The sequence below is a fragment of the Microtus pennsylvanicus genome, chromosome 4 (assembly GCF_037038515.1).
Source record: "Microtus pennsylvanicus isolate mMicPen1 chromosome 4, mMicPen1.hap1, whole genome shotgun sequence".
NCBI classification, from domain to species: domain Eukaryota; kingdom Metazoa; phylum Chordata; class Mammalia; order Rodentia; family Cricetidae; genus Microtus; species Microtus pennsylvanicus.
The window spans coordinates 58,832,864-59,121,221 of NC_134582.1; the positions used below are offsets into that span (position 1 = coordinate 58,832,864).

General features: G+C 39.6%; 1 protein-coding gene across 1 annotated transcript; it reads right to left on the reverse strand.

Annotated features, from left to right (window-relative positions):
• Window positions 1–16,828: 16,828 nt before the first annotated feature.
• Asxl3 (ASXL transcriptional regulator 3) lies at window positions 16,829–131,623 on the reverse strand. The gene is made up of 10 exons (XM_075969231.1): window positions 131,546–131,623; window positions 129,567–129,675; window positions 111,312–111,433; window positions 98,325–98,442; window positions 97,243–97,362; window positions 86,398–86,561; window positions 38,160–38,256; window positions 35,149–35,254; window positions 28,249–30,169; window positions 16,829–25,006 (listed from the first exon to the last, which is right to left on the reverse strand). Exons 1-10 carry the CDS (start codon window positions 131,621–131,623, stop codon window positions 21,260–21,262), a joined length of 6,582 nt encoding a protein of 2,193 aa, XP_075825346.1. The 3' UTR covers window positions 16,829–21,259.
• Between the last annotated feature and the right edge of the window lie 156,735 nt (window positions 131,624–288,358).

Genomic DNA, 288,358 nt, shown 5'->3' on the forward strand with positions numbered 1-288,358 from the left:
TTCTCCTTTATCCCTCCATGACTCACTAAATAAATATCAAACCTCACTCTTCATGGTGTGCCTATCTATGTCTCTGTCTCTTGCCTGCTGTTTTGTCTAGAATTCCTTTCTAAGCTCTCTCAGGTTTTATGTGGATTTAGCTAGCCCCATGTTGGGGACCAATCTGTAAACAGAGGCTGTTTGTTTGTTCCAGCCACTCAGACTCAAAATAATCACACTGAAACTATATTATTTGCAATACTGTTTGGCCAATAGCTTAAGCATATTTCTCCCTGTCCGGGACCAGTCACTTTTTGAGAACTGCAGCATGGTCTCGTCGTGTGCCCACCTGTCTGTCTATCCTTGTGGTCTCGTGTGCCATCCCTTCCGGGGACTGGCTGCTCTTGGGAACCCCTGCCCACTGCCTACTGCCACATGACCCACTGCCTTCTGCCACTTGGAGACCTGTGGCATGGTTTCATGGCCTGCTGCCTCCTGTAGCCACTGTGAGCCTGCAGCATTTTTTAATTTAATCCATTACACTGGCGCTGTGATATTGGGGAGGCTCTCCTGCACTGAGCCCCTCTCCCAGGATTGGGATCTGGAACCAGGTATTTTTTTTCACAACAACCATGTGTTCTATATGCCTGAGAGTGATTTCTCCACACAACACAGGCTTCAATTGATGAGTTTCCTCCATTCTGGTCAGTTTAACCATTTCTTTGAACCCAAGGAATTGGCAGGTGAGCTCCTGGCAATCTTCTGGTGTTCCTAGAAATGGGGGGGATAGCCCCCAACCATGGATGGTTGAGCCTTTCACTGACACTCATCTGTGGATTGCTTCCCTTAGTTAAAATTGTGACTGAACTGACTCAGGTTCAGTTCTCCTATGCTAGCACTCCACACTCTGTGTGGTTCACTTGACTGGGGGCCCAGGGTCCCTCAGATATTCTTTCTCTTTTTCCCTCCACTGTAAAAGGCCGCTCAGAGCAGCCTCTGGCTTCTCTGGCTTCCAAATCAACCTGACTAAATCCAGTCAGGCTGCAGCACTCTACCCAGGGGCAGAGAACACTTTCTCATGGGTCCTGTGGTGTTTGCACTTATTTACACCCTGCTTATGGGGGAGACATCTTGATATAGGCCTTGTGCTGTTGCTGTTTTTGCAGGTTTTCATGATTTCAGCTATGGGTAGCAAGCCATCCATGTCTGTCCCCCTTGGGATGGATGCCTTTTAGAGACCCTAAAACCACAGGCCTTAGTACCCTACTTCTTCAGCTCCTACCCTCACTCTGCCAGTGTCTTGCTGGCTCTACTTTTATGGGAACTTTCTAAGTACAGTCAGCAGGAGCTTTCTAACTACTGTCAGTGCACAGGCAAATGGAAGGAGTTTCCTCAAACTGTCCGTTCCACTGCTACTGCTGCCAACAAAATTGGTTGGATCCACAAGGCAGCTTATTTCAATTCCAACCTTTTGCTCCCTGCTGTGGCTTGTGGCATGGCTGCTCAGCAACAGAGCAGATCATGCCTCTAGGTCTCTCTTATCACTAACCTTAAATTCCCTACAGCTTTTCCATACAACATGTGACTCCTGTCATTTTGACTGAGGTCAGGTGACCTTACCACCATCTTAACTGATGTCAGGAGACTTCACCACCATCTTAACTAATAGCCAGGTCAGGTCCCACCAAGCACATCCACTTCACCCAATTCCTGTTCACTCTGTGTGTATGCTCATACATGTAACTTAAATGCAACTATGTTTGCTGTTAAATGTTATAATTGTCTGTTCATTGCATCTCATTTCAGACTACAAAAGCAATAAATCCCATGTTTTAAACTGGTATGTACTTTTAAGTATCTTAAAGAGAGTACTTTTAAGTATCTTACAGAGATACTTTATATTTAATCCAACCCTCATTTAAAATATATTAAGATGTTCTCTACTACTGTTAGTTCTGCTGTCAACCTTCAATTGCAAGCAGTTTTTCTTCTGTTTGTCTTTATATGAGTGTAAATCTTACCTGTTAGGAGTCAGTATAGTAAAGCTCAAAATCCGCTCTCCAGGCAGATTCTATACTGCAGTTACACCTGATAAACAGCCCTCAACTGCTCAGAGATCTAAGGAATATAACATTTAAATATTTAATTATTAAAAAAACTTTTCATTACAAAAAGAGACAGCTTGGCTCCTACCAGCACTCTACTTCCTCCAAAAGAAGACAGAAGACAAATGGGCACAGAACAATGTCTATCCACAATTTGCTTCAACTTCCAAGTGCTGACCACTGGGAAAAGCTGCCTTTCATTTAAACTGAAGATCCCAGACATAGACAGAATCATTGCTCAGGTCAAGGTAGGCTTGTCTTCCTACAGATATCTTAGCCCACAGGATTTTCTGGAGCCTGTCAAGCCCTGTGCTAAACAGCACAAGGCAAATACGACCTTCGGGACCCTGAAGAGTAGCTCTAGGTGCCATCCAGTAAGTTCCCTGTTGTTTTTTAATCAATAACTCAAGTAAAATTTCATCCTTCTCAATGATCTCTGAAGCAGTTTGACAAATGAGAGGTTTTGTCAGTTTAAAAGGACAACCTCATCAAACAAATTTCAGTAAATTACAAATATAAGACCTGCAAGTTATAAAGGTGTGAGGACAAATACAAGTTATCAAATTTCTCTCTCACACTGCCTTCCATAGTCTTAAAAATACTTTTCATTGTGCAAAAATACCTGTCACAGTCATTATGACATAAGTATGCTACTGTTTATACAATGTATATGTCTAAAATTCTTCTTTCACAAACCCCCAAAATTCTTGTGAGTTTCAAGAAGCCAAATTGAAGGATCCACCTTAAACAGGTCAGATACAGCCCCCTCAATTCCTTGGTTTTAAAAATTCTTTCCTTTAACTTTGTCCTCTGTTCTGTCAATGCCTTAAACAAGTGTAAGAGACACCAGACATTTCCATACCACAATCACCAGACAGGAACAAACAGACCAACTATGCCAAGATGTGACCAACACCCAGCCTTCTCAGATCCCCCCCAAAGATGATGCCCCAAAATAAGCAGGAAGCAGTCTTGAGAATCTGTCGCCCCAATTCCTTTAACCTGTGGTGCCTAACCTCCCATATTTTTATTATAAAAAAAGACATGGGAATGTAATGATCTGTTCCATCCCTTTAAAAGACAAGCCATGCCCACTCCCTCTCCCCTCTGCTGAGGCAGGCAGATCTTCCTTTCTGTTTGCAGCCTGAGTTCTCTTCCTTTCCCATCTCCCCCTTGAAGAGGCAGCTTCTGTCTCTCCCTTTTCTCTCTCTCCTCTCTCTCTCTCTCTCTCTCTCTCTCTCTCTCTCTCTCTCTCTCTCTGCCTCTCTGCTCTTCTCTCCTTCTCCTTTCCCCCTCCATAACCCACTAAATAAATATCAAACCTCACTTTGCATGGCATGCCTATCCATGTCTCTGTCTCTCTCCCACTGCCGTGTTTCTCCCTGCCCAGGACCAGCTGCCTTCGGAGGCTGGTGTGGTCTTGTAGTGTGCCCATCTGTCTGTCTCTCCTTGTGGTCTTGTGTGCCATCCCTGCCTGGAACTGGCTGCTCTTGGGACCCCCTGCCCACTGCCTGCCCCTGCTCAGGGACCTGTGGTGTGGCCTCATGACCAACTGTCTGCTGCAGCCACTGGGGATCCTGTAGCAATTTAAATAATCCTTTACACTTGGTACAAAGAATGTCAGTTACCATTTCATAATTTTGTTTTTAAAAATAAAGTACAGTTGACTACCTGCAAACACACGCTACTTCAGGCAGGAAAACGGGTTGATTGACTACAGATCTTCTCCTGCTTCTCCAAATCTGATCACTCAGTCTCCAACAGAACATCCACTGCCGCCTTTCTTCCATCCATCGTCCTCTCATCTTCAGTGTAACCCATTGCTTTGCCCCATCCCTTAGCAGAAGTGGGCACTCCCTGGGAATGTGCAGGACACTAAAACCAGGGAAGCCAGTAGTGATGTGGGAGTGATTTCTTTCTAATCTGTTGCTTTCATTGGTTAATTAATAAAGAAACTGCCTAGGCCCATTTGATAGACCAACCCTTAGGTGAGTGGAGTAAACAGAACAGAATGCTGGGAGAAAGAAAGCTGAGTCAGTGAGTTGCCATGATTCTTCCACCCCAGACAGACGCAGGTTAAGATCTTTCCTGGTAAGCCACCTCGTGGGCTACACAGATTATTAGAAATGGGTTAGATCAATATGTAAGAGCTAGCCAATAAGAGGCTGGAACTAATGGGCCAGGCAGTGTTTAAAAGAATACAGTTTCCATGTAATTATTTCCAGTAAAGCTAGCCGTGCGGGCGGCTAGGTGGCGTGACACAGCCCGCCACTCTTATTACTTCAGAGTGGTGCTCCAATGTGATGAACTAAATCCACTTAAAAACCTGAGAGGGCTCATCTATCTCTCCATGCCTCCAAGTCCAGTCCCCAGCTCTGTAACTGACCTTCTGCTATAGACTCCACTCACTTGCTCCCCTATCCCCAGGTGACTAAGGAGATTCTGGTGAAACACCTGATTTCCTTCCTCTTGTGAAGCCCCTCAACCACTCCTCAGCCACGTCCAATCCTAAGTGTCAGGTGCCAATGCTCAAAACCACATTTCACGTGGAGCCTCCAGTGCCCATACCTATCAGGACTATAGGAAATTTTCCTCCCAGGCAACATACAGACACCACACCTTCCTAAGAACCATAAAGGAAACAGAAATCCAGGAACAACACACTCTCAATGAATATAAGACCATATATCAGCAACCAAAATTAAAATCTTTTTGATTCCTGATGCTCCTAGAAACCGGCATAAAAACACAACCAAAACAGTCAGGATAGTTCGCCTCCAGTAAAGCTCAGTAACTCTACCACAGGGGTCCTGAATATTCCAACATAGCTGAAGCACAAGAAAAAATTGAAGCCAACATTTATGATTATGATAGAGGTCTTTAAAGAGGAAAAGAATGGAGCCCTTGGGAAAAAACTATGAAAACAAAAATGGTGGAAGAAAAAGGTTGAAATCATTCAAGACCTGAAAGTGGAAAGAGTATCAGGAAAGAAACCCACACTGAAGGGATTCTGAAAATAAAAACTTTATGAGCTCAAGCAGAAACCACTTTGGCAGGCTTCACTAACAGAATACAAGAAATAGAAGAAATAATCTCAGGAGTTGAGGACATGATAGAAAAAAAGGAATACATCTGTGAAAGAAAATGTTGAATCTAAAAATCTCCTGGCACAGCTCCCGTTTGCAAAGATTTGGAGCAAGTATAGCACTCCTTCATTGTTGGTGGGAATGTAAAACTTGTACGTACAGTAACTAAAGAACCCAACGTGGAAGTTCCTCAGGAAGAAAGGAACAGATCTTCCTCAAGACCTAGCTATACCACTCTTGGGGGTATACCCAAGGATGCTCAGTCCTACTACAAGGCACCTGTTTAACCATGTTCATTGTCACCTTATTCATAATAGCCAGAAACTAAAAACAACCTAGATATCCCTCAACAGAAAATGGGTATACAATGGAGTATTACACAATGTAGTTGTTTAAACAAAAATGTTTCCCAACGGCTTATAGAGAGTGGCACTATTAGGAATCATGGCTCTTTGGGGTAGGTATGGCCTTGTTTGAGGAAGTGTGTTAGGGGTGTGGGCTTTGAGATTTCAGAAGCTCAAGTCAGGGCTAGTGGCTCACTGTATCTTCTGTTGCCTGCAGATTTAGATGTAGAACTCTCAGCTACCTCTCTAGCACCATGTCTGCCTACATCCCACCATGCTTCCTTCCATGATGCCAACGGACCAAACCTCTGAATTGTAAACCATTCAATAAAATTTAATTCCCAACTCTTTATAAGAGTTGCTGTGGTCACAATGTCTCTTCATAGCAATCAAAATCCTAACTAAAACTGAAGTTGGTACCAGGCAGGGATGACGCTATTGTTGTGATAAACCAGACCATGGTTTTGTTTGGGGGGAATGTGGGAGTTGGAATTTTGAGTTAGAAAAGCAGTTGAATTTTTTAAGTGGAACTTAATGGGAGGGACATCCTACTATGAACATGGTTGATTTGTTCATAGTGTGCTAAGGCTGATTGGAAATGTAGGTGCAGGGCTCAAGAGATTTCAGGTTTCAGAGGAGAAGAATTTTAATATGTGGCCTAGAGGCTGTTCTGATATTTTGGCAAAGAAATATGGCTGCTTTCTGTACTTGTCCAAAAAAAATCTGCCTATGGCTAAATTAAACAGTTATGGATTAACAGCTTTGACAGAAGAGATTTCTAAACAACCTAGCATTGATTGTTTTATGTTGTTATTAGTGGCCAGTCTTATGCAGATCTATAATGAAAAGGGACAAGCTGAGCAAGGAAAAATACTAAATGGGAAACAGATTAAAGAAAAGCCTGGTGCTAAGTACAATAACGGGAGTGGTGACCTCAGAGCAAGACCCCACCCAGCTAAGCTTCCAAACTGTGAAGAGGAATTAAGGAACAGTTTAGGTCCAGGAGTTGTGGTCCACTCTTTTAATTCCCAGCATTCAGAAGATGGGTAAGTGGATTTCCGAGTTCCAGACCGCCAGGCTTAGGCAATGAAGGAAAATATCAAAAACAGAAAGCAGATGAACGTGTAATTGGATGAGGAGTGCATGTTCCAGCCCCAGAAAGCAGCAGAACTTGGCAGCATTGGTCAAGTGCTTCTGGCGTTAGCATCAAGGAGAGATAAAAGGGGCTATGTAGTCTCCCCCTGCTGCTAAAGAAAGCTGCTGAGTGTGTGTCTGGGTTTCCCTGTATGGACACCTAGAGAGCCCAGTGTGTGAAGCTGTGAAGGTGAAGCCTGGATTCCCTTGGAGACCTCAAAATATTGGAGCTGTCAGAGCTCTGGGATACCTGCCACAGAACACTGCTAACAGGGAGTAGAGCCAGTCCGAGGAAAACAGTATGTTACAGCCAACAAAGATGAAATTGTCTCTTCACAGCAATAGAAACCCTAAATAAAACACCCAGTCATTACTAAAGAATGACATCATGAAATATGCAGGTAAATAGATGGAACGAGGAGAATTATGTGAGAGAGAGGTATCCCAAACCCAGAAAGACAAATATGGTTTGTATTTGCTTATGTGTGCACATTAGCTGTTAATCCAATCATAGAACCACAGAGGATAGGTATAGAGTAAGAGACCAGAGGAAATAGATATATCTCATTAGAAAAGGGAAACAGAATAGAAAATTACAGATGGACTGGGGAGAGGGGAACCTGGAATGGCAGGATAAAAAGGTAAGAAGGTGGGAGAGGGGGCTGTAGGAGGAATAGATACTGAAAAGACTGCTAAAATTAAGGGGAATTTGAAGCATAATATCGAAACTTCTTAATTAAATACATATATAAAGTTGATCTAAATGAAATTGCTAAATAATAGGGAGACAGAATCCCAACTGACCATCTCTTATCACCAAACAATCCTTCTAGTTCCAGGATTTGGTTATATCTAATTGAGTTGTTGGCCAAACGTGCCCCATAGGAGTTCTCAAACAATCCAGCTGTTGCCAAGACAATAGGTTGGTCTCCACAAACTCATGGCAAGAGCTGGTTGCTAAAGATAAAACACACAACCCACTGGACATGGAGAAGTCACTTTGAAGCCTACACAGAGACTCAAGCCCTCTGCTTTAGTGTTTTTTGTACAGAAAGGCACCCTGAGAGATACCAAAAAGAAAACTAAGCACCACCCTAGCCACAAAAACTTTGACCTACAATATATCCTGTCTGCATGATATGCTAGGGCAAAGGAGAACCAAAACTTGTGGGAGTAACCAACCGATGTCTGATTTGCCTTTATAGTGCCCTCTATGAGATGGAACCCATACCCAACATTGCTTGAGTAACCAAGAACTTGAGACTACGGGTCTACGGATCTATCCAGGGACCTAGGGTAAGACCAAACAATCTTGATTTAAAAGCAGAAAAAAGATGTAGTGACAAATGATTTCTAACAATCAGAGCATCGTTTCAGCCGTTATCAGAAAAGCTTCTTCCTGCACCAGATGGGAACAAATACAGAGACCCACAGTGAGGTATTATGCAGACTGAGAGACTTTGTAACACTTAGACTTAATGGGATGTTCTTTTTTTTTTTTTTTCGAGACAGGGTTTCTCCGTGGCTTTGGAGCCTGTCCTGGAACTAGCTCTGTAGACCAGGCTGGTCTCGAACTCACAGAGATCCGCCTGCCTCTGCCTCCCGAGTGCTGGGATTAAAGGCGTGCGCCACCACCGCCCGGCTCTTAATGGGATGTTCTCATCAAACTCCTCTCCCAAGTGGGTAGGGAACCCCAGGAAAAAAGAGGTTAAAAGAAGGTAAGGGCCAGAGGGCATGGAAGACACCAAGAAACAAGGCCCTATAGATGAACATGATCACAGCTCATAGGAACTCAGAGACTGAGGCAGCACACATAGGGCCTGCATGGGTCTGCACCAGGTTCTCTGGCTTCCAATCTGGTGTTCTTGTGGGATTCCCGAGTGAGTGGAAAAGTGGGTCTCTGATACTTGTGCCTTCTCTTGGGCTCTTTTCCTTTGGTTGGTTTGTCCTGTCTAATCTCTATGTTAGCGTTTTATTTTATTATGTTATATTTTGTTATTTTTTAAAAAAATGAATAAATGAATGAAAGAAAGAAAGCCTAGTCATCCCAGTAAAGGTTAGCAACTGAACTGTCAATTCTACCTGCTGGGAGGGGGAAATCTGTTATCTTCAGGGGAATAGCACTGGGTACATCAACCACTCCAGGGCAGGTGGTTGTTCAGGAGTGCCCAAGATGGACTCCACAGTGTTTGGTGTGTGCTTTTATTTAGCTATAAATTTTTGTTTTGCTTTTTGTTTGTTTGTTGTTGTTGTTTTGGTAAACCTGTGTGTGTTGTTTTTATTTTGTTTTCTTGCTTTTGGGAGTTTTGCTGTACTTTTTCTTCCCTTCCCTTCCCTCCCCTCCCCTCCCTTTCCCTTTCCCTCCCTCCCTCTCTCCCTCCCCCTCCTTCCCTCCCTTCCTCCCTCTTTCTTTCTTTCTTTCTTTCTTTCTTTCTTTCTTTCTTTCTTTCTTTCTTTCTTCTTTTTTTGAAAAAGAACTTGAAGTTAGATGGCTTAGGAGGAGAAGACGATCTGGAAGGACTTGGAGAAGAAGAATATGAGTAAAATATATTTAAAATTTTAAATTGTCAACTATCCAGGACCTGCACAGTGCGTTTCGCAGGCCTGAGCAGCAGAGTGCACAGACGGTTCCCTCACACACTGCATGGTCTGGGGGGGGGGCAGGGTACAACTATCAGGAGCCTTTGGGGCTGGGCAGTCATCACTATCATAGCAAGGCTGTGGTTTCTAGGCCTTGGGTACAGAAGAGATGAAAGGCAGCAACTCCTTGCCATGCCTTGTGGCTGGGGTGGGCAGGACTCAACCAACTGCCACCTGAGACTCAATTAGGAACCCATTAGGCATTATGGGACCATTGTGTTGAGCCAGTACAGGGTGGGGAAATGGGAGAGAGAGAGAGAGAGAGAGAGAGAGAGAGAGAGAGAGAGAGAGAGGAGAGGCAGAGCAGAAGAGGTGAGGGTAGTGAGGAACCAGCTGATGTGAATGACCTGCTTGCCACCTGAGTTCAGGGTGAAGTCCAGGCCTGAGGTATTGCCAGGAGCCAAGTTTTGATTCTAGGCCCTGAAGCAGCTGAGGATCCCGGGGTTGAAGTCTGTGGTTTCTGTCATCAATAAAGACAGTGCAGAGGCCTGTAGTTTGGGCTGCCACTTCAGGCCATGATGGTATTTGAGGGCCACACTGCTGTGGGGGACCATGCCGATTTAGAAGGCCTGTTCTGACACCTGGGGCCATGGTGACATCTGGGCCTGGGATGCTGTGGAGGATCATGTCTGGGTCTATGGTCCTGCCACAGAAAGCGTCTATGCTGATATCCAGTGGCCCATGTGGCCACCAAAGGTCATACAGATGCCTGGGGCCTAAGACACAGCCTGTGACCATACTGATGTCCAGGGGCTGAGGCACCACTGGGCCCATGCTGATTTGAGTTGCCAGCACTGTCATCTGGGGTCACAATGTCATCCAGGCCATGGCTGCTGCCAAGGGTCATGTCTGGGTCTTTGACCCTGCTGTAGCCAGGGTCTGCATTGATGTCTGTGGCTCCTGATACCATTGAAGGTCATACTGATACCAGGGGTCTGAGCTTCCACCTGGGGCCATGTTGGTATTCAAAGTCCACACTGCCATGGGGAGCCATGCCAATCTGGGTGACTTCAGAGCCCAGGCTACTGCCTAGGACCATGCCTGTGTCCAAAGTCCTATCACACCTGGAGTCTGTATTGATGTCTGTGGCCCATGAGGCCACCAAAGACCACATGGATACCCAGGGTCTGGGCCACAGCCCATGGCCAACTGGGCATCTGAGGACTATGCTGTTGTGAGGGCCATGATGTTCAGACTGACCTGTACTCTCACCCTGGGGCCATGCTGTCATCTTGGCCAGGGCTGCCACTGAGGGTCATTTTTGTGTCTTTGGTCCTATAGCATCCAGGATCTGAGTTGATGTCCATGGCTCCTGTTACCATTGAGGGCCACACAGATGATGGGTGTCTGGCCAGTCTCCTGAGACCACCTCCGTGTCCAAGGGCCATGCTGCTGCAGGGGTCATATTGATCTGGATGACCTGTTCTGCCACCTGGGGAGACATCCAGTCCCAGTTCATTGCCTACGGCCATGTCTCGGTGCATGGCCCAGCAGCAGCTTGGGTCTGGAGGGATGTTCATGGCTCCAGTTACTACTAAAAGCTCTGAGGATGCCCAGGCTGTAATCAGCCACTTGGGACCATCTTGGGGTCTGAGGACCATACAGCCACCAGAGTCTTACTGATCTGCATGGCCTGTGTTAATACCAGGGCCATGGTGATGTCTGTGTCCAACCGGCTGCTGAGGACAAGGTATGGGTCTGTATTCAGCTGGGGTCTGTGATGATGTCCATGGTTGGTATTAGCATAGGGGGTCTTAGGAACCATACATGTGGAAATCTGTAGGCTGGGCTAAGCTAGCCCCTCTCTTCGTTGACCCTGGGATAGATGGCCTGGCCTTTCACAGGATACTACTAGATAGTGTGGCAGAAGAGCTGACCCAGACTTTCAGGGGAGAGCCGACCCCCAGCCCCCACCATGAACTTGGAAAAGATGGCTCCACCCCTCGCCGTCGGTGTGCAACTCACCAGGGCAGCACACAGGTGATAGATGCAGGTGAGCCAACTCTGAGGGCATGAGAGCAGGAGAGCTGTCACTCCCCTCCCCGTTTGCCATGTGGCTGCATGGGTGAGAGAAGGATCTTCCCCAGCTCATACACTGTCACCTGCATCAGGTGAGAGGTCTGATCCCAGGGTCATGAAAGTGGTTCTGCCACTCCCCAGCTGTTGCACACATGAGAGTGAGCTCTGAACCCCATCTGGGTACTACACTAGAGCTGAACCCATTGTCAGGGACACAGGTAAATCAGCCTCGGAGCATGATGGTTGCAGAGCTGACCCCACCTTCTATCTGTCATGTGGTGGCACGGGTGAGAGAAAGTTGCCTTCCCCCTCCCCTCATTTCTATCTGCAGCAGCCAAGAGAGCTGATCCAGGGTTCTGAGAGTAAGAAGGCAAGGCCTGCTCCTCAATAGTTGCAGCACACAGGAGAGCAGGCCCTGCACCCCACCTGGACAGCACACTAGAGCTGACCCTGTTGTCTGGAGTGAGCTAGCAGGTAAGCTAGCCCTGAGCATATGAGGGCAGGAGAGCTGACTGCCCCCTTCCCCATACCCTCTTTAGGAGTCAGGAGAGAGGGCCTTACATCTTGACGGGGCAAAACAATAGAGCGTCAGCACCTGGTGGTGTGAGTGCTAGTGGGCTGGATCTGAGCATCTGAGAACAGGAGAACTGGTCCAGCTCTTTGCTGCCTGCTACACTGGGCAAACTAGCCTAGGCTGTGCCGGAGAAGCACAGTGACTATGAGAGAAAGTTAGCAGGTTGACCAACCATCTCTACCTGGAAAAATCTAAGGCTATAAATTGGCCCATTCTAACATCCACCACTTCTTTTTTTTTTAAATAATAAGAAAAAGAAAGGAAGGAAGGCAGGAAGGCAGGAAGGCAGGAAGGCAGGAAGGAAGGAAGGCAGGAAGGAAGGAAGGAAGGAAGGAAGGAAGGAAGGAAGGAAGGAAGGAAGGAAGAAAGAAAGAAAGAAAGAAAGAAAGAAAGAAAGAAAGAAAGAAAGAAAGAAAGAACACAAGGAGCAAGGACCTAGCTTGGAGGTAAAGTGTTCTTTCTCCCTCTGGCCCTGAACTTGCAAAGCCTTCTAAATTTCAGTCTGTGATGAGATATTCCTATATTCTGTACATACCAGGGTCAGAGCCAGCAGAGTAATTCAAAAGAACATTCCAATGCCACTCTCTTGAAATTTAAAGTGAATTGTCTGTTCTCAATATTTCCACCGAAAGGTAATACTTATTTAGCACTGCTCACTAAAGGTATGGATTTCAAGTAGCTTTAGCAATTTAATTTGTGTCTTTAGTTCATTCATTTGAAGCAATACCACAAAGAGCATCTTTTCCCACAAGGCTGCTGCGCTAATGCAGCTACACACACAGAGTGCTTCCGTGGTGCCTAGTCAGGGCACACTGAGTGCCGGCAACTCTGATGCTCTTCTTAATGTAAAACATAAAAGTTCTACATAGTTTGCTCTCAGATTAGCCTGAAGTTTGGGTTTCTATAATTTTATTTGTAAGGCGATGAGTATAATACCAAGGGCATTAAAATTATTCTCCCCCCCCGAAAAAAACAAAATGAAGTCTGCACTGTAAAAAATAATCCTCAGAAATTACTGTGTTTGGTAGAGTATGTATGCAGTTAAAACTGTAAAAATTGATACAAGGAAAAGTGGAGAACAGGATTCTTTTTATATTTGAGATTGTATTTAAATTACAATAGTTCTCTGTTCCCTTTGTTCTCCCCAAGCCCTCCCATATACCTCCTTCCTCTACTTCAGTCATAGCTTCTTTTTTCAAATTTAGTTTCTTTTAAAAAATCAATTGTTATTGCACGCATATGTATATTTGTATACACACACATATATATGTATATACATATGTATATACAATCATATCCATAACATGTTTCCCGTATGTAAGTTTTCAGCACTGACCATTAGGCACTGGATGACGAATTGCTGTGCTATTCCTGGGGGACCATGTTTCCTGCTTCCAGTTTCACTCAGTTGCCTGGAGAACCAGAGTCTTGATCAGTCCAGGTTCTTTTGAAGTGAAGCTTTTGTAAAGAAAAGTTTGCACAAAAGCATCTATCCTCCATTGAGAGATCAATAAAAGACATATGAGAAGGAAAAGGAAGGGGGAGGAGATGAGGATGGGTGAAGGAGAGAGGGAGGCATGCAAAGAGAAGCTGGAAGCTGGGTATCTCACTAGCCCAGAACTTACCAAGTATGTTCGATTAGCTGGTCAGTGAGCATCCAGAGACCTCTCTCTGCCTCGGCAGCACTGGGGTTACAAGGGCATTCCCATGTTGGCCCTTTAAAAGCAAGACTTCTGGGGATCTGAGATCTTCAGATTTGCAAGGCAAGAGCTTTAGGGACTGAGCCTCTACTCTACACCGGACCCCTTGCTGTCTTCCTGATGTTTCCCTGGTGTGCCATAAGAGGGCCTATCATGCAAATAGCCCTCTAATTGGAAGATAAATTTCCAAGTTTCTTATAAAATGTTGACTATTTCAAGATATCAACTGATTTCTTGTAACTTTATCTTTTGATAAAGATTTTATAAGAAACAAACAGAAAAATGCTGGAGTCTACAGTGTAAAGGAAGAAAGGGTATGAAATATCTTAGTAGCTTCCCTTAGAAGCTATCTTGGGGGCCTCTCCCCAGGCCTTTCAAATTATTCTGAGATTTGAAATGATAGGCAGGATTTTACATTACAATATGTAGAACATCTGCCTAGTTGGAAACACACGGTCATTGCAAGTTCTGTGTGGTGAGGACACTCAGACATTCCTGCTTCTTCATTACTGAAGTAACTCTGCTTTCTTAGGTCCGGAAGGAGAAATGGATAGCAGACAGTTAATTAAGCCGAATCTTAATAGAGCCTTGCTCCTGCACACCTCTGAATCCACATGTTCATTGATTATTGAAGAATGGGAAGTCAGCACACCTGCTTTCCTGAAGTGAGACTGTGATGTGGGATTGGAGATGCATAGTTGGATCAGAAGTGAAGTCTATTTTCAACCTAGAAGCTTGTGATAAAGATGAACAATAAAAACTGTGTGTAACTTTCATGTGTCTGTGATGTTCTTTGAAAGTGGCCATTATTCTCATCCTTATGAGGAGTGTCCACAAATCTACTTAGAAAAAGCCCAAAGAGGAATTCTCAGATATTCCATTATGTATGGGGGAAGCTTACAAAAACCACCCAGAAATAATTTCCTTCAAAAGACTGTGAGGGCAGAGGAGTTGGCTCAGCAACTCGCATGCTCACTCTGCAAGCGAGGACCTGAATCTATTCCTCAGCACCTATGTAAACATTTGGGTATCTGCGTGCACATGTACACACATGTATTCATGCATACATATACGACCACATGCATGAGGAAAAAAATCATATGCACACATACATACCACACACAAATGTACCTCTCTCACATGTGTGTTGTGTGTGAGGGAGATCTGTGATGTGAGATTGGAAATGATAATTTCTGCTTAAAATCGTACCAAGGAAATCAACTTCCCTTGAAGGCACTCAATGCATATTGCATAAGCCTTCCTCACTGAGAAGTGTGGATGCAGAGAGCAGCTTCATCTGCACAAATCCCAGCCAATCCCACAGGTTTGCTGACAGAGACATCCTTTGGTTTATTGAGAACCTCCTGGGATTGATCAATTCCTACTTTTACCATCAGATACCCTTATGAACAGGCACTGTGATGGGTATCACTTAATAGAGCTACAAAACCTTACTGGAAGTAAAGTGGCAAGAGGACCTACCCATGGGTCAGACCAGGGAGCACCAATGGCATTGAACTCCAGGACTCAGATCGAAGTGTTTTATGGGACTAACAGTCATTGCTCACTTGAATTTCTGTATTAGCTATGACATTTGATGAGCCCAACATTTCACTTTTCTTATCACTCTGGATAACTGCGTGTTCAGCAGTGGAGATCTCAGGTCTAAGTGATCTAGAGCAAAAAGGCTGCATTTACTTTTACGGACTGAGAAATATTCTACTAGGATTTCTACCCAGTTGTCTTACAGAGAAGAAAGCTCACAAAATGTTGTTAGTCACTTTCCCAATGAGGTTGCTTCTAATTTATTTTTGTTTCTAAATTATTTTGTTCAATATGAATTTATTGTTTATTTTCTAAATTATTTTTAATAATACATTTATTAATTTATTTCTAGTTTGGCATGCATGCATGTCTGTATACCACACGAGTGCAGTACCTCCAGGTAGCATAGAGGGTGTCAGAGCCCCTGGTTCTAAGTATACATGGTTTTAAGCTTTTGTTTGCCCTGGTAATCAATCAGGGTCCTCTGCAGAGCAAGGCTTATTTCAAGACACTGAGAAGCCTCTCTAGCCCTGAGAGTATGTTTCTAAGAGTCTTAATTACTTGTGATTAGAGCAAGACAGGCAGGTTAGAACTAAGGGAGTGTGAGATCCAGACACAAATAACTAATTTACATCCAAAGAAAGACAGTTACTCAAGACAGGTCCTATGAATAATGAGAATAAAAGGAATCTTTCTATGCGAAACTCTGTATCCACATACATTTCATGAGAATGAATAAATGAAAACATAAAGCATTCAAATCATTGTAAATAAATATCAACCTAAGAAATGAAATGATGCTGTTCAATTTCTTTCTAATAAATTGTGTGTGTGTGGGAGGGGGGGGGGCTCACACGCAGGTACACCCTTGGAGACCAGAAGAACAACATATTGGATATGCTGAAATTTGAAGTACAAGTGTTTGTTAGTCACCCCGAGCTGGTACTGAGAGGTGAAGGTGGTAGTCCTCTACAAGAGTAAGAACTCTTACTGCTGAGCTATCTTCCAGCCCCATAGTTTGCTTAATTCGATATAGTGGATTTTGGACTAGATTAGGTCTGTGGAATAAAGCAACATAAGCGTGTACACAAGCCTATGAGTGTAAATGAAATGAACTATGTTGCTAACTGGTTAACAGTTACTGAAAAATGTATAGTGCAGTTTAGACCCAGGCTCTGAAAGCAAACATCCTCTTTTGCCATCTGGTGGTCAAAGACAATGTTTCCATGTGCACAATGCACAGCTGCGTTAACAGCCAATTATGTTTAATGGTTTCCGATTCATCGTATCAGAAAGATGTGCGTATTTCCTTAACCTAGATAAACATGACTGGGCCAATATTTGTCCTAATGGTTCATAACACTGTATACAAGTAACTACAGCTACAGTAGCTCAGCTAGTGCAAAATACTAGCCAGGACGATTCTCTTTAAAAGATTATTTTTGTTTTGTAATATAAAATTAACTCTAGCAGTAACAATTTATTTTACATGAATACTTTTGATATAAATTAATATGAAGCATTATACGTATAGCCAGCACCATAAATTTTAGTTTTTAGTGTTACCAATGCTTACAATCACACGTTCCTCACACCAAAAATAAGAGATAATTTAATAGTATATGCTTTTTCTTTATATTTTCCTGAATGAAATGTTCAAGTCTCATGACATTAATAAATTAAAATGACAAAGATTTCATGTTTTCATTTCTTTATTTTTTCTCCAGAATATTTTGATACTGAAACCAAAGTCTTACTCGGAGAAAAGGAAAAACATAAAAACATAGAGAGACAGACGTTCCATTTAACTTACATTATCATGAGCAGTTACTTTTGTAGGCAACACTTTTTATTCTTTGTAGAAAAGAAGAAATAAAAACAAAACAAACAGCACCATTAAAGAATGCATGATCCCTGAATTCTAAAGAAAACACTGCCTAGGACCTTCTTAATGCTTGTCACAGCCAGTCACATTGAGTTAGGTGTCAAAGCAAGCATAACATTATTCAATTGTAGCAGTCTCATAGATTAACTGCTCCTCCTCCTGAGGGTTTTACACACCTTTCTGAGTTTTTCCTGTGGGAATAATATATTCTTTGGTAGAGGACTGAAGGAGGGTTTCACTCTTCTGTATGCTGATAGGAAATGTCTGTGTACAATCAGGGCCCGGGCCCCCAGTCTGTGTGTACCGTGCGTGCTGTGTTCGGGTGGACTTCACATTTTGCTGTTATAGTAGAGGAGAAAATTCCGCCTTTGAACAAAAAAGAGGCATTACACGGCTAACGTGAAACAGATGTAAACATTTAGAATACTGACCCAAAGAAAGAACAGTACACAGAAACACATTAAAAAATGGTATTGAAAACATGAACGAGATCGGATTTCTGCGAAGCAAGGAGGGAGTACAGCAGAGTCGGGGAGTGGGGGGAACCAGGTAAAGCACTTCTCTGGAACATTCGCGGACAGCACAAACACAACGAAGTCCCTCTACAGTCTAGAATATTCTGTGACTACAAAATATAGTTCGAAGCTAAATAGTGTATGCTATTAAAAAAAGCAGCTCCTTTAAATTATAGTAAAAATGCCTTTTGTTTGCTTTACAGTGAGAAACATGAGGACGGGAGGCGACACAATTCTTACAGTGATGTTTTGGCTACATAGGCCCCTGACAGTTGATGAGTTCTGTCCCAGGACTCTTCACATTGCTCTTGGGGAACACAGATGGACCTTGAGTCTGAGCTCTGTGTATTCGATGGGGAAGGTAACCCCAGGCAGCTATTAGGATGCTGGGCTTCCACACTAGTCTAGGACCAGGCAGCAGTGAAGCTCGGCTTCAGCATCTCCCACCTAGCCTTCATCACACCCCACCCAGAGGAGCAGGGAGACTGGCCACAGCAAGTCCTTCTTTTGAAATTGTGCGAGTGTTTGTAAAGGTATCGCTTGCAGCATCATGTACTTTAAAGAACAATATTTTTGACTACATTAGGAAGCACCACGGGCATCGGCTGATTTCTCTATGCTTATTTGGAACTGAGTAAGAATATCCGAGGTCCAGAAGTCAGCAATGCCTCTCCAGCTCACCCCAGAAAACAGATCCTGCCATGAAGTCTTTCTAGCAACCTGGCTCAGCCTCATAGGTTTTCAAGTTTGTTTCTTACCACTAGGCCTTCACAGGGAAATATTCTACATAACCATGGTGCTCTGGTCACTGTATTTTGCATTCTCACTTTGGGGAAGGAAAAATATTTTCATTTTGAAAATGAATTTGCATCAGAATGCTTTTATTAACATGCCCATTCACTAGCTAAATGTTTTATACACCTCAGGCATATGCATATCACAAGGAGGGATTAGGGCATGGCAGTCTCCTTCCCTCCCCTGCTCCAAAAGTGCTATTTTGAGAAATACATCCTTTGTGATTAAAAATAAATACATGTTACATGTGCAAGTTCTGTTCCTGATAGGGGACTAATAGTGTCCAATGATCAGGAAAACACACATGTGAAATTTGCACATTACATCACCATAACCGCATAGTCAATAGCATTGTCGAGTTGCACACACGCAGAAACATGTAGAATCAGGAAGCTGGGAAGCTGCTCGCCTAATTCGAATATGCTGGCTTTTCTATAAACGTGAAATGCATTCCTATGAAACACCTAGCCGACATTTTGCTTCTGAATTTCATTACTGTACTCATTCCAAAGATAATGTCTCAGGAAAATAAACAATATGAGAACATTGAGGGTTTGAACTGGGGCAGAAAAGAGGAAGATTCTAGAAAAGTTATGCTCTTTGGACCTGGGCGACAGAATCCATGCACTATCAACATTTGAATTGCCAAACTTGCTATGTGAAAAATCCAAACATACAGAAGGACACTTTTCTTTATTCCCAGGAAGCAATTGGCAGGCAGTATTCAACAAAGGTGCAACTGACAATGAGCCCAGCATCCTCTCAGCCTCAACTGTCCCTCTCGTACAGAGTGCAAAGGCTTCGTAGACTTGGGTTTCTTTAACAGGTGTCAGGTACTGATGCTGTAGTTCAGAATCTGCTGGTGTGGACAGTATCTGACGCTGGAATAGCAGCGATTAAATAGGAAGGGGTAGGCATGCAAGTGTATTGGGGTGCCCCGCTGTGAGGCTAAGAGCACAATCTTCAAAATTAAGATGATATTATACCCAAGCAGACCATAAGGGCATCACTGAGAAGCACAGCGTGCAGATACACCTGGGCAGGCAGGCAGCTCACAATCCAGCCCTAGGGTTGCGGTCCTTGGGACAGAGCTAAGTGCATCTCTGACTTTTCCATCGTCAATTGTTAGTTTTAATCTGAAAGGCAGTGACAGAACATGAAGCACGGAGTCACTGCCACAGGCAGGCCTTTCTTTGCTTTTCTTTCTTAAGATGAAGGATCTTGCACCTTCAGTAATTTGTTAGAACAATGTCTCTGTCACCTACAGACATTTGGCAACACCACAATAATAAATTTAAAGGAAAGTACCCCACCCCACCTGGTTATGTTTTTTTCCCCAAACATAGTGGGTTTGTTTTCTTTCGGGAATGTATTTTCTACTCATTCCAGTTCACTTTTTAAGATACATTTTTAAGGAATGTCACAAATGTTTCCATTGACAAGACCATCCCAAAAAAGTGAAAACACCTTTCACCTTTACTCAGACACAGGTGATCTCCCTCCAAATCCTTTCACTTTTAACTCTACAGGCACAATCAATGGTCTAATGGCACCCTGCATGCTGTGCTCTGAATCTGAAGGTCAGTGGGTGTACTTTTCCTTTCTTTTGTCTCCTGTGCTTCTGCGCTTGCTTTGGGAATAGAGCCTTGTCAAGCACAGCTGTCTCCAGTCGGAGAGTAGTCAGAATATGGACGCAGCTCAAATCCTCAGTTTTCACTGGATAAACACTGAAGATCACTGTGAGATGCAGTATCCCTTCTCCACTTCCACTCTCCTAGGTATGAGGAAAGCAACAGCAACACATGCAGAGGGAACATCTTTTTTTTTTTTTTCAAAAATAACTGTATAGAATGGGAATCAAGAGGAAAGAAATGGTTCTGGAAAAACATTACCCTTTCTTCAGCCTTCTATAGTCCCTATCATCAATGACGCTTGCAAGAGGAGAGGCCCATCTCTTCAAAGGTCAGAGTGCACTGGTGTGACTAAGGGCCATAGTTGCTTTCCCCACACCCAACTCCCATGTGGTGATTGGATTAGTGTTTAGAATGGCTAATAGTTTATATCATCAGCTCATTAGACATGCATGTAGAGCACTTTATTGTTTATTTTTAATATTAGGGCATGGGTTTTCATATTTGCTCTTAGAAACCAAACATGGAACACCACAGTACGCTGGGTCCATGATTATCAGCCAATGGATCTTATATTATTGGCTATCCAAGAACTAGAAGCAGACTATCTACAGCATGAAGCTCCTTTGTCAATTCAGATGCAGTGCATATTCAGCCACAATTTGCAAACAAAATCCAAAGCCAATTCAGGCTTTCTACCAGTTTCCGAGAAAGAGTAAGAAAGGAGGAAAGAGCTGGGACAGTGGACTCCACCGATACATCCTTCCTGTACCTTCTGTCATCAGGGTAAATAGAAAGAATCAAATCTTTAGGCTCCTGTTCCTACAATGATTCGAGCCACTGGGTACAGGTAGGTCCCACAGAATCACGGAAGAAATGCTTGCTGTGACATCCAATCTATGGAAAGACACCTGGCCAACTTAGGTCATGCTTGTCATAGTTTTTCAACATCTGCATATGGGGTGATTAGACAACTCAGGCTGCCCTTTCTGTCTAGGCCTGGACTGAAATAGAAAAAAAAGAAAGAAAGAAAAAAGAAAAAGACTGAGGCAGTGACTGGATTACGCAGACAGAAACACATCAAAGCTGTGAGCGGTGACTGGACAGGCAAAAGCCATTCGCATGTGCTGCATCTTCCCCTGTGGGAGACACGTGAGAAAATAACCACCTAGAAGAAACAGATGACTTGCTCCTTATGAAATATGCCAGCACAGAAGCCAATGCCTTATTTGACTCCTGGCTAATCAGGCTTTTTTTTTTTCATGTTAAAAATGGGGGGTGGGGCGCTGTATCTTTCACTCAGCTCTTTATCGGACAACCAGGCAAGCTACACAAAGTTTGGAAGGACCTATGCAGTCGTCGTGGCAGAAGGCCCCGCAGCCTTTGCACACAATCATGGCTTTGAGCCGGCAAGAGCATTTCAGCTCTAACTCATCCGTGTTGCTATTGTCTGCAAAGTTCTGAACTGGCATCTGAGTGTTCTGTCCGGCCAGGCCTGTGGTGGTGGCTGGGCTCGAGCCACTTCCCAGAATCCCAATGGACTTCTCAATGGCAGACGCTGCCCTTTTGAAACTTGTGCTCCCAAAGTGTATGGTCGGGTAACTTCCACAGAGCGGTTGCTGCTGGGGTACTGGTATTTTTTGAGCAGCTAATTGGGTGAAAGGCTTCTGAGGCTCAGAGAGCAAATAGGAAGAGAAATCTGCATTCTTTAATGCAAATGCCTTCAGCTGCTCTTTGACTTCATTCTGGTCATACGGAACCTGCTTCATGCCCAGTTCACAGCTGCTGCTTAAGCCTTCCTCAAAAGAAGGAGGTTCTGATTTGATATTGCTACAGATGCCGGTGGACTGGGGCCAACTAAGTCGCTTACTGGCTTCCATGGTAACTGGTGGTTGCTTTTGATCGGATGGGACTTCTACAGTTGGGTGAGGTGGAGGTAGCGGAGGTGGTGGAGGGGGTGGTGGGGGCAAGGCCAAGGGTGGAGGGGGCGGTGGAGGAGGGGGTGGTGGGAGTGGCAGTGGGGGATGGACCACTGCCTTGCTTGGCATCGTGTGTGTGGTGCCTCCCCCGTCCTCGCCTTCCTTTATGGGCATGCTGGGGGACAGCATGTTGGCTAGTCTTAGCTGGTGAGGTGCTGAAGTAAGATTAACGTCTCCCAATGCCTTTTGTTCAAGGTGCCTATTGAAGGCAAATGTATTGCAGCCCACTGGGGTCTTGGGAGAGGTCTGTAACAGAGCAGCAGTGGGAAGGGGTCCCCTGGCAGCCATGGGCATTTGGTAGAACTGCTGTCTGTGTGAGGTACTAGTGTCAGCATGGAAACCATCATTTTTGCTCACGTGGAACAGGCTTGGTTGGAAGCTACATGCAGGCAACAGGCGTTTCTGTTGTTTGACCTCGGGGCTGGGCATTATCCTATTGGCCATGGAGGACTTGGTAAGCCGTTCTTGCTTAAACGGTTGGCTGTGTCCTAGCTGACTCATGCCTGGACTGATGACACAGGGTACCGCTTTGACATCTGGCTCCATCGCCATTTTCCCTGGCTCACATTTAACTTGAGTGTGTTCTCCCACGGTCCTGGCTGCTCTCTTTTTGGGATGGTTTTCTCGTTTTCTCATGTGGAGTGTTGCTAGAGTTCCTGCCAAATAGCCTTTACTGTCCGGATTTGGGGAGCTGGCCGGCATTTCCACCATGCTTCTCTCCAGCCCTGCCTTACCCACTGAGGTAGTTTGAAGGGGCAAAGGGAGCCTGTTGATTTCAAGTTTGGCTCCCAGTCTTGGCTGTGGTAACACCTTTTCCAGAGGCAGGTTGCCCTGCAGCAACTGTGTCACCAGTGGGTTATTAGCTTCCACGGAAGACAGGCGGCAGCTTGAGCTGCCTGTACTAGGAAGTCTTTTCAGGGTGTCTGTAGCCAAAGAAATAGCCTCTTCCGCGGGGCTTGTGGCGGAAGGCTTCATGGCCTGTGTCTGTGGCCCACTGGCACTGTTTGTCATGTCTGTGGCTGGGGGAGGACGCTCGGGGCCAGGGAAATCCTCGGTGTCCATTCTAAAACTCTTGTCTACTTCGTGAGGTTCGGGCTTCACAGGAAGACTGACATTGGTGATGAGTGTCCTAGGGTGGAGCTCTGACACGTGGGCATAGTTGGCATGTTCGGATTTGACAGCCTTCAGTCCACTCTGCTCTGAATAGTCTTTCTGTTTACTTGAACCTGAGTGACTTACCACCGGCTGGCCCGTGTTTCTCATAGGGTCTTCACTCCAGCAAATCCGGTTTCCTGGATTGTACTGATTGCTACAGGTCGTGTCTGCTTCACTCTTGAACGTGTTTGAGTTTCGTGCCTGCTCAGCAAAGCTATGACTAGGGGCAGTCACTTCATTTAGTTTATCAGGAAGAGCGAGGGGCAGTTCCCTAAGACTGGTACAAGTGGCCTGCAGTGTCTTACAGTCTTGTTTGGCTGTAGGAGTAGCAATGAAAACGGAACCATGGTCAACACCTTCACCTGTGACCTGCTCAGGTCGACTAATGACAGACACCTGGGGACATGCCACAGGCTGGATGGCTATGTCTGTCCTCACTGGCCTACTCTGGGGATCCACGCTTGCTTCTGCATTTCCAATGGAGACAGTCAGAGACAAATTGGAGGTCAGTGTCGTGCTGTGGTCCACAATGACTTTACAGGGAATCGATCTGTTTGTGGTTGCTGGGGCAAAGCCCCCCGGTGGCTGCTGAGGTTTTCCAGAATTGTCCATCCTATTTCGAGGCCCTGAATTTTTGTCCAAGCTTTCCCCACTTGGTTTGGGAGCACTATCGTAAGAGTTTAGAGTGAGCATGTTTCCTGAAAACATTGCGATGGGTGGGCGTGAAACCAGTGGATCGGAGACAGCCACTGAATCACCACAGCTGAGGGCTGCTCGCATGGTGGCACTAATGGACACAGTTGCCTGTTCTTCACTCCCAGACATGGCTATCTTCTCAGAAGTAAATCTGTTACTAATCCCCGTGGGGGGAATCAAGACAGAGCTAGTGCAGAGATGGTTTGGCAGATTACTTGTAACAGTGGGAGCTGGCACAGAGGTGTACTGACTGGACACTAAGTTAGCAGCCTTGCTGCTGGGCACAAGCAGGGTCTTACCATCCATGGAGTTAGACCTTCCAGTACCTTCTGGAGCAGCTGGTATAGGAGTCCTGTCGATACATTTTGGTACAAGGGCTATGCACGGAGTGTCAGATCCCTGGATGGATTTCAACATGCTTATATTACAAGCAGAAATCGTACTGTTTGCACCGTCAACAGACATGAGGACAGAAGATTTGTCAACAGGACTCACAAACGGATGCTCTTTAATTGCTCCCGACACAGCAGTGCTGCAGACAGACATGGGGATGGGGTTGATGGGATTTTTATTAAGAAGCATGGGTACACTGCTATTTTCAGAAGAGGTAGATGAGACAATTTTCTCAGTTAAATGTGACACAGGTATGCTGTCATCAGAACTATGCACAGACAAGTCAGTGGCAGTGTCTGGAATCTGAGGTGGGTTCAGAGGCTGCTGTAATACAGTGGTGGTCTCCCGGAGGTGTGCAGCCTTGTTGCTAGGAGATCTGCAATTGGGATTGATGATGATGACACCGGTAGAACCTTCCATTTTTGTTTCAGGGGTAGAAGAGGCTTCCATAGTGAGAGCTTCTTCCTTGGAGTTGAGAGGAGGCAACCGGGTCTCCTTGGAGGTCTGGAAGAGGTGGACTCGGGCCTGGTGCTTCGCAAAGAGCTTAGCTTTGGTCTGCTCTTTGATGTGGGCCAGCGTTCTTGCCTTCCCTCCCTCTCCTGGGCTTCCCATGGCTCCTGAGACAATGCTGGCTGCAGCCGCAACTGCAGCAGCTGCAGCAGCCTCTCGCTGGGCACGAGCTTGTTGGGCACGGGCCTTGATGTCTGCAAGGGTCCTGGCTCCTGTGTTCCTACCACTGCTGACTGCTGTGCTAGTGGATGCTCGGGACTCTGCTTTGGAGACTGGCTGGCTCTTGATGATAAAAGGTGGCCCAATTTTAGAAAGCTGTATCTGAAAGAAGAATGAAACAATACTTAGTAAAAAGTGAGGAGGAATGTGGGGTACAGTAACTCAATGGGAGGATGAGGACTATGTAGGCAGCTCACTTGGTAGAGTTCTTGTCTAGCATGCAGGAAGTCCTGTGTTATGTCTCTGTAGTCCTAGCATTCAAGAAACAGACGCAGGTGATTCTCTGTGACCTTGGAGCCAGCTTGGTCTAGCCAACTAGATCCAGGCAACACAGTGAGATCCGATCTCATCCTAGGCTATGTTGAGTTTAAAGCAGGCCTGGCCTCTATGAGAACATCTGCCTTTTAAAAAAGGTAGTTAGTGGATGGGGGTAAGCTGCATTCATTCATAATTTGAAAGCTATCTCAATATCTAAGATATCTAAATGTACATTTGGGTTATAAAGAAATAGTAAATGCAGTCTGAATATGACAATGACGTTTTCATCTATGAAGATATCAACAAGTGATTTCATTTAGCAGGACTTAAGGAATCTTCCTAAAGTCATATGTCAATAGAGCAAATACCGTGCTTCTTAGCATAAGATTAGCTTATACATGGGCAAGCACACTTGTAAGCAGGAGGACTGACTGTGAGAGTCTGAGGCTAGCCTATGCTACATAGTGAGACCTGGGCAATGTAGGGAGACACTGCCTCAAAAAATAGATGATAGACAGATATATAGATAGACAGACAGATAGATAGATATGAATGAGATAGATATGAGAAAGAAAGAGAGAGAGCACAAAAGACTTAGAGATACTTACCTTTAAAATTATCTTCCCTGCTAGAGAAAAACAAACCACCTGAGATGTTTTAATCTCCCCTCATTTAGTTCAAAAGAAAATAGCTCTGCGTGAGAAGCCTGAAGACTATAGAGCTCATCTGGCTTTGTGTAAAGGAACTGTCCCCTGGAGGATCATTGAGTACCTCAGTGGTTCCGGGATGGAAGGTGGTATGGTTTTGATGGACTTTTATAACAGCCGGCATGCTGGCTAACATGTATGTAATAAGCATTCTATGGAAGTTTTTATAAATCAGTTATTTCACACATTATCTGTATGTAGACAGAGGATGCTGGTCTTGGGCTCAGTGTTGTCGTGGCTGTTTCATAAAAGCAGGGGTGGAAGACTGACCACTTTTGTGTTCCAAAAAAAAATATGAGTTGGGCGACTGAACACTGATCATCAAGAGGTACACTGTGCCTGTCCCACTCTACCCTGCTTACCTAGCTTTGCTATTTCATAGGCCAAACAGCCATGAACTCATTTGGGAGACACGGGCGCTAGCATGCAGGATCCCATGGTCAGGCTGCGATGACCTAATTGATCATTAAGAAAATTCTCAGAGTCACTGTATGGGGCTAGAAGGGCTCTGGTTGCTACCTTCTTTTCAAATTCGGATGTTATCTGTCTAGGGATTTGACAGTCAGACAGTGACAGGGAGTCTGTGGACTCCCAATTCTGTGGTTCACAGGTATCTGCTCTACGTCTTTCCCTTCCCCATTCCAGCAAGATTTTCCTAGGAAACGTGCATCTTTCTCCCAAACAGAAGCATAATGACATGGTAACTTTCTTTGTTTTTGAATTAATTTGAACCCTGTTGACCTCTGTAAAATGTTGCCTTGATATGTCTATATTTAGATATATCAAATACAAGTACAGGATCTCCCTACCTGGGATGCATTTCTGGACTTCTACTAAAACAACTCTTTTCTGTGAGCAATTTCTCCGATCCATAGCCAAGAATCACCTATTTGCTAAAGTGATTACACTTTCCATTTTTAATATTTCCCTTAGTCTAAATAATTAAATATATTAAAATTCTACCTAAATTTGCTTCACCAAGAGATCACAGTCAAATACTAAGTATATCTTTAGTTTCTGTCTTTTTGGAGACATATATCATCTATCATGTATCAATCATATACCTACCTAATTCATCAATATATGTATTTATATAAAGCACACAGCATTTACATTTTGATTAGAAAAATAGTATTGGTATATCTAAAAAATACTTCCTCCAAAAAGTATATCTATGTTTTCCTCTCTAAGTTTTAGAAATTAAACAGCAGACTGATTTATTAACTGGCATATACAGTAGCCTTTTTAATGTTTAGAATCTTATTTAATAGACACAGCTCTATTAAGTAGAATAACTACAACTAAACTCTTAAAACACAGGCTTGTAAAGATCCTGAATCACCTATAAAATAAGGTGTAACAGAGCAAAATAAGAGGCTGGTACTTTTTAAAAGCTTAAGATGTTCTTAATTTAATAACTACATGTGATGAAGAAATTATCCACTGTATAAACATAAACTGATATAGGAAAAAGGCCACAAATAAATATAGCAAAGCAGAACCAAATTTGTAACAAGAGATTTCTTTTGAATCATCCTCAATTTTCAGTTTCCTTACACAGCTACAACTTATTTAACATATGTATTTTCTTAGAAGATTAACTGATCCAGGATAAAACAAATGTATCCAAACTGGGTTATCTGTCCAAAAAGCTCTATGACTTGTTGACATCTGACACCTCTTTAATATCTCAGAAACTAAATCTTGGATTTCGTGGCACATCTACTGCATTCTCTCTCAGTTAATAAAGAAATTTTGTTAATTCTTTTAGGTAGTATCCAAAAAATATCCCATAGGTCATGTTCCTTATCCTTGGAAGTTGGGTGTTGAGCATTTGTTAGACCTTCATCTAAGCCCTGGCCTGGCTTCTGACCCCTTCCCCAAACCTGTGGAACTTTAACATATCTTTCATGCTTTTCCTTGTGTATCTTGAAATCCTCAAAAGTCCAGACCTCTCCATGTTGTGTAGAATCCTCTATGTCCTGCTGTTCTTAAATCCTGTTGCAAAATCATGTGGATGGTTGAGATCGTCTTGCATGGGCTTAATGTAGTTTTTTATGATTTAAAAAATGTGTGTGTGTGCACATTGTGCTTGCAAGTACCATGAAGGGCAGAAGGCACTGGATCCTCTGGAACTGGAGCTATAGGGGATGGTGATTCTGGAAGTGAATGTGGGTTGTAAGTGTTCTTAGAAACTACTCCACCTCCGAAGGCTCCTCTATACAGTTTTTAAAAGATAAGTTAATGTTGGAGTGGGTATGAATAGATTAGTTTAGTTTTCTATGTGAAGCCTAAAAAAAGGAAATATCTAATTAATTTTTGAAAATTGGGTTTCTAAATAGGGTACCACATTTCAGTAACTGTTTTAAAATACCATACCTTGAGAGGGGGAACCCTAGGCTCCTCTCGTGGAGGCTGCTCCTTCTCAGGTGAACTGTTGGATGCTAGGCTTCGGGATGACTGGTCCTCTTCTATCCTGGCTCTTTTCTCTTTACAGATTCCGAAGCTATGCTCCATCGTCTTCCTCTTTGATATCTCTGACTCTCTACTTTCAGTTCTTATCCCATCAGGTGACTTGGAGGGCTCTGATGTTTTGGAATTGTGTGTACTTGCCTGCTTATGTGCTTTGTTTCTTGAGCCTTCTAAAAATGGAGCCTTATCTACTGATGGGATATACTGCTTATCCTGGAATTTAGTTGGTGGAATCTCATTTCCCTTAGTCTCTGTCTCCTCAGGAAAGACAGGGACTTCTAATGGTGAGGACACCCCTTTCCTTTCAGTTCTTTGCAGGACACTGTGGTTTTTAATTTTCATCATTTCTGGAGAAGGAAGTTCTGGGATGGAAGGAGGGTAGAGCTTCTCCATTTCAATATGAGACTGGCAAGGCGGCAGACTCAGAGACTGGCTGTGCACCTCTTCAGGTGGAAGAGCTTCAGGCACAATGGAAGAACTCATGCTGATGGGTTCCAGGACATTGGACAAAGGCTTAGGGTGGGAGATAAGGTTCTCTCCCATGGGCTTGCTGGGGACAGAAGGTTCATCCTTCTGGGGAGAGGGAGCTTCTTCAGATCCAGACGGTGACTTTCTCTGTTGATGCACCACTCTTTCGTTCATGGAAGAGTTAGAAATTGGAGAAGTCTCTGCAGGAACAGGCAAACCAGATATAAAAGGCGTCTCAGAGGGAATAAGCATGGAAGACACTGAGGAAGTTTCTGATGTCAGTGGCAAATCAGACATTGGAGATGCTTCTGATGTCAGAGGTAAGTTGGACACAGGGGATGCCTCGGATGTCAGAGGCAAGTTGGACATGAGAGATGCTTCTGAGATTTCGGGTGAGGTGGCTAGTGGAGATGCTTCTGACATCAAAGACACATGAAGGCTTTCATCAGGAGGGTTTCTCTGGTTGTACTTTTCTGTATTCTCAGTGCTGGACACCTCAGAACAGAATGTTGTTTCCAGAGAGGCTGGGGTGCATGACTCTTCAGACGTGGACTGTGTTTCCCCACCTGGGGATGGAAGGCTGACACATGCTCCCTCCGGACTCTCAGAGGAAAAGGAAGTTTCAGAGACACAAGCGTTTTCTGAGAGCTGTTCTTCAGGGTCACTCTGGAGTTCCATGTCTACAGCAATTCCCTCATTTGGAAACTGGCTTTCCAGAGAAGATGGCCCTGCTCTCAGGGTTACAGTGCTGGTCTCTATGGAAGTCTCTTGTTCCTTTTGCTCTGCATCAAGGATGTGAGGGACAGATGAAGTGCAAGGAACAAGAGAGTCACAGATTTCTAGCTGGTCAATAACAACTGACATTTCCTCCTGGGGACATTCCAATTTTTCATCTATCTTCACTTCAATATGAGGTAAAGCTTCTAAAATATCATTCATTACCACACAGGACTCCAAGTTATCTTCAGGGGCTGCCAACTGGGGCTCCTCACAAGAGGTGGCTGGACTTTCAGACTCCTCAGAAAACTCTGGCATGCTCTTTTCATCTTGGCATTCACAGATACTTGTCTCGACCTCTTCTGCCACTTCCTCCTGAATCACAGATTCCTCGGGGATAAAGATGTCTTCTGCTTCTGTGATTATGTCCTTCACCGGAACCTCTAGCAGAGGACCAATGGTAGTGCAGAAGCCAGGCTCCGAGGAAGCTGAACCTTTCATGATTTGGGGTTGTTGTTCTTCCAATGCAGTCTGTGCAGAAGCACTCGGAATGCCAGAGTTCCCATGTGAGGAACACCCTTCAGCTCCATCATGGTTTGGTCCAGAAGTGAGCTTTATGGATTCTTCTCTGGACATGCCCAATCTGAGCAGAAATGAGAGATATCATTATACAGCCACAAAGCAAATGGCTCAGACTGTAACTCTTACAAGTTCAGTATGCAATAGAGGTAAATGTATCGACTTAATCATAAAACCACCTAGTCATATGATTAACTTATGGTAAAAAGTTCCTGACATAGCCTCAGTACTGCCTTTATAACTAAAAGAAGCTTCTGTAAATTCTGTTTTATAAGCAAAGAGTTATAAATCTTACCAAGTATTAGTAAAGAGAATTTCAATGTTACAAATAAAAATGAACCAGAAAATATGGGAAAATACTCAGAATAAAACCTAAGTGTTTTGAAGTCAGAAAGTAAAAAGATGTCTTTATAATATAAAAATTATAGAGACTTTAATGGATATAATAGAAATAGTTAATATGAATGGGAGTTTAATGAAATACATCAAATTTTCAAATCAAAATTACCTTTAAAGATTAGATATCTTAAAAAATCTAAAGGGGAAGAGGAAGAGAGATGAGGAGAAGAGAGGAGACCTTGAGAGAATAGGATAGTAGAGATGGAGGAAGGACAGAGATGAGAGCAAGGAAAGAGATATTATGATTGAGGGAGCCATTATGGGGGCAAGCAAGAAACCTGACACTAGAGAAATTTCTAAGAATCTATAAGGATGACCCTAGCTAAGACTCTAAGCAATAGAGAAGAGGATGCTCATAAGTAGAAGAGGATGCTTATATGTAGTCATATTGATGAATATCTTAAATGGCACTGTAGAACCTTTATCCAGCAACTGATGGAAACAGAGGCAGAGACCCACAGTGGAGCACTGGGCTGAGCTCCCAAAGTCCAGTTGAAAAGTGGGAGGAATGAGAATATGAGGAGAGGTCAAGACCATGATGGGGGCACCCACTAAAACAGTCTACCTGAGCTAATGGGAGCTCACCAAATCCAGTTGTACAGGGAAGGAACCAGTATGGTACCAAACTGGACCCTCTGAATGTACGTGGCAGTTGTATGGCTGGGGCAGACTATGGGGCCACTGGCAGTGGCACCAGGATTTATCACTACTGCTTGTACTTGATTTTTTGGAACCCAATTTCTTTGGATGGATACCTTTCTCAGCCTAGATATAATAGAGAGGGCCTTGGACTTTCCCCAAAGCAATGTGCCTTACCCTTTCTGAGGAATGGATGGGGCATGGGGTGGAGGGGGAAGTGAAGGGGATGGGAGGAGGGAGGGAGTGGGAACTGGGATTGGTATGTAAAATAAAAAAAGATGGTTTGTTTTCCTTTTTTAAAATAAAATAAAATAAATCAAAAAAATCTAAGAAATGTTACATGTTTCATTTCTATCCATGGGAGGTTTCCTCTCCTCTGAATAGAAATGGAGGAGGAGTGGATGTGGGTGACAGAGGGAGGTTGGAGGGAGACGGGATGGAAGAGTGGAAGGAGGAGAAACAGCAGTCAGGTTCCAAAAAAAATTAAAAAATGTTACCCAATCTTTATCTTAGAATCTAATCATATAATTAAATATGAAGAATAATAAAACACGGAGTTATTACAGTTATGTTACCCAATGATACTTATGTCAATCAAGTGTGTTTGAATGCCGTGCTATGAGCTATTCCATACAGGATAGCAGAGAAAAATCCCAAGATAACCAATCCTAACACTGGTTCTCAAGCCAAAGCTAAGTGGAATTCTAGTGAAGTTTGTGATGAGTCACTGTTTTCTTCACTTTAAATTGCAGCATCAGCAGCAGATGTTAGAGAAAGGCATTATAAATGAAACCAAATTGGGGTACAGGCAATGAAAAGGTTTGGATAGCAATATTCTCAGACAAATTTAGGCCAATGAAAAGACAAACGTTGTTCATCAACCAAAAAGGGTCTGGTGCTATGGCAGATCTCTTTTACAGCAAGGAGCCTAAGTAGTGTAGGGATAATGAAATAAAAGAGGAAGCTCATGAAGTGTGTCAGTTATCCAAGATGAAATTAAGATAGTAAAGAGCAAAGAACAAGCCTAGTGAAGTCATGTGGGGCGAGGTCAACCAACTGTTGCTCTACAGCAGTGGTTCTCAGCCTTCCCAATGCTACAACCCTTTCATTCAGTTCTTCATGTTGTGGTGACCTCAAACAATAAGTTATTTTCACTACTACTTCATAACTGTAATTTTGCTACTGTTATGAATAGTAATGCAGATATCTAAAATGCAAAGTATCTGATATGGAACCTGTGAAAGGGTCATCACCCACAGGTTGAGAACCACTAGTCTAGGCAAAGACCTTGTATTTCACAGCATGATAAAGGCAGTGGGAAGTTGTTACTCATGGTATGGTAGTTGTTGGCTTCTGCCTCTTTATCTAATGTTCTTGGGAATCTGGGAAGTAGCTAAACTTCTTGGGGAAAAATGTGCATGTTTGTGAATTTTTATGAGAATTATTTATGGAATTCTACTTATTGAACTTCATTATATAATGTAGCGGCGTAAACGAATGCAGACAGTTTGTAAAAATATATATAGTTTTAATGTAGAAATAGACTTACAGAACCACCGTTCCTGCGGAGACCAGGAGAGTAGAAGCGGCAGCTCGGAGCGCGCTCGCCAAATTTATAGGCAGACATTAGCCCGAGGCGAACACGCCCCCTAAGGGGCGGGACTTATCCCTACAATATAAACTATAATCTTACTTATCTTTACATTCCCTGCTATCTATCTAACCTTTTATAATAACGACAAAGTAGATGCATCTATGGTGGACTTCAGTCTTTTCCTTCACTTTTTTTAATGCTGACATCCTTTGCTATGACCTAGTTTCTAATACTGTGAATTTCTGAGTTCAACTCCTAGAGATGCTACATCAATCTATCTCAAGAGAGTCTTGTAATCTGTGTGTATGTTTAAATTTTTCATTGCAGACTCTAATGTAGCTGGCTTAAGTAATTCTGTTGGTGACAACATATGAAGACATAGTATTAGCCTGCCTCAATTTTGGGTTCTAAGAAAATATATTAATTATCTCTATTTAGTTTTGCTTGTTTGTATGTGAATCTAGGAATCCTTCTAGAGCAATCAAAGAAAGAGTCTTCTTTAAGAATATAACTATTGAGGACAATTCACCAAAGCTGGCTCATGCTAAATAAGAAGCCATTTGTGTGTATATGAACATGTATATGTGCATGCTATGTTTCATGTAGGTGCAGTTGCATGTGTGTGCATGAACACATTGGTGTGTGTGTGTTTTCAGAGATTACAGGTCAACCACCAGTGTTATTACTTAGATATTATTCACATTGGCTTTATCATATTTAGTTTTTATCTATTTATTTAATTATATGTGTCTACATGCGAGTATGTATGTATACAGGCATATGCATATAAGCCATACAACAGCACCTGATCTCTTGGAGCTGGAGCTATAGGTATTTTCAGGATGCCAAGATTGTCATGTGGGTATTAGGAGCCTCGTGATTATATAGCAAATGCCCTTAAATGCTGAGTCACCTAGCTGCCTCCCACCATGCATGTGTGTGTGTGTGTATGCATATGCATGCCACTTGGTTTTTGATACAGGTTCTATCACTGACCTTTGAGCTGATGAAACAGGTAAGGTCAGCTGACAAACAACACCATCTTCCAAGTGCTGAGGTTGTAAATGTGCCATCATACACACCTTTCACATTGGTTCCAGAGCTTGGTTGAGCCTCTCATGCTTGCCCAGGAAGCACTTTATGATCAGGCTACCCGCTTTGCACAGAATCAGCCCCTTTAAAGGGATTTCTTATGCAGAAAAGCTCAAGTGAGATTCCTAGGTTATTTTATTCACTGACTAGAGAAATTTATGAAATGAAATGGCACAGAAGACATTACCTGTGACCATCTCTTGCCTTTTATGCAAGCATTAGTCAGCACAAGTTCCTCTACAAAGACCTGCAGCTATCATCAATAGCTTGTGGATCTCCTTTCCTCAAAACATGATTGTCTGAGACAGAGATTCTTCCCAAAGAATGTCTCTCTGCTAAGCAGGATGCAGAGGGGAAACTGCTTTTCGGTTAGTTCTGTTGCTACCATATATGCACGTGATTACTATTGTGCATTTTTATAAAGAAGCGTGGCCAGGAAGATGGCTCAGCAGATAAAAGTCCTAGCCATACAACCATAATGACCAAAGATTGATCTTCAGAACCCATGCAAAAAGCTGGATAGAATGGGGTGCACATGTAATCCCCGAACACCTACAGTGAGATGGGAGACAGATAGGAGACTCAACTGAAGGCACTAGGCAGGCTAGCCTGGAGAACTGAAGGCTCTAGGCAGGCTAGTCTAGAGTACACAATACAGTGGCAGAGACCCTGGGTCAACAAGCTGGAAAGTAAAAGCTGACTCCTGCCAGTGGTTCTCTGACCTCTACACAGGTGCTATGATGAGATTACTGCATGCGCACACACACACACACACACACACACACACATCATACACAAATACACACAAAGTTTAAAAAATTAAATCAACTCACAAGCATATCTAAAATAAAACCAGGCTACACAGATAAAGTGAAACATAATCCCCCAGGTTCTCTCCAGCACACATATACCACAATGGACATATAAAGTCAATGTTTAGAAGGGACAAGTCTGAGAAGTAAATGTGTCTAAAATTACTTGTTTTTGCAATGCTCATTAGTGAAAATATGTCGATAAAACTAAGAGAATTTGATCAAAACCCAATTTAATAAAATCACAATTGATTTCTTTAGGATTCCACATGTAATTTTTGGTATAAGATGAATTTTCATGAACATACTATAAACCTTGAAAACCCATTTTTAAACTTTAAGTGCTGATATGCCACTATAATTTTACCTACAATTTCGTACACTGGGGGACCATTGCCTTTTATCACAGGTTTATTAAGTTTTACAGCGTATGAGGGTGCCATGTGAAGCAGAGAATTACATTTTCATTTCTTCTAAAAGAAATGAGAGAAAAGCTCTAATACTTACCTTTCTCCATAAAACCTCTCAAAGAATTTTTCTTTCCAAGGTTCTGTTTTCTTTTCCTTCTCAATTTCTTGTCTTATTCGTAATTGCATTTCTGGGGTAAATTCTCCTGGTAAGAAATTGGCAATAAATTGAATTAAAATGATCATATCTTCTGCCAATTCAAAAAGACCTTGTATCATTCATTTAAGTAAACTTCACTGAATATCAAAGGTAAGAAGTGCAATGATCACATGTCTGATACTGCCCCTTTTATGAACATTGCTCAAATGGTCATTTCACATTAGACCAACTTTTAACTATGACATGCTATGGGCTGAAAATGGAACTGTATGTACACTGTCCTGAAGGAAATCATCTTGATGGAAGCGGAAGAGACATAATGGACTATGAAATATTGTCAAAAAGCCCTGTACAGGCCATAAGAATAATATATGCATTGGAAGCAGAGATAGGGCAGCACTTAATTTTTCCTAAGACAATTAAAGAGGATTACACTCAGAAGTTGATTTTTGAGTTCACTTGTAAAGGATGATCAGGCTTATGCAAGTGATTAGATCACAAGGCATGGAGACATGAATATGCATATTTATGTCCTTTCAAGTGGCTAATTCTGAGCAGAATATTGGATTATATTAAGTAAGAAAGGAAGACAAGAGTCAACTACCCAATGCACACTCTAAAGGGTGATCAGCATTCACCTCCGGAGATAGGAGCTCTTGATGGCATCCCATGATGGAAGAGCACAGCCAGGTAAACAAGGTGGAAAGACAGGTGATAGGAGGGTGGGGAAATCGTAGGACTCCTGCCTGAACAGCATGGAGGGATAGATGCATGCGGAAGTGGGCCAGCAACGGTCAGGATACCAATAGGTATCAGATTAAAAGTAGAGTTGCAGATACTATTAAAGTACCCAAGTGTGAGGATGGGTGTGGCAGTTTGGAGAGAGCAGAAGGAAAAACGAAAAGTAAGGGGAAAATCCTAGGCTTAGTACAGAGCATTTGGGTTGGAACCAAGAGTGTGAGAAACAAACAAGCAAGATCTGCAAACACTGGAAAAAGATAGGGGTGAGGGGCAGGGACCCATAAGAACTGGAAGCTTATAGACAGTAGCATAAACCTAGGTGGTGAACAGGGCTGCTTGGAGGACAGGTACTGCTCAAAAGAAAATTTTAGGTTAGAGGTAATCATTCCTTAGGAAAAAGGAGATCTGGAAGTGTGAAAGGTCTGGAAAGATACAGGCCCAGGGATCAATTTGAAATATACTATGACTGCATAAGGTATGTCGTTTGATATGAAATAGGGTAACAGTGTAAATTAAGGAGACTAAAATGCAGTTTGAGGAAATGAGGTGACACACGAGGACTGAGAGGAGGGTGTGAAGCACTGCAATCAGAATGTGCTAGGAGTAGCGTGGGTATCCAAGAGGGCCAGGAACTGGGAGTGAGGGCGTAAAGTGCTGCATTTAATGCTTTTAGTCTTTCCAAAACCTTGGGTTGACCTCAAAGGAAGGAAATGATGACAGAACCTTCAGGAAAAGGAAGGTCAGAGTTTCCTTAGAATTCAGGAGATTTATAAAATACAATGGATTAAACTATGTCATAATTTCAAAGATATTAGGTATCAGAATGAACATGAAATGCCTATGATATATTACACATTATTGAAAAATATCTGATAATAAAAAATGGCCAATATTATCAAAGAATTAGTGAACTCCTTTAGAAAAGGGTGAAACTGCACTAAATGAAAATGTATTTGCATTTCAGGGAGGAATAGGGGAAACATGGAAGTCAGAGGAAGACACAAAGCTCAGTACAGCATGTGAAGGTTCACTCTACAGTGTGTACTTTACAGAGTATGTGCACTCTAGTGTGTGTGTAGTCTACAGTGTGTGTACTCTACTGAGTATATGTACTCTATAGTCTGTATATTCTACATAGTGTGTGTACTCTACACAGTGTACTGTACGGAATGTAATCTACAGAGTGTGTGCACTCTATAGTGTGTGTATTCTAATGAGTATGTGTACTCTATAGTTTGTATATTCCACATAGCATGTGTACTTCACACAGTGTACTCTAGAGTATTTTGCTTTTCAGAGTGTGTAAACTCTTGTATAGCATGTGAATTTTACCATAGTGTGTGTACTCTAGCACAGCGTGTACTCTACTCTAACAAGCATGTGTATTCTAGCATGTGTGTGTATTCTAACAGTGCATTACTAGCGTGTGTGCTCTCATAGTGCATGTGTACTTTAGCATAGTATGTGTGCTCCAGTGGGGAACATATAGTACATTCTACCCTAGCACATGTACTCCAACATAGTCCATGAGCTCTAGCAGTGTGTTTGTATGTGCATGTGTATTCTGACACAGTACATGCACAGCAGCACAGGAGTGTACTCTAACATAGTACATGTGCTCTAACAGAGCATGAGCACTCAGCATAATATGTGTATTCTAGTAGAACATGTCCACTGTAGCATAGTACAGTACATAGTCCATAGCTCTAGCAGTGTGTGCACTCTAACACAGTACATGTGCCTAGCAGAGTGTGTGCACTCTAACACAGTACATGTGCCCTAGCAGAGTGTGTGCACTCTAACACAGTGCATGTGTTTTAGCAGAGTGTGTGCACTCTAACACAGTACATGTGCCCTAGCAGAGTGTGTGCACTCTAACACAGTGCATGTGTTTTAGCAGAGTGTGTGCACTCTAACACAGTACATGTGCCCTAGCAGAGTGTGTGCACTCTAACACAGTACATGTGCCTAGCAGAGTGTGTGCACTCTAACACAGTACATGTATCTAGCAGAGCGTGTGCACTAACACAGTACCTACACTCTAACACAGCACCTACACTCTAACACAGTCTATGTGTTTTAGCAGAGTGTGTGCACTCTAACACACTGCATGTGCCTAGCAGAGCGTGTGTGCTGTAACATAGTACCTGTATCCTAACACAGTGCACCTGCTATAGCATGTTGCATAATAATAAGATACTAAAATTTACCTTCTGCCAGTCGCTGTTTCCACCCTTGTGCTGCGTATGCAAAGAATTCATTATTTAGAGCTGAAGTACTGAGGCGTAAAATTCCATCACTTCCCATCTAGGAAATAAGTGGACAAAACAATAGTCCATCAGAAATAATTCAAAGTGAAAGCATGCAAAAGATAAACAAAAACTGAGTAGTGTTAAGAGGGTGTGTGTGTGTGTGTGTGTGTGTGTGTGTGTGTGTATTAATGACTGAAGTAGGAGGAAGGAAGGAAAGGAAAAGGAACTCAACAAAAGATGACTCCAGGGCATCAATCACATGCACTCTGCTTGCTGATTTCCAGCACAGAGACAATTAGTTCTGTCCCTGACTGTAACTGGGAATTGCCTATAGAAGATAAAAAGATGAAGCAGAGCCAAGTAGCTAAGCATTAAGTGATGGGGAATGAAGGAAGTTAAAAGACAAAGGCTAAGGGAATGCACAGGAGGGTATGAGCAGTGACGGACGAATCCTTTGCAAAAAGCGGACATGGTGTGGAATGAAGAACATAAGGACAGTAATTTTCCATTTTGTTAGCACCCATATGAAGAGCAAGCATGTAAATTCATATAGCTGATACAACAAGGATCTGTTAAATAATTTGAGTGCATGCATGTGTATGCATGTATGTGGGAGAGAATGCACATATGTATATACATGCGTATACTGTGGTATGGATATAGAGGTCAGTGGATGCCTTGCTGAGTTGTTTCTCTCCTTCCACCTTGTGGCTCCTGGTGATCAAACCCAGGGCATCAGGTATGGCAGTAAGTATGGGCCATCTTGCCAGCCCACAATTGCATATCAGATATATATATATATATATATATATATATATATATATATATATATAATTTTTTCTAAACTCTATCTTCATCCATTAAAATGATAACAATCCTAAATATTTATTACAATGACTGCATGAATATATAAATAAGGTATTATTTAGGAGAAAAGAGGAATGTGGAGTCTCAAAACACATACTGTCTGTCCAAGTTTGTATCATTAAAAATGAAACCGAGAGAAGGCAGCATGAGGAACACACGTGTGCTGGTAACTAACAAGGCCATCTCCATCTAAGAAGGAACTGGCAGTCACTAAAATATTCACAAACGCAGTATTTCACCCATCCCTTGTCTACTCTCCATTTTTACCAGTATTTAACAGATAGTTTTTAGGTCACCAGTATAAGTTTACACACCTGGTCCTTGTATGGGTGTTAGCAATGAAGAAAAACTCCTTAAGTTTTTAATACAATTTTCATAGAGAAAATGATTGTTCTTCTATAATCTTTCCATTTATTTGGGTTCTGTGTGGTTGGAATGATTAATACTGTCACAAAATCCAGAATCATCCAGGATACAAACCTCTGGGAAACCCTGTGAAGGAGTTTCTAGATTGGGCTAATTAATAAAGAAGACCCACTCTAATTGTGTATGACACCACTCCATAGGTTGGGAGCCAGAATGCAGAGAAGAAAACAAGCTATGAGCCAAAATTCATCTCTGTCTTGCTCTTAGCTCAGAGGCTTTGTAATCAGATGCCTCTTGCTGCCACCATCATGATGTCTCTACCGTGATGAACTGTATGCTCAAGCTATGATGCCAAGATGAAGCCTCTGTTTCCTAAGTTGCTTCCTATAGGGTATTTGATTATAGGGACTTGTGAAATAAGTAATATAGTAGCTGTGGTATAGCTTCATCGTCAGCATGACAAGGTCCTACCTTTTGCGAAAATATCCCAGTCATTCTATCTTTTGACTGGATAATTTTAGAATAGCATTTTTGGAATTTATTCTAACCACTGAAAAACTAGGTGCCACTTGGTGATAAGTTGCCAATGGCTGGTATGCACGGATCTGAGAATTAAGAATAAGTCGGATGAGCTAGAACCTGTTCCATGCATCTTGTTATCTAAATTTTAGATTGAGTGAGATTATAAACCCCCGTTCTAGGTGAATCACTTCTGCTGGGAGGTGTTGCTTACTTTGGTACTACTCTTATATGGGGTTATGAGTGTTCTGTGCATTGTTGGAAAACTAATAGCATGTCTGATCCACGAGTTATAAGCATCAACCCCTTTCTAAGACGCAGTATCTGAAAGTATCTCCAAATACTCCTAAATTTAATATGGAGGCACAACCATCTCTACATTAGTAATAGTCTAAGTGATAGAGTTAAGAAGACTATGGTAGCTAAGATTTGCCTGGATACCTTGTATCTCTCATGTGGTGGGACCACAAAGCAAAGAAGATCTACTACACAGATGGAATCATCCAAAGGCAGAGTGCTGCTATTCCAAAGAGGGACGGGTAGGAGGATGCTGGAAACGCTGAGCATTCACTGGCATATCTTGGTGCATGCAAAGCAGAATCACAACAATGATTAATGCCAAGATGGCCATGGGCTCAGACTCTTCGGGGGGGATGCCTGGGTCCTGCTACCAGGTCTACCAGCAGAAGATCTAGCCTAAGGATAGTCATAAATGGGTTTTAAGGGGAGATAGAAGGGATATCAAACATAGATTAAGTCCAGTTTAAGACTACTACAGACTGCAGCTAACCCATGTTATCATCCTTGTTCTTTCTTTCCCTTTCTCTTACTTCCTTCCATTCCTTTATCCCCCTCCATGATACGTGACTGAGCAGTCTTCATCTGACACACTAATGGTGCTACAAGTGTTAGAATGAGCGAGCAATGGTGAAACTCCATCTGTGTCAAGAGACCTATGAAATACATACCAGCCAGGATAACTGCATGCCCTAGCCCCACCCATGTCTGCACAGTTGTGGACTTCTGCTCAAGATCAGAGGTTTCAAGGCAATCTGTAGAATCAACTTGGGAACAACTCAGGTCCATGGGAAACAGGAATGAATAGAAATAAGACATAAGCCAAGGAACTCAGGCTTTAAATTCTACCTAAAACTGACCTACTGAGTGTTTCTCAAGTAGATGTGAAGTTCTAGGTAAATGGTTTCCAGGTCTATGTTTTGTCTTCAATTTACTTCTATATTTCATGACCCTTTTCAGTCTGAGTCACAATCCATGAAACCTATGCACTGTACACTAAGTAACAGAAAACTCCAAAATGTTGAAGACTCAAAAAAAAAATGCCTAAAAGATCTATGCCTACAAAGATAGCTTCAGGAATGTGGGAAGATGAGAAAGAAAGGGGCAGAAGATATGGAGATATCACTAAAATGCCATTGGAAAATTTAGGAGACAGATGATCAAAGGAAGGTAGACCTTGGATGTGTGAAGTTCTTCAGGATTAAAGAGGTAAACATACCGTGAGCAGTTTATAGGAAAATCAGAAACACCAAGTTTCACTCTGGCAGGAGTAAGTTAATGTCTACCCTTGACGACAAGAAGATCTTCCAGGAATGTTGCCAAGTATGTTAAGGGATATGCTACTATGCCTAAAACATGGACAGAGGACCTTGGTGGTGAAGCTAATCCACTGAGAGACATGAAAATGGATTCAGATCCTTGTTTCAAAGGTGGATTTAAAATAAGATTAGCAGGTGCGGGGCAAGTGCCACACAGAGCAAAGGAACCTGTGCACTGAGGAGTACGTGCGCATGAGACAGAAGGGCAGGTCTGACTCGTTCTGCATTTGGGGATATGTAAGGAGCTGATGCATCTTCAACCACCTATGTGATGTTCAGAATCTCTAGTGTTCTCCATAATGGTTTCCTCGCTACCCTTATTTTGGTTAGTGAAAGATTTGGAATTTATCTCTGGCAGCTCACATACAGAATTTTTGTTTCACATATTCTTCCAGGCTGGGGGCTTGGCTACTAATTTTGAGACACAAAGACCAGATTAGCTCTGACAGATTCTCAAGATATGAGCACAGGAAAAAGCAAGTATGATATAAACACATTCTAGAACATGGAAGCTAGCCCTAGAGGAAAATCATTTTCTTTTCAAATAGAAAGTACATGGAAAGTAAGGTTCCCGGCCTATGTAATACAGCACAATTAACCACCACAGCTGAAAGAGACTTAGGAAATACGTGCCAATAAAACTTTTAAAATGCACTATTAATTTTATGGTCTTTAAAAATACTGTCTGGAAGAAATAACACTTTAATGAACTAGAACAGTAAACATTTCTGAAAGGTTAGTTATTTATTGATGAACTATAAATTCTGTTTTTTTATTAAGCATGATAGAAACACTCATTCTGAAAAAAAATCTTCTCTCATAATGAAGTGTCTAGCTAAACTATTGATCAGCTATTCTTCCTTTTAAATTAACAAGGGAAAAATTGACCAATATGATTTCTCTAGGGTAAGTAATAAGAGTAGAGAGAAATATGCTCATATACAGATCCTGGCACAATGTAAAGATTTAATCTTTCTTGATGAGTTTATCATCTGCCTTTGACATTGCTTATTGAAACATTTTATCTTGTTGCATTAACACATGTCAGTAATCATATTTTTTGGATGTTTAGGCAGGAGGTTTGCTCTGAGTTTTTGATGACAGCCTGGGTACAGAGCAAATTATAGCTCATCCTGGTCTCCAGACTGAGATTCTATTAATCCTCCCTTTAAATAAACCAACAAAACAATGACAAAAACATTTAGGAATTAATGGATGTCAAATAGAATTCAAAGAATTAAACAAACATTGTTATATAAACACTATGCAATAATATCTAATATCTGAACTCACATTTAATAAAGTAATCTTTTAAATTATGTCTGCGTGAGAAGATGTGGGGTGGGCAGGATTCATATAGTCCAGGATGGTCTTTCCTTGTCAATGATGATGAAATTAGAACTCCTCTTCTTCCTCCAGCATCTCCCAAGCATTGGCAGAAAAGACCACCAAGCTAGAGATAATCTTTTTTTTTGGTTTTTTCGAGACAGGGTTTCTCTGTGGTTTTGGAGCCTGTCCTGGACCTAGCTCTTGTAGACCAGGCTGGTCTCGAACTCACAGAGATTCGCCTGCCTCTGCCTCCCGAGTGCTGGGATTAAAGGCGTGCGCCACCACCGCCCGGCTTAGAGATAATCTTTAACACTATTTTTCTTTGTCTTATTTTGTTTCCCTTCCAGGTGATTTCCCAACACAATGAGAACTCTTACTAGAGAAGCAGAGAGAAGTGTGGGGAATGAAGAAAACTGGCAAACAACAACTCACACCTAGAAACACACGCAACTTAGATTTCATTCGTAAAGCAAAAACCTGACAAAAAGAAGCAAGTTAGTGTACGCAGCCAAGTAGAGAGCTGGCTGAAACAGTGCAGGGCGGCCCTCCTCATACTCACTGTTAATAGGGGACTAACTGTCACCACACCTGGAAGAAGTGGAAAGAGCAAGGCGAGAAATAAAAACAGAGTATTGAGTTGTGGGTGAGGGGAAGAGAGGAAGCGGGGTAGTCAATACCATGGGCAGAATGGCCAGCAATAGGACCTCCTGAGCCCTGTACTCTATACAGCATTCAGGCCCCAGCCCAATGGAGTCAGAAACCTTGGGATCTTTAGCCAGTCATGATAAAATCTGGTATTTGAAAGGGACAGTTCAGACTTCTATGTGTGGACATACTGCAAAACAGAGCTATCTGGCAGCAATACAACAACTTTCATGCGTGGATTTAGTTTTGTCTCTACGTTGCAAAAGAGAAAGAAAACATGAAACTATTTTTAAAAATGCATTTTATTTAATTTGACCTACTTAAATTTTTATTTTAACATGTAATTATTTTAAATATTGTTTGTGAGATATTTTATATTCTCTTTGAAAATTATTTGTTATTCAGTTGTAATTCTGTTCATGGTATCTTAACACAAAGCAGCCATATCTCCAGTCATGAGCAGTTAGATGGCTGGCAACTGGCTACCATATTGAGAAGTATAGCTTCATACTACCCAGAATCATTAATATGTTGCGATTGCTGTAATCCATTAGACACATGAGAGGAGCTGGGACAGGCGGTGATGAATAGTATAGTGGTCCTCATCTGTAACCCTCCCTCCACACAGACAAAAGGATCACTAGGGTTTATTCCTAACCTTAGTGACCCCAGGTTCAGTCAGTGAGTTTGTTCCCAGGAAAAAAGCATCCCCCACCACGAACAAAGGCAGAGATCTCAATAGTAAGACAGCATTGAGAATAATCAGGAATTATTTGAAGAGTAGGCTTAATCATAAACATGTGTACAATGTGTGTATGAGACTACCCAAGGAATATGACTGAATCATAAGAGGGCTTCAAGTGGGATGCTGAAGAGTGCTTATGACAGAAAGTGTGTGGAGAAGGAGACACTTCTTAGAGAATGAAACAAAACCACAGAGTCAGGTAGGAAAATAGAGGAAGCAGCATCATAGGTGTAAGGGGAAGAGTGTGCGTGGGAGATGATGAACTATCACAGGTATAAGGGGAAGGAGTGTGGGGGCAATGATGAGCTAGCACAGGTGTGAGGGGAGGGAGTGTGGGGGATGATGAGCTAGCACAGGTGTTAGGGAGGGAGTGTGGGGAGATGATGAGCTAGCACAGGTATAAGGGGAGTGGTGGAGATGATGTCCTCGCACAGGTGTAGGGGGAGGGAGTGTTAGCAGATGATGTGCTAGCACAGGTGTAAGGGGAGGGAGTGTGGGGAGATGATGAGCTAGCACAGGTATAAGGGGATGGAGTGTGGGGGCAATGATGAGCTAGCACAGGTGTGAGGGGAGGGAGTGTGGGGGATGATGAGCTAGCACAGGTGTTAGGGAGGGAGTGTGGGGAGATGATGAGCTAGCACAGGTATAAGGGGAGGGAGTGGTGGAGATGATGTCCTCACACAGGTTTAGGGGAAGGGAGTGTTGGAGATGATGAGCTAGCACAGGTGTAAGGGGAGGGAGTGTGGGGAGATGAGGAACTAGCACAGGTGTAAGGGAGGGGATGATGTACGTCATGCATGTGCTAACACCCATCAAACCATTTAGCATTATTTAGGTCAACATAGTATACAGAGCACTGTGCAAGCTGTTGTTTCCACTAAAAATAATCAATATGATCTTTAGAGGAAAGGCAACTTAGACAGGGGGACACTCGCAGGACACTGATTCTAATACAGTGTCATTCTGGAGAGCAATGAGCTCTGAGCTCTTGCCACTGAGTCACTACATCCTATTTGGTCAAGAACTCTGGTGTGAATTAGTGAGAACACTCTTCCCCTAAAGAGCGAGTTCTCGTTTTTATAACCGATCACTCAGTGGGATGTAGACAGCTCAGGAGACTGAATATATATGTTCAGGTTTCCCTTGCAGGAAGGAATTTCTTTCTTCAGAAATACACAAAGCAGTGTCCTTTGCTTTACAGAAGCTTCTCAGTCTCAGGAGGTCCCATTTATTCAATGATGCCCTTAGTGTCTGTGCTGCTGGGGTTATACGTAGGAAGTGGTCTCCTGTGCCCATGTGCTGTAGAGTACTTCCCACTTTCTCTTCTATCAGGTTCAGTGTGTTCGGACTGATATTGAGGTCTTTAATCCATTTGGACTTGAGTTTTGTGCATGGTGATAGATATGGATCTATTTTCATTCTTCTACAGATTGACATCCAGTTTTGCCAGTACAATTTGTTGAAGATACTCTCTTTTTTCCATTGTATACTTTTAGCTCCTTTATTGAAAATCAGGTGTTCATAGGTTTGTGCCGGACTAGCTGAACATAGCGGACAATGAGGAATACTGAGAACTCAAGAACAATGGCAGTGGGTTTTTGATCCTACTGCACGTACTGGCTTTGGGGGAGCCTAGGCAGTTTGGATGCTCACCTTCCTAGACCTGGATAGAGGTGGGCGGTCCTTGGACTTCCCACAGGTCAGGGAACCCTGATTGTTTTTCGAGCAGATGAAGGAGGGGGACTTGATCGGGGGAGAGGGAGGGAAATGGGAGGCGGTGGCGGGGAGGAGGCAGAAATCCTTAATAAATAAATAAATTTAAATAAAATAAAATAAAGAAAATGACGAGAGGAAAGTGAAGAAAAGAAAAGCCACAAAACCATAAATATTTCCTTATTGTTGAGGGTTAATTTTAATTTTTTTCTTAATTAAAGTAACATTCTAAGCATAAAAAAAAAAAGAAATACACAAAGCATAAAAGACACGAGTAAAACAGAGAAAAAGCATCACTAAAAGAAATAGGATACAAAAATAGGATAAGAATGTGCTAAATAATGTTTTGCAAGTGATGTTTGATAATTACTTTCAGATATAGACTAAGCCAATATTCCCCAAACTGTGTTTTCCAAAACAGCTAATATAGTAGATAACTTTAGGTAAATGCATCTAAGAGAAAATTTTCTTCCAATAGGTACAGTTCCAATAGTTTGTGTCTACTATTAAATGTAGTTACTTATTTATTTTCCTAGCATAACATTCTCTAGTATCCTGGTATTTTTATGGGTTCTTATGCATAAGAATGAGTTACACAATGTCTACAAAATGTATCAGCTTGTAATCTTTTCATAAAGCAATTATCAGTATCTTGTGGGACAACTACTTTCTGAGACTATAGTCAGGAAAATTACACACAACAATGTGTGAGGTCAGGAGCAGACAAACCATTTAAATCAAATGACCATGCTTGTGCTTCTTATGAAATCCCTGTATAACCAATAAATGAAAACATCTTAAGATCTGGACTTGGAATAATTTTTTAACATATTTCCAGAATGGCAGAATGAAACTTCAATGTAATCATATGGAATGGAAGAAAAACTATGAAAAAATGGTATCATAACTCTTTCTTCTTGCAGGACATCAAGGTTAAACCTGGCTATAGACAGCAGCAGACACAGCCACAGCTGGCCAAAGCACCAAGGTTAACTGACACCAAGTACTCATCTTTCTCCTGTGCCCACCTTCCCAAGGCTCAGGGAACAGCATGGAAGAAAATATAGAAAGACTGCAAGGAACAAAAGTTTGGGGACTGATGAGAAATAGTGTTTCCTGCATATGGCAGGTCTGTCACACTTATACACTCTTGGTAGCTGTGCTTCCCTAAATAAGACTTGCACAATATAAATCCGGTCAGCATTCTAACATGGGTAGGGGAAGAGGTCATGAAGAAGCCCCTATCTAAGGAGTTATAGACAGCTGATGGGTGTTGGGAATGGATAGTCAGATTTATTCAGCGAAATGAGCCCGGGTAGGCTGTCCCTACTCTACTGGGTAGTCCTGTACTCATGCAAACACTGACAGCAGTAATTGGAGTCAGCAGGTTATACAAAAGAGGACGTGCAATTGGGAGGGAGGTACACTGGAGAGGAGACCATGGGCGAGTTGGAAGGGGGAATAGGAGGTAGATATGAAAAAAGCCATTGCACATATGGATGAAATTCTCAACAATAAATTAAAATATTATTTAAATTCAATGCAGGCAGTCTCATTATTTTCTATTCTTTTTTAATCTTTACATGTACAAGCAACTCTTTAAAAATGAGATTTTCATTATACAGACATAAAGACATACAAGAATTTTTTAAGTTATGTCATTTTCATCCTTTCACCCAATTTAAAAAATGCACAAAATCAAAGTAAAATGAACAAAAGAGAAACTTTGGAGAGAAAATATTATGAAGAAAATCAACATTTAGATGGAAAAGTGGAAGGCTTTTGTGTCATAATTGTTATGACAGAGTTTCAGAGCTGATTTTCATAATAAAAGCCTCCCCTGTTCTTTGCTGAGATGATTGCCTGTCTTCCCACTGCCTGCTGCCTTTGTGATAGGCACTCAACACCAGGACGAACTCAGGAGGTACAAAGTTCAGCAGAGAAGGTTGGAGCTAGATCTGCTGTGCTCAGGAGGAGGTTAGCTGTCATTTTGAACTAGAAGGATTCTGGCAGAGGCATGGCCAGGAGTAGAGAACATCTGTTTATTAAGATCTGAATATATGCATTGAAAAGAGCTCCAAAAAGCAAAAAGGATTGTCAGTTCTCAGGTGGCATAACAGGAAATAGACTTGTGGGAAATTATGCTCTCTCCTCACAAAATAAAAAAATATTGTGTGTGTGTGTGTGTGTGTGTGTGTGTGTGTATGCATGTGTGCTATATGTACGTATGTATAAATTCCTATGGGTATTTATTTTCTGAATGCATGCATTTATAAGTATATATTATACACAGACACACATACTTGTTTTCCTTATGGAAATTCACATTGTAAACAACTTAATCACCTAGGTAAAATGACAGCTTCCAGCCCAAGCATTCAACTCTCTTAAGATGATCAGTCAGATGTTGGGAAGGCCATTCTTTAGGACAAAACACATAGGAAAGGAATTCTGTAGGCCTCCGTGACCAAGAAAATGAGTTTTTCTTAGCAGGAATATTCAAAGTTCTTTTCATAATTTTAGCTTTGAATTTTAGTACATACAATGGGGACAAGAGTCTGAAAGACTCTTCTAGAAGGCCCTAGAAAACAAATGTCAAAGGAGAAGCTCAAATTTGTGCTTTGCACGGGCTCAGTTACCAGGCTTCCACTAGGAAATGTGCACGGGATTTTAGGGACTCTCCCCAGCTGCTTTATCAGAAACAATAATTACTGTCCAGTGATACTGCTCTTCTCTTTTAATATTCTGAGCCCCCTTTAAATAAGTAGTCTGCCCTCATTGGCCACACGCCATGGGCTAATTTCAGTAGTGTTTCATCAGCCAGTTCAGAAGGAAGGCAGCCTAGGGCAGAATCAGTAAGAACAAATAAAGACATCCAAAGATAAACATAAGTCCTCTGAAAGGTGAGCCTAACGTTAGAATAGTTTGCTTTGCTATTCACGGAACATCTATTTCAGGACATATCAGTAGACACTGCTGGCCACACCTCGAGGCCATCTGAGAGACATTTATGAGAAGCGGTGCTTTCAAACCGATGGAAAGGCAGACGATAAGATCTGAACAATCTTAGCAAATATGAAAATGTGTACATATAACTTTTGTTTGTTTTCTGAGATCGGGTTTCTGATGTAGTCTAGGCTGGCCTTGAATCCCATGTGTAACCAAGGATGAACTTGATCCCCTGATACTGTGACCTCTCTCTCCAAAGTTCTAGGATTAAAGGTCTGCACGTCCACCCTCAGCCTGTGCCTATGTATTAAAGGGCTATGTGTCTTTTATTTTTTTCCAGTGTTCCCTCTGTGGGAGGGAAGGGGTTTGGAAAAGCAGACTTTCAATGTACGCAGTCATTAAACAGAACATGAATGTTCTAGTTGGTGAAACTCAAGCTCATGTTCTCAGAGATAAAATAAGGTTATGGTATAATGTAGTGAGAACCAGTGAGTCAGTGTTTCTATTTGTAATACTCTGAACAGCTGTGTTTAAATGACGAGCTATTAGTCACCCATTTCTTTAACAAACACTTCATAAGCATCAACTACGTGCCAGGAACCATGAAATGGACAGACGGCTTCTGTTTCCACAAGAGCCTGGGCCTGACAGTAGGAAAGGAAAGAAGGATACAGTGTTGGCAAAGCAAGAGAAATCCTCAGAGCAGAACGGACATTAGGAGAAACCCCCGACTCTGGCACTGGTTTGGTTTTATTTCCTTCTTTGTGGCTTATAAAATACTTTCCCCCTACTTCACATGCTTCCCCCATCCTCATTTTAGTAACGGCCCCTTCCCTTTACTGTGTAATAAAACCTAGAATCAATAATAATAACTGTCATTAATTTAGTGCTTGCAACAACCTTGGTCTCATTTTGTATTCAAGACTATAACAAAATTCCACAAACAGGAAGCTTATAAACAGTCAAAACTGATTTCTTGATTTTTGAGAATAGAGGGTCTAATATCACAGTATCTGTAGATTTGGGGTCTGGAAAGGCTCATACCTTGCTTAACATACTGTGTCATTTTGTTATCTAACGTCAAACAAGCTAAATCTATCATTCTATCACGCTCCCAAAGGTCACAACTAATGCCATCATCATAGCTGCTGGGATTTCAACATATGCAATATTACATATAATACTGATATGTAAAATACTATGATATATTATTCTTTACAATGTATAATATATATACGTATATATATGTATATATATATATATTATACAACATAATTATGCAGGAGGGATACCAACATTCAGACCAAGTATCAAGGCAGGATCTAGCCCCTACAAGTCTTCCTTTCATAGGATACTAAAGTGTTTTCCTTTAACATAAAGCTGTTCTAGCTCTTCCTTTTGGCCAAGGCTGGTTTTCTAGGAGAAGTCAGAGAAGTGAGGACTCTGTGTGGTAGAGGAGGGAAGGCATGGCAGCAAGGACATCCTTGATGCTCCTGTGGCTTTCATAATGTTTGGCTGGAAAATTGTAGCCCATAAAATTCATCTTGCTGCAGTTCAATTCCATCACCAGTTAACTTGGAATAACTAGCAATTTGCTTCAGAGCTTTAGTGATGGATAAGTGAAAAACACACACAAAATGCACCCAAATGGCCCTGGTCTGGACAACAGTCACAGGAAGGTAATGAGGGGCTAATGACATGAAAGCCTCAGGTGGATTGAAATGTTCTTGACAGAAAAGTTGACTTCACTGATAACACCTGTGGACTGTTGGACTGCAGCAGGTATCCCTCCAGTGTGCACCTGTGGACTGTTAGGGTGCAGCAGGCATCTCTCCAGTGTGCACCTGTGGACTGTTAGGGTGCATGCAGCAGGTATCTCTCCAGTGTACACCTGTGGACTGCAGCAGGCATCCCTCCAGTGTGCACCTGTGGACTGTTAAGGTGCAGCAGGTATCCCTCCAGTGTACACCTGTGGACTGTTGGGATGCAGCAGGCATCTCTCCAGTGTACACCTGTGGACTGTTGGGATGCAGCAGGCATCTCTCCAGTGTACACCTGTGGACTGTTGGGATGCAGCAGGTATCTCTCCAGTGTACACCTGTGTATTGTTGGGATGCAGCATGCATCTCTCCAGTGTGCATCTGTGGACTGTTGGAATGTAGCAGGTATCTCTCCAGTGTGCACCTGTGGACTATTGGGATGCAGCAGGTATCTCTCCAGTGTACACCTGTGGACTGTTGGGATGCAGCAGGTATCTCTCCAGTGTACACCTGTGGACTGTTGGGATGCAGCAGGCATCTCTCCAGTGTGCATCTGTGGACTGTTGGAATGTAGCAGGTATCTCTCCAGTGTGCACCTGTGGACTATTGGGATGCAGCAGGTATCTCTCCAGTGTACACCTGTGGACTGTTGGGATGCAGCAGGTATCTCTCCAGTGTACACCTGTGGACTGTTGGGATGCAGCAGGCATCTCTCCAGTGTACACCTGTGGACTGTTGGGATGCAGCAGGCATCTCTCCAGTGTGCATCTGTGGACTGTTGGAATGTAGCAGGTATCTCTCCAGTGTGCACCTGTGGACTGCAGCAGGTATCCCTCCAGTGTACACCTGTGGACTGTTGGGATGCAGCAGGTATCTCTCCAGTGTACACCTGTAGACTATTGGGATGCAGCAGGTATCTCTCCAGTGTACACCTGTAGACTATTGGGATGCAGCAGGCATCTCTCCAGTGTACACCTGTAGACTATTGGGATGTAGCAGGTATCTCTCCAGTGTGCACCTGTGGACTGCAGCAGGTATCCCTCCAGTGTACACCTGTGGACTGTTGGAATGTAGCAGGTATCCCTCCAGTGTACACCTGTGGACTGTTGGGATGCAGCAGGTATCTCTCCAGTGTACACCTGTAGACTATTGGGATGCAGCAGGTATCCCTCCATCATATCTACCACTTTGAAACTGTAGAGGAACTAACTTGTAATGGCATTTCAATTTTATTTTAATAAATAAAGACTGCCTAAAGATCTGAGAGTAAAGTGCTTCTACTGGTCAGCCTTACAGACAAGGTTATGGTAACACACACCTTTAATCCCACTAGCCATAATGGCACGCACCGTGAATTCCAGTAGCTACACTAGTTGCCATAAAAACTGGGCATTGCATGCCTTTAATCATGGTGGTACATACCTTTAATCCCAGCCCTAGAGAATATTATAAAACTGTAGGAAACAGCTCTCAACACACACTCTCATTCTGGGATTCCTGGAGGCAGGGTCGCCATTTCAGACTGAGGTCGAGGTAAGAGTCAGTGGCTCGCTGTTTTGCTTTTATTAATTGTACTTCACTAACTGAAGGACTCTTCCATCCCAACTCTTCTGCACCATAAGCCCCAAGTCCCGTGAGCCTCACTGGCACAGACACTAGACCTGAGGAGAACCTGGTGCCCTTCACTGCTCTGATTAAAGGGCAGTCTACCTCTGGAGAAGCCTGTCTGCTTTCTTTTATGTTCATGTGAACTCTGTCCATCCTGATCTACCAATTCAGGATAATAATAATTATTTAGTTTGAAGCTGTGACAGAAAAATATGAGTTTGAGAAAACCAGTTATATAGTGAGAACTTTTCCTCAAAATATTATATTAAAATAAAACAATTTGTTTAGAGGGTGTGGCAGACACTCCATACTACTGTTAAGTGCGTCTAGTGGTCCTCAACCTTCTTAATGCTGCGGCTCTTTAATAAGTTCTTGTTGTGGTAACCTCCAACCATAAAATTATTTTTGCTGCTACTTCATAACAGTAATTTTGCCATTATTATGAATCATAGTATGTATTTTCCAATTGTCTAGGTAAGCTTTGTAGAAGGGTCGTTAAACCCCAAAGAGGTCACAACCCACAGACTGAGAACCACTTATCTAATGGGTCAAAAGCTTGTATAATTCCCTTCAGCTTTTGTGCATGAAGAAACTATAATTTGCTTCTAACTGACACAAAATGGGGGTGGTGATGGTTACATGAAGTGAGAGTTATCCCAGGCTGATGGAAAGCCCCATCATCCCAGATGCTCTGGATGCTGAGGCCAGATGACCTAATTCAAGTGGTCTTGCACTTGCCATACAGACTGAGTTGACAACCACCTTAAGATACCCTGAAAAGACTTCATCTCAAAGTAAGAAGTAAACATTGGACTGACCATGCAGCTCAGAGATGGAGTACAGTAGAGTATGTGAAAGGCTGTAGGTGTCAAAGAGATGAAAGAGAAGGAACACTTGTAGGAGGGGAGAGGAAGGGGAGGAGGACAAGTGGAAGGAGGAGAAGGAGGAAGGGAAGGGGAGGATGTGGAGGAGGAGGAAGAGGAGGGAAGGGAGGAAAAGAAATCATTTAAGAAAAAATATCCACACTATTATTTCCCTAAGAAGAGGGATAGCCCTTTAAGAGCTGCAGGCTTCAAAGACTCAGAAAAACAAACACTTCACCTGGTAACATATAAGGAACCTAGATTTAAGTGTGTGTGTGTGTGTGTGTGTGTGATGAGATAGAAAGGGGATCATGAAAAGCCAGAGTGAGATCTTGGGAGAGGAAGGAAACAGGGTAAATGCCTGCAATAGGAAGGCTGAAAGAGGGGACAAAGCAGACAAACTCGGGGCCAGAAGGGAACCAACTGAAAGGGCAAGAAGCTGGCCTGACAGACAGTATTAGGAGGTGTCTGTTCCCCCCTGAGCCATGAGAACATGAGAAGCAGCCTATGTCTGAGTCCTGATGTCTGCACACACTTAAGCTGCAGAGCTGGGGGCATGCTGTGGTGGAAGCAACTCCGGGCAGACAAGAAAAACTTATTTGAGTACTTCTCCTTTATCAGGTCTCAAACACTATTTGCTGAAAGCCAGGCTGTTTGGGGGTATGTGTGCTTCACATTTAAAGAATACTGGGAGAGAATATAGCTATTCAAGGCCTATGGCAAATCTACCAAAGACGGGTGTTATAAACAGCACGTTTTAACCTCTAGGAGGCTAGGAGCTTTAAAAAAAACATTCAATAAACTCTCTTACTGTGTATCTAAAATGTGCCATTATCTGATACATCATGAAACACAACCCAGTGTTTGGATAATCCTGCCTACCGGGTACCTTAGTTAAATGATCCTATTAAAAACATCCAGATATCAGAAGCTACTATTACTACTGTCCTTTCTGTGGAGTAAGAAGGAGAAAAGAGAAAGAAATGAGTTCCAGTGTCTGCCTCTGTCACCAACACTCGCTGCTGTTGCTGCATATAACACTCCACCGTGGACCATCTGTGTTTTCCAATGAAGTCAACCAGCTACAGGTAATCTTGAAATTGGAAGGCAACCCTCCTTCTAATAAACTTAGAACAATTTAGAGGAAAGAATCAGGTCTTCCTTTTCTTAAAGCACAACGAAAAAAAGCATCATGGTTTGCATGTAACCCCGAATAGTTTTGAATTCATCTTGTAGCTTGGACTAGCCACCATCTCCTAACAGCTATCTAGTGTCAGCCCCTAGTGTGCCAAGATCACAAGTGTGTACCACCATACCAATCTGGTTTGTTATTTCTTCAATATCAATGCTTTCAACTATGTCTCTGAATCCTAATGGAGATGAGAAGCAATCTAAATAAACTACACCTGAAGGAACTATAAGGTGTGGATGTAGCTAACACAGTCAGAGTGCCTATCAGATGTCTCTAACGTTGACATTGATATATTATATTCTCATGCACAAAGTTCTCATGTGGGAAATGTGCAACTGAGTAACAAAAAAAAAAACACTGTTAAGAGAATTTACTTTGTAACTTGCTGTGGCTGGGGACTGAACACCTCCATAATCTCTAATTGACTGACTGCTCCCTGGTCACATGATCTCTACTGCTATCTTTTGAATTTCTGGTCCTTAACCTTGAGAACTACCACCCAGACCACGAGGGCTGGGTTTGAGGTCAGTGCTCAGGCCACTAGTTATTCTAGAGAGGAAGTCTATAACATAAGATGACCAGGCAGTTACCTCTTCCATGTGCAGTAGAAACAGCCAGGGTCTAAATAGCAGAAGAGGAGTCAGGGGAGAAACAGCGATGTCCTAGCATCACATGGCTGTAGAGCAGAGGCCGATGCTTTTCTAAAAGTCTACTACCAATCAGATAGAAAATCTCGATTTCTTGCAACTGGACCAGGCCACAGTAACACAACCAGAAAGTGGTACACAAAATTATCTATCACACGCTTACCACTTTAAAGATAGCGTGATGTTCACTGGAGTAAGAAATTCCATTTGCAAAGAAAACTCAAAACCATGAAGAAAGTCAGATTGCAAACTAACAGCAAACTAAGGGTTCAAGTTTAAGAATCTTACAGAGGTAAACATTCTCTAAGTACCAAAACACACCTTTAAATTCTCAGGATGAAACACTAACTGGGGCCGATGACAAACATCCAAATGGTTACTTCCATCTGTAATAGAGAACATCACCTCATTTGATAGTATGCCACAATTAACTCAATGATAGCATGTCAGGCCATTGTTTCTCCAGTTCCCCATTCCTCCAAACTGCTCCTAGAACAGCATACTTGTGAGATGCTCAGAGGGGAGAAGGGGCTTCCATGAGACAACAAGTTCCAAAGCTGAGGCTAAGCAAATGTCTTAGCATCCATGTAAATAACCTGTGTGTAATCCCAGTCCTGGAGACAGAGACAAGAAGGTACATGAGGCTTTCTGGCCAGACAGCCCAGGCAAATGGGTGAGCTCCAGGCACACTGAGAGACCCTGATTCAAAAATCAGGAGCAGAACAACTGAGGAAAACATATGAAGTCAATGTGTGGCTTTCTCAATTGCACATGCGAACACACACACACACGCACACACACACACACACACACACACACACACACACACACACACAGAGAGAGAGAGAGAGAGAGAGAGAGAGAGAGAGAGAGAGAGAGAGAGAGAGAGATCAGTGGCTTTCCCTAGGCAAATAAGCACAGCATTTCTCAAACTCCGGGGTGTTCTTGAAGAGGTTTTCCCTTGAATAAGCTTAAGGAATGAGAGGCTCACTGTAGGAAATGTTACCTTAAATTTTCCAAACCATAGCAGGTTGGAGCCCCAGAGAATTGCAGACCTAGAACAGACGTTATCAGTCAAGCACTAAATGCATGCATCTTTATAAACTATAATTTAATGAGCATCCTACTATTGATAATGGTGAAATTAAAATCAGTCCTTATGGATAGTCCTTGAATATTTACAGAATTATCACTGAAGCATTATTCAAGTGTTTGCATCCTGATGTGCAAACTAATGATTCATTTTAAGAAAACATGAGGTCTCTGTGCATATGCCATTTTGTTTGCCATTTTCACTTGTTCTTGGAACATCTGCAGGAAATGTGAAATCACATGCAGGGTCCAGAAAGTGTGCGATCAAATATAGCAGAGTTCATCCAAAGCATCCCTGGCACAGAGGCTGCACCTGGCCCCTCCTCTTTATGACCTGACAGTGCTCTCTTTACCAATTTCTTAAAGTTCTATAGTTAAATATATATATGAATAAAATATATAAAAATTTAAATATAAGTAAATTATTGGTAAGACAATTAAATTATAACACCCTAGGTTGTCTTCAAATAGTTAATTAAAAATTATTGTTCTTAAAACTAAACGTAACAATAGCAACTTCTTTTTGTCACACAAAAATGAGCAATGTCAAAGTCCGATTGAGTTTTTCAGTTAATGACAAGTCAGCCCTGGGCCTGCCTCCTCTAACAAACCACCCTTCCATCCAGCTTCTGTGGCTTCAAGTCTAACTGAAGGCTGCATACAATGTGAGAAATCTATAAATGCCATTTACATAAGGTAACATGACAAGGAAAGGGTGGGCAGGGAGCAGCATGGCACCCTCCCCAGCGGGGGGAGAACTGTGCAAGCCCAGGTGTCTGAAGATTAGGAAGAACCTTTGGGAAGCTTGAAGCTTCAAAAGCAGGAGAAAGAACAAAATTCCTTTAAGAAAAAAAGAGTTTATATCTTGAAATCACCATAGAATCTTTGTCCAGAGACGGATGGAGATAAAGACAGAGACCCTCATCACAGCAAAGGACTGAGCTCGCAAGGTCCAGTTGAAGAACAGAAGGAGGGAGAAGACGAGCAAGGAAGTCAGGACCACAAAGGGTTGGTCCACCCACTGAAGAAGTGTGCCTGTTCTAATGGGAGCTCACCAAACCCAACTGAATGAGCATGCAATCAAACCGGACTCTGAATGTGGCTGACAATGGGGGCTGACTGAGAAGCCATTAATAAAGGCACTGGGACTTGTTTCTATTGCATGTACTGGCTTTTTGGAACCCTCGTCTATTTGGATGCACAGCTTTCTAGGCCTGGATGTAGAGGGGAGGGCCTTGGACTTCTCACAGGGCAGGGTTCCATGCCCTCTTAAGGAGGGAAGGGGAGGGAGGAAGGTGAGTAGGGGAGCGGGTATGGGATGGGAGGAAGGGATGAAGTGTAAATTTTTGAATGGAAAAATAAAAAGAAAAAGGAGTTCATAGGATTCTTTTTTTTGTCTTCCTTCTTGCTTCTAACTAACGAACAAGTTCTATGAAAACTCCTCTTAAAGCAGTACGGTGGTGTATACCTTTATTCCCAGTAGCTGCAGGACAGAGGGAGGCAGGAGGTTCACACAGAGCCTATCCTTGGGCAGACACAGTAGCTTGTGCCTTTTTGTAACTCGGGAGGCAGAGGAAATTGAATCACTGTGAATTCAAAGCTAACTTGGCACACCTAGCAGTGAGTTCCAGCCCAGCCAGAGATGCTGAGCAAGACTCAAAGAATCAATACCTTCAGGCCATCCTGGACTTCAGAGCAAGTTTCAGAATGACTTGGGTTACCTGAGGCCCTTTCCAAAAAATTTGTTTTCAATAATAATAATAATAACAACAAGAGCTTAAGAAATCTCTGTAGGCGCACACAGACCCAAGACCAATAAAAACACATTCAGACATGGGGGATGTGCAAGCTGCTCGTGTGTTTATGCTCAGCTGATGTGAAGTCAGACTTGACTGATCACTGACATCACATGACCTTCACTCTCATGTGGGTCATTTACTGAAAAGCTGCGGTAGGAACTGTAAAGGACTCTATGAGTGATAACTGCCCTCCTTTATTTTATTGGCTTCACTCAACCAGTTTCTAAGTTTGATAATCACAACTTTTGATCTAAACATGTTCTCAAAACATGGACCAGAGACTCCAAAAGGTTCCAACGTTCTCAGAATAAAACTGACTCAAGGCAACATTAACAAGACAACAGAAATAAACAGGGGTAAGTCCTCTGAGTCCATTGTGTGCCATATGGGTAGAGAGGCCAGTAAAAAGGAGGTAATTGAAGGGTGAAGAGGGGCCAGGGACATGTCTGTCATGCTTCCAGAGAAGACTCGTGACTCAGAAGAAAAGGCATGGGTCTACAGCTGACTGGGAAGGAACTTGGACACAGTAAAAATATCTGTCTGCTTTTCAAGGGAAATATTGGGGTAATAAGAGAGACACTTGGACTGTCTGGGGGCTAGCACCAACCACATGTCCTCGGGCATGTTGTTTTGACCATATGGAAGCAATTAAAATACAAGGTTTCTAATATTTCCTCCAGATCCAAAGTTCTAAAATGGAAGTAAAACTGAAGGAAGGACAGCGAGAGTCACTGGGTTCAAAGAGGCACCACTTATTGGAAATGGTGAAGAAACTAGGTATATACAGGCTCAATGCCAAGTGTATAACTGGGGTGATTCTGTGACCTGCTGACAAGGGCGGTCATCTGAGCTGGGTGTTGCACTAAAGCATGCAAAGGATGCTACAACGTGAGGCTCCAGAGTGAGTTCCTACGGAAAACCCAGAAGGCAATGATTTTCAAGAGAAAAACTTTAGAACAATAAAAAATGCCGCTTGGAAATATTCGTGGGATTAGTTTCCAGAACAGTTAAGGTGGGCAAAGAGAAGGGAGAGCAAAGACCTGCTTTGAGTACACAGCCACACACCAGGGGGAACTGGCTCATGCGCCATATGCCTTCCAAATGACTCAGGGGATATGCATGCAAGGAAAATGCCTGCTGTGGTCAGAAACCAGAATAGAAACTTGAGTTCTGCACGGTTTGATATATACTGAATTTTAATGTTAGGAGAATGAATGTAATCTGTATTTTTTTTAAAAAAAACTGTACTTTGCCATATGTTCAGAAACTTTTGCAAAACTTCATGGGTAATAATGATACTGCAATAAACACCACTGTGTGTGTTATATCAACACATGTGCATACCTGTGTGCAAGTATACTTACCTATGTGTGCACATGTGGAGGCCAGAGGTCAACACTAAATGTCCCCATCCATCTTTCTCCACCTTAATTTTTGAGATAGGGTCTCTTACCAATTATTAGTCTTCAAGTTCAGATAACTATCTGGGCAACAAATCCCAAGGATTTGGCTGCCTCTCCCTCCCCAGTATAGCAATTATACATCGTTGTTACCACACCCAGCTTTTACATTGGTATAGGGGGTCCAAAATCAGGCATCCTGTATTTGGAGCAGGCACTTTCTCCACTAAAATCTCCCTAGCCTCAACTGTGGCATTTCTTACAGAAGTGAGGACAACAGTATCGCCAGTGATGACCAAGAGGAGAGAAGACTCAGAAGAAGCTCACGTTTCAACAGGAAAAAAAAAACAGAACCACCATGGTCACACTGTCTACTTGTGGGCTAGTATGAGAGGAAAATTGCCACCATGTCTTAGACAACATTTGAGCGAACTCTTTGTTACAGTAATGTAACCTGCATCTTAACTAAAGGCACCAATGAAACAAACCAATAAGCAAATGCACAAGTACGCATGCACACCTCCTATCCACTCCCTCCCCCACTGCTACAAGACTGGCTACAGTTTTAGAAGTTTCTTGAAGCTCTGAATCATTTCTTAATACTCAGAGATAAACATTTCGTGATAATCGGAAGCAGTTGGGAGGTTTGGGAGAACTAGCTAAAGAGACACCAGGGAAACTTTTGTCTTGGAGCAGTCACAAGGAACCTCATTTTGCCAGCTAAGACTGTAGCACAAAGGTGGAATGGGAGAGCACTGTGCAGTACAAAGCATAATTCAGTGATTGGCTTTTCCCCCAGAGACCTAAATTCTTCCATATCTCATCTCCGTTCTCAGGCCTGCAAGCAAGCAATCTTAATGAATGTCAAAACTTATTTAAGTGTGTCACTGTAAATACCAGGGGCAATAATCATTTAGACTCTAAAAGTACAATGCTATTCACCTTTAAATGGAAAGAAATCATTAAGCACTATTATTCAAATTCTATTTCTGTCATTAATTAAAAGGTAGATTTCTAAAGCCAACATTTTTTACAATAAATGGATGATTTGTAAAACAAAGAGACACAATCATTCTTTATGATTAAATACCATGAAAATATGTCTAAGGAATATAAAAATTCTAGGAAGACAACAGCAACTGTAGGCTTACAAATGAGTCTCATGTTCTAGCCAAAATATTTTTCATTTTTATTTTAATTCAATATCTCACTTTAATAAGCAAAAAATGATACCTAAAGGATCATCTGTCACATAAACTAGGAATCTGAGACATAGGGAGAACTCCTTCCTTTCACACAGAATTAAAATACAGGGATGGTCGGCTGTCATGTGCTATATAGATCCACTGCCATTTTTTCAGCAACTGCAGGGATGTGTAGAATTTTAAGCTTTCTGACAGAAGTTTTGTACTGCAAATGTGTTAGTATGAGCCCTCAGAGGACCTCCTGGGGCAGGGATATGAAGCAATACAGTGTGGTTCACCCTGGATACACACGCTGCTTCCTGACTGAGACCCAGCTGTCTAATGACATCATGTGCTCGCACCCACAGGACACATGCAGCAATCTGACCATGCGAGGAATCAAGGCAACATCTAATTTTTGTTCAAACAATAAAGGGGAGGAAGAGATGCAAGAATTCAAGCTGTTTAAAAATCAGTTACCAGGCCACAATTCATTATCACAATAACTGAAATCTGCTTTCATTTAATTAAATAATAACCATATTCTGACAAGCGGAGAATTCATCATTTGGGAATTTGAATTATCCATGGTATGGTACACACATTATAATATGAATATAATGCAGTTAATATAAACAGTATGCATAACTGGGAAGCCAATCCAATTTTAGAAGATTGTGCATATTTGGTTTTAGGCATATGGCACATCATCAAATAAAAAAGTATAATGAAAAGATATTCATCAAATTTGCATATAAAGAATAAAAAAGATAGCAACCATGAATGCCTGTTATGGACATTAGAAATAAAAACTAATTTATGTCCTCAAAAGTAGTAGAGAAGTCATATCAATTAAACAAATATAAACATCTGTTAACAAAATAAAATATAATTTAGCTTATTTAGAAGTCAATTTGAGGGAAACCATGATATCTGCATTCATTCTATATTGACACAATTGTTCTGTCAGGTAAAAATAAACAAAAATGGAAGATCTAAATGAGATAAAGCTTGGGATTTTATTTTATTTATATTGAAAAAAATTTCCGCCTCCTCCCAGCCTCCCATTTCCCTCCTTTTTTATAATCAGCTAAGGAATCCCCATAGAGGGAGAACAGTCTTCCCTAGAGATGAGTACTGCATTTGTTATCCAATACCAAATGGTTTGTCCTGAAATCACATAAATACAACTAACATTAAACAGACTGAGCAGGTAGCATTTTTTATATTTAAACACACATATATGTTTTGTTTCCTTTAAATCCTCAGCAAAATAAAATTATGTGGTGCATGGGCTTTTCGAACCAACACTTACGCCACCATTGTGTTTATGAGATATCTCCATATTGCTACAAAGACAAGCCTGCTCACTGCTTCTGTGGTTAATTTAAGTACAGGAATACTGTGTAGAAAGTTTTTTTTTTATCTAATCTGATGCTCATGGGCATTTGGAGATGCTCAAGCTTTGGCTATGGCAGTGGTATATCTGCTGCAATGTGGCTTGAATCTTTTGATACATATGATTTGTGTGGCCACGAGAACACAAATGTAGGCCCAACTGTAGTAAATGCCATCAAACCATTTTCAAAACACACCATTACTCTGACTACGAAGAGAGTTCTGTTTCTCTTACTGCCACCCCCACAATGGTTTTGTGCTTTCATAACATCCATCTCCCTGGGTAGGCAATGGCCCTTCACATTGTGATTTCATTTGAGAAATGTCAACATCATCCAAGGGAAATGAAAATTTAGAAAGATATTACATGTAATAGTACAAAATACTTTGAATGAATAAATTTAAATGAAAAAATATAAGATATAAGTACCCATGAGTGGTTCAGAAACTCTCAGCTTTGGGAATTTGTCCCCAGAGCCCATGTGGCAATGTTTAGGGCACATGTTTGACTGTTAGGGGTGGAGGAAGGGGATGCTAGTGTCATCTGGTGGGTAGCAAACAACTGTGCTAGTATGTGTCCTAATATACACAGAAGAGTGAGCTGAATCCCACATCAAAGGAATATCTATAGCAAAATGTTAGTGCTGAGGCTGAGAATCCTCTAGTGACCATAGAACTCTAAAATGTAGACTTAAGTAGATGGGGATGTAGGCTCTCTGATGCTTCTAGCCTGGAATTTGGTATAGACATCAGAGATGTCAAGACATCTGTGAGACAGATACACTCATTATTTTGACTGTGATAATGGTTCCATGAGTGGAGTTCTGGGTCACCATTAACCAACTCATACATTTTCAAATGTTTGGTTTATTTTATTTCAGCTATTTATCAATGAAGCTATTGTTTTAATTCTTCAAAATTATTTTCAAATGGACTAAATTTAACAAAAGATATCCAAGTTCTGCAAATGCTGACGGAACTGAATCTCCAAGTTTTCTGAAAATCTCTGGGCCCTGGTGACACTTCAAGTGATATTTCTTGTAAAATTCTGAAGTGCTGTAATATAAATATTCTATAAACCTTAGCATCAAATATAATTTTTATACAAGTTTGTTGGTCTAGGTCTGTAATCCCAACACTTGGGATGCCAAAGCAGGAAGACAGAAAATTCAGGAGAGTTCTAAGCCAACCTATATAAGTTAGGGAAATTCTGTTTCAAACTAAAAAGTACAAAGAGTAAAGTTTGTAGCTCAGTGGTACAAAACCTGCCTAGCATTCTTTGTTAATCCTCGATACCTAGAAACTAAAAGAAAAGGGAAAGAGGTCAACATTTTCACTACCTGAACCCATGAAGGACATGAAAAACTACACAGGGTGATTTTTCTTCTATTAAAAATGTGAAAACCATGAACAAATATTAATTTGCATATGAATGCAGATCTCACTTTATTCTGGGAACTAGAAGGTTCTTCAGTATCTAAGAAAGAAGTAGACCTTCTTACTGTTTATATAACAAAGAATAAAAAACCATCCAAATAGATGCATAAATATTTATGATTAAATGTGGGAAAAGGACTAGGAATGGAATAAAAATTTCATAAAATAAAGTATTAACAACTTGTGTTAGATAATAATAAGACTTCTTATTCCAGAGACTGGAGGGTGTGGTAGGGGCCAGTGGAAGGCTCAGCAGTTAAGGTCACTGGCAGCATGAGTTCAATCCCCAGGATCCAGAAGGTGGAAGAAAAAACTCACTATCTGCCCACTGATGTCCACATGGATGCAGTGTCATACCTGCACATGCAATCACACACATACAAACAACAACAATAAAATTTTTAAATATGTGATGGAATTTAGGTATCAATGCTTCTATTTAACCCTATATTGAACATAGTGAAATAAAGTACAAGAACTTAAAATAATGAATAAAAGTCCAATTATCATAGGGACAATGATCTCTTGAGAGAATCTCCAACCAACATGTGTGCTATTAGAGTAGATTGTAACATGAGAGCCTGCTCGTTGGAGTTTCTGTCCTGCCCAGTTCCCATAGCAGGCAAGTCCCAAAGAAAATCACACAGAGAGTCTACATTAGATATAAACAGATTGGCCTATTCTCTCAGGTTTTCTTATTAGCACTTGTAGCTCATATTATCCCATTATTCTCATCTATGTTAACCACATGGCTCAGTATCTTTTTCAGTGGGGCAGGTCCTGCTTCTTTGGTGGTCTGGGCAGGACTGTGAAAAAGGGAGCTTCCTGCTTCCCAGAATTCTCCTGTTCTCATCACCCCGCCCCACCTCTACTTCCTGTCTGGTTGACCCACATATACTTCCTGCCTGGCCAATCAGTGTTTATTTAAAACATGATTGACAGAATACAGACAATTCTCCCGCACCACTACATTCTGTAGTAGGGAGGTGCAGGCCCCTTGTTCTGTCCTGCCTGGTTAGCTTATACCCGAAATAATCACATGGAAACTGTATTAATTAAAACACTGCCTGGCCCATTATTTGTAGCCTCTTATTGGCTAACTCTCACATATTGATTTAACCCATTTCTCATAATCTGTGTTCACCATGAGGTCATGGCTTACTGGGAGAGATTCAGCATGTCTGACCTGGTGGCTGGCTCCATGGCAGAAATCCCTGACCCTGCCTTTTTCTTCCCAGAATTCAGTTTTGTCTATTCCGGCTATCTAATTGCTGCCCTATCAAAAGGCCAAGGCAGTTTCTTTATTCAACCAATGAAAGCAATGCAGTAGATGAATTAAAAATGCCCTAGAAAATAATAAATGTATAAAGCTAATGCCTACAGTAACAAAACCCAGAAACAACTTAGACTAACAAGGACTCACAAATCCATAGGGACAGATGTTAAAATATTCCAAGGCCTACCCCAAGGGAACTATGGAATATCACTGAGAAAAATGATGGAAAATCTAAATGTTCAATCCATGGCTTCTTAGATGCACTGTGGTTAAGTTTAAATTCTCCCCTAGCTTAGTCTATGGTTTATGGCTTCTCTAATAGAAATAAGCTTGCATGGAAAATTCTAAGCTTCTTCCAAAGTGTCTGTGAAAACTCTAAGGACCACAGTCAAGGAAAGTGAACAGAGCAGATGAGCTGCCTCTATGTGAAAAACTCACAAGAAAGACCGGACTGCTTTGATAGCAGCATAAATTGTGTCTACAAATGGAGGCAGTTGTGTTTGTGTTTTGACGGGAGTGACAGAATGTTCTGGTGGTGGAACTGGACCATAGTCATAGGAGGAGTAGAAGGTTTTAGTTTTACAGAACGTACATTAAATAATAACATATTTCTGTAGCTGGAGAGAAAACTCTGTGGTTAAGAGCTCTTGTTTCTCTTCCTAAGTTTGGTTCCCCGCACCCAGGTCAGGTGGCTTGCAAACCCCCTCTAACTCTAATATCAGTGGATCTGATGGCCTTTACAGACACCCTCATTCATGGGGCACACACCCAAGCAGACATACTCGTATTTACATGGATAAACAAAAATAAATCTTAATTTTTTCTAATATTTATACATTTACCTGTTCTTTGGTAGCAAGCTAAACATCTAGAGTTTAAAACTGTTTTGGTGTAAAATAGCTCATTTGTATAAATTAAAAGTTTATAAAACTCGATCATGATTTAAATTCAATGAAATTATCATACATATTAGGTACAGAGAAAATATTTTCTTTTGGTGGTTGTTATTTGTTTGTGTTGAGACAGAATCTCACTATGTATCCTTGGCTGTCTCCTGGAACTCACTATGTACATCAGGGTTGCCTCAAACTCAAAAAAACCTGTCTGCCTACTTCCTGGGTTCTAAATTAAATGTGTGCACCACCATGCTCAGCACAAAAGTATTTTTCAATTAAATAAAAACTATTGTAACATATTCTCTAGATTGGAACACAAGCCTGTCTAACGTTGGCATATGATATCCTAGAATCCTTTTATTTTTCTTGAAGAAATATATTTAAAACAGACATCTGAATCAATAAAGCTAATACCGTTGTTATTAGCTTATTTCATTTTCTGTGATAGAAAAGTTTCACAGGTATCATAAAATATCCAGAAATCAAAAAGTGTGTATTTTTAAGAATCACATGTACTAAGACATAAAAATAAGTTATTTTTATAGATCTAATAGAAGCCACAAACCTCACCAAGTAAACTCAGCATCATAATAGATTAGTTCATTTTATCATGCTTTAATAAATTTTTGTTTTGTTTCCTTTCCTTTCTTTTTCTCTTTTTTTAAATTTGCTTTTCTTTCAAAAGAATTTCTAAATGGAGAGAGCATTAGAGGAAGAATTTAAATGAGAACATAGGGTACAGAAAGCGCCATTCTGGAAATGCTCCCAAGAAGAGATTTGTAGAAGTGGAAAATCTCAGTGCTGGAAGCCTCTCCTCGGTCTTCCATCAAGGCGTCCTTCCTTACATTCACTTAGCCTTTATTTAACTCCTCTAATAACAACACACAGGCTTCAGCATGAATACACAAGTAAGGAGGTGAATCTGTCAAGCCCCGATGCAAGCTTGCTCTATGTAAAAAAAAAAAAAAAACTCCCCGTACCACTAAGCTTTCTGACGTGGTTCATCGTCAATGGCAGCAAGCTTCCCTCTCATAAGGTACCATGCCAATTTCTGACTCTCTTTCCAGATGTGTTAAGGCACTGTTCTGTTTATTAATTTTGTTCTCATTAAGAGCAAAGAAAACACAAAACTAATAGGCTCAAGAATTAACATTAGCAAAGTGCAATTATGGTGTGCCTCCTGAAAATGTAATAGGAATATCATGTTGTCAGAAAGAAAAAAATAGAAAATTGCCCCTCAAAATCAGTGCCACTGATGATATAATAAATATACAACTAGAAAAATTTTCTTCTCAGAGCAAAACAGCATAGTATTCATACATGTACTTACCGTGGGAAGTCACACTTTTGAGTTTGTTTTTAGATTAACTGTACTTTGATAACCCATATTAGAAGTTTCTATGATATAAAATATACCAGCAATACTGGAATATTCCTTTGTGACATCTAAATGCAAACTATAAACTAATATGATGTAGAGAGAATATAAAGCAGTTTGGGGTGGGTTTATTTAGAAATAAGATGCTATTCTGAGTCTCTTTCAAAAAATTAATATTGAACACCAACTACATTACTGCACATATAGAAAATAAGCATGCATTATTAAGTTGCTTTTGAGGAAAGGATGGTTTATTTAACAAATGGCTCTGGCATACTATTAGAAAAAATAAACCAAGATTTGATACTGAAAATAAAATGTGACAAGAAAAATCCAAAGGGAGTGGATTTGACTTGCAGATTGGTGGCATGAGGAACACGAGGCTGGAGTGACAACTATTTTAAGAAACAGTCACTTAGAGGCTACATACAGCACGTGAAGAATGAATGAATAAATATATATACATATATATTCATTCATTCATTCAAAGAACCTGCTATCTTGGTAACCAGTATGATCTGCATCCACAAGCCGTTGTCCACACCCTCTGCCATGGGCCAGGCTTGACTGTAGGCAACCTTGGCTTTGAGGACTCAGCTCAGTTACAATGTAGAGAGGGGAAGGGAATGAGAGAAGCCTTCCAAACACCCTTCTCATCCTAACTCCAGTTCATGGGCATGGGAGCTAACATGTTGGCTATTTCAGTCAAGTGGCACGGAGTTCCTTTAGTTCTGGGGTCCTAGATATCACTGTTCACGTAGTGGAGACTAACAATACAGGAAACTGAGCAAACTCAAGGCTGTCACCCCCCCCCCCCCCCGAAAGCCCTGCTCTAAGTTTCGGTGTCACTCTTTGCCTAGCTCTACAGCAGTGACCTGTGCAGAAAGAAAATCTCCTTAATTATAGTTCCTAATGTCCCCTGGAGAGCTAGTTCTCGGCATGCAGGAGGGTGGAGGCTGAGCATGTGCTCTACAGTGCGCTTGCACTGTGTGCAGGGGAGGCTGAGCCTCTGCTCTATACAGCGGAGGCTGAGCTTATGCACGATACAATGGCAGTGTAGTGAGGAACATTCAGCAGGACACTGATAGCACCCTGACAGCAGCAATCTAAACTACAGGCCAGTGACTTTCTTTTTTCTTTTTTTAAATTTTTTATTGAGAAAAAGAAAAAAAAAGTTTCCCCCTCCTCCCAGCCTCCCATTTCCCTCCCCTCCTCCCACCCTTCTCCCCCTCCCCCCACTCCTCTCCCCCTCCCTCTCCAGTCCAAAGAGCAGTCAGGGTTCCCTGCCCTGTGGAAAGTCCAAGGTCCTCCCCCCTCCGTCCATGTCTAGGAAGGTGAACATCCAAACTGGCTAGGCTCCCACAAAGCCAGAACATGAAGTAGGGTCAAAACCACGTGCCATTGTCCTTGGCTTCTCATCAGCCCTCATTGTTCCCCATGTTCAGAGAGTCCGGTTTTATCCCATGCTTTTTCAGTCACAGTCCAGCTGGCCTTGGTGAGCTCCCAATAGATCAGCCCCACTGTCTCAGTGGGTGGGTGCAGCCCTCGTGGTCCTGACTTCCTTGCTCATGTTCTCCCTCCTTCTGCTTCTCATTGGGAACTTGGGAGCTCAGTCCGGTGCTTTCTTTTAAAGATGACCGAGAAGAGGCCTTTTGGCATCTGAGCCACCACAAGGTGGACCCCAGAATCATCAAGCAAAAGAGTCCTAATTTACTTAGAGTGCGAACCCCAGCACTGTTGAAAACAATAGAGTAATTGGGCAGCAATTAATGGACCCTAAGAACTGTGTATAATATCAAAGAGAACTGTAAAATCTTGAGCACAGTCCTATCAACGCACTGCTTGCCAAGGAAAGAGAATGACTGATAGCGTTACAATGTGTGTGAATGGCAGATGAAACGACACTGGGACTATTGACAACCTCATACAAACTAACTGTTATACCTCTCCATACAAATATAATCAAACTCCTAAAAAGTCTTTTTAAATAAGGATAAAATAAAGTTGAAAGCAAAAGGAACATTTTCCTTTTGTGAGGATAGAAGGTTTTAGGTAATCACTATGTCTACCACAGTTGTTTATTATTACTTAACCGAGCATCAGATACAAGGACAAAGAAAGTGCTAGGGTGACCATGCTAAAGGCCACAGCTATGCACTTGCTAAGAAGCAAAGGCGAGCTGGGTGGTGGCAGCGCATACCTTTAATTTCAGCACTCAAGAGGCAGAGACAGGTGGATCTCTGTGAGTTCAAGGCCAGCCTGGTCTACAGAGTGAGTTCCAGGACATGCTCCAAAGCAGAAGAATAAAAAGAAGAAGCGAACGCCCAGCCTGCACACAGCGAAGAAACTCATGGTACTAAAATATCCAAGGACATCTCCACAAAATAATAATAAAGGGGCTGGAGAGGTTGTTGGGTGGCTAAGGGCACTTGCTGCTCCTGGAGAGTGCCAGAGTTCCATCCCCCAAACCCATACAGGGTAGATTAGGACTTCCCATAACACCTATTCTAGGGAGCCTGGGCCTCTCTGCTGTCTTCTGTCAATATCTGCACACAGGTGTCAGACTTTCACACAGACACATAAACAAAACTAAACTAAAATGAAATTAATAAGAAAACATCAATGACCACAGTCCTGGGTATGGGGTCAGGCATCAATATATAGGTGGGCTACATGGCGTAATGTTAAATACTTACTTCTAAAAATAAAGATGGAGACAGAAAGATAAGGAAGTGGGGGGATGAGGGTTGAGGACCTGGGTTCTATTTCCAGCACCCACATGGTGGCTCACAACCATCTGAAACTTCATTTCCAGGGTCACGGATTCCTCTTCTAGCTTCTGCACACACCAGGTATACAAGTGGTGCACATACATGTAGGTGAAACATGATACATATAAAAAGATTTTAAATAGCTAAAACAAGACATAAGTCAGTCATAGTAATGGTATCCCATGAAGAATATGAAGCAGCGATATTGAGGTAGTGGCTATAATGAACAAGCAGATAAAAATCCTAGACTGGAAAGTAAGATAAGCAAAATGAAATCTTCTAGAGGAGTTGGATACTAAATCAGAACAGGCAAATGGAAGAAACAGTAACAATGACGGCGGATCAACGGGTACTATACATCTGCTATAGTTTGATCATTTCCCAAACAAAAATAAAACAATAAATCCTAAGGCTGAAAGTTAATTGTTGCAGTGATACTAAGAAGTGGTGTCTTTTTTAAATTTAAAAAAAAAATTATGTGTATGGGTCCTTTGAGAGCACGCATATCTGTGCACCTATATGTGCAGTGCCCCATGGAGGCCAGAAGAGGGCACTGCCTGGAACTGGAGTAATGGACAGGCGTGAGTTACCATGTGGGTGCTGGGAATAGAACCGTGAGCCTCTGGAAGAACAGCCAACTCTAACACCTGAGAAGTGGTATTCTGAAAAGGTGACTAGTCATGAGGATCCACCCTTAAGAATGGATTAGTGCCTTTATCTTATTGAATGCTCTTGTGAATTCTCTCCTATCAAATAAATTAAGTGGTTTTCAAAAAAAAGTACACAAATCAGAAAGAAATAGATAAAAGCCATAATTCTTAGTAAGTGATGTGCTATTTATTTATCCGGAAAGCTTAGTCATGTAAAATAAAAAGCAGGGAAGAATTACCAGTGGCACAGTAAAATGTGTAAAAGAGGACTTTTTTATATACTTCAAATATAACTCACATACTGTGGAAGAGGAGACCCCTTTACAATAGCAATTATTAAAACAACACCGTCAATGTACCTAATAAGAAACCCAGAGACTGTTATTTCATTCCCCGTGCTTTTTCAGATGAATGAGTTCTATTCCAAGTACTCTTTCTGTTTTCTTTCATCACAGCTCTAACTCGTTCTGGCTAGTTCAGATCACCAGCCAACTATTTTGAGAGGTGACTGCTAGTTCTTGGCCCTTGCCTTGTTCAATCCACAGTTGGCATATGAACGAGGGCATGCCCTCCTGGAGCCACATCACTTCTCTTGGCTTCAGCGATGCCTCTTTGGTTTTCCTCTACCTCACTTTACCTGGCTGCTGCTGCTCAGTCATCTTTGAAAAGCCATTTACCTTTATGCAGTCATTAAGATGTAGAAGGCTCAGGTTTTAGTCACCTCATCTTCTTACTTTATAGCCCATGCCATTTATATCCAAATGTTTCTGTTTAGTTCTGGGGACTGAACTCAAAACTTCACACAGGCGAGGCAAATGTTCTACCACTGAATTACAGCCCCAGGCTTGATCTATGGTATTAACTGACGCACATATATAAGTGGCACCATTTATCTTAAATTCTACCTATAACAGCAGTTCAACATCCAAACCACTACAGCTAACATGTGAAGCATGATTAATATAAATTCAGAGACGGAAATTGGGGTTCAACCTGAAGGTCAGAAGAGCAAAACAGTCAGCTACTGGCTCTTACCTTGACCTCAATCCAAAATTAGTGATCCTGCCTCCAGGAATCTTAGAGAGAGACTGTGTGTGAGAGCTGTCTCCTCCCATTTTATAATCCTCTCTAGTTCTGGGATTAAGGGTGTACATCACTACTGCCTGGTTTCTATGGCAAGCTGGTGTGGCTACTGAGATTAAAGATGTGTGTCATTGTTGCCTGACCTATAAGGCTGGCCACAATGGCTCTTTTTCTTTTCTGTTCCTCAGACAAGCTTTGTTTATTAAAATACAAGTGAAATGCCACTGCAAACGTGTTTTTACCACATGTACATAGACTTCTAAAATGTAAGTAATATATATGTTGAAATTTAAAAATCTTCTGTCTTCATCCATTTGTGTTGCTGCAACAAACTACCAGAGACAAGGTAATAGATAACGAACATAAATGTATTCATTTATGGAATCTAGACGTGGCGCTCCGGGCACCAGTGAACACTGAGTCTGATGAAGGCGGATCTCTTCTAGGAAGACACTGTGTTGCTTGGTTGTCCCTGGTAGAGTAAGTCCAAGGGTGGAGAAGATTTGTGGCTTCAGTTACAAGGACAATAATGCCACTGACAAGGGCAGGATCTTCGGGATTTAATCACTTCCTTGAAAGCTCTTACTCTTAATACTGTCATCACGGGTTCAGGTTTAAATGCACGGATTTGGATGGACACATACACTCCAAATACAGCACACATTCTTCTCTCAGCTTTACCTAGCTCAGAAAGCAGCATCATTCATTCACTGTGACAAATGAAGCATGAAGGTGAGTGCTGGGTAACTAACATTCACAGGAGGAGGAGATAGCTCTGGATGAAAAATTCATGAGTTCTTCTGCAAAATGCTGAAGGATTCCTGCCCCCCCCCCGCAGTACGTTTGCAGAGTTTTATTTATGAGAAAGCCAGTGTTCTTAGATTTGAAATAATCTTTCTTTGCTTCTTATTGTATGTTATTGAGATTTCCAGATAAAATGATATGTAGAGTCCGGTTCGGACTCTCTGAACATGGCGAACAATGAGGGCTGACGAGAAGCCAAGGACAATGGCACGTGGTTTTGATCCTACTTCATGTTCTGGCTTTGTGGGAACCTAGCCAGTTTGGATGCTCACCTTCCTAGACATGGACGGAGGGGGGAGGACCTTGGACTTTCCACAGGGCAGAGAACCCTGACTGCTCTTTGGACTGGAGAGGGAGGGGGAGAGGAGTGGGGGGAGGGGAAGAAGGGTGGGAGGAGGGGGAGGGAAATGGGAGGCTGGGAGGAGGGGGAAATTTTTTTTCCCTTTTCTCAATAAAAAAAAAAAAGAACAGGTAATCAGAATGGCTGTAAAGTGAAACAAATTCTAGAATTTGACTGGAAAAGTAAAAATTCATTGATTTCAGTGAAGAATAAATGAGTTTTGAAGCCTTGGTATTAATTGAGAGAACCAAAATAAAAATGATATGTAGAATTTACAGAGAAAGACTGGGCAAAAATTGTCTGAAATAGATAGTTAGCAGTGACCTTTGTTCTTGCAGAATTTTGAACGATGCCTGTTCCCACCATTCAGACTGGAAAAGCATGTGTCCTTGTGGTTAAGTATAATTTACTGTGGATTAAGTGCTATTATGTTTGCTTTTGGGATCTTAAGCTTCCAAAATATCAAAGCTGCTTCTAGATAAATATTCTCACTTTTGTTCTCTCTCAATCTCTCTCTTATTCTTTCCCTCCTTACTCTAATTTATATTTCAAAGGAACTCAGTGTATATTTTCTGCTAGGCTGTGAAGTCATGGCCAGCTCATAAAACAGAATATCCTCATGTCTAGCACATTGTTCAGCCCACTATGGTAGAACTGATTTGTAAAATAAATGAATTTTCCGGATGATATTCAGTGTGTGAATGGGTGCCATTGAGAACGTTTTCAGTAGATGCTGAATCGGACATTGCTATGGAAGTGGCTTTTGTCCAGAAATCTGCTGGACCTCACAAGAGTCATTCTGGTCAGTTCAGGAAAAGATACATGTTTACCAAGTCCATGCTTGACCTAGGAGGAGCCTGGCACTTGTGAACAGTAGGGACTATTTCTTTAACAAGAGACATCTTAATCATATACTTAGTGACACATCAATGCGCAAGGGTTTCCTTCAACTCACAAAATAGTCTCTTTAGACCACAAGGCAACTGCAGAATAAAAACTTCCCTGGAACATTTTCTGCAGTGGGCTCCTATTATAGATACTACATCCCGAGGAACATTTCAGAAAGCAGAAGTTGTATTTAAGTGTTTAATGCTGGCCCCCATCACTCAAAGCTAATTTTATACAAACAGACAATCCACTGACAGTTTTCTGTTGGAGATACAAGCTTTCATTAGAGCAAATTACCTTAGGTTACCCCGTAACTGCCTTCAGATATTAGAAATATGAAAATAATTAAATATGTGCACTGAGGTAGAGATCCAAACACGATTCCTCATTATCCCTTGCTTATTTTTGAGTCTTTATTTTTTCATGTCATCTCCAATGTGTTGAATTAGGGCATTTTTATATAATTATTTATTTTTTAAGTAGGACTGAATAATCACTAGAGATTTAAAGGTGATTTCATGATTTAATTAAGTTTTTTCTTCTGTCATTCTTAATTTAGGAGTTTCTACATGATATCTATTCACAAGAGTCCATGGTTGCCTTGATATGAAAATGTTCCTTACCATTCAAACAACAGGTGCCCTTCCATCTGAATTAACTCTCACCATCTCACCCCCATACTGTTTCTTTCCACATCTGTAGCAAAGCTAGTGGAAATCTGTTCTTTCTACAAGACTCTCATTTTCCCTGGCTGAATAAAGCTGAGAGTTTTGCTATAAATATTTTATTAAGTGAGTTAGAAAGCAAAGGGTAACTATACAAATATCACTTGGCAGAATAATGTATCCATAATAAAATATAGTAGTGGTGGTGGATTAGACACAGTTGAAGATACCCTTGCATGCTGTGCAATTACCACACCATCTCTGTATGTATGATGCAGAACAGGTTTTGTCATATGCAATGGTGTTTTCCAGGCTGAATATGTTTGCGTTCCCCTGTTAACCTCCCTGTGCACGGGAACAAAAGGAGCTCCATTTTTTTTGACTTGTCCATTATTTATAACTCAGTCTAATCTGTACATCATCTGACATAAGCTGAAGCTAGATACTGCTTAATAAAATTGGATGCTAACCTCAAGTGAGCTAAGAAGTGAATAATGTAGATAAAAATCAGCTGTTTCCATAAGTCATTTCCATATTATTAAATAAGCTATGTATACCTACATGCTTCCCTTACAGCCTGAATTGCAAGAATGGGAATAGCAAGTCTCCGATTGCAAGGATATCATTGGCTACATATGATTTAGTATCCCCAGTAAGTGACTTAGGCAAGAAGGAATAATGGATTTTCTAAGTACCTTAAGATATGCTTTCAGAAGCAGGGGAAAAGCCAATGTGTCCATTCCATTAAAATAATTACATCTCAAGTTACTTTTACCTAAAGGTTTAAGACACTAGTACTTTTCATATCTTTAATACATTTGAATTTTATAATCTTTTAGGTAAATTGACATTTCCTTATACATGCTATTTGTAGAATAAAATAACAGTATAATTTTTAAATCAATATATACAGTACGTGGAGCGATCTCTAATAGGAGCCTGGCTTATTGAAAATGTATGAGCTATTTCCGTGGAAGGAAAAGAACGAGAAGCCCTTTCCCATTTGCATTTATAAAGGCTTCTTTAAATATATACGCTGATGCCAACATAGCCATCAGAAATCAATAAATCACATTCTCGGCTGCAGTAAATACTTGACATACACATTCATTTTCCTGGTCCAAAAGTCTCTGTAAAAGGACTGCGTAAATGTTCCATTTTAGTTTAATGACATTCTCCACAGTTAAAATTATGTGCATTACCGTTAGTGAGCGCAGACAGGATTTTAAAGTGCCTATACTATACATATCTTTCAGAAGCTAACCATTTAGCAGACCATAGACACTCTGATACAGACCCAGAACAAACAACAACAGCAGAGCAGAATGAAATGCTGCAATTACCATTTGGTCAAAAATAAAAGCTATCATTTATTGGGGATGGTCTAATAAAGATTTGTAGACAGCCCTTGGTGCCCTGATGCCATCAAATGGAGATGGTGAAGATCATCACTTAAAAATGAGTCAGGTGACAGGAATGACAACAACCTATTCATCAGTAAGCTTCAATTTGAAAGTGTAATAAAAGGCTAAATAGGACTCCACTTTAGGTGACATTTATTCCACCAGCTGTCATATATTTTTAAAAGGTCACAAAATTGTTCTATGTAGACACATTGATAAAGTGCACATTCTTAAAGGAAGATTTGCCATGCATCATCAGGGAGTCTCTATAAAGTCTCCCACACATCTGCAGAGAAAGGGATGGAGGGAGGGAAGGAGGGAGGGAGGAAGGGAGGGAGGGAGGGAGGAAGGGAGGGAAGGAGACAGAGAGACAGAGAGAGAGAGAGAGAGAGAGAGAGAGAGAGAGAGAGAGAGAGAGAGAGAGAGAGAGAGAGAGAGAGATGCACAGTTGGTCAAAGAGCCAAGCACTGAGATTATGGAGATTTTGTTTTCATGTGGGAACTGGATGAAGGGTGGGTGACTTCTACTTCTTCATTTTCCCTGGTAATACCACCCTGACCCTCTGGGTTTTTCTCCCTTGATGTCAGAATCAAAGTTAATGTGACTGAAAAGAAGAACTGTGATTTATCTAGTTGATCATGTTCAAACTGTGCTGTTCTGCACGTTGACACTTCACAGTTAACATATTTTGCTTCCTCGAAACCTACAGTTTCTCCTTCCCACACTTTCATTTGGTGCAGTTCCACCTTTCAACCTTACTAGCCTGAGCCCCATAGTCAGTCAGGAATCTCACAAACTGCCCCTCCCCACCACAAAATCATTGAGATGTAGAAAACTGTATTAGTCTGGAGAAAGCCAAGTCCTGGCACATCTGTTACCACGGTAACTGCAAAGAAATTATTTAGCATTGTTGGGGTGAAAACAGGTAAGGGGAAGAGCTTTGTCAACCACCATTTGGCCTCAGTTGTCAATTCCTCTGGGACACTAAATCCTTATGCTGGCCCACCATGCTGCCTTACCACACATCTCCACGCTCTGAGAAGACAGAATCACTGTGCACTGCACTTCTACATTAATTATGTCAGCACTGTTTTCCTGATCCTCTTTGATCTCAGGAATCAGCACATGCATGCGTTATGCATGTTCATGCAAGAACATGCATGTGCACACACATGCAAACACACACACACTCTCACACATACAAACATACTTTCCTTATCAGCCTTCTCTTTAGCGGCCCTTGTGTTACAAGCTATAATCTCAGCTATTACTGGGAGGCTGAAGCAAAAGGATCACAAATTCAAAACCAGTCTGAACTCCCAAATCCAGACTGTCTAAAGATAAATAAATAAAGGAAGCCTGGAGAGAGGATATATGGAATTATAGAACAGAACTTTTCTAATACCTGTTGAGATCTCGGTTTACTCAAACATATAGGATTTATTTTCCTTTCTTTTATAATCCAGCCTCCTTGAATTCTAAAACTTTGGTCAATAAATAGAAATATCACTTCTATTTTTAATTTCCCTCATCAGTAATCTCATTATCTAGGCCAAAACACGTTGAAGCCTACTTTCTCAATTATATAAGAAGTCATATCTGATATCCTAAAACTCTTCTTCGCTCAATCCAATTAGTAAATGTTCAAAATTTTATTTCTAAAATTGCCGAGGTTATAATCACAATGTGACTATTGTTTAATTAAAGATTTTTATTTGCATTTATGCATTTGTATATCTGTGCCTGTCTTGTGTGTGCAGCTGCTTGCAGAGGAGAAGAAAGAAGGCACTGGATGCCCTGGAACTGGAATTGCTACCCAGTGTGAGTGTTGGATTCTGAACTCAAGTCCTCTGGTGGTACAGCAAATACTCAGTACCACTGAGTCATCTCTCCATCCCCACAATGTGATTTTTATTTGGGACTGGTCCCTCCGTGTTGTTGAGGGCACCAAGAAGATTTTTCTAGTCTAGTATCAGTTCACCTACAGAAGCAGAAGGAATGATGGAGAACATACTCACCACGAAGGCTGATCTGTGCACCAAGGACAGTAAGAGGTGTTGGAGAATCATATACCAGTTCTTCCAGCCTCCAGAACCATGAGAAAAGATTTTCTTTTGATTCTTTGAGACTTTTGGTCTCTTATAGTATGTTACAGCTGATCAACTAATCTATTTCTCTACCTTATGAATCTAGTTATTTTTAAATCCTGTAATATCTTTGGCCAAAGTTGTTCATTTCATTCCTTCACTTAGTTAATCATTAATCTACTCATTCACACATCTAGTTGTTCTTATATTAATTCACCTATTTCTTTCATTCATTATTCTACCCACGTATTCAGCAATCTATTCTTCCTTTAGTTCATTTACCCATCCAGCCATCCTTATTTACTGACCCTCTTTTTAAGTGCCACACACATTAAACATATAAAGACACTATTTTGGAATCTTTATGCAAATGAAGCCATATAATGCACATTTGGAAGAAAATAAACAGAAACATATGACAGAACTAAAGAGGCCACCTTAAAGGGCAAATCAATAAAAAAGTGATGTACATGCAAAATTTTATCTTCTAACCATAATATAACCATTGAAATCATGATGTCACAGCATGTGGTTGCTTATATCAGGTCTGCTCAATGTTAATGGCTGTGGATAAAGCGAGGGCTTATAGGGCTAAACCTCTACCTGCTAAATTCTTGGCTACTGATGGATTCCTGGGAAGGGGAGTCAGAATCCATAGATGTTCAACCACTGAGAATAGTTCCATACTTATAGTCACTCAGATGGTCCTCGGGAAACTTAATGGGTTGAGTCACCAAACAAGGCAAAATTCATGAACATGGGGAAAGAACCTGTAGGGAAGTCAGGGATAACAAGATCTGAAAGAGATAAGAAAAGTGTAGGGTGATAAGAGGGACCAGATTGTATTATGTAGAAGTGGAATTGTTAAAAAAAAAAACAAATTTAGTTGAAAAACAAAGTCCTTTGTAATGCAGTAATGTTGGGTTCTGACTGGTGAGAGTGAGCTCGCCTGATCAAAGATGACAGCAAAGGCATAAGAGAGAGCACAGGCTTACTGCCTGAGCAACAAAAGGAAGATGGCCTAACAAAACAGTGGGTAGGGACTTCAGTCCTCTATTCCCTTGCTTCTCTTCCAATGCTCTAAATTTAAACCTATTCATGCCATGCCTCATGAAAAAATCCTGGTTTAATTTAAGCTGTTTAGGGACCCCTATATCTTTCTGAAGACATTCTTCCAACTTAACTTCATAGCTCAAGGTCCTCACCTGATCTCCCCACCTTCCCAGGTACAGCTAGACCTTATTACCTTCTCTGCTTTTTTTACTGGGGACATGGAAGACCCTGAGGGGAAATACCATTAACTTGGGGTTGGATTATCTGGTCTTCAGAGTCTGACTCCCATAATTGTACTTGGAAGAAGTTAAATTGTTCTGGTTCTTGCCTTTGACCCTTGAGTTTCAAGTATAGGAGCTGGGGATAAATGACACTATGTAAAGCTTTATTGTAAGGGCTAATGATTGCATATATGGAAAGCTGAACATTGTAAGTGCTCAGTACTATTGCTGACAAATATTTTTGCCTCTGTTTGGGACTTTCTCCATGATTCTTTGCTTGATACATACATATCTCTTTCTAGGCCCCTCTACCCACTGACAATAATTAGTTCCTTTAGGTTCCCATTGCAGGATGCATACAACACCAATGTAGCCTAAGTTCATGATAACAGACTTTTCCATCTCTCAGGACAAGAAATATGACTTTTAAACATTAAGTCATCAGTGCTTAGCAGAGCCTCATACATAAATAAATATCAAATTAACATTGGTTGAATAATTATTTGAATTATATATAACCTATTCCTACTCCAAAAGCTAGGATTGGCTTACGGCCAAATAATTCAACTTCACACCAAAAAAATAAATAAATTAAAAAGCCTGTCAAGTACCTGAAAGTACAGCTCAGTGCAGCATATCTGCCTGACATGTGTGAGGCCCTGGGCTCAGTAGCCAGCAACCCATACACCTAAGAGGTCTATCCATCAAGAGTACCAGCAAGCACAGATAGTTCATTTTGTTCAAGGTTGAACTATAGATGAGAGAATACTGAATCCAAGGTTTGCAGAGTCACAGACAAGAGGCAGAAAACTCACAGAAGACGGTACAGTAAGCCAGGACTAATAGAATGCCATGGTGGCTTGATATGGTTAGAGGAGATGCTTCCAGAACTCTGCACAGAGAAGGGTCTGTGGTGAGGACCTACCTTCAGGAATGGACAAAGAATACCACCTGTACTGGTCATATAGGGAAGGTATAGGGATTAGATTCATTCTATAATAGAAGCCATTTCCTCACTATCAGAGAAGAGAGACAGCTTGAAAGAGTAACACTAAAATGAACCAGTTTAAATTAGATCAGTCTGAATTCATGCTTTGCAAGATAGAAAGCTACATCTGGAGAGAGATGTAGATGTGGATTTTGTACTGGTCACATACCAGATTCATACTTCTCTACATGATGCTCCTGAAGTCAATGCAGAAGTAAAGAGATGGTCCCACACGTGTGCAGGAACATACGTATTTTGTGTCTAGTTGTAGTTCCCAGATCTTTCCCAGATCTGGGAGAAGCAATGCCCCATCTGTAGAGCACACCAGTGATGAAATCTGGATTTCTGGACTCCAGCTTGCACTAATGGAAAGCCTGGTCTCCTGGTGGTAGGGTTCATCCTGGTCAGGTACCAAGAATGTACAAAATGAAACTGGACCACCTTGACCTTGGTATGCTTCATAGTAAGGAAGAGATCAGATAATAACAGGGACAGGTCTAAGAGCCCAGAATCCCTTTTAATGATCTTCTACTTCCCGGACATGGGATAATTTAAGCATAATAACCTATTAAAAACAGAAAGCCACAAAGTTGTACAAGTACGAATTAGTAAGTGGGATGTTTGAAGAGCAACAGGATATTTACATGGCTAAAATTAACTTCCTCAAAAATACTATTTAATTTCAAAGAGGGAAGCAGTAAGTTTTTCATTAGGGAAACTGGGCAGCAGTATGCAAGAACCCAGATTCATTTATTGCCTGTTTCCAAAGTCTGTAATCTAAATCTGATCACAAGGAAATACTATACCAGCCCAGATTGGCTTACAGTCTTCAAAGGTATCATGAGAAGACTAATGTCAACTGCAGACAGAGGAGAGCAACAGCTACACTCAATATAGTTCTGGGTCTGTACGTGATCTTGTAGATCAAAGAGATCTCACCGGGAGTCCTGGCTAAATTTGAGTAGAATTCAAATCACAAAGAAATCATTGCTTTTAATCCTCTGATCTCCACTGCTTACACTAGGTCTATGGTAGGGAAGAACTCATTTCTGTATTTTTATCATACATATATGCCACTGGACTTTTGGTCCAGCTCCCACTGGTCTCATCTCTTCTCTTCCTCACCTCTCCCTACTCATCTTCCTCTGCCTAAACAGTCCTTTCTGCTTTGCTGTCATATAGACTCCACTAACTGCAATATCCTAACACATTGGGTGGGAGGAAGAGTAAATCACCAGCCCAGAAACACTCTGAAACGTACCCTCTAAGCATTTATGGATATTTTAGAGACTAGAGAAGAAGGAATGGAAGGAGAAAGAGGAGAAGGAAGAAAGGAAGAGAATGAAGAAAAGAGGAAGATGCAGAGGGTTATAAAGGATAAGACAGAGAAGAGGGCAAGGAAGAAAGGGAGGAAGGGAATGTAACAACCCTGGGAGGACTGCAGTCTTTGTTCTAAGGTTTACTTTTGAGGAAAATCAGAGAAAATGAGGGTGAAGGCATGGAGCTGAAATAAAAACCAAGGATCCCCCTTCTTGGTCCTGAGAGGGGATATAAAGTCATGAAAATTCCAGGGGTATGAGAACGAACAAGACTGGGCTCATTCGGGGTGGTATGGCTATAAATTGCATATAAGAAGTGGGAGGAACCTCCTCAACCCAGAATCCAATAGAAGCCTCTCCCCAGTTCAAATAAGAACTCTAGCACAATTAAAGCCTGTTGCAAAGGCTTGCCACACAGAGTTAAGATTTCCATCATATATAAATATTATTTTAAACTGTCAGTGACCCTCCAGCCTTAAGTCTTAAAGTTGTATGATCTTGGGTAGGGCCCCATTCCTCCACAGAGGTGGCCTAAGAGTCTCAAACTTAATTTTGTTTACAGTAAAGATATACCACTTTCCAGGATCCATTTTTATGCTATCAAATATCCAGAAATTCACCACAATTCTATATATTCCTATGCATGACAAGTAAAAACAATGGGCAGAAAATCTCCTTCGAGTCCTGCTTTATTCTGATCACAGTTTTTCCTCCTCATCCTCCTGCTGCAGCCTATATTCTGGTATCTTTGATACAATCCCCAACTCTTTTTCATAAACCAGCTAGTTCTGACATCTTTGCAGAATTCAATTCACAAATCCTAATTTGCTCAGAGTCACGGTCTGTAAAAGTCTAGGGTGAATTCTTTAGGTTTCTGGGTGTAACAGTGGAGAGCCTCCTTTACCTGTACTTCAAAATGCTAATAGTCTCTAGTTCCCACCTCTTACCCTCCTTCCCTCCATGTAACTATAACCTCTACATTGAAGAGGTTCTCCATGCCCCATGCCTTCCCTTACTCTTTCTATGAACACCCTTCAATGTGCAGTTTCCCCTGTAGAGACTAAGATACCTCCCATTGTCATTGCATGTCAGAGTTTACATAAATAATTCTGTCAACTTAACCCAATTCAACACTTAGAGTCTCAAGCTGAAGACAGAACCCCTTTCATATAGAGGAAGTGTCTCAATCCAAAGTATTACAAAAGCAAACTCAATCTACCCTCTCTTCTGAGGGTATGGTTAGTTATGTAGCAAGCATCTATTCATCCCTACTGTGTACCCTCTAATGCAACTTAGAAACAGAACTTCAATGTGTCTCTGACCCTTAAACAAGTGTACAACTTCATGGCAGTAGCGGTAAAAACATTGTTCAAAGAGCAAGCTCTCATTAGCTCAATCCTTTCTGTGTCTTTCATTCCCTTGACTGCATTCATGATTGGATAAGAGATCAGGTGACCTCAGCAGCAACCATGAATGTGAATCTTGGTGTTTTGTTCTAAATACTAGGATATATGTATTCTCCCCATTAAAGTGTGACAAGAGGTAAACACTCATTTTTTTATTCAGATAGTGATCCTATCACAATGGGACACATATTTAAAACATCAACTATTTTACAAAATTTACTTAGCCAAATAGTGCAATGGCTCCTTCACAATAACTGAACCCCAAGATCAATAACCAAAAGCATGCCACAATGCACTAACGCCTGTTATCTTACATACCAGAACCAATAAATCCCCTTAAAGCTTAAGTCAGTTTAGATGGATTTTCTGTTACTTGCAGTATATGATATGAAGAGTAAATTCAAATGTCAACTAGATGTAACAACGTAATAAAACAATTAGAAGTGATTAAATTATGATTGGAGACAAACAGGTCTATGAACAGGGTGGGGGAAACGCAAAAGGGCACGGGGATGAAGAGGTGACTTCATGGCAGCTGGCAGTGGCAAGATAAGACTTAGCTTTTTGTATTTAAGGATGCAATCAGGTAATGAACTTCAAGGTTAGGGATCCTACAGGGTTGTTTTAGATTGGTAATGAGCTGTAAATTTGGAATATTCAGGGAAGCAAAACATGAGAGTTAGGAATTTCAAGCTTTGGGTAGGAGTCTTTATCTAATAAAACTCCAAGGGATTTTATATAATTATAGATCTTTCATGGGCCCAAATAAACTGACACAATCAGATTGCATTCCTCTGCCTTCCCCGCTTATTCTAGTCCAGGTTGTAGTAATTTGGAAACTTTAAAGCTAAACTCAGAGAGCAGTACCATATTGAAAAACCTTTGATGGCTACCACCGGTTTCACACAAAATTCCAAAAATCTATTTAGCTTGCAACCAGGACTTAACGTTTGCAGGGTAAGGTGTCCTTCTTCATGGTCTCCTAGATTCCTCTCTGGACAATGTCAGTCACAATGAAGGACAGAATCTACTGGAAAGTTGGGTGGGCAGTTTGCAAATGCCACATTCTCCTTCTGGAGGATGCTTGTTACTTTAAAAGCGCTTTCCAGTGCTTTAGGCTTAATCTCACCGCTTGTCCCTACTACAGAGTGCATTTGGGTTAACTGTTTCCATTTTCAGTGACTTTAGAGGACTTTATGCTTCTGTTTTGACACTTATGTGCCCCAGTCATCTTGCTAAATTTGGTGTAGACCTATACATCCATTAATCTTTTTCCTTAATTATAAAGAAAGGGCATTGCATTACAATGTGAGGTTTTCTGTTGTTACGCCGACCCACACAAATAAATCACATATAGTTTCGTCATTCATCAAGTAAGCAACACTCAATGCATGCTCTGTAAATATTTCTGAATAAATAATCTCCCAAAGGGCTAAATGTTATTCACAAATGGGTATTGTGCCAAATTCATCTATATTTCTTTCTTACAGTAGCTCGGAAATAAATGGAGTAAGAGAAACTGCTGTAGCTTGAATAAAATATCAGGCTCACACCACGGTCTCTTGGGTTAGTACATCCTTGGTTAAATCTAAGACAATTTGTTATTTATTTCACCAGTACTTACTGTGGATGTGGTGTATGCTACACCTTACTGTAAACAAGATAAATCACATCCATGACCAAGTGGAAAAAATAACTGTATATGCTAATAAATAAATTTCCAAAGTTTTTCTTGACTCCTGAATTCCATTCTCAAACAAACAAATAAAATGACTATCCATGGTTCCTCCCTAAAACTTCCTTCAAAGGTTATGAATCAAAACTGAAATTATCTATTTTTGAGGAGGTAGAGGAAGAGGTCAAGAAAAAGGAGGAGGGAGAAGAGGAGGAGGGGGAGGAGGAGGAAGAGCACAAGAACAAGAATAACAACGATGATAGTTTCTTCATTTTTAATTTCAGTGCCAATCCCCCTCAAACTCTCCATTCTTCCACTTTGGGAACTAAAATAGTGTACTGATTATTTCTGCTCTCATGTTTCCCATGTTTGGCATTCCTTCGCAGTACTGAGAAATTACTTTCTTAAAAAGTAGTGCTCTTAGAACGACATGAGATAGAAGGGAGACTCTTTGCAAACAGAAAGCTGGCCAGCAAGAGGTGGGTCAAGGATCTGACAGATGACAAGAGCATGTATATGATAAATGCTATTACACACGCATATGGAAATTAAATAAGGGAAATCATCATTTTGTACAATCAGAATACACTAATAATGAGGGGAGAAATGTTACCTAACAAAGACAATTACATGGGAAAGTCTTCAAAAGCAGTAGTATGATCAGATTACCCTCTACTCAAAAGACTTCAAGGTATCTGATGACAGATACTAAAGGAATTTTCCAGACTCTATTTCTAATGTCTTTACATAGTCATTTCTACTGTTCTTCTTATAAGACTGCCAGAATTAGTTAACTCTTGATTTTGTAATTCTGGATTTTTCTTCTCCCTAATTTCCTACCCATTTTATTCCAATTCTGTCTGTATTTGCAGGCTAAAGAAAGACTATTAAGTTTGCATCTGCGCTTAGAAAAGCTCTGTGAGCTTCTTTTAGTCTAAGCTTGTCCATTTATCCTCATGCTTTGGTAATTCATCAAAAGAACATGTACCCAAGTAGAGTGCATTTAATCATTCATGACGCGAGCACTGATTAAGCATTTACTGTCTACCACCTTAAAGCGTCTAAAATATATCAGAGTCACAATAAAAAATTATGAATTCTTTGGTTCGACAATGGCAACCCCCAATAAAATGTATCTGAAGTCAAATTAATCTTTCTGAAAAGATGAATGTATTAAAGAAATATGTAGGAATTTGAACAAACTATTAGTCATCAAAATGAAATTTATATAAAAAGAGGGAGTCAAGTTAGTACAAAACTAAGCCATATAGAAACTATCGAAGTTACTCAGAAAGGAATGGAAGTATGAAACCAAAGGTGCATAATTCAGCTCAGAGATGGATGTATCTATTCAACATATAAATTCATAATTATCCATATATTATTAAGTGTATGAACTTAAAATATATTGTTAGAATTTATTGAAATAAGAATTACAGAACAATGAATTTATTATGCTATAAGATCACAGAAAAATGTCTTCAAGATAGCACTTAATAATTTTTGTGACATTTAATAAGAACTATGTGAAGATTTTTTTCCCTTCTCTTCCCTAACAGAACAGCTTAGAAGTTGATTGATGCTTCTTTTTACATGTCTATATTTGTATTTCTTTACTTTAGAAGCTTTCTAAAATTATATTTAGGACATCTCTAGTTATAGCAAAAAGATAAAAGGTGATTATTTATAGGCACCATATTCTTGATGATAAGCTCTCAGAAGAAAATGCAAATATAAATTTTAAATGCCACTTGGAAGGAGTCAGAATAAAAACATTAACATAATTTCTCAGAAACCGGTTTTTTATTACTAAATTTCATTATTCTCTCTCAGCAAAGGAGCAGGTACTTCAAATATTTATTTGATAGTGGAATGCTTCATTTTTTTTCTTTTCCTTTCCCAATGTGGGTAGGCCAAGGCTTTATTCTACTATAGTGTACTGTCATTAAAATTTTAAGTAGGCTTATTAGTAAGAATTTTAAAAATAATAGTTCTGTTTTGGAAGACTAAAGACCTAAACCAACAGCATCAGTAACTAAACAGAACAAATAAATTATATACTTCATTTCGTAAAGCCATCCAATCAGACCCAGTCACCTTGACAACAGACAACCATTGCACTGTATGATGGGGACGGGAATGAAATGTGTAGAACTCCACTTACCTGCCTGTCCACTTCTGGGAGCAGAAGCAGGAGATACTGCTGGAAATGCTGGGGAAAGGAAGCAAAGGTGTGCTTGTTTATTAATGCCCTCAGGTTAGTATTGACAAGGATAGATCCAGGGGTCTCTATGTCAATGTCCTCAGCTTTGGTCCATTTCAAGTGTCCTGTGATGGGTAAAGCAAGAGGTATGACTTTATTACAGAGTGAAGGAACACATGTACATCAACACATGTCTATACATACTCACTGAACATGAATATATCCAGGAATATGTTTATTTCCATTGTTTCTAAAATGATTTCCAGAGACCAAATCAGAAAACAGAACCCTTATTATTACGGTTGATATCGACCCAGTCATATTTCAATCAATATTTAACTAATTAAAATTAGGTCCAATTAAAAAACCTTGTAATTATGAATGTCTTATTTTTTATATGTTTTGTTTTTCTGAAGCAAGGAAGGTTTTTCAATGCAATTCATTCATGCCTGGAGCTCATTACAAATTCAAGCTGGCCTTGAACTTGTGGCATTCCTCATATCTAAGGCTCTTAAGTATGTGGGTACAACTGATTATAAATTGCAAATCGACAGAATTTTCAATACATTTACATGAACAAACAAAAATTTATGTATCTTCTCTAGAACTTCACTCCAACGATAGCAAGACCTCATTCATTTAAATTTATTTATTTATTTTGCAGTACTAGGCATTGAACACAGGAGCCTTGAATATGCTCAGCAAATGCTCTCCCACCGAGCTATAGCCCTGATTATTACTCCTAATTTTAATAAACAGGTGACAGCAATAGCTGTTGTGTGTTCCCACCATGTTTCAAGCAGTAAGGGCAGATAATTTTTACAAGATTTCGATTCAAAGTGTTTTTGAGAATAACTGAAGAAGCAGTGTTGATTAAAAATTCCAGCTGTTCCTAGTGGTGGTGGCACACACCTTTTAATCCCAGCACTCAGGAGGAGGGAGAGGCAGGGAGATCTTTGTGAGTTCAAGGCCAGCAGCCTGGTTTACAGAGTGAGTTCCAGAACTGGTTCTGTAGCTACTGAAAAACCCTGTCTTGGCAAAACAAAACAAAACAAAACAAAATAAACAAAAAATTTCAGATTCAAGATCTGTAGGGCAAATATACTTTTTCAAAAAAATCCACAATTCAAGGCTCTCTGGTGTCCTGTGGCATCTGTGTGTAGACTGCATAACTGGAAATCACAACAACCGAAACAACAATCAATTATAAGGTACTGTCAGCTGGTCTGTACAACAGGAGGACAATTGTTGGGTACTTGAGCTACCTGTGATTATAGAGTATGCATTGAATCGAGGTCAGTACACTCTGTTTTAGGACACATACATTGCTGGTAGTTTTTGGACTGTTTAGGTTTGTTTTCACAACATGCTTCATAGTGAAAGAGCTGTAGCAGAAATTCAGGGCAGTGTGAACCTCTACTACTTATTCACTGGTCCTTTATAGAAAATAAACGCACAATGTGTTGATCTTTGTTTTACATGATTAAACACAAAAGAAAGACTAAAGATAAAAATACAAGGCATATTGGTCAGCTGTGAGCCTCCGTGTTAATCACTACTGTAAAAAGAGCTTCTCTGAACAGGGCTGAGAACAGAAGTAATCTATGGGTATAAAGAGAAGCATTCAGGAGGCAGTATAATATTATGTTCATTTATCAGAAGAATGGTAGTACGCTCTCCCCTGGAGCCTATGACTACCCAGCCACAGGGGACTGGACCAACTAACTAGCCAGCTGTGAATTCTGTCTTGTGGAGTAGACTGAGAAGTTATTAGCAATTAATGGCACTTGGAGAGAAAGTTGTTTGGTTTGGTTTTGCTCTGTTTTATTCATAGTTGTAACCACTGATAGGCTTCCCATGTGTTCATGAATGGTCCTACATCTGTGTGCATATTGGCAACAAAAGAGCACATGAATTTGGGAAGGAAAAGTGATGGTAGTGGTACACGGGGCAAGCTGGAGGAAGGGATTTGAATGGATTTGCTCCAACTATGATACACATATTGAAATTTCCAAATAATAAATTAAAAACAAAGAACTACAGGGACTGCTATACGTAGTCAGAATGCCTATCTGCAGTTGTTTCAGAATGAGAAAGGCAGAGGATGGCAGAAAGTGATGCCTGAAATCTTTGAGTAAGATATTTTTAATATAAGGGCTCTCAGTTAAAGCAGAACACCAAATCTCATGAAGACTGTGGACTCATTCCCATTTCCACCCAGTTGAAATCTGTCCACACATCAAAAATAAAAATTCTTTGCAGCCATTTTATACAAGAAATAATCATCAGAATCAGTGATGAGATGAACAGAAACTTTCTAGCAGATAAGATAGAATGGAAACAAAGATCAACTTAGAACTTTATCAGTAGCTATGCATTTCAGAACGGCAGCATCCAAGAACATTTAAATATCCCAAACAGAAATTCTGTTCCTAAGAAAATCTTGCTGACAGATGTTATTGACCAATAATTTCTACCAAAGAACAGAATACACAGCTGTAGCAGGAATGGTGAATTAAAAGTCAAATAATCACAATGCTTCTATATAAATACTAACTTTAAGAAATAACACTAATGACTAACAGAAGTTAAATCAGAGTGGAAATAAAATTACGTATAGAGAAATAAGGTACATGTGTAATGAGAATATCCATAAAACATGGGCACTGAGAATAAGTTTTATTAAAAATCTAAAAGAAGCCTCAGAAGAACAGAAAAAGAACAAAATTCCAAATTAATTAACATAAGGAAAACATCAGTCAACGAGTAGGCACTGAAAAAGAGGAAAGAAAAACTAAAATTAAGTCCAAGAAAATCACAACAAACACAACCAAATTTTCCTATTAGATTTAAAATGTAAAAACTTCCATATATCTATTGCTTTCAAGAGATAGTTAAAAATTCACCTAGATAAACTGAAAAATACTAATAATGAATTTAAAACACCAAAAAAGAAACAACACAATATTGATTTTGTCAAGATAACATAAATGTAAATAACATTGCTGAGAATGAAACTGTACATCCATGACATGTGTAAGGAATAATGACCCGAGTCTCGGAATAAACAGGACAGCATAAAGGGGAGAGAAATAAGAAAACAAACTGTCATTACAGATGTGGTAGAAGTCTCAACAGACATGGAAAAACACTAACAAATCAAATTAAAAAAGCGACTTTAGAAACAGAAAGCTTTTATAAATCAACACTTCGCATGCAATAAACTGAAGACAGTGACCTGCACTAAGCTACTAGGTGCAGGCATCGCGCTATTCGTCACTCAAGGAATAGCAAGGAAACAGACCACAGCTGCCTAGTGAGTCTCAATAAGTACTGACGCATTAACCTAAAACCACATCGCTAGGTCCAAAGGAAAAGATTGGCTTTAAGCTTCACAATCCAAGGCCAGTTACCCTTCAAGCCTCCCCACATCTAGTACATGGTTGGACATTCCAAAGAGTCTATAGAAGACAGAGGAAAAACCATGCCAGTATTTATAAAATTCTATGCTAATTGATTTTAAAATTAAATTCCTAATTTTAGAGTGGGAAGGGAAAAGTTTCAAAATGAAAGAGTTAAAAGCTCAAGTCATGAATTTAATAAAATAATCACTGAATAAAAACACAAAAAGGAGTTAACCACATAAAAATAAGAGTGGAGGCCCATGTGTAGAAAGAAATAATAATGGCTATCAATATGAAGAGGTTGTATTTTTTAAAATGAAGCTAATGAAGTTAGAAATTCCTGAGAAGAAACTGCGTAAACATAAATAGTAATGAAAAACAGGGACACAGTTCTAGACACAGGACCGATTTAATAGGCAGACATAATTAAAAGTAGATTTTTTTAATGACCAATACAGTATTGTGGATTTTGACAATATTGCTGAATAAAGATAAACTGATTTTATTGTATGCACATACTGATATATGTGGGGGTAGGCATGTATGTGGGTACACATGTACATGCATGTACATTTGGGGGGAAACAAGAATTGACACTGGATGTCTTTCTCAATTGCTCTCCACCTCATATTTTGAGGAGAGTTTCTCCTCACTGATGGTAGGGAATATGGCAGCGAATCCCATATATCGTTATGGGATGGGATTCTAAGCGTATGCCTTCATGGCCAGCTTTTTACATGAGTGTTAAAGGGCAAACTCAAGTCCTTAGGCTGGTACAGGAAACACTTTATCCACTCAACCACATCCCCAAGCCCTAAACTATTTTAAGTTTATACACTTCCTAAGTTAACTTTAAGATAGAAAATAGTTAAACATAAAAGTTATCAGTAGGATTTCTCTCACGTACATATAGTGAGCAAAATATAAACAGCTTAATAATTAATGTAATGTAGGTAACTTTATTTTTATGCCAACCTCTCCTAATGAAAGGTGAGAAGGAGGAGGAAGAAGAGAGCGAGGATGGGGAAGAAGGGAGAGGAGGAGAAATTATGGGAAGGGGAAGGAGGCGGAAGAGGAGGAGGAATCACCACTACCCCTCTCTCCCAAGTGGCACAGAGTCTTTTATGACTAAACCAACTAAAGATGTATGTTCAAAATGTCCACCTAAGTGAAGCTATGTTTTATAATTCTGAGAAAAAGACAGAACAGCTTAACCAAATTTGCTCTTATAAGAACGCTTAATTCCATTTTAACTATCCTCACACATGTATTCTTAATTGGCTTTAGAACAATCCAATTATATATGATTGTCTTACCTCATTAAAGCTGGTACTGCACACCTCCCTACAGTGCCCACAGAAGGAAAGTACGAAGTCCCTTTAGTGTCTACTTCCCAGACACTCTGCCTAGAGGGCTATGGCAGCAGAGGCAGGCAGAGAAGACAGGGGAAGACACAAAAAAGACTCAGCGCTACATGAGAGGGTCCATTTTGTGATAAAAATTAGGGGCATGTGTCCAGCCAAGGCCCTGGTCTTTAATCCCCTGCTGTAATGTACTCAGAGAGTTCTGCAGTCACATCCCACTTGGGTACCTGCATTTACAGATCAGGAGGAGTGTGCTGGTTTAGATTCATATTTCCCGATGCAACATACGCAAGAAGTAGGTGCCAAATGTTCCAAGAGAAAGACCCAGAAGGAAAACACACACACACACACACACACACAACACACACACACACACACACACACACACACACAACACACACACACACACACACACACACACACTTCACATCTGGCAAACAAGGGGATAGGCCCAATCCAAACAAATAAGTGTACCCCATGTCTAAAGAAACCCAAAACATGGTTGGCAACAGGCATCTTTACCTGCTCAGCCATCTTAATGGCATGGCCAAGGCTGTCACAGTTTTATTGACTTTGGAGAGCTATGGATAGAACTTAAGGCAGTGTTTAACATTTTGAGGTTTTCAGCTTTCCATGTTCCTACTTCATCTCTCTCTTAAGAGACATGTGACTGATAATCGCAGGGATACAAACCACTCTTAAGACCCATGCCCAGCAGTAGATGCCCAACACAAAACAAATTTACTGGCAGGTTCTTTGTTTCATCTATACCCGACAGTTCCCTTGTATATATATAATGGCATTCGTTCCCATGTGCTGTGGGGATTCCTGTGTATAAAAACACGTGTCTCTGCATCTACATGTGCTTCTTCTTTGGGTCTTTTTCTTCCCTTTGTCTTATTCCAATTTGTTTTATTTTCTTGTTATTCTTTAAATGTCTGTATGTTTTCTAAGGAGAGACAGAAAGGGTGTGGAGTCTGATGGAATGGAAGGTGGAACAAATCTTGGAAAAGTTGGGGAAGGGAAAATAATTATCAGGGTATAATGTATGAAAGAAATCTATTTTCAATAAAAAAGAAAAAGAAGTTTTTCATTTATCCAAAAATTAATTAAACTTAGTAATTTAATTAAAATAGAGCCTTGGTATATATAATCTCTGAGAAAATATGTAACATTAAGGAATGCCAAACAATATTCAGAAAACACTGAGAATATCTGAATGAGACATAGAATTATTATCCAATTTTCATTTTTATTTTTCTGCATAAATTTATTTTTCAAAATAGGAACATCTTTAAAACCAGTAGAGTTTTGATTATTTATTACAAAAAGATTAAACAACAAAAATTAATGTTGGAATGAATCCCAGAAGTTGGGTTCAATGAGGACATTATTAAAACTCCCTCAGAGACAGCCATTAAAAGCTTGGAATTATTTAGCAAACACTTTTAAACTCCTACTGTGTGACTCGGTAGAAGGTACAATTAAAAATTGGCGTAGGTCAGTGTCCCTGACTTTACGTCACTTACATTTTACCTAGGGGGGTAAGATATATGAAATTAGGAAACACAAAAGAGGAGGGAGAAGAAACAACAAAAAAAAATATTTAAGTCAACTGATATATAACACAGAATCCATCATTGGTAGATGAACATAATTTCATATTGCGGTACCGAGAAAATGTCCAGCAAGCTATCTGGATGGCAGACACCCTTGATCCAGGTTCACTGATTGCTACGCTACTGCTGTCAATTCTGAAAAAGGCTAAGCATATGTGGGTGGAGGGAGAGTGAGTGCAAATGGGATAATAAGAAGTGACTTCTTATTCCTTTAGGGGAATCTTACTGTAAAAATTAAAATTTAAGCTTCTACTTTGAAGCCCAATTTTGACTGCACTTTGTTTTATCATTACTAATTTAAATTAGAAGAAACATGTGGTATAAGTTCTAATTTAGAATAGCTTCAGCACAGGAGGACTGCTACTCATACTGAAAGGAGGGAACATAGATTCAAGCCAGTTTTGAGACTGCAGTGCATCTGAGTCAGGAGGGAGAAGTGGGCGAGAGTGGTGCTCCAGGCTGACTGGCCAACGGCTTGGGAGGGGGCATTCCTTCCTCTGATTCTGCACTTACACATGAGTTTATTTAGGATGCTCTTCCTTGAAGACACAGATTCATCCAGAGAGACAGAAGACAATTATCACATGTATTCACTCATAGGTGGTTTTAAAACATAAAGCAAAGAAAACTAGCCTATAAACCACAATCCCAGAGAACTTAGACAACAATGAGGACACTAAGAGAGACATACATAGATCTAATCTACATTGGAAGTAGAAAGTAGAAAAAGACAAGATCTCCTGAGTAAATTGAGAGCATGGGGACCTTGGGGGAAAGCTGGAGAAGGGAGGGGAGAGGCAGGGAGGGGAGCAGAGAAAAATATAGATCTCAATAAAAATAAAAAAAAAGGCATTGAAAACTTGCTCCTCATTCATCTGGACTGACTTGAGACCACATTCAGTTGACATACTCATTCATCAGCCCAATATTCTCGCAGCAGCTACCAAACAGAAGGGCTAAAAGGGTGTGCAGGGATGGCAAGGAAGGCCATGGCAAGCTCTCTCTATTCTCGCAGAGCGTGCAGTACCATGATAAAGAGAACGCCAAACATTCTAATTCTAATGGAACATTTTAAAAATCACTGTGTGGGCTGGGAACATGATTCTGCAGGTCAGGGTGCTTGTCACCATCCCTGAAGACCTGCCTTCCACCCTCAGGAAGTGCATGCTAGAAGGAGAGAACCAACTACAGGAAGTTGTCCTCTCATGGCCACATGCATGCCACGGCTTGTGTGCACTGACCCGCCACCATCCAGCAAATTAATATAATAAAAAATTTTAAAAATAATTTTAAAATCTGGATGAGATAGTTTTCAGAAAATGATCAGCCTGAGGGTTCTTTCCTCTATGTCTCCTCATTTTTTATTAATTTTTGGTGTGTAATAGGAGGTTAGTGAGCACCGCTAACTTCATTTGCACTAAACAAGCCACTCTGTTCAGAGGCTTGGTAGCGTAGGCAGTCACAGTTGCTTCCCTGGTGATCACAGGTTGTTAGCATTTGCCTGGTTTCTACTTGAGCAGACCCATTTTCAATCCTACCAGTTTCTTCTTTGGGTTGAAACAGGGTATGCCAAGAGCTCTTAAAAGAGCTATCTCTCTGTCCACACGCAGCTAGAGTGCCTGCACTTTAACTTAGTCAGACTCTTCAGGTTATATAGAAGGGGGTGGTTCCCCCATCATGACTACAGCCACTGGATGCAGGGTCCACCTGCCATTCGAAGTCTGTCAAACACGAATTGTTCAGATTGCAGATGTGCATGCCTTAGCTTTCTTAACATTCTGGTTCTGAGGTTGTTTTCTTTCTTTTTTTTACTGAAAATGGAAATCATTTTATTGTATAAAACTAAAGAATTAAATGAGACAAATCATCAAAAGTTAAGCAGATGAGTCTAACTAACAAGTCCAGAATAGCTTTCAATAGAGCTCAACATAAAATAATAAAGTTAATTAAAATATTATGAACAGAGTCCTTAAGTGTAAACTTTGTAGAGGACAATGCCCTGTCCCAGCCTAAAAAGGTTGACACATCTGGTCAACCAATCCATTAACAGTGGACTATGACTCTCTGCAGCCTTCCGAGAAAATAACATCATTATTTCTACTATGTTGTCCTTGCATGAAGCTAAATTGTCTAAGAAACTACTCCAGCACAAGTTCAAACATGAGAGATGGCCAGTGATGTGCATGATTACTTAGAGAAACCTCCTGCCACCCATATTTCAGTTGACCCTCAAAGTAAAAGAGAAACAATAAAGCAACAAACCCCAAAGCAGTTCTGATTCTACTTCAGTGTGGACATCAAGGTGATGACCACAACACAAAAGTTCCTGATGGAAAATATCCAAGACCTGGCTGGGGCTTCTGATAACATAGCATGACCAAATTTAGGCATGCCAAGGAAGACAGCATACTGTCCTTGTATCGCATTCATTTTGCTGAAGTTGTAGTGGATTATTAATCAATTAATTAATTTTGTGATACTATGCACTATGTAGCCCTAGCTGGCCATGAACTCACAAAGATCTGCTTGCCTCTACTTCCTGAGTACTGGAATCAAAGTCATTCACCACCCACCCAGCTTTGTTTTGTCTCGAAAGATAGTCTTGCCATGTAATCATGGCTGGTTAGGTTTTCCCTTAGCATTTCACGTGAAATGCTGGCAAAGCTCCAGGCTTGAATTCCCAAGTGCTGGGATTACAGAGGTGTGCTACAGTTCATGGATAGCACACTCTTTTTAATCAAAGTCATTGATCTTTAAATCATTCCTGGGTTGCTCATGAGAATATATTCATACATATTATGTGTGTAGATGTGGCTCAGATGTCATTCTGTACATGTCATTCAGAATTTCCCAATTTAGGAGTTGCTTAAACTATTCAGACCAGAAAAACCTATCAGTATGTATGTATGCATGGTGATTACCCAACACACAGAGAAATACTTTGGGTTATAGGAAATAACCACAAAAAACCTTAGAAATGATAGAGAATATATAAGCAGGCCATATTAAAGAGTTAAATTAAAAATCCCTACTCCTTTCTCACAATATTTTACATAAAGATTCACCAATCCTATCCCAATGCCTTTTAGTGAAAGCATGTCCCAGGAGTTAGTAAACTTTCTAGCATACAGTAGGCAATAAATAAAGCTATCAAACCAATCAATCAACCATTTGAAAACTGGCTGTAATTTACCAAAAAGAAAAACTCTGTAAAACAAATGAGTCCTACATTGCCAAGCAGGTGGCAAGTACAGTAAGAAAATGTTCAGGTTGGTAAGTTTACTGTTTCTACTCATCAAATATCCCTGTGTGTACAGGGCAGTCGTGGCAACAGGGGTGACTGGAACAGCATGTGGACATGCACATGCACACACGCATACCCTCACGTCATATGGGTATGCATGCATGCGAAGCTAGAGGCAGACATGCAATGTCTTCTTTGTTCTTCACTATATCTTTTAAGGATAAGGTCTCTCACGGAACACGCTGCTGCTCATTGACTGGTTAGACTGAATGACCAGCAAGTTTATGATGTGCCTGCCTCTACCTACCCTCCCCATTAGTGCTAGGGTTACAGACATGCAAGACCATGACCAGACCTCCTGCATCCCCTGGGGATCTGAACTCAGATCCTTACTCTTTGGTGGAAGGCACTTATCCATTGAGATATTTGAGCACTATAATATCACAGTATTCTCTCAAATATTCTAATGTTCTATCTAGGTTACATCATCATTGTGTCTATTCAAAGGTGAAATCAGTGGGCCCAGGTCGCTACACAAGGAGTGTGGATGGCATGAGTTGCAATAGTCAGCCCAGGGAACACTCGTATTTGTCTTAATTGTCACACTTCAGTGCACTCATTGTAGGTCTTTATTAAAGCCAAAGCAAGCATTCGGGACAAAATCCATTGTTAAGAGCAAGACCCTTGGACAGTGGCCCCCATACCTCTCGGAGATTATATACCATTTCAATTTTGTTGACAGGTACTACTGAATATTTCAAGCATCCCAAACAAAAACCAAGGCAGGGCAACCCTACTGTAGCAGACCCCATGACAACACATTCTTCAATTCAATGCATGCTTCTGAAGAGCCTCCTTTTCCTCAGCCTAGGGTACCCTAATAAAGGGAGGCCACGATACAACATTGTACACTAGAGAAAATCCTGACTATACGGGTAATTACCTGAATACACATTTCATATTAATTTTGCTATCTTTATTCTCTGCTTTATCCAATAACATCACATTTTGCTACAAGCTTGAGACTCAACTGAAACTACAATGCTTCCCAACTTAGTATTTTTTTTGTTTAGATGAATGAAGGATACTTTAAGTTTCCTGTTTAACAACTAAAAAAAGCTCTATTTATTTATTTATTACAAACACACATCTCTAAAATGTGAACTGGTACTCACCTAAACCAGACTTCTTTAAGCGTTTTAAGTGCTGGCTTGTTTGTTTTCCAGTGGGAGATTTTTGCCCATGTTTCATTTCTTTATCTGAACTGTCTGCTTCCCCATTTTTAGACTCCGATCCTAAAAAAGGAAATAGTTATTATGCCATTATCTTTCTCTCCCTGTCCTTGACAAGAAACATCTAAAATTGTTTTAAGAACCACAGATATAATCTCCTTTTTCTTTTCCTGAGTTAATATACTACCTTACCTACAATCTGATTCCCCTATTGGATATAAAGAGAATAGGCCAATCAATCAATCAACCTGGACAAAAAGCAGGAGCAGATGGCCTAATAGCAGAGTTTGACATACACTCACTGATCAAATAGCTTTTAAATAAAAGAGTCGGATATTTGTAAAAATACTCAAATAAGATTCAACACTGCGATGCCATTTAGAAATGATATTAGACAGAGAGGAAAATGAAGAAAGAAGGAAGTGAAAGAAAAGGAAGAACCAGACCCTAATCAACAGCTTTATGCTAAAGCAGGAACAGAAAACACAACCGTTCGTCCATAATGAATGCGAGAGTTCACAGCTGATAAAGCGCCAGAGACAAATGAGAAGCGTGGGTCAGGGCTTCACGGGGGTGAAAAGGATGCTGCAAGAACACAGAAACTCATGAGGGCTGCTAGGCTCTGCAGCAAGCACGAAAAACAAATCCACACTCCGAGAAAAAACTCCTTCCCATGGTGTTGCACGCCAGCATGTGGTCCAGAAGTCAAGCTCAACATTCAAGAGGAAGCTAATGGAAGCAGAGCAAACCCACCAGCATCAGGACCCACTTGCTCACACCTACCGACATTAGCAAATTAAGGCATTTGGTGACAAATAGGCTGGTGGCTTTCTGACACCACAATTGGGAAATGTTCCACATTTTTAAATCAATGAAATGTACACGTCTATAAGACAGATATATGTTATAGATTATATATAAACCTGACCCTTACATGAAAGCATCTTTTCAATTTCAAAAGAAAAAGAAAAAAAAGCCATCTCACTCCGTCAGGAAGTCTCCCGGGAGGAACTGGCCATCTTTACCTGAAGGCGAATCCGACTGCTCATCAGACACCTTTAATGGTGTCAAAACAACACGAGGAACAGTCTTGTTCACCATCATTGAGACTCCATTTCTTCTTTTCTGCTGCTGCCTCAAAGCCTATAAAACACGATAATAAAATATAACATAAAAATGTATCCACAGTGATTTCTGGTTATTGAATTACATGATCCACTTGCTCATGACTATCTTCAGTCCCCCAGAGCCCCTGACTTGTCAGAATCCTTAGTAATCACCTCTGTCCATTTTCCCTCCAAAGCAGAAAATTGAGCTTTGGCAAAGGGGTTTAAGCCTGAGGCCATTTTCGGTCTAATTCTGATAACAAAACACCACGGAATGGTTTATTCTACCTTAGAAGTGTGGCTTGAAAGCCAATAGAACTTGATACTAGGGCTCCCAAGTAAAATAAATGTAAAATAAATGTTTCGAAACCAGGATAAAAATATATGTGTCTGCACTTCTCTTGCAGGTGCTTCGTCTCCAGCGCTGCTCAGTCAATCAGTTAACACCGGGTGTCATCAGTATGTACGGCATGTAAGGACTACTGTATTGATGCATTCACTCAGCCGTGGGGAGCGCTGCACAAAATCAGCGAACATGGCAGGAATCATTTATTTCTGTGAAGGGAATCAGTCCTAATCTTGGAAAGCTTGCAGCCCTTGGCTTCTGTCTGCTTGACTTTGGCATTAACCTTCAGAACACGAACATGACGGGGTTTGGGCAAATCCAAGAAAAAATAGATAGGAGAATAAGTCTCTTCAAAATGGGAAAGCTTTGTGATTCATAAATGAATCTACCATGGTGATGGTAATATAATAAAAGGCATTTAACAGTTTTGAAATACAGCTTTATCTAGCAGATCGCTTTATGCAGAAAATTACCTGTAATAAAAAGGGTTTTAAGCGCACGAAACAGGAAAAGCCATTAAAACCTGAAGCTGTAGGAATGTTGAAATTCCTCAAAAGGTTAAAAGGCTGGCCACGAACTGGTCTCAAATCTTTTTATTCCTGATTTGTGTGAAATTTCTACTAATTTTACAATGTCTCAGTTAAATGATTAATGTGCTTTGACCAACAGTTGTCATAATCTCCTGAAATACTGCCTTGACTATATATTCCTTGGCTGTCAAAAATAATGTAATCTTATTTACACAGTATATGAGCTGTATGTTTGACTTGTTGACCGTAAGATTTAGCAATCACATACTTAAAGAAATGAAAAATTATATAATACTTAGAGGCAAATTCAGATAAGATTTAAAGCCACATGACAGAAGAAGAGCTGGAGAATTTATTATAAATGATGTATTTACTAAAGATTACCCCCTAGGATTTTTATATTTATAGTTTCTGTGACATCCCAGGCACAGTTGAGGAACCTGAGATACAAAGATTCATATTAGCCATTCATTTCACCTAGCCTGCTGCCAATAATAGATTTAATGAGGCCACGTGTGCTATAAAGTATTTAAGGATTTACTCTTTCTTCAAGCTGTGTATATAATTGGACATAAATTGTATAACATACTTCCATAAATCTTTCTCATCATTTATATAAGCATGCCAAGCACTCTACAGACATTAGCCTAACAATACAAAAGAATTAGGAAAATCAGTGCTTCCAATTACAATTGAAGTCTTTTTCACCCACAGTGGCAATCTCCATAAGAGAATAATGGTGGCCAGTAAATATAGCAATGAATCTCTATGAGTACAGGTATCAATTTCAAATTCTTTCAGAGAAATATTAACTTTCTAAAAATACCCTCTGTGTGTGTGCATGTCATGTTAGGGGATTATATTATGGAAAATGTTGATTAACTATTAAAAAATCAACTAACTAATTGCCTAGATCTCTGCACGGAAAGTCAAAGATGCTATGCTTCTTTTATAATCTGTGATCAGTAATAATAAAAACATAGAAAAATTTACACCTTAGGTTTCTAGAGCTAAGTGAATTCTACAGCCAAAGATTTAACTGGATAGAAACCATGGCAGATGGAATACGAGAATAAAAGCTATGGCTACTGTGAATTACTGTCAGGTGGGATAAAGAAAAACTAACATGGTGTTTATTCAAATGACATTTCATAAACATGTAAGCTTAAACAATACCTCCCAAAACAATATTTTTAAAGTTGATGAAATGCTCCACTCAGTACTCTAGGAAACACAAAGTACATCCATAACATAAAAAACAAAATAATTTTAAGTACATGAGAAGCAAACATAGTTCTTTGCTATGCCCTTGCAAAACAAGTACTGGGGCTGGAGAGATGGCTCAGTGACTAGGAGTACATATTATGCAAGAGTAAAGACCTGAGTTTGAATCCTCAAACACCCATGTAAAAGCCATACACAGCCACACACCATTACTGTGTGATAGAGAATAAAGCAGATAGCAGTAGAGGAAGACTCCTAGCATCCTCCTCTGGCCTTGATATGCATGCACATAGGCACATGCTCCTGGAAACACACACACACACACACACACACACACAATATTCAACACACATTATTTTAAATTTCAAACAGCACCCAGAGGGTAGACAACAAAAAAGGGATTGAAGGGATGATGTCTGTTTTCTATGGCATCTGGTTGTAAAGGGGGTTCCTGATGTCACAAACTACAATGCATCTCTTTAGACTCCAACAACAATTGTCCTGTTCAACTCTTTCCAGGGCACACTATACATACAACATAACGAGGGTGCCTGCGCACCCTACACATACACCCTAGCATTAATAGAAGACAAAACAATGCTGTTTCCATTGAGAGCCATCAGATACCCAGATATCTCTTAGTAAGGGAATTTAGACATGCTTCTTGCCTACCAGGTACCAGGGCCCTTGGTGGAGGAAGACCCTGAGCACTAGTGGTGTGGGGAGGACAGAAGAGAGCAGGGGAGACAGTGAGCACTGGCGATGTGGGGAGGACAGAGGAGAGCAGGGGAGACAGTGAGCACTGGCGGTGTGGGGAGGACAGAGGAGAGCAGGGGAGACAGTGAGCACTGGCGGTGTGGGGAGGACAGAGGAGACAGTGAGCACTGGCGGTGTGGGGAGGACAGAGGAGACAGTGAGCACTGGCGGTGTGGGGAGGACAGAGAGAGCAGGGGAGACAGTGAGCACTGGTGGTGTGGGGAGGACAGAAGAGAGCAGGGGAGACAGTGAGCACTGGTGGTGTGGGGAGGACAGAAGAGAGCAGGGGAGACAGTGAGCACTGGCGGTGTGGGGAGGACGGAGGAGAGCAGGGGAGACAGTGAGCACTGGTGGTGTGGGGAGGACAGAAGAGAGCAGGGGAGACAGTGAGCACTGGTGGTGTGGGGAGGACAGAGAGAGCAGGGGAGACAGTGAGCACTGGCGGTGTGGGGAGGACAGAGGAGACAGTGAGCACTGGCGGTGTGGGGAGGACAGAGGAGACAGTGAGCACTGGCGGTGTGGGGAGGACAGAGAGAGCAGGGGAGACAGTGAGCACTGGCGGTGTGGGGAGGACAGAGAGAGCAGGGGAGACAGTGAGCACTGGCGGTGTGGGGAGGACAGAGGAGAGCAGGGGAGACAGTGAGCACTGGCGGTGTGGGGAGGACAGAGGAGAGCAGGGGAGACAGTGAGCACTGGCGGTGTGGGGAGGACAGAAGAGAGCAGGGGAGACAGTGAGCACTGGCAGTGTGGGGAGGACAGAAGAGAGCAAGGGAGACAGTGAGCACTGGCGGTGTGGGGAGGACAGAGGAGAGCAGGGGAGACAGTGAGCACTGGCGGTGTGGGGAGGACAGAGAGAGCAGGGGAGACAGTGAGCACTGGCGGTGTGGGGAGGACAGAGAGAGCAGAGGAGACAGTGAGCACTGGCGGTGTGGGGAGGACAGAGAGAGCAGGGGAGACAGTGAGCACTGGCGGTGTGGGGAGGACAGAGGAGAGCAGGGGAGACAGTGAGCACTGGCGGTGTGGGGAGGACAGAGAGAGCAGGGGAGACAGTGAGCACTGGCGGTGTGGGGAGGACAGAGAGAGCAGGGGAGACAGTGAGCACTGGCGGTGTGGGGAGGACAGAGGAGAGCAGGGGAGACAGTGAGCACTGGCGGTGTGGGGAGGACAGAAGAGAGCAGGGGAGACTGTGAGCACTGGCGGTGTGGGGAGGACAGAGAGAGCAGGGGAGACAGTGAGCACTGGCGGTGTGGGGAGGACAGAAGAGAGCAGGGGAGACAGTGAGCACTGGCGGTGTGGGGAGGACAGAGAGAGCAGGGGAGACAGTGAGCACTGGCGGTGTGGGGAGGACAGAAGAGAGCAGGGGAGACAGTGAGCACTGGCGGTGTGGGGAGGACAGAGGAGACAGTGAGCACTGGCGGTGTGGGGAGGAAGAGGAGAGCAGGGGAGACAGTGAGCACTGGCGGTGTGGGGAGGACAGAGGAGACAGTGAGCACTGGCGGTGTGGGGAGGACAGAGGAGAGCAGGGGAGACAGTGAGCACTGGCGGTGTGGGGAGGACAGAAGAGAGCAGGGGAGACAGTGAGCACTGGCGGTGTGGGGAGGACAGAAGAGAGCAGGGGAGACAGTGAGCACTGGCGGTGTGGGGAGGACAGAAGAGAGCAGGGGAGACAGTGAGCACTGGCGGTGTGGGGAGGACAGAGAGAGCAGAGGAGACAGTGAGCACTGGCGGTGTGGGGAGGACAGAAGAGAGCAGGGGAGACAGTGAGCACTGGCGGTGTGGGGAGGACGGAGGAGAGCAGGGGAGACAGTGAGCACTGGCGGTGTGGGGAGGACAGAGAGAGCAGGGGAGACAGTGAGCACTGGCGGTGTGGGGAGGACAGAAGAGAGCAGGGGAGACAGTGAGCACTGGCGGTGTGGGGAGGACAGAAGAGAGCAGGGGAGACAGTGAGCACTGGCGGTGTGGGGAGGACAGAGAGAGCAGGGGAGACAGTGAGCACTGGCGGTGTGGGGAGGACAGAGGAGAGCAGGGGAGACAGTGAGCACTGGCGGTGTGGGGAGGACAGAGGAGACAGTGAGCACTGGCGGTGTGGGGAGGACAGAGGAGAGCAGGGGAGACAGTGAGCACTGGCGGTGTGGGGAGGACAGAAGAGAGCAGGGGAGACAGTGAGCACTGGCGGTGTGGGGAGGACGGAGGAGAGCAGGGGAGACAGTGAGCACTGGCGGTGTGGGGAGGACAGAAGAGAGCAGGGGAGACAGTGAGCACTGGCGGTGTGGGGAGGACAGAGGAGATATTGAGCACTGGCGGTGTGGGGAGGATAGAGGAGACAGGGAGCACTGGCGGTGTGGGGAGGACAGAGAGCAGAGAAAGAGCTGAGGTTAGCACGTGCCCATACACCCCCTAGAGGGCCAGCAGCTGATTCAGCAAATCTAATCCTTGCTTGCTTATTTCTATTAGTAATGGGATTAAGCCCAGGGCCTTACACACTCTATGCAAGTACTCAAACAATGAAGCCACATTTCAGCCTTTTGTACTTGTTTTTTTTTTTTTTTGATACAAGGTGTGACCACATTTCCCAGTCTGTCCTCAGACTTTCAATGCCCCCACCCCACTAATCATGTCTGACTCATTTCTAATTTTTTAGGTCTGTTTTCATGTTTATGAATAATGTGTTCTTTTTTTTTAAAAAAAAGGTAACTACAGACCACAATATGTGCCATCTACTACGTACCATGAACTTGCCTGTATACCAAGGAAAGTTAAAGTCATCCTACCACTGACTCCTCTGGGTTCTTAGTTCTTACTGGTTTTCTTTCAAACTAGGAGTGCTGGGCAGGGAACCCTGACTGCTCTTTGGACTGGAGAGGGATGGGGAGAAAAGTGGGGGGAAAGGGAGAGGGGTGGGAGGAGGGGGAGAAGAATGGGAGGAGGGGGAGGGAAATGGGAGGCTGGGAGGAGGTGGAAATTTGTTTTTTTTTCTTTCTTTTCTTTATTCTCCTTTTATCAATAAAAAAAAAAGAAATAAAAAAAATAATACATTTGGTCAGTACAAAAAAAAAAAACTAGGAGTGCTTTTTTCATAGTACCTGTCCCTTAGAGTTTTTGATACACACACATGTGTATGTGTGTTTATATGTACGTGTGTGTGTGTGTGTGTGTATATATAAAGAGTCCTAGCATAAAGATATAATAGAATATTTTCCTTAGAATGGATTTTCCTTAACTTAAAAATACATCTATGTGACAGATTTAAAAAAGGGATAAGGAAAACCTGTTTTGATTCCTATGGGGGGGTGCATACAAGTGTCCCCTAAAAGAGAGAAAATGTTTTTCCATTGTGTCCATCTTGGGACACTGTTTTATTCTCCTGTAGGCCAGTGGTGGCCCTAGTTATTCATCTATACTGACTCTGACCTCAGCATTAGCTACTTGGTCTTCCACATTAGTCTACATTCATTTTAGGAGTACAAGGCCACTGAGGTACATTTAATTGTCAGGCTAACCTCTATTCTGAAATGCAAATAGATTGTTGGAGTGAACAACTCTACATCCAATCATTTTAAACCCAGAAGGAAGCAAAGCTAAGATCTAAATTAATAAGCAGATGGGAGTCTAGAACCTCTGACATGGTCACCCATACAAAGCTGTACATTTTCCAGTGTCCATGATAGGAGGTGCAGAGGTTTGAATGAGAACTGACCCTAGTGGACATCTGAACAAACGGTCAACATCTGGTGACACCATTTGGGGAGGCTTCAATGGTACAACTGTGTTCAAAGAATTGTGCCACTGGAAACCCCCCAGTATGGCTAGGTGACTTTCTTTGCTTCACACTTTTGGTTCAGGATATGAGCTCTCAGGCCAAAGAAATGAATCACTGGTCAAGACCACTTGCTACTTTTTCAGGAGACTCAGGTTCAATTCCCAGGATCCACATGGTGGCTCACAGCCATCTGCAACTCCAATTGCAGGGTATCTGATGCCTTCTGCTGGATTTCAGGGGTGCCAGGCATACAATTGGAGCACATACAATGTAGGGAAAACAGCCATGCATATAAATATAAAATTAATTAAAAATGTCTCTGAACAAAGGAGAAATAACTCAGCACTCACTTCAAGTTAGTTGTGTCTTTCTGTGAAAGGGAAGGGAAACTGCCAGCTGATTATACTTTCTTTATAGAAATATAGTGATTTTTTTTAGAAAACAAAACAATTTTAGATAAACATTTCATTTTTGATAGAAAGATTTCTAGATAATGCTTCAGAAAAAAGAAAGATGAAAGAAAAGGAAAGAGAAAAAGAAAGAAAAAAGAAAGAAAGAAAAGAAAGGAAGGAAGGAAGGAAGGAAGGAAGGAAGGAAGGAAGAAAGGAAGAAAGGAAGAAAGGAAGGAAGGAAGAAAACCACTGTCATGTCTACTCTAATGGGAGTAAATGAAATAAAACTGAATAGCAGAAGATTTTGTGTTGACTTGGCACTGTAAACAATGAATGTTGACTGGATTTTAATAGAGAAACAAGACCAACAATGTAACTTAAGAATGTGCAGAATGCAGTAAGCCCTTTATTGAAAATCTGAAAGTCTCACAGGCAATGAATGCTAACACTAAAATAACTAGAAATGCGCACCTGGGAACAGCTGTCTGTGCTGGGCACAACAGCAAGCATTGTGATTGGTGATAGCAAACCACTGCTGCCACCATAACACAGCAAACTACCAGCACTGTATCTACTCTGCCATGGCACAAGGATGGAGGGTCTGCAGCTTCTACCATCCTAAGAAAGCGAGGGAGGTCAGGTTAACAGAGACAACACATGGTGACTGGCATTTCCACACCATTGCCAGAACACAGTGCACCCTCTTCTCATTCGTCCGATCATGGTTCTTTGCTGGTTAAGATTCCAAAATATAATCTTGCTTAGCTTCTTTGAGAAATCTAATCATTCCACAGTGTCTAAGAATCTTATGAACCAAATACCACAGCAGAGCGGAAACAGGAAACCAGGTCATAGTGGAGGACTCTGAGAATGCTTACACGGAGTAATAACAACAAAACTGTAGGGGGAATAAAACGGTATCCATGCAATTACGTCCATCACATTCACTAACCCCATGATAATTTGAAGGTAAAAGGAATTAGAAATCTTGGAACAATGAAAAAAGGCTATGCAATAGCCAAGGCTCTCCACCTTCTATATGGTCCAACCTACAATTACATTGTTATCAGCAGTTTGAGGTCAGAAAACTTGCTTATTAAAATGGCACCCTGTATCAAACAGTGAGGAGCTTAGACCTGGGACACTGTGTATGGCTTTGCTTCCAAGAGTTTTGTTTTAGTTATTGATTTATACATTTGTGATGTAAAGGCTTCTGGGCTCGTAGGAATTTGTTTTCAACTACTTCTTTGCATTATAGATCTGTTGAATCAGAGCACACACACACTTTAAGAAGAGGCTAATTAAGCAAAGCACAGTACATTCATATACCCCAAGACTTACTGGGCATGCTGACCCAAAAGGGCACTAGCAACACATTGGGTTCTATAGTGTGGGACTTTTTCTTAAGTTTGTATAAATATTTATGAAGTGGGTTGACATTCATGGGGATAAGGTGATCTTCTCTCCCTAGTTATGGTAGATAAGATTCTCTATTTTAGGGCACTTTATCCCATTATCCTTTCGAAAAGCCTACAAGAAGACCGAAATCATAATGCAAATGACATTATAATGAAGCTGGGGTCCTCTGAGGATTCAGACTGTTCATTGGTGCATATGTGTGCTGATGGAGGAAGTCCCCTGGCACCTGGGTTTCTCATAAAGCTTGGGAAAAATAGTAACTGGAGCTTCAAAGATGTTTAACCATGGGAGGGCAAGAATGAGAATTTTTCATAAATTTGTAGTTTCTAATATAGCCGAGTGCGGGCCATCACTACGTGCAGGTACTCAAACATAGGCAGTTCAGTCTGTTTGCAGAAATGCTATTCCTAATGACCCCACTGTGTTACTCTTCTGATGCAATACATAAATTGAAGTATGGATATTTCCATAGATAGTTTCAAAAACAGTACCTGCCCAATGGCACACCATATGTTGATAGGAGATATTGATGATGAGGATAGAATTTGAAACTTCACTTTTAGATTCAAATATTGTCTCTGAGAGTTATAGAGATGTGATGGTCTTTAACACATCTTTAGGTTACTTCTCTGGACCTCGGTTTATCTGAAAAGCAGGTATATGGCTGGGGATGGTGATACACATAGGATGTGGAAGTATGAGAATGGGGTGCTCAAGGGCATCCTCTGGTACATGCTAAGTTCAAGGCCAGTTTGGGCTACATGAGACCCTCTCTCAAACAACAGCAACAAAGAAAAATAAAAATGGGCTCACAACTGTTTGCATACTTCAAAGGGTAAGTAATAATGTAAACAGCAGTTCACACAATCATCACTAAAGTGATTTAGCTGTCTTCCATGCTATGATTATGATTTGTGATTGTATACAAACACATGGAACATATATTCACATGCATGGAATTGTGATCAGACACATTTGTACATGTTCACACTGTAGACATGGATAAAAATTCTATAATCTTTCAACTGTCTAAAGTAAATGAAAAGTGTATATTGTCTGAGGTTACAATGTAAGTGCTGTAAGTTCAATCAAGTTTTAAATGCCGTGTTAAGGCATTCAGCAATTGCAGGGATCTCAGTAAAATTCTGCCCGGGGAGTTTTTTTTTTGAATGTTATTTATAATACAAATTAGTTATTAATGGGACATTAGCATATCTGACCTATATTGAACCATAGCTACTTCGTTGCTAATTTGCTACTTGATTATAAGATAGACGTTCTAAGATAGAAATAAACAATTCTTTCCTATAATTGAAAAACTCATACACACACTTCTAAAGACAAAGTTTAAACTATAAGCAAGTTGTGCTTCTCATGAACACATAATCTTCTACAAAAAATGGAAAGAAAAAAGAAAGGAAGAAAGAGTAACCAGCAACAACACCGCTAAGTCAAAGTTGTACAACATCAATAACTGTAAAAAATTCAAATGACCTGAAGCTGAAACAATGGAAGTGAGGGAAAATGACACTAATCACTCCAGATATCTGATTCATTCTCTTCCCACTCACGCCCAGCAGGACTCACAATGTGCACATCCTCCAGACCACTTTGGATTCACGCGTTTCATTTATGATCCAATTTATGTTTCTTAAATGCCACAGCCACAAGTGTCCAATTTTGCACTCTTTGTTTTGTGCTGTTTAGTATTTTATTGCCTACATGCTATTTCCTATTTGCTGCTTGAATGGGCATTTGCTTGGGCTTGCCTACCAACTCTATCCTTTATTTCACAAATTAAAAAGGGATATCAATGCTGATCACAGTTTTTCTCTACAGCATCTGAAAAATGTCTCACAGTATTCATGATATGAATGAAAAGTTACCCCAAGAAGATTAGCTGTCTGAAGGAAAAATACTGTCAGAACCTTAAATATGAATTGGAAGACCACAATTTCAATAATTAATAGAGAATAGAAAAGCAATGTAACTCAGTATTAAAATGCTCAGTTTTTATTTCTTCCTGTATTTCCTTCTTTGAAGCAGAGAAGGTAGTAGAAGCATCCCCAGTCTACAAGTAAATATTAGCTGGCATGGCCAGCCCCATGTGCAATATCAGCAGGAGCAGTGGGGTTGCTGAGAGCTGAAGACTAGCCAAGTGTGAATAGGAGAGTCTGTCTTTGGCTTGGCAGTCAAGAGTTCTGCCTGATCTTTCAAAGGTCTGAGTTCAATTCCCAGCAACCACATGGTGGCTCAAAGCCATCTCTGAGATCTGGTGCCCTCTTGAGGAAGAGACCTGGTCAGTTTTCCTCATCAACTTAGACCATGAAACCCAATATGGGCAAGTTCAAGTTCAACAGAGCCCGTCATATACAGGCTACCCATGCATGTTTCAGCATTGCCAGGGCATACATTTCATTTCAAATTCCATTTTCATCTAAACAACAACAACAAAAACAACCACACTGGGGAGGACAGGAAGATGAGGAAAAGGAGAAAGAAGCTACAAGAACATCAAGGAAAAAGCGGTCTGTTGGTTTTGGAAAACACGGTTTCTCTTTTCCTAGTTATACACACATTACAGGTACAGGAACTCTGTTCCTGACTTGGTGGAACTGCAGGAGGAGTGCATTAAACACAGTTGGGAAGGAGAGCAGGATGAAGCTTACACACTCAGTGTAACCATTACTGCACAGCCTACCTAACCATGGCTTACACACTCAGCGTAACCACCACTGCACATCCTATCTAACCATAGCTTACACACTCAGTGTAATCACTACTGCACAGCCTGTCTAACCCTGGCTCACACACCCAGAGTAACCACCACTGCACAGCCTGTCTAACCCTGGCTCACACACCCAGAGTAACCACCACTGTACAGCCTGTCTAACCCTGGCACACACACCCAGTGTAATCACTACTGCACAGCCTGTCTAACCCTGGCTCACACACCCAGTGTAATCACTACTGCACAGCCTGTCTAACCCTGGCTCACACACCCAGTGTAATCACTACTGCACAGCCTGTCTAACCCTGGCTCACACACCCAGTGTAATCACTACTGCACAGCCTGTCTAACCCTGGCTCACACACCCAGAGTAACCACCACTGCACAGCCTGTCTAACCCTGGCTCACACACCCAGAGTAACCACCACTGCACAGCCTGTCTAACCATAGCTTACACACCCAGAGTAACCACAACTGCACTGTCTGTCTAACCCTGGCACACACACCCAGAGTAACCACCACTGCACAGCCTGTCTAACCCTGGCTCACACACCCAGTGTAACCACAACTGCACAGCCTGTCTAACCCTGGCTCACACACCCAGAGTAACCACCACTGCACAGCCTGTCTAACCCTGGCTCACACACCCAGAGTAACCACCACTGCACAGCCTGTCTAACCATAGCTTACACACCCAGAGTAACCACAACTGCACTGTCTGTCTAACCCTGGCACACACACCCAGAGTAACCACCACTGCACAGCCTGTCTAACCCTGGCTCACACACCCAGTGTAACCACAACTGCACAGCCTGTCTAACCCTGGCTCACACACCCAGAGTAACCACCACTGCACAGCCTGTCTAACCCTGGCTCACACACCCAGAGTAACCACCACTGCACAGCCTGTCTAACCCTGGCTCACACACCCAGTGTAACCACCACTGTACAGCCTACCTAACCATGGTTCCTTTCTTTCTCCTCGCAGTTAAGCGCTTGCCGGTGTGGGACAGCAGCTGACACTCACCCAGTGGGGATCCTGGGACAACCACGCTCCATCACAGCTTCCTACATATCATCTTGACTATTCCTCAGCTCAATCTATGGGAAAAGTACTCTCACTGCTCCCAGTATTGATGGGACATAAGTGATTTAGAGAGGAAACTGGGTTTTCCAGATTCTCAGAACAAAAGTGATTTAAACCAGGCTGTGTGAGTGTCCAGAAACCAGTATCACAGCCACTGCCTCTACCACCATCAAAGCATAGGCCATACAGGTCAAGGCCACCAAGGTAAGGGAGTTTCCATGATAAACAGATGAGACTCCATCCAGTAGCAAATAATACCCCTTACTGTGGCAATGGCTAACTAAACAGGATGATCACAAACAAATATAATTTCCAAATTATATAACACAATTATGAGCCCAACTAGATTTACTATAAATCACACACACACACACACACACACACACACACACACACACACACACACACACATTCTTACATGACTCCAAAAACATTTTCTATTCCGTTTTATCTGTTTTATATCAGAGTTCTTAGTCCAATTCTCACCTAATTTTTAATATATAGTAAGGTTATTAGATTTAATATTACAGAAATAGCCAAATCCAGAGAACTTCTGTTACTTCCTGATTTTAGGTTTCTGATTACCTTATTTCGTCTGCACCACAACCATAACCTTCTGTGGGCAGAACTGAAGGGCCACGCACAGAAGATGGCCTCTTACCTGTTTCAGAGCCTTTTTGGTGTGCTGCTGGAAGGAAGACACCAGCTTGCTCTGCACCGCCGTGTTCGTAAGGCTGCAGTCTCGAGTGGAAGATACTTCATCCGCTACCTGCTTCGTACACACTAGAAGCAGAGAGAGATAATGATATTACTAATTTGAATTCCTTTTTTTACACTCACTGTAATTAACTCACTTGGAGCTTTCTCTGGTTGAAAATGGATACTTAAAATACAGCAAAATAGCACAGTACAAGGAGACGTATCTGGATTCAAATAGAAGGGATCATTTAGTAACAGTGGCTACAGTTCCACTTAACTGCTTAGGCAGCCGGGCTCTGGTTCCCACTGGCAATTGTGCCTGTGTCATGACATACACACAGCCACGTACCTGCCTTACAATGTGGTGGTCAATGGGCCCTAAATCTATCTTCATATGCAGATCCTACAATGGAAACATCTCAGTGAGAGAAATTGTTTTAAGCAAACTCAGGTCTACAGATTAAAACTCTCATTCTTCTGCCCAATAGTTGCCCCCTGGAGAATCCATGGTGGTTCAGGCTGTGCTTCTCTTTTTATGGGATAAGATCCATGATGCTTACTATCAATTCAGTTTACCCTCTGCAGATAACAATGAGTTCTGCCCATCTTTGTTCGGTACAGGCCTTTGCTTGGCCTATCCCAGATAGGGAATTTTCTCTCTTAACACTGTTATTGGTAACTTGTGTCCTTCTGAAGTGGGTGATCGTGGAACATACAGGGCCCACTGCTCTGTGAACCATTTGTTTGGGAGCTCTTCCTTCAGCCGTCCTCCATGTGGGAGGGTCTGGGCAGGAGTCCGCTATCCATGGACTAGAGGAAGGGGCGAGATTAGCAGAAGCAAAATGGGAAAGTGGCAGGGTAGGTGGCAGAATGGAGGCATATGTCAAAAGCAGGAGGCAAGAGGAAGTTGCAGGGAAGAAAATAACTCGAGAACATATTGTCAAAGCTCAAAACAAGGCTTTTTAAGGGCACCGGGTAAAAGAAAAGTCAAGACTATTTTCCCAGTGATGACAACTTGAGGGAGGAGGTGTGGAACAGACTTTTTAAGAAAACTACAGAATAAAGACTGTTTAGTTATCAATAAACAGCATATACCCTCAGTAGGAGGAAAAATAGTTATTGTAGTCCAAAATGGATACACGCTTTACATAAGATTTGCTTTTGAAAGACTAGCATATCCTACCTAGAATTGAACATGTAATTAATTGAAAAGTTTTGCTGAAACCAGAGTTAATTGAGTTTTGTTTTAATACAGAAAGTAATTAGGAAGCCAAAATGAACATATTTAGCAAAATATGTTAATTACTGCTAATTACATTTCGAGAAACTTTTCATATGGGAGCTCAGTTAGTTCTTAGAGTTTGTTTGTTATAAGAAAAATGTGTCATTTCCATATAGGGCAAAGAGAAAACTAGAGCTCAGAAAAGCAAAGAAAGGCATACGCTGTTAAAGACAGTGAGCTCATACCTGAGACCCCAGGCTAAACCAGTCCCATGAGCTCATACCTGGGATCCCAGGCTAGCCCAGTCCCATTGCTGACTGCTTGATACCAAAAGTCCTGCCTCCCAAAGCAAAGATCTGATGCAGAAAATCCACATTTTAAGAATTATAATTTAGCTGCATGATGTTGGATTACTAAGTAGAAAGTCAATCAGGTTTACAGGATTAGGCTACTGAGTTGGGGAGTACCTTACCCAGGAAGCACTAAAGCAAGCACATTTTGGTATATGCTTTTGGAAAGGTGGCTCAGTGTTAAAAGGGCTTTTTAAAGTTCTTCTAAAGCACAGAGACTTGGTTCCCAGTACCTGTGAGGGTTGGAGTGAAACTGTGGATAATTCCAATTCTATGGGGTCTGATGGCCCTTTCTGAACTCTTCAGGCAAGTGCTCATATACATTCACACATGAGAGAGAGAGAGAGAGAGAGAGAGAGAGAGAGAGAGAGAGAGAGAGAGAGAGAGAGAGAGAGAGAGAGATTTGGAAGTACATATAGAGACAGAAGTCTTTAAATTACAGATCAGACGGCTTTATTTTGCTTGATACAGTATGACAGTTTTCAGGAAGACAGACTGGATGTTCTAGTAACGACTCCATTATAACACATCCTGAGTAAACACCAGGTACCAGGCTGCTTTCCTTGAAATGACTACTGCACTGGTATGGTTGCTGACACTTCACCAACATTTCTTTACCCATAGATACCTATCAGATCACACTTAAAAGATCCATACATAATATTCTGAAGCCTCTACAATGTGTGGCCAACGAAGGAGGTGACAGAGAGGTGGCAGACAGGATATGTCATCCTAGTTGGACCAACTAACTGCCATGGACATTATAAAAGTCCAGCTCAAAGTAAAGTAGGCATCAGCAAACATGCTTTATGGCTGCTACATTCTGGGTGCCGTCTCCACTCAGGAAACTGAACATTTACTGACTGGATTGATGGAGAACCAAATGCAGGTAATGAGAACCTCACAGAATAAATGAAATTGCTTTAGTGCAATGAACATATAATTTCAAATTTACTATCAATTTGTTTAGGAAATACTTTTGCTAGTAAGTCTTTAAAAAACTATAAAATCTTTCTTGTTTTACTTTGTCTATATGTATATTGTGCAAGTGTCTTACAGTCTTTGTGTGGAGGTCACAGGACAACTTGCAAGAGTCAATTATCTCCTACAAGGTGGGTCCTAGAGATCCAACCCAGGTCCTCAGACTTACTAATCCATGTCTTTACTAGTGAACCATCTCGCTGGCCCAGAATCGTCAGTCTTCCAGATGTAAACTTCAATGCAGTGGGATCAAACAGTAACAAGTTCTGACTAAATGCCCCTAAACCTTAGCATCCTTTTCATCATCTAAGTGCTGTGAGAACAGAGTGCACCTGTGTGTCCTTCCGGAAGAGAGCAGCTGTGGCTGTTACTATCCTCCTTCTTGCCCTCTGACCTGGGATGCCCCGAATATCAGGAAATCTACTTTAGGGTCAACGAGTATGTCTCAGCTCTGTTGTTGTCCTGTGTTCATTTGCAGTTATTCACAGCCATTTACCAGAGGATGTTCAATGCAGAGTCCAAAGTGAAAGAGATTGTGTTGGGGGTGGGGTCGGGCCCTATAAATACCATGACGTGCGTTCTCAAACTGGGCCTTTTCGGAGCCCATGTTACTAGCTTTCTCTTTACCCTTCCTTCAAATTGCAGTGCAGCACCTGTTTCGGCTATAGCCCTCACATCTCCCATTGATCTGGACACGATTCCCTGGGTCAAAATGGTTTTCTCCAAATATTTACTTTGGATAAAATAATACACCAATTAAAATGGGGAAAGGAAATGAACTCAACAATAAAATCTATAAACGACTGTGCCTTGGCATTGGGGATAGGTGTAAACCTACATCCCAAGCGGTGGGGTGAACCTGTATTATTGTAAAGTGCTGACAAATGTAAACCTAAAGTTTACTATGAGCACCTGAGTTAATTTCTTCGTTCTTTTGCCAAACATATGACAGAAGGTTAGCAGAATGGAAAATACCCCATCCGCCGAGGAAATAGGTTATACAGACTCATATTCTGAAAAAAACACAAGGCTTTTACCTTTTTACACTTATTTTACAGCTGTCTTAAGAATAGATTTGATAAATAAATAATTGGAGGTCTGAGTATTCATCTAAGAGGTGGAGTTTGATTTGTGAAATGGAACCTGAAGATAAATTAATGTTAGAGGAGAGGTCAGAGGAAATTCCCTGTAAGTGAAATTACAACAGGAGCCAGGAAATCCAACAATGGGGGCAAATGATTTATCCAATAAACATCAAACCTTGACATGCAGCCTAGAACCTGATATCCTCTTGGAATTTATGACAGAATGAGAGCTGGGATTTTTCTTTACTATTAAACTATGTCAGTATGATCACAGAATTAATGACAGATCTTTGCATATTAAAAACCCACAAAAGTTTGAAAAAGATAGTCTGTCCTTCTCATAGATGAAATAGATGAACACACTGAAAACATGAAAACAAAAACAAGGATGTACATAGAACCTTCATCCAGCAACTGATGGAAACAGAGGCAAAGACCCACATGGGAGCACTGGAATGACTGAGCTCCCAAAGTCCAGCTGAAGAGTGGAAGGAGTGAGAATATGAGCAAAGAGGTCAAGAACATGATGGTGGGTTCACCCACTGAAATAGTCTACTTGAGCAAATGGGAGCTCACCAACTCCAGCCAGATTGGGAAGGAAACCAGCTTAGGACCAAACTAGGCTTTCTGAATATGGTTGACAGTTGCATGGCTGGGGCAGACTGAGGAGCCACTGGCAATGGCACCTTACTGTTTGTACTGGCTTTTTGGGAACCTAGTCTCTTTGGATGATACCTTGTTTAGCCTATATATAGTAGGGAGGGCCTTGGGCCTTCCCCAAGGCAATGTGCCTTACCCTCTCTGAGGACTGGATGGGAGTGGGGTGGGAGGGTAGGTGGAGGGAATGAGAGGAGTGGAGGGAGTGGGAACTTGGATTGGTATGTATAATGAAAAAAGGTAGTTTTTTTCTTTTAAAAAATGAAAATAAAGAAACAAATAAGAATGTGAATTTTTGCTGGCTGAGTTGGTGTTCAGTATTTCTTAAAAGGCACAGCAATACCATTGCATCCCACATTTTGCTTGTCTTTCCAAATAAGGCAAACTGAAAGCATAGTTTAAATTAATATTCTAGTTTTAAACTTGCCTCTCAGCTATCACTTCACACACGAGCGACTCACTCACTCAAAATGGCAGAGAGCAAACGTTATAGGTAGCCATGAAGGATTCTTAATGACCAGAAACAAGGTGACAGTGTCTCAGCAAACTGGTCTTTTTCTCTAGGTGTCTCCAAGTTGTTGTCTGGCCTCTTTTTTATTCCATTTACCTTGAACATGGTATTGCAATCATTGATGCCATACAATTTGCACGTGGTCAAAGTGTAATGGTACCATGAAGCTCCTCTCCTAATCCACTTGGCAGATCACTGGCAGAAGAACAAATGTCCCATGAATGTAGCTTTAGTCTTCAACTCAATATACAAATGAGGGAAAAATCAAAAAGTAGACGTGATCGATATGCGTTTATTTCTGATGTATTTCTAGTCTCATATTGTGCTGGCTTCTACAACTCCTACCACATCCAATGTAGCCAAAGAAGGCATTTGACAATACTGGAGCACAAACCCCTGCTGTTTGTCGCACTGGCTCTCCCTGGATCCCTCCCAAGGAGTCATCCCCATCACTCAGTCTTGTAAATTTACCTTAAAAGATCAAACTCAAACAGCGTCTCCAAAACCTCCCCTAAATGTCTCTGCAGAAGCCATGCTTTCTTCTAACCTACGTTCTCAAAAGTTAGTGGATATACTACTGATTGTCTCTGCAGTGATGGGATACGCTCTTGCCCCAGCAGCCCCAGGCTAAGCAACTCAGGACTTATGTGCAAAGACAAGCTGTTCTATGCTCATTACATTGGATTTTTAAATCTGACTTTCATTAAATTAATTTAAAGTATCTATCATTGAAGTTAAGTTTTAATTACTGTCTTTATCAAGAATTGAAGAAAGAGGAGTAAAACAGACGTAGTTTGTATTATAGAAAAACATACATAGAAGTTCTTAAAATTAGGAAAAATTTGAAAAATTAAAACATACATCTATCCTAAAGTCAATTAAGATAACAGGAAAGCAAACTTAAAGGACATTCCCACCCCCCAACAAAAAGAGGCGGGGAGTTACATGGATGGGAATAAGCATAGATATATTTCTCTGTGTCACCTTACTCATTGTCTTACTTTAAGAGAAAAGCCACAATTTTATGGTTCTTGCATAAGGAAATAAAAACAAAATTTCAAAGTCAAAGCTACAAGTCATTAAGCTACATAAAATGGCAGGGGCCGTGTAGGCACAGACCACAGTGCATGCCAGGGTGTGGATCGTACTCAGGCACTGCCATAAAGCCTTTTCATTCTGTTCACTGCTGTGTATCCCACTAAGCCACCCACGTAGGCAACAGCTATTTGAGAGAGCTCTACTTCAAGCGCCTCCCAAGGGAAAAGGTATGGACTTCAACCACTTTCATTTCTATTAATTTTCTTCTAATTCTCCCTATTAGTTTCCTAAAACAATCACAGATGATGCTCTCAAACACCAACAGATTCCTATAGAAATGCCACTACTATGATCTAAAAGCTGACAAACTTCACAATGAATGGACATCATATCAGAGGACTGGGGACAACACAATGGCTACCCATTAGGGCTCATTAATACTCCAAAGTGGGCTGGGCTTTCTTGTTTATTTATCACTAGTTCAGTCATATAACTTTTACATTGTCATATATATGCACTATACGTTGAGCAGATCCCCTTCAATCCACTCCCCTCCCTTTTTTCCTTCCATAGTCTTTTCTTTTATCCTTCCATCTAGTTCCCTCTGTTCTCCAAAACAGCTTTGCTGCTGTGTTTATGACATACCTACATTCATGTACATATGTATGTATAAATGTATGTATGTATAATAGAATTGAAAATTGAGAGAACACATATGACATTTGTTTTATCTGAATAGAATTAAGTTGCTTGATATGATAATCTGAAATTAGAACTGTAGACCATTCTTCAAACAATGAAGAACAAAGAGTTTAAAAAAAACATACAAAAATGCCCATGATTCAATTGTGGGGTCATGACTTATCTTTGTTCAACTCACCATATTATGTGTTAGATGCCATCATGACAGTTTTGATTAACTATGCTTTTGGGTTTCCTTTCTGTATCCTTCCCTCCCTGTACCCATCTCCCACTCTTTATTTCCCAGAGATATATACATTTCCTCCTTCATGTCCGACACACCATGACTCACTCCACCCTTCCTTATCATTTAATGTTGCTCTCTCTTGATCTTCTTCTTCCTGGATTTTTAGAGGTTATTCATATTTAAAGCTGATTACATGTATATATACATATTATAAAACTATAAGGTTTAACATTTATCCCCTTTTTCAAAGCACAATGGTGTAAAACAATTAAATCCAGAAAAACTATACCAATGGAAACATAATAGTTATAACTCTACTTTGTTTTGAAAGATCAATAAGCAAGTGATTCCAGAGTAAAGCCCACATGGGAAATTGTCCAAAGGTTTCAGCTTGGATTACAATGTGTTTTGTGTATAGTACTTACATTTGAAATTGTGTAAGCAGATCTTCTGGATCAATGCAGCAACTAAATGCATGCCAAGAAGTATAAAAACTGACATAAAAAAGAACAGGAAACCCATTTGACCCCAATTAAAATTTTCCTGGACTCCAATTCTATCAGAGAAAGGTAATTCCTTAGTCCTTTTTGGATCCAGCCTATGGAGAGATATCTTCTCTAAAATGATTCCTGGGTCAAGGTGGGTACAGTCAGCTCGGCCAAAGGAAGCTCTCTTGTTGCATTTAAAAAAAAAACAAACCAAACCTCCAAGGGTATGATATGCCAAAACAAACTAGCAACAGAGAACTGTTAGCAATAAAATAACGGAAATAGCAATTTTCCCAAGAAACCGTTAAAAAACAGAGTCTTGACATTTTAACCACTGAGGCTCTTGAAATTACTTAACATAATAATATATATGAGTAAAATATATCTGAGAGAATGAAATTGTTACTATGTTTCCAAAACCTGCTTCATTAGCTCTGTTAGCCTTACTTCAGAAAAAAAGGAAAAAGAAAAAAAAAAGTAATAGTGAACAAAGATGCTACTGTTATATTTTAGTAGTTTGCTTCTCTATTGCAATGATAAAAAAAACATGACCAAAAGTAACCTGAGGATGTAAAGGTTTCATCTTACACTTCCAGGTCATGGTCCATCACTGAGGGAAGTCAAGGCAGGAATCCAGAGCAACAACCCTAAGGAAAGTTTCTTTATTAGTTTGTTCTCTGGCTGGCTCAGATAGCTTTCTTATGCAGGCTAAGACCACCTGCCTAGGGATGGCACCACCCACAGTGGTCTGGGCTCCCCTGTATCAATTAGAAAACAAGACAATGGCCCATAGACATGCTCAAAGGCCAACCCAAAAGAGGTTAATTAATTGTTCAATTGGTGTTCCTTCTTCCCAAGTGTGTCAAATTGACAATAAAAACTAATTATAACATACATGTATGCATGTATATATGCATATGTCCTTGTGTATACATGAGTATGTTGTATTTATGTATGTACATGAACTTATGTCATAAAGCACCAAATCTCCTTAGTGATTTTGGGCTGATATTGATTAGCAAATTGCAGTTGCCTATCACAGAACTAGGTATACTCTAACTGATTTAGAAAGTCAACAAACGGTTAATGAACATTTTGGGTTGTACCGGATGAAACACTGAAGCTGCAAAGGTAACTGAGAACATTTCCCACATGGAAGATGTACTCCTTAGACACCTTGATTAATCAGCCATTCTGATTTAACTCTGCTAATAGCTGTGCATACCCTTCAAAGACTCCCTTTAACCACGAATTAGACATGGAGAAAGCATCAAACTAAAATGACATATTTAACAAGGAAAGCATACCTAAGGAGTTCTACTTTCTAGCTGCCTGACCCCCATCCTATCATAGACACAGTAAGGAGTTCTCAGAAAAATGGAAATGAAGAAAAGCAGATTCTGTTGTATGAGGAAAACTACACCATAGGCATTTGGGGAGTAGGGGTGGGCAATGTGGAAATCTAGTGCAGTGGAAACCACTTGGAACCTATAGGGTGACCCGAGGGAGGACTCCTAGTAACGAGGGATATGGAACCTGAACCAGCCGTCTTCTGTAACTAGAAAAGATTTCTAGTGATGGGATTGGGATGCCAAACCAGCCACAAAACCTTCCACCTTCAACACATCTTGTCTGAAAGATGTGCTGAGGTAATGGAGGCACAGAACTGTGGGAGTAGCCCACTAATGACTTGTTCAACTTGAGGCCCATGTCATGAGAGGGAGCCCATGCCCAACACAGCCTGCAGGGTGAGACACCAGAGGCTCACTAGCCCAGAGACCTAGAATAGAACCAACCACAACTGGAAAAAAGTGAGTGAAATGATTTTTAATGATATTCTGCTATAGCTCTAGATCAGTGTCTAATCATCAGTGTCTAGTCATCAGGCTTCATCCAGCAACTGTTGGAAGCAGATGCAGAGACCCACTGTCAAACACTAGGTGGAGCTCTAGAACCCCAAGGAAGATGGAAGGAAAGATTGTAGAAACTATCTGGGTTGAGGACACCAGGAGAACATGTCCCACATAATCAACCAAGCAGACCTCATAGCAGCTCACAGAGAGTGATGCAGCCATCATGGAGCCTGTATAGGTCTAACCCACACATAGGTCTGTATGGATGTAGACCTTCAGCATATATGTTGTTGTTATGTAGCTTGGTGTTCTTGAGGAACTCCTAACAGTGGGAGTGTGTGTGGGGGGGGTCTGTCTCTTTTGCCTATTCTTACAACCCTTTCCCTTCTACTGTGTTGCTTTGTCCAATCTTGATACAATGGCTTGTGCCTAGTCTTATTGTAACTTGTCCTGCAGAGTTCAGTTGACATCTCTGGGAGGCCGGCTATTTTTTGAAGGGAAACAGAGGAGAATTAGATCTGAAGGAGAGGAGAGGTGGGGGATGGCTGGGAGGAGTGAGGGAAGGGGAAACTATGGTCCAGTTGTATTGTATGAGAGGAGATAAAATAAAAACAATGATAACAACAACTTGCAAATTGCTGTGTTGTACATGTTTGTATTTACATGAAATTATGTGTATATGTACACATATGGGGAGAGCAGAAGTCAATTTCTGATGTCTTTTTTCAGAGATTGCCCACCTGTTTCTTGAGAGAAGTATCTCACTAGGACATGGGAGTCACTGATTCTGCTGGGATGACTGGCCAGTGAACCACAATGATCTGCCTGTCTCTAGCTTCCCAGTGCTTGGATTACAAATGTGTGTCACACACCCAGCTTTTCATGTGGGTAATGGTTAATCCTCATGCTTGTGAGGCAAGCACTTCACCACCTGAGTTGGCACTCCATCTCCCAAATTATTTCACTTATACTGGCAGAACACCCCTGATCTTCAATGCTACTCCATTTCCTGAAATAGTCACAGAGAAATAGAGCAATAGACCCAGAAAATGAAACATAGAAATGTCCAGGAAAAAAAATGTAAGAGCAAAAGGCTAGTGAGGGCCAAGGGTAAGAGCTTCACTAATGGGCTTATTGCTAATTACTTCATATGTCAGGATGTAAAATATCAGGCAAAGTACACAGATAGCTGTTTGAGAAACAGTTGTAAAGAGTCACTTTGCAGACAGAGAAAATGGATTATCTGGCAGCAGCGAGAACATACAGTTTTTAAAGAGCATGTCTGCCTTGTTCTGATGTACATGTCTCTAACAATATAAATCAAAATTAGCTCGTTAAGATGAATAATTGGGGGAATACCTTTAATTATATTTTTATTTGAGAGTGAGCTTGTTTTTCTTATGAGATCACACTCCTTCTCGTCTTTATCATTATTATGGAATTTTGCTCTTGTAACACAAGAGAACTTAGGAAATGATATGTAGCGGGGGAGATTTATCTGTACTGCAAAGCAAACTTTCTCTTCCCCCATGGCTCCAAGCTGTTAAAACTGACTAAAACCCATTTATACATGAACCAAGTTCACAGTTCAAGGAGGGAGATGTAAGAAAAAGAGGCCCCTGATGGATAAAAGAAATGGAAGTAATATCTAAGTCATGTTTGAAGGAGTGGGAGTGAGTCATTTGGAAAAGGCGAAGGGGGTGGTCAGGCGATGGTAACCAGCTGTTCTCCATCATGGGGCCACAGAAGAAGGGAGAAAATTGTTTTAATTAAAAGCACAAAGACTCAACATAAGGAAATCCTTCTTTGCTATAAAGGTTATCAAAAACACAGAGGGAAAAAAAGTAAGAGGGCTGGATTTGAAGATTCCTACCCTCCCTGGACATGTTGCTAGGAAAATATCTTCTTAAATAGATTGGGTACAAGCAAAGTGAACAGAATAATCTTTTGAAATCTCTTTTATTTCTCATAAACTGTGAAACCGTGGGCAGGAATGAAAGCGTGAGGAATGGGAAGAAGTGGGCAGAGGAAGTCTGACACCCCACCAGTGGCCATTTCTCTGAGGAGTGCTCACTTCCCTCTGTGCTTTCTTCCATCTGACCTGAAACAACACTGTCCTCACAGACTTCAGTTTCTTCAGCCCACCAGAGTAGAGCAGGTGCCTCCACTGGTTAACAAGTTGTTAACTAAAATGCAGAGATGTGGGCTAAGGGACAAGTTTGTTTAACCCAAGGAAACCAGGTGGCCTGGTACAAAGTCTGAAGGAATTTTTTTCTCATGCTCACAAAAGTTTCAGGAAGGGTGCCAAGTAGACAGGGGCAATGCTATGTCTTCTGTAGTGAACAACTGGGAGCCTGCAATCAACACCCTGCACGACCCCCCAAAAAAACCCACATGTGTGTGGACACATAGCATCTTGCAAAGCATCTTAGTGGGGCATCACAGTCAAATAGAAAAAACAAGACCCTGAGGGGTGGTTAATCTGTATTGTTAGCCTGATTCATTTGGATTCACTTGGACTCACACATGTGGGTGTGTTTGTAAGGGTGTCTCCATAGGGATTTAACTAAGGAGGAGTAGCTGCCTTAAATGTGGGCTGCACAGTCCATGGACTGAGATCTGGAGAGAGGAAGAAAGGAAGGATGTAAGAAAGGAAGAAAGGAAGGAGGGAGGGAGGGAGGGAGGGAGGGAGGGAGGGAGGGAGGGAGGGAGGGAAAGAAGGAAGGAAGGAAAGAAAAGAAGGAGGGAGGGAGGGAGGGAAGGAAAGAAGGAAGGAAGGAAGGAAGGAAGGAAAAGAAGGAGGGAGGGAGGGAGGGAAGGAAAGAAGGAAGGAAGGAAGGAAGGAAGGAAGGAAGGAAGGAAGGAAGGAAGGAAGGAAGGAAGGGAAGGAAGGAGCACCAGCAGGTATCTTTGTCTTCCTGACAGTGGGAGTGCCTTGTGCCATGCATTCCCTGATCAACCTGAAGGCAGGACTGACCCTTTTTTTCCTAAGCTGCCTTTTTCAGGTATTTTGTCATTCCAAGAGGAAAAGGGAACTAATGCAGTAGGTAGAGACCAATTACTCAAGACATTCTCCTAGGTACAATGCCACCTTCTGTCCTCCCCTTCCCAGTGTGAGTAGGCTACATAAGTAGACACTGTGAACACTCTGCCAGGGGTCCTGAGTCTTCCCTGGAAACTGCCCACTTTCTTCATGAAACGCCTGGTCTCTGCGTAATTGATGCATCAGCAGAGATCGTACCCACACACTTGAGCCATCTTAAAGCAACTTTCACTTTTGATATATATAAAAAAAATACCCCCTCTAACTGTAACCTCTGAGCCAAGGAAAATAAAGAGCGAGCTGAATAATGTTTCATTAAGTTAACACAACTCTGCCAAGAATCACACAATCAGAAACCCACTTAGAAAACTGGCTACAAAGAAGAATGAAAAGGGGTCAAATAAAATTTTTGAAATGTTGAAATCATTATACACACTGGGATTTCAGGTCTAAACAACATTGGATATGTGTTCCTGTTTCTCCCTCCCCTTCATTGCTTCTCCCTCCCTCCCATTGTTCTTCGCTCCTTCCCTCCCTTCCTCTCATTGCTCTTCTCTCCCTCTCCCCTCTCTGTCCTCTCCTGCCTTCCAATCTCCCTCTCTGTAAAAGTAGACTTTAAAAATACTAATTCCCTGGCCTTAGTGTGGCTTCCTCCCTGAAGCCATTACGGCTAATAGCAAGCAGAACTTTTTTTGATCTCTGTAGATGAAAATTATACATTCTCCAGTTTCCTCATTAGAAGGGAGGAGGTGGTTTTCTGTTTATCTTAAGCATTAAGCATATTACAGATACAAAAGAGACACTTTATTCTTATTAATAACAACTATTAAGTAGAGGATGAAGAGGGTAAAGATTGTCTACTAGTGATATTATTTAACATAAAAATTGTGGGTTATGTAAGAGAGTAATACATTGTAAACCAACTTAACACGTGAGGAAAGCCATAATATACCTCTGTATTATGCACAAAAAAAAACAACTCACACAAACACACACATAAATCTCTGCCTAAAATAGGCCATAAAATTCATAATGTTTTCTTTGTGTGACACAGATCTATACTTATATAGGTATAACTTGTCATGGCTTATCAACACAGATGTATCAACCGATTCACCTAAATCACTCTTTGATCTCCAGAGCTTAGCTTATAAAATTTGAGCCGTTTACTTTCTCAAGTCTGTATGTTCAATATTTGTTCACGTGGGAGACTACTCCAAAGTCAAGGAGGCATGGACACAGTCATAGTTCTTTGTCCCATAAATGTCACCGTCAAAAATATACCACTTTCCCCACAGTGGATTGTTTCAAGTGAACTTTAATAAAAGTATCTTGGCAGAGCAGCAGCCATTTTCTAAGACTCTGTTCTTGTGGTCAGCTGAGAAGGGCCAAGAGAAGGGCTAAGGCAGGACTTCATTGATTGGAACTCTATCACAGGGACTGGCATTCAGATACTATAGATTGCTGCTTAGTAGAGTTTTATCCCTAAGATTTATTTTTAAGGTGAGTATATGTGTATGCATTTGTTCACGTTAGTATAGGCAAGAAGAGGGTGTCGCAGCCCCTGAAGCTGGGGTTACCAGCGCTGAGAAGTGAACTCTACAAGATCAGTAGGCACTCCTAAGCAGTGAGTCCTCTCTCCAGCCCCAGTTTTCTGTCAGCCAAGGCAAGGCATTTCTTTTTCCTATATATCTTTGTTCCCCTCTTTGATGGTGTAACAATTAATCTTTATTAATTTTAAATGACTTGGTTATGCCAGAGTGATTCTTTCAATTGTGCCATAGGTATCTTACCAGTCACTGGTTATTATTCACATAGATCCTTCCCAGGCTCTACACCAAAGAAGCAATAGTGGGGGCTCCCTCAGGTCCACATGCACACATGTAGAAAACTTTCTCGGGAGGATAATGAGAACATTGACGGCTCACACTGGAAGGGCAAATTACCTCTACCGCTAGGCAAAAACTGCTCCCTACTGTTCCAGGCAGTGTATCAGAATAGTTAGAACCTGGCTTTTGGTGTCAGATACACATCTGGGTTTGGATACTATCTGAGAGGTCCCGAAGACTATTCTTTGTCATCAGATCAAGCAACAAAACCGATAAATCCCATCTGCATCCGAGAAATGCCGTGAATATCAAAGTATGTGCAATGCGGGCTGTTTGCAAAGGCTGGCACCGCCAGCCCTCAGTAGATTTTCACTCTCTAGGTTTTCCACGCTACACAGGGCACTTTTGTGGATAGGAAATATGCTTGTCCTGCAAGAAGCAATTATGGCTTGCAATAAGATACAAAGGTGGGTGAGCCAAGGAGTACTCAAGGAAATAAGCTATTTACTATTCTTTCAGTGATTTCCCCAAAGCAATTTCCCTAATGCAACTTCAAAGGAGAGGCCAGGAAATCTAATTTGGGTCACATTAGCTGGATATGTGCGGGTCTGAGTTATTCTGTGAAGTACCTAATCACATGTCAAATTAGGGGAGTCTGCTTATCCCTGCTTTGACTTAATTGCTGGTTGAGGTCTCCTCCCCTATTTCTGTCCTTGCCCAATCCTTGTCTCCCCCGGAAGTCAGGGTTGGTCATTAGCAAAATTTTTCCAATCTCAACATTTTCTCCAAACCATTACTCTGCTTCCTGATTGACAAACCTTGGCTCTCTCCCATTTAACCGGACCCCAAGATTTCGCCACGTGGCAGACTTTTGTCTTTGTCACATGTCTTGTACCCTTGGGCCTGGAAATCGGGTAAGTGACCCATGTAACCCTCACTGTTCCGCTGGACCATTCTTCCTCCCTGTTCCTTTCTTGCCCCCAGGACTGTATTCTGTGTCATCAAAGCATAGGTGTCTTGTGTATCTTGTGTGACTCACTCTGGGCGCACGTAAAGGTTCATTTATTCACTGATCTGTCCAAGTCCAACCTGATGAACCCAAGTTTACTGGAACTAACTACAAGGAGGCAGATGACTCAAAAGGTAGTTAGAGCACAAAGTAAGCCCATTGCCAGCCACTCAGCTCTCTTTTTGTTCTTTTTTTAGAGCTTAATATGCTTTTTAAAAATACATATCTTATTTCTCTATTCATTTTATATACTAACCATAGTTCCCCTTTCTTCCATTCCTCCCTCTCCCCCCTCACCTCTTATAGAGTGACTGCCAGACTCTTAAAGAGAAAAGAGATACCACTGGCCTTCCTCTCTGCTCTTACTGGCTTGATAGGATTAGAGTCAGGGTTAGGGTTAGAGTTAGGATAGCATGGACACTGCTTGTGGGTTATTACAGCTGTTCTACTTCAATGTATCCCTGCCCATGGACAGTTCAGGTAAAATAGGTATGCTAGGATCACCAACTCCTACTACTCTTATCTATATGTTCTGATTAACTCTTGAGTTACCCTCCATTTCTGGACAATTTTAGCTCTTACTCGGTATGCCTTATCCATACTATTTCTCTTATATTTTTTACTTTAATAGTTAAGGTTACTCTTAAACCCTATAACCAGGGTCTTTATCAGTTTTTATATCTTTGTTTTAATTTTAAAAAGCTTATCTTTCCTCTAGGTAGACCTATCCATCCATCTGGCTTAAACACTATAAAAACTGTACATCTCCTCCATTCCTTCATTCCCATGTTGTACCACATGTGTCAAGACCTCAATGGCAGCCAAATCTATCTGTGCATTTGTTCAGTGGTCCAGAACACAACTGTGAGAAATCTCAGCAGAACGGCTGTCTAGTACATTCAGCATTGATAAGCTTACGAATGTGGCCTTAACACTTTCAGATGCATTGGCAGAACTCGGCAAACATAGGAATTCTCTTCTCCTTAAGTCTCCGAGAGTACTTCCACCATCCAAACGTTGGCTGCTGAACTGACGTCCTTTACTTAGAAAAAGTGGCAGCAGGAAGGCCAACGTCTTCAGGCCGCTTCCACATCTCTGTACTCACCCACCTTGCTTCTACTCAGACAGCTTCAGGTCTCTACTGAATGTTTTCCATCCTATCTGTGCCCTTAGCTAAAATCAGCCTTTTAACTGCACAGATGTTCATCTTCATCAACATTCTCCGGTGTTACTAAGCACATGGCAATGTAACATTTCTCCCACTAGATCCATTTCTCCTTCACTAGAATTCTCCTACCAGTAAACAATGATTCTATTATATTTTTGTCCATTAAGCCAAAAAAAGTATCCATTATATCCCTCTTTTAAGTATTTTCCCACTTTCTTTTTCTCCACCTCAAAAATCCTTGAATCTTTGGCATTGTCTGTACTACTTTCTGATTTCTTTCTCACTCTCGTAACCCCATCACATGCAGGCTGTGATCAACACTCTTGTGGCCCAGTCACATGTATGTTCTGATCAACACGCTCATGGTCCATCACATGCAGGCTGTGATCAACACTCTTGTGGACCTGACACATGTATGTTCTGATCAACACGCTCATGGTCCATCACATGCAGGCTGTGATCAACACTCTTGTGGACCTGACACATGTATGTTCTGATCAACACGCTCATGGTCCATCACATGCAGGCTGTGATCAACACTCTTGTGGACCTGACACATGTATGTTCTGATCAACACGCTCATGGTCCATCACATGCAGGCTGTGATCAACACTCTTGTGGACCTGACACATGTATGTTCTGATCAACACGCTCATGGTCCATCACATGCAGGCTGTGATCAACACTCTTGTGGACCTGACACATGTATGTTCTGATCAACACGCTCATGGTCCATCACATGCAGGCTGTGATCAACACTCTTGTGGCCCAGTCACATGTATGTTCTGATCAACACGCTCATGGCCCATCACATGCAGGCTGTGATCAACACTCTTGTGGCCCAGTCACATGTATGTTCTGATCAACACGCTCATGGTCCATCACATGCAGGCTGTGATCAACACTCTTGTGGACCTGACACATGTATGTTCTGATCAACACTCTCATGGCCCATCACATGCAGACTGTGATCAACACTCTTATGGCCCTGACACATGCAGGCTGTGATCAACAGTCTCATGGCCCATCACATGCAGGCTGTGATCAACACTCTTGTGGCCCTGACACATGCAGGCTGTGATCAACAGTCTCATGGCCCAGTCACATGCAGGCTGTCATCAAAGTCCCCAGATCTGCTTCTGTCCTTGCAATGTGCATCAATAAAGCACAAATCCAAGAGAAATGGATTCTTCCCTTTCTTCTCCATGGTTCTCACCCCTCTTTCATGTTCTTCCTCCCCATCTTTGCCCATCTCAAGACAAGGTTTCCAGCCCAGAGTGGCACCAAGCATCTTGTGTAGCTAAGGACGACAGTGTACCTGATCTTGTCTCAGTACAAAGCTAAGCAGGGTTAGTGGTTAGTGCTTATACGGGAAGAAGCATGGTCATTTTTGAATCTCTGCCTTCTAAGAAACATATTGTTCCATCTTCCCATACAGAAATCAGAAACCATATCTCTTTATCTGCAATCCCATTCACCTGTTTCCCAAGTTTCCCCAATCTCCTGAAATTCAGGTTCCTACAAGACCAGTCTTTGATCTTTTCTTTGTGATTTGCCTTTAGTGACCTCAACAAATTCCATGTCTACAAATGATTCCAGTCAATGGAAAATCTCCAGGTGTCCATTTTCCACCCAATCTTGCCCTTGAATTTTGTTGATCATTTAACACATTTTAACACCTTGATTCAGCAAGGAATAGAGAAACTAGCCCTAACTTAAGAGAAACAAAAATTAAACCCATCAGTCATAAGACACTGTAGATCTTAGTCCAGCCATAGAAATAAAGTAGAAACACCAACCAGGAACCCTCTCTCACTATGTGGGAGGAATATAAAGATCCTGATAACATCCAAGAAAGTTATTCAGGCTAATATCCCATTGAATAAAAAAGAAAAGTATTCTTCAGTGCTAAGATTTTTAAATCAAAAATGATAGATAATAAATCTTAAGCAACAACAATGTTGCAGAAGAAAATCATACCTATAATGGTGAAGAAAGCAAATAGTGAACACGTAAATGGAATAACTTTGAAGAGAGCAAGCTGGCGTCACTCACCCCTGTTCTCCTCTCCATGGGCACTGGTTTCTGCCATCTCTGTGCCATCCAGGTCTGCGTCACAGACTAGATCCAATGCTCCATCCACTGGGCATGATGACTCTTCTTTCTGTATTATTTTGAAAACAAACAACAACAACAAAAGATTTATGGAGATGTATCAGCAACTGAATAACATTTTTAGAATCCTGATGTATTATCAGAGATATATGATTCAGAATTGTAATACGTACTGACTTTTAATATAGAAGTTACTCTTTTGGATGGAAGATGGAAAAAAAATTAAAGCATTGAGAAAAGACCACCACTGTGGTTGATATCTGTGGACAGTTTCTAAAATCTATACACAGGGCTGGAAGGCTGGATGTCCCTCCAAGTGGTTAAGAGCACTGGCTCCTCTCCCAGAGGTCATGAGTTCAATTCCCAGCAAACACATGGTGTCTCACAACCATCTACAACTAACTCTGAGATCAAACGACCTCTTCTGGTGGGCATACCTAAAGACAAAACACCCACATATCTAAAATACATAAATAAATTTTCAATAAAACTATTCATAAGCCAGGTGGTCATGGTGCATGCCTTTAATCCCAACACTTGAGAGGAAGAGGCAGGCACATCTCTATAATTTCAAGGCCAGCATGGTCTACAAGAGCTAGTTTCAGGACAGGTTCCAAAGCTACAGAGAAACCCTGTCTCAGAAACAAACAAACAATAAATAAATAAATGAAATAACCTATACACAATTATTTCCTTCTGACATATACAGATTGCATTCTTTTTTCAATTCTATGTTCCTTCCAATGTAAAGAAAGAACAAAGGACTGACAACTCAGATTTTTGACCAATAAATGAAACACCCACGACTATCAAAAACAAATGAAAAAATACAAGTAATTTTAATGAACTTGTGCTATTTTCTACAACACACAATGTAATAAGAATTGAAGAAATTCCTACTTATGAAAGAATTTCTTTGTCAGGTATGACTCCTGGCATTAAAACAAACTTATCAAAGGCAGTTGATGAACTTTAAAAACAATCCATCACTTATAATAATTTCTTTTTATCTTGGGCAATCTATTAAAACATACTGACTTCAATGATTCTAGTCAGTAATAATTATTTTGGTAGAGCATATTCTCAGTTGCTTTAGCAAAAGCTCTTGTCCTGATGAACTTTCTATTTTAGATGCCACTTCCCATTCTCAAGAGCAATGAGGAATCCACCAAGTAATTAAGATTCTTTCATCCAAAACTCCCTCTAATATTTTATCTATAGCTCATATTTTTAATTTTTCTTTTATCTTCTTTTTCTTTTTTAAGACAGGGTTTCTTTGAATAGCCGTGGCTGTCCCAGAACTCACTCTGTAGGTCAGGCTCATCTTGAACTCAAAGAGATCCACCGGCCTCTGTCTCCTGACTGCTGGGATTAAAGGAGTGCACTACCACTGCTGAACAAATTTTTATTTTCTATAGATATATTTTGCTTATATAACTATAAAACATATTTATTATTGCTTTTAAAAAAACCAATTTCTTGAGCATTTTGCTACCCCATTGAATATCTGATTTAAACCAGTGCAATTTCATGCAGAAGGCAAGATTTTCTTCTTTTTATAGAAGCCACACAGGTGCAAAGTGTACCTAACCAACTGCAGTAGAGTCCCAAACTGGACGGCAAATGTGCTCACTAAAGCTCCCTGCTGAAGCTCTATGCCACGCCTCCCTATAAATCTCAAAGAATCAAGAAGAAGTTGCAAGGAAGCCACAGCTAGTTTTCATTACCCCGTGTTATGAAGTAAAACCATGGGTTTTACTTAAAGAAATCCATCACTGTTTATTCTCCACACATCTGTGTGGGAAATGAAAACCTTCGTGTGCACAGAAGTCCTTCACAAAACTCTGTGTTTACCATATTTAAAACTATGTGTGACCCACAGTAAGAATACACACAGTATGTAAAACCGCGCAACTTACTTTGAGAGCATAGAGGCCTGACTTTCCAGGGATTTTGAAGAATGTTCCATCCCCTATTCGAGTGTTACTGTGAAGCATGGCATTCAGACAGGCTAAGGGAGAGGTTCCACTAGAAAGAGAAAAGTGTGCAAAACATGAGCCCAGCTGAGACACAACGGATTAAGCCAAACTATTCTGCGAGTCTGAGAAGAAAACAAAAAACAAAACCCACCTCCTTACATGCCTTTTAAAATACATCGCCACCCTTGAAAACATCTACATTACAATAAAAGGCCAGTTCAGCCTCCCTGAAGTTAATCAGATTCATCTGTTTTACAGGCTTCAGGCGAAAAGTCTCCCAAACTCAAATTATGCTTTTATTCACAAAGCGACCAACACTGTACTTTAAGGAAACCAAAGCTCAAACTTTTATGTGGTGCTACTCTGTAAGATAACACGATGAAGCCTCAGTTTTAAAATATTACAGACAACTTGGTGGTTGCACTTGAATGATCAAAAAAAAAAAAAAGTTCCAGGCCTGCTCTATCTCATAGGTTGAAAACAACAAAAGAATAATAAGAAACCAAGGGAGAACTGATTTGAAATTATAAGTATTTAGGCTGCTCCTGGTGTTGAATCGCTCACACAGCCGATCAAGTACTTCCATCTATGTTCATATCTCTGCTATAGCTTCTACATTGTCAGCCTTTCCTTGAATATGTGAAAAGAAAATATGTGTTGGAGCATTCTTCGCAGATAACAATTATCTGTAGTAAAGATGTAATGAAGTAAAATGTTAAAGCAGTGTTTTTAAAAAAGCAAACTACATTTAATTAAAGGGAAAGTATGAGAGCACACATGTACAAACATTTGTGGGTTATATGCAGACCCTTACAAAGTTGATAATAAAAAGTATACTGTGTGTATATTGCAGTTTGTTAGCAGATTAATAGTTATGCAAGCTAGAATATAAATATTGCTTGAGTTAATTTTGTTTCCATGTGCATTTATTTTCTACTATTCCAAAAAAAAATCAGTATTTGGTCAAATCAGTGTTTATTAGAAGCCCCGCCCTACTCCACCAACCCCTGAAGAGTTATAAGGGTTTAACCCCAAATATTTTTAAACAAAGAAGCCTTTAAGATAGGAAAGTTTCAAATTTTGAATTTTAGGTAAAACTACATGTTTATGGTACTAATTTTTCTAAAAGCGAAGGCTATCAAATCTCTTATTTACTATGGAAGCTTTCTCGTGAATTGAAACAGACAAAATTGCTGAACTGCAGAAATATACTATCACAAGTCAGCAAGGATATGCACTGTGGTCCTGAAGGTTTGGAAGCATTGTAATAATGTGAGTATTCTTTATTATTTTAGGAAGCAGCGTGTCTGTGCCAACATATAAATATAATTCCATTGGGTTTGACAGGAAACAAGAGTTCTAATATAAATTTGGTCAGAGAACAATGTAGCTGTAACATTGTGACTCACGTGGGAACAATGCTATGGCCTGATGCAACATCTTTTCTCATGGAGATCCTACAAGCAGCTCACTGGCCTCATTTCATTATTTTGCGTCGTGAAAAATGTTTGCTCATATGTAAGTGGGCCCAGCCATAGCTATAAAGAAAAATAGATTCATCTCCCCAGAACTATTTCTCTACAAATGAATTTCAGATAAATAATGCAACACATGTTATACTGAACACTGCAAAAATATGTAATTTTTATAGTCTACTCTCCAGACAAAAGCACAGAAAATTTGAAGCTGGGAATGACTGTGCCAGATTTGGGGAGTTTTAAATTAGGAAAACTGTCAGAAATGCAGACTTTCTGCAGGGATCTGACAAGATGTTAATGTGACAAGTCACATAGAATCAAACCCATAAAAATTACACAATGTGGATCTTTAAAACCATAGCTTACTAAACTGTCCCCCTTACATGAAATCTTACAATACTGTTTCTGTCTTTCATACTACATCCCTAAAGTATATATTTTCAAGTAGGTAGATTTAGAATGTTTACAAGAAATGTATATTTAAAGGGAAGAAAGAATACAGAATAAATAAATATAACACCACTCTAGTTTACATTTTCCAAGGTACACATGATACTAAATGACTGTTGCAGTTTGATTATGGCTAATATCAGCATAGACATTAAGGACTTCATCTCTTACAAGTGATAAGCTCTAATGAACACAAGTACATTATTAAGTTATACTGTTTATTAACTTAATAAGCTCAAGATTTACCATGGAAAATCTTAAAATATATAATTTACAATTGTAAGATAATATAGCTCTAAATGTCTAAACAACTAAGTTAATTTCTCCAAATATTTCCCAAAAAGAAGCATATAAAATTGTTTTGATTAAAAATAACATTATATTCATATTTTTGAAAAAAATATTCTTGCAGGTCAAATCACTCTGATTAGCCACCAAGATGTAAGGCATTAGTTGCATTTCTAAACAAAAAATATTATTTTGGTCTATCTCATTTAAAAATCAATAAAATGTTTTCCTCTAAAGATACCAATGCTTCTTAAAAGGTGCCGATCAATCCAATGTAATATACACAATATGAAAATACACCTTAAAAATGGTCTAACCTTCATCTTTACTTGGGGCTATTAAATCTTGATTCCATAGTCTAGATAATGCAACCTTCTTTTCTTGAAAACCAAGTGTGGGATCTCACTTAACTGCTCTACAAAAAGTATAAATTAAAGCCTTCTTTGTGCAATTTTATCATGTTATATTTATAAAACAAGACATTGTGCACACATCTGTGGCTAAGAAGGAAGGTGATGCAAATGCACTTTCCACGTCTGCATCCTCAGACATGTAAAGCTGATACAAAGATTAGTCCTGTCCACTATAACTGGATGCACAAGCTCTGAATGGGAGCATGCATTGTGGGTAGAACCATAAAACATCAATGATCAATGTCTTTTTTTTTTAACATCAATGTCTTAACAAACATCTCAGTAATTTCAAGAGCTACTTACTTTCTAACAGGATGGGTTGGAGGAACGGTGACATCCATTCATAAAAGGGAAACAAAGGACAAAGAAGAAAACAAAGTTAGTTTTCTCATGTAAAGAACGACTTATTTCACCATGTCAACAAACAAGGCAATGTTCAAGAATGGGACTACAATCTTGGATTTGACTGCCTGTGGGAGGTTGGGAAGGAAAGGGGGACATTAGGCTATAGGATGATTGTGACTCCTCTAACTCTAGATGTGGCCATTTGTTAACAATGTGTATGCATTTCCATATGGAAAATACAAGAATAATAAATGTGCAGGGTGTTGCCCCATTCCTTTTCTTTACAGGCCCTGTTTCTGTGCCGTTTCCTATACACCTGCCAGAGTAGACCTATTCTATGTGGTTACTTTCCCCCTGAACTCTACGATTGTGGAACCCTTCTGGTTTGTTTCATTTCCCACAACTCCTGAGGAAGAACAGGGGTGGAATTTGGAGTCAGGGAGCAGGCATAATTTAAACTGTCTAGACATCAAAGGACCCCCAGAGACACTTTGCAGAGCCCTGGTGCTACGTGAAATACAGAAAAATCATTTCTTTCTATCATCAAATTGCTGATGGAACACATAAAATTTACTAACAGGGAAGGCTGAGTGCAAAGAATGGGCAGCTTGTCTTCTTAAGTAATGTGAAAACTAGGAAAGAAGCTGGGAAATGTGATTGAAAGAACATTCGCCGACCTGACAGAGACTATCTCAATCACAGGTGCCTATTCCCTCACATTTAAAAATAGTCTTTCAGAAGAATATTCAAGTCACATAGATCTTAAACTACTTTAATTTCATCAATGTGGTTTTTGATAAACTGTTAGAGACTGTTTCTGGTAAATGTTTTTAAAATCTCATTTTCAAATATATGAATATGAAAAATTAATGCTATGCGACCTAAGTCTAAAACTCCACAGTTCAATAAGCAATTATGAGAAACCCTTATTAGAAAGTATGCTAAGTGCTATTAATATAAATAATTATATGCTCACTCTCCTTTTGGAAAGGAATTAATAATAGCTTCTTGCAAATATTTCCACTGTAAGCTTTGAAAAATATACTCATTTTATTAAAGAACATGTTAAAGAATAATTTATGCTAGATCTGTTGCTAGAAGTGAGAGTTTAAATGCAGACAGAGGATTCTTCTGCTAACTTCATGAAAACTGAACTGTTTATACTCAGAAAGTGTACACTTAACTCTATGTTGCATTTTACAAATTATGTTCTTGAAATATTAAAGAATGAATAATGTATCCTAGGTTACTTGGCTATTTGTATATTTTCTAGGCAGAGGCCTGCCAATGGAGAAGAATTAGCCACATTACTGGTGAATGTAGTGCCTGCTAGGCACACAGAGTAACAGAGTCCATGGTGACTGATAAGTCCATAACTTAGATGATTGAAAACACCCTGGAAAATCAAGATCACACTAACTTGCTGCTGGAAAAGATTACTGGCAGTAGCAACTGAAATCTTTTCAAAACTGGATCCCTGTGAATACATTATGTGAATAAGCTATGCATGTAAAATATCTAGGAAATGACAGACGAATAATCCCAGCACAGACTGTGCATTTCACAGAACCGCAATAACTCTGACATTTTCTTTTTGAGAACATCATCATGATTTGTGGAAGAAACTCTCTAGAGAGTTCAATAAAATCTGAGAGGTGGGGAATAACAAGATTGGAATTTAGAAAAATATAAAATAAATAGGAACCAACTGCCTCAATAGGAGATGGCTCAAAGAAAGACATTTTATAAATTTATATGTGAACATATCTACATCGTACTTTTCAGTTCTAAATATCAAGCCCAGAGATCTGTATGTTAGGCAATATTCCACCACTGAGTTACATCCCCAGCCCTACCATGCCTTTTAGGATTCAGTCTATCTCTAAGGGAAAGTTAGAAATATAGTCTGAATGCTCTGTTACCAAGTAGAGCCACCAAGGCAAGGGACAGTTTGCAAGAAACATGATTGTTATTTCAACTTCATGCGTAAATTTCAAGAAAAGATTTCAGATTTAAAAACTTTAACACATATCTCTGTCTGCCCAGACTTACATGGACATTCCTAGAATATTTGGTATCCTTAGATATTTGAGACTAGAACTTTATTTTATAAAGACTACCAAGTCACTGCACAATGGACTGCAGAAATCCATATAGACACTTACTATATTGATAGTTCATCTTGGAAAGTAAAACTTGTATGGAAGGACAAGCGTTTACTTATTGTTTTAACTTAGTATCTATGTGACAGCACATAATCTTCTAAATCTATTCTAAGTATAAAAAAGATAAAATCTATATTATATAAATTTTCAAAGACTGTCAAACAGAAGACAAGATTGTCCCTGTACGTTACAGATACCCTGAAGGCTATATGCCACATGTGCCAATTGATTCTGGCAACTGTTCCATACAACTATGCATGCCCATGCACTGTCGTGGCACTTGGACTAGTAAGGAAGGCAGTAGGATGCATGGAAGGCTCTGGACTTATGAGATAGTCAGTCTAAGCAGAACTGAGACTGGACTTTTTATTAAATGTATCACATTTAATTGGTCCATCCTGATCTTGATTTTTCAAATACCAAACTTGATGAGCAGAAATTACTATCTCATATACGACTACGCTGAGATTGAGCTAAAGCACAGAGAGAATTGAAGACTATGTTTGGCACATTGCAGGGGTTCAAGGACTGTCTAAGCTATGAATACAAGTCCTATCATTACTACTCAAAGTAAGCAATAGCTCGGTGTCCAAATGCTGTCAGCTGGGAAGAAATTGGCATTTCAAAGTTCATTGGAAAACCTGGTAGGGTGCAATTTTATTTAACTTCTAATTTTATTTTTATCTCATAGTAAAAATTAAGAGAACACATGCACATGGGAAGACATGGAGAATAGCCTATTTTATGTGATTTAGAAAGTAAGTGAGGAGAAAGAAAGCAATGGCTCTCTATTATTCTGGCTATCTTTTATTCAGAGCATCTATGGCATGTCTAGGCTTTTGCAGTCTCCATATTCCTTACAGCCACCATAGAGTGTCATCATTATTCTCATATCTATAGCTGTATATGAGGTCCATAGATTTAAAAAAAAACAACCCATAACAACCAAATACTAGGCCAAATTCTAATTTCATTCCCAAGCCCATGCTCTCTGCACCATCTGACACTCAAGGCACAGAACTGCCCCTTCCCCTGAATACTAGACAGAGGGAGGAAAGACACAAACAAAAGCCAGATGCTGTAGATGTGAAGGTAGCTGAGCCCATATTCACCTAACACTGAAGATGATGACCACTTCCTGAGGGTGGATTTCAGATGTAATAAAGACCTGGACTGTAGAAGGTAATGGTTGATTTTCTTCAGGTAGTGCTGCTAATCATGAAAATTAAGAGAGAAAGAACTTCCAGAAAACAGAGCAGAGAATTCAGGCCCATAATTGAGACGCCTCTGTAGAACTAGATCATTACAGGAAAAAAATTCTATTCATTGAACAAACATTTACGCAAACCCTATATAAGTCAAGCTAATCCTCAAATAAATTTGCACTCTGCCAGTCCTTTGCACATAATAGAAATGTATGCTGAGCTGAGATGAATTTCCTGAGTGCATATGAAACGACAAGGGACTGAAGAGAAAGGCGGCCTTGAGGCATGTTTCAAAGCAGAGGAAAATCATTTGGAATTTAAATACTGTCTTTAGTATAGTCCAAGGGGATGAATGCCATCAATTTCATGCAGCAACAGCTAAGCCACGGACACTTTGTATCATTCCCACCCAAGAAAGGTCAAAGGACATATTTCCAAAAATTGGTCCTCCAAAAGTAAAGTATTGAATTTCATATACCAACGAGCAGGCATTAAAAGCAGCATGGTAGATTAGTGCCATACTAAACTGTAAGCACATGTTGGCTCCACCCAGAGGTGACCATCCTCCAACGCCGTGTAAGAGATGGTTACAACAGCAGCAGTACCACGTTCACTCTTGGGATGTTATACAAAAAGATGCTTTAGAGAACACAACACTCTTCATGTTCCTTCCTCCACATTCACCAAATATAACAACAATACATACTAAAATTAAAAAAATGCATTTTAACTTTGTTTCATATCCATATTCTAAAAGAATTTCTCAAAAACACATCTCTGAGAGCTGTGTCCTATTGTGTTATGCCAGAAGTTTCCACTGAACAATCCCATCTATATTTACACGATTGGAAAAGCTCTAAGACATAATCATGCCCAGAGACATTTTAATTTGTTGCCCAAATGATAATTTTATTTTTAAATATATAAGACATCTACCTTTAAAACCTTTTTATTCTTCTTTTTTTTTCTTTTAGTTTTTGTGTATGAGTGTTTTGCCTGCAAGTATGTATATGCACATGTGTTTCTGGTGCCTATGGAGGCCAGAGAAGGATGCCAGTTCTATTAGAACTAGTGTTTAGGAGAGTTGTGAACCTCTCTATCAGTTCTGGGAACCAAACTTGGGTCCTCTGTAAGGGCACCAAGTGTTCTTAACCACTGAGCAGTCTCCCCATTCCGTAAACATCTGTTTTGTCACATAAACATTATATAATGCAATGGTTTCTCCCTTATACAGATTTTAAAACTCAAAATACAAAGTCAAGAACTTTAGGTAGCAACGGAAAAAAAAATGTTCCTATGTAAAATTGAGAATGGTGTGTTTTCAAAACTGCATGAGCAGGGAACACACTGGACAAAGAAAATCCCTTTGTCCTGTTCACTGGTGGCTCCTCCTCACCACTTCTAACTAAAGTACCTTAGATTATTCCATTTCTTTTCCTGGACAAACCCCATGAAAGCTCATCTTAGATTCACATTTTCTACCTTCAAGCATTCTAATTCACTCTATCCCTTACTCACAAGAGGAACATTCCATTGTCTCTAACTGTCCTCCCTGACTTCAGTATCTCCTGTTTCAATTTGCTCTCCATACTTGGCCAAGAAATTTTGCTTCTTTAAAATGAATGTACAGAGTCTCCTTGAGCTACACAATCGGGGACTGTTTTTGTTAACTAATGACTTTCCCTTCGCTACCAAACAAAATGCATGGGCAATCAAGTCTCAGAGAATGCACTTGGCACCTATCTCAGCTTCACATGCTTGCTTCAACTCTCAGACTATGCTCAGGAAGCCGACACCGTATGCACTCTCAGAGCTCTGCCTTGGCCCATGGGAAACCATGGGGCTGGAATTGTCACTCTCACCAGCAATGCTCCATTTTTGCATTCAAAATACAAGTTCTAAGAGAGATTTTGACAACTACGCACATGGAGACAACTGTGGCTTCCAGGAGACCCCCCTCCTCTGGGATGTCTCAACACTTCATCTCTTCCTACGGCTTGGCTTCAAAAGCAGTTTATACAGCTTATTTACCCACCCTGACCACTTCCAGCTAGTATGAAAACTCCATAGGAAAAAAAATGGCAATTTATCTTTATACTGTCTGACCAGAAACCTCAACGTATTTTGAAGGTGTTTATTACTCTATTGTTGCAATCACAGAAAGTAAGGCACAGAAACCCTGAATGGATTTCACCAATATTCCTTTTTTAAATAACTACCATTAGGTTGGCCAGCTTTCTACACACCAAGCAGTCTAGGGTGGACGTGAGATGCTTGCAGCCCTTCCTTTTGGGCTCTCTCCTCCTTATTAATGATGCGATTCCAATATAACGACTGGTGAAACAGTCTCCTTGTTAATGTGACTCCAATAAAACAATCAATGAAGTAGTTCTGGTTCCCCACCAGGAATAATAGCTAGCTGAAAATATCTCTGTCGTCATAGTGTCTGCAAGTTTTGCATACTTTTTGGAACATGCATACACAAATACAGAGGCAATGCATGTAATTTTCAGTTGGAATATTAGTTGTAAAATCATAAAAATAAATAGCTCATATATAACTTGTCTTCACAAAAACAGAACCGGCTGAGAATAAAGCTAGCCAGAGTAAAGTGGAGCCAATCATGGAGAAGAAGGAAGAAAGCAAAATCCCTGCAACACCTTGTCAAGTACTAAAGATAAACCATGGCATGTTTCAGTTTAATAAAGCAAAAATTCCCTGCTGACCTTCTTCCCTGACTGACCAAAATCCTGTGACAGAATTACTAAATTCATCCAAGCTATGACCTCCTCCTCATTTGTCACATAGTGAGCTTAGATTTTTTTAATTATTATATTTACTTACTTATTCATTTTGTGTATGTATATGTGTGTGAATGTGTGTCATTAAGCATGTGGGTTTTCTCTTTCTACCACATGAGTCATGGAAACTGAACTCAGGTAATCAGGTTTGGTTGCAAGTGCCTTTACCCACTGAGCCATCTCAATAGCCCAACACAGGGGAGTGTTTTACGGCTCCCCTAACACATTTATAGCTAAGGTTTTAAGTTAATTTGTAATCATTACACTACTGGCTTTTCAAAGTGTATCCCAATTGGGTACCTGTCTGCATGTTTCTCTCATGTCAATGCTCTAATGGCTTTACCAGTCCATCATGGTCTTCCCCACCCACTACATACAAGCATTGCAGCTCACCCTGACTGACAGTGTTAGCTTCTAGCTACTCTGACACCACATTGTCGCTGCTGGCATTCTGGCTCTCTTAACCATTCTCTATGCTCCCCCCACAGGCCCTGTCAACCTTGAGTTTCAGGAAGCATTCAGGCATTGTTGATAAGCTACCATTTCATAATTTACAGAGAAGAATATAACTGGAAGCCTGGCAATCCCAAGAATTGGGTGAGCTTATCCAGACATGGGGATTGTGAAATATTCTTCTAAGAATGTAAGCCAATATAACCCAATCAGGAAAACCATTTGAATAGCTAGTGAAAAGAAACGGCATGTTCTGTAGAGCAACAATTCTATGTTTGGGTATAAAATCATAATTTTACTGAGAGATACTAGCTGTGGAAAAATTATAAATGATTGGCATATTTACTAAGATATAGCTATGAATACAGATAAATATTTGTGTAGGTAAACACAGCAAAATATGGGATCTAAAGTACAATATTATTAAGTTGATCATTGATATTGGTTGCTTCTGAAGAGAAAGAGGAGTTCAAAGAGATCTCAACTTTTTTCTATGGAATTTCTTTAAAATAAATCAGAGATAAATATGACAGCATGTCTCCAGGTTAATTACAAGTCAGTTTTTTTCTTTAGTATATAAGAATTCTACTTATTTTCATTTTTTTCAAACTTGAAAAAAGACTTACTGTTATTACTAGTTATTTACACTTCTGTGACTAGTTCTGTCACATTTTCTCTCTGGATTTTATTTTTAATGATTATTTTATAGAAGTAAATAAGTATTACCAAGGGAATTGTAAAGAAACTTTATTATAAATGGTTTAAAAAGTCCTCCAAACTTCTCCCCTCACCAACAACGGCCTCATCTTTGTATTGAAATCCATACATTCATTACTAAGAACCAGACAATTTTTCTAGTTATTTCATAACATTGACTTTTCTTTTTTCTGTGACTGAGACATTTTCCAGTTAGAAATTTTTCTTTATTTTTGGCTTTTAATAAGTGATAAAATCTTAGATGGTTTTTAAAAAATCTTCTCACCTAGACACACTGTGTAACAATTTAATTGTTTACTATAGAACACTTAAACAGCGAAGTAATAACATTCAGTTTACATTCCATCCTAGCTGCTCATACAGCGAAGTCAGAGAGTCTTGTACATATTAATTATTCTCAGTATTGTTATCTTTCAGAAACAAATTTCAAAAGTTAAGATTTTAGTTTGAAGGGTCCCTTAAAAATGTTGAAAGGTACCTGCTAACAAAAGTACCTAGTTAGTGATGGATAGTATGAATCTTTAATCAAGGCTGGGAGTAAAGGGGTTGCTCCAAATCGAGGGAAAACAATAAAGGAGAAACACACACACACACACAAACACACACACACAAATACTCTGTCTGTATGTTACTTATGTGTATGTTTTCAAGGCTAACCCGACAGTGTCTTCTTTCCTAGGGACGACTATTTCTCCTACTCTTAGCCTCTGTTGTTGCTTGTAGGGTTGAGGTCCTAGGCTTTCCCTCCATTCACAAGAGCATGTCTGTTGCTGTCCTTTCGCAGTTCCTGTTTAGACTGTTGCACTGCTGAGATTTTATGGGTCGTATAGCTTCTACATTTCCAAGAGACACAACCTCACAGTTAACTCCCTGTTCCTCTGGCTCTTATAATGTTCCACCCCTCTTCTGCAATATTCCCTAAGCCTCAGTTCAGTTGTTATTTTGTAGGTGTAACTTAGGGCCTGAGCTCTGCAACTCTGCATTTTGAGAGTTTCTCTGGAACACATACTTTGGTGGTAACTATGAGCTCTCTAGTTGGACGTAAGACTCATTCAACATGAAGAAAATCATAACAGAACAGAAAACTTAGACATCTATCAAGGGCTAGCAAAGACATGGTATAATCATTTGCTTTTTTTTTTTTTCAAGACAGAGTTTGTCTGTGTAGCCCTGGCTGTTCTGGACTTGCTTTATAGATCAGGGTGGTCTTGAAGGCAGAGATTCACTTGCTTCTGCTTCCCAAGTGCTGGGATTACAGGCTTGTGCCACGTCATCCAGTTAACATGGTATGCTTTTTTAAAATCATAGCAAACAGACTATTCTTCCTGCAGTTTGCCTGCAAGGATTTTCAACATCTGTTAGCATAAGGAGAGATTTCAACTCAGGTAAACCTAAAAGAACATAGACCAATGGGGATCCCATACTACTGGCATGCAGTAGAGATGGTAAGAACTTCACCAGTACAGCCATGGTAGAGATGAGTTAGGGCAGGGATGTGAAGGATGAAGGACAGCTCAAGACTCAGAGAGAGCATATGGTATAGTGCTCCTAGCAAGGGGGAGGCCCTGGGTTTTATCACCTACAAAAAGTAAGTGAATAGGAGGGCAACTGATTTTTTGGAGTTGATCTTGTATCCTGCCACGCTACTAAAGGTGTTTATCAGCTGTAGGAGTCCTTTGCTGGAGTTTTTGGGGTCGCTTATGTACACTATCATATCATCTGCAAATAATGAAAGTTTAACTTCTTCCTTTCCAATTTGAATCCCTTTGATCCCCTTATGTTGTCTTATTGCTATTGCTAGAACTTTAAGCACTATATTGAAGAGGTATAGAGAGTGGAAAGCCTTGTCGTGTTCCTGATTTTAGTGGGATAGCTTTGAGTTTCTCTCCATTTAATTTGATGTTAGCTGTCGGCTTGCTATAAATAGCTTTTATTATAGTTAGGTATGACCCCTGTATCCCTAATCTCTCTAAGACCTTTATCATAAAGGGATGTTGAATTTTGTCAAATGCTTTTTCAGCATCTAATGAAAAAAAAAAGTAAGTGAAAAGGGCATTGACTAGGGATGTCAGATCAATGTTGGGGGTGGGATTTATGATTGCTTCAGGGAGATAAACTGCAGCTTAATTAATTAAGTTGGACAACACAGAAGAGGAAGGGTTGGATGCAATAGGAAATTCATTTCTGAACTTTGAAGCTACACAAAACGCATATTATCACATCGGAGTTGATGCTGGGATTGGAGAACACTGAGGACCATCAACATGCAGAAGACATTTAGGGTGGAGACACCTAAGCCATGTCAGACAGAGGAAAAACAGAGAAAATTATTTTCTTGAGTTAATTCTATTCCCAACTTTAAAAAAAACATCTTAAAAATATTCCTGGCATCAAAGAAATAGGAAAATATTATAAAGATTCCATTATATTATTAGATACACCCTAATCTAAGCACATGATCACTTTAGAAGCCGGAATAACTCTCAATTTGCCAGTACAAATAACCTATGAATAGGAAGTAACCTAGAAGATCTTGCCAGAAAGATCTTAATATAATTTTCCCTTTGAAAAAAATATAAGAACATAAGTAAATATTTGCCAGTGGATGAAAGAGAAAAAGCACTCCGAATCACAACTCCTCCAATATTTCCAACTTTGCATTTTATAAACTTTCTTCTAGCCTACTTCTAGCTCCTCTTTTAAAGTTAAAATTCACCTAAGTACCATGCAAGAATATTTCATGTTTATAACACACTCTTTCTGATGCTGTTATAAAAATCACCATAAATAAAATATTAAAATGTTGATTGTTTAAATATCCTAGCTCCTTGCTCTATACAGGGGTCTTAACACTTCTGTAGATTAGAATTTTAGGGAATTTTATAAATGCCAATTTTTGGGGCTCTATACCTACTAATCAATGACAAGAACAAAATGTCATGGAGGTCCAAGCATTGACGTTTTCTATTTACTTTCTAAGCGACCTTGCTGGCAGTCAAGTGTCCCACTGATGCCATCTGTGGACATCTAAATTTATGCACAATTGAAATAAGTGATGATAGGAATCTCTCAATCATTATTTTTGATTATAACTAATCATACGATCTTAGTGTATGTTTGTAGAGATGGAATAATTAACTCATAGGACATGGGTTAATGAAGACCTCTGTGAAAAATACCAAGGGGATTTGGAAAGAGTTGCTTTGGTTCACACCTTCAAGAGTATCAAATGACTGGGTAGAAATATCACGTGGAGATAAATCAAATGCATGGGTTGATGAATTAATTAGACAAACACAGAAACAGAGAAGTCACCAAGGACAGGTTTATCTTATTTGTATGTGCCTCGATCATGAAGCTCCAAGGCCTTTATGGTTTTCCTTAGTATTTGAATAATGTCTTCTACGGCATTTAACATACTCGCTAAAATATTTTCCCTGTGAGTTAATTGTCATCTGCTGTTATTCCTCCTGGGCAAATGCATGAGAAGCCCGGGGAAGTTTATCCTCCCCTTTGTTCTTCTCAGCTGCTAAAGGTCATCCATTCTTTATCTAGGAGGGATCTTACAATTCTTATCATTCTTACCCAATGGCATGAGTCTGGTATCTGAATTTTCTGCCACATCTATATCACTCTACACATCAAACACACTAGCACAATAGTTCAATAAAGACTTATAATTTGCCATAGCTCCCTATAGTTCAGAAAGGAAGAAAGGCACTCCCCTGGCCATTGCTTCACTTCTGTTCCCCTCTCATTCTGTCTCTGGCTGTATTCATCCAAAATTCCTTCATCAGCAGAATGTCAGGAAAACTCAGCTCAGAATTTTGCTAGCTATGAGAAAATTTTTACCTTTAAATGTTTGATAAAGGAAACATCTAAAAATAATTAGGACAGTCATTGCTGTTTAAGATTGGTGTTCATAACAATGATTTAATTTAACTTCCTTATGTTTAACCACTTATATTTTCAAGATACTTTTACTGATATCTTTGATTGGACATATAAACATATTTAATAAACACTCTAATAAAATGCTTCTTGAAATTCAAATATTATAGTATTAAGCTGGTATAAAATACATCTGTAAAAATGGTTAGAAATGTATAGTTAAAAAACAAACCATTTTATGGAAGACCTAATTTCGATAAGGCTTCTTCTGGAAATTAGATTTTGAAAAGGAAGCATTAATACAAAGACTTGTGCATTCATGTGTTCTTTCTCGTCCCCAAACTTAGTATGTGACACATAGAAACAGCAATTAAGTATCAGCAGCAGGTCTACATAGATGCAGTTCACATTATTCTTGTTTTAGCTTTATCATCATGGAAAGTGATGCAGAAAAGACAGAAGTCTGCAGGGTTTTCAGAAGTGCTTAGGCATGGTACAAATAAACAGCAATACACAGTCTTAATTCTGGGGAGGTACCTAGTACAACAAAGGAGGGGATGGATAAAAATCAGTGCAAATGTTAAAAGAGCATATGTAGCAAATTGTGTGTGTGTATTGTGTATGTATAAATAAAGTTCTTCTTTATTATAACAAAATATTCCTTAGGAAAACATGTATTTTGACAGTCCCATGAAGAGAAATGTAGTTCTGGATAAAACAGACTTTTGAACACTGAATTTGACAGCAATGCCAACGTTCCAACCAGGTCCACAAAGAATCCGCCCAGAGAACAACTAACTCCAGCCAGGATGAAGGGATCAAGACAGAGAGCAGGAGAATGGCAAGTTAAGAAGAAAAGCCATTATTAACCTATGCTTCCACGTCACTGACCAAATGGCACCTGACTCAAAAGCTGTGAATGCTCTGGAACACTATCTCCGTTTATGTAAAAGAAGAGACCTAGCCCACCCTCAATGGTGTAATATTCTTAACAATGGGAAGATCACAGATTCTGGGTATTTGTCAGAAATTAGGTAAGGAAAGCTCCAGTGCACTCATTAAATGTGTATTAATATTCTGGAGACTCCGGACAGTCACTTACTTAAGTTTTCAGGAAATAGCTCCTGCCACCCACTTTCATGGAATCAATATTTCAGCTAAGGCAGGATATCTTTAGGTACTGCCTTCCTCTCTAAACACTGCTTCATAAACTGCGAAGACAGTGTGGATGCTGAGCACAGCTCCAGTTAAAGTGTTTGGGGGTGAAGGCTGTGTGCCTTTAGGCGCCGGTTGCACAAGCAACATCAGCGTACTGGGAGAGGCTGACCATCACAGTTTAAAGAGCCTACACACACCTCCCTTTTGACAAAGATGGCTTATAAGCATATACCAACTCTGGTTTAGTTGGGGGAAAAATTCATCTGATGCTGATAGTTACCCAACCACATCAAAGAAAAACTACAAGGAGAGCTCCAAACTCCAAGAGAATGGAAAGAACCATTATGACGTCTGCGAGCAGAACAGCTAAATTCTCTACACTTTGTTCCACACAGCTCCACATAGGGGAAAAAGTGCAGATATGTTTTTAAGAAACAAAAGCACACACTATTATAAACTGTAAATACTTGGTGCTTGCCTTCTAGGACTGCATTTGCTTGAATAATGACTACCTGATCGACTTCACACATGGATTTTTAAAGCAGTTCCCTTGGATACAACACAAGCTATCATTACTTCATTTTCAATACACACACAGTGAACAAATGTCAGAGCAAAGACATAAAATCCAAATTCTAAAAGGGTAAACATTTGCTGACCCTGAAATCCTTCCTTTTGTCACTGGGCTTGTCAAAGGGGAGTTTTAAGCAAACCCTGCAAGTTTTCAGAATAAACATTAAGCTAGTACATTCCTGTGTCTCCCATTTCCTCCTTGGTTTGTTCTTGCCTCCTAATAGGCATGTTTTTCTTCTTCCTCCCCCCTCTTCTCTCTGGGGACCCCCACTTCAAATCCAACATTTTCTTGTAGCCTATTGTAATGGAAAAACAAGCCAAGTCTTGCATACCATCTCTTTCCCATTGGATTGTGGGAAGTTAGGCAACATACCCTACTTCGCTCAGCTTCAATTTCCTCATCTATAAAATGAAGAAACAGCACCCTCTTTCTCAATGCTTCTGTGAGGATTTAATGAACTAAAAACTAGAAAGCACTTGGCCCCGTGCCTGACACTGATCACTTACTGCACAAATGTGAGCTTCCTGCCCTTTTGCCAGGATGACATTCAACCGGCGGCTCTAATGATATTTACACACACACATCTGTGTTTCCTTTCAGGTCTCTACCTGAACTTCCTGTATGTTCAGCACTCAACACACTTCATTCCCTAATGAAAATAACTGAAATAATATCACATGATTAATTAGAAACCAAGAAGCACCAAATTCCTAAGGAACATATCCAAAATGGAAGAAACTCTAGCAAATTCTGTGTAAAATCTTACAGTGCTTAAGCAGCACAAGAAAAATTAGAGGCAGTATGCATGCTCCTGTATTCCTTAGAAGTAGAACCCAATGCAGTTCTTAGCACAACAGTCAGAATAATGAGGTGCTTTTCAGGGAAGACAAAACAACTCATTTACCCTTAGCATCAAAGGTAAATTATTCAAATAGTCTGGCTACTTTCGTCCAAGAGTCCTAAATAAATGGAAATAAAAGACTACACCTTCCACCAAGACCATGGAGATGTAGTCAGTATTCACAGGGAAGAAGCCTCAGAGATATTCCAGGGGGTAAAATAAATATTGCTATCCAATATAATCAGAGGAATTTTATGATTATAGATAAACGTGTTTATATTATATGGCCACAGTTGACAAAGACCATAATTCAAGCAGAAAAATTAAATAGCACTCTATAGCCTTTCATATTTTCACTTCCCAACACATCCCACTTTCTGAGTTTCTATTCTAGTCTGCATTGTCACGCGAGAGCAGCAGAAGTGACAAATGTGAGTGACTTCAATTGGGGAATCTCTCTCATCACCTTTGACCCAGTCATTCAGCTCACACTGCCTGGCCTTCAGGCATCCTGTAACTCTCTCATGTCCACTAAATATGAATAGATAAATGAGCGACTTCTACGGGGTTCCATACAGGAAGACCCCCAATGTCCATTTCACCCACAACACTAGCTGGTACCTACCCGGAAGGAATGAACGGAACCACTCCACTGCAATCCCAGCCACTCCTGCTAGTTCAAGCATTCGGTTCAGCATCACCTCATGACCACCACGAAAGCAGCTGAGGCTCTAATACAATCATCATGGAAAGGTGTCCCAAATCCTTCATTCGAGGAAGAGCCTTCATACACACCAACGCTGTCTCCAAGCCATGCCGGGGTCTGAAACCAGACTGGAAAATATTATATATGTGTATATATAGTAAAACTCCCACAAACCACTCTTCTACTATGTCATATTTATTTACAGCCACTGAATCCATCTCTATATATATCGCCTTTTCAGGGTGGAGATAAGAACACTCAGAGAAAGGTTCTTTCCAGTAGAAGGGACGCAGTAAAGCCAGGAAGACCTGGTGCTGCCCGGTAAGGCGGTTGAGGCGATCCCAAATGGAATATACTTTGTCCTGAAGGGAAGAGAGAAAACACAATGTAGGTTTCCAAGCCTGATCTTCTAAACTTGTTAAACAGGATCGAACTATGCTTATATATTTCTAAGGAGTCTTAGTTATCTCAGGAAAGAGCAGTGGCACATTAACTCTTGAAACTCCATTTGATTTTACTAAGCATCTCTTGACTTGCCCTAATCTCACTGTGTGGACAATGCTTCCATAATTGTCACCACCACAGCTTCCACTGCACTCCTGGACTGCCAACTATGACGAGTTCTAGACTTATCATGGGCACAGGGCTCATAATCTGGGACTGCACAACAACTTCAGAAGTATAAATGATCAAGAGCCACCCCACGAGCCTTAAAAAGGAAAAAGAATTAAAACTAAAACAAAATCATTTTTTTTCTCCTAACTGAATAGGTTTCTCAAAAACAATATAAAAGACGCTGCAAGGAATTCTCAAGAATTAGCCAGAGAGGTCAATATTGTATTTTCTTGGGCCCTTTGTCAAAAGACTGAGACTGGCTCCTTTTCAGCATGTCCCATAGTCTAAAATCACTAAATGGTGACAACTAAATATAACTTTCAGTCCCACCACAAATTTCATATAATTTCTCTGTTCCAAGGTTATATTCAGAATAAAATTAAGTGAGTTGGATCACCATAGCTTCATTGTCTATGTACTTAGGCTAAATTATTGTTTTTTTTTTTATATGAAGTGAACTGTGATGCACAAACTCTGTTATATTCAATTTCCTTTAAAGCTAATGGAATCCTGCCTCCCCATCTCTTCACTTCCTCTACTGGCCAGGCCCGTCTCATTCCTGACAGTAACATTCAGTTTAAATTAAAATGAAAGGGCTTTAAAATGACCATCTGCTATATTGCCTCTGCTGCCCACCTCATAGATACTTTCTCTCACAACACAATTATTCTGTAGATGTCAAATACCCAGAGATCTTTTAGACAGTCCTGGACCTGAGATATCTACCAAATATAGTACTCGTTACATTTGTAAGCGTGCTCTTTCCAAACTCCGTCTCTCATAGAAAGTGACATGTCTTTCAGTAAGACTTATAAGAAAAAATACTGACTCCTCTAGATGGAAAAAAATCCAGGAAATAATATATGGAAGTTCATAAAAATATAAAAGCAAAAGTCTAATTGGCATATTTAAATTTACAGTCAAGTTGGAACTTTGCATTACACCACTCACACTGTGAGTTGTTATATCTGACATATGACTGATCCCTGGCCGCACAATCCAAGGTTCTGACCACAGAAACACTCAAGGAATAAATCTTTTAAAACAACTCTGTAGGCAGATACAAGCTATAGGTGTCTAAGAGAATAGATATTTGATCAAATAAATGTCTGCTGTGATGTGTACCATGATCTAGGAACCGCGTGGAAAACACAAATATGAAAAAACTGTGTCAACCGCATTCTAAGAATTTAGCTGGCTTTAGAAAGACATGTAAATGAAACAACGACACACTTTAAAGCTTCCCAAGGGACAGAAAGAAAGGAAATTAGTTTCTTCCAAGGTATTATGGAAAAGTTTCCCCAGGGAAGGTGACAACCTGGATCTTAAATGACAAACGGGAATTATGGTGACAGTGGTCATAATGACCAGCCAAAGCATTAGGATCTATGCACCTTAGCAGAACTTGAAAAATCACTACTCCAAGTAAGATATATTCTATGCTAAATGCTCTTAAATAGGCAGTAAACCTATTTTGGTATAAAGGAAAACACAACACATTATGAGCATGCAGTATATTAAAATGTGAGACTTAATGACAGGACACAAATAACTGCATAGATTTACCAAGTAATTGTACCCTACACATATATAGACTTCCTAAGATGGTGTTCTTGTTCTCTCTTGAAATCCTTTCCCCAAAATTTCATTTTCTGTGTGTAAAGCTTAATGTTCAAATTCTGAGCTAAACTTGGATGGCTCCAAGAATCTGGTTAAATGAAGAAGGATGTACTTGCCACTGGGCTACATATCAGGAAAACCCCTTCTCCGAGAATCCAAAACACTTGGCTTCTGTTCCATGAAGAAACAATGGTTTTAAATCTTGTTATTGAATCTTAATTAAGAATACAAACTAATTATAATCCCCCTTTTAAATTCTGATAAAGTTTTATAGAAAATAAGAAGAAACTATCATATATTTCCTTTTGAAATTTCAAGCATTTGAAACCAGTGTGCCAAAATGCTACTGTATATTATTTCAAAATACAAGTTGGACGCCATTCCATCATGATTAACTGTTTCCAAGTTACAAACAAAGCAGCCAACAGTAAAATTTTCTATACCAAATATCTTAAACTTGGCAGCACATTTTCCAAGGGTTTCCAAATCACTTTATCTTTGTAACAACCTTATGATGCAAATAAAGTTGGATTTTCCCTATCTTACTGGAAAGACAAAAGAAAAAGACTGAGTGAGTTATCTAGGCTAAGACATTATGTTTAAAGCAGAGGAAGAGCTAAAATTTGCATTTCCATTCAGTCAATCAGAAAATTTCATCAGCTTATTATATGAAGGGAACCACAGGAGAAAGAAAAATCAATGAGACATAAATTCCACCATCAATGGAATGGCAGTCCTATTACAACATGGTAAATTTAAGAGCTTATTAGACACCACAGCAAAGGAACACACACATCAAATTACCATGCATTAGCAAGGATAAAATGATGAATGGAGGCTAGAGGAGGAAAACATCCTGTTTGGATTGGGGCTTGAAGAAGAGATGGAAAAGTTTGGGTTCTTACAAGCTGAGTAGAGTCTGATAGACCTGAAATACGTGAAAAGTACATGCAATATGCATAACGTTTTTTAAATGTAAAACTGCTGATACATGTCTAATAAGAATCAAGCACAAAAAATAAACTGAATGAAAAATAAGATGTGATGGAGGCTGGCACTATTTCCACATTAGAGCCCCTCTTTAAGATTCCTACTCTCTCCATTTCTCTCTCGGAACATACCTATCTCCCTCAGGAGAGTGACAAAATATATCCCCCAGCTTCCCTTTCAGGTCACTAAAAAGGTGTGTCTGGCTAATGAGGCACAGGTGCAATTGAAACATACTTCCAGAACAGCCTTTAAAGGGATCTCATGCACTTCTCTTTTCAGCTATGGGTTTTCTTATCTGTTAGGATTAAAGCAGATGAAGAGAGATGCCGCAGGAACACAATGCAAGGACCTGGCTGTAGGAGTATGCTGAAAGAACAGAGCTATTTACCTCACTGTCCCTTGGATTCCCTCTACAGATCCTAACCTGAGAAGTGAATGGGAGTGTGACTAACCCATTTGTTCTAATAGCCCACAATAGCATAGCAAACCTACATATTAGATTAACGTTGTAAATTGTGGCTTAAAGAACAATCAGAAACCTTTTTGTTTCATCTAAGTTTTTAAAATCCACAAAAAACTTTCTGGAAGTAGTAATTACAAATGGTTTCATAAACTCAGCAATAAACCTTTATAATGTGCTTTAAATTTTATTTTTAAATTTTAATTTATATTAACTACATATAATATAAATTATAGCATCAATTTTATTCCACAACTGAGGAACTATCCAGTATATGATGAATTAGTTATAAGTGAGATTTCATAGCCTCAAATGAAACTGAAATTAGCTTTATTTAATCAGATAAATGATATATAATATATATGTATATAAAGTCAGGGTGATATGAGATATATATGTATGCACACACATACACACATGCACATATACTAACAAATATATACACACATATATATACACACACACGCACACACACACACACACATATATATCCTATACCATGCTGATAACTAAAAATTCACTCATAAAAAGACTCAAATGATTGTTACTACCAGGAGAACCTGAGAAATGATTTTGCCTCAATTTTCACTAGGTAACACATTTCCATTTACCTGTTGAGCTCTTTATGTCATATAAAAAAACAAATATTTTTTTACTATTTGAATATTATTATATCTAAATAAATAATTGGTCTTCATTTTATTTATATAGCAACAAGAAAGATATAAATACAAATAAAATAATACCATAATATGTAAAACATGAATACATAAAAATCACATACAGGTTAAGTGGGAAAATCTGAGAAAAAGAAGAAAATGTGGATGCAGTAGAATGTTTCTGATTCAGTCTGTCTGCAGGTCAAAGTATTGGCCCATGACTCATGCATATATTCCTCATATGTCCTTGAAAAAGGAACTGGGCTAAGGATGGTCAGAAAAATGCTCTTTCAATATGATAGGTTCCCGAAGCCTGGCTGGGTTCAACTGACTCTCTGAATCAGTCCATGAAGGAATCAGTATCATCCATCTATTCTGGCCTTCCCTTGGGCAACATCTCGAAGATAAAGAAGAGTCCACAAAACTAGAGTCAGAATTTTAGTTACATGTATACATTTACAATGTGACATCTCATTGATGTTAACTTCTACCAACCAGTTCACATGCAAATACTACTGGAGTCCAACCCAATGAACACTGAACAAAACTGGTTGAGAGAAAAGCCAGATATTTGCCAGCTTTGCTGGTGGAGACAGAGCAGTCCTTTTTATAAGCCCGAGTTTACTTGTCTTTAGACACAAGAGCCTATGGCTATACAATCTGCCAAGACTAGAAATAAGTCACTATAATGCCAAGTTAAAATCCATTCATAGCTTAGCTTATCCTGACACAGAAAGGGCTTTGAATGATCTGACTAAAGGGGAGTTTGCCCCCATACTAAGTTTCCAAGCCGTTTTCAAGTTGGAAAAGTACTGACCTCAGTAGGAGGGCTTCTGTAGAACTCAGTCCTGACCCTGTCACTTTAGCAAGGACAGAACTCTGTTATTTAGAATTAGCCTCCCCTATGTTCTTCAAGCAAAGAAACGGTCTCTAGAAAAAGGCTCGAAACTGCTTGGGTAGGCGGACAGAAGGGAAAGGAAAGAGTGGCTTTTAAATTTTGGGCACTTATCTGTTTCTAGTTGTCCAGAAATGTCTCTGAGATTTCTTTGAAAATTCTTCATCCCTTTCATACAGAAAAAGCACAACTAACCTAGCATACAAAGAAATTTATAAAATACTGAAAATGGAGTTACAGCTTTTTTTGTAATATGGAAAAAAGGATGTCTAAAGACAATAAATATATATTGATTTCAATCAAGTTAATGTCTCTAATACTAAAGGTAGGCTTTTAATTGGGAATGGTAAGCTGGAAGTGGTGGCACACACCTGTTAGGAGGGAGATGCAGAAGGAACTGGGGTGCAAGGCGACCTTGGTATTGTCTAATGAACAACTTTGATGCCAGCCCACAAGATCCTGTCTCAATACAAACAAACAACAACACAACAACAAAAAGAAAAGCAGAAAACCAAAATAAAAAGTTAGCAGTAATAACTGCATTTAGTAACTCCTAACAGAACTTCTGTGTTCCTGATTCATCACTTTCCTTCTTAGAATTCCAAAGGAATTTGAAGATTCCAAAGAAAGCTTCAATGCCAACTCCAGTACAGAACAAAATCATTCCCTTAACTACTCATTAATGACAAGGTGTTCCAGTCACTCTTAGTGAATGCTGCTATTCTGTTTCTAGTAATCAGCAAGTTCACTGAACACACATGAACTAGAAAACTAAACAAAATCCATTACACAAATGACTATGTTTCATGTAGGAATGCTGAAGAACAACTCAAGCATGAATCCTAGATAACCACAGCCTGAAGATTCTGCATGTATCAGAAAGAAGAGAGCTTTGTTTCTGTACCTCCTTGGAGAAAAGTAAATGGGTCACAGGAGGGTCATTGACAAGTAGTCCTAATAGAGACTATAAATAAAGAGAACATCACATGATGATTCTCTGAACATGGAGATGTCCTTAAGAAGGCAGTAATGCCACTTCTAAGATTATATTCAGGTATTCACTGGGGCCCCCTTTAGTTTTCCTATCCACATCTCTTCAAAAAAAACAAAACAAAACAAAACAAAACAAGATCCCAGCCCTCACACTTCCACTTACATGTGGTTCAAATAAACACCATCCATTTTCATTCATTTTCCCCACAACTATCCAGACTACAGGCATCTAAAATCAGTTTTTCCATTATATATTCATTTTGTTAGCAACCATGCTTTGACCATAATTAGTTCATTCCCTAGAAACAATTCTAAGATAACAGTAAAAAAGTGGTAATTTTACAGAGTCCTAGATCTCTTTCCCCAAAGCACATTTTACGCCTTTGTAGCACACTACTTTCTCAGACAAACAGAAGTTGTATCTGAAGTGTGTATTCTGATGTTAGTAGCTCAGGTCCCCACTGCAAGTCACTGTGACCTCTGCATGCATCAAGCATGGCCTTTAACATATGCTCAAGGTTTGAGAATCCATGAAATCTATGTAACCTATGAAATATCCTTCCCCAACCCATCTATTTCAGTAACAATGCAGCCATAACTTGTAAAACTATCTGAACATGCTTATCTCAAGACAGTCTTGAAAATCAGTAATAAACATCAGTATTATATATAATCTAATACATAGAAGACACCAATCTTGCATCAAAACAGCGACCAAGGATGTGGTGTGTGTGTGTGTGCGTGCGTGTGTGCATGCAGTCATGTGTATATGTGTGATAGGATCAAATCATTGGTAACTTTTGAATACATACATGTGTGTTTACATGCGTGCACACATGTAGGTGTGGGTGGACTTGCAAACGTGTGTATGGGTGTTGGCCAGAAGTTGAATACAAGTGTCCTCCTCAATTATTCTTCACTTTATTGCCTGAGGCAGGGTCTTGATGGACCTGGAGCTCACTTATATGGCTAGTCTACCTAGCCAGCTTGCCTACGGGAGCCCATCTCCAGCTCCCATGCTCTGGGATTCCAGGTGGGCAGCAGTCCCTGCCAGGCTTGCCGATGTCTTCACTCTTGCATGGCCAGTACTAAACTCAGGAGGTCAAGGATTTGTTTTTTTGTTTTTTGGGTTTTTTTTTTTTTCAGGCTCCAAGTGACTAAAAAGGATTAAAGCTATGTGGCTGTGCTATCTAACCCTGGAACCTCAAAATCCATGTTTATTCCTTGCTACTGAATGTACATTATCAAGTTGCTTCATCTGCTTCCATGTCTTGGTTGCCAAAACGGGAAGTCGCAGTATATCTATCCCAATCAAAGCTTACTTTAAAAGCTATTAGTAACTGATGTAAATTGCCCTTAGCATTAGGCATAGCAGGGAAAAAACAACAAATGCTAATATTCATTTTATGATCAAAACTCTCCCATTAATTTTCTTGACATAACTACATGAAATAGAGTTATTTAAGCCCTATGCCAAAATATAAAGAAAAAAAGTGGGTACAAGCATGGGAGTCTCTTTCCTTAATAAACTAATGAATGCAGCACTTAGACAAATACTAACTAGCATATTCATACATTTATAAAGACTTTGAAAAACCAAAAATGTTCCCAAACACAAAAACTTAGAAGAGATAGTATGCACTGTGTTTTGGACGTGTTTACAAGAGGTTTTCTTTACAAAGAAAACTCACACCACTAACTCCCAAAGAACAGAGCATACCTTTGCTCACCTCTTCACCACAACAACCTCTAAGTCTCAAGAACACGGCAATATCCTAGGAAACGTGGGGAGAGCCAACCTTCGTCTTTAAAAGCCCTCCGAATTCTCCAGGCATTTAAAGTAACCACTGATTAGGCTCTCAATTGAGTCCCCCTGTGTGATGATCTTTGTCTTGGAGAACTCATTTCCCTGATCCCTCTGACATTCCTCTCTTTTCTCATTTCTCTGATATTCTTTGAACTGAAATGCTAAGCGCTATTTCCACTCGCAATGCGGACTGAAATCAGTTGAGGGTTTGGTTATTGGCAGCTTGAAGAGCTCTAAAAGCAAATATGAAACTTTGTTCCCCATCACATGTAGAGCAGGCATGTGTGGAAAAATATCTATATTATACACACATATGTGTTGATCGCCTAAATTTGAGACAGAACTGTAGACAACAATTATCAATTTGATTTTGCTTTAGTATGTAGGAGAAAGTATACGATAATCATTTCTAACTAAAGGGCTGAGACTGATTATGAATCATTTACTATAGCTTTTAGAAATCGTTGCTCCACAAAAATCTCTTCCCTTTTATTGCCTGTAAAAACAAATCAATGCTAAAAAGAAGTCCCTATGTCAGCATACCGAGTGTTTTGCATTTGAATTATACCATCAAGTTCAAAACACTGAAGCAGAACTGCAGCTCCTATTGGCATGTGACAGTTAAGAATGCAGAGCAATGGGATGAGATGAAGACAAAAGCACGCTGACAGAGAATTAGTAAGATCACCTGGTAAGCGCCATTCCCCGGACAGATTTCTACCTGCACAGAGTACTTGGAAAGGCTCTTGCTCAGAGTAATTTCACAGCCATTTCTGGCTCTATTTCTGCACTGAAATATTTATAGGGTATTCAGTGTTTCTGGGGTAAATTATACCTAGATCTTGGTAAAGCTGAAATCACTTAAATTACCTTTTTTGTTCAATTACTTGGAAGAATGGAGAAAGAAAGCTTGACAGAATAAAAAGATGTATTAAGCAATGGCCATTTCATAGCTGTAATTGCACAGCTTAGTGGATATTGATGCCCTCAGGGTGGTAGGCAGTCGCCACAGCTATTTTTACCAAAGGCTTCAAATAAAATCCAAATCCATCCATATTATTTAAATATACATATTATGTTTGAACATGAACCTTCTTATGCTGTGTTAGGAATAACACAGGAAAACACACATTCTCAGTGCACTTTGATGGAGACACAGCAATGAGTGAGCATATTGTTATAGATACCTTCTAACAAAAGCTAGACAGTCTGGTCCTCAAAAACAAACAGCCTTGCTATTATCTCAGAGACTTTGGGAATATTCCGAATTTTGAATCATTGTCTCTGATTGAGTGTTGCTGTCTCCCAGTTATCCACAGGATGAACCTGTAGAAATCAGTGTGATGGCACCTCTATAAGATGACTGGTGTTCTGATCTGAGAGGGCTGGCTGGTACCTTTGTAGGAAGTAATCGAAGAGTCTGTGGCTACCCATGTGGCTATCGAAGAAAGGCTGGGTGAAGACTAGTAAAAGGGGAGAGATACAAGATGGAGAGGGCTCCAGAAAAGACACCGCCAGACCTCAATTCGGGACTCAGCAGCAATGGCAGAGGCAGTTACTCTAGATCCGACTCTAATTTTGGAACAGGACGGTAGTACCTTGGAAACTTACTGCATCAGTGTGGGGAACTGCCTTTGTCCAGTACTACAGTCCAACTACACAGCAATGATGTGAAAAACTCCAGTAGAATATGTGAGAGTGCATTACACACACACATAAATATTGCTTGCTCTCTCTCACACACACATATATACACACATGCACACCGCGTATACAATAGTGCATACATATACTCATGAACACTGAACACATATTTATACATATGTATATAAACATATATACATATGCACACATGTACCACACACACATTCAGACACATGACACATAGGTATTCTTGAATGCTATGTTATACTCATACACAGATGAACATACACACACACACATGGACACACAGAACTTTATGAATGCCTTATGGGCTCTATCCTTCACCATTAGTTAATTAATTAATTAGAGGAAGCTACCCACTGTGTAGTCCAGATTAGTCCTGGTACCTAACCCTACCTTCTCAGGAACAAGGGGGAAATTGCATAATGAAAGTTAGCCAACCAACTATGGTAGTACCATCAGATGCCTGCTTTGAGCGCTTACTAGTGCCCGAGCCCAGCTTGGCTAGGAGTGTTCAAAGAAGCTCTGAGCTTCCAGGAAAACATTGTACATAATCATGTGTTAGTTTGAGAACTGCTTTACCAATAAGATGTAAAGGTGTCTTTCTCAGGGGTCATTTTAAGGGCAAGTAAGACGCTTAATGGGGAAAAGCACTTGCTGTCAATCCCAAGACCTAAGTTTGGTTCCTGGGTCCCTCCTGGTGGACTCCACTATTTCATGTGCAAGCACACATCCTCTCCCGCTCGCTCTAAACTAATAAATATGCAAATAAATGTGATAAAAATTTAAAGAATCTTTTCAATTATGCTAACTAGGCAAATTTTTAAGTTTAATTTGACAGACTATAGTCATTTTCAAACAGTGATACTCATATTTAAGCTGAGTACATAATCCATATTATATCATTTAATAAAAATTAATTACAAACAGAAAACAAAATGCCAACACAACATTTAAAATGATTATTTGGGGGGTGAGACACATAGATAATCATCCAAACTCCAAAATTTTACCTACTTATAAAGTATAAAACATGCTTTCTTCTTTCATTTATAAGCTATGTATTATCAGAATGCTTTGGATTTATCCAAAAAAACATATTATTAGCAATAAACTACTGTCCTAGTTTCATGTAATTTTCACAGAATAAACTTAGAACTTTTTTATTCACTAATTCACAGACTATCATACCGTCCCTGGAATATCTTGCAGTATCAGCTAAGAGACGTTACACAGATGATAGTAGAGGGAAAATGGATTTGAAAGAAGATTTTTTTTCTGGGATCAGGTGTTCAGATAAGAAAATGGTACAATATCCCATGTTCATCTTTTTGGGTCTGGCTTACCTCACTCAGGGTAGTGTTTTCTCTTTCCATCCATTTGCATGCAAAATTCGAGAAGTCATTGTTTTTTACTGCTGAGTAGTACTCTAATATGTATATATTCCACACTTTTTTCATCCATTCTTCCATTGAAGGACATCTAGGTTTTTTCCAGGTTCTGGCTATTACAAATAATGCTGCTATGAACATAGTTGAACAAGGGCATCTCTTGGGTATATTTCCAAGAGTGGTATTGCTGGGTCCAGGGGTAGATGATCCCGAATTTCCTGAGAAACCGCCACACTGATTTCCAAAGTGGTTGCACAAGTTTGCATTCCCACCAGCAATGGATGAGGGTGTGACTGAAAAAGCAAGGGATAAAACTGGACTCTCTGAACATGGCGAACAATGAGGGCTGATGAGAAGCCAAGGACAATGGCACGGAGTTTTGATCCTACTTCATGTTCTGACTTTGTCGAACCTAGCCAGTTTGGATGTTCACCTTCCTAGACCTGGACAGAGGGGGAGGACCTTGGACTTTCCACAGGGCAGGGAACCCTGACTGCTCTTTGGACTGTAGAGGGAGGGGGAGAGGAGTGGGGAGAGGGGGAGAGGGGCGGGAGGAGGGGGAGGGAAATGGGAGGCTGGGAGGAGGCGGAAACTTTTTTTTTCTCAATAAAAAATTTTTAAAAAAAAAGAAAAAAAAAGAAAATGGTACAATAACCTATATCAAAAGTAAGTATCTGAATATGGGGGGCGGCAGTAGAATACAGACAAAGAGATGTAATCAAGACATGAAGCTGATATGCCTCTTGAAACAACCTGGCATAGGATGGGAGAAGAGCTAAGAATGACTCGTATGCAAATTTCCAGTTTGAGCAATGAGTAAGTAAAATTACATACCAACCAAGAACCAGATTATATTGCAAATGTTTCCCTATACACACGTGCCACACACATAACCATATGCAAATTTGTCCATTGTCTCACACATCCCTCTCTCGGAGGCTGGCTGTGCACAACATTTCTACAATGAGAGAATTAGATGTTAACAAATGGCAGGGCTGACACCGTGCGCTAACACTGTAATTCTAAGAACGCTCCAACACAAACAAACTCTTCCACCATTTCAGCGTGAAGGGAAGGCTGCTAACACGGACACTGGAGATAAGGATTGATTTTGTAATAGAAATCATTTGTGTTTCTTATCTCTAGACAAAACATCTCAGCACCCAGGAAGAATCGCCTCCTATGGTGCTAATTAGCAATGTAAATCTCACCAAGAGCAATGTCAAAAGACTTTATTGTTTGTCACTATATGTGGTAATTGAATTTCTGACAGTTTATCCTTAAAATGCAAAATCTTTAATAAACCCCAATTTAAAGTGGGGATCCCAATTTCCACATATCATCACTAAGACTCACAGAAAGAAAAACATAAAATGCATTAAAGCACAAGGTAAAAGCAAATTTATTCAGAAAATAATCAGTGACGATAAAAAGATTTTCATCCATGTTAGAATAATCACAAAAACCTTGGTTTCTCAGAGGAATATTTTACATTGCAATTTTTAAAGTGTGTCTGCCTTCTGAGTAACACTAAAACAAATAGAGATTATTTAGAAAACTGTTCAAGTGTCCCTACCAGGATGTATAATTACAGGCTGCTACTCTGTAAAATTTTAATGAAAACTTTAACATATTTTTAAATAGTAAGGCATCTATAGCATTGTAAAAACATATTCAGAAATACTGGCCTGTCTCTGACCCTTAAGAGATTGAGTTGATACTTTCTCTGTGTGGAAGCGTGTGTGTGTGAGTGTGTGTGCGCGCGTGTGTGCGTGTATGTGTGTGTGTGTATGTATTTCCTAATGACCCTATTATCTCTATTATAAACTACTTACCTATTCTCAAATAGTATCAAAACTACAAGAAGACTCATGTCTCATTAATTACTGGTATTTTCTGGTAGTGCATAAGTGGTTGGTGCTCATTTGTGACTGGTTGATTGTTTTTGCTCATGTTGGGTGAGTGATACAAGTCTAAATCACTTTGAAGTGTCTAGCTATGCCCTGCTAACAGAACGTTTATTTACTGATAGAGCATCGCCTTAAAAATTACATGACACAGGACAGCAAGAAATACCCTGTGGTACCAAAACCACCACAGTGTTCCTCCTAGAGAGGCAAATCCTAAATAAGAAGTCAAGTACAGAAAATCAACAGTGAGACAGCCTGCAACCTTCCAAAACTAGTGAACTGGGTCCAGCTGTCATTTCTGACTGCAGGCCAGAGCGCATTCTGACAACCTGGAATTGGCCAGCTGAGGAGCTCACAGTGTATCAAACATTCATCTACAACATAGCATGGCGGAATGTGCCCACCGTCCCCTCTATCCAATCAGCATGACTATTTGATTGCAAGATTCTGACCATCTGAATAGTCTTCCAAACAATTGTGACTGATTAGTTGTGACAACTAATAGCCCTGAAAGACCTGAGTCTAAGTATCATCAGAATCAGTAAAGCATAAACACAGATGGACCAGATATTTTATATCACAAAACTATACTGATAAATTCCTTCATTCAAGTATACGAAGGGGGAGCAAAGTTTACCATTGATATGAAAAACAGAACATGGTCTACAGAAATGGTACTGGGATTGCATTAATCAACTTTCTAACCACATTCTGACAATTTATTATATTCAGATATCTTTAAAAACTCATTCTGGCTTTTTCAGATAAATTCTAATAATGGTTTAGATATTTCATAAATAAACATGGAAATGACACATAAAATCTGTGTTCTTTTTATCATGTCTACCTAAAAATATATAACTTAAAGTGTTACAAAGAAGAAAAGTCAGTATAAAATGTCATGAGTGTCAGGGTAACACTGTTAAATCTATTCTAATATCCACATTAGCTATGTAAAATGATGGACACTGTGAACTTCTGGAATTACAAATTTAAACCAGTGGTTTTAAAGAATCTAGAATTAAGCCACAGAACCCTGCTTCCCTTGTTCATGGGTAATCTTCTTTAGATGCACGCACAAGTATTTACTAGGGCTGCTGCAGACTCATGAGTCCCTTTTTGATCTTAAAACAAGTTATTGAATAGGATATAAACCACATTATGTTGGTTTGGCCTACCTGACTGTAGGCCAAAGTCATCAATGGAAACCAGAAAATTAACGTGGTAAGAAAGAAGACTCAACAACTATTTATTGAGTATCTTCTGAGTGCCAGGAGAGTTAGATGTTTTCTCTGTCCTTAGCAAGCTCATGGCACCTGCTCAGAACACTGTGCAACACTGGAGAGCAGTTAGACGAGCTGCAGAGGTGACCCTGGTCACAGAAAAGGAAGGAAAGACCTCATACAGCTTTATAGGAATGCTCTTAGTTGAGCACCTGAAATACTGAGAGACTCTGCCCACACTTAGAAATGCTGGGGACAATAGAGGACTGTCACTCTCAGAGCGCTACAGACACATCAGTCACCCCAGGATCACTACCCTGTACTTGATCAAGCTTATCTAAGCTGCTTGTATTTCATGGAAAACACAACATTAATAAATAACAACAATTAATCATCCAGGGTTGACCTTCTGATGATAGAATTTGTAAACGTTACCTAAGGAAAATAGATACAGTTACACTTCATTTATTCAGCTACTTTAAATATTTGGAAACATCTAAGAACTTCAAAAGCAGCAAAACAGTACATTAGGCAGGTAAAAGAAATGTCAGCACCTGTTCTCTGAAGCAACACACAGAAAGAATAAGACGGTTCCAAGCTCACACAGAGTCTGTGGAGGTTTGTGTTAGGGATAATTCTAACAGGCAAGCTAAGACTAGAAACCAAGGGAAGAGTGAACAGAAACACACAGGCAGTAAATAACAGATCACAGCTGACTGAAGAGCAGAAAATGAAAGATACAGAGAAAAATACATGAAAACGTGAAATGCATGTCTGAGGCCATTCAGAAACAGAACTGGCTTTACAGATGACCGTGCAATAAGGAATGGCAATATCTCTCTCTGCCTTTCCCTTGGCTCACGCACATGGGAACTGCCTGCTGGGGTTCAATAAATAACAGCACCAGTCTATCGGCACTTGTAACACAATGACTTTCCACACAAAAGGATGTGTTAATAAGGAACTGAGAGAGGATGAATTTAGGGGCATAAAGAGTTGTATATTCCTTTCCAGTGTTCTTAATTACTCTGTGAAGACATTTTGTCTTGGAGTTTTGACTGGCTTTGCTAACAGTATAACTAGGAGATACTTTAAAGCACAACTCTGCAAAAGAGAACATTTCGAAAGCAAGATGTGGCACTATGATCATAATGGCAATTCAAATACTGTTGAGAACCACTTTTCAGGAACCATATATTGCAAGCTAAAACAACAGCGGTAGTCACTCTTTTGCATAAGAATATATGTGTGTATGTGGTGTGCATAAATGTACATGCTTATAAATGTGTGTGTGTGTAAGTGCATATGCATGTGGGATCCAGAGTCCAAATTTGGCTTTCTTTTATCACTCTCTACTTTATGTTTTGAGACGGAGTCTCTGTTTGAACTTACAGCTCATGGACTAGGCTAGGCTATTTGGCCAGTGAACATTGGGGAGCCTCCTATTTCAATTTCCCTAGCCCTAAGATTATAGGCACATACCACCATCCCCAGGCTTTTGTTCATTTTGTGGGGAACAAACTCAGTTCTTTATGCTTGTGCTACAAGCACTTTCCCCACGGAGCCATTGCCCCAGTCCTGAGACAGACGGCTTAATGAATGAGTTTCAGTCACCTACTTCTAGGCATACAATTCAGAAATGTGATAGCAGATTGCCCTGGGACAAGGCTCGAGCCTTTGACATGTGTAGATCATGACTCCCTCTTCTCCTTTGGTTGTGGCATGAACATTTTCAATGCTTTCTCAATAAAATAAATATTTTTAGCTTTATTGACAGGTTAGCAAAGAGAAAAATTGTCAGTTTCCACCATCATATTCCCTAATGCTGACATCCGGCATAAACCAGGATCTCCTACTGTGGGGCTTTTGGGCACTATGAGCAAACGGTCTCCTACCGTTGCCACCACTGTGGCAACAGCCTGATAAAATAGTGCAGTTATATTATCTCACTGTGTTTCTTCATGGGAACCAGGAAAAAGTTCCCCAAATGGAAATGAAAATATGAGCACCTCTACCCCACTGATTGTGATGTCTGTGGATCTAACTCGCAAAAGATGCCATTTAGACAGCTGCAGACTAATGGTGCTTACACTTCAAATTCAACAGAAATCACAGGTGAAATTCAAGTCTAAGAAAAGCTGGGCTTGCGGATATTCATTCCTCACTACCTGTCTATCTCAATATCAAAGTACTAAAAGGTATGTCAGTAAGTTTAATGTCTATCAAACTATAACAATTGTGACTCTAATGTTGCTATTTCTATAGCTTTCAGATAGCCAACTCACACAAATTCTAATCGATATAACACAGCTAATAACAAAGATATATATCAACATGATTATTGTGCTATGTAAAAAAATATGTTTTTTTTCCTTAGGTGATATCATCTGTGTGGTCAAAGCTAAAGCTATAAAATTAATATATAAATGTAAATGACCATCATGAGTAAACAGAATGTGGTATATTTATACAACAGAAAATTATTTGACAACAAAAAGTAATGAACTTTTGGTGTATTTTACAACAACAATCATTATTGAAATCATAACACTGGAGGGGGAGCCAGAAAACTATATTTACATGAATTCCATTTATAGATCATGTCAGAATAGAAAATCCATAAAGACAACAAAGATTAGTGGCTACTGAGGGGTGCCAACTGGAGAAGAATAAGTATAGGATTTCATTTTAAGGTGACTACAGAAGTGAGGATGGCTGCAGAGACAAGGCACCAAAGGACAAACTTTATTATAGGTAAATCCTATCTTAATAAAGCCACTATTAAAAAATAAATAGAAAGTCTCACCATCTGATAAAAGTCACTCTGAGTTGAGGCTTTCAACATAAGAGGACTACATTTTCAGCCATATTTTATTGGCCCTTTGAATTTTATCAGTCTGCTCATCTTTATATCCCAGGTTCTATTAAGCCTATAAAAGTGTTTCTCTTGTACTGCTTAATTTCAGAAACACTATCTCCTCTTGAGGGAAAGAGGAGTAACTCTGATGTGGGGCTAAACCACAATGCCTTTCTTTGTTACCAACGACTGCTCTGTATCAATCCACCAAAGGTGATGTATTAAGTTAACAGGCAGCTCTGGAGAAAGCTTGGGTCACCACAGCGTTTTGTTGCAATCACAAGAGAATTTGTGGGTACTTATTTAATTCGCCATCAACTACAGTGTTAACTAGTGTCCTTCTTGCTTCACTAGTGGCAACCATTAGTCAGAGAAAGAGAAAGTGACTTAAAGATGGATACTGACCTTGTCTCTTTTAAGCCTTCTTTCTGAATGACCTCCAGAATCTGCTTTGCTGTCATTGGGGAGTTGGGATGTTTTTCTAGTGCCTAAAAAAAATAAAAGTGAGCGTAAGACATGAGACTCCAGATTATTGCATGGAAGCATGCAGAATGGAAGCTTTACAGGAACCACAAGTTCTCTTCCTTAAGTTCTAAAGAGGAAGGGAATTTCAGGCCAAAGTAAGTTCTCCCTGCACAGCTCAGGAGACCAAAGGGAGAATGACATTCCCCACCCATGATCAGCACTATGAAATCAACAACTTCTGCAAGATTGGGGGTTGGGGAATTCTTTCAAAAAAACAAGTCACAAAGGCATACATGTCATAGAAGATGCGTAAACCATGAAAAACAAGTCAATCAACACATGCAATGTTTTTCATTTGAACAAAACTGCCACTGTCCCTTAATATCAGCTGTACATGGTTAAAGACACATCTTCGGGCTGATAAAGTGTTTATTCCTAGAGCCGTGGAACACACAGCCCAAATACAATAGCAACGAACAAAATCAAGTCAGAAACAACAATATGAGATTCAGTTTGACAAACATTGGCGGCATGTTTAAAGGGAAAAGATAAAAACTAACATTGAGAAAAACAGAGGTGTCCAAACCCCTGCTTGCCGTGTGCTTTGCTGGTTCAGCTCGGTTTCCTTGCCTTTGCCATTCCCGATTAATGCCAAGTGAGCCTCTCCCTCCTTTCATTAAATCCTTATGGCCTTATGAACTCAGCCCCATTTTCCTTCCCTCCTCTTCCGCCATACTCAATCTTTGGGGAGATGTCTGTCTTAAACAAGGAGCCAGAGCACCCATGAGACCACTGATTACTTTGCAGACATCTGTATCAGTGTGTCAAGCAAGTTCATCTATTTATTCAGGGCTTTGGGTCCATGTGGGCGAGGCTGTGAGGCAGCAGAAGAAATGCTGCTCACCCTCAACAAACCCTGGGACCACATTTAGATATGTACAAGTTTACAGTGCCCTCCTCTCCAAAGGTAGATGGCAACCATCTAAAGATTTTATAGTAGAGCTTCATGCATAAGCTATGGCCATGCACTTCTTAGTGGTAGTAAAGTTCTCATTTCTCATTATTTAATAGAAAGATCACAGTTACTAAGAAAAATAGGGTAACACTAATAGTCCTCCTAATCTGTTCAGAATAGGTCCGGGATGTCTTCTACCATCAATGATCAAATTTCCATTATTCCACTCGCAAAGACTGATCACATAAGGGCCTATTTATGAGTGGAGAACAGGTAGTCCCTCTTCACATCCAGTCCTCTCCTTGGTCTGCTCTTTACAGTTCTCAGGCAATTTTCCCATTGCCCAACTCTTGATCATCACCATGACAACAGCTAGCAGCCTTTTAAAGGGTGTTAGCTAAGCAAAGGCAACAGGTATGTCATGGAAAGGAATAGTCCTCACAGAGGATGGCACTGGATGGAAAATGGGAAAGGCATGGGGAAAGTTTAGGGACAGCCGTACAGGAGGAAGAGTAAAGTACATAAATATTGGAGGAAAGGACAATAAGGAAACTACATGACAGAGCTGAAAAGGTAGACTCGATCTCATGGAGAAGGGGAAGAGAAAACAGGCACAAGAACGAAAAAGGTAATTGTAAGCAGGATGGTGGATGATTAGGAATTCCTGAAGGGCAGGCTGAGGTCATGGGAACTCTACAGGGCTTAGGGTCACCCCACACGACAGGTGATGCTGGGACCCTAATGAGCTCTCACAGCGGATATGGGCAGAACATGAATCAAGACTCTTTGAAGGAACTATGGAAGACAGGATGGTGAGAAAGAAGGACAAGATAGCAAGGGAGGAAAACTGAGCTGAACTGGTGTTATCTAAAGGCAAACTCATCCAATTTAAGCAGACTGAGATGGCGCTATCCTGTCCTGCATGGTGTTTTAACAAAAATCTGGGTGCATTTGCAAGTGTGGTTTACTCACTGTGGAGGCTCCCCTGTTTCTCTTCCTGAGTACAGGCCCCTCAGCACACCAGGGCAGCTCCTCCCAGCAACTGAGAAAAAATGGATGGCCCTGTTCCCTTCTCTATGATATACTTCCTATCTACAAAGGAAGTAAAACGCCAAGAATTACATCAGGAAAACTGAAGGGAGGTAGGAAAAAGATGAAACCACAGAGAACAGCAGAAGCCACCCTCCATCCCTGAAAGACAGAAAAAAGAGAGAATACAAGGTGCCTGGGTGTGATCAAGCTTTACTAAATATATACCAACACAAGATAGGGGAAAAACTGTCTTCAGAGAATACAACATTGATACCATCAAAATCATGTATCACACGACAGAAATATGATCAGACTTAGGCAAAGCATACTGAACAGTGTAAGAGGTGGGGGAGCCTCACTCGGAGGATACGTGCACCCCAAGCTCTCAGGCCCACACATATCACTCCAGCAAGCTTTAGACCATGAGCATGCCTTGCCTTTGTATCAACTTATTTAAGAGCTTTTCACTATACATGCAAGCTTTCCATTTCTTATTAAAGCTTCTCACATATCTACATGTTAATATATTTCTTACTAATTACATTTTAGTAACCATTTTGAATAATTATTTGAAAATCCCACACAACGTATTTTGATCATATTAACCCACAACTCCTTCACTTAAATCCACCCAGATCTACTCTCCACTTCCTATCCCCCAAGTTCATATCTCCTTTTTTTATTTTAATAACCTATCTACCCCAATTGTGCTGACCATATAGCTGGCCTAGGAATGGGGTCATCCAATGCCGGGTGACTGGTGAGAATAATTAACTATGGCGTGTTCAGCCACAAATTGAACATTTATATCACAACCCCTCTCTGAAGCTCAGGTACCATCTCTAAAGAACAGATAGCAGGACTGTTAAAGCCATAGACTGGGGAGGTTCAGAGCCGCGGACCGGGCAAGCCAGTGTCTTCTGAACACGACAGTACTGCTGCAGTCTTGAATACAAAGCAACTGTGGATGCCTGCACAAGACCAGTACGAGACCAAGCCAATCTGTATTTTAGTATGGAGTAAATTTAATTTTTGTTTTTTTTTTTTACCCAGGTGAAATTCTAACTTATTATTAGTCAGCCATGTTTCTCCAATTTGATCTGCTATAGAAGTCAGGCATGGTTATAGTGAGATGTCCTTTGCCATGTACCATGTGGAACAGTGTATTTCCAATGTGGAAATGCTACATAAAACACACATGAGAGAGAGTGGGTGGTGGGGAGAGAGAGGGGGGGGGAGGGAGGGGAAACCTTGCTGGGCTAGACATGAGCAATCAGAGCCCCATGCTCACTCCCAGATCTTGGAATCCTGAAGGCCTCTACTGGAAACCACTGTTCTGGGGGTTTGCCCAAGGTTGCTGCTAGTTCCAGTAACCTAACAATTGTTGTAACAGCTGTAACATTTCAAAAGATTTCAGTGTTACAGAACACTGGAAGTTCATGATTCCTTACTAAGTGCCTAATTGCTTACCTCTTTAGGGGAAACTGAGATTAAAATTGAAACATTTGATTAAATCTTGAAGGAATTGAGGCCTGGTATTTAATTTAATATTTACTTTAAAATCTTTAATTAGCTATTGTCATATTTTTCAGCTTAAACTATGAGTAAACTCTTCTATATTTTCACACTTTATTGCTAATGCTACAAAAGCCACTTAACTGTATTAGTTATTATCTATATGAACTGGTAATTAAACTCCTAATAGCTCCAACATCACTACAATAATGGACTAGGTTTTTTTTTGTTTGCTTGTGTTTTGAAATAATATTAATTGTTCTCCTTCTGAACTCTGCAGATTTATCTCTCTTTCCAACACTGCTTACCCTGGCTAGAGAGTGAACATTTGTAATACATTCCAAAACAATGCGTGATGAAAACTTGAACTGCTTTATCACTTAGTTTTTTTTTCACCATCCCTACATTTTGCTTGGGAAACCCATACTCAAAAGGATCAGGATCAGCACTGAGGCAGATACAACTGACCAGATGCCCATCCCCTCTGTGGGAATCAGCCTGTCTCTCTGTGGTCAATCTTTACCTCACTGTCCTTCTAATTCTATGTTGGGCCCATGTTGTAGCTACATGTGAGATTGTACTTCACGCTCACACTCTGGGAGTTAAGTTGCTTTTCTTAAGTCTTTCCACTTCTCTGCTTCCTTTCACATTGTTAAGCAAAAAGGTTTCAAACACAACACGGCTTTTCAGAAAAGTGACCCTTCATGACCCGGGATATGGAAGACATACACATCATCCATCCATTGGCTTTATTTTCATGGGAAGCGAACAAATTCACAGAAGTAGCAAATATGACGTTGACTTCCCTAAGCTCATGCACTTCCAAAACAATCTCGTGACAGATGACCTCTGCAGATAACTATGGTCCAGTAGGAGGAGAAAAATCACATCTATATTTAGGGAGGAAAATGATGGGGGACCATCAACTAAGGTATGAACTGAACTATGTGAAAACTGGGGCTGTGTTTAAGTACTTTTCTGATCCGAGATCCTAAGCCAGTCATTGAACGGTTTCCTCCAGAACTACTGAGTGTCTCTCAAATGGAAAACTCATTTTAAGTGTCTCTAAGATAAACACATTAGACCGATATCCACTTGAAGGTTAACATTTTCGTCCCTTGATCCCTACATAAAACCTTCTGAGAGCAATTACTTACTTGACTGAAAAAACAAAACAAAACAAAACAGCTTTCACAATTTAGAAATCATTTCAGAGTTTACTTTGTGTGATCCTAAATGGGTATCAATGGCCAGACTCCTTCCCTGCTTTTGTCAGCATTAGTGCATCTTCCCTAATCCACACTGTCAGCTCACTCCAGGGTTAGAGGCCTTGTATCCTGGGTGAAGGATTAAGGAGTTGAAGCTACAGGGCACTTCCACATAGCATATACTATTTTATTTGTCTGCATAAGGCACATTACTTTAATTTTTAAAACAACTCTGTGAGATGCACAGAACACACACTCTCTCACACACACATTTGTTGAAATGTGCAGGGTTGAATTAACAGGCTCAGGACAATAACTACGAAGTGGATGAACAGAGCTTACACAGACAGTGACAGAAATGACAAAAATGACTGAATTAGGAAAAGCAGCTAACCCTTACTAAGGAACACCCGTGTGCTATGTCCTCAAGTATACTTTCACTCTGTAAGGACAGACCCCAGAATTCCTATAGTTTTTTTTCCTGTTTATACTACACAAAACTTCAAATGAGCCAATGATTTGGTTATAACTACGATTTAGATCACCAGCAGCATTTATATGAAAAAATAAATCATATCAAATATCACAGCACTTTGTCAAATGCCCTGTGTCCACAATTCAACAAGGTTGTACTCAACTCCTAGCATATTTGGTTCCTAATTAAGGGTTTAAAGATGATGCTTACATTTTCTGTTCTACTTGAATGTGTTTTATGGGGAAATTACATGCTGCAGCAGTATTTATGAGTGTGTGATATAAAAAAAAACAAAGAATATATAATGAAACTATCCCTGAGAATCAACCCTACTGTCCCCCACAGCAGCGTGGCGACAGTATGTTTCAAAATCCCACAGTAAGTACCTGGGCAAAGCTTCTGGATGCTGGTGTCTACTATTTCTACCAGTTAAGACTTAAGCAAGCACATGGCATTTTCCAAACCTGAGTCTTTATAACTGAGACATTCAATACCAGATCGACCTCACAAGACTTCTCCAGCCATCTCACACTTAAGATTCGCCATTCCTTTGAGCCCTCAGATAATGGCTTAGGCAGTATGCTTCCTCAGTACACCTGCCAAACCTGTCACTAATTAGTGTACCTGCTTAATGATATTCTTTCCAACATGCTGCAAGCCCCATGAGATCAAGGGCCTTGGTCCTCATGCACGTCTACCTCCCTAGACTGTAGCATTGCTAAATAGGTTTCAAAAAAAAAATCAAGGCCAAGATAATTTGCAGAGAGGGTTTGATTAATTCTGTGTTTGGGATATTTTCTAGAATAATGATGTAGGTTATGAGTTTCAGAGTCAGATAAACCAGGATCCCCCAAGCCACTGATGCTAGATAATATGTTTAACCCCCTGAGTCTCAATTTCTTCACTTTCATTCACTCACATTCATAAAAATGTCCTGAGGACTGAATGGGATAATGAATGGGAAGCACTTATCATTTCAATGAGCCAAATGACTTCCTACAGCAATGACAGTTAATAAGCTAACACCATTCGAGGGGAGGCACTTTGTGCTTAGCCTTGAAACACAGATTTTGTCAATACCTTTACCCGACACAAAAAAAGTGGGGGAGCTCTAAGAAAATTATGAGCAATAGGTATGATTATGTTAGCCAAATCCTCTGAGCCCTCATCCTCTGATCATGGCCAAACAAGATTCAAAAGGGACCCTGCAATGCATAGTTCCTAGTGTCACCATGCCAAGTGTGATGATTGCACTTTACAAAAACAGAATGAAGAGGGAAAGACACTTAGAAGGTACAAACAAAAGTGATAATGATTATTTAAATGGTCATACACACACACACACAGAGAGAGAGAGAGAGAGAGAGAGAGAGAGAGATTAAATATAATCTGTATCAAGAAATAAATCTTTTATAAGCAAGCAATTGTCCTACAACAGAACTCTGCAGCCAGTCTACTCTTTGTGGAGTGTACTGGTTACTATAACACCTTTTCTGTGCATCAAACAAAATTTCTGCTTTCATTTTACATCTTCCAAATAGTCTTGTTACATTTGAATATACTAGAATTATGTAATTTGAAATTATAATCACTGTCTAAACATGTAATCTTAAAAAACATTTTTGGGCTAAGATGGTTAAGTGTGCTGGCTGTTCTTCCGGAGGATCCAAATTTGGTTCCCAACATCCACTTTGGGAACATCACCATTGTTTATATCTCTAGCTCCAGGGGACCTGATGACCTCTTCTAGCCTGTGTGTGTGTGTGTGTGTGTGTGTGTGTGTGTGTGTGTGTGCGTGCACATGTACATGTTCGGGCACACACAAATCTCTAAAACCAAATAACTACTGAACAACTTCACAAATAGTTTCCACTAATTCTATTAGTCACACCATGTGCTATTGTGCAATTTTAACATCACTAAGGTTAGTTTTTAGGTTAATGGAAGTTTATCTTCTCTCATCAATGACATATGAAAATATTTTGAGTTTCTACCATCCAAATCACCCTTTATTCTATAATCTTCGTTTCCCGACATCACAAAAATGTACACCTTTCAGAATAATACTCATTAAAATACAACTAAATCCTATGAGAAATAAATTGTTTTGTTTAATAAGTAGGTAATAGAGGGAAAGTATAAAGCAACGTCTGTCTCTTTAGAGGCACATGACTACAAGCTAGTGACACCTGCTCTTGTCAGCAGCCATCTCATGAGGACACTCGATGAAAACTTCTAGGTCTTTGGAACTTTGCACCTGAGATTCTAAATCTACAGTCAGAAAGCGGTGATATATTTTCCCAAACTGACTGACATGTATCTATCTATGCTATATGTGTGTATATAAATATATGCATTCTGCAACCTAGGTGTGTTGGTTTAAAAATTTATGTAGCCTCTCAAATCTTACTAGTCATAAATATTCCTATCCAATATAATTGCTAAATTACCCCCAGAAATCTCCTCCACAAGACTGCCATGGACCCAGAAGAAAATCTAGAAAAACCAGCCACTGATCCTGGGTAATTTTATTCCTTTACTGCAGTCTATTGGCTTAAGCTTATAACGTTCCCCTGCAGCCATTGTGCGGTCCAGCTGTCCAGTCTCCCTTTTCATCCTGAGAGACCCACACGCCTGGCACAAGTGACAGGATGCACACCGCTGCATCACTTACAGCGGACTCAAGCGGGGTGAGAGAAAACTAAGTCTGTGGCTGCCGTGGGGGATCTGCTCCAAACCGATCATGATCACTCAATCAATATTCTTGGATATAGATGTTCAATCTGCTGTAGAGTCATTTAATTATACTATCTGCCAGTTCATAATTGTCCACTGCCATCACTCCTAAAAGAATCTCACAATAGAATCAAGTCAAATAAGTGGCAGGAATTTAGCTCTAACAGGCATATCTTCCTGATGTGTAAGTCTAATAATCCTATCAAAAGTAAATTAATTTAGTTTGACATGAATTAGCTGAGAGAATTCATCATGCCTTCCAGGGATCTTAACTTCCATTTGTAAGTGCTTACAGCCATCTGTTTAATAATTTCTAGAATTTTACTTAGAGTTGAGATAAGGCCTAATAGTTCTGATTTTAAAAAGTTTAGCTTTCTTATTTTCTTAAAAAAAAATACCAGCGGCCTGGGGAGGTGGCTTAATAGGTAAAATGTTTGTGGCACAAGTCCAAGGATGACAGATCAAATCCCCATAGATCTAGACATAGAAGTACATGTCGGTCGTCTGTTCCTGAAAGGAGACCAGAGACGGAGACAGCAGAATTCATAGATGCTTGAGGACCACCTAGCTTGTACACAATGGTGAACAGCAAAGAGGTCATGCTTTAAATAAAGTGAAAGGCAAGGACCAAAACTTGAGGCAGTCCTCTGACTTCCATTAATGTGCATCACAACATGTGATTCTGTACCCACTCATATAAGCATGTGCATACACACATATATATGTATACACACACTATGCATATACATATATACATATAGTACGTGCGCACACACACACACACACACACACACACCTTTTAAAACCTAATAGCAAATAGTGAAGTTACTCTGTATCAGGCCTCATGTGACCTCGTTTTGTCCTTGTAATAATATCTCCATCACATACAGCCATTATCAACCTCAGTTTTAAAATGACAGGTAAAAATTTGAGAAGGTTTGCTTGCAAAGAGGCTCACTGAACATCATCAGGACCTGACACTGATGCTCGGCAAGCACTTCATCTTGAATGTGGTTGTGTGTACTTGGAATCCCAGTGCTGAGATGCATGGGGATCCCTGGGGCTTGCTGGCTAGCCACTCTAGCCAGACCAGCGAGCTCCAGTTTCAGTGAGGGACCCTGTCTCACACACTGATCTCTTCTTGGATCTCTGGCAGCCTTCTCCTCATAGGCCATCAGTAAATTCCCTCATTGTTTCTCATTCCCTCGGCAGCTAGTGTCACATCCCTCAGCATTGCTTTCCTTGCTAGAGCTCTTTTTAAGAAAAATGCACTGATTGTTTCAAACTGAGAAATAGTGTCTGATGATGCAGTTTCTCTGATGGGGCTTGAGTCTTGTCCTAATATCAAGACCATTTTAAAGTGGAGATCTGGGAACTCAAATTAGGTGAGTGAAAGAGTAAGAGTCTATCCGAATCAGCTAAAGGTTTCCTATGTCTAAAGTAACAGAATTGTCTCAGGCCAAAATATTCAGGGCCTCTGGTAGAAATATCCTCAATGAGAATTTCCTAAATCAAACACAGACCATAACAAGCTATATTGCATGACCTCTCATAAAATTATAAACATGACACAAAATATAATGGGAAATATCAAGCGAACCAATCCAGATAGATCTTCCCAAGATCTAATATGATTAAACGTTGAAAATATGTTCTAATTACAGTTTGCTTACATTACTAACTATGGATATAATTCTAAAAACAGATGATGGGCTTAGGAGATTATCACATATGTGTGCCCACGAGGAGATGAGAGCTTGTGCATGTGGATTTAGACCACAGAGGAGTCCATATTCAAAGTCAGCCACTGAACAGGTGTTGTTTTGAGGTGGAAATTTCTGGAGAATTTGAGAATCATTAAAATGTGCTAGTGTTAATAGTAGCAGCTCAGAGTTATCTAGGGAAAGGGAACCTCAAATGAAAAATCATCCCAACCAGACAAGCCAATGGCCATGTCTAGGAAAGATTTTTCTGTACTGATGCTGAGTGTGGGAATTCCCAGTTCACCGTGGTTAGCACCATCCCATGACAGGCAGTATGGACTGTAAGAAAGCTAGCTCAGAGAGAGTCAGTGAGCAAGCAACATTCTCCCACGGCTTCTCCTTCCAGATCCTGCCCTACAGCCCTCAGCAATGGACTGAGACCTGGAAGTGTAAGCAGAAGAATGCACTTCTTTCCCCTAAGTTGCTTTTGATGAGAGTGTGTTACACAGCAACAGAAAAGCAAACTGGCCCTTACATCAAGCAGTCAGATGGAGAGCGATTAAGGAAGTCAAGTGATGATGACCTCTGACCTAAACACAAACAATATTTAAACAAACCAAGATCCAAATGTATACCATGCCCTCAAACACACCCAAAAATCAAATCAGCATTCATGCCACACGAAAATGCTGAGCATTAATTAATACTACTGAGGAAAGCAAACAAAAGGAACTGAAAGTGATGGTGTATGCTGCTCCCTGACTTCTGGATACTTTTTAAATTTACTTATTTTTTTTATGTGTATGGGTGTTTTGCCTGCTGTGTGCCTATGGACCACATTGCATGCAATGCCTGAGGAAGTCTGAAGCCATCAGATCTCCTGGAACTGGAGTTGCAGATAGCTGGAAGTCAGTGCGTGGGTGCTGGAAATTGAACTCAGATCCTCTAGAAGAGCAGCCACTGCTCTTAATCACTGAGCAATTTCACTCGTACCATGACTCTGTATTTAAATATATAAATGGCTCTGAAATTATTTAATTTATATGCTTACAAAAACAAATAAAGTAAGTTTATTACATTATTTATATAACATACTAATTATCCATATATTGTGTTGGTTTTGTAATGATTAATAGCTAATTTGAAATCAGTTCCCAACATAAGCAGACGTGAACACTCTGAAACGGAAAGTCATATTCCATACACCATGATACACAGTAGAGAACAGGAAATGGAGGTGGATCGACTTGTCTCTGAAGCAAACGTCAATCTTCATTCGGTCTAAGTCAGGGAAACGCCTTAGCATTACTCCTGAGCATTGGTCTGAAATGATGCAGCATTCAAATGCATCTGCCGGAAAGAATTAGCAGGAAGATGGATCTTCAGATAATTACATAAAGTAACTGTTATATGGAATTATGTGATTCCACCCACTTATATGTTGACAGAGGACAAAGATAATAGAGCTTATGATGTTGCAGTTCACAGTGGGCTTTAATCCTGACTATTGCATCACACACCACAAGCAATTCACGAACAACTATTTACCAAGCATATCCATACACAGTAATGAAATAAATCTCTATAGACCCTGGCTTAACTATAGTCAGGGAAAGGAGGGGAGCATCACAGGAAAGAAACAAGGCAACTGTCCTTCAACCCCACTCAAAATGAGTTCTCATCTGAGTACGTAGAAAGGGTGCCTGTCTTGCTAGTGACCAGCAGTTGTCATGTTACTCAGCTGCCATGAAGTGTGATCAGCATGGAAGCTGAGTTTGTGTGTTCACTAGGGTATGCCCACGCTTCACTCAGGGCAGGTTCTTAACAGAAGCTTGTCTAGTAAATGAAAAGATAAGCATATAACTAAGAAGAACTGATGGCTCAATTTGTTTGATACACCCTCTGAGGGTGTCTTTTCCCATTTCCATCCGAATGAGAACTGCCATGTTTGTGTACTTAAGACATGACTAACAGTCGAATAGAGACATGGCTGCAGTAGGGTACCAGGGGAGGACCAGTCCTTGACCTTCTCCACGGTATGTGAGCCAAAACATTTGGACAATGATGTCATGGGATAGCGAATGGGATCACAGTGCTCATGTTCCTCTCCATGTGGACAAAAGAGGCTCAGAAAATAAGTCTACTGTGTGTGATCGGCAATGGGAATTTTAAAGACAATTCTTATATGCTACATTCTCTACCAGCTACCTTAGTGTTATCCAAGTTTTGCAGTCTTAAGCTGGTTTCTGTCTTAAGCTGGTTTCTAGTTCTGCCATTTAAGCCACGTGCTGGGAAGATGAAGACTGCATTGACAGGAGTACATGGCAAGGAGCATTGCTTTAATCATCAATCATCCAAGTCATCAATATTTATTGATATGAAACATGGCTAGGTCTCATTAAAGAAACAACAAAGTATCAACACCAACACAAGACTCATTATGAAATCAAATAGCTCCAAGCCTCCCTAAGATGGTTTTACAAGCCAAGTTCCGCTTGCCACCAGGTTGAGAGCTAATTGCTCTATAATACCTCTTTTTAGCACCAGCAGGAACTATATAGAAAGAGTTAACTATATGCCAACTCGGAATTAGCCCCTGCAGAAAGTCCTTCTCACACTGCTCCTACAACTCGCCATTCATTAGTCAATGATACTCAAAGATAAATTGTACTAGATACCGTTCTCTTACACCCACTCAACTACAGACAGTGAGCATGGGTTTCTCAAGGAACCAGTTCCCCCAGTACAAGCTATCCACAGAAAAATTTTGAGAGTGATAATAATTAGTCTTTTTTTCCAAGCTTTATCTAACTGCCTAATGTCAGGCATACAGAGCATGTTAGATGGTTATCTCTGCCCATATCTATGCAGGGTGGATGATGGGAAACCGAAATGGGAAGATGAAATTTGGTGGTGTGGCCCTAACAGTGAGAGGTGGGCTTACATAAGAATCATGATTAAGTGCCTGCACCGATGTACAAAGAGCAATATTTTTGTATATAAGGAATTTGCTGTGAAAATTAATGCCTTCTGCAATAAACTATGCCAGTATTGAAAGTTAAAGTACAATGTAACATGTCAGGGGTTGTGTATTTGTAACTCCACCCCTCCTGAGAAAATTCCCTGGTGTAGAGTCCTGAGGTTGGCTATGGGCTTCTTGAAGAGGTGGAGGCTGTTTATCTGAATTAGTTATGGTCAATAGGGAGTCTATCAGCAGCTACTGAATGTCGTCTACTGTATCTAGGGAAGAATGGGACTGAAAGGGAGAAGTCCAAGGGACAGTGAGCTCTCTGTGGACAGGAATCTCTGAAGCAGACTGATGAGGAAATGAAGCCCGTTAGTGGGAATGCTTCTTGACTAACTCTCATCTCAGACAAAGGGGTAGAACTTAGGAAGGATGGAGGCAGGGAAGCAGGGCATGAAGGAAGGAAGGAAAGAAGGAGGAAGGAAGGGGAGAAGAAGGGAGAAGAGGGAATTGGATTGACAGCTCTTGTTCTCTTCTCACTGGCATGAATGTCTATCTGGCTGCACCTTTTCAACGAGACACACAGTTTTTTTCTTTTCATGGAAACCTGAATACATTAAAAATGTCCCAGAGCCCCTTTTCTATCTCAAATATCTTGGAATTCAATTCTGGCTAACAATAATTGCTCTATTCTTGCTGGATCAAAACTGTTCCTCTTCAGAAGACAGATGGAAAGAAAAGCAATTATTTTATAATGCAAAAATATAAACAGAATTATCTAAGAAGGAACACAGAAGCATTTTCCTAGGAATAAACAGTTCTCTATTATTTTCTGGCTGAAAATATCTAAGTGAAAACACTAGAAAAATACTGAAAATTATATTAACATGATGCAGGAAGAAAAGAAGGCTTAGCCTTGTATATCTAATCTACTTCTTAAATATGTAATTAAACATTTAGTGTCTCATAAACAAAAGTAGGAAGTGGTCTAGAATAATAACTAGTAAGCTACAAAACCTGTATCTCTCATTATAAATCAGGATATACAATGTATATACAATATACAATTGCCGATGTATCTCAATAAATACTAGTCTGTACATACGTCTATCTCTAACCAAGACCCAGGGTAACTACAAGTCTAGCTTGCCACTGGTTCCTGCCGTTAATATAGCTGGGGCAGAAATGGATAAATCAAACACAGACCCGAAAAGATCTTCAAACCAGGAGTAACAGAATATCATTATGGTCATTTGAAGACAGCAAGAAGTAGATCCTATCAATTGTTCTCAAGGAGGCAACATTAAAGAACTATTTATCACTAAGAAAATTCTTCACTGTCCATGCATTAAAGACAAAGATTTTCTTAGTGACTTTGTAGAAGATAACCTTTTTCTTTGCATGTAGATGGTTTTGGTCAACATAAAGGTATGTGCACAACATATGAAGGGAAGAGTTATAAGACAGTGGTTATTTCTGCAACATTCTTGCTTTCTGTATGATAATCCTCATGAGGCCAATCACTCATTGCACTATAATTGTTTATCCTTCATACCTAGCACTAAAATCAAAGATTTCATGAAAACAATTATGTGAACAAACTCTATTTAAGGAAGGGCTTCATTGTCTACCAAGGTTTTAAGAAACAACAAAAATAATGCATTTAATTTTCAAGAATTTATTTCATACTAGAAAGCTGGAGTCAATAGCTGAGAATTTAAAAAACCCAAAAGTGGACTGATCAAAGATAGAAATCAACTACAGTATCTGATCTTACCCATGGCAGTTTTCTTTTTCCTAGCACTGCAGGCATCTACTCCCTATTTAGTTCCTTGAGCTTGGCTGGTAATGATGGTATGAGCACAGTGATAAGACCAGTTACAGACATTTGGGGACACCAGGGTAAGGAGATAATGTTTTCATCTATTTCATGCGTTTGTTTATGTTATTTTTTTTTTCATTTTCTCTTCTAAAGATCAAGGTAGATCTAGAATCTAGGTGGGGGTTTTTTCTGTTTAAACACAGTAAGCAAGTCTGCCCAGAGCTCAGTGAATCAGTACCATCCATGGTAAACCCAGCACCTCCACCTCTCTCTAGCTGAGAAGTAAGCTGGGGAATTTCCACAAAACTGCGAGAAGAGGGTTAAGAAAAGCCAGAAATGTTCTGACTCTCTGTATCTGACTCACTAGGCAATGGGAGAAGAGACATGTTACTGAATGAGTAGCAGAATATGCCAGCTATATACTGTAGGATCCACAGACTCCCACACAGTAAAGAGCCCTTTTCTGACTCATCAGGTTTCTCACCACTCATAGAGAAGAGCATGGATTCACTCCAGGGAGAAGAAGGGACTATTATCTGAGGTTATTTTAGCATCCTCTGATGGCCATGGGTAATTCAGGAATGAGGGGCAGCACTTTGGACAATGAAAACAAATGTTTCCTGTATTCAGAAAGTACCTGGAAGTCTCAGTCAAGCACACTTCAGTGTGTTCAGACTTAAACACACCAGATCTGAGATGGTCCAAATTATGCTATAAATCTATGCAGAGATTACTTGCAGGTAACTCTACAGGGATTCGTCTGTGGGGAAAAACAGAACAGAAACCATCTACAGCAAACTCTGGCCTCTAAGTCAGGAAAGCTGGGTTTCAGTAGAAACACACCAAAGGAATGTCTAGTGTCTTTACAAATCTGTCTCAACTCTGACATGGTTAGTACAAGATCAAGATCATAAAAATAATATCAGAAATGCTATGTGAGTTTGTACAGACCCTACATATAATTCACTCCTGTCCTACTTACAACTGAGTTAACCCACTATTAATGCAACCAAGGAGATGGCACTCATAGTGTTTCTGAAGCACACCTGCTGTTTACCTTTCCTTGATATCAAAAACGCACTTCCTTTTTGTCCCTGTAATCTCTCCTCTCTGCCAACCAATCATACTACCTTAATTCTGGCCACGAGCCTCCCAACCAATCAAGGACAAATGAAGTCTTCCCTGGGATTGACATTTTAAAGCAATGTTTCCAGGGCAAGGAAAAAGGTGTGCTTGATAGCAGCACAGCTCAGCTTAGAGGATGAAGGTGTGTAGGGCCCAGACCAATCTCGTCTTCTCTCAGACACCGAGGAGAGGATCAAATAAATACCTTGATGGCATTCTCTAACCTCTAACCATTTCCAGCTGAAATCTATACCCAGATTTCTCAATTACATGAAACCAGTCTGGGTTAAACTTATCTAATTCACAACTCAGAAAAGCTTAAGTAACCATTTAATTCTTTGAATTTCTGGTTTTGTTTTTTGTTTTTTCCATTTAGAGTATGAGTGATACTCCAAGTGTCTCCCAGGTTTGTTTACAGGATTCAGCATTTTAATAAATGTAAGTTGTGTACTTCAGTGTCACACTTTTTTGGGGGGTTGGGATTTTTTTTTGTTTTGTTTTATTGGTTCTCTTTTGGTGTTGTTTATTAGGTTTGGTTTTCAGGGTTTCTCTGTAGTTTTGGAGCCTGTCCTGGAACTAGCTCTTGTAAGACCAGGATGGCCTTGGCCTTGAACTCACAGAGATCCGCCTGCCTCCGCCTCCCAAGTGGTGGGATTAAAGGTGTGTGCCCCACCGCCCGGCCAGTGTCAAACTTTTAAACACCCAACAACTGGTTTTAGTGAGGCATCACTATTGATTGGTAGTTGATACACTGTTCATGAGTCAGTTCAGCTTCTCATCACTGTAACAAATGCTTAAAGTTATCAACTTGTTGAAATGAAAAAAGAGTTATTTTGGCTCATAATTTTAGAGGTTCCAATTTGTCACTGATTGGTCCCTATAGCTTCTGGACCTGTGGTCATATAGCATGTCACAGTAGGCATGGCAGAAGATTCTATTGAACTGACAGTGGAAAACAGAGGGGAAAGGAGACCGGAGTCACAGTCCTGTTTGAGGGCATGCCAGTCCTTGGACTAAGGTCTCCCATTAGGCTCCACCTCTTAAAAGCCCTCCCACCTCCACCACGGATTGCAGATAAGCTTCCAATACATGATCCACTAGAGTATGTTCCAGGTCAAAGAGCAGCACAGCACTTTAGTGACAGTAATGGCTTGCACTAACTAAAAAAGTGAAAAAATTGCTTCCAGTGTGAATGCTGGACTCTCAAAGAAGGATGCAACACTAAGGTCATTGGTATTTTATTTGCATGTACAAAAACGATTTTTACTTTGAAAATATTCTTGATTTGTTCATAACTAACATTTATTATTTGTTAATTCACTATTTATAAATGTTATTTATTTTTAACAATTAATTAATAACTATTATTGATATTTATTTATTACGCAATTATTTTCATGTGAAAGTATTGGGCCTATCTTAACTGTATCTTATTAAAATAACACACATAAGAATTTTAATTTTGGTTACAATATTTCAACTGAATTGTCCAAATTTACATTTATAAAGATTAATCTCATTTGAGACCTAAGAATTATTCTCTTTCCTTCCTTTTCTTTCTTAAAGCCATTACCTAAAGATCATGGTCTGTATCTTATTTCATTCACATTGTATCCAGCATATTAATGTGGGAATGAGAACTCTCAAACCATCAAATTATACTAATTCTGAAATAGGTAGTGACACTAGAGAGCTAGCTGAATGCAGACACAGACGTTTAAAATCTATACACTATGAAACTGATTCTTGGAAGGTCTGATGTGTTTGAACACCAAGAGCTCAGCCGTGACATGGAGAAAACCATCAGAGGACATGTTGTAAGGAGCCTGAACTCAGCTGGAAAGTTAAAGAGCTCACTGGATCAGCTCCTTAGAAATACCTTCTTTGAATTAGTTATTTAGTTCAGGCAGGATCAAAACCAACTCAGTAAATAGTGTATCGCTTGGGAAAAAACTATAAAGAAGAAAGTAGAAAGAAAAAAAAAGATACTATATTGTAAAAATTACAAAATGTGTTGAGAATATGAAAGACTTTCTTCAAGAGAATGGTCTAAATTTTTATCAAATAAAAAGAAAGGAAACTGTGTGGGGAGAGGATTAAAAAAAGAGGGAATAACAAGTCCAAAGTCAAGATAAAGTGTGGAGAACACGATGAACCCTGAGATCTGTGGAAAGCCAGCGGCCAGAGGGTGCAGTAATGAAGCAGGGACTGTATAAGGAGACAGGCCTAAAGGCCCTGTGATGGGAGCGTTCTCCATTAGCACCTCCAGACTAACTGGAAATTTACCCTTCTCCATGTAGTTATGTAGCCAAACAGGCCTTGTCTAGGGACTTCTCTGTCGAGTCCCCTCGCCTGCTAACTTCTGGATAGCTTCGCAGAATGAAGTATGTCAGGATGTCTCCCTACATAGCTTCTCCTTGTAGGCTGAAGGCTATGCTCTGTCACCCGAGGTCACAATTTTCATCACATAGTCTTGATGTAGCAATATCACTTCACTTCATGTCAGTCATGACTCCGTTTTTCTGGACCCTGTAAGCCTATGGATTAGAACAACTTCCTGATGCTATCTATCCCTGATATTCTGCATGACTCATGGCTATCTTCTTCTACTGTGTCCTAACTTTCTTCATCACTCTCTTAACAGAATGCCAGCTATTTATATCAGGGATTAAGACGGACTCAGTAGAGATACCATGAACCAATTTTCCTTCGAAATAAGTGGCTAAGATAAGACAGAAGCTCCAATGAATTACAACCACTTGTAACTACAGATCTGGCATCATCTTCCAAACTCATGCATGGAGAGCATATAAACACACCAAGACAGGCATATGCACATTCATATATATATATATATATAATAAGTTTAGAAACCTCTAAAAAACAATCTGTTGTGATTAAAAAATGAGTGATATAAAGAAGGAAATGGGACTTTGATTTGGGAGGCAGTATAATAGAAATGGAAGGAAGAAAGGAAAGGAAGTATATATGACAATAAGGATGTTTGTAAGTGCCATGGTGAATGTTTCTTACAGAAGACACCTCATACTACAGACACAGAACTCAAGGGACTCAATCTGGGACTGACCTGGAAACCTCCTCCTGGAGGAGTAGTCTCATGGTATCTAAAGCTATGCAAGCTGCCCGGGGAGGAAAGCAATCAATGTTCCTCCCCAGCCCTGCCCAGCTGTAAAGCCTATGAACCAAAATGACTAGTCTAGCAAGATATTCCCAGTGGTGCAATAGTAGGCCATTTATCTGGGAGGTAACCAAAGCTGTCTAATTGGAGTTGAGGCCCTCTCAACAGGAAGGAATGCATACCTGGTACTCAACCTAGCAAACTGCCTGTGGCTGAGAAAGTCACCAATCTTAGAGCTTGGAGAACCTATTCCTGCCACTTTCTGAAACCAGCATAATTTTTAAATACATTCTAAATATTCCAATTGTCCTTATTCCCACAGGTAAGTATAGCTATTCTTTACCCTGCATCTAAGGAGTTTCTTTTTGCAGGAGATGGATACTATTACAGAAATCCACAACTGGCCAAAATGCAAAAAAAAAAAAAACCCACAGATGTTTGGGGTACCCAGCCACAACTAATTAATTTACAGCACAATCCCAACACCTAAGACTTAGGGAACACCCTAGAAGAGAGAGCAGAAAGATTATAGAAACCAGAGGACCAGGACGTGTTTGTGTGTGTGTGTGTGTGTGTGTGTGTGTGTGTGTGCTGTAAAATTTTGTCTTTTGTAGAGGACAATGAAACCTTATCCAGGAAATCTCCACAAGATTGGAACAAGGCAACACTAGGTGACATGCCAACATGAATGGAGAAATTTCACAATGCTCTACCTCAAAATGAAGAGGTAGAAATAATAAATGACTCCTGAGAGAGGAAAAATAAAACTTCTCCAGTGATGATTCCACTGATAGGTTATCCAATCCTAAGCGATCAGCTCCAAGCATGCATACATATGTGGGATATAAATTATATATATATATACATATATACTGTCTGTATGTATGTACATATATGCAATAATATATACACATATATAGTGCCTGTATGTATGTACATATATGTAATAACATATACACACATATATAGTGTCTGTTTGTATGTATGTACATATATGTAATGATATATATACATATATAATGTCTGTTTGTATGCATGTACATATATGTAATAATATATATACACACATATATACTGTCTGTTTGTATGTATGTACATATATGTAACAGTAATAAAGAATGAGAGATCATGAATTTGAGAAGGAATGGGGACATGGGAGAGCAGGAGGAAGAAAAGGAAGGAATGGAAATAATAGAAATACAAAACTCATGTATTATATTCTAAAAAATTAATTCAAGTAAAAAGCTATAAAATTGCAGAACTCTGTGATAAGGTTGCTAAAAGGAAAAACTATAAGGTCTTAACAATGACAAGAGTTTTCAGCAACACAACTGTAAAGCTGGTGTGGCTTTCATGACAAGAGGGAAAAGTGAACAGGAGTTTCTGAGACGAGAGGTATGCAAAGACAATGAGCTCAGTGTTCCTCATCTGAACGTCCTTACTGCCATGAAGATATAAACAGATATATTTCTACCACAGGGGCCAAAGGGGCCATATACCTCCCCATCACTCCCTAGCAGATAGGGTACAGCCATGATACCTAGAGTCTGCCTGTTAGAAATTTCTGCCTCATCACTTGAGCCTTGAATATATGATGAAAACACAGATGTTTATGACACTTGCATGATCATCTGCCACAGCACAGAAGAAAGTGACAGCATTGAGTTACAATAGCAACCATCAACAAGGAAAGCACCTCCACAACACTATGCCAAATAGAGTATTCCTTAAGCATGACCTTGTCTGTGTGCCCTTCTTGTCCGCTCTCTGTTGATCCTTGACTTTTATCTTCCACGAGAATTATATCATATGAATTATTTCATTGCTCCTCTCATGCCCATTTTTCCACCTAGTTGTCAAAATTGGTTTTCTCATTTTGAAATCTGTAACTATGTCTGATAAAGTCAACACATTCATCAGTGCATTCTGTTCAGGATTAAGGAAGTTGTTTTTATATTGCCCTTATATAATCTTTCATATATCCATAATCCACAAGTGCTAAGCCTATTAAATATTAAGGGAATCTATAAAAGACTTAAAAGAGCTTACACTCTAGTAAGAATATACTATTTTAAGTTCTATATGAAATTGTAATTCATAGGACAAATACATTCTAAGTACCAAACAGAATAAAAACAAATGTACAAGTTAACATTGAAGTAAGAGCATTAAAACCTCAAAACTTTAAGGATGAAAAATATATGGAACAACTCCCAGACTCAAAAAGAATATTACCTAAAAAAGCATAACATGCTCACTGTATGTCAGGTGCCACATTCACTTATGCATGAACACAAGAGACATCTCTAGCACAAAGGTTAATTTCCATTGACTTTTATAGCCAGCTAAACTATCACAGGAGTGTCTAAATGGGATTTCTTCATTCCGCTAAGTTTTTCTACTGCTTTTAAGTGAGAGACAATACTTCAAGGAAACTATCTGTCCACCTTTGTATCAAAGTGTGGCTATATTCATAATCAGTTTATGATTAGAGAATTTTTGAAAAGGATATGAGTGAACCAAAGAGAAGGCATCCCTTTTTTCATTCTTTCCTATTGCTGCAATGTCATGTGAATCTGTGTATCAATAAGAGGGACCTGGGAAGATGACTTCCTTAGTTAAGTTTTTCCCTCACAAGCATGGAGACATGATCTAAATCACCAGTACTCAAGTCAAATCAGCAGGCACCTTATTACCAAGTCTGGGAAGGTGAAGATGGGATGATTCCTGGGACTGGCTGCTTAGTCTGTCAAGTGAAATCCGAAAGGAGTAGGTTTAGTGACAGATTGTTTCTCAAAAAAAGAGGTAGCACATTATACTTACATACATTTATAGAGACACATATACTTACTTACATATAAGTGTGTGTGTGTGTATAGATAGATAGATAGATATGAATAAACAATTAATGAAAAATAGGACATATATTTTAAACAAAGAATGGGGCAATATGGAAAGGTTTGGTGGGAAGAAAGGAAAGTGAGAAATGATGTAATTATAATCTCAAAAATAAAAAAAGTAATTTAAAAATAATATAGAGAGCACTATACAGAGAGACCCTATATTGATCTATTGCTCCCATACACATACACACATACTTAAGAACAAACTCACACTTACATATACACACAAAATAAATTTTAAAACAGCAAAACGACAATGTTTCATATATATTTTAAGTAAGGGTCTATTATAGATTGTGTGTTTAGACCCAGAAGGCTACAGATTAATTTTTTTAAAAGAGTAAAATAAAAACTTATGTTAAAGGTCTTAGAAAGAAGAAGAAGTATAGCAGAAGAAATGGTGTTGATTATAGAAGTTGAAAATAAACTTAACTAATTTAAAAGAAGACTAATTTCATTTTTAAGAATAACAGAAACCCAAGAATACAAAAAATGCTAAACTACAAGAGAGTTTATGTGGCATATAACACACAGAGCATGCTACTTTCTGCATATTGTCAAGGGAAACAAACATGCATCACTTTTACAACAGCCCTACTATATTGAAAGTGGCTCCGTATGGCTGGCTGGGCTTTAGCTTAAAAGCAATCATGAAAGTCTTTAGGCAGAGGACTCAATCATAGCAGATCTGTTCCTGGAAGAATCCTATGCAGCTTCAGGGAGACTAGGAAGAGATTAAAGACCAAAAAACCTAGTTGGAATGTCAGAACTAGACAAACCATAATGAATAAAAGGAAGTTCAAGGCTTAGATACACATGTATAAGTCCCTTTAAGACAGGCATATTGTTACACTCTCCTCCTGTGCATGGCACATTTGTGCAAAGTATTCAACAAATGTTTCGATACACCTGACAAATTTCATTTGAAGGGTCCACAGTACCTGGGGACAAGCAGAAGGACTCATTCATACAAACCCAAAACTTGGAGAAAAGATGAGGGTTGACATTTCCACCAGAAGAACTGCCAATGAGGTGTGTGAGAAAGTTTGGAGATGCTGAGCAATAAGAATAAAATAGGGGCATAGACAAATCCCCAAAAATAGCCTAATTAAAAGAGCAGTGCGCAGCAGAAGGGGAGGACATGGACCCAGCAGGAGAAGCTAAGAGAGCTGGGAAAAGAACCAGGACAGCAGCAACAATATTTAATTAAGTAAATTAATTGAAAATCTGGAATTAGTTAAAAGAGTGAAAGAAATGAAATGGAAAGTACATAGGAAACACATTGTGACCATCTCTGCTTACAAAAGCTTGAAGATTTTACAACATGCACCTTTTTCCTTAAAGAGTGAACCTTTCTTGCAGTTTTTAAAGATATTTTTCTATTCAGGCTGAAGGTGAAGGGAGGGTGGAAGTTGAGGGCATACTGACACCCAGAGAATAATTAACTTCTATGGGCCTGGCCAATGGGTTTTGATATATGCACAAAAGCCATATACATAGCATTTATTTAGACATTAAAATTATAAAAACAAGAAATGTATTTACTACATCAAGATTCCATAATAGCAAAGCAGAAAAATAAGACTGAAGACCCAACCTCAAACTCTAACTCCCTGAAATTATTAGCAGAGGTTCTGCATTTTAGTTGATGAAATCTTAGAGATATTGCCTTCTCTTATGACTACAGTGAACAGTCTATGCTGCCTCTCTTCTAAGTCACAGAGAACTGGAACACATTCTTAGCTTTCTGACTTATTTGGAAATAAACAGTTGCATAAGTTTCTTAGGAAGAATAAACTACTCACCCGAAAAATAACAGCCACAGAATTGTTCTTAAAGGTAGGTTTAACTATCTTCCTTTATTTTTTCTACTTTTTTCCTAAGCTTATACCTGCTTATTAGGCAAAATAAATCCATGTTAAATAAATTTATCATAAATTAAATACATATGTGCATATTCTTAGGCAAATTCTTACAATTTTTAATCTTGTCTACAGTGTATAAATTGCAGTGCCTTAGAGAATTCTTCAAGTTTTCCAAGTTCTGCTGAAGCTAAGGTCTCAGATGTCATTTAAGTTATATATTTCAGCTATTAAAGTCAATGTTCTGACAAGCCCTTTGGCTGGGATCCCAGGGCATGAATCTGCCTTAAACCGACATAAGAATGTGTCAGAGAGCTATATGTCAATCAACCTAGAGGAGAGCCTAGTCTCAATTTGGTATTGTCAGCAGCAGACATTAAACCCAGCAACAGTTAATGGTTACCACTTCAAGTGGAAACACTGATGGAAGAGGAAAGGAAGGTGTCTAGGTTCAGGAGATAAAGCTGTTAATTGCCACCCTTCTGTGTAGATATTTGTTTAATAATGAAAACAATGTGTCTAATCATATAATGTTTCTATTTGTTCCCTAAGGACTGACTCTTCAGAGAAAGTTTCATTCCCGGCTAGACTTCAGCTGCTACCGACTGTGCAAGGACAAAAGAAGAGCAATCCAGGCACTTGGTGCAGGCAAACAGCTCAAAGTGGTTCTGCAGACACAAGGCCAGGGAGGAGTCAAGAGCTGGACTCACAACCTAGAGGGAAAGTGGAAAATGTCAATTCCTCACTACCAACAACTTCATACAGAATTCTGATGTATTGAGAGAAGACTCAGAGTGGCGTAAGCAAATGAGAGGGAAAGGAGAACAGGGCATGGAGAAGGGACTGAAAAGGAGGGACCCTTAAAAGCAAAGAAAGAGCCTCCTGGCAGAATTGAACCCTCACCATGCCGACCAGCAGCAACTACTTTACTTTCTCGTCCTTTAAAATGCCTACATGATCAAGGAACAAAACCAAAGCAACGCAGGATAGAATTTAACATTTCTAGAATGTTATTCACCCATGGCCCTTATGGGTCCAGGAGTAACTCTGAACAGGTCCTTGGATACTGGTTGATATAACTCTAGCTACCTCACTCATCTCAAGGGCATGTTTTAGGGAACAAGTGTAGTGCGGTGCAGTGCTCTGCGCAAGTGCACACATGTGCATTGCTCATGGAGTTTTACTGTGCTTCATTTGATAAAGGAAGCAACAGAATAAAGTTGTATTATTTTTGTTATTCAGAACCTTTAGGGCCAAATAGTGGGTAACTCCAGAGACACCTGTCCAGCACCCTCTTTTGCTGCACAATCCCACATCTTATAAGGAAAAGCTCCTCTGTCTGGTCTTCCCTGTGGGGGTGAGAGGGAAATAATCCTCTGCCTCAACTATATGTCCTCCCCCACTGCAGCGCACTACTCTGCCTTTTAAAGACGTCCAAGTCTCTCTCCTACGTGTTCACCCTGTTCTGTTGTAGTGCAAGTCCAGCTCCCAGCAATTTTCCGACTACACAGAAATTTCTAGACTCCTCTGCCTACTGGACACACTTTCCCTTTTCTTCTTAGGATGTTCTTCTTTCTTCACCCATTTAAACTTGCTATTTCACAGCGAACCGCAGTTTCAACTCATCCATCAAGTTTTTGAAGATCGCCAGCTACCACACTGCTTCTCTGGTCTTTGGACCTATAAACCAGCACCTGCCCTGTCAGCTCATGTACCACAAACACATCTCCTCAGTCATCCTCCACTGGGCTTTACACTCCTCCAGTCCTCTCTTCCAGCATTGGCATCATCTACACAGTAACCCACAACATGTACCTTACCAGACACATTTTGTATTTTTAATGCATTTTGGAAACATTTGCAACTATTGTATTATTGCATGCTGTGTGTAACTCAGTGTTTGTGGGGGAGCAAAGCCTCTCGGGTCCAAGCTCTCCAAATTTAAAGGTGCACCAAGAAGAAAGACCATTTCTGACAGCCAGTAAATCATCCACCATGGTAGTATTTGTCAAAACAGAGACAAACCTAAAATATAAACAGTTCTTAAATCCACTTGCATGTCCAAAGGGGAAGAAAAGTAACTACCTAAATACTAGGCCTGAGTTTCCATGACTCATAATTTTAAGTACACTTGGCTCTTAAAAATCTGAAGCTGGTTTCTTTCTAAATAAGCATGGAGAGACAAACAAATCCTCTTTTCTAGCTTTCAAATTCTAATGTGAAATTTAAGTTCCATATTTGAAAGAAGAGATGATGAGAGACAGACGAGCAAGGAGGGTGCTAAACAGAGTCTTAGCAAACAGCTGACTCAAACCAAGAGAAGTTGCTGTGATCGAAAACAAAACTCCATTTGCAGAAATAGATGAGCTGCGATACGGAGTCTGTGAGCGCATGCAAGATCACATTCATATGTATCATGGCATGACCCCAAACCCTAAGTCAAAACCACATTTTCTCTGAAGGAGGCCTAATGACACCCCAAATTAAAGGTCCAACAGCACAAAGACAAAAGTGCACAGAGAAGTTCCAACTCTTTATCACATCTCAGAGAAATCATTTTATTTCCACCAAGACAAAGACCACGTAACCAATAACTTAACAATCATTTAGTTTTCTGTTTTTAACAGCTCTGTCTTAAGAGCATATTGATAGTTTATTTAAATGCTGTGTATTGTCCAATAGAATCTTCACTATGTAAAGATTCCTCAGATTTCCTTTGCTTGCTACACTTTTGAAGCAATTTTAAATACTATATGATTTATCAAATTTCAATTTACTTAAAAACTTCAGTAATCATACTATGAAATAAAAGAATATGTACTTGTTTTCTTTCAATAATGCAAATTTAGCATTTAAAAAATTATGTAACCAAAGGTCACCTTGAACTACCATAAATAAATAAATAATAAATAAATAAATAAATGGGACAAACTAAACTGATCAGTGTCTGAATGAAGGCATCTAAACTCTAAGTAAATCGCTCAGCCATGCTGCCAAACACAGAACTACTGTAAAGTTCAGACTTATTTTCACATTCCACCAGGAAAAACAAAACAAAACAAAGATTGTAAGGAATCAAATACATAGAAGGAAACTTGGAACCAATGAATAAATTGAATCATTATCTTAAAAGCAGCATTCCCCCTCAGTACAAAACAGAAGAAACTATCAAAAAGCAGTCCTCAAAGCCCCAACATTTTTGCATGTCAAAAAAAAGAAAGAATTAAGCTAGAATAAATATATAAATAACAGTATGTTCTGTGTTAAGCCAGTAACAAAGAAACCCCTCAGAGCAGTGAAACAAAGTCCTGTCAAATCCCTATTTCTTACAAAATAGCAAGAAGATCTTTTCACAATGGTAGAAACTGTATTTATAGTAACAGAGTGAAGAGTTGAGATAAAAGCCAAAAGGATTAAAGTCAAAGCCCCAGCTAGACATGAGTTATGGTTTTGATTTTTATTCTTATTGTGGTCTGCAAATATTAAGACAGAAAATACTTCCATTTGATTGTGGGATCCTCTGAGACTCGACAACCTCAGAAAGAGCAGATGAAACACATGAAAACGCATCTGGCTTGGGAGCAGACTCCATATTAAATGGCAATGCGCAAAGTAACAACTACAACTGCAGAAGGCCAGGGGGGAGGGGGGAGGGGAGGAGGCTAAAGGCTGAAATTCTGCAACTGATGCAGGGCAGGCAGAGAAAGGGAAACAAGAGAGGGGAGAGGAGTGGAGGGTGGCATTACTGTCTCAAGATGGCAGCCTGTTTATAACTACTGCATTCCTGAAAATAGAAGGCAAATTATGACCCCATTCCTCTTCTCCAAAGCTAAGCGAGCCCCCCATACACAAGCATGACACACCCAGAGGAAATCCTACAGCTGGTCCCTGCATCTCTATCTAAAACAGAATCCCTGGAGCTGCCACTCAAGAGTTACAGAGCTGGAGCACTGTGCACTTTTTTCACAAAGAAAGCAGTCCAAAAATTCTGTTGTCAACTAAAAATTCTTTTCTCACTGCAGAAAGAATTCTTCTTCCACATGTTTTTGTTTCTCTTCAAATGGAAGCAAAATTACATTTTAAACACAAGCTCCGGGACACACTTAAAATACCTTATTTTGCATTTTCTCTCCCCTTGTGTCTTTCTTCTAAAGAACACACACACACACACACACACACACACACACACACGCCAGTATATTATATGCACACACAGCATGAACTGGAAGATTATCCTTAAAGTTAATTGAAGTGTTTCATCTTTAGTTGGTTCACTGCTAAGAACCGCACACCCAGTGGTGTGTTCTTCATCCCATCCTTAACCTGCACTCCTCAAATCAGATGCCTGGTTTAACATTTGATGGAGAAGGGCTCAAAGTTTCAAGCAAGAGTAAAATCAGCAGGAGCTTCCTAAAATATGGAATGACAGTGTCTATCTCTCAAATAATTAAAAAGGATTTTTCCCTTGGGTGTAAAGTAATACTATTAAGTATAAAAGCAAAGATACTTTATCATGCAAGTATGGAAGAGAGCACGAGTCCACATGCAATCATAAAGAGAAGGGGAAAAGATGTGGCTGTTGCCCCCAATGGATCAATTTCTCCTTTATTCACTTAAACAAGTTAAGAATTATCATAATTCACTTTTACAAATCACGAATCTCTGAAAATGATATTTCCAGTACAATTACTTGCTATTTTATCCAGTATTTTATTTCAACTGTCTCATTTTGAACACAGAAACATTTGTACAACTACCAGGGGAAAAATAACTTGAACCAAATTGAAAAATTACCATAACTACTAGTTCAATATGCCTGGTTAAAATAGAGACATCTGGTCCATCATTAAATCTTTTGTGTTGATGACTTCTAATGCGTCTTTGCCCATTAATAAACTTCGCAAGAGAGGACAAAAAAAAACTTCCAACAACCCCCAAAACCCTGAGATTATGAAATCTATTGCAAGACATATCAATATCTCTGTTACCATTCAGTCAAATGAAGCTCAGTTCTTCTGAGAATTCTTGCACAGACTGCTGGAATACAAATGTCTGGTTCTGAATTCCATCAGAATAATGATATCTATTAAATAATTCTCTGCAGGCATGGCTAATTCATGAATCGTTATTTTTAAATATTTATAAATCAACTCATTGTGCAGTTGTTTAAAATGTATACACTGAAACTCTATAATAGCCCTTGATTGCTACTCCAAGGAACCCGAATAATGCGTTTTCAGAAGCCTTGCACACCCACACACAATTCTGAATTAATGGCCAAGCAAACAATAAGTAATGTAAGCTAGGCAAAAATCCCAGCGATAAGTCAAACTGGCATCTACTTAACACTTACTGCTTACTCCTCACATCTTCCCCCACAAAGAAGTTTCCTAGCCCAGGCAGTTCATTAAAGAGTGGCTATCACCTGCCCATTCATCCACAGAGAGAGTGATTTAGTGATTAAAACAATCACAGATACGGGCAGAAATGATAATATACACCAAGGCCAAATTAAGAGATGGATAAGTAAAAGAGCCTGGACACTCCCGTTCCCAATGACCGGATTGCAATTAAAGAGGACTTTTGTCACTTTTTGGCAGGGCAATAGGGCCAATTATCTAAAACCCTTTGCAAGAATCCAGAGACATACCAGCAAGGCCCTTCAAGGAAACTCAGATAATTACTTTTGACAAATGTTCTCCTTGAGCATAAGAGTTACTCAGAGCCTTTTAAAAATGACTACTGTTCTACTAAGACAATCTTTAACATCTTTAACCCAATAAATAGGCAGTTCTGGGTCTCCGGCAGTATCTCATCCCCAAACCCAAGGCATGCAAACTGCTTTCTTTTGGCCAATTTATAACAGATAGTAAGTTGGTGAATAAATATTTGATTTATGCAGTTAAAGCTCTAAAAGGCTGAGCTTCGAATGCAATGCCTTGCGTTCCCGTGAGACTCGCTGTATAAAAATATCTTTTTAAAACACACACACATAAAAACGTTTACAGCTGTCCTTTAAACGATGGGGGAAAATAAGGAAAGAGAACCCCCCCAATACACACATATACATATATACACACATGCACCAAAAGCTGAACGCCGACGCCCCTCTATCAACCAGCATTTCTATAGAGACATTCTTAAAATGATTACAACCTAAGCTCCGAAAGGTTAAAGAAAAGGAATACCAGGCCAGTAACGCCGCCCAGTAAGCCAGCGGTAAAACACACGTAGCTGCACACTCTTAATCTACCAGGACAAATGTCACTGACCCAACTTCACTAAACACACACACACACACACACACACACACACACACACAGGAATTGCACACGTGCAAAGAACGTAAGGCACAGACACCGTGGCAGAGCACAGTACCTACAAACAGCGCGAACCGGGTCCACACAAAACATGCTCTCGCACAGTGTCCTCACGGAATGCACACGACACGGCACACAGACACAGAGCCCTAGCCCACATGCACACGCCTTCCAAGTGCGAGTCGGACACACACGGTGCATGCACGTGTGGAAGAGCTGAACTCACAAACGCGGGACACACACACAGACACCCGGACTGTGCACGGAGTTATTGATGAAATTCCAGGGGGTGGAGGGCCGGGGAGGGAGTGGTAATTGCCACACAAAGGTCTCGAGAGCGGCAGAGAGGGAAGTGCCCCGCGCCGAGCGCTCGGAGATTCACCGGTTCGCGGGAGGCGCCGCGGGACTCCTAGCGCCAAGTCCCGAGAAGAAGTGTCCCGGGCGGTCCCGGGCGCGCGGGGCGCGGGGTCCCCGAGATAATCCTGCGCCCCTCGGCGCGCGCACGCACACGGGGACCCCGGCAAGCCCACTCCCGCGGAATAACAAAGAGCCGTAGCCGGGGAGCGGGGGAGCGGGCGGCGGCTCCGGGCGAGGGCCGAGGCGGCGCGGGGCGCGGGGCGGGGCGGGACGTACCAGGCGGGCAGCCTCGGCCCAGGTGCGGTCCTTCTTCTTCCTCTTGTCTTTCATGTTTGCATCTCATTGATGGTGCTGAGGATGACGTGGGGGGGATTCCGCGGGTGTTCGGGGTGCGGGCGCCGAGACAATGACCCAGTGACCCGGTGACCCGCACTCGCGCGGCGGGGGGAGGCGCGGGCGGCGGCGGGAGGGACGGAGCGCGGCGGGTGGGGGTGGGGGCGCGCGGCGGCGGCGCGCGGGGCCGGGCGGGGGTGGCGGGACCAGGCGGGGGCGGGGCCGGGGGCGGGGGCGGCGCGGGCCGGGCTGGCTCGTGCGGGGCTCGCGCTGCGCGGCGGCCGCGGTGACAGCTCGGGGGATGCTCCGCTCGGCCCCGCGAACAACAATACACTCTGACGTCACGGGGAATGGCGCCGCGCTCACACCGGCCCCGCGCGCGCTCCCCGCGCACTCTCGCCGCGCGCCCCCTCCTCCGGCCACGCCCTGAAGCCCCGGCCGGACCCTTTTCCTTCCCGGCAGGCCCGGGAGCAGCTAGTCCCGCAAGCTAGGGACAACGCGGCCCACTCCGATCTGCTCTATCCCATCAAGGCCAAATCGGCAACCACGATGGCTTTGGGAAGTTGGGGGGCTCTGCGATCCGCAACTGGGAGCCCTGTCCTGAGCACGCGCGTGCGCGCATCTCTCTCTCTCTCTCTCTCTCTCTCTCTCTCTCTCTCTCTCTCTCTCTCTCTCTCTCTCTCTCTCTCTCTCTCTCTCTCTCTCTCTCTCCTCCTCTCTCCCCTTTTTTCCTCCCTTTTCCCTCCTTCTCTATCTCCGTCTCTCCGGCTCCCATACCCAGCTCTGAGCTCCTCTAACCCTGAGTCTGGTAGGCGGGATGGATTCCCATAGCTTTGCGGAACCGAATCGGTCTCCTCTGGCACAGAACTAACATTGAACAAGCAACTTGATAGTGTGCCTAGCCACCTACCAGGTCTGAAACAATGGGAGACCAGAAGAGGCTTCGAGGATCAATGCTTCGCTATGGCTAGAATAGCAATAATTACGTTCTACATACCCTGTAGCCATCATTCCTAGTTCATAACTTGGTGCCTGTGTCAACAGTGGGACGTCCAACTAGCGTTCGAGTATTTTCACACTTACATACGATTTCCAGGTTCTGAATGTATGGACAGTTGGGATATTACTATTAGCGAACTACAAAATAAATTTGTTACGGCTATAAAGTTTGTGGTACCTTTCCAATTTCTTATGCCACTGATCAGCTGTTTAGGTTGATAAAGTTATTGTTAATCCGAGGAGAAGCTTTGACCACCCCTCCCCCCATTAATCGTATGTGTATTTTTCTTGAGTATCTAAAGACAAAAGGTCACGCCCACAGGATTATTTATCTAAAGTTATTTCCTGAATGTAATGGCATGTAAATAGAACTGTGTGGGTTTCTTTGTGGCCGCCGTCTCATCTGATCCTCGGCAAAGCATTTAAACATACTTTCCTCCCTACTGTGCAACTCAAGGGAACCAAGAACACCGAGGTGGATGCAAACTTTCTGTGAACTGGGCATAAGGAACCCAAGATCTTGGTCCTACTTATACTTTGTGCTCTCCTGTACTGCCGTGATTACAAGTAATACTTGTCTAAAAAATAAACACTCAAGTTTAGAAAGAACCCATTTGCCTGAGAATGACACCAGACAGCACACGGTGATCTGAGAGCCCTGTCAACCGACTGAGGTAATAAAGGTAGTTGATTACCAACAATTAAGCAGAGTCATTACACGATCATAAAGATACATGTATGTTAATTCTTTAAAAATATGTTTTATTAATTTATTAGAATAAAAAAAGCTGCGCATCAGCCTAAGGAAATATCCAAAGACTTACTCTCACTTCTTTTGTTTAAAAATCAGATTTAGAAAGCACAAAAATAGTATTCCCTGGGAAAAACTTTACACTTGTGATTTACATAATTCTAACCAGGTGTGTCATGGTTTTATCTTACATCTCAAATATATTGAATTTGAGTCTTGTTAACATCTGCTTTTATTTCGAAGAGTTATCTTTATAACTACAGTAATTGATACATCAAGGTTTTTTTCCATCAGAAAAAACTTTCAAGCAAGCAAATCATAGCATGGAGTTTGTTATTTTCCCAGAAACGTAGAACTTCATAAGAAGTTTGAGAGCCCATTACAGGACAACCTACATAAGCAATTATTTCACAGAACGTGCAATGTTGATTTAATATTAGGAGATTGTGTGTTATCCCACTTAGCAGATTTAAGCTGATGTTCAAAAAAAGCTCAGGATCTTGCATCCCTTCAATGACAGCTCAGTGTAAATGACCACAGTTCTGAGCTGACTCTTAGACACTGCTTCTACTTTGGGATACTTATGTATCAACCACACAGACCTGGTAAATCTGGTTAGAGACTGGTGAATATCTCTTCCAAACTAGCATACTTTAGAGGCAGACCTTAGGAAAGGCCACTATTTCTGACAGGTGAGCAATTCCATTCTTCTGTATTTCAGGCTGTTTAGTCATTAGCTTTCCTTAGATGCATTCTTTCTCTAAATATCTAATGAGTAGAGTAGGAGACGGAGAGCCTATATAAAAATCGATTATAGATCTTTTACAGATTGACAAATTATATGAATACCATTTAAAACACATGTACATGTGCGGGGGCGGTTATGTGTGCAGGAGTGCAGTGAGAGGTCAGAAAAGGGCTCGGGTGCTCTAGAACTAGAGTTACAGGAAGTTGTGAGTCAAGTAGCCAGATGTGGATGCTGGGAACCAAACTCGGGTCCTTCCTCTGCAGAAACAGTGGCTGTTCTTAACCATTGAGCCATCTCTTCAGCACCTACGTGAGTATCTTTTAAAAACAGAGTATAATAAACTTTCCAAGAAGTGTGCAAGTAAAATTAATTGAAATATAGGAACTAGAAGTGGAATTTGAAATATGTAGGACTATTTATGTTTTTGTAAGACTAACAATTAACAAACTACAACAACAACAACAAAAGCCCTTTCCAGGTAAATGTAGTAAAAGTGAGTCATGACAGTTAAAAACTAGGGGACTGTTTAAGTGGATAGATGATGTCTAATATGCTAAACTTCTATCAGCTCATGTAGATTCTCAAGGGCCTTTTTTGAGAAATAATAATTCAAACCCAGGGCCTAGAAGGGTCTGTTGATAGAGTCTTCTCCTTAGAATCCACCATCCCAATACTATAGCAATTCTTTGCTCCAGAGCAATACCCTCTGCCTGCCTCTCTCTCTTCGTTTCCTGTGTTGCTGTGGGTTCTGAACTAATACTCCTTTGCACACGTACCCTTTACATTCCCATGCTGTTTCATGTCATTTTGTAAACATTGCAACATGGGAACTAAATGGAGGACTTAATAGTTAACACTTGCTACATATGTAGAGGACCCCAGTGAGTTCGGGTCCCAGCACCTATGTCAAGAAACCTACAACTACCTGAAACCCCACCTCTAGGGAATCCCATATCCTGTCTGGCCTCTGTGGACAATCTGTGTGGCATACAAACACACAGATGAGTACGAACACTCACGGGCACATAAATAAAAATAAATACTACAACATGTTTAACAGTTAACGAATATACAGTGAATACCAAACATAAGTAATAATAACTGTTCATTTACCTACAGCAATGTAGAGGTGATAGTATGATGAAAAGTGGTCAAAGGTCACATGAGAGGTCAACATCAAACAAAGACAAACTTTAGAATTTGGGGCAGAAGTTATGCTATGCCTCTGGCCCCTTGAGAAACTCAATATTCACCATGGTCCAGTGCAAAGAGTTTACCAAACATTTAAATGTCCCTAGATGGAAAGAGTGTCTAGAACCATGGGGTACCCAAAATCCATCCACAAGCCATTACAGATTCTTTAGTTGGACATTGAAGGAGAAAATCTAGAATGAGTGGAAACACTTTTATTTCTCCCATATAGAGCATAGCAGGAATTTCAGAGAACAGAAAGTTTAGCTGCAAATGATAAAAGACAAGAGAGAACTAAGCCAGAGCAGCAAGGAAGATAGGGGAGGCTTTGGGTCATCTCTACAATCAGGCATTTTGTTTCCCAAATATTTTTATTATGCACAAGGTCGGGGACCTCAGAATTCTACAATAAGATCATTTAATGGCTCCATTTTCCCTAAGTACTTTTAGTTTATAATAAAGATCAAACGCATCTGGAACACCCGTTAAGAGAGGATGCCCCTGTTTCCTGTGTCTCAGCCCACTAAAGCTCCAACTTGAAGTGAATTACTTGTTTTAGGGTACAAATATTTACTGAATTAAAGTATTGGAAATTTTCTAAAATTATCCTTTTTATTCTGAAGGCAATTAAAGCTCCAGTGAATCTAGAAGTATTTAATTTTTTTTTCTTTTTTGCCTTAGTAGCAATTCTCTTTCTTTTCCAGGTTTCACTTAATGTTTCATGCCTAACATAAAAGGAATAATATGGAACCACACATAATTTTTAACTAATTATCTATAATCAAATATTTCAAACTGTAAGTTCCCGAGGACTAATGACTTGTGAATATTATTCTAATACTAGGTGTCCTAAGCAGTATTTCTACAAATTTCAGTCTCTTGATGTATCCATTTTAAACCAGTTTAAACTTAAACTACAAATCTTAGCATCAGACCCGCTTTGGAAACCAAGAGCTGATACTACAACATCAGCAATTCATTTTGTCTAGACTTGAGATAATGCTTTTAGTGGGAAACGTGTGGATTAAATGGAATTATTTATTATTTACTTAGAATCTGTAACAGTCTAGTAACTGGGATTTCAACATACTCTCGTTCTGTTTTGCCATAGGTAGCTATGAAGAAAAGAACAATGGGTTTTTATTTTCTGCAAAACTCTTTATTTTATTGTTAATTCGTGTCATTTTGGTTTTTAACTAATTAGGGGTGTTTGAGACTTATTCTTAATTCTCTGGTCAACTTTTACTGTTGGCTCTCACTCCACTAATTAGAACATTTTTGTGATAGATCCAGACCCTTAGCAGCCAAAGTGTTCTTTAAACAGAGGAGAATTGGGGAAACATAAGCTAAAATATGTTCGTAGCTTTCTTCTTTTGCACTTTGTTAAATTGCTCTCTCTCTCTCTCTTTCCTGTTTTTATCTCTCTACTTCCTTGGGGCAATAACAAACTAGGCTTCTGAGTAGAGCCCTTCATTCAAGAATTTACCTTCCCCCTTTAAACCCTTAATTAGGCATAGAGAACACATTGTGATTTATGGCCTGGTGTTTAACAGGCTCACACTTAATCCATTACACAAAAGGGTTACACATATTCCCGAACAGCAGCACTCATTAGTTTATACAAAATGAAAAAAAAAACCACTTAGAAAATGTAAATAAAGCTTTGCCTGATAGTATCTTTTTATGCATATGCCATGTGATTCGAATTTCAACATCGCAGCCCAACAGCTTTTTGCTTATTTTCAAAGCTACAAATTAAATTTCTCTAGGTAAACTCCCATTCAATCCCACTTTTTCTGCCTAAGATGGAAAATTACATGCTTCTAAATTCATCTTTGTGTGAAAAGAATGTTCTTAGCTCCAGAAGACGACTAGAATTCTGATTCACAGTTCTAGCTCAGAAACTACACATGCTCAGTGGCATGTTGGTTGTGTTATCCGTAGCCGTCTTCCCTCTTTCTGTGTTTAACAAAAAGCACGGCTTTTGACATAGAGACTTCCCAAAAGAGAACTTTAAAGGAATCACTAACAAGTAATTCATTCCAGTAACTTTTTTTTTCAATCTCTGCTGTTTAGGTTGTACAGTAACTTCCTCTTTATTGTATCCCTAGCACTAGAAGCTCGCAGGAAAATTTAAAGCGATTTTGCTACATTTACAAGGAAGGACAGAAAGGATGAGGGAGACACGGGTCCTTTTGTAACAGAAGAATTCCTATTGCTTTCCCACTGAGTTTATTGCAGGGGACACAGCACCGCCCATCTTAGCCAATGCCGTTCCAGTAACCATGGGGTGGCATGACTGATCAGCTAAATAGCAGGAATCACTGGAAGATCTCTTAGAAACCCATTGTGGCAGGCAAATGACGTCCAGTCGTGCACTGGTGCATGTGATGAGAGAAAAGAAGGGAGAGGGTACAGGAACTGCCACCTCAGTGAGAGCCACCTAGCAATGAAGAAAGCAACAGGGCTGTAGTTCAGAAGAAAGGAGGCCAGGACTCTTTAGAGTACATGTCTCTCAGGAGATTCTCATCCTCAGAAGAGCTTGGGGCGGTGGTGAAACCAAGCATATTTATCTTTTGTATGAGAATAGAGAGATCCAGAAAAAGAGATCATTGCTCACCTACTCCCCCTGGCTTTCACCACTTTGTCACACTTAGATGAGATGTCTCCAAGGAAAGGGATCAAAACTAGTTATGACATTCACCTGTCAAAATACTGAGTCGTGCCTTTTCACAATACCTGGTAAGAATATTCTGGTAAGAATTTTGATCAATGCACACTTTTAGCAGAAATTTCTTTTCTCTAGAGACCCTTCCCCATTTCCAAACCAACAGGTGATCAATACAGTAGAAGACCCCAAAAAACTGAGACCACAACCTTTCAATCTAATTTACCCTCATTAAATTTCTATTTCCTAAGATTGACACTCACCACTCGGTCTTTGTGGCTGGTTTTCTGTACTTCTCTAGGCAGTAAAGGAATAGCTTATGTTGGAAAATTGTTTAATGTTTCGATTTCTGTTCTTTCTTTGTAATATATAATGATTACAACATGTTAAGGTCTCAGGTTCAAGTCACAACTTTAACAATAGTATATGCTCATAACTATTATTCAGAGGAAGAGAAAAAATATCCCTACCACCCCAAGCGTTCTTCCTGTCACTTGGGGTCACTGCCTGGACTCTGCACTTTCAGACTTGTGTGAGACTTAATATTTTCCTGTCAGTCACTGTCTTTCTGAGTTTGTAATGGCAGCTGGTGCACTTAATGAATTATATAAGTGTATGTATTTAATTTTCTGTTATGATTAAGGCTTGGCATTTGTCAAGAAATCCTTGCATACTCCAAGGTCAAGAAGAAACAGACTTATTGCTCTAGGCACCACACGTTTGTCTATGGTATAAACATAATTAATTTTTGTGACCAAGATGAAATCTAATATTTTATGTAATTTATTATTTTATTCACTCATTGAATTTCTTTAACACTGTTACCACACTAAAGAAAGAACCTGCGTGGATCTTTCTGCCTTTTTTATTGAATTCTACTTACTTGTTTGGTTTATTTTATCTGCACTAGGAAGAAACTATCATGATTGCTAAAGCATTGCGGGGAAGTTGAAACAAAATGTAAATTCTGATACTTTCTTGGTTTTGTGAGTTTTCTGGGTGGTTGCATTTCTGTACAAATTAAAGAGTCAGCCATGTTTGTTATGAACAAACTTGAATTTAGAGGTCAATTTAGAAAGAATAGTTCTATTAACCACATTGAAATTGGTTTATTAATGAAGTTAAAATTATTTGAGGAACTCAAATGAAAAATACTAAAACTACTATATTTGTAGAATTGCAGTAATTCTTTTTAATTATGTTTTAGAATTCTTAATGTTTAACTTTGGAGAGGCCTTTTATATTTATCCTCAAGTCTTAATCGTTTCATTTCCGGAAAATTTTATTTTAATTTGAGTTTTGGTTTATTTACTAATATTGTATGTGTTTAGTAGATTTTAAAATAGTGATCTTTTGTATTATAACTTTGCCAAATTTATTCATTGACTCTATAGAATGTATTATTTGTACTAATATTGCTGGAAAGTATTGTGTTGTATTTCTTTTCTGATTTAATGCATTTTATTTTTCTTGCTTTATTACACAAGCTAATATTTTCACTTAATTATGAATGCATATGGTGGAAAACACATCCAAATATCTATCTCTGGAGTGAAGAAATAAGGGTTTCATTTCAGTGTTGCAGGATATTTGTTTACACTATGCAAAGATGTGTTGTTGTGACTGGAATAATAATAATAATAAAAACCATATGGCCTGTAGGTAGGCAGGGGAGATAGGCAGGATTTCGGGGGAGAGAGAGGAACACCTGGGAGATGCCAGCCAGGCAGAGAACGAGTTGGGCACATAAAATGGGATAGAGGTAAAAATCAAGTGATGGCATATAGATTAGTGCAAATACGGGTTAATAAGTCATAAGAACTAGTCACAAACAAGCCTATGTTATCGGCTGAGCTTCCATAATTATAAGTCTCCATGTTATTATCTGGGAGCTGACTTCCAGTACAGAAAAAGACTCGTTACATTTAAATGTTGTGTTAGCTATGTGCTGGCTGAAGGCGTCTTTTATCTGATTAAAGAAACTTTCCTTTTATTTTAGAACAAACAGTCCTTACTGTTTGTCCCAGGGCGAAAGTGTTACATTTTATTTAAATCTTTTTTTCAAATACCAAGTGACATAAGGCATTTTCCTAATCTTGTGTAAACATACCATGCCAGCTTCTGTTTTACCATATTCGCTTTATATGCAATGGTATATTAAATATAAAGTTACTTTAAAAAATTCCCAGATTCATGTCTTTATTATTTTGTTGATGGTTTAGTAAATGATGTTTTATTAGAATGTTACTATTTTTTTAAATATTGACTATAGTTTGTTCTTAAACTTCATTAAAGTAGGGGTATAATGGTGTGTATACATGTTTTTGGTAACAAATTAAATTTCTTATAAAAGTCTGCCTATTTTCTCTCTCTCTTCTCTGATTTGTACTTTATTAAAACTGTTCAAAATTTACTGGGATTTAAACAACTTGAATATGACAAATTAATTAAATTAATATGACACTTTAATTAAAGTTTATGTAATTTATGTTGTTATGCAACCATAAACTTAATTTCGTGTTATATTCCTTTGACAAACCCTTCAAAATGGTTTCCTCAGCCTATTTGAAGCCAAAACTAGCTCCTACCACTAGTGCATAGGACCATATACGTAGAGTCTGCCATATCTGGATGCATTCTCTTAACATAACATATTAATATGTTATTCATTTGTCTAATGTATTGTAGGTATAAGTAGTTTGTTTATTTTTACTATGTTTATACATTTTGTCTATACAACACCAGTGTTGGGCATTTACAATATATCTACTTTTAGATAATTATATAATACTGGGAACATTTGTGCACAAATATTTATGTGGACATATGTTTTCATTTTTCTTGGTAAATACCCACAAGTGGAATTCCTGTTTTGAGTTGTGTATGTTTAGGTTTCCAAATTGATGCATCTTATTTAAATATATGTTTCCAAACTGGTACCTTATGCTTCAGTGAAATTTATGTTCAAAATATAAAAACATTTACCTAACATTTTTACCATAATTTGTTGTTTTATTATGGAGTTTTAAGAATTCTTCATATATTTGGAACATAAACTATCAAATATCTGATTTAAAGATAGTTTCTCTTTATGATGTATTTTTAACTTTCTTGACAATAACTTTTAAAGGGAAAGATTATTTTTTATGTTGATTAAAACTGACTACCTCATTCCTTTGTAACTTCCTTATAAAACTTAGTCTAATTTAAGACCACATGTTTTACTTATGTTTCTTTCTAGAAGAGTTACAGTAGGTATGTACTTGGTTTTGAGCTATTGTATGGATTTTGTTTATGGTATGAGGTTAAGAGTCCCAGCTTGATATTCTGTACATGTGAAGATTCAGTTACTGCATAATCCTTTCTAAAGAGATACACCTTACAAAAATCTCTTGGTACATTTGTCAAAATTTGAAACCGCCCCCCATTCTTTTCCTAAGCCATTTGCTCAGTTTCATTGATGTTGTGTTTGTCATGATGTTAATGATATACTTTCTTAATTAGTGTATTATATTTTAAAATTTGATTTCAAGATGTCTAACTTCGTTCTACATTTTTAAAGTTGTGATGCCTATTCAAGTTTCATTTAAAAAAAAATGTTATACTTAGTGGTCAACTTCTACCTCCAAGGGGGGACGACATGGCTGTTGGTAAGCAGTGCCTATCAACTACCTCCCTACCTCCTGCCTTCTCATTTACATTGCTGATGACGAAATGCTTCAGTCATCTTTGTCTTTTTCCTGTGTCCAAAAATGCAATCATTTCGCCTCTGGCTGCTTTGGTAACTTTTCTTGACCGCCGCAATCTACATGTTTACATTATTTTTTATTGTAAAAAAGTTTGCTTTTTTTTTCTTTTTATGGCTAGCCTTTGGTAACTGAATCACAGCAACAGTCACTTATTATCAACAGTTTCAGACTGTGAGTCTCTGCAGTATCCACTACCCACTGTAAAATTCCCTCCCTAGTTGCGCTGACAACAGCAGTAGTCAATGCTTATAAAGACAAATGTTGAGAAGGCGATTTGACAGGCACATTCATTTTACAAATCTATAACAGTAGCAGCTTCCTACATCCTGGGTGCCACCCAAGTATCAGGTTTCTCCAATGACTTACAATTCCAAATGTGAGCTCCCTTATGTGGAGGCTCTAGACCAAGGGGAAAACAGTTGGTTGCACCTTTAAGAGCCATGCCACTGTCATACCAGCAGGCACATTTTGGCTGGTATGTTGTGAGTGTACCACACAGTAACCATAACCAAATAGTACCATTGGTGCCAATTCCTCCAAAACAGCCTGCCCTTGAGCACATAAAAGGCAGCTCATAGTTTAGTTGCCACACTGTTCCAGTCCTGTCCCAGCTTCATTTCCCCATGTTTTGGAACCAAAGCATGTGATTACTACATCAACAGGGCTTGCGATCTAGCTTTGTCATTCAACCAATAGCATTGACAGTAGCCTTTATGCTTTGTGTGATCTTAAGAATCTCTAGTCCACAACTTGTTGGGATGTGACCCACCAGTAGGAATGGGGTTTTCTCATGAAAACCTTAAGGCTCTTGTAGGTGATTTTTCTCACCAATGCAGGGTGACTTACTTCATTCAAACTCTTCCTGTTATTGATTTTAATGTTCTTTCAGATGACTTTCCAAATCTATAAGACTCAAGGGTTAGCATTAATGCCTTTGTAGAGAGAGTGGCATTTCTGAAAATGGACTGTCATTGATTCCAGGAAAATAAAATTGGTCTAAGAATTCAGTGTCCAGAGGCACGTTATCAGCACAGCATTTGAATTGTCAACTTTGTTAAAATTAGCAAGAATTAATCAGCATGAAAAGTTTCTATCACTTACATACGTAATTTTTTTAAAGAGAAAAATTGTTAGGTACAGTAGTATGGATCAGGCCGTTATCCATATGGCCCTCAATACACGAATCATTTCCCATGAGCCATATTGCCTCCCCATGTTGGGGTGCTTTTATGGGGTTATTATGATTTTTTCTACCTCTACTACCTTTGTGCAGCTATCTTGCAATTCTCAGCCCAGATTCAGGCTTCCTTGTTGGACAGACACTGGGCCCATTCTGTGGCTGTTATCCATACATTGATATTACAACTGGCTGATGAAAAGACAGTATGTTGTGTGAACAATCTCATCCCCAGCATATTTTTGCTAAGGGAAAAAAATGTATGAAGCGTTTTCCAGGGGAAAATGTCCACATCAAAGACAAGTTCAACTTTTTCATCTGTACTGCTGCCCCTTGCTCTTATCACCTATTTGGAGAACTGCTTTCAAGTCTTCCAGAGACTCATTAGCACAGTATTTATCTTGTCTGTTCTTTTCCTAGAAACTTCAGATTAGCATAAATCTTGTCACATTTGCTTTCAGTGACTTAAACAGACCACAGTATCTGTTTCTCACTCCCCAAAAGAAACCCATGGTATCTATATTAATTATTCGATATTTCATACATAAATAAGACCATATTCACTTTCAACTCCCCTCCAATTCTTTCTAGTCCCACTCCACCCTTCTACCCACTCTCAATTTTGTGTTTTCTTTATTTTATTTCTATAGCCCACAAAGTTAAGTATGTACTGCTTATATATTCATGGGTGTGGGGCCATCCACTGGTGAATGGCTGACTTATAGCTTTCTTCATCAACCAATAAAGCAACACATATACAGAAGGACATCCCATATCAACTCCCTTCCTTCTTCTGTACTTGCCTCCCCTCTTATAAAGATGCCCTATGTTCTCCTTTTATTATTGGATCATTTATATCTTGCTATTTCCCTTTACTTTCTTCAGTGTTGTTCATGTGCCCTCCCTAAGGAGACCCCTTTCCATTTTTCTGATCAAGTCACTTGTATAATGGTTTAGATTTTCTAAATGGTGCAATTTCCTGAGGAGAGGCAGCTCACAACAAGGGGCAGGTGATCCCACCACCAGAGGCCTCTGTGAATCCCAGGAGGGTGGAAGGTGGCAGGTGACAGACCTTGGCAGTTTGGGTAGATGTGGCAGCAGGTCCCACGAGGAGCCACAGAAGGTGAGAGACAGATAGGCAGGCTATGCAGAGAAAGTTAGTTTATTTAGTGGGTTATGGAAGAAAAAGGAAAAGGGGAGAGGGAAAAGGAAAGGGAAAGGGAGAGAGAGGGGGGCACAGAGGAGAGGAGAGGGAAAGGGAGGGGAGGGGAGGGGAGGGGAGGAGAGGAGAGGAGAGGAGGCAGCAGACACCTCTTCCAAAGAGAGATGGGACATAGCAGAAAGTGCAGGCTAGAAGCAGAAGCAATATCTTGTCTCTAAAAGAGACAGGACAGGTCAGTAGCATATCATAACATTCTCATTTCTTCATTTCTTTCTTATAATAAAAAAAGCAGGTTAAAGGAACAGCAATCTTGGGGGGGAACTTGGGAAAACTAGGTGCTGGTCACATCCTAGGGTAGCTGGTCTCTTTATTCCTGTCCAGGGTTTCTGGTATGGAAATGTCCAGTGTCTCTTAGACCTATTCAAGGTACTGGCAGAACAGAGGACAAAGTTATGTTTAAGGGAAAAAAAACATTTAGGACCAGGGAATTGAGAGAGGTGTATCTGACCAGTTTAAGGTGGATCCTTTAATTTGGCTCCCTGGAATTCACAAAAAAATCGGGGGTTTGTGAAAATGTAAGTTATAAACAGCAGCATATTTATATCAAAATGACCGTGACAGATATTTTTGCATAATGAAAAGTATCTTTAAGATATGAAAGGCAGCGAGAGAATTTTGTTAACTTGTAGCTTATTGAAATTTGTTTGGTGAGGCTGTCCTTTTAAATGACAAAACCTCTGAGCTGTCAAACTGCATCAGAGATCTTTGAGAAAGATAAACTTTTACTTGAGTTATTGATTTAAAAATGACAGAGAACTTACTTGGTTGGCACCTAAAACTACTCCTCAGGGTCCTCCATGTCACTGAAGGTTATATTTTCCTTTTGCTGTTTAGTGCAGGTCCTGCCAGGCTCCAGAAGATCCTGTAGGCTAAAAATTCTCTAGGAAGACAAGCCTACCTTGACCTGAGCAGCTAGACTGTCGATTCCAGCAATTCTGTCCATTGTCTGGAGATCTTCAATTTAGATGAAAGGCATTTTTGCCCAGTGATCAAGGCTTAGCAGTTGAAGCAAATTGTGAATGGATGTTGTATTGTGCCCATCTGTCTTCTGTCTTCTTGGGAGTAAGTAGAGTGCTGCTGCTAGGAACAAACCTGTGTTTTTTTTGTTATAAAATGTCTTTTAATAATTAAATATTTAAATGCCATATTCCCCAGACCTCTGAGTAGTTGAGGGCTCTTTACTGGGTATAGATAAATTGTAGAATCTGCCTGGAGAACTGGATCCAAGCTTAACTGTACTGGCTCTCAAATTAACAGGTAAGATTTACACTTGTAAATGACAGAAATGAGAAAAAGCTGCTTGCAATACAAGCTTAACAGTAGGACCAACAATAGTAGAGAACAGCTTAATATATTTTAAAGCAGGGTTGGATTAAATATACTGTATTTTTGTAAGAGACTTAAAAATATATACCAATTTAAAACATGAAATTTATTACTTTGTTAGTCTGGAATGAGATATAATGGGTAGACAAATATAACATTTAACAATAAACATAGGAACATTTAAGTTATACACACACACACACACACACACAGTGAACAGGAGTTGGGCAAAGTGGATGCTTTTGGTGGGGCCCCCACTGCACAAAACACACATGTAACAGAGTCAGCACTGGGGGGACTAGGCAGGAAATACCGCAGTAAAGATGGCAGGACTTAGTCACCTGACCTGGCCTTCGGTTAAGATGGTGGTAGGGTCACCTGACCTGAGTTAAAATGGTGGTGGTTGTGTTGTATGAAGAAGCCATGTTTTTTGAGCCATGGGAGTTTTAAAAATAATCACAAGAGAGACCTAAAGGCATGATCTGCCCTGTCGCCTAGCCACCATGCCACAAGCCACGGCGGGGAACAAAGGCTGGAAGTGAAAACAGCTGCCTTGCAGATCTGATATATCTTGTCAGTTTCTGTAGGACTAACAGTAGTGGTGACAGGTTTAGAATAGAAGGAATGGGAGCAAGAGGAAAAGAGCATTTTTAGACTGGTAGGGAAGGGGCTGCCCAGCGAAAGCAAAAGCAAAGCTTGCAGGACATTGGCGGAGTGTTTACAGGAGGGGGGCTGATAGTTTGAGGGTTTATTTTCCAAACTGAATCCGAGTCATGGCACCAATGTAATAGTTTAGATAAAATGGCACTGTTTCCTGAGGGGCAGCAGTAGGCCACGAGGGGCAGGTGGTTCCACCACCCTAGGCCTCTGTGGGTCCCAGGAAGGTGGGAGACAGTGGGTGAGAGAACTCGGTAGGTTGGAGTGGCAGCTAGTCCCATGAGAGGCCCGGAGAGTGAGAGACAGATAGGCACACCATTCAGAGAAAATTAGTTTATTTTGTGGGTTATGAAAGGGAAGGGAAAGGAAGAGAGAAAGAGAGAGAGAGAGAGAGAGAGAGAGAGAGAGAGAGAGAGAGAGAGAGAGAGAGAGGAGAAGAGACAGCAGCTACTTCTTTCAAAGAGAGACAGGACAAAGAGAGGACACAGGCTAGAAGTGAAAGGAAGATCTGCTTGCCTCTATGGGAGGGGGAAGTGGGTGGAGGCTTGTCTCTTAAAGGGACAGGACAAGTCAGTAACAGATCATAACAACTTGTACCCTGCTAGTATCCTCTATATTGCTCCTCAATTCCCCTATTTTAGCAATGGTTCCTTTTTACTTTTCTGTTTTCTGTAGTTATTACAATATCTGAAGTACTCATATTTCAAGATTTGGATCTACTATCCTCCAAGAGAAAATACCATCAGCATTTGTCTTATTGGTTATGGCTTGTCTCACACAATATGATCTTTTATAGTTCTATTCATTTACTTAAAAAGTTAATTATTTAATTTTTATTTATAGATGAATACTATTCCATAATTATATATATATATATATATGTATATATATATATATTCATTCATTCATTTATGTCCCAGCGATGCTTAAGCATGAATAGGCAGACCATTATGACAGTTCTCCAGTCGTTTCTATCCTGAGCAGTCCTAGATGCTTGTGTTATTGTCATACCCACGGTTCCACAGTCTTCCTTTATGCTATCTATCCAGTGTTTTGTGGCCTTCCTCTTTGCCTTATCCTGAACATATGTTGGGGACCAGCCTAAAAAAAAATACCTCCCACCGGGGTTAGAGATGTGGGGATTTAGAAATAATAGTAAAGAATATGAAGACTTGAATGAGAATAATAAAATGGAGACACATATAGGATAGTATCAGGAGGGAATTCCAGTAAGTACTGAAATTTTGCCCATGTTTAATTTCCAATTGCTTAAAATACCCCTGACTCCAAAAGATAGGAATAAGATAAAAAAAACTGTATTAACATGATACAAGGAAATAAACAGACCAGTTGAAGGTTGTGGGCTACGTCCACAGTTAAACATTCTGTTGCTAGAACAAAGCAAATCACGCTTATACCCTAGACCAAAATATTCTGTAGGCAAACCACTCTCTGGGTGGATTCTAATATTATCTCCTTAAAGGAGCTGGAACTTAGTTAGATCTTTAAACTCTTGTTTGAGGTAAGAACACATCTACAACTCTATTCCTAGACTACAAGGTCTGGCTACTAACCACACTTGTTGACAATAACCTCAAGAGAGCAGAATTCTCTGCTCTTTATCTGGGTGGGAACTTTGAGGTAGAAGCACTATAACCTTGAAGGAACTATAGGTAAGTTCCAGCTTTCAGACCCTTGGTCAATGTGAAAAATGAGCTCACATTTCTGGGCCTCCACATGCGTACCTCTAAGCAGTGCTATCTTTGGGTATCTGCCATCATTCATTCTCATAACATGGCCGAAGTATCTCAAGCATCCTTGATGTATCCTGTAGTTTACTTCCTTCCGTAGACAGAGATGTTTATTAATGTCATCATAGTGCGGCCTATCTCTTCATGTAATGCCTAGAATCCTCCTGAGACACGCCATCTCAAACACATTAAGCCCCTGTTCTGAGGAGCATTTCATTGTCTAGGTTTCAGAATTATAAAGAAGGCAGCTCAAGTCAACTACAGGGGCATTAGTTTGTTTTTGCCATATCTATATCTATATAGTCATATTTTATTACCCATTTATCAGCTGTGTTTCCATTTCCTCCTATTTTGAGTAGAGCAGTAGTGAGCATGACTAAGTGTCTATAGAGTAGGATCTTGGCTCCTTGGGGAATTTGCCAAGGAGTGGTATAGCTGAGTCATATGGTAAATTTACTTTGAGCTTGTTGGGAACTCTCCACACTGATTTCAGTAGAGGCTACAGCATTTGCAATCCCATCAATGGTGAAAGCATGTTCCATTTGGCCCCCATCACATTCCTTCCAGGATGTGTTACAGGTTGTCCCATTGATTTTTGCCATTCTGACTGGGGTAAAATGAAATCTCAACATTGCTTTGATTTACATTTCTCTTATTACTAGAAATGATAAACAATTATTGATTGATTGAGGTTTTTCTTAGCCATTTTTTCTTTTGAGAACTCTCTACACAAGAGTCAGACCCATTTTTCAAATGGTTATTTATTTTCATTGATTCTTTGTTTTTTGAAGTCTTTACATATTCTGAATATTAAACAATAGATGTACAGCTGGCAAAGATTAATCTCCCATTCTGCAGACTTCCACTTCACTTAGGTGACTATTTTTTCAGTTGTGTAGAAACTTCTTAGTTTCATAAAGTCTTACTTGGTAATTGTTGGCCTTAATATATGGGCAAATGAAAACCTATTCAAAGCCTAGGCAGTTTGGATGCTCACCTTAGGAGACGTGGATAGAGGTGGGCGGTCCTTGGGCTTCCCACAGGTCAGGGAACCCTGATTGCTCTTCAAGCAGATGAGGGAGGGTGACTTGATCGGGGGAGGGGGAGGGAAATGGGAGGCGGTTGCGGGGAGGAGGCAGAAATCCTTACTAAATAAATAAATTAAAAAGTAAAAATAAAAAAAAGAAAAAAAATTGGCCATCGTTGGGGGCTGGAGAGATGGCTCAGTGGTTAAGAGCATTGCCTGCTCTTCCAAAGGTCCTGAGTTCAATTTCCAGCAACCACATGGTGGCTCACAACCATCTGTAATGAGGTCTGGTGCCCTCTTCTGGTCTGCAGGTATACATGCAGACAGAATATTGTGCAAATAAAAAAAAAAAAAGAAAACCTATTCAAAAAGTCCCTTCCTACATCTATATTATGTTGGGTACTGCCTGTTTGCTTCTAGCTGTATCAGCATTTCAGTTTCTACATTTAGGTCTTTGAATCATTTCATTTTTCTGCACATGTACATCTAGTTTCTCCAGAACAATTTCTTTCCTCCATCATATGTTTTTGTCAATCTAACTAACTGTTTGATTGGTCTCCATGTCTGTTTTTGTGTCAGTCATGCTGTATTCATTACTATGGCTCTGTCATATATCTTAAGATTTGAAATTGTATTCCCACCCACATTTTTCTGTTTGTCCTTGTTGTTTTGGCTATATGAGGCATCTTGTGGTTTCATATGAATTTTAAGATAGTTTTTCAAATATATATTTCTGTAAAGAATGAGGTGGTGATTTTCATTTTGGCTCATCATTGAATCTGTAAATGGCATTTGGTAGAATGGCCATGTTCACAATGCTAATTCTACGCACCCATGGGCTTGGGATGCCTCTCCCTTTCCAATGTTTGCCTCTATCTCTTTCTTCAGAGCATTTAGGTTTTTATTGTAGTGTTCCTTCACTTCCTTGGTTAGGCCTATTCCTGAATATTTTATTTTCCTAGAAGCTATTGTGAATGGGAATGTGTCCATGATTTCATTCTCTGTATATCTGTTGGTGCTATATAGAAAAACTATTGATTTGTGAGAGTTGATTCTATATCCTGTCACATTGCTGAATTGGTTATTGTTTGTAGAAGATTTTGGTAGAATTTTTGTGATCTCTTTATATAGTATGCCATTTGCAAATAGGAACAATTTGAATTCTTGATCTATTTTTATCACTTTAATGTCCTTCTCTTGTCTTATAGCACCAGCTTGTTCAATGATGAGAAAGTGAAGAGAATGATGATGAAAATGTGTGGAGATAGTGAACATGCCAATCTCATGCCTGAATTCTGTGATGCTGTCTCAAGCTCTTCTTGATTTAGGATGATGTCGATTGCAGGTTTCTTACATATAAATGTCATTATGTTAAGGTATGTTCCTCTAGCCCTGTATCTCTGGGACTTTTATTGTGAAGCCATGTTAGATTTTATTAAATGCTTTTTCTGATCTATTGAGACAATCGTATGATTCTTGTCCATTTATGTGGTTTATTACATCTATTGACTTGTGTATGTTGAACCATCCCTAAATTTCAGGGATTAAGCCAACTTATTCAAGGTATATAGTCATTTTTATTATATTGAATATTTTTGAAATTACATTCATCAGGGATATTGGCCTAGTTTTCTTTGTAATTGTTTTTGTGTCTTTCTCTGGTTTGTGTATTAGAGTGATACTGTATTCACAAAAAGGTTTTAGGTGCTCTTTCTGTTCCAAATATTTTTGGATAGTTGTAGAAGATTTGGATAGTTCTTTGAACATCTTGTAGAATTCTGCTGTTAATCCATCTGTCCTGGACTTTGTTTTATCTGGAAGGCATTTTATTACTATTTCAATCTCATTTGTTATGGCTCTGTTTATATTATTGATTGCTCCTTGATTTACTTTTGGTGGTTTAACTAAATATAGGAATATACCCATTTCTTTTAGGTTTTCCGAAGCTTAATGAAGTACATTAAAAAATATTCTTTTATAATATTCTGAATTTGTTTGGAGTTTATTGAAGCACTGCTTGAAATTACCTGACGCAAATGCGAAGGAAACACGGAACATGCAACAAACCTGCTTAGGGGTTTATTGAGGGGGGCGTGTACAGGCCTGGGGAAGTCAGTGTGGAGAGGGGCGGGGGGCATTTCCAGCTTTTTAAAAGCTGCCCAGTAGCCGGGCGGTGGTGGCGCACGCCTTTAATCCCAACACTCGGGAGGCAGAAGCAGGCGGATCTCTGTGAGTTCGAGACCAGCCTGGTCTACAAGAGCTAGTTCCAGGACAGGCTCCAAAGCCACAGAGAAACCCTGTCTCGAAAAACCAACAAACAAACAAAAAGCTGCCCAGTGCATGTACTGTACAGTGCATGAACAGGATGGATGTGACTCTGTCATACACAGATGATGCAACCATGCATGTGCATTTGCACACAAAGACTTAGCTGAGTCATACATGGATTATGGAACCATGCATGCACGTGGGTCATGTGGGGCCCATTAATATCCCTAGAGCCATTCGGCACTTCTCCCTGAGGGCTTTTTCGCACATGCATGGCCCTAGAACCAAAAAGTGTCAGCCTTATTGTAGCTGAAATCATAACCCTTTACCCTTTTGTTTATTATAAAAATCTGGGGACTTTAATGAGTGGAAATGGGGCATTGTAAGGTCTCTCATGACTGCTTCCTGCTGATTTTGTGGGCATCGGAGAGTTGAGATGCTTAACATCCTGGGGTGACTGATTACTTATTTGTTTTTTTCCAGGCTCTGTGTAATGGGCTGGCTGGCAGCTCGGACCTTGCAAGATGCTGGGAAAGAAGAGAATTATGTCTGAAAAAATTTTTAGATCCCAGTGATTAAGGGAGGAGAGTGCCAAGATGAAAGATAGAGGGGATTTGGGGGGCGAAGGAGGAAGTTTCCTAAGGGTTCCCAAGACCAGGAAAGATGAGGGAAGAATCAAATGATACTTATTCTGGGCAAGTCTTGTCTGTTTAGATAGGTCCAATTGGCTCCCAGGAGCTTATGAAAAAAATGTTTGAAAAGAAATAAATTTTAGACATGTTAAAAGCTTGTGATTATGATGGTATAGTGTTGGAATGAAGATGGTGGGGAGAAAGGAAAGAAGAAGGAATTATTAGAAAGGAAATTTATTACACCCCTTAATGTTTTACCTGAAGCAAATCTTAAAGCACTTGTTCTCTTTAGCATTATGGTATTACCTTAACATCCAGGAGACGCTGCTGCAGTCAGTGAAACCTGTTATGTTCAAGTCTGTTTTGTGAGCTTTTGGAGTCTGGGGCTGTGAATGTTCCCATAATCATTATTGTTTCTTACCACCTGGGCTTTTGGAAATCCTTGTACCTCTGGCTCTATGTTTAATGATGGTCCCTGTAATAACAGCTGAGTGGTTAATCTGGAAATTTAAGTATAACATTGGCGATATAGAGAAGTTGGTAAAGCAGACAGGAGAAAAAGGAAGAGGGAGAATATATGGAGATTTTGGCAGAGGAGGGCTGAGTATAGTGATGAAATTTTTCTGGAACTGGAGAAAAAGTGGCTGATATTGGTGTCCTCTGTACCTTAAGGGAACAGGGCCCTGTTTGAGATACTATACACAAGAGGGTATCTTGAGCTGGAAGAATAAAAGGTTTAAGGTGAGACAGGTAGATCCAATGAGAGAGTCTCTTGAGCTTGGCAGCTGTAAAGTTACAAGAATTACTTTAAAGGGGGCCTGCCATTTAGAAGAAGGGGATAAGGGGCATTGGCCTGGGGGAGAGAATAGTATCTGATATTCTATTTTAATCAGTGTTAGGTATGAATTAGTAATGATTGAAGTAATGCGAAGTAGGTAAAATCCCATAATAGGGAGCAAAGATGGGATATCATCAGAGTAAGCAGGTGATCAGGAAGGAGAGATGTTTTAGGTGAGAGGCTGGGGGTTAAAACCAGCCACCCATACATGAGTTCAAAGGGCAAGATGAAAAGGGGGGCTTTGGGAAGAGCCCTAAGCCTAAGAAGGACCAGAAGTAAAAGTTTTACCCAGTTGAGTTGAAGCTCCTGTGACATCTTAAAAAGAACATCTTTTAAGGAACGGTTAGTTTGTTCTACCTTCCCTGAAGACTGAGGACGGTATGGGATATGAAAATGCCAAGGAATGTTAAGAGCCTTAAATAAAGTTTGAGAGATCTGGGAGGTAAACTCTGGGCCATTATCTGTGTGAAGAGAGGTTGGGATTCCAAACCAGGGAATAATTTCTCAGAGAAGAACATCAGAAACTGTCTGGGGCCTCTTGTTAGTGGTGGGAAATGCTTCAATTCACCCAGACATGGTGTCCACTAAAACCAGGAGATATTTAACTCATCTGACTGTGGCCATATGAGTAAAACCAAGCTGCCAGACAGTTCCTGGAAGGGAGCCCCTGGCCTGGTGGGTGGGAAAAGGGAAGCTATGATATTTAGTCTTGAGATATGACTATTTTAAGAGATTTTACAAGAGACAGTGATAGCTTTTAAGAACTCTAAGTCCTCAGGTGGGTTGGAGGTGAGCCTTGACAAAACGAAACAGAGATTTGCTATTAGAATGGAAGAGCTGATGTAGGTAGGACAGAATTTTCTGGGTGTCAGGGGGTGTCTGAGATAATGTGGACTGTACTAGGAAACTAGAGAAAAAAGCATCCTTAAGATCTAGAACTGAGAAGTGGGGTGTTCCTGGGGGGATAGTGGAGAAAGTGTATAAGGATTAGGCACTACAGGATGAAGAGGGACCACGGCAGAGTAAATGAGCTGGAGGTCTTGAACTGGGCAATAGGTTTCGTTAGGTTTTTTAACAGCAAGTATAGAGGTGTTAAAGGGAGAAGGGGTGGGGCAAAGTAGCTTTGTTTTCTTAGAAGGTCAGAGATAATAGGCTCTGGAGAGAGAGGACATACTGAGCTTGGGTAATGTACTTAGTAGAATCTTGTAATTGGATAACTATGGGGGAATGGTGTTTAGCAACAGAGGGGTTTTGGGTGCCCCAGACTTGGGGGTCCACCTGAGAGTCTGGTAAAGGAACATACACATTGGAGCTGGGAGGTTGGGAGGCTAGAAGGAGGAGGAGGGGAGCTGTTGGTGAGTCTGAGGTAAGGTGAATAGAAGGAGCAAACAAAATGAAAGCTTCTACTTTCTACTCTTTCCATAAGAGGTACCGGGCAGTACCTGAATAAATGGGATAAATACCCCTAAAACACAGTTAAATGGTGGGGTCTGCTGAAATAGATAAGGCTGTCTCCCTACTCCAACAATAGTGGAAACTAGAAGGAGAGGTTGGCCCCAAGAATTCCCTCAATATTGAGTTTGTGGCTCCAGTGTCCAAGAGAAATGAGATGGGCCATCCTGATACTATGATGTTTACCCATGACTACAGATGACAGTTGTGGCCAGGCCAAAGGAGCCCGGGCAGGCTTACCCATCCATGGCCAAACCTAGAAGGTCAACGTGGGAATTTTCTGGGTTTGATGTCTCCATGCTACTTTGTGCACAAAACCAATCAACTACCAAATGTCCTTCTCCTATGGCATCTTGGACAAGGTCTTGTGGGACCAAGATGAGAATTAGGGCATGCTCAAGCCCAGTGACCGGCATTACCACATTTGAAACACAGGCCTGGTGGTTCTCAAGCCCTGGGAGGCAAGGGAGTAGCATGGACAGCATGGATGGGGTGATCTGTCACCTCAAACAGTTGGAGGGTCATCGCTAGCACATGACGGTGATTGCGGGCTTTGTCATTCCTCACATGGTACACCTAAAGCCAACTCTAAGACTTCTGCCTGTGGGGTCAAGGGGCCTTTCTTCATATGTCTAAGTTTAGCCTTAACATCAGGGTAGCACAGAGGAAAAAGAATGAGTTATGAGTAACTGTCTGCCTCCCATGGTTTCTGGATCTAAGTATATTGTAACAGGGCTTTAGTGAGGTGTTCCATAAATACAGAAAGATTTTCCTTCATATCCTGAATGACCTCTGAGAGCTTATTATAATTTACTGTCTTGAGGGCAGCCTTACAGAGACCTGCTAGGAGGCAAGTCAAAACCCGGTCCCTAGCTAAAATTCCACCTGGAGTGTTATAGTCCCAGTGTATTTTCTGTTTAGGGATCACCTCTGCGCCTTGAGGGTGTGTTGCATGTGAATGGTAAATCTTGTCTGCATATAGCTTGGCCTGCTCCCAAACTCACCTGTGCTCTTTAGGTTATTAGATAAGATCATATAGATGTCATGGAAGGTGAGATTATAAGACTGGGTAATATATTGGAATTGCTTTATGAAAGAGGAGAATTAGACTTATCGAAGCCCTGTTTTTGTTCTGTATGGGACAGTTCTGAGAGTGAGAAAGGAATGTGTACCCTAACTAATCCATCTATGTTGGCCATCTCTTGCAACAGGAAAACTGCAGCCAGCTTGGCTTGGTCAGGGTTGGGTTCCATAGCAGCATGTGAGCATGTGAGAGGAAGAGTAAAAGTGGGTGCCAGAGCCAAGTAGCTGCTGTAGCCAGGCACTGAGGAGGAAGAATGACCTAGCAGGCTGATGAAGTAGTTAGTGTGGGGAGAGAGAGAGCTGAAGAGGGTAATGATGCATGCATGGCGTGGGTACAAGTGAAGGGAGGTGGCAAGGCAACAGGAAGTAAAGGAGCAGAAGTATCTGTTTGCTGAGGTCAAAAAGGTGTGGATTCCTTAATGGGGTCCAAAGCAGGAGCTGAAGAAATGAGGGTTGGAGCTGAAGGACTGGGGGTAGGAGCTGAAGAAATGGGAGTAGGAGCTGAAGAAATGGGGGTAGCTGCCCACTGAGGTCGAATAGGCAGGGGTTTATTAGCTGGGTCCAGATAGTTCTTGCAGCTCAGATGGCATAGCCAGGTACATGTGATCAGGCAAACAACTTGTAAGGACAGAGGGCTTAGGCTTAGGCTTAGATAGTAAAAAACTTGGATATAAGGAAACTCCTTCTATTTGCCTGTATGCTGACAGTAGTTAGAAAGCTCCTGTAGAATATCGGGATCAAAGGTACCATTAGGCAGCCACTTTAAATTGTTATCTAAATTGTAAGGAGGCCATTTTTGAACAAAGATGGACAAGTGTGGGAATCTGTGTGGAGTGTAGGGCATTAAGGCTTGGGGTTTTAGGGCCTCTAAAAGGCATCCCAGTGGTCTTGGATGGCTTGCTATCCATAGCTGAAACTGTGAAAACCCATGGAAAAAGTGACACCACAAGACTTGTAGGGGAACATCTCCCCTCTATAGGTGGAGTGTGACGACAGTGAACAGCGCGAACAATGCAGGACTTGTAGAAGAGCTTGCTTTATCTACAGGTGGGGTGTTAAAACCTGACTGGCTCCAGTCTGGGCAACTGAGAAGCCAGAGAGGTTAGAGACTGAGCAGTTTCTCACAGTGGGAACCACTGGCGAGTGGTCCAAAAGAAAAGATAAGAAAGAAAAAGAAAAATCTGAGGGACCTTGGGCTCCCAGTCATGGGAGGACTGACCCCAAGTCATCCAAACACTATTTCAGCTGAGGGAAGCAATCCAGCTATGAATGCCAGTAAAGGGCTCAACTGTAGCCATGAAGGCTAAGGTTGGGGGCTGTCCCCCATTTCTAGGAACACCAGAAGATTGCAGGGAGCTCAGCGTTCAATTCCTTGGGTTCAGAGAAATGATTAAGCTGACCAGAATGAGGAAACTCACCAGTTGATCCCAGTGGTGTGCATAGAGGTCACATTCAGGCAGATGGAAAACATGGTTGTTGTAGAAAAAATATCTGTTTCTGGATCCCAAAGCTGGGCGAGGGGCTCAGGAAGGGAGAGCCTCCTGAGTCTCACAGCACCAATAAAATTATCTAGAATAAGTGAGAAGGAAACAGAAAACATGCAACAAACACACTTAGGAGTTTATTGGGGGTGGGGCATGTATATGCCTGGGGAAGTCAGTGTGCAGAGAGAGAGAGAGAGAGAGAGAGAGAGAGAGAGAGAGAGAGAGAGAGAAAGAGAGAGAGAGAGAGAGAGAGGGAGAGAAGGGGGGAGGGAGATTATTGTGCGTCCAGCTTTTAAAAGCTGCTTACTACATGCACACATGGGGATTGACGTGACTACGTCATACAACAGAAGACAGGGTTCATGCATGTATGCCAGGGCTTATCTGAGTCATACGTGGATGATGCAACCACATATGTGTGTGGATCATGCAGGGCCCTTTAAGATCCTCAGGGCCATTAGGCACTTCTGCCTGAGTGTTTGTCCACACATGCATAGCCCTATAACCTGTAAGTGTCAACCTTATTGTGACTGAAATCATAACACTGCTCATTGCTGATAATGTTATTTATTTATCATCCTCTCTTTTGGTTAGTTGGAATAAGGGTCTATTAATTATGCTTGTCTCTTAGAATTGTTGATTTTTTTTGTCTTTGTTTCTGTTTCATTGACTTTGGTGATGATTTCTTATTATTTCTTGCCATCCACCAGATTTGGATTTGGTTTGTTCTTATTTTTTTCTACTTCTTATGTTGCCTTATTAAGCTATTTATTAATGTTCTTTCTCATTATTTTAATATAGGCACTTGTTTAGAGCTATAATTTTTCTCTTGTTTATTTGTTTTCAAGAGGTCTTGTGTATTATACTTTTATTTAGTTTTAAGAAGTTGGTTTTACTTTATTATTTTCTTATTTACTTATTTTACATGCCAACCACAGTTTCCCCTGTCTCCTCTCCTCCCATTCTCTCACCCCACCTCCCTTCTACAACCCCATCCATTCCTCTTCTGTCTTCATTCAAAAGGGGTAAGGCCTCTCATAGAAATCAACACAACAAGGCACATCGAATTCCAGCAGGACCTGTTGCGGGAGCTCCTTCCGCTCCTTCAGCCAATAGCCGCTGAGATACCAGCCCACTGAGGCGTGGTCTCTCTCCCTTTAAAAAGGCGGTCACTTCCAGCTGTGCTCAACGGCTTCCAGCTCTTCTTCAGGTGAGTAGGCTCCATTCCTGATTGTGCAGAGGGCTATTGTCTAGGACAGTGATCTGCAAATTTTTCCCCCTTAAAATAAATAACCCCTCTAATAATCTAATTCCAAACTGGTGTGGGATTGTTTGTGATTTACGCCTTCAAGGACCAAGCTCCTCCTCCTTGCAACAAGGCTGGACAAGGCATCCCACCTTTGGGAATTCGTTCCAAAGAGGCAGCTCATGTGTCAGGGACAGCTCCAGGTCCCACTGCTAGGGACTCTACAAAAGACCATACTTCACAACTGTCACATTCGTGCTAAGGGCCTAATTCAGTGCCATTCAGGCTCCCCAGCTGTCTTCCCAGGGTCAGTAAGCTCCCACAAGCTTGGTCAGCTGTCTCTGTGGGTTTCTTGTCATGATCTTGACCCTTCCCCATTGCTTATATAAATCCTTCTCCCTCTCTACAGCTCGACTCTGGGAGCTTGGCCCAGTGCGTGGCTGTGGATTGCTGCATCAGCTTCCATCAGTTACTGGATGAAGACTTTATGATGAAAATTAGTGTAGCCAAAATCTGCTTACAGTGGAAGGCCAGTTCAGGCATCCTTTCTACTACTGCTAGGAGTCTTAGCTGGGGTCAACCTCGAGTACTATACTGAATAGATATGAAGAGAGAGGACAGCCTGGTTCTATTCCTGATTTTAGTGCAATAGCTTTGAGTTTCTTTCTCAGAGAGATACTGACTCTCAGCTTGCTGTATATTGTCTTTATTATGTTAGGTATGTTCTTCGTTATCTCTGCTCTCCTCAGAACCTTTTTCACAAAGGGGTGTTGGATTTTGTCAAAGTCTTTTTCAGTATCTAATGAGATGATCATGTGGGCTTTTTCTTTCAGTTTGTTTATATGGTGGATCACATAGACAGATGTTCCTATGTTGAACCATCCCTATATTTCAGGGATGAAGTCTACTTGACCATGGTGGATAATTTTTTTATGTGTTCTTGGATTCAGTTTGCCAGTATTTTATTCAGTATTTTTGCATCAGTGTTCATGAGGGACATTGATCTATAATTCTCTTTGTTGTTGCATCTCTGTTTGGTTTGGGTATCAAGGTTATTGTGGCCTCATAAAAATGATTTGGCAGTATTCTTTCTACTTCTGTTGTGCAGAATACTTTGAAGAGTATTAACTCTACTTTGAAATTCTGATAGAATTCTGCACTGATACCATCTGGCCCCTGGCTCCTTTTTTTTTTTTTTGGTTGGGAGACATTTAATGACTTTTTCTATTTTTTTTTAGTGGTAATAGGTCTATTTAAATGTTAAAATGGGTCTATTTAAATGTTAAAATAGGTCTATTTATCCGTCAAATGTGGTACCTATCAAGAAAGTTTTCTATTTCTTTTAGATACTCCAATTTTATGGAGTACAGATTTTTGAAGTATAATTCTTTTTATTTTTGGTTTTGTTAATTTAGATATTTTCTCTCTGCCTTTTGGTTAATCTGGAAAAGGATTTGTCCATTTTTTATTCTCTCAAAGAAGCAAATCTTTATTTCATTGATTCTTTGTATTGTTCTCTTTGTTTCAATTTTATTGATTTCAGCCCTGATTTCAATTATTTCCTACCTCCTAACACTCCTTGATGCATTTGCTTCTTGTTTTTTTCTAGAGTTTAAAGGTGTGCTCTTAAGTAATTCATATGAGATCTCTCCAAATTCTCTATGTTAGGCACTTAGTGCTATGAACTTTCCTCTTTGCACTGCTTTCATTGTTTCCCATACTTTGGGGTATGTTGTGGATTCTTGGTCATCAAATTTTAGGAAGTCCTTACTTTTTTTATTATTTCTTGCTTGAACTACTGGTGGTTCAGTTAAAAGTTCTTCAGTTTCCATGAGTTTGTAGGCTTTCTGTAGTTTGTTTGTGTTGTTAAACTCTAGCTTTAATCCACAATGATCCCATAAGATCAAAGGGGTTATTCCAATTTTTTGGTATCTGTTGAGATTTACTTTATGACCAAGGATGTGGTCAGTTCCATGACGTGCTGAGAAGAAGATATATTCTTTTGTGTTTGGGTAAAATGTTCTGTAGATATCAATTAAGTTCATTTGAGTCATAACAACTGTTAGGTCCTTTGTTTCTTTGTTAAGTTCCTGTCTGGCAGACCAGTCCATTGTTGAGATTGGGATGTTGAAGTCTCCCACTATTAATGTGTGGGATTTGGTATATGATTTAAACTTTAGTTATGTTTCTTCCAAAAGGTGGATGTCCTCATATTTGGGTCATAGATGTTCAGAATTGAAACTTCATCTTGATAAGGTTTTCCTTTGATGAACATGAAATGTCCTTCTCCATCTCTTTTGATTAATTTTAGTTTAAGTCTTCTTTGTTAGATAACAGAATAAGTACACCAGCTTACTTCTTAGATCTATTTGATTGGAACATCTTTTCCCAACTCTTTACTCTGAGGTAAGGTCCATCTTGGAAGTTGAGGTGTGTTTCTTTTATATAGCAGAAGGATGGATCCTGTTTTTATATCTATTCTGTTAGCTTGTGTCTTTTTAATTGGTGGCTTGATCCCACTAATACTGAGATGTTATGGCTCAATGATTGTTAATTTCTGTTTTTGTTGTTGTTGTTGGTGGTGGTAATAGTATGTGTGTGTGTTTCCTTTCTTTTGGATTTTCTGGTGTGAGGTTATTTATTGCCTGTGTTTTTGTGGATGCAGCTAGGTTTTTTGGTTTGGAGTTTTCCTTCTAGTACTGTTTTTTTAGTACTTTCTTTAGTACTGGACTTGTGGATAGGTATTATTTAATTCTGGTTTTGCCATGAAATATCTTGTTTTTTTTGTCTATGTTAATTGACAGTTTTGCTGGGTATATTAGTCTGGGATTGCATTCATTGTCCCTTAGTGTTCGTAAAACATTTGTCCAGGACCTTCTGACTTTAGACGCTTCATGGAGAAATTGTTTATAATTCTGATAGGTCTGCCTTTATATGTTAATTAGCCTTTTTCTTCTGCAGCTCATAAAATTCTCTCTTCATTCTGTATGTTTAGCATTTTGATTATTACGTGGCAAGGGGACTTTTTTTCTGGTCTATTCTCATTGCTGTTCTGTGAGCTTCTTGTACCCTTATAGTCATGTCCTTCTTTAGATTGGGAAAGTTTTCTTTTATGATTTTGTTGTGCCTTTGAGCTGGGATTCTTCTCTTTTTTCTATTCCTACTATTCTTAGGTTTGGTCTTTTCACATTGTCCCAGATTTCCTGAATGTTTTGTGTTAGGGATTTTTTTTTTTTTGATTTAACATTTTCTTTCACCAACGAATCTATTTTCACTATTGTGTCTTATGTGCCTTTGATTCTCTTTTCCATCCTTTTATTCTGTTGGCAACCTTTGCATCTATAGTTGTTGTTCACTTTCCCAAATTTTCTACTTCAAGAATTTTTCTGGTTTGTGTTTTCTTTAATGTTTCCATTTCAGTTTTCAAGTCTTGACCCATTCCTTTCACCTTTTTATTTTATTTTTTTGATTTTCTTTAAGGGATCTATTTATTTTTTACAACTTATCTGTGCGTCTTTTCCTTGACTTCTTTAAGGAAATTATTAATTTCCTCTTTAAAGGCCTCCATATTCTTCATAAATTAATTTTAAGTTCATTTTCTTGTGTTTCAACTGCACAGGAATCTTCAGGTCTTACTGTTGTATGATTACTGGGTTCTGGTGGTGTCATATTGTTCTTTCAGTTGTTGAATATACTCTTACACTGGTGTTTACTCATCTTTTCTTCCAACTGGTGTGGCTTGTGCCTGTGCCTGCTCTTCCAACTGTTTGTGTTTTTACCTGTGTCTGTGTTTTTTTACCTGTGTCTGTGTAGTCTGCTGTTTTACCAGCTGGTGTGGTTTGTGTCTATGCCTATGTAGTCGACTGGGATTGTGGAGGAGGACTGGCCACAGGGAAAACTCAAGGCCTGCTCCCATAATGATGCACTTCCTTCAACAAGACTGTACCTACTCCAACAAGGTCATACCTTCTAATAGTGCCCCTCCCTATAGGTCAAGCATTGGAACCATGGAACCATACCTATCAAAACACCACATCCCCTGTCTTGTTTATTTTCTGTATGTATTTGTGTATGTGTGGGTTATTGTTGTTATCTTTGTTTCAGTTCTTTGCTTCTTTTATTTTTAAACTATCTGATGCTATAAGCTTTTCCAGACAGATCTTATAATATATATGTCCTGTTACAGTCTCAAATTCAGTGCTTCTGCCAGAAATGATCCTGGTTCTTTGGCAGGAGAAAGTACTAAAGAGAGCAAGATCTGCATGGTAAGCAGGCTTGTTGCTAATGATACGATACTTTTACTTCTCAATGCAAGGAAAAAAATACACATTTGAGTATTAAGTGACACATATTCACATACTCATCATTATTTATAAATGTTACTATCTGTGTTTAGGTTAAACAAAACATAAATTCTTACGTATTAATATCTCCGTTAATATGATGCCTCCATGTTAAACGAGTCATTCCTGTCCCAAAAGTAAAATATCTAGGTTCTCACCAACTCTTACCTCCTTATTAAATTGCTCATTTCCAGCATTCACTCAGCCCAGTTATAGTGTGAAAATGGAGCCCACAGAAAAGGAGTGGAACAGCAAGGTTGCAGTTCTCCTGTACAGGCCCTGCTACTTTTGGTATTACACAATTCACTTATCTCCCACATTAATTCCTGTTTTCTTCTTCCTCTTCCAATGAGCTGGTTCATCCATTTGCAGCAAAAGAATATTATTTGCTCAATCTGCACTCTACTTTGCCAATATATAATGTCATATATTTCCCTGAATAGTAACATACTGAGCAATTTTCAAGTCTTAAAAAATCTATTTTTCCTCACATACTCAGATGACTTTCCAGCAAATCCCTTGAAACTATTTTTTTAATATATTAAATTTTTCTTCTCACAGAACATCATATAATTCAGATCCTAAAGTATTTCACTTAGTTAGACCATCTTTTCTCACTTAATAGTAGGCATTTAAGTTTTATATAGCTCTTCTCTTGATATAATAACTATTTTCTTTTTATTGCTGAATTATATTCCTTTGTTAAAATGCATATCAATTTATTCTTTTGTCTATTGAAGGAGACCTTGACTGCTTCATTTTTGGCAATAACGAGTAAACACTTATAAATATTTTATTTTTGTCTGAAGACTAATTTTTAATTCATTTGGAAAAATACTTGAGAATAGGATTTCTGGACCATATGGTAAAACCTTTTTGCTTGTAAGAAACTGTCAAACTGTCTTCAAGAAGCTGTCCGATTTTACATGCCTTTTAGCTATGAATAAAAAATGTTCATTTGCTTTGTGTCTTTGCCAGAATCTGGCAGTGGTCAGCTCTCTGGTTTTTAGGCATTGTAAGTGGTTTGGTAACTGACTAAACCTGAATACACTTAATAATAAATAATGTCCATCCTTTTTATATAACTTTTTGCTACCTGTGTATCTTTGGTCTGTTTGTTACTTTACTTATGTTATTTACCAGTCTTTCGCCAAATTCTCGGGTTTTTATTGTTGAACTTGTAACTCCTTATGAATCTTGTAGGCTATTTCCTTGATGTGTATATATTTTCATATAATGTTTCCTAGTCTGTGGTTTATCTCTTTGCTTAATAGAGACTTTTTCAGAGCACACATTTTCACCTTTAACTCAGTCATCTCTCCACCTTTTCATACATAGATTGTGTTTCGTGTCGTAAAGGTCACAAACAGTTCTTCACTTATGTTATCAGTTCTTACTGATGTTTCATAGTTTGTATTTTACAAGTTGATCTATGATCCATCCCTGAATTGGTTTCTGTGGAAGGTATAAGGAGGCCCCCCTCTCCTTGCTTCCCCCCTTACTTACACAGTACCTGTTGAAAATATTCTCTCTCCCACTGAAACACCTTCCAAACTTTATCAATGACCAGAAGGCATAGGTTAATATGTACATGCAAGTTGTTTAAAATGAGGGATATAAGGGAAGATATGGGGAGAAATGGAAAAGGGAAATGATACAATTATATTCTAATCTCAAAACATAAAAGAAATCATTTTTAAAAAATGGAGCTAATGATGTGAAGTGAAATTTTGGATAAACAATTTGAATTCATGGACAATGTCTTAGACAATGTATCTCTCAAGAGTGGGAGTACTTCAGACTTTTCCCTGCTGCTGATTTTTCAGAAATACTTCTTTGTTTATAAACAGAAAAAAAAAATGTTCTCAAATGTAATCAGATGAAACCCAACACCACAAAGAACACATTGTGAAAATTGTGGGATTTTTTTTTGCTCTGTTCATATGAGAAATAAAATAAGCAGCTGAAAGGTAGGATTGTCTGGGCTGTCAGTAGACAGAATATTATTAAATTCACTGGAAGTATGTTGTATATTTCTAACAGACAGCATGAGTTTCAGGCAGTTTCTATGACTATAGTTTGTCATGCTAACTCCTGAGGGGAAGAGAAAAGATACTATAAAGAAATGGAAGTCATTTTAAAAAAAATGATTGGGGATGGAGAAATAAGCTAGCTATAAAGCAGTATCTAGTGTGCGAAAAGAATGTTTAAAAAAAACCTATAACGACAACAAGAACAAAAACCCAAACTGGTGTGGTGGAGTGCTCTTATAGTCCCATCACTAGTGAGGTAGAGACAGGTGAATTCCTGGAGCTACGTGGCTACTCAGTCTACGCTGCTGGATGAGTCCCAGGCAGGTTAGAAGTCTTGTCTCAAAAATAGGTGGACCACACCTGAGGAGCAATAACCAAGATATCCACTCATATTTATATACACTCTCACATAATAGACACATGTGCACTCCCCCATATATACACCCCACACCAACATGAACACATATACAAAGATTAATTATTACTGCTTTCTGAGGCAGTGTAGAGTAGGAGGCAGCTTCCTCTACTCCATTGACTAGCTTATACTTCTGAACCACTTCCTGGATAAAAATGTTTCTGTTCATTATGATCAAATGTTCTTCATACATTCATACTCCCAACACTTGCCTCATGATAAAAGTACCACAGCCTGCAGAACTTTAAAGGCAAGAACTTTATTTGAAATACTAAGTCTTTTTTTGCAAAGGAAGTCATTTTTATTTAAAAGTAAATAAAGACAGTGCCAATCCAATATCTGGTTTTCCCCAGAATTTCACACGTTTTGAAGAGGTTATATTGGTATCAGTCTCTGAGAGGATTGCATGTCCCTATTAAATGTACAATGAACACAAAACAATGCCAGGGAAGTTTGCACCTCTGAATTCATAGAACTCTTCTTGGAGTCTAAATCAATACCACCAAATGTGTTCTTTTATAACTTTCTGAGTCTGTCAACTGTTTCATTAATATTTTATAACAGAGAGTAAATGTCGTGAGGCTCCAGAATTGTCATAAGCTGCCCCGTTTTCACTCTGTCTGTTACCATGGCATTAGCACCATTTTATCTGAGTATAGAAGGCTCTTGTCTGTGCATAGTTTGTTACTATGTCATTAGCACCATTTTATCTGAGTATAGAAGGCTCTTATCTGTGCATAGCTTCTATCTCCTTTTACACATATGTAGACAAGAGAGATCCATAAAATCGAACTTCAAAGGCATCAAAGATTTGAAAGGGTATTTTAGAAATCTGTGTACATTTTTGTATTCTAGACATTATTCTTGGTGGAAAATACTTTGCATCTCCCCCCCAGACAACAACAGACTTTTTGAGCATTTTTATAATTAGAAAATCTGACATACTCTTTATAAATTAACAAGGAAAATATTAAAATAGGAAGCATATGAATAGTACCAGCAAGTGCATTCTTCCCAGAATATATTCTGCTACAATTGCTACTATATTAGAACTGTGTCACAATTGAACATGTCTTACTCTGTATGAATTCTACTTGACCTATAGCTAACTAAGAACTGTGTATATGAGTGTGTGATGTGTGTGTGTACATGTGAGTGTCTGTGAGAGAGTATGTGCATGTGTTAGTGTGTGTATGTGTGTGTGTGTGTGTGTGTGTGTGAGAGAGAGAGAGAGAGAGAGAGAGAGAGAGAGAGAGAGAGACAGAGAGAGAGAGAGAGAGAGACAGAGAGAGAGACAGAGAGAGAGAGAGAGAGAGAGAGAAGGAGGGGGGAGAGGGCAAGAGAGAGCAAATTTAATTAGGAAATCAAGGTAAGTATTGTTAAAAGCTTCCAATTAAATGTGTACACATTAACAGGAGCCCCAAATTCACTTTTTAAATAGAGATGGTATTAGGAAACATGCCATTACTGAATATGAATATAAATATATGCTCAAAGAGAATTTATCTCAAGTACTTTACCTTGAATATAATTAGACAAAACCTGAAGCTGCAAGAATGACCACACATTCTCCAGGTCATTGCAAGCATCATTACTTCTGCACTTGTTCTATGTGTTTGCATCTGTGTTGCTGTGTAAATAGCTGTTGTCAGTCAGATTCCTCCATCTTGGACATGACCATGACTACATCGAAGTACAGCAGCTGAGATCACTATAGTAGATACTCATGAGACTGTCCTATTAACATTCCATCTTGGATGCAGTGGGGAGGCTCAGAAGGTCTTCAGAGGATCCTAAGGTTATTTTCAAATTAATCAGTCAGTTGAGAGGGAAGTCTTTGGTAGTGTACTTGCTCACATGTCAGTCAGCAGACTCCAGTGCTGTGGATTTTCACAATCCATCCATGTTGTGAGGGAAGCTCCCTGGTGGTACAGTTCCTTGTATGTTGTCCAGGATACTGCCAATGGTGTAGCTGTCTTTGAGTCACTCATGCTATAGCAAGAAAACCCTATAAATTCAATGGTTTGCTTAACTGAAATTGGATGAAACCCCTTTTGGTTGGTTAGTGCGCTTTCTAAGTGTGGTAAATTGAGCCTTCTTCATGTCTCTTCAAAAAGTCATACAACAATATACTAGTTATGAGTTTATGGTAAGGAATCCTTGCTTTCTTTTCCATTCACTTTGACCAGGAATTCTAGGGCATGATCAACCTCAATCAAGAAAGACCTTTGGAAGAACCTTTATGGTCAAAGGAAATTACTGTAAAGCTCATTTTCTTAACCCCAAAGAGTTAAAATGGTATGTCCAAACCTACTGTATGTGCTATACAATAATCCACACAGTGGCAAGTTTGTATATTAGCAAGTATAAAAATCCACAATTTAAAAATTCCAGATGTAAATCAATTATTTGCTTTTTGTTCTTTTTAATTTACTCATTATTCCAAATAATTATTCTGTCCCTCAAATGTGTCAAATAATCCATATTAGTTTTTAGTGAGAACATCATAACTAAAACATTTTATTTTTGATAAAACTAATATAATCATAATTTAGGTAGCTAATGGACTAAGTAAAAGAGAATTAATGCCGATTTTATTCCTAATTAGACAGAATGAATATTAAGGCTGGAAAAGGTGCTTCACCATGATATATGTAACTAACTGCACTCTCCTTGGATCTGAGAGCTAAACTCTGATGCACATTGTCTTACACTCTCTGGAATTATACAAAGAGCTGTTGAAATTCACTGTGGCTGCATTATCCCCAGTACCAGGCAGTTGTTTTTGCAAGCAAATTGGAAGTTGTTGTGTTTTGATAATTTTAGCAAATTGGTTGAAAAGAAATTAAAATATTAATTTGCAAGACAACAGGTTAGAAAATGTCTCCCGAGTTTTGTCATTCGACCAAATACGAAAATCTCTCTCTAGCATCTGAATACTTCTCACTCTGGCAGGAGAAATTTCATAATTATAGCTACATTTTCAAATACATATTCTTTTTAAAACATTTTCTCTCATTCCTAGATCGTAAATTTTATATTGATACATAAAATCACGTGAGCCATGAAAGTACAAGCAAAACAAATAAAGGAGGTTATGGGAGGGGTTGGGGAGTGAATCGAGGTCATGGGGGAGAACATGGCCAAATGACATAACATGTTTATATGAAAATGTTTTTATGAAACCCAGCACTATGCACAATAAGTACAGACTAATAGAAAACAAAACATGACTCTGCTAAAATGAAAGACAGAACTTCCGGAACCTCAGATGTCCCCACTACACTGCATGCTCATTGCATCTACTTTCAACTCCCTAGAAAAGGAGTGTTTCGGAATTTTGTTTAAATAACTCTAATTTGTTTACAACTTATCACATGAATATGTATCTCTATATAGCAGAGTATATAGTTTTATTTGGTTTCTTGACAAATTTGTATTGAGAAAAATGTGTATGGGAGTCAAGCATACATTCTTAATGCTTTCTTTCCATCTTAGATGGCTTTGAAATGTAGCTCATTTTTCAGTCTTTCTAAAAGAATATGTGTTAATATCTGTAGACAGCCTACTGCTAATAACCATGATCTGTCATAGGAATTGTCAAGAAAATTGGAACAAGTATAGTATTGTTTTAAAAACATCATGTACGTCATTCTTTAAGTCCAATTACTTTTAACACTACTTTTATGTTGGATAATATCCCAAGTCCTACAGAGTCATGTAAGATTTTATTATTTTTCTTGATTCCTTTTCAGTGTTGCAAATCCTTCAGTACTGGAGATTTCACTTCATTAATCAGACTGAAATAATGGGAATCAGCAGAATGGTTGTTGCAGGGACAGTCCATGAGACAGAAACCCTGTATTCTTCCCTTAGAATAGTTCTTCCTGTTTCCATGACATTTGTTTCAGCACAACTCTGTGTAACAAATAATAGGGAATTATGTATTTGTTGTTTTCCTCTTAAAAGGAAAGTTCAATAATGTAGATAATTCAGTATTTATTTTATGTTCCTCAATGCAAGATCCAGCTCACATCAAGGGCTCTCCATCCTGTTCTTAATAGAGCATGTGATATTTGGGTCTTATTGAGTAGTAGTAGGGTCAGCAAACACCCTGAACATCTTGTTGGAAGACCTCAGCAGGCATCAGTGCTCAGGAAATCATCTTTCCTAGAGTTCAGCCCAGGGTTATCAGAAAAAGTTGATAAAAGGAGTTAAGAAAGAACAGGGAGCCAGTGAGATGACTGTGCAGGTAAGAACACTTGCTATACTAACTTGATAGCTTGAATTTATCCATGGAACCCACACAAACATAGGAGGATAGAAGGAGAAAACCCACTGCAGAAGATATCCTCTGGCCCCACATATGCACTATTGAATGCAAATACATACGTGAACAAAAAAATAAAAAATTCTCAACATGCGCAATTTGACATATGCAAAAAATAATTGTTGCTGTTGTTTTTTTCAAGGTCATAATATTTGATGAATGAAAGAACAAGTTCATTAGTTTTAACATATTCAGTTTTCAAAACTAGTTTTCTGGACTTCTGCTAAATTTACTTAAGAAATCTATAGGGACATCCTCTCCAGGGAATATAGCATAAAGCCTATATACATTTCCTCTGTTTCTCCTGTTAAATACAGCTAAAAACTCTGGGTATCATACATTATCAAATATAAGAAGATAGTTTTGTTTCTTGAGACAGAGTCTTGTAGCTCTGAACATGAATTTTGGACTTGTCTTGCTCCTGCCTCAGCCTACTGAGTTCTGAGAATACAGATGTGAATACCTGATCCTGAAATTACTTTGAATAATCTAGAGAGGAGGCTAATTGACTAGGGGAGAATCAAGAAACACCAGAGTGATTCAATCTTTGTGTCCACACCCCCATCAACTTTCTGTCTTTGATCCTAGCTTACATGTTGTAGGGAGAGGGCTGCTTATTTGTTCCAGGCACCCAGCTAGCTCAACCTAAAATAACTATACAGAAATTGTATTAATAAAATCACTGCTTGGCCCATTATTTCTAGCCTCTTATTGGCTAACTCTCACATCTTGATTTAACCCATTTCTAATAATCTGTATATCGCCACGTAGCAGTGGCTTACTGGGAAAGATTCTAACCATCGTCCATCTCAGGCAAAGGATCCATGCGCTCTCTCTCTCTCTCTCTCTCTCTCTCTCTCTCTCTCTCTCTCTCTTTCTCTCTCTCTCCCCCGCCCCTCTCTCTCCCAGAATTTAGTTTTGTCTTCCCCACCTACCTAAGTCCTGACTCTATCAGGCCAAGGCAGTTTCTTTATTCATTAACCAATACAAGCAACACATAGAAAGGACCTTCTACATTATTTCTCCTTTTCTGTTTAAACAAAAAGAAAAGCTTTAACTTTAACATAGTAAAATTACATATAAAAAAGTTAGCAGGCAAGAATTACAGTTAAAATACTTATATATACTTTATCTTTTATCATAACTAAGGAAAACTATAGCTGTAACTATAAATTCTTCAACTCCATCGAAGACTCCAGAAGGACTCCATATTATCTATGTAAACTGGAAGTGCATTGTAAGCAACTTCCAAAACTCAAGAATTGACAGAGACATCGTGCTGCCTGGAAAGTTACCCAAAGTTCTTCTGTACCGTTGGGGCATCCGTCTTTAGCCTACAGGTCCATAGTATCCAGCAGACTTTTCCACGAAGCAGGAAATTTCAAAGACAGTTCCATTACGTTCTTCTGTATCCTGCAAAATGTCTTGCAGACTCTTTTATGAAGCAGGAACCCCGAAGGATCATCTCACCTTTAGACAAGTTCAGCAGTCATTTTTCTGTGAGTACTGCATGTCCAGGCAAGAACAGTTTCTTGCTCAAATGGCTAACCAACTCCATAAGGATATCCATTTTCCTCTTGAAGTAATTGGTGCTGCCAGGAGCATATGTGTCTCATTGTCATGAAAAGTCCTAAGTTATTAAAACTTTTAAATGCCATATTCTGAAGGTCTCTGAAAGATTTGAAGATACCTATCAAACTGAAATATATCTCTATACATCTAGAAAATCTAACTACCATGACTACAAGCTTGACTATTATAATGATTATCCATTAACAACCTATATTTCTTAATTATACATTACATTTTTAAAATGAACTACACAATCACAACACCTCAATCAAGAGCAGAAATATACATATAACAAGATTGACCTTAAATTTGTATCAATAAAGAAGATCCATACCAATAATAATTATTCATATCTATATTATATCCCCCTTTAAATGTAAATAAACATTATAGACAATATTTGGGGATCACCGCTTCCTCTTAGAGAAGTAAAAAAAAAAGAAAGCAAAGTTATTGGGGACTTGGGTATTAGGACAAAACCAAAATAATACTCAAAGACTCCTCCCTACAATGGAGTCATTAATAAGACACAACTCTTACACTTGCCTATCTTGAAGCAGCTTTTCCCATACTAGGGAATATTTTCTTTTTATTTGCTTGTGTTGGGGGATTGCCCTGTGTGTGCAGGTGTCCACAGATGCCAGAAGAAAGCACTAGACACTCCAGAGCTGGAGTTATGGACAGCTGAGTGTTCTCAGCATGGGCTGGGAACTGAACTTGAGTCCTCTGGAAGTGGACACTCTTAATCTCTGAAGTGTTTCTCCAGACCCAAATCTAATGTCTTTAAAAAGAAACATGTTGTTCTATCTTTATACATGCTGGTCAAGGCCATATGGGTCTAAACTTCCACCAGGGTTGTAACAGAAAAGATTGAGCAGTGACTTGGAATAAGCTCAGTTGGTAGGGTGCTTGCCTAATGTGCAAAGCTTTGGTTTGTATTCTTATGACTGTAGAAGCCAGACTTGATTGTACGCACTTGTAATCCCAGCTCTTGGAATGTGAAGGCAGAGGGATAAGAGGTTGAAAGTCATCCTCAATGACATAGAAAATTTGAGGGCATCCTCAGCAACAGGAGAGCCTATCTGAAAGAAAAAAAAAGTGGTAAAGAAAAGAAAGAAAAGTAAAAAGAAAAGCAAGTGGGAGACGGAGAACTTATTTCTCACTCAGGGTGGTTGTGGTTCCTGCATCTCTACACTGTCAGTGAGGACTCCCAAGGACCCTGGACTCTTGCCCTGCAGGGACACAAGGAAGGTTTCTCTTCCCTTCCCTGTATGCATGGCATCAAAGCAGAATTAAAGATGTAAAGCGTTAAACTATGGAAAACCAAAAAGTCACATTTTGCCTCTTTAGGTCATATTTTATAACATAATTGTGAAAGATTTATACTTCAGATAGCCTAGCACTCACCTTCAGAAGGCAGGAGATGGAAGGGAAGTGAACACAAATGTTAATGCTAGAGAATTTTAAACCTTTCACTCACATTGTAAGAGCACATTTTGTCACGTTCTCAGAAGAAAAAAAAATCTACTTAACATGACTTCCATTTCATGGGTTTTGAGTAAAAACATTACCTTATTTCCATGTAGAATCACTAACCAACTTGGTGATTACAAGCATGTTTCGCTAACTGTTCTGAAAAATTACATGGTTGAATCGGCTTCCTCCCTACTCAGAACCAGAGGTGATAAAACTTACCTCCCACCCACATCCATGCAAAAGTGAATAAATATGGCTTTGTTGCTTAAAAACTGTTCATTGGGCAAATTTTATTTTTCCTGTTGTTGTATATAAATCCATTAGGTATGTATGCCACGTGTTCTTTATCTGTTCATCTCAGGATCAATCATCTATTGATGGGCATTGTGACTATTACTGTTAATTGTCGACCTGCAGAATGTAGAATCACCTGCGAACTGGGTCTCTGGGCAATCCTGTGGCAGAGTGTCTTGACTGTATTAACTGAGGTGGAAAGACCCACTGAGGTGGTTGGTACCCTTTCCAGGAAGACATCCTGGAGCAAAAGAGAAAGGGAACTGAACAGGTGTGGGCATGCATCCCTGCTTCCTGGTCGTGGATGCGATGTGGCCTTCTTTCTGAATGTCCTGCAGCTCCGTTCTGCACTATGATGTACTGCACCCCTGGAAGATAAGCCACACTAAGCTATTCACCCCGTAAATTACTTTATCAGAGTATGTTTCACAGCTACAGAAAAAGAAATAAAGGTAGACATTCAGGTTGTTTCCATTTTCTAGCTTTTGTGAACAGAGCAGAGCAGCAAAAGACATTAAGGTATCTCTGTATGTTGATGTAAGAAAACACAGAACCTAGCAGGGTCAGTCATGCCATATGTCATCATGTATTGATTTGTGTGTGTTTAAGAGTGCTCCGACTCCACACCTTACATGGCATAGTTACTCTAGTGTACGGATATTTAGGATCCATTGATACGAGAAAATAGAATTTCTCAAAGTAACTAATATTTTGTTTTTATAAATATTTTGTTTTACAAATGTACAATGAACCATGTATGAGATCCACAAATACATGTTGTTAAATTTCATAAAATTATTACAATCTATATGGTTAGTATATAACAAAACCCATAAATTAGTAATGGGACTGAAAGAATAGAAAGGCCTTTTTTTTCAGAATATTCAGAAACATTCTGTTAAACACTTCAAGGGTGAAAGAATAAAGAACAGCTAATATTATACAAGTATTCTTAAGCATAATGAGAATGGAAACACCATCTAGCAGATTTAATGGAAAATATTGAAAACAAAGCCTTAAGATCACGTCAAGAAAAATGAAAGGTTAACAAAGTATTTAAAATTTTCAATTAAAATGAACTTCAAGGTCAATAATGAAGTAAAACAGAATATAGTACATTAGAAGGAAATAATAACAACAAAAGCAAAATTTCAAGAAAATGGATGTTTTTAATGAAAGTTCACATTATTTGGAAAAGAAACCTACACTTTTTGCCAAATTAATAAAGGAATGGAGAAAATAGACATGCAAAGGAATACATAACTGTAACAGCATTGAAAGAGGAGACATTTTTTAATTTTTAAAATGTTGGGAAAGTATACTTTGTAAATTTCTTTGCAATTTGATTTAAACAATGTACAAATAATAAATTCATTTAAAAAGTCTTTTTTATCAAAATTGGTCCTATTAGATATTGAATGTTTCAACACACCAGTTTCTGTAGAAGAAAGACTTGAAACTGTTAGATAAATTCTGCACAGTTTACACAAGCCAAGCAATTCCCCAGAGTAAATGTGGCAGATCCTTCCAACTGGGTGATCAGAAGCTACAGGATGGGTTTGAGTTGGAGGAAATGAAGAAAATTCCCCAACTTCTTTTGACATGAACGTAGAAATGACAGTTAAATCACACGAAACACACACACACGCACACACGTGCCCACGTACACACACACACACACACAGACAAGGTTGTAACAATAAGTAAACATTAATGAAGATATAGTATGTAACCACAATACAATAGTAGTATTTATTTGTTCATTTTAGGAATGTAAAACATATCCTTTATCTTTTTTTGTGTGTGTACATGTATGTGTGTTTGTGTGTGTGTGTAAAATGTACATAGATTGCGTGTATGATTTTGTATAAATGTATTGATCATTGAGCATATATAAATTAGGAATAAAGACAGTATTTTCACATTCCCTTTTAGTATTTAACTAAAGTGGATGTTTTGATCATGTACATTAAATAAAACAATATAATAACAGCCTGTGAATTAAAAAAAAACTCTCCATTAGTCAAAGGTCAAGAGAGTACCCAAGAAACATGAGAGAACTGATGATATTGACCAAAAGCAAGTAGAACGGTAAAAGCATGAATAATATATAAAAAAATCAATAATTCTTCATAGCAACAATAACCAGTTAGAAACAAAGTGGTAGAGACATTTCTATTTTCTATTGCCAAGGAAAATAAAAACACACATGGAACCAAATTTAGTGGACAGTGAGCAGAATGTATAAAAAGTTTGTACAAAGGAAACACGTCTACTTCTTCAAGAAGAGAAGCCAAAATGTATAAATTTTATACGATTCAATAAAGCACCATTAAATTCATTTCATGCAGGTAGAAAACTTGATATTAAATCCAATGTGGAAAATCTAATGCAGGAATCATTTAGAAAGGAGTTGGAAATATATTTCAGTTGGCAGAGTGTTTGCCTAGTGTATATGAAGCCTGGATTCTATTCAGCAGCACATTAAACAATACCCTCACATACCCTCCTCACATACCCTCCTCACATACCCTCCTCACACACCCTCCTCACACACCCTCCTCACATACCCTCCTCACATACCCTCCTCACATACCCTCACATACCCTCACATACCCTCACATACCCTCCTCACATACCCCCACATACTCTCACATACCCTCAGCACCACATTAAGCCAGGCATGTGGTATACACTGGTTATCTAGCCTTCCGGAAGTGTAAGAACAGTAAAAGGTCATTCTCAGTTACATAGGACCAGCCTAAAGTACAGAAGGCCCTGTCTCAAATAAACAAATGAACAAACAAAACGCACCTAGACACCACATCCTTCCTTTGCAGGACACTGAGAAATCAGTCTAGAACAGACCATGAACTCTCTCCCTGCCAGCTAGCTTTTGCGGGGCTGGAAGGTGCTGTGAAGTCTGTTGGAGGAGAACAAACACCAACAGCCTTACCTGGCACAGTACTGCTCACTGATGCAATAATGGGAAGACTCTTACGAGCTAAGCAACCTGTCTCTTGATTGAACTTGAGGTCTGTACCACAGGAAGTAATCCATGCCTGGTATCAGAAATATATTTTTAAAGAAGAGCTTATGAAGGTCACAGGCCCTAGCTGAGAACCCACTACTGTGGGTTTGCTAGTATTATTGCCAAACTGTCTTTTATTCCCAATGCGCATGCCATAGAGTCTTGCTGCTTGCAACCCTGGCAAGAGATGCTTCTTACCGCAGTGGCAAGTAACACAGAGACTAGCGACTACTCCAAGTGCTGAGAATAAGCGACTGTGAATGCTCAGTGGGGCTGAGGCATCTATATTAACCTGCCTGGCCTTCAGAGGAAGGGGTTGACTACTGTGAAATGCGATCTTCTGGACAGCACATGGTATTGCACAAGATCAGGTCACTTACAAACTCCAGCATGCATTAGAGATGGGCTTCCAAAGCCACATCTAGCTGAAGAGCTATTGGCACTTTATAGCTGCTGGGAGAGGGAGAATCATATTTTGGTGGGAAGCAACCACTGACACGTTGTCCATGCTCAGTATTTCTCTCTATATCTATGTGCATATGTGTAGCACTAATAGGACTTAGTGAATTCTTTAGAAAAAAAGGCATGAAATTGGAAGAGGGTCGTTATTGGGGGAGGGGGCTGCTTGTTGGTTCCAGACCGCCCTAAAATAATCACCAGAAACTGTATTAATTAAATCACTGCTTGGCCCATTAGCTCTAGCTTCTTATTGGCTAACTCTTACATATTAATTTAAATCATCTCTATTAATCTGTGCTTCTCCACGTGGCAGTTGCTTACCAGCAAACTTTCAGCATATCTGACTCTGGCTTCTGTTCCATTGCTTCTCCCTGACTTCTTTCTCCCAGCATTCAGCCTAGCTTTCCCTGCCTACCTAAGTTCTGCCTTGATATAGGTCCAAAGCAGTTTCTTTATTAAATATTGGTAATCACACCACACAGAGGGGACTCCTATATCACCTCCCCTTTTTGTTTAAATAAAAGGAAGGTTTAACTTTAACATAGTGAAATTACATATATCAAAACATGTATCAAACAAGAATAAGAGTTACAACCAGCCTGGTCTACAAGAGCTAGTTCCAGGACAGGCTCCAAAACCACAGAGATATCCTGTCTCAAAAAAACCACAAAAAAAGAAAAAGAATAAGAGTTACAATATTTATATCTACTTTATCTTTCATCATAACTAAGGAAAACTCTAACTATAAATTCTTCAACTCCATCAAAGACTCCAGAAGGATATGATATTACCCATGTAAACAGAAACTACATTGTAAGCAACTTCCAAAACTCTAAAATTGACAGAGACATCTTACTGCCTGGAGAGTCACCCAAAGTTTTTTTTTTGTACTGTTGGAGCAACCATCTTCAGCTTACTGGACCGTAATATCCAGCAGACTTTTCCATGAAGCAAAAAATTTCAAAGACAGTTCCACCTATATTGGCAGTTTGTCAGTCATTTTCTTTTGTGTTCTGAAGAATGTCTAGCAGACTCTTTTATATAGCAGGAACCCTGAAGGAAGGTCATATTGAAGAAGTTATGGGGGGAACTTGATAGAAAAAACATGGGAGAAACATGGTCATATTTCATTGCATACGTGTACAAGATTCTGAAGAACAAAGAAAAACTGAAAAAATATGACACTGGAAGAAAGTTTTATGTTAAGAGCCCTAGGGGGAGTTGAAAGTTGGGAGTAAGAGTACATGTAATATGTTACAATGTATACTTGTACTAAAATTTCAAAGTATACTTAAAGCACACTATTAAAAATAGAAAAGAATGGCTAGTGAGATGAAGAAAAGTAGTATAGTCCTCCTGGAACACACAAACAGATCAGGAAAGAACAGACACTTCCTAAACAACCAAAGAGCATGCAAAAGTTAAGTATACGATTAAATAACCTAACCAACCTCTGAGGTAAAGGTTGGCATTTTAATAGATGATGACAGGGAAACTATCCATGATAGAAAAGATAAATGTCTATGTCTTGCACTGGATGTTAGAAAAAGATCTCTCTCTTCACAGGAATTATTGAGCTGAATGTTAATATTAAATTAGTGAGAGAAAATTTGTATTATTGTCAGCAACCCTAGTGAAGAGGTTTCTAATTTGAAGGCAATATCCAGATATAATACTTTAAAAGTTCATAAATTCTATGCTATTTGTAAAAACTAGTTGTGGTGACTATACTTTGTTGTCAATTTGAGGACAAATATCTGGAGTTAACTAAAACCTCTCATCTGGAACACACCTTCTGCTGGAAGCCTGTATAAGGACAAGACCTGATTACTCTTATCTTGCTAGCGAGCCTATTCCTTCACTGGCATTAAAGTCCAGTAAATACAGTAGACAAACTGAGACATCCAGTCTAGTGGACTAAACAATTACTGGATTCTTGAACCAGAAGGTAGCCATTGTTGGATTAGTTGAAGCATGTCTATAAGCCATACTCTAGAGAACCTTGACTAATACACTAGCAAACTTTTTGTGGAAAAACTAAACAAAACAAAACTGAATATCTAAATAAAATGACAACCTAGAGAAAAATATATAGTACACTCTTCAGCTGAATTGTTTATGTGTGTCTTCATGTATGTATGAGAATGTATATGTAGATGTGTAGGGTTGTGCCATCCATACACACACACAGAAGTCAGGGCACCTGTCGATGTTCGTTCTCCATCAGTCTCCGCTCTTTTTATACAGGTCTCTCACTGAACCTAGAGCTGGGACAACACCCAGCAAGCCCTAGTGACTGTCCAACTTTTGCTTCCCACAGGTCTAAGGTTATAGGTGTGTGCCTACATCTGGCTTAATCTTCTTCCTCTTCCTCTTGTAGATCTAGAAATTCCAGTTCACACCATTGCAGTATATAGCTTAGTTTTTTGTCACCTTGAAACAAACAAAAGACACCTGGGGAGAAGGAGCTTCAGTTGGACAATTGCCACCCTGAGAATGGCTTGTGGGTGAGTCTATGGGACACTGATTTATTGATGATGATTCAGGGGGCCTCAGGTCGCTGTGGGCAGTGACATAATGGACTTATTGTCCTAGACTGTGTAAGAAAGCTAGCTGCACATGAGCAGGAAAGCAGGTCAATATTCAGGATTCCACCTTGATCTCTGCTGCAGATCCTGTTTCCAGGTTCCTGATTGAGGTCCTCCCGTGACTTCCCTTGATGGCAGACTTAAAGGTTAGACTTAAGCAGTTAGATTCTCTGCTTATTGTAATATGCAATAACCTGTAATATGTAATAAGCCCCTTCCCCCAGATCGATTTTAGTAAGTGTTCCCTCCCAGCAAGTAAAAGAAAACTAGGACACATAGCAAGTACTCTTATCCATGGAGTTTTTTCCTCAGCTCCAGACCGTTTGTTCCAAGCATATGAAGAACTGCAGATGACTTTGTTGTGACCATCAGGAATTGGACATGTTTCTGTAACTCATGCTTCTGGAACTCTCCTTGCCAAAGGCCTTTCTTTTGCATGGAGTCATCCTTGTAGTAGCTTTAAACAAAACACAGGCTTTAATTATTTGAATTACATTTACATGTGGCATAGATTTGAAGAATCTTTGGTCTCAAGTAAGGCTGTTCTTTGGCAAATTGAACAGAGAAGCATTTGATTGCAAAAGTCATGTCCACAACTCGATTCTATGCTAAATGGCAGGTGGTTCAGGATTGAAAAACAAATTTGTTTGCCTCATTACCTAGTCAATTTATTGCTTTGATTTGTGTTTCTGCTGTGTATTCTGGTCTAGTCTGCAGGTAAATCCACCACAGCCTGTTTGAATAAATGGGTGTTAATGAATAGAATATTGAGCTTTTTCTTGGCTAAATTACTTTTAACAAGACATTTTAGAGTTAATTTAATCAAGTGCCCTAGGAAGTTAGCAAGTGGCTTATTTAGTTCATTAAGCGAGGCAAGTGAAAGAAAATAGATACAATAAATACTGTGAAGTGTAGGTAATCTTATCTCTGCCACCTATTTTGAAATTGTTCAAGTGAAAAATGTAAACTGCTATCATTCATCACATTCCCCTCTGTCTTATGCCCTTGAGTAGTATATTGTTAATTTTGTTTTTATCCATTTTCATTAAACTCAGAAATTATTTCACTTGTGTCTTTAAACTATATAGAAAAAGTAGAGGCTACCTCTATGAAAATATAGCACAGACACTGAGAGAAATAATTAATAAATGGGACCTCTTGAAATTAAGACACTTCTGTAAAGCAAAGGACATGGTCAACAAGACATAACGGCAGCCTACAGAATGGGAAAAGATCTTCATCAACCCCATATCGGACAGAGGACTGATCTCCAAAATATACAAAGAACTCAAGAAATTGGTCATCAAAAGAAGAAATAATCCAATTAAAAATTGGGGTACAGACTTATACAGGGAACTCTCAACAGATAAATCTAATATAGCTGAAAGACACTTAAGGAAATGCCCAACAGCCTTAGCCATCAGAGAAATGCAAATTAAAACAACTCTGAGATTCCATCTTACACCTGCAAGAATGACCAAGATCAAAAACATTGATGAAAACTTATGCTGGAGAGGTTGTGGATAAAGAAAACACCCCTCCATTGCTGGTGGGAGTGTAAACTGATACAGCTGCTTTGGATATCAGTATGGCAATTTCTCAGAAAATTAGGAAAGACCCTTTCTCAAGATATATATATATATATATATATATATATATATATATATATATATATATATATATCTCCAAAGGATGTGCAATCATATCATAAGGACATGTGCTCAACTATGTTCATAGCAGCATTATTTATAATAGCCAGAACGTGGAAACAACCTAAATGTCCCTCTATCAAAGAATGGATAAAGAAGATGTGGTACATTTACACAATGGAGTGCTACACAATGGGTAAAAGTCATATCTTGAAATTTGCAGGTAAATGAATGGACCTAGAAAACATCATATTGAGTAAGTGAATTCAGATCCAGAAATGAAAATATAATATGTACTCACTTATAAGTGGCTTTTAGACATAAGGCAAAGAAAATCAGCCTACAATTCACAAGCCCAGATACATAGACAATAAAGATGACCCTATAAGAGACATACATGGATTTAATCTACATGGCAAGAAGAAAAAGACAAGATCTCCTGAGTAAATTGGGAGCATGGGGATCATGTGAGAGGTAGAAGGGGAGTGGAGTGTAAGGGAGGTGTGTGGAGAAAAATGTACAGCTCAATAATAGCAATTTTAAGAAAAAAATGTCATGATGAATGGGTACATAGGGAAGAAAACCCTGCTTTCTTTCCTTACAATGATAGGTGCATTACTCTTAAATGTAATTGCCAGGTAAGAGGAAATGCATGGCAGTCACTCCTACTTATGAGAAATGCCAGGCATTCTAAATCCATGTGTATAATTTAAAGCTTGCATTGCTGTTTTATCTTTTAATGTCTTTGACACAATTTTGAGGTAAACAAACAGATATAGTTTCTGTGTGATTATTTTAGTACTGGGTGACTGGGACTAACAAGCAATTCTACTACAATAGACGGGCGCCCATGTGGCCAACTAAATCCACATAAAACCTGAGAGTGCTTAAAAAGGAATTCTAGACAAAAAAATTACAGAGTTTAACACAGATTCTTGCTGTTTGCTGGCAGTGTGCCACTGCTCCTTTGTTTTCATAGAAGATGAGAACGTATGGATTTCTTCCAGACCAATATGGTTTGATAGACCATTCCCCCTGAAAGGGTTGCCGTGAATACCTTCAAAGAATTACTTTGACCAACTGCTGACTGAGATGAACCTAGCACACAGGATACACCATGAAAGATCTGATTTACAGTGCCCCCAAACAACATGAAGCAGTATGGACTATGCCCATATTCCCAAATATTGTTTTAAAATGTTTCTTTACATTTAAAAAGGAATATACTATAGAAATGGGTACTTTGCATTGGTATGAATCTTGGTTTTTTGATACAAATTTAAGGTCAATTTTGTTATATGTACATGTATATGTATTTCTGATCTTGATTAAGGCATTGTGATTGTGCAGCTCATTTAAAAATGTAATATATAATTAAAAATATAGATTAATATAGAGTCATTTATAATTGTCAAGCTCGTTGTCATGTTAGTCAGATTTTCTAGATGTATAGAGATATATTACAGTTAGATAAGTATTCTTCAAATCTTTCAGAGACCTTCAGAATATGGAATTTAAAATGTTTTAATAACTTAGGACTTTTCGATGACAATGAGACACATTTGCTCCTGGCAGCACCAATTATTTCAATAGGAAGATGGGCATTGGAGAGGCTCCTTATGGAGTTTGTTAGATGAACTGGACATGCAGGACCCACAGCAAAATGACTTCTGACCTTGCCTAAAGGTAAGATGGTCATTCAGGGTTTCTGTTTCATTAAAGAGTCTGTGAGGCAATCTGCAGGATACAGAAGAAAGTGATTGACAAACTGCCAATATGGGCAGACCTGTTTTTGAAATTTCCTGCTTTATGGAAAAGTCTGCTGGATACTATGGGCCCGTAGGCTGAAAATGGATGCCCCAACTCAACAGAAAAACTTTGGATGATTGTCCAGGCAGTGAGACATGTCTGTCAATTCTAGAGTTTTGGAGGTTGCTTACAATGTTCTTCCTGTTTACTTAGATAGTATTATGTTCTTGTGGAGTCTTTGAAGAGTTGAAGAATTTGTAATTATAGTTTTCCTTGGTTATTATAACAAATAAAGTAGATATAAATACTGTAACTGTAATTCTTGCTTGATAACTGTTTTTTATATGTAATTCTACTATGTTAAAGTTAAAGCCTTCCTTTTTACTTAAACAGAAAAGAAAAAATGGTGTAGAAGGTCCCTCTGTCTATGTGTTGCTTTCATTGGTTAATAAAGAACTGCTTTGAGTCAGTGGCAGGGAGGAATAGAAATAGGAGGAAGAAGGATGTAGTTGGAGGAATGCCATGGAGTTTCCAGAGACAGATGCTGGGAATTTTACCTGTTAAACCACTGCCACGTAGTGATACACAGATTACTAGAAATGGGTTAAATTAAGATGTAGGGGTTAGCCAATAAGAAGCTGGAGCTAATGGGCCAAGCAGTGATTTAAATGGTATGGATTCTGTGTGATTATTTCAGTTCTGGGCGGCTGGGATGTACAAGCGGTTCCACTGCAACATTACCACACCACTACTCTGTGCAATGTGCCTGTGTTTCACTGGAGAGATTTTATACATTTCTAGAGATACTCTCTGAGGATCAGTCTCAAGAGTTCATTAATTAGAGATTTATGTGCTTTCATAAGAGATCGCACACTCTTTGTGACACCGATAAGAGAGGGCAACTCAGGCAATCAGCATAGACACTTGCTGACATGCTAAAAGCATAAAATGTCTGCTTTTGAGAAACCTAGAAATTCTGCTTTTTGTTGTATACATTTTCACACTAAGACTGGTTTCGATTTTCAATGTGGATGCAGTTTGAAAGCAGTGCTCACTGTTGGCTTTCAGGGACCAGTGAGCATCATCCCTAGCAATGGGTGAGGCTGTACATCACCATTGTTGTATAAAGGCCTACATGCGTTTTAAGAAGGGCTTGTGTATGTACTTTTGGGATGAGATAATTGTATCACTTGGGTTTTGATCCATTTCATTACTGAGCTAATATTTTAAGAACAGAAACATAGAGGAATGGATGTCAGTCACTCCCCTCCCTCCATTTTGTCAGAGAATTTTCAGAAGCAAACCCCTAGGGAAACCAGATGAGACATTGGCCAATATCATGCCACAGAAAATATGACTGATGCGCTTTCTGAGATGAGCAAAAGAGATTTTTGTATTCTATACACATGAATGTCTTTCAAATTCAGAGGTTAGTTATGCTCATGATAAAATATTAAAGATGAGCTGAGTTTATGATCCATTTGGGAAAATGATTTATATATGAATGATACAGGTATAAGGACTGATGCCTGAAACACAGTTTTATTGTAGTTAAACATCTACATGTTTATCCATTTGATGCTCATTTTCAAGCTTTCGGCATGTTTCTTCTTATTTTTTTGCAAAAATACATAAATTGCCTGTGAGCAGAGAATAATTCAGATTTTTTTTCTCTGGAGTTGGTGTTTCACAAGGCAACACTAGTCTGAAGAATATTTTTAAAGTAATTCAAGCTGCATAAACTGGAATGTCTTCTTTAAGCTCATAAGTTCTTTTTAAAACTGGACCCTACTGTGCCCAGATGATGCATGTAGTGGCCTATGGTAATTAAAATGGTTTTAGGTGAAGATCTTCCAGCAGGGTGTGGGGAGTAAATCTTCCATATGAGAATACTCTCTCATCCTCTGTGGGATGTTTTGTATTGAAACGTCCTTCAGTGAGGAAAAACAATCTTTCTTTTCTGACACTGTAGTCCTCCTTGTCTTGGAGTAGTAACCCACTTTCCAGTATCATGACTATAGCAAGTAGAGAGCTAGAAGAAGAAAAAAATAGAAATTCTGCTTAAATATCCAGGCAATGTTCTTGGAATTTCTATTGCAAAACTGACAGTGTTTAACAACTGCATCTAATTGCCCAGTGATAACCAAAGTCTTCAGAGGCAGACAATAGCCCATGAGAACCGAATCTGATTTTAAAAACTCCTGAAATACAGGCTTTCAAGTAGAGCTTTGAATCTGTGTTTTAACAAGTTCCCGTGTCATGCCAATGCAGGTTCAACACTGACCATTAATGTGGAAGGAATTAGAATGTTTGTGGGGGGTGAATCAAATTTCAGGAAGAGACACAGGCAACTGTATCTTTTGTAGTATTTAAAGAACTTTTCTTCTGTGTACTGTATGTGTGTCTATGTGTGTGTGTGTGTGTGTGTGTATATATATATATATATATATATATATATATATATATATATATATATATATGCCTGGGTACCTGCATAAATCAGAAGAGGATATTTGGTCCTTGGGGCTATAGTTACAGGTAACTGTGAGCTATTCACCAAGGGCCCTGTGAACCAAACTCCAGACCTTGGCAAAAAGCAGCAAGTGTCTTTACCCGGAGCCATTTCTCCACCTAGAAACTTGTTTGTTTTTTTTAATGTTCTTTCTTTGTTTTAAAGGTTTTACTCTGCATTATTTTTCTCCTACATCCATTACAATTTTCAAATGTCATCTACCTCTGAGTTTTTAGCTTTCATAATTGAGTATTTCCAGAGTTAACTCATTTCATTGAGAAAAACCTAGAGCCCTCTGAAGCTTTCAAAGCACTTCAACTTTAAACACAGTGTAGGTAGATCTGAATGTCAAGCGTCTTAGGAAGGTATTTATTTGTAGGTAATAAAGCATTATGGGGTCTTTCCAGAAATTTCTGAGTCCCCAAACTAACAGCTTTTTCTGCTAGTTATTTTAGACCAAATTTTAGGTTCAAAAACACTGATGTCCTTTCTTTGTCATTCTTCAAATATGGCATAACCTGCTAATTCCAGGTCTTTGGGACTTAATTTGGAAAAAAAGGAAATTATGTGTGATTATCTGAATTGTGTTCTTCTTGAGCAACACTAGTTGTGACTACTTCAAAGATGGTCGTTTTCCTAGTCACATATAAAGTGAAGCACAACTTTGGTTGCATTGTTTGCTTGCTTTGGATCTTTTTCTGTCCCCACACACTTTTGTTTGTTTTCTGCTTGGACTCATCTCAAAGCCATCTCTCAGTGCCTCATCCAGCACAGCTTCTATTTCCCACCTTCCTCTGCTCTGTCTGCACTGCTCTTTCCCTCCTTGACTTTATCTCTGTTCTTATGCTGTGTATGACTGGCTTCAATTAAGAAAAAACTGTTTACTTGTTAAGACCCAGGCCTGCACAGACTTCTCGAAGATAAGTGTACTTAAATTGTAAGTGGACTAATCTTGTTCAGAGAAACACATTAGGACATTAAAAATAATGAGATTATTGGTTTGGGTTTTGGATAAACAGGAAGGGAAACTCTGTGTCAAGGTCTTCATTTGCTGGATGCCTCCTTCTGCCTTTGCTCCTTTACTTGCTTGCTTAATGCTTCATTCATTTTTGAAGAGTAAACTCTCAAAGGCAAGAAGTTTTAAAACTACTTCCATGGCCTCCTACCCATTCATGTTCATTCAAAATAAACTACAAGTATTTTTTCTTGCTACTACAAAAGACATTATTCTGATTATTTTGATGGGTTTAGCATTCAGAACCCAAAGAGATGTTCCAACGTCCTAGAGTTACAATATTTTCCCCTACCCTTCTGAAGCAATGGAAAGAAAACCTATCCTTAGAATTTCTTAAACAGGGCATTTCGAGTTCGGAGAAGTCAACTCCACTCTTTTTCTGGCTGAGTAATTTCCAAGGATTAGAAGGACAAGTATCCAAAGGCACCAGAAAATTGTACAACTTTATTCAGTTGTACCTAATGTTCTTGAGTTCTGTTAGCGTTTTTGAGTTGTTTGTTTTAAAACTTTTAGTGTCTTTCTCTTAGTATCTTATTACTTCTTTGAGAATTCCAGGCAGTGCGTTTTAATGACATTCATGTCTCCATCTCTCAAGATCTTCTGGATTACTCTTTCCCCCTACCACTCCAACTTCCCATTTCCTCTTATTCTAAACAAAGTTTCTTAATTGATCACTTAAGTCTGAAAAACAAACCCATGTAACATATTTTGAAAGCTTCGGTTGTGATTGTATCCAAAGTCGTAAGAGAATTTTCTACTAGGGAAATATGCACAGAATGCTCCCCCAGCTGTGCGTGGGTCAGTGCAGTCAAACATTCTCAGACGTTTTCTTGGCCTTCTTTGCATTTGTGTTTCCACCCGGTATTCATTTCTCATAGCTTTGTTGAATGAAGTTATTCTATCCTGAGTTAAATTAAGTAATGAGACAATGTGTTTAGTTTAGTGTTTACTGTCATTCATATGATTAGAAAATAACACTTCAATACATAATTAAGAATCTAACATTAAATGCCATGACAAACCTAAATACACTTTTTTTATTTCAATATGTTGTACATACCTTAAAATGTACATCTGTAAATGTATTCATCCATCACATGTTTTAACAATTACTTCAAAAAACTAAACAGAGCCTTGAAAGATGTTTCAGTGACTACAAATTATTTTTACCCTTTCAGAAATAATGAAGAGTTAGGTTCCCTGCACTAATATTACATAATTTAACTACTTATAACTTCAGTGTCAGTGAACCTAGTGACCTCTTCTAGCCCCAAGAGCACTTACAGATATGTGCAATAAGTATACAGGCAGACACACATGAAAACATATATATGAAAAAATCTTCAAATTAAACAAATAACTAATTAAACAGGATATTGGCAAGATGACTCTGCAAGACATGGCATATGCAAAGCCTGATGGGCCGTGCTCCGTCCCTGGCCCCACACAGTGGAAAGGAGGAAACGGACTCCTTTCAAGTTGTCCCCTGATGACTGTTCCATGATTGTCATGACATCTTAATTCTCACTACTTCCAATTAATTAAATAAATGTAATTAAAAACAAAAACTTTAAATAGAATATACTGTATAGAAATATAGGAAACCCTTGCAGACTTCCTGGACTTCATAAATGCTAATGTGTTGTCCTATTTGCATCATAAGTTACAATAAGAAAAAATTATAGCTACAGTAGAAAGTTTCTATTGCAAAATCCAAGAGAATAATGGGAGAAAATTCATTGTCCATTTCTTCATGTCTTTTATTCAAGATTACTATGAATTCAGTCTAACTTCTGTCACTTCTAATTTTGTAATTTTACATAGCATATGTATATCAACAAATGAAATATAGCTGTTTTAACTTTGTTAATACCATGTTTCCAGTTGTTTTGCAACAGACTTTTATTAAAATGTATCTTACCAAATTACAGATCTATTTAATTCACTCCTGTCTGTCCATGCTGCTAATGATGTACCCATTTTAAACCATGTCCTTGTTGATTTTTAGGGTTTCTGTAGTTTAAAATAATACTATAATAAAATGCATTCACTCTTTTTTATTGGTTCTTTGAGTACAATATATTTTGATCATTCATCTCACTTCTCCAAATTCCTCCAAGGTCCATCTCCCCATTCTCTATCCACCCCACTTAACTTTTTGGCTCCCCTCTCTCTTCTTTCCCCCCTCTTTTTCTCATTCTCTCTCTCAGCCATCAAGTTCAATTTGTTCTACCCATACACTTGGTTGTGTATCCCTCCATGTGAGCTTAGTTGATCTTGCAGAGTCCATACCCTTAAAGAAAACAAACTCTTCCTCTCTGAGACGCTGTCAATTGCAAATAGATTTGCATTTTTTTGTGATGTGTAGCTATTTTTTGAAAACACGGAATATTGGAAAATATTTAAATAAATAAATTTTCTATTATAGTGATAGGTTCTCTTAATGTTTTAAACAATGTGTCATATATGGACAATTCAAATTGGCTGGACAATTCAAGTTTGCCAAGCAATATATACATCAGACATTTGCATAGATCAACACAAATGACAGATTTTATAATGAGATCTCCTACACTTATTAAGTGCTAGCACTTGCCCCTGTGTATTCTCTGCTCGTATTCTTTGTGTGTACTGTGTCAATTTTCTTTTTCTTTTTAATTTGTAGCAATTCGTCATGAGTTCTGGATAAACTACCTTTGGTACTATGATGAAAATACATTCTTCTTCTGTTACTTCTATTAATACTCTGGTGAGTTGTTTAACACTTGATTTCAGTTATTAAAATTTAGCACATTATACTTTTATCTTTTGGTTCATGTGAAAGTGTAACTTTAATAATTATTGTTACAATTATTTTTGACATGTAGTTTCTCCTTGACATTTAATTTGAGAAGTAGTATTTTAACTTCAAGGAAACTTTTTGCTTGAAATGATAACCTTGATAGAAGTGCATAATAATTATTAAGCATCTATACTTCTGTGATGTATAACATTGATGAGTTTTGAGTTCTTAAAGACTCAGAGATGATGTTGCTGGCTAATGGTGAATTTTTTTTACTGTTGTTTCATCTTAATTAAAATCTCAGTATTCAGGTGATAGCTCTTCAGGGCGATTGCCAGTGAACCATATACAAAACATCTCCAAGACAAAGAAACAGATGAATCTTACTTATCAAAATCAAATATGGTTGAATTCCTAAGTGACATGTTTCCTTTTCTTCCAGATCTAAGTCATTGGACACTCAGATTTTAGATAGCATCATTTATTTTTAACACAGGCGAGAGTGAGAAGCAACAGTGACAGTGGCCTGACCTACCTAGTATAGTATACAACTGCAGGTTGTATTTTTCTCGTGGGCTACAGCCTCTGGGCAGCAGAAATCCGTTGAACTTTTGAAATTCAACTTCCAAAAGACTGTTTCCCAGAAAAGCTGAACGAATCACACTTTTCTATGTGCCTTAGTTAAGTGTGGGGTATTGTTCATATTGTGGCAAATATTAAGTGCAGAATAACGGCACTCTAATTCTGCTGCTTGAGTTCTAGGCTCAGAACACAAGTTTTGTTGTAAGAGCACTACACACTCTAAATGTTTACTCCTTTTTACCTTACTGTGTCTGCATCACACATACACATCTACTAGTGACAGCTATCTTTTTATTCATTCTGCTTTGTCATTGCTTTTCTAGCTGAAAACCCTGTGGTCTGTGTAGGAATTAAATAAACAAAGATGATTAAACATACAGTTTTGATTCAGTATGCAACTGTGTTTGAAGGGCAGTTGAAATGCTCTCAACAACTGAGCTTTTTATTCCCCAAGCTGCTTGCAGCCAGGACCCCTTTCATCTCCCCATGCTGTTTGACATGTATTTACTTCTTTCAATAGTACCTTTCCAAGCCTTGACATCAAGGACTATGTGTTTTTTCCAATCTGCACAGTTTCAGATGGAAGTGGAGCTAGAGGGTACGAGAAGGAGATGAAATAAATAATTGTTTTAACACGTAGCATGCTCTCATAGGAAGGAAATCCTACACCACAGGCAAGCATACATTTGCAAGTCTTGCAGCATTAAGCTGAGCCTTAGAGGTCAGTTCATGTCCCACATGGTATTTTCTGGTTGCCATAGCAATTGCTTGTTTTCACTGGGCGACTGGTCGAATGGCCACATCTGTTCTTGCTGAACACTTTCGCCAGCTAGCAGAGAACAGAGGGAATAGAGTCGCTTCTCCGCATCAAGGGGTAGGTCGTAAATCTCAGGTCACAGAGTCACAGTTGCTCTCGAGTACCCTTTTTTTGTTTCTTGACTGCCCAAATGTTCTTGGGTTCTGCTATAAATGCAGCTAAATATGCATGTATTCAGGAGAGAAAGACACATAACAGTCCCCTTAGGCAATAAAGAAACATACATATGTATACACACATAGATACAGGAACAAATTGAATACTGAAAACGAATAATGCTCACTGGCTCAGTGGTATTCAACATTACTGGTTCCTTTGGAACCTTAGTCACATCTATGCTTCTCTGCTTAAATGGCATGCTATGAGTAAGAGGTCCTTTAATAAGTATTCAGATAGCTTACTTCTGATTCTACATGAAGATAGAACTTTTGGCTCCTGAACACATTTGTACTAATCTCAGAGAAATAAATAGCAGCTTCACTGAGTCCACTCTTTTCTACTTCCTGCAACTCTAGAGAGAAATTAGTAATAACAAAAATGCATAATAGAGTTTGTGTCAACATTTGATTCTGTTAGACACTCACAGGAGAGAGAAATTTCTAGCGTTTCTGCCATGTCCTCATAAAATTGAAACATCACAGGTATAGACTGAGGGAGCAACAGTACCAGATCTCTATTATTTTATGTCCATCACTTTTCACTTTTCACACACTTCTAACATAATAGTGTTTTAATCACTTCTTTCACTAGGTGTGTGTGTGTGTGTCTGTGTGTCTGTGTGTGGACCAGCAAACTGGGCTCTGACTTGGTAACATACTAAGCTTAAAATCAATTTCCTTTCCTGTTATTTTCATAGGATGGCAAGGAATGGAGTCCAAGCAACAAAAAGTGGAAAAATCGGACTGAGAGAAGCATGACATTAAATAGCTGAATCCAGACCTGAGGACATATAGGGAATAAGATGGAAAGCAAGAATCTAAATCCAAAGGTAGCAAAGAGCTTAACCCAGGGTGGAAATAGCAGAGGATTCGGGTTAATGACAAGATCCAAGATCTTTATTCACATAGACAGGATTTGAATTTACATCCTTACCTTGAGGGGTTAGCAGGATTCTAAGCAGTGTCAGACTGTGCTGCATGAACATAGATCAAGGAGTAGAAACTGCACACCTGCCTAGGGTTATACTGATCAAGGAGGGGAAAGAATGAACAGGGAGATTATCCCCTGACCCTGAGAAATATGAGGAATGAAGGAAGGAACTACATTCTTTCCAGGACAAGGTTTATGTCCGTCCGGTATTACATGAAAAAGACCAAATCAAAAGCCATTAAATTTGGTATACAGAGTCTTTAATGTATTTTCATACCCAAATTGTGATTGGAAGTCAAGAACATACAATTCTGTTGCCTCCAATTTCCAGGGAACAAAAAACTAAAAATCTGCCACACTTACACATTGAAACCCCCATGAACACTCTCAGTGATGACCTCTGTAGAACTTCTGAGTTGACGAATCTACTCTTATTTGTGGATGGTGCATATCCTCACTCTATGGGCCAGAAACATCTGGTTTGGAAACCTAGAGCCCACTCCATGTATCACTTCCTCTGACCCTTACTCAGGATCCTATGTAACATCTTTGATTAGAAGTTGGTAGGCACATTTTCTCGAGAGTTTTGTTAGATGCAATAGCAAAAAATAGTCCTGAACAGAGAGTTGAGGCAAAGCCCTGGATTTAGAGCAGGAAGGGTCACAAGTTCTGGTGGTCTGTGATTTGTGGCTGATCCCTGTTGTTGAGGCAGTTCCATGGGCTGCAGTTCTTCACTTGTGGAATGCAATGCTAACTTTAGGCAATTAGTGTTATTATTGAATTAAATCACAGAACACCCAGTTAGAGTCTGAAAGATTACAGGACTAGTTGTTGGTGTAAGACGAAAGCTGGCTCATTTAATGTCAGAAGTTTTCTGTAGGCAGAAACTGGTCATTTTAGCTTACTTTATCATTACTGCAAACACAGTAATTAACAGTGGAGGGCAATAAGAGAACCATAAGCAGATCTCTAAAGTCAGAGTTTCTGATGGGAACCAAAGGACATGAAGTTTTATGCATATATGGATTAGTCTATTATTCTTACCTGGCAATATTAACATTGGATGAGGACACTATAAGGAGTCTCATATCTTTCTTTCCAGTTGCATGGTAGGTGAGGCACAGAATTCCAGGTATTGTAACAGGAAGGAGAGAGCTGCTTGTTTCTTCCTGGCCACCAGCTAACTTTCTCCTGAAATAATTACACAGAATTAAATCACTTCTTGGCCCATTAGCTCTAACTTCTTATTGGCTAACTCTCATGTTTTAATTTACCCCATTTCTATTCATCTGTGTATCACCCTGTAACAGTTGCTTACCAGGTAAGATTCCCAGTGTCTGTCTCTGACAGATCCATGACGTTCCCTGACTATGCTTTTTTCCTCCCCAAATTTACTTCTGTCTTCTCTGCCTACCTAAGTTCTCCCCTATCAGGCCAAGGCAGTTTCTTTATTTATTAACCAATGTCAGCAACACACAGAGGGAACTCCCACATCAAGGTATTGAGGTGACGGTGAACTCATGGCAACAGTGGCTTTTCTCTCAAGTCACATATTTGCAAAGACAGATGGGATATGAATCATTTCATTTTGTTAGTCAGGATTCTTCATAAATGACATCCCTAAATATATTTATTTCTGCCTGTCTTTCATCGCCAGCCATTTCTTAATTTTTTTTTTTTTTTACTTTCAGTTGACTCTCTCTCCTTTTTCTGTGTTCCACCTCACCCTACCACCTGTGCTTGCTGTCTGGTCTTGTAAAAATGGCATGATATTGTGATATAAACAGACACATTGATCAATGGACTCTAATTGAAGACACAGATATAAATACACATACATATGGACACCCGACTTTTGATTTTAAAAAAAGCCAAAAATACACACTGGAAAAAAAAGTATCTTCAACAAATGGTGCTGGTCTGACTGGATATCTGAATGTAGAAGAATGCAAATAGATCCATAATTTTTACCCTGCACAAAACTTGAGTCTAAATGAATCTAAGACTTCAACATTAAACCAGATACAATAAATCTGATTGAAAGAAAGTGGGAATAGCCTTGAATTTATTGGTATAGGAGATAACTTTCTGAACAGTAAGCCATGAGCACAGACACTAAGATCAACAATTAATAAACGTGACCTCAAGAAACTGAAAAGTTTTTGTAAGACAAAGGGCACTATCATTCAGACAAAGCAGCATTCAAAAGAACAGGGAAATATTTTTTACCAACTCTACATCTGATGGAGAAGTGACGTGACATCCAAAACATATATAAGAAACTCAAAAACTAGTATCAAAAATCCAAATAACTCAGTTTAAATATTGGGTACAGATATAAGCAGAATTCTCAATAGAGTAAACTCAAGTGGCTGAGAAATACTTAAAGAAATGTTCAACATCCTTAGTTATAAAGGAAATGAAAATCAAAGCTACTTTGAGATTCCATCTTACATCTATCAGAATAGCTATGATCAATAACACAAGGGACAGTTCATGTTGGTGAGGATGTGGAGTAAGGGAAATATTCATTCATTGCTGGTAGGAGTGCAAACTTGTGCAGCCTCTGTGGAAATCAGCATGGTGATTCCTCAGAAAGTTTGGAATTGTTCTACTTCAAGATCCAGTTGTACCCAAAGAATGCTTCATTCTACCACAAGGACATTTGCTCGATCATGTTCATTGTTGCCATATTCATAACAGCCAGAAACCTTAAACAACCAAGATGTCACTACACAGAAGAATGGGTAAAGAAAATATGGTACATTTACACAAAGAAATATTACTAAGTTTTTTTAAAAAAATAGATAGAACTAAAAATAATTCTAAGTGAGGCAACCCAGACCCAAATAATAAATATGGTATGTATTTACTTACATATTGATATTTTTAATTAAATAAATGATAACCAAACTATAATCCATAGACCATGAGAGGCTAGGTATTGAGGAAGGAACTAAAGGAAACACATGGATCTTCCTGAAGAAAAGAAATAGGATAAATTTTATGGGTGGATAGGGGGTGGGTAAGGGTAAGAGTGTGAAGGTCATTTGGTGGGGTGATAGAGAATTGGAGGAGGAAATGTGGGGAGAGACATCTGGATTGAGGGGTAGTTGAGGGATAATATGTAAATCTATTACAGTGAAAACTTCTTTAAAAATATGAAGGCAATCTGAATAAGATCTCTTAATAATTTGGGATATTCTATAGATATTGGCTAAGTCCATTTGAGTCATAACATCAGTTAGTTCCCTTATATCTCCTTTCAGTTTTTGTCTGACTGACCTATCTAGTAGTGAGAAGGGAATGTTGAAGTCTCCCACTAATAGTGTGTGGAGTTTAATGTATGATTTAAGCTTTAGAAGTGTTTCTCTTATATTTGAGGGTACCCTTGTATTTGGGGCATAGATGTTCAGTATTAAAATTTACTCTTGATGGATTTTTTCTGTGACTAATATGAAATTCCTTCTATGTCTCTTTTGATTGATTTTAGCTGGAAGTCTATTTTGTTAGATATTAGGATTCCTACATCTGCTTTTTTCTTAGGTAGATTTGATTGGAATATTTTTTTCCCAACCCCTTACTCTGAGACAATGTCTGTCTTTGAGGTTGAGGTGTGTTTCTTGTATGCAGAAGATGGATGGATTCTGTTTTTGTATCCAATCTATAAGCCTGTGCCTTTTTATAGGTGAGTTGAGTCCATTTATATTAAGGGATACTAATGATCAGTGATTTAGTTTTCCTTGTTGGTGATGTTCATTTGTGCATTTTTCCAATCTTTGAGATTTGCTCCTATAAGACCATCAATTGTCCGTGTTTTTGTTTGTGTAGTCAACTTCCTTTGGTTGGAGTTTTCCTTTTAGTATTTTGTGTAGGGCTGAGTTTGTGGATGGGTAGTGGTTAAATCTGGTTTTGTCATGGAATATTTTGTTTTGTCTTTCTATGGTAATTGAAAGTTTTGCTGGGTATAGTTGTTTGAGCTGGCATCGATGGTCTCTCAATGTCTGCATATGCTTGACTATGATCTTATGGCTTTCATTGTCTCCAATGAGAAGTCAGGTGTAATTCTGATAGGTCTAGTTTTATGTTATGTGGCCTTTTTCCTTTGTAGCTCTTAATATTCTTCCTTTACTCTGTATGTTTAATCTTTTGATTATTATGTGGCAAGGGAACTTTTTTTGATACAGTCTATTTGGTGTTCTGTAAGCTTCTTATATCTCCATAGGCACATCTTTTCTTCAGGTAGGAAAAGTTCTTCTATGATTTTGTTAAATATATTTTCTGTGCTTTTGACTTGAACTTCTTCTCCTTCTTCTATAGCTATTATTTTTAGGTTTGGCCTTTTCATGGTTTTCCATATTTCCTGGATATTTTGGGTTAAGCTTTCTTTCTGTTGTTTTCTTTCTTAAAACATTAAGCTTTAATGTTTTCTTTGACTGATGAATCTATTTCCTCTATTGTATCTTCAGCACTTGAGATTCTCTCTTCCATCTCTTGTATTCTGCTGTTCATGCTTGTGTTAGTGGTTCCTGATTGTTTTTTCATGATTTCTGTTTTTGTAATTCCCTTGGCTTATGTTTTATTTATTGTCTCTATTTCAGTTTTCAAGTCTTGAATAGTTGTTTCATATGTTTGATTGCTTTTTCTTGGTTTTCTTTAAGGGATTTGCTGATGACTTCTAATTTTTTGTTTGTCTTTTCCTCCATTTCTTTGAGGGAATTTTTTATTCCCTCTTTAAGAGTTTCAAACATTCTCCTGAAGTTATTTTTTGGATCATTTTCTTTTACTTAATCTATATTTGGTGGTTCAAGTCTTGCTGTTGTCAGGTATTTAGGTTTTCCTGGTGTTGTGTTGCTCTTTGTGGTATTGTGTGTGTGTTTTACCTTTTCTACTCATCTTTTCCTATAATAGGTGTAGTTGGGGCTGTCTGTGATTCTGTTGATTAATCTTCTAGGTGCCAGTGAATCCAAGGCTCAGATGGTCATTTTTTGTGATACAGTCAGTGCAACAGTTCTAGTTCCTGGAAGTCGCTCAGTGCTCCCGGGCTTTGCTGCACTCCTTTGGAGTTTGATTTCTCAGGCCTGCTCTAGTCTGGGTCATTGGCTCAGACCTGATTCTGTAAATGTTGGTGTATGAGGTCCTTCTGTCTATGTGTTGCTTTCATTGGTTTAATAAAGAAACTGCTTTGACCTTTTGATAGGCCAGAACTTAGATAGGTGTAGTAGACCAAACTGAATGCTGGGAAGCAGGGCAGTATGACAGGTGCCATGAATCTCCTGCCTGAGACAGATGTAGGTTAGAATCTTGCCAGTAAACCACAATTATATGGTGATACACAGATTTAATAGAAATGGTTTAATCAAGATGTGAGAGTTAGCAAATAAGAGGCTAGAGCTAATGAGCCATACAGTGATTTTAATTAATACAATTTCTGTGTGATTATTTCAGGTGCAAGCTGGTGGGCGGCCAGGACAGAACAAAAGGACCTGCTCCTCCTGTAACAAAACGTCTTTGATCTGGATCAGTTTCTGCAGAGGTCCCTGGCTTGTGGTTGGTCCTGTAAAGGAGTCTGGCTCCAGTGTATTCCTTTGAGGTTTCCAGGCTTGGATGCACTTAGACCTGCAGAGGACCTGGCTCAGGCTTACTGCCTCCGATGTCCCTGACTCAGGCTCGGACCTGCAGAGGTTTCTTGTTCCTGCCTATTCCCTTTGAGGTCCCAGATCAATTTCCAGACCCATAAAGGCCCTGCTCAGGCCTACTTTCTCTGAGGTCCCAGACTCATGCCTGAACCTGCAGAGATCTCTGGTTCCTGCCTACTCCCTCAGAGGTCCCAAATTCATACCAGACCTGCAGAGGTCCAGCCTCAGGTCTAGTTCCTTGGAAGTCCTAGATCCATGCCCAGAACCATAGGGGTCCTGGCTTAGGTCTATTCCCTTGAAGGTTCCAGACTTATGTCCAGACCTTCTGCAGTCTCTGGCTTTGTCTCACTCTCTTAGCAATTGCTCCACTGTATCTGTTCTGGTGGAGTTCACTGTCTCAGGTCTGCTCTGGCCATGGTTGCTGGCTTAGTCCTGGTCTGCAAATGTCCTGAAATGTTCTATAAATCTAGAAAACTTAACTAACCTGACTACTAGCTTGACTATTATAGATGATTATCTATTAACCTGTATTTCTTAATTATATGTTACATTTTTAAATGAGCTTCATGAATACAATACTTTAATCAAGAACAGAAATATGCATATAACAAAATTGACCTTAAATTTGCATCAATAAGCCAAGATCCATACCAAAACAATTGTATATTGCTTAGTTTTTCTATATAGTATATCCTCCTTTAAATCTAAACAGAATTTATTAACAACCATTTAGGGAATTTGGGTATAGTTCTCTTCAAACTGCTTTCTGCTTTTTGTTAGGTGAAGTATTTTGGGGAGTGTTCACAGTGACCTTTCAGGGGGTCTTGGTCCATCAAACCACATTAGGCTGGAATGAATCCATAGGTTCTCATCCTTTGTGGAAACAAGAAAATCTCTTTTCCAAAGCAACATATCCTGAGATTAAAATTTTGAAGTTAAGAAATTTTTAAAACATATAGGTTGGTTCAGCTTAGCAGCCCATACAATGAAATGACTCTCTGTACTTAGCTCCTTCACTGTCAAATAACTTTAAAAAACCCACAATAATATGCATAATCCAGACTCTCTATGTGTATTCTGTCTTTATGTGGCTTATTTTTCTTACCGTATTACTTTTTCTAGAAATTTAATATTTATTTTATTATATTTACTCCTTTAACCTATGACTGACTGTACTCTTTTATATTACATTTATTGTCTCTTTACACTTTTCTTCTCTCTCCCAACCGTATGCACATTTTTTAAACACACTGTATCTCATTTAGAGGTCTTTTATGTTTGAATCTGTCCTACTGTGTATCTGAAATCCTTTTTTGTCCAGGACTGCTTTTGAAAATGCCAGATAGCATTACTATTCTAAGGTTGCTTTGCCTTTTGGCTCTCCCCAGTCCAACATGTCAAAGGTCTATTTATTACCTCTGAAAGCCATTCTCTTCACCCCAGATCTAGGGTCAGGTCACAGCAGGTCTCTGTTGCCATGAAGCAAGTTGTAGCACTCTGTTCACAAACCCCATTTAAATGATCCACAGCTGAACCTCCAGAAAGAGTCAGACTTTATGCCGGCAGCATGGCTCAGGAAGCCACCATGGTTTTTTTGTTTTTATTTTCTTGTCTTTTTTCTTTTTGAAGCCACTGATTCAGGAAGACCTCTCTTAAAGGAGCTGTGGCATGCTGCCGGCAAAAGGAACAAGAAGCTGTGTAAAACCTCTCTCTCTCTCTCTCTCTCTCTCTCTCTCTCTCTCTCTCTCTCTCTGTGTGTGTGTGTGTGTGTGTGTGTGTGTGTGTGTGTGTGTGTAGAATCCCTTTGTAAGCTTTCTCAGGTTTTACAAAAATATAGTCAACCACATCGAGTGCCAATTTGTTGGGGGAGGCTGCTCATTTTTTCCCAGCCACTTTGAACCAAAACAATCACTCAAAAACTATATTATTTGAAATCACTTCTTAGTCAATCACTTAAGCATATTGCTAGTTAGCGCTTATATCTTTGGTTATCCCATTTCAGCTAATCTGTGTATCGTCACATCATGTGGCCTACTGGGTAAAGTTCCATCTGGCATCTGTCTTCAGCAGGGCTACATGGCTGATGTAGGATTTCCTTCTGTATGCTGGGATTACCATTAATGAATAAAGAACTGCTTTGAGTCCATAGTAGAGCAGGGCGGGCAGAGATGAGCTTGGCAGGGAGGCCTGGACTGAATGCTGGGAGAAAGAAGGGTGGAGTCAGAGGGAAGCCATGTAGCTCCACCAGAGACAGATGCCAGAACTTTCCCCAGTAAGCCACAGCCTTGTGGTGATACACAGATTAATAGAAATGGGTTAAATTAATATGTAAGAGTTAGCCAATAAGAAGCTATTGCTAATGGGCCAAGCAGTGTTTTAATTAATACAGTTTCTGTGTGATTATTTTGAGGAGGGCAGCCAGGAACCACCAAGCAGCCTCTTCTAACACATCGCTTCTTCCTGACTGTGCCTTCTTTCTCCCAGTATTCAGTTTAGTTTTCCCCACCTAGCTCTACTCTTCCCTATCACAGACAAAGGCAGCTTCTTTATTCATTAACCAATAAAAGCAACACATATACAAAGGACCTCCCATACCACAAGTCCAAGAGAATCAAAGACCTCATTATAATTTGAGATACACTGAACCTGATAAATGAGAAAATGGGGAATAGCCTTGAATGCATTGGCACAGAAGATACCTTTCTGAACTAAACACCAATAGCACAGGCACTAAGACAGATAATTGATAAATAGGATTTTATGATATTGAAATATTTCTGTAAGGCAAAAGATACCATCAATAGGACAGAATGACAGTCTACAGAAATGGGGAAAGACCTTCATCAACCCCACATCTGACAAAAAGCTGATTTCCAAAATATATAAAGAATTTAAGAAACTAGATATCAACAAACCAAATAATCCACTTAAAAATGTGTTATAGCTCTAAGGAGAGAATTCTCCACAGAACAATGTCAAAAGACTGAGAAACCCTTAATTGTTCAACATCTTTAGCCATCAGGGGAATGCAAAACAAGTGACTCTGAGATTCCATCTTACTTCTATCAGAAAGGCTAAGATTAAAAACACAAGTGACCACCTATGCTGGAGAGGATGTAGAATAAAAGGAAGACTCCACCATTGCTAGTGGGAGTGCAAAGCTGTACGGCCACTTTGGAAGTCAGTGTGGTGGTTTCTCAGAAAACTGGGAATCAACCAACCACAAGATCCTGTTATACTGCTCTTGGGCATATGCCCAAAAATTATTCAATCATACCACAAGAACACTTTCTCAACTATATTCATAGCAACTTTATTTATATTAGTCAGAACTTGGGATAAACCTAGATGTCACTCAAAGAAAAAGTAAAAAAAGAAAATATGGTACATTTATACAATGAAGTATTACTCAGTAGTTACATCAAGGACACCAGGAAATTTGAAAGTAAATGGCCAGAACTAGAAAAAAATCACCCTGAGTGAGGTAAACCAGACTGAGAAGGCAAACATGATATGTGCTCACCCCATAAGTGGATGTTAGCTATAAAGGATAACCATGCAGAATTCACAGCCTCCGAGAGGCCAGGTAACAAGGAAAGTTTATTCCAGGACACCCAGATCTTTCTGGGAAGGAGAAATAGAAAAAAATTCATGAGTGGCCTTGAGAGCATGTGGGGATGGGAATTTGAGAGAGCATGTTGGGGGTTGTGGAAGGGGAGAGTACTGGAAAAGAATAATAGAAAGAGGGGTACATTTTGGGGTCAGGTAAATCCTGGTGCAAGAGAATCTCCCAGGAATCTACATGGAAGACCACAGCTTATACTCAGCAATATCATATATGTAGCCTGAACTGGCCATCTCCTGTCACCAGTTGGTGCATAACCCAATTGTTAGAGAGGCTTCAGAAACTGATGGAAACAAATACAAACCCACAGTCAAACAAAATTCAGGGAATCCTGAAGAAGGAGAAAGGATTGTATCAGCCAGAAGGATCATGGGCACCATAACAAAATTCACAGAATCAATTAACCTGGGTTCCTAGAGGTTCAACAGAGACTGCACTGACAACCAGGGAACCTGCATTGGCCTGGCCAAGGCACTCTGCATATATGTTATGGTTGTGTAGCATGGTTCTCTGTGGGAATCCTAACAGTGGGAACAGGAGCTGACTCCTTCACAGGTCTTTGGAACTCTACACCTCATCCTACTGGATCGTTGCCTTGTCCAACCTTAATACATGCAGAGTTGCTTAGTCTTAATAAAACTTGATAAGTCATGCTTTGTTGGTGCTCATGGAGACCAACCCTTTCCTAAACAGAAATGGAACAGAGAGGGTTGTAGGAGAGAAACTGGAAGGAGAGGGGGGAAAGGACACTGGCCTGGATGTAAAATAAATAAATAAATTTATTTTTTAAAAAGAATTGTAGTTTAAATATATATTATTCAAGTGTCTCTTTGGGATTGTCTTTTCAAATTTCCTTATGGGAACATTCTTGTGTGTACATGTGTGAGCGTTTGGAAGAGGGATAGTGCTCATGGCATGTGTTTACATTCACCTCACTTGACTAACAGAATAGTTCTCCTACAGTTTCACCCGAGCATTTTGGATGACACTAGGAAGGAAATCTTCTGCTTAAAAACAAATTTTTAGTAACTGAAGTTTATTAGATGCATCAGCTTTTATTGTTTTTCTTGAAAATGCAGAAGACATATAATTAATAGACAGTAATTTTTCTGCCTAATTAAACCAACAACAAAATTGATGAGATGTACTTCATGATAAAATTATATTGGTGGCCTCATAATACCATCATCTCCCAGTGTTTGATGTGTGTGTGTATATATAAAGCCATTCATTTTTAAGAGAAGGAGAAATAAAACACAATGTGCAAACTGACTACAAAGGCTTCTGTTCAGACCTAAGACTAAGATCTCGCAACTTAAGACAAGGATGCTGAGCAGAGAGACTTTGTTTTAGTGTGGGATGTAGATTCTTCTCTTTCTCCAGGACTGGACAGCTGGCCACCCAGGCAGCAGCCTGCCAAGTGGCCATCATGGCGGCTGCAGAGACTAACTGGGATGTGAGGAAATCAGCAAAGCCTTCACTTTATCTGTTCTATTTTTTTCTTATCCAGTTCAGTTATGAGTAAAAAGCTGTTTCTTTCAATTTCTTAAATTTAACTCCTTATGTGAGTTCAAAGTGACAAAGCCTATGTTTCTTGTAGCTAAAATTTTTCTCTGAGAAAATACTCTTTCTCCAGCTGTGAACCTGATTGGCATTTTTAAAACTCCCTAGGGAACGTCTGCTGGCAGCTAAACTTACAGCTACAGGAAGGAGAGTGACATGATATGGTATGTGTTCTATGTACCGAACTGCCTTGATTTCTATTTGAAACAGAGTGGTACAAAAGCTACCAAAGAGCAGTTAGTTGGTGGAATTAGCCAGAATATTAGAATTCTATCAATGTATAAATTTTAAAATTCAATTATTTAGAAATAATGAGATATTGTAAGGCATTAACATTCCAGTAGGATCGCCCTAGCATTGAGTATTCAATGTCTCTGGTGTTTGTTTTCAAGAAGTCATTTGCAACTGTATCATTGATAATCTACTTACTGTGGTATTAATTACACTAGAATATCTGTGTACATGAATTTGAAATATCTGTATAATAAGAATAGAAGGGAAGATGAGGAAGATAAAAGGGGTAAAAAGACAAACTCCTTACTTCTAATTTTTAAAAATGTAGTGTGTGTGTGTGTGCATGTATGCACACATGTGTGGATTGTATTCATATACACTTGCAGATCAGGGGACCCTCAACCTCAAGTGTCATCCTTGGGAATGCTATTCATCTGTTTTAAGCCAGCATCTTTCACTGGGCTGGAGTTCATCAATTAAACTACCAGAGAGCACCCAACACTGCACCTCCCCAGCAATGGGACAAAGTGCACAACTGTACTAGGCATCATTATGTAGGTGCTGGTGATTGAATTTAAATATTCATACTTGAAAGGCAAGAATTTTGTGGAATAAACCATCTCCCTAGCCACCCCATTTGTTTGTGTGTTTGTGTGTGCACACATGTGCATGTGCATGTGCAAGTGCGTGTACATATGCATGCACATGCTTTTGAACAACTGTTAATTAAGGTCAGAAGGCAACTTTTGCATTCTTTCCTTCCACCTTCCTGGGGGTTCTGGAGATTAACCTCACATTATCAGTCTGTAACAGCAAGTACTTTTAACTGCTAAGCAGATTTGCCAACCCTCTACTCCTAGTTTTTCAATGGTTTAATTCTAAGAAATTATTGTTAATGATTTTTAAAGTTGTCTTTGCACTGGATTCCTATGCATTTTCCTTGTAATTCTGCCGTGGTCATATGCTGAGGCTAATGCTGGTTTCTTATTGCCTCACTCTACTTGGATAATTAGCAAGTTAAGTAACTAGTCTTACCAATACCCCCTCAGTTTTATATTGCAGTTCAACAATCTACAGCTGCATGCTTCTTAGATCAACTATCTTCTACTCAAGGATCAGTTCATGTTTGTCCTTTTAGAATAGTGTGTTCTTATTCTAGTTCATATCATGACTGTCTTGCTCATTTTGGAATATGCTTCTGTTTGTTCTGTTAGACCAATATACATTTCTTATTTCCTCTCTCTATAGGACTGTTCTGAAACATGTAGATTCTTTTCTCTGCAATTGAGATATTTTCCCTTAAAATATGTTGTTCTTTCATTAATTGAAAACTTTACCTCCTGGAAATATCAGCTATCCTGTCAGGCAGTGTATAGAAGAGTTCACATATCAGTCAGACTCCAGGGTCCTGCTCTGAGATAGAATTGACATCTATAATTTAAGGCTCAGATCATAGAAAAATCGCAATTATTCCTTTAAAAAGTCTTGCTTGTTAGATTTTCAAAATGTTGTCTTTTTAGTAAAACCTGAATTTAAAAGGGTAATTGCCCCTGTTGTCTTAGCTAATGCAGAAGATATGATGAAACCTCATGATGCCACTGTTGATTGGTCTTGTCATCATTCAGTTCTATGCTTTTGTGTCTGACGTGTTTCCCTGTGTGTAATTGCGTGCACACGGGCTGAGGGCTCGTGTCTGTCATCATTTTCAGATGTGACTGTAGCAATGCTTTAATTCTCTTGTTTTAAAGCCTTCTGTGTCACAGATTATGATGCAGTTCTTCAATCACCGTGTCACTTACACAATAACTCTGAGGTGTTCATCATCTATTGAAGCATGTCTTTGGTTTATGTTTAATTACTGGCATACATGGGTCAACAGTAATTTGCATTATATGGTGCAGATCTGCTTGTGTTCATTATTCAGTCCCTTCTTGTCTGTATTGAATTAAGAGGTGTTTACTATTATCTCGTTTTTTTCTCTATTTCATTGGAGAAGATAGATATCCCTTAACTACTCCTTTTGTGTTTAGAGATCTTGAGAGAAAAGATGTGTGCTTCAGCCTATCCAACACAATTATGGATTTTATTACTTCTCTGATACCAGATCCTAGCATAGTTGGACTATGTGTCTCCATCTCTCATTTTACCTGCTACTGTTGTATGCGTTAATTTTGCATGAATTATAGAGTTTTATATATATATAGTCTATAATCACCTATTTAATTATCTTTATTGTAGCCTGGCTATCAAAGGAGCTGTTTGAAATCATTTCTTTTCTTTCAGACCTTTCTTTATAAGTCTTATTTGAGGTGTCTTTGCTTTAGTCTTGTAAGGACTGCTTGGAGATGTTTTATATAGTTATAAAATTATTCTTCATATTTTAAAAGAACCAATTTTGGTTTCATTGATTTTTTTTTCTATTGATTTCTTGCTTTCAATTTCACTGATTTCTGCTAAAATTTTCCTCTTAGTAAGCTTGCTTTTAGCTTAAAATGCATGTCACAACTTAAGGTGCATTTCTTTTTCTAATACTCAAAGCTGGAAACTTTGGTTACTTAGTATAGACAATTTATTTTTTATTTGTATGCACTCTATAATATATATTGTCTATAATTATTGATTTTTATAAATTTTATGTTTTTTATTTTAAATTAGTTCAAAATCATTTTAAATTTCTCTTGAGACCTCCTTGACTCACTTATAAATAAAAATTTTTATTTAATCTCAAATGTAATTTTCCTAGAGTTTTTTTGTGTGTGTGTAAGGGGAATTCATATCTAGCTAGATTTCATTATAATGTAAGAACATAGTACCTATGATTTATACTTTAATAAAATTGTTAGGAAATCTCTATGACTCCAAATTTGATCTTTGTGAATATTCCATGTTAGCTTGAAATCAATGTGTGTTCTCCTATTATTTCAGTTTTCTCTAAATGTCAATTAGATCAAGTGTGCTGATGCAATTCATCTCCCTGCTTACTTATGGTCTTGCTGCTGAGGTCACTGTTAGGGCACTGCAGATGTTTTCAGCACGGACAGTGGCTTTGTCTGTTTGTCTTGGTCTATCAATTTTGGTAAGCTGTTAGTATGTGAAGATACAGTAATGCTTCTTAGATATTTCTGAAAATTAACCCTTTTCATTAGTTGAGGGATATTTTTCTTTTTAGAATTTAATCAATGTGTAATTATATCACTTTCCCCCTTTCTTCTCTAGCCTCTAACCCTTCCATGTCCACTCCCCACTGCCTTTCAAATTCATGGCTTCTTTTTCTCTAATTATTGGTATGTATATATAATTGGACATGTGTGCACTTATGAATATATAAATTCAAACTGCCGAATCCACTTATTTTTTCTTATATGTATACGTTTTAGGAGCTTCTTGGTATTGGGTAGCCAGTTAAGGGGCTTATTCTAGGAAAATCTAATGCTTCTTCTCTCAATAGGCATTAGTTGCCTCTATTGATCCATCCAGTGGTGGGGTTCCATGAGATTGATTTCCTCCTTTCACATTGGCCTGTCGTTGTGCAGGTCTTTTTTAGGCAACCATGTTATTGAGATTTCAGGGGTAAAGCTTTGCTGTCACATCTAGAAGGCACAGTCTTGCAGCAAACTTCCTCGCTCTCTGGCTCTTCCATTCTTTTTTTTTTTCGTCAGTATACAATGCCATTCCTTAAACATGATAATTTTCTTTGTCCTGAAGTGTGATTCTTCTGTAATGAGGATAATGATTCAAGTTTTATTTTGTCTTGTGTGGTTTGTCTCTCCACCTTATCATCTTACCTGTTTCTCTCATTGTATTAAGACAAGTTTTTATAGAGTACCCTCTATAGAGTACCATATAGGAACACCATGCAGGAAGTGTCTACACCCTTCACTCCCATTCTGACAATCTTACTCTTTTGATGCACTCACATTTTGTAACATGAGGTCCAGCTTGTGGGGGTTTCTGTCCTGCCCAGTTCCCCTAGCTCTTTAGCTCCAGAGAAAATCACACAGAGATCTCCATGAATTATAAAACTGATTGACCCATTAGCTCAGGCTACTTATTCGCTCTTATAACTTATATCAACCCACTATTCTTATCCATGTTAGCCACATGGCTCAGTTCCTTTCATAGCAGGGTAGGTCACATCCTGCTTTTTCGGTGATCTGGGCAGGAGTGCAGAGGAATGGACTTCCTCCTTCCCAGCATTCTCTTGTTCTCATCACCCTGCCTCTACTTCCTGTCTGGTTGACCCACCTATACTTCCTGCCTGGTCAATCAGAGTTTATTAGAAACATGATTGACAGACTACAGGTAATTTTCCCACACCACTTCCCCCTCTTTAAAAAACAAACAAATAAACAAACAAACAAAAAACAAAAGAAAATATCCATAGTCCATTTTTTTGGGAAAGTGGGCATAGTATTTCAGGCTACTTCCAGCTGGTTGGGGGCACTTATAATCTTTTTTTTTTTGATTTTTTGAGACAGGGTTTCTCGGTAGCTTTTGGTTCCTGTCCTGGAACTAGCTCTTGTAGACCAGGCGGGCCTCGAACTCACAGAGATCCGCCTGCCTCTGCCTCCCGAGTGCTGGGATTAAAGGTGTGCTCCACCACCGCCCAGCAGGGGGGCACTTATAATCTTATGGGGACCTAAAGAAAATTTAGAGTTATGATCAAGTCCAGACTGGAGTATCCTGTGAGGCTTGATCATCTCAGGCAGCATCTTGAATCTGTTCTGGATGTAGAACTCAGACATCTGGGCCATTTATTCCTACTGGAGATTTCTCAGGTGGTCTTCCTTGAGCAAACCTGAGTTTTCTTAACTCAGAATGAATCCATAGCCTCTCATTTCCTGTGGAAACAAAAACAAAATCTCTTCTCTGAAGTAGCATATGTTTTGTTTTTTGTTTTTTTTGGTTTTTCGAGACAGGGTTTCTCTTGTGGTTTTGGAGCCTGTCCTGGAACTAGCTCTTGTAGACCAGGCTGGTCTCGAACTCACAGAGATCTGCCTGTCTCTGCCTCCCGAGTGCTGGGATTAAAGGCGTGCGCCACCACCGCCCGGCTAGTAGCATATCTTTTGAAGTCAAGGCATTTTCAAAATATCTATCTTGGATTAATTCAGCAGCATTTATAAAAAAATATCTTTTAGCAGCTGTTGCTCCTTTCTCAGCATTCAAGCAATTCAAAGCATAATAGCATACAGTATCATGATTCTCTGTGTATTTTCCATCTTTATGTGGATTTATTTTAACCTCTATTTCTTTTATTTTTACTTTTAACTTTTGGCTTTTTGAGACAGGTTCTCTGTGTATCTTTGTCCTGGAACTCCCTCTGTAGACCAGGCTATCCTTGAACTCACAGAGATCTGTCTGTCTCTGACTCCCCAGTGCTGGGATTAAAGGTGTCTGCCACCACACCTTGAATTTACAGAAGTCTGTCTGCCTCTGCCTCCCAAGCTGTGGGATTAAAGACCTGTGCTATCACACTTTGAACTCACAGAAATCTGTCTGCTTCTACCTCCCAGGCATCGGGATTAAAGGTATGTACTTTCACACCCAACTACTCTCTTTCTTTTTTTTAAGGACTTTAACTTTTAGCCTGAATATATTTTTAACACATAGTAAACCATTTAGAGTTTTTCTTCATCTTTGAATCTATCTTTACTGTATCTCTCTCTCTTTTTTTCTGACCACATGAGCCTTTAATTTACTAAGCAATATGGGTAGGATTAAAGCCATGCCTTTGACTGCTATATCCAGCCCATTCCTTAGTTTTCCAGCCTCATGGCAGAGGTACCACCAGAGCCATTTTTATTGCCACAACTCTATGGTGGTTCAAGGTCCCTGCCAACCAGCAAACTGCAGTAGTGTGCTCAGAAACCACTCTCAAACTCTCTGTAGTCAGACCACCTGCTTGAAAGAGTCAGAGTTTGCCCTGTCAGGATGGCCAGCATTTTAAAATGGTGCAGATTTTTTTCCTGCTATGGCTGAAAACTGAAAAGCATGCATTCAGCTTTTCATCAGCACTATGTAAGTATTTCGTGGCAGGTCCTTTTAGGAGAGCTGCAAGATTTTGCAGCTAAAGCTGAGTGAGGAAGCCTCTCTTAAATGAGAGTGCTTGCTTGCCTCTAGCAAGCAGAGCAGACCCAAGAAATTGCTGGTACCAAAAAATATGCTTTACTCTATTTTTTTCCCAAGTTTTCTCAGACTTTCTGTTCATGCAGTTATCCACGTGGGTGCCCTGTAGTAGGGAGAATTGGGTCATGTCCCACTGCCTGGCTAGCTTAGCCCTGAAATAATTATGCAGAAACTGTATTCATTTAAACACTGTCGGGCCCATTAGCTCTACCTCTTATTGGCTAACTCTCACATCTTGATTAACCCATTTCTATTAATCTGTGTTCACCACGAGGTCATGGCTTACCAGCATGAGTCTAACCAGCACCCATCTTGGGCAGAAGAACATGGTGTCTGCCACACTTCCCTTCTTCACAGAATTCTGTTCTGTCTTCTTGCCTATCTAAGTTTTGCCCTATCAAAAGGCCAAAGCATTTATTCAACCAATGAAAGCAACACATAGAAAGAAGACCCTCCTACACCAACATTTAAAGTCATTAAGGCATAATTAATTCTATGATATGCAATTGTTCTTCTCACTGTATCCTCTCATGATCTTCTTTCTCCAGCTTTAATTGAGTATATAATATATTATACTATTTTAGGATTTATTTTTAATTATGTTTATGTGCATGTGTGTGTGTGTCTGTGAGTTGGTGTGTGTGTCTATAAGGGGACATGATGGAGGAGGGTCATATGTCTATTGGTTAATAAAGAAACTGCCAAGGCCCTTTTGATAGGACAGCAGCTTAGATAGGCAGGGTAGACAGAACAGAATGCGGGTAGAAAGAAGCTGAGTCAGTCAGTCTCCATGATTCTCCCACAAGACACAGACGCAGGTTAAGATCTTTCCTGGTAAGCCACACCTCATGGTACTACAAAGATTATTAGAAATGGGTTAATTAAGATGTGAGAATTAGCCAGTAAGAGGCTAGAGCTAATGGGCCAGGCAGTGTTTAAAAGAATACAGTTTTTGTGTAATTATTTTGGGTAAAGCTAGCTGGGTGGCGGGCTGCAGCCCGCCACCACTCCTATTACTACAGGGACATGTGCATATTTGTTCCAGTGGCATTTTGAAGCTGGAGTAACAGGTGATTATGTATCATCCAATGTGGGTTCTGGGGATGTAACTTCAACAAGAACTGTTTGCACTTTTACCTACTGAGCTGTCTCTCCAGTCAGATGCTGTTTCCTCTTCTGTCAGTCTATCAATAGTTGGTATTCAGTACTTGCTGTAGTTGAAGAAAACAGTTTATCTTGTGGTCTTCTTTATTTTTTCAATTTGTTTAATAGTTTCCTTCAAATTCTTTCTTAAACTATACCTATAAAAACTTAAGCTTTGGTGTTGATCATGTTTCATCTCTTCTCTCCAATCTTCTGTGGTGGCTCACTATTAGCTGCTAGGGTCTTATTTCCACTGATGTGGGATGCTCTGCCTATAGAATCACCTTCCCAGATAGTGCAAATCCCCATAAAACAAGCAGTGGGTCATGGGTCCAGTGGTCTTGGTGTGTGCACTAGAGTCTCTCTGTCAAAATGTTGCTAATTTCCTAGGATTGTGTGCAGGGTAGATTTGGATTTTTGTTTTAGTTTGCTTGTTTTCACTTCATGGAGCTTTAAAAGCCAGGAAATGTGTTATGAGTTTAAAGCTCTACCAATCTCCATTTTTGGTATTTCGGATAATTTGGTGACTTAAAGTGTTGCCATTTTCCTGATTTCTTAGAAACACCATCATCGGGCTGGAGAGATGGCTCAGTGGTTAAGAGCATTGCCTGCTCTTCCAAAGGTCCTGAGTTCAATTCCCAGCAACTGCATGGTGGCTCATAACCATCTGTAAAGAGGTCTGGCACCCTCTTCTGGCCTTCAGGCATACAGACAGAATATTGTATACATAATAAATAAATAATATTTTTTTAAAAAAGAAACACCGTCATCTTCTGTGTATCAAGTCAATGGTGGAGAAAAATGAAATGCTATTCTCCTGTGATGACTTGGGTGTTTCCTGGCCTGCCTATTATCTACAACCAATGCCTTCATACACTTGTAATTTTAAAGACACCCTTTTCTCACTCCAGAGAAGTTTTGTACATTTCTTCTCTCTTTAACATCTTCCCTTTGTTGATTCTCTGGGGCTGCAGTTGAAGGAGACTCAGAATTACTACATGATTTTATAATTGCATTAGGAGACCAATCTAAAGGATACTTACATTAGCCTATTTTATAGCAGTTTTATTGGACTATAGATTTACCCATATGAGTATCAATTGAATCTCATTACCCAGCAGCAAAATGACTGTTTTAAAAGGTACTTGTGGTGGAAGTTGAAAAATCAAATAAATGCTGACTCATAAAAGATATCATCCTTATTGCTTTTTGATCAGTGTGCTAATTTTTCTTCTCATATTTGGTTCTTATTTATTTTTTAGATAAAGTATCTTATTCATCCTCAAAGATGTATTTTAGAGTTATAGCATACAATGAAACAAACAAACAAGTTTCTCAGTGTTTTCAAGTTCCTTTGGTGTTACTCTGAGATTCAGGGAAAATAAAACAGCATTTTCAGAAATGCTTAGAGACTTAAAAATTGTGATTATTTTAAACATACTTCTAATAACCATCATACTATTATTTGGACATCTTACACTCATTCTTAAAGAAAGGAATGCACTTCTTTTAAAAGTGTTGACAAAGAACTACAACCAACAAAAATATTCATTTTGAACAACTTATTTTTAAAAAATCACATTTCCCAGGAAGGCAACAGCTCCTCATGAACTCACGAGTAGACACTGCCTCTTTAAGGACTTATTTTCAAAGCACTTACACCAATTAAAAAATATATGTAAACTCATTAATAAAGACTTTGTCTTCTTTTTCCATTTCCATTTCTTGTTCTTCTTTCTAACCATCACATCCATGAGAATATGTATTTACATATGTATACCTGCATATGAGGGAGAGCACATATGTTTTCCTTTCTGAGAAAGTCAATCTATTTTCCTGCAAATTTTCTGCATTCACTTTCTTTTATTTAGAGCTGAACAGTATTCTGTTTCACATATGTACCAGAATGTCATTGTCCATCCATCTGTTGATGAATACTTCCATTGGTTCCATTTCCTTGCTATATTGAATAAAGCATCAATAATAAATAGGGTAGGTGGGAAGTACCATATGACCAATCCCATGCTTTCAATCATTTTAAAGTTCAGGAAGTAGGACCATAAATTTGCACATATTTTTGGAGACTCTGACTCAAAATAGGTTCTGGGAATCACTACTCTGAGGGTGATAGACATATATTTTCTCTCCAAAATATTGACTCAAATTCAAAAATGGAAGTTGTTATTAGCAACATTGTCATAATTAATTTTACATGATTGATGATCTTGACTTTAGTTCTACTGGTTTAATTATTTGTTAATGACACTCATTTAATTAATTGTTCATGTCAACAAATACATGCTTCCTCTTTTCATAGCTGTTCATAATCTCATATGGAAGGCATATCTTTCACCAACACAAGGCAAAGCCCACCTGTCACATTTTTATCCTGAACAATTTGCTATTTAAATGTGCCTTAAACCCATGCTATACACATGTGTAAGTACAACTTTAGAAATAGATATATTTATTTTAGAAATGTAGTAAAAGATCTTGGTATGTGTGTATATATATATTTTGTTTGTTTGTTTGCATTTGTACAACCAGGTGGTACACAGTAAATGTACTTTAAATTTCTGAGTTCAGGGCTAAAATTTTACTAGTAGTTTCACTGTCACTTGTATATAATTTATCAACAAGTTTTGTTTTCCTTAAATTATATTCTCTCTCTGTGTGTGTGTGTGTGTGTGTGTGTGTGTGTGTGTGTGATTTCTGGTGAATCTATTTCTTTAGAACCTCACTCTTTTTGTAACACCTAAAACAATAATAAATATGAAATTGCTTTATCTTGTCCCAGACACCTAATTTACACAGTGTTTTGCTATCAGGGTCTCTAATTTTACCTTTTATATGGAAGAAACCACTTCCTGCAGTAATTCTGTTGGGGGTTTTGCCATCTGTTTAAAAGAGGATAGAAAAACAACCTAAAAATAGTTCATCTCTTTTGGGACTATCTCTGCTGATTTGTCTAAAGTCATCACAATTAGCTGTTGCTTTGTCTACCTTTGTATAACAACTAGTCCCTGGATCACAGTAGGTACCTAGTATATGTATCCTGAATCTCTGAAATTTGGGTTAAAATTTTAGGGGCAATTTTTACTTTCACCCTTATATATAATTTAGCTACATGTTATAATTTAGCTACATGTTATAGTTTCCTTGAAGTATCATCTTGTTGAATGTTGAATTTCAAATAAGCACCAAGTAGTCGAATTACTCAAAAATTCTGCGTTAAAAAAAACTGCTGGGTTATTTCCTTTATGGTGTGTGTAGTTTTTGCTCTGAATCCATATTCTATTAAAATGGTAGGGGATTTCCATCTTATCACATTGCTGATTTTACCACATCAGCAATCAGACAGTGAACGCAGCATAGCACTGGGATCGGAAAACAGAGTTGCACAAGAGGAAGTTTAAAGCTGTAAATGATTGCTGACATAAAAAAAATGTATCTCCCCCAAAGACCATGTGTAAGTTCATATGTCTGTGAAAGACATCTGGCTTCAAGATGGCAGGCTATGTCTGTGAAGAAACTGAAAACAGTTCAAATAGCGATTCTGTGTAAGCCCAATTCTGCAACTGCGGTAAAGCATGAAGCAAGGAACTGCTGGGGAAAGAAATTGCAAACCTTCTGTATGTACACAGAGTGAAGAGTGTAACCCGAAAATAATGGATAATTGCAAAGAAAATGAGAGCATTGTAAATATCAGACATCAAATGAGATATCCTAAACAATTTCAAACAAATTAACAACAGTGACGAATTGGGGCTAAATACTTAGCTCTTCATATTTGGCCGCCCATATTATGCACAGCATAATGCAAACTGATAGCACATCATGGAAATAAAGACAAAAATTATTCCAGTGAATTTTCACAAAGAAAACATTTTAATGCCAGGAACAAAATCCAAGCTACATAATATTAAAAGGACTAAAGAGAGACAGTTTTTTTTTTGAGAAAGTGAACACTTGATGTCATAGCCATGCTCCCCCAAAACAACCCAAATTTAGTGAAAATATGACAAAATATTTGTTCTGAGAGTTTTAAAATTCTCTCTGATCAATGGACATGAGGAAAGTAAATATGAGGCCTTAAAAATGATAAATTAGCTCAATCACTTTATGTATGCCTCAGAATTACTTGTATGTAAAATAGATGTTACTTTTAAACTTTCAAGAATGTTCAAAGACAAATGTGTGCAAAGAGGTAGAACAATTTCTGAAACATGAGTCAGTAGGAGCCATGTACATCGTATGTCTTAACCAAAATATAACATGTTTAAAAGCAGGTGATAACATGAATACCAGATTCCTTACTAAATAACATGTCTACCCAATGACTGGAGAAAAATGAGACCCAACATAATTTAGGGCTGGGTGTTATTGATGTTAAGACGTAAGTGATCATTATCTTACTCGACAGTGAAGTCTGGAATTGTGTAGAGTAATAAAGAGCAAAACTGAACTTGTGTTAGCAAATACAAAAGAAAATTGAGACTTTTCATCTAATTTTCAGAGAAAAGAGCTCTAATACTATTTCTCCCCAAAGCCACACCAAGAAGAAGAACCGTTTAATAGTGAGAAACAGGCTCTTCAGATTCAATTCTGAGCTCAAATGAGTTCCTCAGCTGACAGAATCTCAGACAGAGGTAACCACTCACAGCAGGGTGTGGAGGGGTCACACAGTATTCGGTAGCAGGGAAGAGGTTCTGAAGATGTCACGAACCACAAGAAATTGAAATTTGCGTGTGATGGCTCTGAGGCATTTTTGGTGTTGTTTGCTGCTGCCGCCTTGTAAGTTTTCGGCGCAGTCTTGGGCTGGATTACACCATGAGCACTCAGCACTGTGAGTGTGGAAATGACAGGCAGTGAAAATTAATGCTGCCTGAATCACAATGAAGACAATTGCAAGCTGTGAAGTTCAGAGGAGTTTTCTTTGTTTGCATGCTTAATTTTTGCTTGTTTTTTAAACGTACACACAGATTTCTGCCATTATTGAAACTCAATGATGTAATTATAGAAAGCAAAGATTTGGTTGATACTGTACTATCAAGGAAATGTTTGATGTTAAAATCACTGTTTACATTTCTGGGTTCAATTATATAATAATTTTTGCTGTTGTTGTCTGCTTGGTTTTTTGCCTTGGTGTTAGAAACAAATTTCAAAAAATTTCTGAAGTTCCCCTATGTATACTTCTGCAACTTTGTTCTATGAATTTATACAAAGCAGATCTTAGCATTGGTGATTATGAATTAATAATGTCCATAAACTCTAAAAATATGTTGAAGACATCCTGCACCCTGAAGTAACAAAAGTTTGATCAAGATTTAATTTTTTATGTGAAAATAAAATGCAATCTATCAAGTTATGTGAAAATTTGCTTTCATTTAACACGGAAAATTATGAGTATACCACTAAATTGTTAAAAATTCATTTATGGCTTATTATCAATAAATATTTGATTTGTACCACTTTTTATATACTTATAGACCTGGGATAGAAAACATTTTTTAAAGCCCTCTTCTGGCTGGAGGGATTCCTGGTGTGAGACAGTCTTATGAGGAGCTGATCCGCCTCACAGGAAGCATGGCATGAGCGAGAAGTCAACGAGCTACAAATCTAGATCCATAGCGTCTCAATCTCCATGTAAATGGGTCAATCCAATAATTCATACATGAGACACATCCCTCCCTCTCCACGAGTTCTACAATGTTGTCAAAGCAAGGGAAATCATTTATTCCTGTGGTGACTGGCTTGCAAAGCTCAGGCTGAGCTGAATTCAAAGCTGAGCAGAGTAATCTGGAAGTTGGCTGCTTTGATGGGCTCATCCCATCAGTGACTACATTACACAGGTACGAGGATTGATTGGTGTTTGGGACATGACTGGAGAAACCCATCTGGTTAAATGGAAGAAAGAACAACAGCTAATATGTCTCATGCAAATCTGAACCATTGGGTCTCATTAACAAGAAGACTTGCAGTCTCATAGAAAAACACACACAAACAAAAAATTCTGCTTTAATACTCACTGCTCTCGTGTGTGTGTGTGTGTGTGTGTGTGTGTGTGTGTGTGTGATATCTGTGATAAAAACATGCTATTCCTCTACTCTTCAGATATACTTTCCTTTGTTCTTTGAGTGGCCCCTTCAAATCTTGTCTAGGAAGATGAATGCCAAGGCATGCTCAGGGAGTTTCTACCAATTCCTGTTTTTTCTTTAGGATGGTTTAAATTTTTAAAATTGTCTCTTATATTTCATAACTATTTTTAAAACTTGCACTCACTGTGTCTTTGTTGTTGTTAACATTTGTTTGGTAGATTCTTTTCCATGTGTTCTTTTGAATGTGTGGCCACTAAAGCTTGCTTAGTGGTTAATAAGTTAATGGCTTTATAGTAATCATATTTGTCAGAATTGGCAGGAACAGCTTGAGGAAGGATGTTTACTTTGGTTTACAGTTTCAAGGATACATCTGCTGTAGTGAATGAAGCCTGGCAGTGGAATGAAACATACAGAGCAGCAGGGTTGGAAGGCCCTGGCTTCTTACATCCTGATGGATCAAGGAACTGAGAATACTGGCCAGAATAGCAAATAGATATCACCTGCAAGGTTCACTTTTATGGACAAAGGATTCAAATACATGACCCCGTTGAGGAGACTACATATTTAACCCACAATTGTTAACAGAAATATCATTATAAGCCAGAAGTAGCAAGTTCTGCTCAATGCCTCTATGCTACTCAATGGATGCTATTTGAGTATTTAGGTAGACAGTATACCAGTCCATGGTGCTGATACAAAGGATGTGGGACTCCCAAAATGAAATATCTCAGTAAATACCTTGTCTGTCAAAATTCAGCCAATTTTCTTGAGTCAGGGGTGTCTGTCTAGGTTCTTGGTAACTCAAACCTTAATTTAAATTCTTCCTCCACGGAAGATTATTATATAGTGAGGCAGAGAAAAGGGGAGCATTTGTAATTCACATACTTTTGGTGAACTTAAATGTAAGATAGAAACAGATGTTTAAAACAACATTAAAATGAATAAACAAACTAAAACTTGAGCAAAAATGAGGTATTTCTTCAAGAATGCCATACAGACAGAAGACAAATGAAGCTATCTACATCATTAGTCACTGGATACACAAAAACATAAGCAATGAGACTATCAGAAGATCCAAATAAAAACTGCAGTAATATCAAATGTCAATGAGGACATTAAGCAGTAAATTTGTCATACATTTGTAGCAAAAATATAAAATGTACAGATACTCTCTAAAAGAGTCTGGCATTTATCAGATGGATTAGGAAACTTGCTTTTTATTTCTTATACTAGAGGTAAATGCTTATTTTTCTGTAAGAACTCATGCGTGTATGTCCTTAGAACCTTTATTTTAGTAGCCCTGAACTAGAAAATATCCATATGCCATTCACTGAATAAATGATTAATGAAACACACCAAACTCACACAGTCTTGATTAAAAGGTCTGCATGATGTAAATGTACAATAACTTCAAGAACTCAAAGGAAATCATGTTGAGTGAGAAAACACTATTTTAAACAACATATGATTTTATTGATCCCATCCTTGTGAAATAACATAATTACCGAGAGACTGAAGGATTATTGACATTCAGGGTTTAAGGAGGGGTAGAAATCAATGGTGTTATGAGTGATAGAACAGATGAGCTGTACGGTGCAATAAAGTGTCTTAATTGCAGAGATACTTGCCTAAAGCTACTATATTATAATTACAAAGCTGTGCCCTTCCTGACCCAATTGTACTTTTTCCATGGGTAAAATCTGAATAAATTCCCTAGGTTACGTACATGATGGTGAAAACTTCAAATCCATCAATAGCCATGTAAATCAGTGTGCTAACAGGACACTGTATGACAATTTTGGGAGGATTGTTAGTTACCTAATAGAAGCTGCGACCACAATCCAGCCAGAATTTACTACAAGCAATGGCTCTAACCCCACATTCTGAGGTTTGGTGGCTAAGGAAATGTCCAAAAACTACTGTGGCCTGTGACTTTGAGGAACTGTTGTTTCTGTACTACTTGTGCATTCCATTTTTCTGCCTTTATAAAGACATGAAAGCTGGGTTTGTAGAGACAATTGTAATACTATAAAGAGAAAATACAAGTTTTTATATAAACTGCTTAACTCTAGACATATTCAACTCATGCAACCAAGTCTCTCTCATTATTAGTAGGATGAAATTCCACAATGAAACAATGATCGTGTTATTTGTATGTGAAATGTTCTCCAGTGGTTTGTGTGTTAGAAAACTTGGCTCCTGGTGGGTGGTGCTATTTTGGAAGGTTGTGGAACCTTTTAGTGGAAGAGCTTTACTGGAGTAACTGGGACCCTAGGGGCAAGGCCAGTCTTGGTATTTTATGATCCTGCCTACTTCCTGTTCATTTTCTGCTTCCTGACTCTGTCTGTGGTACAATGATTGTCTTGCACTTACTGCCTTGCTTTCCCAGACATGCCTGACTGTGATCCCTCAAACTGCAAGCCACAACAAATCCATTTTGCCCTTTATGTTGCTTTTCAGGTGTTTGGCCATAACAATAAGAACAAATAACTAACACATTACAAAAAGGGTTTATCTATATATTGTAAGGATGGGTCAAAGTAAGAAATTCTTACAGAGGGATGGGTGCTTTTCTTTGTCAGTTTTATACAGGAGTGTAGCATGAATAGTAAAAACACAGAGACAGATATTGGGGTTCAACCTGAAAATAAGAAAAGCAAAAGCAGCCAAGCCCCTAGAGAGCTCTTACCTCTTTGGAATCTTCACATTGAAAGAAAAGCCTGTTTCTGTCTTATCTCACCTTATGTTTCTCTCTAGTGTGGGGATTAAAGGTGTGTACCACAACCACCCAGCCTTTATGGCTAACTGGTGTGTGCAACCACTGCCTGGCCTGTATGACTAACTAATGTGGCTGCTTTGCACTGACTTTCAGGAAAGCTTTATTTATTAAAACACAAATGAAATATCACCACATTCCCCTTTTTGTTTAAAATAGAAGGAAGGCTAAAATTAATACAAGAAAACTACATACAGTAAGTACAATAACTATATACAATATATACAGGCAATAAATATATCAACAATGTCTACTTCATTTGCATTTGAAAAATTCAGAGAAAATTCTATCTTAGTGAGCCCAAAGTATTGTACCTAATTTACTTTCATTCATAATTTTCTTTCTGCATCAGATAAACAAGGAAAATTATATAACTACCTAATTTTCAACTCCCTCAGAGACCCACGAAGGAAATATTAACTGAGTAAGCAGGTAGTGCAAGCAAGCAACTTCCAAAAATATGTGAGAAATGACAGAAACAACTGGCTGCATAGACAGTCACCCAAAGTTCCTCTGCAGCATTGGGTTCTTTGGCCTATAGGCCTAACATAGCCAGTAGACATTCCTGTGAATCAGGATATTCTGAAGGGCTGTCCCTTCTTGTCTGGACAAGATTTTGCAGTCACTTTCTTTTGTGTCCTGCTTGTGCCATTAGGACAGCATACTATCATCAATCAAAACAAGAGCCCTTTCTTGCCCAGTGACTTACATTTACTACAAAGAAAGTAAACTTCATGTGTAGTTTCTTCACTGTCTACCATCTTCCATGAAGTAGATTGGTGCTGCCAGGAATAGACACATCTTACTGTCATAAAGAAAAGGATCTATGTTAATAAAAGATCTTAAATGCCATATTTTGTAGATCTTTGAAGTGTTTGAAGATGACCTATCTGTCTAAAATGACCTTGAAAACATACCTAATGTGACTACAAGTTCAATTATAATAGATGATTAACTATTAACCTGAATTTCCTTATTATCTTAAACAGTTTATAATAATAATTCTCAAGGACTAGAAATTTGTATTATATTGCTAAATAAGTTGTATAGGTACAATATCTTAAATAAGAGTAGAAATGTATGCACAGTATGTTCTAACAAAATTAATCTCAAATTTATATCAATATACAAAATTTGTACACAATACACAGAAGTCCAATCCAATGTAAAAACATTTAAAACTAGTAGTTGCTTTTTAATAGTATATTCAATAATCTACCTTTTTATCTTACCACAGGAGAAATTACACATTTTTTATGGATAGTAATAATTTAATAAAGTTTAATATGTATTCATTGTAACAACCCTTGAACATTGAGAAATAGAAAACTAATTCCCTAATTCATTAAAATATCTGATAAAATACATACTCAAACACCACATTTAGTAATTAAATTTTAGAATTTATTATCATTAATGCAAAAAATACAAGCTGAATACCTTTTTATCATTTCTGTTAATGAACAATAAACTGAGATTCAAACTACAATGGGAAAAACAGTTCTAATTTAGAAAAGGGTTATCAGATAATCTTCCTAGAATATTTAAAAGTATCAACTAGTAAGCAATAGAGTTAATAAGATTTTATCAGATTAGCTGGATACAATCCTTCATAATAAATTATCTTTTTCTGCTCTCCACTGATAAAAATTAACAACTAAATTAAAAATAAGAGTCTCTTTACAATAATAATAGAACAATAACATGTTCAGCTAAAATAACAATGAATTTTAAAAAGCATGGGACTTTTATGGAAAAGTAATAAAAATTTGCTCAATGATACAAATAGGTTGGAATACAGAACTGTGCTGCATTCATAAATGGCAATATTCACCAATACACAAATGTTCTATCCTCTCCAAGTTATTCTAATTAAGGAAATGCATATGAAAACAAAATGGATTATTTTTCATTCCCTTACAAATGAAAAAAGTCTAGTAATGAAAGCATAATAATGCATGGAATGTAGATCTTTTCTAAGCTGTTTTTAGAATATGAATACATCAATTTATTCAATTTTGGCAGAAATTGTAAGTATAATTAAACATAAATTTCCTGAGCCTGTGACCTTGGGTTTCTACTTCTAAATGTCCATGCCTGAAGGCAAAGGAATGTAGCTTTATTTGGTCTATCAAAACATTGAAAACCAACCCAGTATTTTTCAGAGAGAATTTTAAGTCTAACTTGGAATGCACAGTTAGTAGAATATTGTCGGTGAATTAAAGTACTCAACTCACAGGCGCCAACACAGATGATCCTAAAAGTCGCATATTGCAGAGCAGGTAGAATATGATACTGCCTAAATACAGACAAACACAAAAATAATGTAAAACAGCACACACACATGCAAATAGCAGTGAAAGAGTCACTTGGAACTGCTCACAGTTAACAAAAGAGCAATTTCCTCAGAGACTGGAAAAGGATGTTGAGATTGAGGTTCTGATCAAATGAGGTTTTAGAATATTTAAAAGGAAATTTTAAAATGAGCCATAGTTGAGCCTTTAGAATTGGCTTAAAGAGTCTGATAAAGATTTCTCTATATGGAATTTGGATGTGCTCAACCAAAGGGTAATGTGGGTCATGATGAATAATTCAGTTATTCTTAGAGATTCTGCATTAGGTACATGAAGGGGGTACAGGAAAAATGCACCAAATAATAGATTAAATGTTATGACAGAATTGGCAACTGATAGTTGGAATTTGTTAATTTTCTTTTAGGAGGAAATCGATTTGGATTCTACATAGGAAGGAAACTGCCTAGTGAAGTGAACACCAATAAGCACAATGACTGTCGGAAAGGTGGCGGCATAGATTGTGGCTGAGCCATGACCAGGTATGACAGAGTTGTAGAACTGCACAGTTTGGGTTTGGGTTTGTAAGATTATTTTAATTTTTTTTTATTTTTGAGATTATAATTTAACTATGACATCTCTTCCTGTTCCCTTCTCTAAGTCACCCACTCTCATTTGTTCCTCCCTTCTCTCCTTTAAATCCATAGACTTTTTCTTTTACTAATTGTTATTGCATGCATGTATGTGCATATATACACACACACAGACACATTTATATTTCTAAACATAACCTGCTTAGTCCAAGTAGTGTTGACTGTATTTATGTGTTCAGGACTGACCATTTGACACTGCATGTTTGAAAGCTCATGTATGGACACATGGAACTTGGACCCAGGCTGGGGATGAGATCCTGGCTCAATTGTCAGATCATTGTTGTAGAAATGTATGTTATTTTGCTTTGGTACAAATTATTTGTTTTTAAATTTTGAGATCAAATCTGTGATGCTTTCTCCAACTACCTTTATTTATTTGGGAATTTTGGTTTTGATTTTTGTTGTTGTTTGATTTATGTGTTTGTTTTTTGGTGTGGGGGGGCAGGATGTTTTTAGCACCTAAAATTTGTGTACCTTAGTCACACTCGGGTATCTGGTAGCTTCTAATATTTGGTCAGGGATCTTGACTATAAGATAGGAAGAAAAAAGAAAGTAATAAAGAGGGAGGTATTGAGGGGAGGAATAACAAACCCTTTAGCAACAAGGGATAGAATAAAACAGGAGGGAAGGAAAGAAAGAAGGAAAGAAGGAAGGAAGAAAAAATTCTCTAAATTATATATTACCACATATCCTGAAATGGTTAAAATGGAGAATAACTTAATTTAATTCATTTATTTTCTAAATTAAGCTGTGAGGAGATATGATAACACTCAGATATTCTAGTAATTTAGTCATGCTCACAGATTAACACTGTTATATAGAACAGAGAAGGGAGAGATTATTCCTTTTGGTCTTTACATGATTTATTTGGCTTATTTTGTGACAGTCATTGAATAAAAACTAAAGATGATACCAGCACATTTCATATTTTGGGTTATTTGTTGTGTGTTGATATCATAGTAACATAAAAAACACATATGTAGCACAAATTCGCATCATAACATATAAAACATTTCTGTAGTTTTTGTTGAACAAATCATAACATATGAGACTTAATCTCCTGTCTCTAACCACACAGACCTTGTTATACTGATGTGAGGATTACAAATGCAGACTTACACAGACTCGAGACCCTTGTCTCCACGTAACTCTGTGAGACTGTTTTATAGTCCCTTCAATGCCTCTCACCAAAGTCCGAGGTAGAGGGATAGCTTTGAACTCTGGACATTTATTCCCTGTGTTCTTTGTATATCAATTCAGTATGCAGCATTACAATTTAATTCCCTAGTTCTCTGTGAGGATGAAGGGGATTTTCTTGCCTAAGAAGCATGTGATAATGACGGAAGCCAACCATATTGGTTGTCCCTTCTTGGAGCAGAAGTGCTAAGGGCATCTAGTTAATAGAGGACAAGGATGTTGCTAAGCAATTTGTAATGAGTGGGGATGGCACCAGCAAGGGTGAATGGTTCAACCTAATACAACAGCAGAGGAATGCTACCATGGATACTTCTGCTCAGTGTGAGCAGATGAGTGTGAGCAGAGTTCAGCTGGTCTCGGATTCTGCGTCTCCTCCAGCAGATACACGATGCCAACTCTTTTTTCTCTATCTCTGTACTCATCAGCTTAACTCTGCATGGTCCAGACACAAGAAAAGTACAGCTTACTTCCAAATGAAGAGCAATTGGGCTTTTGCTAACAAAGATGTGGTTGATAATTTGTAGAACTGACTTTGAAACCCAAAGAAAACAGCCAGCTACTTTGGAAGCAAAATGTTCCAGGAAGCATAAGAATGGGTTGATTCTACTATATGAAAAACAAGATTGAATTTTTTACCGTCTCATCAGATGAGTGTGAAACGATTGTCAAAACAAGTAATCAACAACAAGAAACACACACTGATTCATATATGAGTAGTTCTCTGCTTTTAAACGTGGGATTCAGTCTTGTGTCTAGCCCTTTATTATCTGAATGCTCTTAGCCAAGTTAGTTTTACCTATTCCAAATCCTAGGGATTGTAAATACACGCGCGCGCGCACACACACACACACACACACACACACACACACACACACAAGTTTAACAGCAAAGAGCTATTTTTTCTTTGATAAGAAAAAT

Bases quoted from the DNA above. Each gene is read 5' to 3' on its own strand.
- Asxl3 (XM_075969231.1), bottom strand. From the start codon at position 131,623: ATGCTTCACAGTAACACTCGAATAGGGGATGGAACATTCTTCAAAATC. The intron at 111,434-129,566 runs GTGAGTGACGCC...CTCTGCTTCTAG, and splicing joins CCATGGAGAGGAGAACAGGG to TGTGTACGAAGCAGGTAGCG. The intron at 86,562-97,242 runs GTGAGTACCAGT...TACCCATCACAG, and splicing joins CTTAAAGAAGTCTGGTTTAG to GACACTTGAAATGGACCAAA.